The sequence below is a fragment of the Sardina pilchardus genome, chromosome 5, assembly GCF_963854185.1.
Source record: "Sardina pilchardus chromosome 5, fSarPil1.1, whole genome shotgun sequence".
Taxonomy (NCBI): domain Eukaryota; kingdom Metazoa; phylum Chordata; class Actinopteri; order Clupeiformes; family Clupeidae; genus Sardina; species Sardina pilchardus.
The window spans coordinates 31252869-31517868 of record NC_084998.1 but is presented as its reverse complement, the minus strand read 5'-3'; the positions used below and the strand labels follow the sequence as shown (position 1 = coordinate 31517868).

General features: G+C 42.7%; 18 protein-coding genes across 20 annotated transcripts in view; 9 read left to right on the top strand and 9 right to left on the bottom strand.

The window, feature by feature from the left end:
* Positions 1-186, bottom strand: part of cnksr2b (connector enhancer of kinase suppressor of Ras 2b) — a 65164-nt gene extending 64978 nt beyond the window's left edge. The window contains exon 1 of the mRNA XM_062537250.1: positions 1-186. This exon is cut by the window's left edge and continues 115 nt beyond it. The gene's annotated coding sequence lies outside the window, so the exon portion shown is untranslated.
* An 8021-nt stretch (positions 187-8207) lies between these two features.
* Positions 8208-17094, top strand: nlrc3l1 (NLR family, CARD domain containing 3-like 1). Its single transcript, XM_062537249.1, has 7 exons — positions 8208-8346; positions 9666-9854; positions 11418-11522; positions 12017-12109; positions 12529-12637; positions 13338-13578; positions 14186-17094. Exons 2-7 carry the CDS (start codon positions 9742-9744, stop codon positions 15817-15819), a joined length of 2295 nt encoding a protein of 764 aa, XP_062393233.1. The 5' UTR covers positions 8208-8346; positions 9666-9741; the 3' UTR covers positions 15820-17094.
* A 2567-nt stretch (positions 17095-19661) lies between these two features.
* mrps12 (mitochondrial ribosomal protein S12) lies at positions 19662-20835 on the bottom strand. The gene is made up of 3 exons (XM_062537248.1): positions 20677-20835; positions 20441-20496; positions 19662-20136 (listed from the first exon to the last, which is right to left on the bottom strand). Exons 2-3 carry the CDS (start codon positions 20484-20486, stop codon positions 19757-19759), a joined length of 426 nt encoding a protein of 141 aa, XP_062393232.1. The 5' UTR covers positions 20487-20496; positions 20677-20835; the 3' UTR covers positions 19662-19756.
* Positions 20836-28194: 7359 nt separating this feature from the next.
* pgrmc1 (progesterone receptor membrane component 1) lies at positions 28195-33362 on the bottom strand. Its single transcript, XM_062537246.1, has 3 exons — positions 33034-33362; positions 31778-31933; positions 28195-29668 (listed from the first exon to the last, which is right to left on the bottom strand). The coding sequence occupies exons 1-3, from the start codon at positions 33323-33325 to the stop codon at positions 29574-29576; spliced, it is 543 nt and encodes a 180-aa protein (XP_062393230.1). The 5' UTR covers positions 33326-33362; the 3' UTR covers positions 28195-29573.
* Positions 33363-34987: 1625 nt separating this feature from the next.
* Positions 34988-53894, top strand: fam114a2 (family with sequence similarity 114 member A2). Of its 2 annotated transcripts, none has more exons than XM_062537245.1 (14): positions 34988-35085; positions 36605-36836; positions 38981-39080; positions 39222-39323; positions 39565-39668; positions 40676-40810; positions 41509-41670; positions 49286-49406; positions 49628-49716; positions 49808-49918; positions 50525-50670; positions 51228-51300; positions 51453-51506; positions 52587-53894. In XM_062537245.1, the coding sequence occupies exons 2-14, from the start codon at positions 36621-36623 to the stop codon at positions 52683-52685; spliced, it is 1512 nt and encodes a 503-aa protein (XP_062393229.1). In that variant the 5' UTR covers positions 34988-35085; positions 36605-36620; the 3' UTR covers positions 52686-53894. The 2 variants fall into 2 exon arrangements, with proteins under 2 accessions (XP_062393229.1, XP_062393228.1); XM_062537244.1 differs by having other exon boundaries at positions 39562-39668.
* Positions 53895-59402: 5508 nt separating this feature from the next.
* On the top strand, positions 59403-69876 carry cnot8 (CCR4-NOT transcription complex, subunit 8). The gene is made up of 7 exons (XM_062537243.1): positions 59403-59495; positions 60178-60363; positions 60644-60837; positions 61447-61608; positions 66236-66380; positions 68088-68198; positions 68910-69876. Exons 2-7 carry the CDS (start codon positions 60247-60249, stop codon positions 69036-69038), a joined length of 858 nt encoding a protein of 285 aa, XP_062393227.1. The 5' UTR covers positions 59403-59495; positions 60178-60246; the 3' UTR covers positions 69039-69876.
* A 4749-nt stretch (positions 69877-74625) lies between these two features.
* Positions 74626-98352, bottom strand: LOC134080681 (interleukin-1 receptor type 1-like). Its single transcript, XM_062537242.1, has 11 exons — positions 98281-98352; positions 95129-95225; positions 89689-89875; positions 88200-88359; positions 86978-87134; positions 86478-86543; positions 86005-86125; positions 82968-83098; positions 82310-82453; positions 80473-80628; positions 74626-75440 (listed from the first exon to the last, which is right to left on the bottom strand). Exons 2-11 carry the CDS (start codon positions 95211-95213, stop codon positions 74953-74955), a joined length of 1695 nt encoding a protein of 564 aa, XP_062393226.1. The 5' UTR covers positions 95214-95225; positions 98281-98352; the 3' UTR covers positions 74626-74952.
* A 5557-nt stretch (positions 98353-103909) lies between these two features.
* Positions 103910-145222, bottom strand: gemin5 (gem (nuclear organelle) associated protein 5). Its single transcript, XM_062537241.1, has 28 exons — positions 145001-145222; positions 144712-144866; positions 144109-144290; positions 142952-143112; positions 142260-142355; positions 139446-139578; positions 136648-136810; positions 135129-135341; positions 134311-134396; positions 133691-133773; positions 130214-130347; positions 129736-129809; positions 127064-127245; positions 124935-125074; positions 122348-122519; positions 120596-120865; positions 119353-119481; positions 118829-118951; positions 118120-118215; positions 116300-116437; positions 114698-114845; positions 114063-114182; positions 113024-113231; positions 111523-111777; positions 110067-110229; positions 107122-107686; positions 104373-104457; positions 103910-104202 (listed from the first exon to the last, which is right to left on the bottom strand). Exons 1-28 carry the CDS (start codon positions 145140-145142, stop codon positions 104044-104046), a joined length of 4575 nt encoding a protein of 1524 aa, XP_062393225.1. The 5' UTR covers positions 145143-145222; the 3' UTR covers positions 103910-104043.
* A 293-nt stretch (positions 145223-145515) lies between these two features.
* Positions 145516-147552, top strand: mrpl22 (mitochondrial ribosomal protein L22). The gene is made up of 7 exons (XM_062535750.1): positions 145516-145561; positions 145664-145706; positions 145864-145999; positions 146317-146382; positions 146598-146675; positions 146827-146896; positions 147256-147552. Exons 1-7 carry the CDS (start codon positions 145534-145536, stop codon positions 147462-147464), a joined length of 630 nt encoding a protein of 209 aa, XP_062391734.1. The 5' UTR covers positions 145516-145533; the 3' UTR covers positions 147465-147552.
* Positions 147553-152764: 5212 nt separating this feature from the next.
* LOC134079658 (alpha-amylase-like) lies at positions 152765-165021 on the bottom strand. Its single transcript, XM_062535748.1, has 10 exons — positions 164854-165021; positions 164170-164316; positions 163457-163654; positions 162990-163220; positions 162451-162584; positions 162201-162323; positions 161578-161677; positions 154454-154575; positions 153171-153296; positions 152765-152954 (listed from the first exon to the last, which is right to left on the bottom strand). The coding sequence occupies exons 1-10, from the start codon at positions 165019-165021 to the stop codon at positions 152765-152767; spliced, it is 1539 nt and encodes a 512-aa protein (XP_062391732.1).
* A 7175-nt stretch (positions 165022-172196) lies between these two features.
* On the top strand, positions 172197-177226 carry LOC134079657 (alpha-amylase-like). The gene is made up of 10 exons (XM_062535747.1): positions 172197-172364; positions 172639-172785; positions 173125-173322; positions 173759-173989; positions 174448-174581; positions 174719-174841; positions 175014-175113; positions 175574-175695; positions 176693-176818; positions 177037-177226. The coding sequence occupies exons 1-10, from the start codon at positions 172197-172199 to the stop codon at positions 177224-177226; spliced, it is 1539 nt and encodes a 512-aa protein (XP_062391731.1).
* Positions 177227-186125: 8899 nt separating this feature from the next.
* On the bottom strand, positions 186126-191517 carry LOC134080901 (uncharacterized). Its single transcript, XM_062537514.1, has 6 exons — positions 191227-191517; positions 187509-187649; positions 187242-187331; positions 186776-186868; positions 186360-186467; positions 186126-186220 (listed from the first exon to the last, which is right to left on the bottom strand). The coding sequence occupies exons 1-6, from the start codon at positions 191306-191308 to the stop codon at positions 186126-186128; spliced, it is 609 nt and encodes a 202-aa protein (XP_062393498.1). The 5' UTR covers positions 191309-191517.
* A 3999-nt stretch (positions 191518-195516) lies between these two features.
* On the top strand, positions 195517-201500 carry htatsf1 (HIV-1 Tat specific factor 1). Its single transcript, XM_062537240.1, has 10 exons — positions 195517-195562; positions 196101-196265; positions 196492-196684; positions 196852-196899; positions 197163-197317; positions 197624-197787; positions 198053-198149; positions 199600-199689; positions 199833-199970; positions 200580-201500. The coding sequence occupies exons 2-10, from the start codon at positions 196101-196103 to the stop codon at positions 200943-200945; spliced, it is 1416 nt and encodes a 471-aa protein (XP_062393224.1). The 5' UTR covers positions 195517-195562; the 3' UTR covers positions 200946-201500.
* A 269-nt stretch (positions 201501-201769) lies between these two features.
* si:ch73-52f15.5 (uncharacterized protein LOC100150557 homolog) lies at positions 201770-204533 on the top strand. The gene is made up of 4 exons (XM_062537239.1): positions 201770-201902; positions 202111-202356; positions 202773-203150; positions 203751-204533. Exons 2-4 carry the CDS (start codon positions 202131-202133, stop codon positions 203792-203794), a joined length of 648 nt encoding a protein of 215 aa, XP_062393223.1. The 5' UTR covers positions 201770-201902; positions 202111-202130; the 3' UTR covers positions 203795-204533.
* Positions 204534-206545: 2012 nt separating this feature from the next.
* Positions 206546-212040, top strand: tmtops3b (teleost multiple tissue opsin 3b). Its single transcript, XM_062537513.1, has 4 exons — positions 206546-207006; positions 207833-208161; positions 210429-210662; positions 211777-212040. The coding sequence occupies exons 1-4, from the start codon at positions 206631-206633 to the stop codon at positions 212038-212040; spliced, it is 1203 nt and encodes a 400-aa protein (XP_062393497.1). The 5' UTR covers positions 206546-206630.
* A 9357-nt stretch (positions 212041-221397) lies between these two features.
* Positions 221398-243899, bottom strand: fgf13b (fibroblast growth factor 13b). 2 transcript variants are annotated; one of them, XM_062537237.1, is made up of 5 exons: positions 243753-243899; positions 224672-224782; positions 224439-224542; positions 222305-222503; positions 221398-221698 (listed from the first exon to the last, which is right to left on the bottom strand). In XM_062537237.1, the coding sequence occupies exons 1-5, from the start codon at positions 243793-243795 to the stop codon at positions 221562-221564; spliced, it is 594 nt and encodes a 197-aa protein (XP_062393221.1). In that variant the 5' UTR covers positions 243796-243899; the 3' UTR covers positions 221398-221561. The 2 variants fall into 2 exon arrangements, with proteins under 2 accessions (XP_062393221.1, XP_062393222.1); XM_062537238.1 differs by lacking the exon at positions 243753-243899 and adding an exon at positions 227936-228010.
* A 7681-nt stretch (positions 243900-251580) lies between these two features.
* On the top strand, positions 251581-257136 carry f9b (coagulation factor IXb). The gene is made up of 8 exons (XM_062537234.1): positions 251581-251803; positions 252461-252633; positions 253014-253038; positions 253239-253352; positions 253719-253856; positions 254708-255045; positions 255986-256109; positions 256301-257136. The coding sequence occupies exons 1-8, from the start codon at positions 251737-251739 to the stop codon at positions 256861-256863; spliced, it is 1542 nt and encodes a 513-aa protein (XP_062393218.1). The 5' UTR covers positions 251581-251736; the 3' UTR covers positions 256864-257136.
* A 797-nt stretch (positions 257137-257933) lies between these two features.
* The window catches only part of LOC134080676 (proto-oncogene DBL), a 16661-nt gene continuing 9594 nt past the window's right edge, over positions 257934-265000 (bottom strand). The window contains exons 19-27 of the mRNA XM_062537236.1: positions 264840-265000; positions 264472-264564; positions 264062-264137; positions 263761-263803; positions 260789-260982; positions 259790-259899; positions 258933-259045; positions 258687-258784; positions 257934-258497 (exon numbers count right to left, since the gene is read on the bottom strand). The exon at positions 264840-265000 is cut by the window's right edge and continues 61 nt beyond it. Coding sequence (XP_062393220.1) covers positions 258460-258497; positions 258687-258784; positions 258933-259045; positions 259790-259899; positions 260789-260982; positions 263761-263803; positions 264062-264137; positions 264472-264564; positions 264840-265000 — 926 coding nt within the window. The 3' untranslated portion in view covers positions 257934-258459. The remainder of the gene's footprint in view (positions 258498-258686; positions 258785-258932; positions 259046-259789; positions 259900-260788; positions 260983-263760; positions 263804-264061; positions 264138-264471; positions 264565-264839) is intronic.

Sequence of the window (265000 nt, the reverse complement as noted above, 5' to 3'; positions counted from 1 at the left end):
ACTCGACACTGCAAGACGCAATGTCAAATTGTTCCCAATTGCCTCGAAATTAGATTGAACTGGTCATCCAATGACAACTGCAGTCCGTATTAACAGAGAGCGATATCAACAGCGACGATTAAGGTCCTTAACTCCGAGGCATCGTTGGTTACGGACAGCATCCCCGTTCGCTGAAGTCTTGGGCATTCCTTCATAAGCGACTTGGCCCTTCAATGCGCACAGACACAATCTCTTTTAATTTCAATTATATCAGCTGCTGTTTCCAAACTCTCTGTGTCGTATGATTTTGGTCTGTGTTCCGATGGACCTTCGATAAAAGACGGTTTAATCCCTGCGAAGCATCAATTTGGCATTGTGACTTGCAGCTCCGCTACGGCACCGTCACTCTCCGACGCACGCTCTCGTATCCCTCTCCTCTCCTTGTTTGTCGCCTGCTCTCACTCCCTCCCTCCCTCCCTCCCTCCTCCTTCTCTTTCTATCTCTCTCTCTTTCTCTCAACTCAACCATCAAAGAACGCAGCCTAGCGGAAACGTCCCTCGCAACAATGGGATAGTGAGCGTGGAGAGTGTTGTCTGTGGCGTGTCCCTTTGGGGTTAGTAAATTTATTATAAATAACACAGAAAGCGTCCTAGGCTACGACAAGGGCAATTATGAGGCAGCATCAGGATTTTCCGTTAGATGGGCTACACACTAGCCTACAGATTACATGACGATTTGTGGGGAATATGATGTTAATACTAATAGGCTAGTAAATAATGACGTAAGTTGACTAAGAAGCCATAGCCTTATAAGCTTTCATTAACATGCGAAGGGGATCATGTCGATAGGTTGTAGGCTATCCTCAGGTAGCCTAAATGTGACTGTGTCGAGTAAATAATTATTGACGTCTCAATTTAAACCAATTAAGCGGGCAGCCACTGAAACAGCCTCTTGTGGCTCGTTTTTAAAGAAGATGAGGAGGAGGCTGCTGCGCGCGCCTCGCCAATTCAAGCGTTCACGACACGAGCTGCACGAGGGTTGTCATCGCCTCGAGGAGCTACGGAAGAAAGAGAGGGCTGAGGCGCCCTCGGGTGTAACGTCACACCGATTACACTCCCGAAGATGCCTCGCCCCAACCACGGAGAGAGTTTTCAATCTGCGGAAGTAAATAGCCTCACTGAAGTAGGTAAGGCGCTTCACGAATGGCCCATCTGATGGAACATTTCTGGCCTAATTGATTGACTCACTGACTGGATGGGATGTGATTTTATTCACTTTTTGTTATAGGCCTACCCTTAAGCTATTTCATTGTGATTTGTATGTCCTTTTGACAAGAATCATCTTTTTTTATTTTTTAATCAAAGCCCTTCGAGCAATTAATGTTTTCTCTCGTTTTAATCTTTTACTGTTTAATTAACTAATTAACCAATTAATTAAGTGTCTAGTCTCCAGCATGTAAGCCTAAATTGGCTGTGGGACAGAGGTGTGTGTGTGTGTGTGTGTGTGTGTGTGTGTGTGCATATCTCTCTCTCTCTCTCTCTCTGCATGTGGGTGCATGTACTGTGTGTGTGTGTGTGTGTGTGTGTGTGTGTGTAAAAAACAACCTATAGAATTTACCCAATTTATCGCGAGCGAGGATTTGCATCTGCTTTGGTTGGGTAAATGTCATCTATTATTTTGAGTAAAGACTACCTACATTCAACAGTTCTGAAATACTTAAATAAATTAGGTACAATAAATTAGGTACAATTTGCCCAAGATTTTTTCAATAAAGTTACTCAAAATAATAGAGTGATATTAACTCTAGATTGTTAGGCATTATTAACCTACTTAATAATTACTAGTAATAATTATCTAATATGACTAATTAATTATGAGCCTACCTATTCAGGGAAGGTTAAGTTTATTGAGTTATTTTCAGACACAGCAGACTGTATTGAGAAAGTTAACTTGTTTAATCAATCAAATGATGGAGAATATACAAAAAGGATCATAAAACATATTCACAATATATTCAAAGAGTTTGCTCAAACAAAAAGTATACTCATACAACTCTGCTTTGTGCTTTATGTCATGTGTCTGTGTGCACCTGATCACTTCACAACTGGTTTTCTGAAACATAGCCTAACATAATAATAGGCTAAATAACAAAACATTCAGAAGAGTGTACAGTTCAGTGCTTCTGCTGTGTGTGTGTATCCAACAGACGTGTCCAACACCTGCAATGGATAGGACAGACAGGCAATGATTGTTATGTTTGCATGATTCACAACAGAATGTGTGGTTTTGTTAAACTGACGATAGAAAGTTAGCTAGTTAGCTAGTTAGCAACCTAATGAAGCTACCATCGAATATATTAGCTTCCAGTGAAGTTTGTCAAAATGGGAAATTGAGAGTGAATTAAGTTGTTAGCATACACTGGACAGTTAAGTAAACACAAGTCCTTCAAATCCTTGTGTTCAGAAACAAGCAGAACTACATTTGAATGTTAAACGAATATATAAAGTGTAACAGCTAGCGAGTTCGCCCATTGACTTTCAATGTGTGATGTTAGCATGCTAGCTTTCACCCACAGAGGGGGCGACCGGCCAAACTTTCTGGTTCAAGCATGCATGCACCTTACCCCGACTACAACTCTGGTAGATTATAACCATTTAAAACGTTAACGTTAACATTCCCTATGATGATACACAGCAAAGCAACGTGACAAACAGGAATCAGAGCTTACCTTGAATTCAGCAGCTCCACCATAGCAGACAATCAACTGAGCACACGTCCCTCTAACCGCCAAGTGTAGAGCAAGAGTCTTTGGGTATATTTTATGATCGTTTTTTAGGTAGAATTTGTTACTGTTAAAAAATAGGTAATGTAGGTAGAATTTACCCTTTATTATACATTTCAGTTGCTGATCAATATACGTAAGTAAATTTTAACCTATTCATGGGAATTATAATTACCACCCTCCCTTAGGTAGAATTTGTTACTGCTAAAAAATAGGTAGGGGAGAGTGGGGTAATGTGAGACACTGGGTAATGTGAGACACACCCTGTATCTAGGCAACAGAACACATTGGTGCCCATGTGACCATTTTGTTTTCAAGCCCTTCCCATTTCCCCTTGGCCATGAAGGAGAGAAGCTCGTTTTGCTGAGGTAAGCATGTTTTTTCCCAAAAAATGTTTTTTGTGCATGTAAAAGTAAATTTTCTTGCTGTCAACTTAATCAGCTGCTGTGCCAAAACGAATTGATTCAGGTAGAAAAACGTATATCATACCTGTTGATGAACTAACAACATATACAATCATGTGATGATGCTAGCTGAAGGTTAGCCTGAATTGCTTAGAGAGGTCATTTTTTCTAAAATGGTGGAGGTGGGGTAAAATGAGACAAATGGTGTGGGGTAAAGTGATACAGTGACTCACTTTACCCCACCATGAGGCACAAGTTAAGTTTAGTTTTAAACATATTTTAATGTAATTAATCATTATTATTTTTATTATTTATATATTATAATATATTATTATATTTATATAATGTATTAATTATCAATACTACATCATTATTATTATAATTTATTACATATGAATTCATATGTAATGTTACATTTTTATTTTAAATGTGATGAACATTGTAGAAAAGCCATCATACCAAGGCAATACACCAGGAAGACAACCTGGGGCAAAACACCCCTCGAGGAGATGGAGAGTGCAGCTGCTGAGGTCAAGGAAGGAAAGAAGTCTATCAGAACAGCTGCAAGGGACAGAAATATTGACTCCACTTGAGTGCCGTCAACTTGCATTTGAATATGCAGAGAGAAACAATATCCCTGTCCCTGCCAATTGGTCAAAGACACAATGTGCAGGTAGCTAGGGTGCAAGAGATCACATGATTATAGGTTAATTAAGGCCTAACTACTAAAGCTATCTTAATCTTATAATAATAATGAATTATCTACTCTAAGTGAAAATTGGTTTCGCAGCTTCCTAGCACGTCGCCATCTCTCTGTCCGAACTCCAGAGGCAACATCCCTGGGAAGGGCTACAGCCTTCAATAAAACCACAGTCAGGGAGTTCTTTGACAATCTGGCTGTAGTGATGGACAGATGACAGAATTAATCATTTAGTTGCAAATGCTTTACGGAGGCTTTACCTGTGAGATCTTTGATTCTGATATGGTTCTTACTATGCCTCTCATCTTTAACAGGCATGCATACCCTCCACACATGATTTATAATGTGGATGAGTCAGGTGTCTTTACAGCACAAAAGCCACAGCAGGTAAGCTACACATGGACACTAGAGGGCAAATTAAAGGAACACTTCACCGTTTTTTTCATATTAAACTGTGTTATTTCCTTAATTAAGACGAGTTGATACATACCTGTCACGTTTCACATGGAGGTGTTTGGTCACTTCTAACTCTGTTTGGATCCTAATGAATGCATTGGGCTAGCTAAGTGCTATCAAAGTTGTGCCGCGCGCCAGAGCCAGTGAGTGCACGCATTGAAGCGTGAGAGGTATGTATCAACTTGTCTTAATTAAGCGAATAACGTACGGTGAAGTGTTCCTTTAAAGTGCTAGTAGGCTACATATTAAAAATTCTGGTACATATTAGGTTAAGAGTATGGCTCTAGTAGGCTACACATTAAAATGCTGTGCACAGTAAAGTGTTGGTACATGTACAATGCTCTGTGAATTGGATTAAATTAAAAAAAGATGTGGCATATGTTTCCAAAGCAGATGTGGTGAAGAAGATGCCTGAACCTAAGAGGCGTGGTGGAACCACCCGTAGAGAGCAATTGTTCATCTTCGCCTGCAAGAGTAGAGAATGACTGATGCTCTAATTTAGGATCTAGTCCTGTTGAGTCCCAGGCTGTTCTGGCTCTAAGGGTCCTGTGTTCTGACCCACAGACTGTGTTCTGTTGGCTGAAATTGTTTTTTATTATTATTATTATTATTATTATTATTATTATTATATGTGTGTGAGTGTGGGCTGTGTTCAATAATATTTTTATATTAAGACTTTTATACAGCCTACAGGATATTTTGTAGTGTATAGGTTGAATTACAGCAAGGTGATTTCTATCTCTCAATTGAATGTTAATTAAACATTTTGAATTACATTATGTTGTATTTGATTTTGTTTAGAATCACTTTCAAGTGCTTAGGAAATAAAATGCTTAATTGACCAATCCCCATGATTCTATTACTAGTCAGGATTCTAACTGTTACAACATCTGTTGTTGTTTCAGAGTGGAAAAACTATGTGAATCAGTTTACCCCAAGCTGGTTCACTTTACACCATTGACTTTTCTGGTCTGTCTCATTTTACCCCGAAGCTGGGGTAAAGTGAGACACAAGACCACTTTTTTAAAAAACATTATATTGTCACTGCCTTTCATCCTAAATACATTCTGATCATTACCATTGCAAGGAAACATCCTGAATTAATGGGAAATGTGTCAATTTCACCGATATATCATTTAAGCTCGCTTGGAGGGGAGCAAATGTAAAAAATGTCTCACTTTACCCCACTCTCCCCTAATGTAGGTAGAATTTACCCTTTATTATAGATTTCAGTTGCTGATCAATATACGTAGGTAAATTTTAACCCATTCGTAGGGATTATCATTACCACCCTCTAAAATCCTTTTTTACAGTGTATGTGTTTTCCAGATGTCCTGGTGATTTGCTGCATTTGAATGAGAGAGAAGAGAGGAGAATAGAAGCTACAGGGGACGGAAACACTGGAATGTCTCAGAGGTCAAGGTCAGTGCCTCAAAGTTGAAGGTCAGTGTCAAGCAGTATCCATCGTCCTCAGGAGATCACACCAAAGAGAAGACCAGTGACTGGACCTGAGATCAATCTCTCTCAGCATCCCCTACACTACTTTTTTTTGGGGAGGGGGGGTATTGTGATTTTACATTTAATTCACACTACCATATTAAAAAAAACACAACTGGATTTGTTTTCTCAAGTGAAAATGAGGACATGCAGACACGAAAAGTCATCATGCTGGAATTGTCTCCTCGGGTCAGGCGTGACTTTTCCCGTTTGTTTTGAAAGAAGATGTCTGGGAAGATTGTGGTTGTTTGACAGAATCGTTCACTGACAAGGCCAAGCCTGTGGGATTTTGACCAATCTTGGGGAAGTTCCATCGATCCTGTTTAAATCAAGGCACTGTATACAGTAGTTGTGAAGTCTGGTTGTCCTCTGAGCCCTGTAAATGTGTGATAGATACAGTAGATACTGTAAGATAGATAGATAGATAGATATTTTTTTGCGAATGTGCGGTGTTGCAATGGTGTGTGTGTGTGTGTGTGTGTGTGTGTGTGTGTGTGTGTGTGTGTGTGTGACACGGTTCTCTGTGTGTGTGTGTGTGTGTGTGTGTGTGTGTGTGTGTGTGTGCGTGTGTGTTTGTATGAGAGAGCATCACTCACCCCAGCAGTGAGCCATTATGCATAATCATAAGTTGTACACAGCTGTGCTATTTAAAGGATCTGTTGCTATTGTTGTGTGCCAAATAATGTGTTGTCAGTTCCTGCTATGCATTAAAGTGTCAGTTGAATGAGTAAAATGCCAATGCATCCCTGTCACCTTCATTGTTGCTCTTGCTACTCATCACCAGTAGAGGGTGTTAGTGCAAAAAAAAAAAAAAACTTAGCAGGGGATAACTAGGATAATAGGCCTAGTATATCTGTTCCAAGTGTAATGTGTGGTGATGCAAGACTATTTAGGTATGCTCTCCGTACATTAACATCAAACAAACAAACAAATAAACAAGCAAAAATAATTTGTATGACTACATTTGATATCTGAAAAGGTTTATATTGAAATTGATTGACTGTGATGTGTCCAACATAATCCAGCCCTGCAAGTAGGACACCACTGGAAAATCTAGACCCTGGTAATCTTTCAAATTAGGGGTCTGGCCACAAATAATGTAATGGACCAACTTGAGGGGCGGCACCAAGCATGCATTTGAAAATCTCACTGCATTCAATTGGATAACATGACCAACGTTTACTCTGACGGATTCCAGACATCAAGGCAATTGGATAACACTACAACCAATGTTAACTGACTTTGAATGTTGCAGCGCTGTCGTCATCAGTTTAGCTCGCCTCTGACCCGCCTTTATCAGATACATCGATGTGATTGGTTTCCCCCGATGCCTGGGTAAATGTAACGTGTATCATTGCTCATCCCCCAGCCCAGAGTATCTTGCAGACACAATTCAAATTGTGCTCTCGAAGAACTCTGGATGTCCAGGGTATACCACACTGAGGTCATGCTGATGAGGTGATCTCCAAACCACTCCTAACCTTGCAATCTAACTCTTTACCCAATACACAAAGTGCGCACACACACACACACACAGTCACACACACACACACACACACACACACACACACACACTGTGTGTAAGTATATTTTATGAGTGTGGTGGTCACCTACTCCAGCCACTCTATGTTGTCAACACTGAAGTCTGTGTGTGTGTGTGTGTGTGTGTGTGTGTGTGTGTGTGTGTGTGTGTGTGTGTGTGTGTGTGTGTGTGTGTGTGTGTGTGCGCGCACGTCTTCATCAGTCTCCCTCTATCTCTCTTCTCTCCACCTTCCTATGTTCTTTTCTCACATCATGCTCTCTCACACACACGCACGCTCATGGAGACACGTAGACACAGCCACACAAACAGCCACACACACACACACACACACACACACACACACACACTTTTGCCAAAGAGCACCCAGATCAGTGCAGATACTTAAAGAGGAACTATGCAGGATTGGCGATTTCATCTCTGGTTTCGGTTTCGTTGTTCATTTTCGCTCGTTTTATGCTTGCATTTTCTCTGCAGAGCTTCCCCGACAGCTTTAAATATAGCCTATATTTAAATATAGCCTATACATAGCGTGTATATTTATACATGTATAGGCTATATTTAAATAGCCTATATAAATTGCAAGCATGGTTCTTCGTCTCAGACTTCCAGATGTAAACAAAGAGTGATCGTCTCCTGCAGAAAGTTGCATAGGGTCTCTTTAAAGGCAAGCCCTTACAAAAATGTATGCAGATGTGACACAAAACTTGCTGAAATAGGCTACAATGCAGTCACATGTCCAAAACATTGCACTTGCATGCACTGCAAAGCAAATGCAGTTTTGAGCTCAGTGAGACACTGTATAGGCATAAAGGCTACTGTGTCTTTAAAAAGGCGTATATAAACAGACGAAACCGAAACTGCTAAGGAAGTAGACCTTCTAGAAAGTGTCGAACCTACATGTACACCTTGATGCGCTGCCGTGTCGAATGTATGTAGTAATATTGTCCACTTTACTGCTGAAATGAGGATCTGAAAGAGTAGAAATGTAAGTAACCGCTCTAACAAATCACTTGAGTTAAAAAAGTCAGTCCAATAGAGGTAATAGCTTACATTAGGTCACATTTCCGTAGCTGCAATAACGAAGTTAGCTTAGCTCTCCGACAGTTTTACACCCATTCTACATCAGATTGCTGGCGATAGGTAAATTGTTCATTCTTTAAATGTAACGTTATAGGCACTATTGAAACATCTGATGACAGATTTGCGAGTGATTTTATGTTGAGCTGTTTTGGTAGGCTGAATGTGAAGACCGATATCGCGACATGCAGTCGTTGTAGGCCACGGTACCTAACTTATGGCGTGTGGGGGAGGTTGCAAGAGTTGATTCAAAGTTCAGCCCTTGTGGTGTACGGGTTATAGTCCCATTAAATTATTCCACAGTATTTTGTCTTGCCCAGTTTTGGCTAGTTGTCCAAAATCCTCTCTATATTCATTTCAAGAACATTTGTAACTGGTGCATAGCCTACTCGAGTCAAGACATGAATGAAAAGATCAAAGGGCACACAAGGCTTACAATCGTTCAGGTAGGTTGGGCTACAGCAGGTGTCCATGGCGTGTTTTATCAAGTCTTAGTTTATAGCAGAGACACTTATATATGAGTAGAGCCAGTGTTAGGATACAGCTTAAAGACGGCAAAAAGAAGATCCGTCAAGAGATTCGTCTTTCATTTCCTTCCTTGTATACAACCTCGAGACATCCTGCAGTTCAGGACCGTGTGCTCAGTGCTAGTGTGCAGACTCAGTAGGCTACTTAAATCAGTAGTTAAATCAGGTCTAAAACCTTTTTTTTTTTTTTTTTGCGGTTTTTTTATGATAGGATAGGGGAGAATGTCAGGAAGTGTGTGGGAGAGGGTAGGATCCGGAAAAGATCACGGGGTGAGAATCGAGCTGCAGGCGTAGCCTACGGTGCAGGTGCCCCAGCCTGTTATGCCAGTGGGCCACGAAAAAAAAAACATTTTAATCATACATTTGTTAGATGTACTAAATAATTAATATACACTGATGATAACACTGGTCGTTTTAAACAACGATATCAGAAAGCATTGACTCCAGTCTGTGTGTTATTTCTGAGAGCCTTGACTCTTGTCTGTAGGCTATGTTATTTCTGAAAGCATTGACTCCAGTCTGTGTGTTATTTCTGAGAGCATTGACTCCTGTCTGTATGTTATTTCTGAGAGCCTTGACTCGAGTCTGTGTGTTATTTCTGAGAGCCTTGACTCGAGTCTGTGTGTTATTTCTGAGAGCCTTGACTCCAGTCTGTGTGTTATTTCTGAGAGCCTTGACTCCTATATTTGTGCCTCCTCAGCCTCGGCCTCATCTGAACTGGAGCAGCAGCACCCACAGCACAACGCACTCTCAGTGAGCGACCAGCACGTCGGGAAATGGACACGCCGTCGGAGATTCCAGCCGGTCGCGGCGCCTCCATCCACGGGACGGAGCATAGTGACGACGAAGGCATGACCTGGGACAGATCGCCGCTTGATTTACCAGACTGGTGTGTGGTGCTTGTGTGCCTGTGCTTGTGTGCTCCAGTCTCTTACTAGTTGTTATGATAGTGTATGAGCACTCACATTTAGTCTGAGGCACTCAGGAGGATATTTGCAAGTAAAAAGCCTTCATTACATTTGGCTATCAATTAAAATCATGTTTTTTGGCCAAGATGGCCTTCCTCAGGGCAGATTTAAAAATAGGCGCGTTCAAGTTCAACTCCAAATGACCTCTTGCAGCAGCGAGAGCTGCAGGTGACAGCAGGGGAGGGAATACAAATGCTACTATGAAGTTGTACACTCTCTACTTCCCGTAGTCTAGACGTGACCATGTGATGAAACATGAGGCACGGACCCTTGTGGATATGAAGAGGCATCTAAACACCTGCACATACGTCAGGGATGTAAAAGCCAATTAGGGCAAAGTCCTGACATCATGAAGGCAGGGTCTAGGCTCCGCAGTACCTAGAGAGCTGCTGCGCCACTGCTCAGCAGCCACCTTGCCCCGCCTTGCTCCCGCGATAAGTTGAGGCCATGTGATCTCGACTGCCGAGTCGTAAACACACCCATCTAGACCATCGTGGACAGATTTTTAACCATGTGCATCTTGTGCTGCGCAGATCTTGTGCTGCGCAGCCATCATGAACTCGCCTAGCGACTGTCTGTAGACTGCATTATCTGAATCTGAATGTGGTCACATGACCAGAAAGCACAGGTGGTCACTTGCTCAGGCGTGTCACATGACCTAAAGAACATGAATGAACATGTAGTAGTACTCTTGAAGATGCTTCCGCAGCAGGCAAACAAAGCCGTTGTATTCACACACAAATGCACAAATTTCATGTTTCCCATTAGAACCCTTGTATAGAGAATGGGAACGGAAGTTAGCAGCGCAGTGCATTCTGGGACAAAAAGGGTGTTTTCCTCCATTAGGTGAGGCCGCGGCGCGAATTATAAACAAGAAACCTATGGAAACCTATGATATTTCGAACAAGATCGGCTAGCCAAAACAGTAACACTAGATGTAAACATTTAGGCTACTATGCTAAAAACTAGTAGTAGAAGTAGTAATGGACCGTACAGAGACAAGCTCCTGCCAGACGCGAGGAAACGTTATATAGAAAAGATATCTTTGATCGGTAACATGGATCCCTATGACAGACCGTCTGGAGAGTGGACGTGAGACCCTGAAAGTAATACAAAGACACTCCGTTGTTGATTTTTTTTTACCTGACGATCGTGGGCACGGACGTTACATCCAACAACAACAGGTTCGTCCCATGATGTGTGAAAAACAGTGTTAGAAACAGCGAGTTAGCAATGTTTTACGATGTTTACAATGGTACAGCATTGGCAGCAGCGAACAAGTGGCCTCACGTATGTATCCCAGACGCCACCGCGGCGCAACCGCGAAATGTCCGCGACGTCACATTCCCATTCTCTATAAGGAAGAAGCCAAATATGTCCGTGCAGCTATAACATAACGTAGTCATTCATGTTATGATTTTAAATACTTAAACTGCATGCTTTCTTTCTCACCTGTCGATCCTGTGCCATCTGTCCCTGCCCAGTGACATCGAGAGAGCCGCCTCACCTACTCCGAGTTACCTGTCCATGGAGAGCGAGACCATGGACTGCAGCGATGCAGACGCTGAGCCCGACGAGACATCAACCAGGTGCAACTCATACCAGGGTTTGCTGCTAAGCGATGAGTTTATTAGGAGCTAGCCTTGTACAACCACGCACAAAGTGATGTTTTAGAATAAAAGGGGAAGATCTTATGTGCTTCTGCATATAACTGGTGCATCCACAGGAGGAGATGAGCTCAAACTCGTGAAATAGGTGGATGTGTTGAGATCAATAAAAGATAGAACAAATGATCAACAAATGTCAAGGGGCGCATTGTGAAGTAGTTTGTAAAGATGTAAGTAAGTAAAGTAAATTTTTTAACCACAGCTCGCACCGATCAAAGTGCTGTACAAAGTGCATTAGCTAAAGAATAATAAAATAAGATCAAATAAAATGGGTAAGTAAATAAATACGCATATAGATCAGTGGTTTAAGCTAAGACGACATCAGCAGATGACACTTAATTAGTCGATGTGTTTGTGCTAGTTCCTTGTAAGTGTTCCTTCCCCCAGGTGTTCATGGGACGTTATTGTGCCCACAGGGTGGAGTTTGAGAGACCGGACTCGGCCGTCTCGAGCATCTACTCTCTGGAGAGCGACGAGGGCGTGGAAGACGAGCTGAAGGCCGAACTCCAGTAAGTGTAGTACACACACACACACATGCACACTCCACCACACACACACACACCACCCACACACATGACCTAGACACCTTAGTCTAATGAACTGGGACACTGGTGAACTGACATTCTCAGTATTGCGCCACCAATGAATGTAATTCTGCTCTCAATCAAGAGTTTGGAGTTATTAACTAAATGGACCCTAGGTTGTTTTTTACTCTGGAGTTGGAGTGAAGTATAAAAGTAATAATATCAATATCATAACAATATTATCTTCAGTTGAAGTATATAAAGCACATCAGCATGTTTACATGAAGTGGTTCAATGGATGCCGATTCTACTGTTCTAGTATTAGTATTCCGTGTCTGTCTCAAACACTGACATCCCTGTGAGTAAGTCACCATGACGATGGTACTCTCGGCTTCTGTGTGTAGGATTCGCAGGATACCCAAGCACAAGAAATTCCGCTCTGGAAAACCGGAGCTTCAGATGGACCCGAACTACAAGAGGCACCCGGCTCTGACTATCAAATACACGTTCAAGGTTCGCCTTTCACTTTCAAGTTCACTAATAAGTTCTTGCAAGAGTATTGTAACTTATACAATAAGTGCTTCATATTTGTACAACTCACAAAAAGTTGGGACATTGTGTAAAATGGAAATAAAAACAGAATGTAATAATCTGCCAATCTTGTAAACTCTCGTAAACATATATACTTGCCAAAAGGACATCAAATGTTTGAAAATGCCACATTTGACTATTTCATGGAAAATATATGTTCATTTTGAATTTGATACCAGCAACACCTTTCAAAAAAGTTGGTAACAAATGCTGGAACATTGTGAACATTGTACTTACTTACTTGGGGAGTTCATCATCTACGGTGCATAATATCATTACAATATTCAGAGAAATCTTTGCAAACTAGGAATAGAGCTGAAAAACAATAGTGGATGGACATGGTCTTTTGGACCTCAGATGGCACTGAAAATAATTGTATGGGCTCCGATAAGCATTGTCTATGAGCACAGTTTGATGCTCAATTCAGAAATGCTAGTGTAAACTTTATCATGCAACAGACAAAACTGTATTGAGACATGGTACAGAAATACCACTATCTTATCTGGGCCTGAGCTTCTTTAAAAACGACTGAGGTAACGTGAGGGATAAAAAACCTTTTCAACTTGTTTTGGTCCTCAATTCAAATCCCAGATTATTTTCTTTTTGTTTGTTTTAATTTCAGTTCCTCCAGCAAGTGTTGAAGAAGCTGACTGAGGCTCAGCTGAAGTTCTTTAAGAAGTTCCTGTGGGAACGTTACCCTGAGTTCTTCAGGGATCCTCTGGATGTCCTGGACATCATCGACCTGGTGGACAAGATGCTGGAGTGCTGCGACATCGACTTCTCCCTCAGCATCACCCAGCACGTGCTCGGATTCATGGGACTCAATAAGCTCGTGAAATACATATGTGGACACCTTCACAGGAGTAAGTTCAAGTTCAATCTAATTCTTTGTCCCAAATGGGAAATTTGATTGCAGACAGGATCACATGCCACACAACAATATACACAACATGCCACAATACAGACAGATATAAAGTGAGCGCAACTTTACCCACCCACAACACATGCAACACACTTACCTTCACAGCCCATGATCTTATCTTATGACTAGCCCTTATGACCTGTAATAAACTGATATCCCTGTCTTACACATATTACAACTTAACGTATGAGAAACATATTGAACAGACTAACCTTCATAAGTTATGATTGCAACCATCTTAAAACGTCTTATTAGTGCTCGTGACCTGTAATTAACTGATATTCCTGTCGTACACATGTTACATATGATAGAGACTGGGCTTCATGGCCTGTTATTCTAAAGCAAATTTTGTTTGTAAACTATATTGACATGACTTCATATTACGACTTGATAACGTACGCTCAAAAAAGCAGTGTTGATAACGTGAATAACCGAATGACAACCAAATAACACTGTCGGTTGTTTGAATATTTTGAATTCTTCATCAGCGCACATGTGGTGTTATTAATCCTTATGACCTGTAACAAGTAGACGTCTCTGTCTTCCAGATGAGGTGCGCTATGGTCTGAAGCAGCAGCTCAGAGAGAAGTACTCCACCATTTACGAAGGCTGCCCAAAGAATGGCGCGAAGGCGGACTTCGAGTCGGTCTACGCCGAACATTTCATCACATCGGGGCTCTACGCACCGGTCAACGGCGAGCACGAGCTGCGGGGCTTGGTGGAGGAGCTGAAGGTGGACAAGCGCTTTAAGTACAAGCCCATGAAGAACACAGAGATCTACAACCCGGAGGTGGTGGCCGAGCGCTACCTGCGGCTCATGGTCATGAGGGGCATCGCCGGGATCGGCAAGACGACGGCCGTGCAGCGCTTCATCATGGACTGGGTCAACGAGACGGCGCACGAGGAGATCTACTTCGTGTTCCCGCTGTCGGGCGAGTTCGTGATGCAGCACCTGGACGAGGAGATGTCGCTCCGAGGGATACTGAACTCGATGTACCCCGCCGTGGAACCGCTGGCCGACCTGGACTTCGAGGACTGCCAGCTGATGTTCATCCTGGACGACGTGGACGAGCTGGTGCTGGAGCTGGACTTCCTGTACACGCACTGCTGGTGCGACGCCAACACAGTCGTCCCGGTGCGCAACCTGTTCATCAACCTGATCAAGGGCAACCTGCTGCACTACGCCTTCCTGTGGGTGGTGACGCGGCCGCTGGCGTCCTGCGCGCTCCCCTCCGACCGCATCCACCAGGTGGTGGAGGTGCGCGGCTTCGCCGAGGAGGCGCGCGAGGAGTACTTCCGCAAGCGCTTCGCCCACGACCCGGCCGCGGCCGAGCGCGCCGTCGCCTACCTGCACGCCAACAAGACCGTCTTCATCATGTGCCACCTGCCCATGTTCTGCTGGGTCGTGTCCGACTACCTGGCGAAGCTGTTCGAGAAGTACCCGCTCCCGGGCCGGGAGCCGCCGCACACGCTCACCGAGCTCTACGCGCGCCTGGTGCAGGTGTACTTCAACATGCGCCAGAGGCGTCACGACGAGACGGGCCCGCTGGCCGACGACAAGAAGTGGGAGGACGGCAAGGTGCTGATGCTCAACATGGCCAAGATGGCGTACTCCATGCTGGAGAAGGAGGCGTTCCACGTCACCAAGAGCAACTGGAAGGACGAGGACTCCGACGCCAAGGAGGCCATCGTGCGCTCGGGCCTGTGCACGGAGTACTACCGCGAGAGGTTCATCCTGTACCAGGAGAAGATCCGCTGCTTCATCCACCCCACGGTGCAGGAGTTCATGGCCGCCCTCCACGTCTTCCTCATGTTCAAGAACAGCGGGAAGAACGTGATGGACACCAGCAAGATGTCCATGATCAAGCTGCGGGACCTGAGCCTGGCGGACGTCTACAAAACCGCCGTGGACAGAGCGGTTAGCGGTAAGGCCAAGGACCCCTACCACTACGACCTGTTCCTGCGCTTCCTCGCTGGCATGGGCGCCCTGTCCAACCAGACCATCCTGAGTCGTTTCTTTAATCACGTCGGGTTAAAGAACTCTGCCCTCGAGGACGCTGCCAAGGCCTTCAGGAAAAGGATGAAGGAGCATCCAGACAAAAAGGAGACCCTGGAGAAGTGCTTGGAGGAGCTGAGCCCAACAAACGCACTCCTTCGCAAAGGCAGCATGCAAAGCCAATAACTTAATGACACTTACAAAGGGTTTGTGCTATTTTACAAGACACTTTTGTTTAAAACAACTTGCTATGACATCAGTGAACATTACCTTAACATTAAAATGATCAGTTTATAGAGAGGTTGTATTGCACCACGTGCCTTATACGTTGATTTGAGATTTTATTTTTCAGTGTGTGTTTTGATATTTTCTGTTGGAAATTGACTTGGATCAGGACACTCCCAAATCTGTGTCGTAGTGCTAATGCTGAGATGCTTTCGACAGCCCACCAGCAGTGTGAAGCAAATTAATTTGCTCTTTGTATTATTTCTGCCTGTGCACCAACAAAAGGGTTGTTTATATAAGGAAAGTTAGTCTCACCCATCATGAAGGTGATTTGAGGGTTACAAGAGAAGTCACGGTGGGCGCACTGACATTCTGTCTACAGAAAATGCCAGCTGGTCATAGGAGTTAAGCCTACCTTACACTGACAAGATTTGGGAAAGATTCTTGAAAGATTGTAGTTTTTTGAGTTAAACTTGAATGAGGGGCATTAGTTAAAAAGACTACGATCTTTTAAGAATCTTTCCCAAATCTTGTCAGTGTAAGGTAGGCTTTAGCAAGAGAAGGAACATGGACTCAATTAGAGTAGGAAGGCTCCTGCAGAATCATACATACCTACCATGATAAATTACATCTTGTCCAGAAATGTTTTATTGTCTAAATGTATAGAGTAGGAAGGCTCCTGCAGAATCAGACATACCTACCATGATAAATTATGTCCTGTCCAAAAATGCTTTATTTTCTAAATGTATATATCAATAGCTTTACTTAAATGTATCTTTACTGAACGTATGTCTTAACAAACATGTGTGTTGCTAGGTAAAATGTTCACAGAGATTCATGAGAACTGAAAAGGGAGAAGCCAAAAGATGAAAGATGTTTTGTGGGGTTGATTACAAAGAGGGAAATGAGTGATAATGCTAACCGGTGATTGGTGTGTGTGTGTGGTGATCACATGGGTAGATGGGAGCCTGAGTATTAGTGGAGAGGTTTGTTTGTGCCCGTGCCGAGATATGCCTTTATCAATAGGTGGATTTGACTTGATGTAGCTGCCTGCAGCTGTCTTATGCCGAGTTGTGCATATGTCATGGTTGAAAACGGATCAGAATCTCAGAAATAACCACCTTATGCAGTCGACGTACGGCGGCTACATCAAGTGGAATCCCACTATTGTCTATGCTTGCTATGACTGTATACCTTTGTTAGCCTGTGGTGATCTCTTCACCCATGGGGAGTGATCTTAGCAAAATATGAAAACACATCTCAAGGTTTTTTAAAAAGATGACAAGCTGCATACACAAAAACTGGCGAACTGGCAAATACAATAAAGGTACTAGACATAGTACACATTTTTTAAATTAAGAAAAGTTTTGCGTCATACTATCATACATTGGAGATAGATATGGGGATTTCCCCTGTAGTTCAGAATAAGGCTACAGTGTGGGCACATTGTAGAGCAATGCACTGCAGTGCGATGTGGACTGCTTTACCATGATGTGTATATGTTTTTCAAAGTGTTCTTTCCACAGTCATTCCTTATTTATACAGCTTTGCTTTTAAGGTTATATACCCTAGCAGCATTTGTAGAATATGTTCCATGCTTTTAAGAAAACATGATGACATCACAGAATAGCACAATCATGAAAGAATATAAAAGTGGCTATCCCTGATCGAAAGTGTACATAGCCTTATTTTTTAATACCATGTATTGCTCCTTTTATCATCATTGATGGCCTGCAGTCTTTTGTGATCGTTGTTGAAGACTGTATTACCTTTAGAACCAGGTCCTGTAAACACTTGGATTGGATGAAGTGCAGATTTGGGATCTCCCCAGAGTAGCCCAATGATGTTGAGATCAGAAACCTGATGGGCACTTCAGAACCTTAACTTATTCCTCACAACGTGGCCTGTGCTTTGGGTCATTGGCATGTTGGAAAGTCCAAGTGCGTCCCATTTGCAGCTTTTGGGCCAGTGAGTGCAAATTCTCCACCGATATTTTCTGATAACATGATGCATTAACCTTGCCAGCAATTCTGACTAAATTCCCTGCACCTTTGCAGCTTACATACCCCCAAATCATCAGAGATCCACCTGAGAGTTTTGGGCTCAGCGTTCCGAATTACTTTGAGTCTGAGGTTCTGAGGCTTCGCTAGGTGCCGTTTGGCACATTGTAAGCATGTTGTTTTGTGGCATTGACACAGTAATGTCTTTTTTTTCTGCCAACCTGATTGTGCAGCCCATTTTTTATTTATCTTGAAACAGACGCACCACTTTCTCGCAGTGAAGCTTGCATTTCAGCTGAAGTAACTTGAGGGTTTTTCAGTACATACTGTCTAATTGTACTAGCAATTGAAGCTGAAATCTTTGTTGGCTTGGTGTTACAGAAGAAGTCCTTTTCCACGTCTATCAGACTTCAAACACTACTGACCAGTATTATCAAATCCTTGGATATCTTTTTATATCCTTGTCCTGATTTACAGTTCAACTATTGTTCCCATATCTGTTGACAACTCTTTTCCTTCACTCATGGCTCAGTAGCCAGCAAAGGCAGTGCAAGGTGCCTGTACCTTCACATTGAATCTGGGCGTCAGCTTGTGCAGATATGATCAAGCCTGACATTTAATAGTATGTTAACTTTTGGTCAGGGTGAAGACAGATTGTCATTAGTCATATTATCTAAAACTCACCAATACTTTACAAATGCTGCTGGGGTATGTAAACTCCTGAGCATAACTCTGGAGATGACAAATGGTGGTGGTGTGAAGTGTGATTTACGTGTTTGTAACTGTGAAGAGGGACAGCAACAGTGTATGGTGCTTCATCAAACTATTCCTCCATTACTAAATTCATGAGTGTGTGAATGTGTTTGACGTTTGTCAAGCTGAAAGGGATTCAAAATAAATGACTCACTGCAGGCTGTTGAACTGAATTTCTTTTCTTGAGAACAGAAGCCAGAGGAGATTAGAACATGCTCTCCAATGGCATGCGCATAGCACACAAAATCAGACCTAAAACTGGGCATGTTACTCTTAAAATGACTACCAGAATTACCAAATTGTTCACAGTATTTTAATTCATCCCTTGAATTAAAGATGAAAATCTACACTCTACACAGCACATCTTGATCACTTAACATTAGACCCATTCTGGTGGCGTATTTATCACAGCAAAGGTAAACCCACACACATGGTTTCCTGACTGTTGATGCTGTTTATTGGCAGTTAGTAAAGTCTAGGCAAAGTAGGAAGTAACGTTAGGTATCTCTGATCAATGAGATTGGTAAGGCTGTACCAATGATTTCAAAGTTAGTGCCCATTGTGATACAAGTGTTCAAAAGGAATCTCAATCATGAGTCACCAGACTGCACTTTGTGTGCTGCTGTAGGCAGCTCACTACTCTGGGTTAGTATGTGCTTCATCTGACTCTGTGCTGTGTGTTGTTCATTAATTCAAAGCTAGAGGACTGCCCTCTCCAAGTGCCCTTCTAGTCAATGATCGCTTACTCCAAAAGGGACGCATTTCCCCACATTGGATCAAGCAATGACTTTTGCATAACGTGACCAGATGTCCGAGATCAAAATCGAGGACATAATCCCAAAAATATGGAAAAAACAGGAACATTTTCAGTTTGACTATCATACATTTGAAATACATACAAGTTTTATCTTCAAAAAACTGAGATATACAGTATAGGTAGTTGTTCTGTATTTTCCTGGGGACAGGCAACCAACAACCAGAGACCTCTGGTCATACTTTTGCAACATCTCCTCTAGCCTCACCTTCACTGAAAAGACAGAAGATTAGATGTACAACCTGACAAATACCAGGTTTATTACACATTAAAACACACACAACACAGAATAAGAACTACAGTGCACAAACAAGTATCCCTTCTTCCTCAATCACTGTTTTTTCTTCACCACATGGGCACAGTCATATTTGCCTCTGACCACGGTCAGCTTCACGCCGGGCAGATCCTGCGTTCTGCCCCCCTGCACCAGCACCACGTTGTGCTCCTGGAGGTTGTGTCCCTCGCCGGGGATGAACACCACCGCCTCTTTGCCGTTGGACAGCCGGACGCGGGCGCACTTGCGGTTGGCCGAGTTGGGCTTCTTGGGTTTGCGGATCATGGTTTTTAGCACCACCGCTTTCAGCTGCGGCCGTCCGAACGTAGCGCCGAACTTCGGCGGCGGTCGAGCGGGCTTGCCCTGCCGGTGCATCTGGTTCAGGGTGGCCATCGTCCTGGAGAGGATGGGGGTGGTCCACTGGGAGACGGGCGAAACTGCAACAGGGGAGTAGGCTACCGTTAAAGCATGGCCACCAAATCAGGTGTAGCAAGTCACACTATGCATTCCAAAATATTATCATACAAAGGAATTAGATATGGCAGCAGCTGTGACTGCCACTATGAAGGTAGTTAAACATAAATCGCACGTCAGCATGATGCATCCTTGTGAAACGTGACATCACACATCTGGAGTAGCCCACCGTTAGTTTGTACTGTCATTGACCTGCACTGTAGTAGCTAGCCCTCTTTCCACAGCAACCTAATTCTTACCACATCAAGCAGCAGCAATGTTACTCACCCTGAAGAAACGACATCAGCGGTCTCAACTTCCCCAAGAGTGACATGTTTCTAAATCTGATAGGGACGAAACGTAAGGTTTTGCACGATTAGTCAAATAGCATCAAACATTTTAGCAAGCAGGTGGGAGGACAGGTTAGTTAACTGTTAACGTTAATGGAGTCACCTTGTACAGCTCGTTAGGTTTGGTTCCCTATGTCAACACTAACTTCAACACAACTGATCTCCGACTATTACCTGCTGGCTCACTGTAAATGTGGTTGTACTCCTGGCGAGCAGTCTTGACATACGATCTTCAGACACTCAAACTAGAATATCAACTTTGATTATCCATGTGCACCTCCATGTTGTTTTCTCCACAGTGACGTACACCGGAAACTCTTCTTCTTCTTCTGTCATTCAGCCTAATCTTAATGGGGAATATGGGCGCCCCCTAGAGATGGCTTTGACAAAACGTTTGCCTCATCTTTTCCGATCTTTCCCCCCATCATCATCCCATGCATCTCCCCTCTCTCACACACACCATTTATATAAATCCAGATGTAAGAAAAATGGGACACAAAAATTAAGAATACAGTAGAATACGAAATAAATTAAGCATAACCTTAATCCTTTTCCCATCATCATAAAATATCTTCATACATCATATAGACACACAAGAGGGAGAGAGGGTTAGGAAAATATAGTAGCCTACAGACACTGAAGTATCTGGATTGAAAACAGGTTTGAAAAATAATACTCACCAATGAATCTCCCTCAGGCCTGTCTCTACAAGTGGGCTGTACGAACACACTGTACCTTGGCCGATCACAGATAACCGACCCTGTCTTGCATGATGAAATAGTGAGTGCAGTCTGTGGATTTCCTTTCTCTTTTATATTTCTCAAACGTTGGCTTATTAAGTGAATGAAGGACAGAGTGAATTCCCCTGGCTGGCTTGACCTGCAAGTTGGGCAGGTCTGTTCCATTACATAGTTGTGCATCTAGCGGCTTGAGGACACATCTCCAAAGCCTTAGCAGTCAACAGGGGCAAGTACATCTACTTTGAATAATAAATAATGATAATAATAATAATAATAATAATAAAGTTCAAACTCAAAAGAGCTCACAAACCAGGTTACCACTGAAATGGGACTGAATGCTCAAGTGTGTCATTCAGGTGGTTACAGCCACAGAAATTAGAACATTAAAAAAAAATCCTTCATTGCAAAAACAAAAGTCAAGCCTTGATTAAACTCCATCGAGAATGAACTCAGCACCCTCTTGTGGAAGTTGAAGGAGAAGTGAAAAACTGACTCTGGCCACTTCTCAACCTCTCTCCCCTCGATGCTCGGTCCTCCAGGCTTGTTCCCACTGATCTATAAAAAACACCAAATAGACTATCCCATTGTTGCCGCCCCATCATTCTATATCTAGATCTGTGGGAACGAGGATTGAAGGGGTAAGGGAGGATAGATAAAAAGACAAATGAAAGGGGCCCAATGACTAGATACCTTGCCTCAAAATAACAGATTCACACTCATTCTGATGCAAGTCTCTGACTTATTGACAATGACTCCCCATATAGTTACTTTGCCTCAAAAGAACAGCTTCAAACTAACAATGACCCACCACCATATAGTTACTTTGCCTCAAAATAACACCTTCAGACTCAATTTGATGCAACTCTCTGACTTAAATAAAGGGAATTAATGATCTGACATTGCCAAAAGATCAAGTGTTGCACTATTATATAGCATTATTTTCATGGGTAGTAAGAGCATGAACCTTTTCTTTCGGTTTAAACAAACTGTGTTGAAATATGACGCAATGGGGAATACCTGCATAGTGTTACCTTATCTAGATAGTCTATGAGTGCCACTTTGAATATTTTCAAAGTGAACAGCAATTAAATGCAAACGATCAATTGTAAACCTTGGATTTTCAATGGCAGATTTGAATATTATTTGATATGCTGATGTTGTTAGGTGATACTGACTATAACATGAATATATTTTGTGTGTCCTCATCAAGCATAAGAGCAATGGACAGTACTCCCTACGCTCACAGGACTTTCTCTTGTTGGATGTCCCAGATGTCCGTACGGAACTGGGCAACAAGGCTTTTGTGTACGCTGCACCCTCAGCATGGAATTTGCTGCAAAACAAACTTAAAAAGCGCTCATTTAGCTCTTTGGATGCTTTTAAATAAAAAAAATTAATGAGCTTATGGCTGATTCTCTTAGATGCAGATGTTTTTAAGTCTTTTAGTTGCTAACACCAGTGTAAAATGTGTCTTTGTACGACTTCTCTGTGTTGTGTATGTCCGTAAGTGTTTTAAGATTGCTGCTGCCTGTCTTGGCCAGGTCTCCCTTGTAAAAGAGGTTTTAATCTCAATGGGATTCTAACCTGGTTAAATAAAGGTTAAATAAATAAATAAATAAAAATGCCATGCACAATTTATGCCATTCTTTATGTAGATCAGTGGGAACAAGGACCGAAGAAGGAAGGGAGGATATATAAAAAGACGAATGAGAGGCACCCGTAGTGAAAAATTACTCCCCCCTCCCCAAATAAATAAATAAATAAAAACAAACAAACACCAAAATATTATTCAGATTGGAATTAATTTATCACACACGCCTTACAACTGTGCAGAGATTTACATATTTTCGTAAAATGGGAAATAAAGAGTCCTGGAACAGACTCGACAGACAGACAGACAGGGAAGGCCCACTGAGGACGGTCTCCTTCTACTCCTCTTCTCTCCATGGTTTGGGCTGCACTTTGCCGACTGGAGACAAGTTCCATGTGATTCCAGTGGAGGTCAAGACCTAAGGAGAACATTGCATACAATCATAAATTAGGCTAGTCCTAGCAATACTACAACACTGCACAGAAGGTGCTTTGTTTTGCTTTTTAACTAGGGAGTACTGCCTTTTACAAACTAACTCAGTCATACCATATCATCACCATGTATTATATAACAGCATTGGCAGTATAGAACTGGACATTTATATAGCAAATGAGCTAACATATGAGTCATCATCATAACGCAATACTCACATATCCCCAGACTGAAACACAGAAGACTGCTCCAGCGATCATCAAAGGGGTGCCATACTTGGCGTGGAATTCAGGACTAATATCGGATCCATGTCGCACAGCAACCTGCCGTGCGCTCTGGCCTGCAAACAACCATCATTATAAATCGTTTATTCCAAGCAGCCAAGTGGAATGCCCTATTACGAGCCAAAGATTACAATTTACCAACAAAAAAAAGTTGATGATTATCAGCTGGTCCTGAATTCTGACTTGAGGTAATGTGAGGACAACCTAGAGTGGCGGTCATCCACCTAACGTACACTAGAAGTCTTCACAAAACCTGGATCTACAAATCCAAATTCATTATACTCTCTATTTCTAACTGGAATGACAACACACTGGTGAACATGTCTTACGATCTAAATACAGACATGCAAGTCTATCTTTCAGGCCATTTTCATGTTAGGTTAACGTTGGCTAAGCAACTGAATACTAGCATAATGTAACTTAACGTTGTATTCTTACATTATCGTACCCATAATTTGAGGTTGACCTCAATAAAAATGTAATGATGACTTGAATACGTCTCCATTGAATGTTAAGCATTCATTACATTCACAAATAATATAGCTGTGGTACGTGACATTAGCAGACCTCTGTCAGTAAACTGAAATTAACAGTAGCAGTTGGGTCGTAAGTTAGCGCGAGCTCTCTTACCCAGAGAGATGGCTGGCCAAGTTCAAAAGTGTCATACACAATGTATAAGTGAAACAGTAAAAACACAATGGAGCTGTACTATAACCACTTACCGGTAAGATTCAAAGCGGCTTTGGTAAACCTGAACATGTTTGCTTGTTTCCCTGTCGTCGGCTCGAGGACACCCTTGAGGAACTAAAAACAAAATGGAAGAAATTTGCGGAAATACGTTTACTTCTTCGATGGTGGTGCAAGCGCAAGCACTGTGATATGTTTTCCGCCACCTACTGTTCTGGAGAGTAGCAGGCCAAAACGGGGACGTCAAGTTATGTCAAATGACCCCATACAATCTTATTTCTAAATGGGAATTCACTAAATTCAAAATAAGAGAATGTTGTATGGGAAACAAGTGAACAGAGACAACAAGCCAACAGAAATTAATTTAATCAAAGAAATAAACTTGCTCTGCCAAATGATGTGATCCCACCGAGGAGGATAAACAAAGACTGCAACCTTGTCATCTAAACTTGATGAAATCTATCTAAGAAAGGCAGAAGGGGCCTATGTTAGATCCAGAGCAAAGTGGATAGAAGAGGGGGAGAAACATCCTATTTTTGCCAGCCAGAAAAAAGAAGACAAGAAAAAAATTCAATAACATCCTTACTCATGATGGAGAGGAAAATACAGACCCAGCTGTGATTGCAAAGGTGGTTTCTTTCTACCAGAATTTATATTCATCTGCATATTCTCAAGTAGATGCCGATTGTTTCTTCAGAAATATCCGGCATCTTATTCCTCATGTAGCCTAGAACATGATTTTGCAGAATTGTGTGACTGACTTGTCTGTTGAAGAAATTGAAAAAGCTGAAGGTTTATCTTTAAACAAATCTCCTGGAATAGATGGTCTGACAGCCAACTTTTATAAACACTTTTTGGATGCACTGAAGGGCCCTTTCCTTCTTATGACAAAGGAAGCAACTGATAATATGACATTTCCCTCTACCATGAAACAGGGTATTATAACTTTAATTCCCAAACATGGCAAAGACCCCAAACTGCTAATTGGAGACCAATAACTATTAAACACCGACTATAAAATAATTACACTTGTTTATGCTAACAGATTAAAAAAGAAATTGCACATCATTATAAGTGACCCCCAATCTGGTTTTATGAAGGGTAGATCTATTCACAATAACATTCGCTTGGTAGCCTACTTGATCTCCTAACACTTGAGGATGAGGGCTTCATGTTGTTTCTTGAAGGCCTTTGACTCGAGCATCCTTTCATTTTTCAGTGCTTAAGCCTATAGGCTTTGGTGATGAATTTATAAATATTATTCCTATGTGACAATACTAATTGCTCCATCTCCTTACCAAGGGGTAGGCCTACTTCACCTCGTTTTTCTATCGGACGTGGAATCAAACAAGGCTGTCCTATTTCTCCCTCTCGTTTCATCAACAGAAATGCTTTCCATTCTCGTTAAAAAAATACAATATTGCCCTGCTTGATGTTTTGGGATTGCCAGTTCTGATTAGCCAGTTAGCTGATACAACTACTTTCATGAAGCGTCTTGCTGAGACACCCAACATTTTAGAGGCTATCCAGTCTTTCTCTAAAGCTTCTGGCTTGAAATTGAATTTAAATAAATGTGAGGTAATGCCTATCCATCAATGTAATCTAACAGAAGCCTACATTATTCCCATCAAATCTTCAGTGAAGTATACATATTTCGAGTGACCCAACTGACAGAGAGAATATGAATGTAGAAGATAACCAAGGATTGCCAGGCTAAACTGCAGGTTAAGAGACACACGTTTACTAGAATTTTTCTGACAAAAATGGAGAGCATAACATGATACAGTATCCAGCATTCAATGACCATATCTAAGAGAGCCATAAAATAATGAATCAAATAAACTTTGATTACATGGAGGAAAAGAGTTCACTAAGAGATCAGAAATCACAAAAGAGGTCAGAGATGGAGGGTTAACAAGCCATTAATTTTGACTCAATAAATGGAACTTTAAAAATCAAGTGGTTAAAATCTTTCTTAAACAACAGTATTAGCTTCTAGTACCATATCACATGAAATATTCAGGAAATTAGGTGGTAGATTTCTTCTTAAGATGTGACTCCAGTATTCAGAACCATGCCCCTCAAATGATCCCTCTTCCATCAGCAAGTTGTTCTGTACTGGAAAATTCTGTACAATCATAATTTTACCCCTCACAACACGCCTATCTGGAACAACAGATAGGCTACATTACTGTAAAAAAGTCATCTCTGTAGGCTACATGAAGGACTGGTTAGATAAAGGCATCTGGTCAGTCCTCCGCTTAATTGACTCTAATGGTTGTCTTTTATCGTACACAAGCTTTTGTTTGAAGGGTTATCCTGCAACATTGTTACGTATCAAACCATTTTTGAAGCCATTCCTGATTCCATTTTAGGATTGATAAAAGGGATTATATCAGATCCTACCTGCCCCTCCCTCCAAATCTCTGTTGGAGGCTGTGCCTTTAAAGGGATATTCCGCCATTTTTGGAAATACGCTCATTTTCCACCTCCCCTCGAGCAAAACAATCGATATTTACCTTCCCGTTCATCCAGCCATTCTGTGAGTCTGGCGATACAACTTTTAGCTTCAGCCTAGCATAGATCATTGAATCGGATTAGACCATTAGCTTCTCGCCTGCTAGCTTCATGTTTAAAAGTGACTACGATTTCTGGTAATTTTCCCATTTAAAACGTGTCTCCTCTCAAGTTAGAAAGTGCAATAAGACCATGGAACTACACTCTCATCTGGCGTAATAATCAAGGCAACTTGCAAACGTACCATAGGCGCAGTGATATCTTACGCAGCATCTGAAAATAGTCCCCATAGACAACAAACAGTAGTAGTGCCAGTAGCTGCAAGTTGCCTTGATTATTACGCCAGATGAGAGTGTAGTTCCATGTCAAATCAGCCTAGAAAAACGCTAGGTTTCATTTTCAGTTGGTCTTATTGCACTTTCTAACTTGAGAGGAGACACGTTTTAAATGGGAAAATTACCAGAAATCTTAGTCACTTTTAAACATGAAGCTAGCAGGCGAGAAGCTAATGGTCTAATCCGATTTAATGATCTATGCTAGGCTGAAGCTAAAAGTTGTAGGCTATCGCCAGACTCACAGAATGGCTGGATGAACGGGAACAAGGTAAATATCGATTGTTTTGCTCGAGGGAAGGTGGAAAATGAGCGTATTTCCAAAAATGGCGGAATATCCCTTTAAGGAGTCTAGATTCCCCAACAAATCTCTATGAGAAATATTTATTAACCTTTTTTATCCTGTGTTAACATATAAACTCCATTTAATTTTTTTTCACAAAGCGTCTTATACAGGTCTTGCGAACCAAATACTTGAAGTATCCAATAATTTCTAAAGCCAAAGAGTTATATTTTAAAACTTTGAATTATATACCCCTCCAACGATTTTATCCAAAGGCGCTTTGGATAGAGACTGATAATTGTGTGTTTTGTGATGAGCTAGAAACTGTTGAACACCTGTTTGTGGATGGTCATCTTGATGGTTTGTGGCACCACACAATTACATGACAACAACCGTATAGCCTGTCATTTATTTGTTACTTATTTGTTGCATCTTATTTCAAGATTAATTAAGACTTTACAGTTGTGATATCTTTGAGAATGTGTTGACAGGGGCTGTTGCAAGGGAACAAACTTCCTGCCTGTTCTTTGAAGATCTATATGGGTCTATCTATCTATATCTATATTACGGTAGTGTACAATACATATATTTCAGTAGTTGAGAAATAGCTGAAAATAGCAACCAGTGAAATTGGTTTTGTTCCCGTTTTCGGTTATGTTCATCCAAAAATGGTGTTAGTTTCCAAAAATGGTCAAGGACTATCACAGATCCGGTTAGTCCCAATCAGTTAGGCTACCTGAGAGCTTTGAAACCATCAAATTATGTAAATGCACTGTTTTATGAAAAACACCTATTTGTAGCCTACTGAAATAAATGACAGAAGCTCTTCTTCACTTTAAATTGTTTAATGTTGTACACCTCCAGCATGGAAGCAGATTCAATCGGCACCAGAAAAATCAGTAAGCACGCACACACACGCACGCATGCACGCGCATGCACACACACACACACACACACACGCACACACACGCACACACACACGCACACACAACTCTCCAATGGAATGTTAAGATTCAGTCAATTATGACTTGATAAAACATTTTACCCATGAAAATATTATTTGTAGTACACGTACAGTATATTGATGTCCGTACATAGGTTTGACTATGGTTAAAGACATAAGCCAGATCCCTACCCATCCAAATAACTGAAGAAAAAAATGATCACGAGAGGTGCCCAATGAATATGTAATCCATAATGCAAAACAGTCTTTGATAAAAAGGCAAGAGGTGTTTATAAGCAGAGATAATTGGTCCAGTGCTTGGAATGGCGATATAACTGACTGACTGACAGACAGACAGACAGACAGATGAACGCACAAGGCTATAAATGAGAGAGGATGAGGTTATTAAGGCAGCTGGGGCTCTCGTCTCAGGACACCTTTCATTATGCAGGGGGATTGGGGGGCAGTGTATAGTCGGTCCAAAAAGTAAATATTCCACAGCCTAGAGCAATCCAATGTAATGCTTTAACAGGCATGAAAGAGAGATTAAGCTATCCAATATATCATGCAGTCGATAGAGACTACATCTAATCCATGTATTTGGACTATATGGTATCCGCTGTTAAATGTAAACGAATGTGTTAGACATGCAGATTACAGAGGCTTGCATTGTTCTAACTTTGACAGCTCCAAGAAGCCCCCCTCATGCCTGGGATTATCTGTGCTTGATTGGTACTGTTCAAATGTTAAGATTGTCAAGAGTGTGCAGCAGTCCCCTAGTCTGAAACCAATGCTTCGTAGATCTCTCTCTATTGGGACATAGTGTAGTAGTGACATTCTAAATGTATCATTTTTTTTTAAATTTTTTTATTAAAGCCTGTTTCTGCATAATTAGCATCAGTTACTGATGCTACTGTGATATGGTGCGATTTCTTTAGAGATGAGCCAGTGGGAAGCAGCAACATGAACGGATCTGCACCAACGCAGAGCCATGGCCTTGCTAGCGTTAGCCATTAGCAGCTCTGGGAAGGAAGTCTCTGATCGGGCTCCCCAAACTCAGCACACAGCATAGTTTGCGAGTGAATGCGTTGGGAGAAAAGGGTGTAGTGAGAGATTATCATTGGCCTACAGACTACAACAAAGATGAGCCATACTTAAAAAACAAAAACAAAAAAAAAAATAACAAAAAACAAGTTAGGCTCACACATTTAGTTTGGTCATGAAATAGATGTTACACGTGCAGTGAATGGAACTGTTATTGTTCAATCCTTCTTCTTATCCTTGACCTCTTCGTCATCTGTGTATTCGGTCGGCTCCTCCCCTGGCTTCAGAAGCTTGCCCACGTAGTCGTACTTCTCTGCAGACAAGCAGAATGTTAGCATCTCCCTATCGCCTAGCAACCTATGACTATGAAGTCCAAAAGTAGGTGTTCTATCCAAACTTGCTTTCCACTATCTGCATACACTGTACTTCAGCTATAAGCTGTTTGGGAATAGAAGAACCTGCAAAATGACTAAATATACATAAATTATTAAGTGTATACTGAATATAGATAGAAGTGAGGACACTGTAAATGAAAATAAAAACAGGATGCTATGATTTACTAATCACGTAAACCATATATCTATTAGAATAGTGTTGATATTCTACTGCTATACATTCATTTTGAATTTGATGCTAGCAACACATATCAAAAAGGTTGGAACAGGGGCATGTTTACCACTATGTTGCTTCAGCACTATGTTGCTTCAGCACTATGTTGCTCTTTTAACAGCAGTCTTGAAACAATTGGAAACTGAGGAGACCAGTTGCTGGCCTTTAAAATGTTGTCCAATTCTTGCCCGATACAAGATTCCTGCTGCTCAACGGTCTAGGGTCTTCCTAATCATGTTTTTTTGTTCCATGATGCACCCAATGTTGACAGATCTAGACAGCAGACAGGCCATTTTAGCATGCTGTTGTAATATGTGAAGCATGTAGTTTGCCCATTCCCTCCTGAAACCATTAAAGGTCTTCCCAGCAAAAGTCGTCTGGATGACACCATATGTTGCTCAAAACCTGTATATATCAGTCAGCATTAATTGTGCCACAAGCACCAATACAGACCCATACCATCATAGATACTGGCCTTTGAACTGTATACTAATGGATAGTCCCTCTTCTCTTTAGCCCAAGGGATGCAAGGACCATGCTTTCCAAAAACCATTAAAAATTGTTGTTGGTCTACGCACAAGAAAGTTTTTCACTTTGCCTCAGTCCATATGAAATGAGCTTAGGCCCAGATAGGATGGCAGTCCACACAGGTGTTTACAGAATGACATGAATGTCTCCCCGTCTCTACTTCTGAGAAAACTTTTCCAGCCTCTTGTTGCCCCGGTCTCAACTTTTTTGAGACGTTCAAAATAAGTATATTTTTCATGAAATAGTCAAATTAGTCAGTTTCACTTTCAACATTTGATATGTTCTCAATAACCTTTTTGCAACTACATACAGTATATGAGTTTGCAAGATCAGCAGATTAGCATCCCAACTTTTTATTTAACAAGGTTGTATAATAGTAGCAACAGTGCTCAACTATGTTCAGTCCCATCCTAATCAAGACCACACTACGTTAGTGCCTTGGCAATGGTTGTTTTGCATAAAACCATCAATGCAGGGCCTTAGCAAGCCATTTGAACTGGGGGCTGGCGAAGGGGGTGCATAAAATATCCAGAATATTTGCAACCTATCCACAAAATGGAACAACCATTAACCATTAGCAATCAAAAGCCACTCAACCAAGCAGGATGGCGCATAAAAGTTAATTCCTTCAATAATTCAATGCTTACTGTAGGCTTACAAATCTGTTTGAAGGCCTTGTAGAATTATTAACACCATTTTGGATCATGGAAAACTAAAATGGGAGGAAACTAGAGAGGCTACAGGCCTCCGTCAGGTACCTGATGAAGACCTGAGGGGTCGAACCATTGTTCCCTGCCATTAAACTGGGAGCATACAAGACAATACAAACAAGACATACAAAAGAATATTTTTTCTTTTGACTACATTTGTGCCCATATCCAGCTCCTGTTGAAGTTGAAGGCTACACGCCTCCCCTTAGGCTGGTAAACCCTGCCTGATCTGCCAACAATTTGGATTTCGCCCTGCAGCTCAGGCTGGAAACCTGCACATCTATCTCTCCTGCTTCCTGTCCACATCTTCTGGGTCCAATTACAAACTAGCTTATCCAAAAGGTGCACACGGATCATTGGTCTGATTGGTTGAAGGACTATCCAAACGCGTACAGAGTCATTTGAACTATGCTCATTGATCACGCCTCTTGTGAAGTAGATTATAAAGTGCATACTCCCAAGACTAATGTTCAATCTTAAACGACTGAGCTTAGTATGGTGATAGCCAGACTAGGCCACCCCCACACCCTTGCATGTAACCAACCAATCTCTCTCTCTCTCTCTGAGTAACTCACGGGTAAATTGGCCCTCCCATTCGCTTAGGCTCTCCTGCTGCATGCTGTTCAGGTCGGATAAGTCGTCGTGGACGTCTTTCAGCGCCTCCTTCTCCAGGTTAAAGGTGGCCAAACCTCGAGATGCATCCCGGCCAGCAAACACACCATACGGCCCCTCTGAATGGACAAGACAGTGAGTTAGTGTGGACCACAGACACATGTCGGTGCACAGCTCAGACAAATGGCTGGCTGTAAATACAACATACGGTATATGCTCCTAAAAGCTATGATTAATGTTAAAGTCTGGAATGCAATGCAAATTCTGATAAAAACGCAGGATTGTGTTTTTGGCAGAGCTGCGTTTTTATCACGTTTCATCAGTGGCCTCGGGGAAACGTCTCAAGGTTCAAGACCAATCAACAAAAGCTCCCTAGGCCTAGGACATCAATGTCACTTTAGAAGGTTCTAGGTCTGGTGAAGGGGGGATCGTTTGACCTTTATACATCTGCATTACTCATTCACAAAAAAACAAACAGTCATGGTGACAAGAAAGACTCAGTGTTATCTAGGTTAATTTTATAACAATGTAGTAAATGACTACTACAAGGCTTAGATAATGAGCCAATTCACTGACGCAAAGTCTGTTGCACGGTAGACTGTTTCATGAGATTACAAAATTGACGAGGATGATATTTCAAAGCGTACAGAGAAAACCTTTACTGCGTTTGAAGGGTCTTAATCACATGTAACATCTGAGCAACACCATTCCGTACGTTCAACGTTCTTTCTGAATTTGTGAATCATCTGTTGCATAACACAATTGCATGAGGGTGAAAGGGTAGACTGAACTAAACAATCAGTGGGTGAAGGTTTACATCAACATTGCGTGTGAATAGGATTTAGCTGTGCCAAGATAAAAAAAAATGGGGCATTGCCATTTCATTCCACAGTGATAGGGTGGGCGTGAAAAGAACAACTAAATTAAGGCACTTTGGAAAGTTTCAGTAAGGAAGTGAAGAGGAAATTGCATCCCAAGGCAGGGGCCGTGAAATGGTCATAGACAGTAACGTTACTAGCGTTGGTCAGGTTGACTTTCATGCAAACCAAACCTGCTCTACCCACGCCAACTCAGAATTTAGTTGACGCCCTAAATGTGAACGGAAGCCACGATGCAATATATTTAATAATTGAGCAGCTGGACAGCTTCTGATGTAGGAATGTGCCATTTGTATCCCTTTGAAAACTGATATGAACTGTAGAGATAACGTAAACTTTACCTGGTCCGTAGAACTTCTTTCCTCTCGTTACATCAAACACTTTCATATTCACAGCCATGAGAATTCTTGGGTTTTCCAATCCATCATATTGTTTTAACTCTGACAATGTGAAATCTCGTTTTTTTAATTTCGGCAAAGGTTCCTCGATCTCGCCGAAATCTGGTGGTTGGTCTCCGCGAAAGATTTTGTACAACAGAAATAAGCAAAGGCATAATAAACTCAAATTTAGCGGAGATGTGAAAATTTCCTGCAGAATTCCAGGAGAAGTTTCTACTGCCTCTTCATCGGCCATCTTTGTTTCGCGCTTAGCAGCATGCAACTGCGTGCGATCGGAAGAGGGTGAGGATATCGCGACCAGCAGTGACCAATCACCTACGTGAAAAAAACACAGGGTTGTTTTCCAACCAATCAAGTCATATGAAATATGTAGTCCAGAAGAACGACTAATAACAGTCATTAAAGACCCGAATTTATCTAATAATTGGCATTAATGAATTACCTGCTATTGTAGTGACACGAACATATTACATCAATCAAGACCCATCTGCAATATGTAAGCCTATGTTGTGCTAAGTGAAACACACACACACACACACACACACACACACACACACACACACACACACACACACACGAAAACACAGATGTTTTATCAGCAAAAACAAAGAGGTGCGATTTGTTTTGTTTTTTTAAACAATGTATGAGTAATTCTTGAACAACATCAAAACAATCCAATCAAATCCATCCAGGATTATAGTTTTTTAGTTGTGTTGCTTTTTTAGACTTCATAGCTTTAAGGGCTTTTATAGGCTATAATAAAGGAAATCATTGTGATTTAACCTTGAATATTTACATTTAAATAGTATAGCCTACAGAAAATGGCAATCACATTAACCAAGAGATTGACATTATCATTCAAAATAAAGAGCCCATAATATCCTCTGAGTCAAACTTATAACACCAAACATTTAGGACAGAGTTATGAAGGTCAAGCCAAGTCTTAACATGAATACATCCCACAAATGGGTGCTCAGTGGTTTTCAGCCCATTACAAAATACACAAATATCAGTTTCAATTTTAGTTTGCCAATGATTCTTTGGGAAGACTTGCAATATAGGGTAAAACAGGGTAAAACAGGTTGATTTCATGAAAATCTTATAGGCTTCTGTTAGGCTATATTGCACTGATGGATAGGTACATGCATTTTATTCCGAGGCTTTAGAGAAAGACTTGATCATCTTCAAAGCTTTTGGCATCTCAAATGCTTCATAAAGATAGTTGTGTCATCAGACAGCTGCTATTACAACTGGCAATCATACAATGTCAAGTGGGGCAGTATTTTTTTTTTTGTTTAATAAATAAGAATAGAGAGCATTTCTGTGGCTATTATGAAAAGAGGGGGAGAAAAAGGACAGCCTTTTTTTAATTCCACATCTAATAAAATGGAATGAAATGCTATAGAGATGGAGCTGATATTGCTAGGGAAGCAATAATATTTCTGAATTTCACCAAAACCTAATAGGCCTACGTTCAAATATTGACAAATAGCAGAATGCTCAATAGAGACAAAGGGCTTGTAAAAGTCAAGAAATAGCAAGAAGCCCTCATCCTCAATCAAGTAGTCTGGACATCAAGTACCAGGTGAATGTTATTGTGATTAGATCTATCCTTCATTAAAGCCAGATCACTTATAGGGAATCACTTATAATGTTATTTTTTTAATCTGTTAGCAAAAACAAGAGTTGTACTTTTATAGTCATTATTTAATAAAATGATTGGTCTCCAATTATTTAGCAGTTTGGGGCCATAAGCAAAGTCTTTTTAAGTGTCTCTGCCATAAAGTGCTGGTTCTGTCGTTATCAACAAAGCGCTTGGTCATCCACATCCATAGGGGGCGATGCTGGCTTTCTAATGTAGACTACTCAATCAGTACAAACACGTAGATGAAGAACTCTCGGAACAAAACAAATCCCATCAGGAGGAGCAGCCCTGTGAAGTGACGTGACGTGGCTCACTTTTTGGACCACTCGACGCAGTAATTGAAGATTAATGTAAGTTTTCATAGTGAAATTGGGTTGGTTCGTCTCAAGTCCTCTCATTCTAGATAACTGTTTTGATATGTCCGAATGAACTTACAGAACGAAGAGTTTCGCTGTGTAAATACAAAGCTAGCTAATTTTCCATGCTGACTTATGTCAGCAGGTTTTAACACCACAATAAGGTACATAAGATCAAAATCAAATCAAATTCACAAGTGTATTTCTTATAAAGAAGTCCCACTGTTGTGTTTCACGCAGTGGAAACTGTTATGACACAACATGTAGCATTGCCAGTCCGGTAATGCTGAGGTTGTAGAAGAAACAGCTAGTTTGCTGTAGAATGTTGTGTCAGCATAATTTTAAAGATTTAAATGAAATCGTATGGCATATGAATATGGTCCTTAGGCTATTGCTTGCAATGGGGCTGGTTTTCTACCTTACTTTATCTACTGTTCACATAATGCATTGTGTGTCACTTTGGTCTTGTACTTTGGGCACAGTTATCACACTGTGTTTCCCCTGTGCACGCAATCTTGTTATTGATTACTGTTGACAACGCTGAGCTGACTACTCAGACTCAGTCCTGGCCCATGCACCCTAGCGACCCACTACTTTCCCTATGACAATTCTTAACCCCTATGGACAATTTCATTCCCAACACTGGACTATTTTAACTTTTTGACATTAAATGACCATACTGTCCTGTAACTGACCCTAGGCAGATGGGTTGGGCCCTTGAGTCGTGGATCTACCCGAGGTTTCTTCCTACATGTATCTCCAATTCTAGGAAGCATTTCCTCGTCCCTGTTACTCATGGGCTCTCTCTGAATGTTTAACACGTGTGATGTTTTGGCGCTCTATAAGTGAAAAAAAGTTGAAATTGATATTGAAATATGACAAAGCAAATGCTTGCTGCTGCTCTGTGTTCTGTTTGTTTGTTTGTTTATATGCATTTTTTCACTTTTGTTTTAAAAAAATGTTTGAAATCATTGGCAGCTAGTGTATATTTATAAACAGTAGAGAGACACGCCCTTATGGTTAATTAAAAATCAGACTTGCCGCCCCATTCTGGACCATCTGCAAGGGTTTCACATTGTCTGCTAGAAGGTCTTCAAAGGCTGCATTACACTAGGCATATCAGCAGATGCTCCCAACCTTCACAGTGAGATGGCCAGCGTATAGAGTCAGGTAGGCTCTGATCTTCCTAATGCAGCACAGTGCAAAGCAACAGGCCAGAAACAAAAGCCTCTGAGAGGGTCAGCCATGACACTCAGGTTGCCTTTATTCTCATGGACGTGATATGAGGATGAGAGAGAGAGATAGGGAGAGAGAAAGAGAAAGAAAGAGAGAGAAAGAGAGAGAGAGAGATTGGGAAATGACGTGGGTCAGACTCAAACTCGGGTCCTCATGTGCTGTGCACCTGAACCCGAATGTGATGGTGTGATGGAATGTGAGGTGCTGTAGCAAGTTGAGCCAAAGCTTCCCCATGTCACTCAGATTTATATTGTTGTTTCTCCTGTCGTCCTTACAGCGTGAAATGTTTTAAGATGTCGGACAAGGAAGGACCCGCAGACCCTGCGACCGATGGAGCGCAGGAGCAGATGACCCCCAGTCCCTCCGAGAGCTCGACGGAGGCGCCGGGTGAGATCGCCACCGACGTCGCACCCACCCGCAAGATGCGTAGACGGCCAGAGCACAAGCCGCTCCCAGCGGACGTCCCCGAGCCAGTGGAGAAACCTGAAGCCGCCGCAGAGTCTCCGAAGGTAAGACCTCTCTCTTTCTCCTTCTACTCGGTGCAGTCACACTGGAGGACCCTGCAGTAAAAACAACATTTTACTCACGCACATCCACATTTTTCGAGTGCAAGATCAAAAACATATGGTTCAAAGAAAAAGTGAAAATCCAACTAAGTTCCTTTTTTATTCAGTTACGCTTCAAGCTTCTCTGCCCTTCTTGCAGGACCCAACTTAATAAGAAGTAAAGAATAAGAAATCATGTCGAACTACACTTTGACCGGAGAAGTTTCTTTTATTTTGCTATGCAAATCATAACAGCATCCTGTATGAACCGTACTGTCCTGTACTTTATAGACACACATGCGACTATATTTATGTATGTAAACCCACTAACATACATTGTATGTGTAGATTAGAAACTGACAAGTAATGTGTGTTTTTGTTTAGGTTGGTAGCACAGAAATGAGTGTGATAGTTGGAAGCGGTGTGTTTTGTGTCCATGCTGTTTTAGCTGAAAGGGGATGTGCATAATGTGATGTGTGTGTCGCGTGTCTTGTGTCCTTGATGTGTTAGCTGGACAGGGATGTATGTGATGTGTGTGTCTTTTGGCCGTGGGATGTTAACTGGAATGTGATGTGATGTGATGTGTGATGTGTGTCGTGTGTCCATGGTGTTGTAATGACGTCACTTTTCTGAACCAATGAGGGAACAGAGAGTGGTCGAAGGAAAATCCGTGAAGCAGCCGCGCGCTGTTTGAGACATTAATTGATAACCCCTGTTGTATCCTAATAAAGCTGACTCCGCCAAATATAAAGAAGGTCTAGTTCAAAGTAACATTATTCTCAGGGGTCAGGCTGGTGAGCCTGGTGGTGCCTTCGAAAGTAACATTGTGAATTATCCGGGATCAGGCTCATGTGGGTCATAAGCGTCTGATCATTACTATTTACTGTGTATTGCCACAGACATTCTTACCGACCCCGTATCGTCAGGAATATGCTGAGGGTCCTATTCTCCTCCACTGCCGGTTATATTCAGGCGGTTCCCGACGCAATCATTGTTACTAGTTTCCAGAAAGGAATGCAGAGGCTGCCCCGCTGACTCGGATCACTATATATGTCTACGTGCTGACCCACAACCACATGCTATGCACAGAGGGTTCTGACTGTGCTAGGATGCGATTACTCGATGCAGATTTACCATAGACATTTTAGTCTATGGCGGACCCCGTAAACAAAGCGACCCACCGCTTCATAATATTACAGTCAATTTCAAACTAATTTCAAATTACAACTTGCCCTTTCCAGTGTGGTTAACTCCTACGGCGGCGGTAGTTAAACCCTAGCCATCCATACGCTAGCACGTTACCTGGGACCGGACACAGCCGTATAAGCACTAATGGCTACGCGGATCAGCATAACAAATGTATTGGACAGGTACAAGCTAGTCATCCAACACATTACAGAAGTACATCTAAATGCAAAGTGTGAAAGTTACTTAAAACAGGTTCAAGAAATACTCAAGCTAAGATACAAAAACAGACAGAGAATGAAACATATTTTACCAGCTCAGAGGAAGATGACTACACACCGAAGTGTGGGAGTTCATAGCTAATAGAGACTCCATGAATAATGTTTTGTCTACCCTTTTATAGGCTACAAAGTTTGTGATTGGTTCACACAGTGACAGGGGTTACATGAATGGAGATCACATGATGAGTACTGTAGGTGAAACTGAGACCATTGTTGTAGTGAAACCACTTGAGTAAATCAATCAAGACATGACAATACATTTGGTTACATTTCCTGGTCCAAGTTAACTTCTGAGGACTTTGGACAAACGTGTGACAGGAGGTCCACAATAGGCCCACACTCAGTAGCTAATCAAGAGTCCATATATGATTGAAAGGAATGTCATCAGCCTGGGAACTTAGATCCTTACAGTGTGTTAGCTGAAAGGGGATGTGTGTGATGTGTGGCGTGGGATCATGGAGAGTTACAGTGTGTGATCATGATGTAATGATGTAATGTGTGTGTAATGTGATGTGTGATGTGTATCGTGTGTCCATGATGTGTTAGCTGGAAGGGGATGTGTGTGATGTGTGTGATGTAATGTGTGTGTAATGTGATGTGTGTAATGTGATGGGTGATGTGTGCCTTGTGTCCGTGGTGCAGGCGTCCACTGAAACGGCAGTGCAGCAGGGCGGATGGGGATACTGGGGAAGCTGGGGGAAGTCGCTGCTCACCACGGCAACAGCCACCGTGGCAACCGTAGGTGAGTGACCACTGACAGCTCTTAGACACACACAGTGAGTGAGAGAGAGGATGAGTGTGTTCAGTGTGTGTGTGGTGATGTACATGTTCTCTCTCTCTCTCTAACACTATGTTTCTCTAACACTCTCTCTCTCTCTCTCAGGCCAGGGCCTGTCCCAGGTGATTGAGAAGGCAGAGACCACACTGGGGATCCCCACTCCAGAGGAGCTGTCTGCACAGACTCCAGAGGACAGCAACACTGATGGTACAGACACACCAGTGCTCTGGAGAGATACAGCATATCATATAGTATCTCTGGATATATATAGCATATCATATAGTATCTCTGGAGATATATAGCATATCATATAGTATCTCTGGAGATATATAGCATATAATATAGTAGCATTATTTTGGGAGCTTTTATCGACTTTGCACAATAGTTCAATTTGAAATTCTCACTGAAAGTGTGTGCGTGTGTGTATGTGTACGTGTGTGTCCAGCAGGGGCCACTGTTGGTGCTGAGGCTGGTGCTGGTGCTGAGGGTGACATGGTGATGGGAGGGGCCCTGGGGATGCTGTCATCCCTCACCAGCGTGGTGCAGAACACAGTAAGGGCACAGAGAAACACAACACAACACAACACAACACAACACAACACAACACAACACAACACAACACAACACAACACAACACAACACAACACAACACAACACAGATTAACACAACACAAAACAGAATAGATTAACACAACACAACACAGAGCAGCGAGGTATGATGCGCTCAAAGCCAGGGTATGCTGTCATACGAAAGTGGATTTGTTTTAGCGTCGTTGTATCACCATGGTATCTTATGCTCGCAACCAAACCTGGTCGGGAGCAGGTTATGTGCCAACTTATAGCTCAAATCGTGAAAAATCACTGCCCTCTGACTAATCCTACTGACTACTGACCAATCAATTATCTTGAAAAGCGAAGTCATCTCACATGTGAGAATCTATTGGAGCGGCTCCGCCTCTTCAAACATTTTGAAACTCGAAGGCGCTTTTAACTATGTTGCGCATGCAGATATATCACTACTATGGACATGTATACCATACAATATCTGATGAACATCGATTTTTTTTAGACACTAAAAAAGACCACCCTAGATTTCGCTACCGCTCATAAATGCGGAAGTAAACATTGTTTAACCTAGGCTGTTTTGTACATCTCCACGTTTCCCGATTGGTCAAAGTCACCCCAAAAACGAGAACGCGCACAGATCTGAGCTGAAAGCCTAGTTTGACAAATTTATCACATACCTGCTATCGTAGGATCACTTAACTTAATACCCGAGTTAAGGCTTTGTGCAGCCTCGATATGTTTAGATAGCCTAGACATGTCTAACTTGCTTCGTAGGATGCCCCACAGATTAGCAGGGGAGATTATCATGAAATGATCTCTGATCACTGCTAGACCCTACAGTATAAAGACCACAGTACCTATCTGAATACAGCCCTAGAGCACATTAAAGTGCAGCACAGTCTCTCTCTGCTGAGTTTGAACAGCACATCAACTATCCGTGAAGATGGGGTGCGTCCGGTTGGGTTTGTGATGCCGACTCATTTCCTCCGCAGGGTAAAACGGTCATCACGGGCGGCCTGGACGCGCTGGAGTTCATCGGGAAGAAAACGATGGACGTGATCGCCGAGGGAGACCCAGGATTCAAAAAGACGAAGGGCCTGATGATCAGAACGTCCACTCTCTCACAGGCAAGAGCCGAGGCTGAATCTCAACTCCACTGTATTCGATACGGCACCATTGACATACAAGGTGGTAGCCAGTTACAAGAGAGAGAGGGCTTGTCTGGCTGGTTATCATGCCGACTTAAGTTAAAATCTGGGTTACATTTGTAGCGTTTGCACTTTTGCATGTTTGACTTTATGTCCAAATGGTTATTTCTTCCCATTCTGTTGCTATTTATGGGCCATTTTAAACCAAACCAATGATAGCCCATTTAAGTCCTGTAGACTGCAGGGAAAGGTGGATGTGGCGTGCCGTGTGGTGAGGTGGTGAGACCCTATAAGTCCCCCCAGCTTCCGCACAAGCTCAATGTGTCTTGCTATGTGGTCAGGTCTTACAGGAATGGGTCTTGCTGTGTGGTCAGGTTTTAAAGGCGTAGTTTGAAATGTTGGACATAGGACCTCAGTTCCTAGTTAGCCACTGTGATATAGGTCAGTGGAGAGACATTTTCAGCACATTCCATCCAGTCTAGTTACAGAGCTCGCCGGTGCGAGGCTAGCGCAAGTCAATGGTATGTCGAGCCTGCCACTAAAAACAGTCTTGCCCACAGAACACTCGAGACAAATCAATTATAACATCAAACTATTTATGTACATGTCTGTGTTGGTAGAATAATGCCTTGCTGTTTGATCAGAGTTTAAGGGAATGTGTGTTGCTGTTTGGCCAGGTCTTACGGGAGGCTAAGGAACGGGAGGAGCAGCAGCAGACGGGCGATGAGTTCTCCTCGGACACAGAGAAGAAGGCCCACTACGGCATGCTGTTCGATGAGTTCCAGGGACTGGCCCACCTGGAGGCGCTAGAGAGCTTGTCCAGGGAGAGTGAGATCAAGGTAAGTCTGCTGAAGATTTGAGCTCAACATTTAGCATTGTTTGCATTTAGCATTGTTAGCCTTCAGAGGGGTATTCCACGAACGGAGGTTTAACAAACACAGAGTTAACGCTGAACTCTAGGTTGATTGACCCTGAGCCGACTAAAACAGAGTGGTCGGTTCCACCACGCCGGTTATGAATTAGTTTAATCAACACAGGGTTGGTTAACACTGGGTTGTGCGCGTACACGCCAAACCTATAAAGACGTGATGTATGGAGCATGGAAATCCTGATCAAAAGGGCGAAACAGGCTAGCTGCCGCTAGGGGTGTAAATGTTAAGTTTTCTATTCTATTTATCTATGTGAAGAATTCTACAATAGAATCTTAAGTTTATAGAATTTCTAATTTCCATTTCCTTATCAACAAGGAATAAATATGTTTATTTGTATTCGAAGCTGCTATGGTTTCAGAATTGTTTATTTGTTATTAAAACTCTGTGCGCGAGGCGCGTCTGTATGTTGGCTACCGAAAGAACGCATAGTTCATTATTGCCATTGTCACGGTGGAGGCAGACCATAACGCTAAGCTTTGCCTTTATTTTGCATTAAGCCTTAAAGGGATATTCCGCCATTTTTGGAAATACGCTCATTTTCCACCTTCCCTCGAGCAAAACAATCGATATTTACCTTGTTCCCGTTCATCCAGCCATTCTGTGAGTCTGGCGATACAACTTTTAGCTTCAGCCTAGCATAGATCATTGAATCGGATTAGACCATTAGCTTCTCGCCTGCTAGCTTCATGTTTAAAAGTGACTAAGATTTTTGGTAATTTTCCCATTTAAAACGTGTCTCCTCTCAAGTTAGAAAGTGCAATAAGACCAACTGAAAATGAAACCTGCCGTTTTTCTAGGCTGATTTGACATGGAACTACACTCTCATCTGGCGGAATAATCAAGGCAACTTGCAGCTACTGGCACTACTACTGCTTGTTGTCTATGGGGACTATTTTCAGATGCTGCGTAAGATATCACTGCGCCTATGGTACGTTTGCAAGTTGCCTAGATTATTACGCCAGATGAGAGTGTAGTTCCATGTCAAATCAGCCTAGAAAAACGGCAGGTTTCATTTTCAGTTGGTCTTATTGCACTTTCTAACTTGAGAGGAGACACGTTTTAAATGGGAAAATTACCAGAAATCTTAGTCACTTTTAAACATGAAGCTAGCAGGCGAGAAGCTAATGGTCTAATCCGATTCAATGATCTATGCTAGGCTGAAGCTAAAACTTGTATCGCCAGACTCACAGAATGGCTGGATGAACGGGAACAAGGTAAATATCGATTGTTTTGCTCGAGGGGAGGTGGAAAATGAGCGTATTTCCAAAAATGGCGGAATATCCCTTTAAGTTATAGTGCTTAATCTAGCTGTGCGCAAGAACTACCAGCAACAAGGCCTGGTATACTTGTACTCAGAAGAGAAGAATTAAGTTAAGCTACAGTGAGAACTCGTTGGCCGCTGGTTATAGAAAGAGGTTGAGCTTAACTTAATTCTTAGGTAGGCCTTCTGATTGGGTATAACTGCCAACAAGCCCTACTTCCAAGAGAGATCATTGCCGGAGAAGAAAATCACCCATACGCTCAGCGAACAGATCTTGGCTGGAGCATCGTTGGATGTGCGAATTCAGAATGTGACTACAGTGATGCAATAGGCACCAGCCACAAAATCCTACAGTGTCAAGTGACACCTGCAGCACAGCCATCAGTTGAACTGAAGAGGGAGGTACACTTCGTGTGCAGAACTGAAGTTAAGGAGATTGGACCGACAGACATAATTAAAGCACTTGAATCAGACTTCACGGATCACTCAGCAGACGATAACCCAGTTTCTCAAGAAGATTTTCTTTTTTTGTCCAAAGTGAAGGAAGGTATAAGATTGAACAAAGATGGTCATTATGAACTTCCACTTCCATTCAAGACGGACACACCTAACCTTCCAAATAATAAACAATGTGCAGTTCGGAGACTCACTTCACTAGAACGACGACTGAAAAGGGATAAACAGTATTGCCAGGACTACGTTCACTTCATGGATGACATAATAGCCCGAGGAGATGCTGAAAAGGTTCCACAGTCTGAACTGGATGAGCAAGCCTGGTATATTCCACACCATGGAGTCTACCATCCTCAGAAGCCAGGAAAGATCCGCGTAGTGTTTGACTGTTCAGCACGCTTCCAAAACAGCTCTTTAAATGATCAGCTCTTGACTGGGCCTGACCTGACAAATACTTTGGTTGGAGTATTGTGCCGGTTTAGAAAAGGTCCAATAGCCATAATGTGCGATGTAGAGAAAATGTTTCACCAGTTTCATGTCACAAAGGAACATCAAGACTACCTCAGATTCTTATGGTGGGAGAAGGGTGATCTAAATGCAAAAGCCTCTGTGTACAGAATGAAAGTACATCTGTTTGGAGCTGCTTCATCACCTGGCTGCTGTAATTATGCATTCAAGCACCTGGCATCACAAGGCCATGGAAAGTTCAGTGAAGAGTCTATCAAGTTCATCCATGGAAGTTTTTATGTTGATGATGGTTTGACAAGCACAAAGTCCCCTGTTGAAGCCATACATTTGGTTGAAGAAGCAAGAGCCCTGTGTAGAACTGGTAACCTTCGGCTTCACAAGTTTGTATCCAACAACAAGGAGGTGATGAGAATGATACCACCTGAGGAACGTGCCCATACCAAAGATCTGGATTTGGATTTAAGAGAATATAACATTGAACGAGCTCTTGGAGTTCAGTGGTGTGTAGAAGCAGACGAGTTTCAATTCAGAGTTGTTGTCAAGAACAATCCGCTGACAAGAAGAGGAGTTCTATCGACTGTCGCCTCTATCTATGACCCTCTAGGGTTTGTAGCCCCTTTCATCTTGGTCGGCAAGCAAATACTTCAGTCACTGTGTAGAGACAAGATAAGCTGGGATGAGGATCTCCCTGAGAACATTCTACCACAATGGGAAGCATGGCTAATAGACTTGCCACGTTTAGCAGCTTTGAAAATTCCAAGAAGTTACTCTCCGTCTGACTTTGGGGAGGTTGCACGTTATGAACTTCACAACTTCTCAGATGCAAGTTGCAGTGGATATGGTGCCTGTTCTTATCTCAGAGCAATAAGTGAAACAGGGAAAATCAGTTGCTCACTGGTTATGGGGAAGGCAAGAGTGGCCCCTACTAAACTAACAACTATTCCAAGACTTGAATTGTCATCAGCAGTAACTTCAGTCCGCAATGGTTCTGTCGTCAGAAGAGAGCTTGAGATTGAAAAGCTGCAAGAGTATTACTGGACAGATTCAAAAGTTGTCCTTGGCTACTTGAATAATGATGCCAAAAGGTTCCACACCTTCGTGGCCAACCGCATTCAACGCATAAAATCCAGCACATCTCCTGAACAATGGCAACATGTAAGCTCAGAGAACAACCCAGCTGACCATGCCTCAAGAGGACTTACTGCTGTTCAGTTGAAAGAGTCTAACTGGCTGAAAGGACCGGACTTTCTTTGGAAAATAAATCTTCCACAGGAAGAAAAGACGGTGGGAGAAGTGGAACTAACTGATCCAGAGCTTCGCAAGGTCCACGTCCATACAGTAAAGACAAAAGAAGTACCTGCAATATTGAACCGCTTCACCAAATTCTCTGAATGGAACAAGGTTGTAAGAGCTGTCGCCAGACTCAAAAGATTTGTAAGAGAACTAAAAGGTCTTCAGCCAAGAACAAATGAACTAACAAGCCTTGAAGAACGAAGAGAAGCTGAAATGTTCATCATCAAGCTGACACAGGAGGAAGCCTTTGCTGAGGACATTAAGAAACTCAAGTTACAGAAAGAAGACAACTTAAGCAAACATAACAAGTTACACCAACTAAATGCCTTTCTGGATAAGAACAGTATTCTCAGAGTGGGAGGACGGCTGTCCAAATCCTCTTTACATTATGATGTTAAACACCCAGCAATTCTTCCAAAGAAGTGCCACGTTTCAGCACTGCTGGTCAAACACTACCATGAGCGAATACACCACCAAGGGAGAGGCATGACTACAAATGAACTACGTGCAAATGGAATATGGATCCTTGGATGCGGAAAGCTAGTTTCTTCACATATCTACAAGTGTGTGAAATGCCGACGATACAGAAGAACTACGGAAGTTCAACTGATGGCAGATCTACCAGAAGAAAGAACTGAAACATCTCCTCCTTTCTCATACTGTGGCGTTGACTGTTTTGGCCCCTTCATCGTAAAAGAAAACAGAAAAGAACTAAAGCGATATGGGCTGCTGTTCACCTGCCTGTGTTCCAGAGCAGTACACATAGAAACTCTGGACGATTTGACAACGGATGCCTTCATGAACGCTCTTCGAACACTTGTATCTATCAGAGGACCTGTTCGCCAATTAAGATGTGATCAAGGAACAAACTTCACAGGAGCCAAAAGAGAGTTTTATGAGCTACTCAAAGGGATGGATCAAGACCGTCAACAAACACTTGGCTGTGAGTTCATAATGAACGTCCCATCAGCGAGTCATATGGGTGGAGTTTGGGAGCGCCAGATTCGAACAATCCGCAGCATCCTGACATCCATGCTAGACAAATCTGCAAGCCGTCTTGACACCACTACGCTAAGGACATTTCTTTATGAGACCATGGCTATTATCAACAGCAGACCACTAAGCATTGAACATCTTCAAGATCCCAATGGCCCAGAACCTCTCACTCCCAACCATATACTTACAATGAAGTCATCAATCATTCTGCCCCCTCCTGGACAGTTCTGTGAAGAAGATCTTTATCTACGGAAAAGGTGGAGAAAAGTTCAGTTTCTAGCCAATGAATTTTGGAAAAGATGGAAGCGAGATTACCTACTAAATCTTCAACAAAGACAGAAATGGCAAAAGAAAACTCGAAACTCACAAGTGGACGACATTGTTATTCTTAAAGATGACAACAAGCCAAGGAATGAATGGAAGCTCGGCAGAGTTATACAAGCTCACCCTAGTGCAGATGGCATGGTACGAAAGCTGAAGTTACTTATTAGTGACACTACACTTATCAATGGAAAACCACTCACTAGATCAGTTTACCTTGAAAGACCTATCCATAAAGTAGTAACACTAATTGAAGTCAGCAAAGTCTCACAGTCATACACTAACACACACACCCACACATAACTTATATTTTATTTATTTTCCTTTGTTTGGTTGGTTCTCTTTTCATTTATTTTCTTTATTTGTTATTCAAAGAAATCCCACATTCCAAATAAATGAGTGATTTGGTGGGAGTGTAAATGTTAAGTTTTCTATTCTATTTATCTATGTGAAGAATTCTACAATAGAATCTTAAGTTTATAGAATTTCTAATTTCCATTTCCTTATCAACAAGGAATAAATATGTTTATTTGTATTCGAAGCTGCTATGGTTTCAGAATTGTTTATTTGTTATTAAAACTCTGTGCGCGAGGCGCATCTGTATGTTGGCTACCGAAAGAACGCATAGTTCATTATTGCCATTGTCACGGTGGAGGCAGACCATAACGCTAAGCTTTGCCTTTATTTTGCATTAAGCCTTAAGTTATAGTGCTTAATCTAGCTGTGCGCAAGAACTACCAGCAACAAGGCCTGGTATACTTGTACTCAGAAGAGAAGAATTAAGTTAAGCTACAAGGGGCGTCTAGATTTCTAGGCGAAACGGGCCGCATGTTTCTCAGAACTCGAACGCAGGCTGTAATAAATTAGAAAAAGTTTTAAAAAGTAGCACCAAAGCAACTGCCATTCAGAGAAACCCTGGTAGCGGATCGCTGACAGCGTGAATGCATACAAAAGCACGTTCTTAAATATTTGAACTATGAATCTATTCATATCTCAGTTAAGTTTTCTTAGCATTCCTACCACATAACCTGTTATTTTATAAAGATGTAGGCTACGATGGGCCCAAGCGATCACCTGATCAAGAAAAGATAAAATATTACGATTCATGGTAGTAATTATTATTTTCCACATACATTTCTACATCTCTTTGCGCGGAATGGCTATTAGGAATGAGAAAGTGTCGTCACAGCCGTGAGCTGAGCTCCTCTAAACGGAGACGTGTGGAGGACGGTGCATGCAACAATTACGCAAGCCCGTTCGGACACACTCTTATACTACGTAGGCATTGCAATTTGGACTTCAATATCCCAAATGTGTTTTCAATCGCGGGTTCTGTTGTGTGCCAGGTTAAACGTTGCATGTGGCCCAGGAGCGGGATTAGGGTACAGGGTGATGAGCGTCGGGAGGCATGGATACCCTCGATCCCCAAGAAGCTACCCATCGCGCTGCGACCAAATACAAACGTTGAGCTATCTTGCACAAGCACATCAATTATATAAGGTCTATGATATGTTCATAATGCAACGCAGTCTGTTGAAATGTAGGCTATAGCTCAAATTACATCCTGGCATCGTAGACCGAACCAGGCAATTTTGCCTCCACATGAGTATAATCATGTGCGAAGCATCATATCATCTAATGATAAAATCGACAGCGATTAACAAACTATCTTGAAGATATTGGAAATGGCCAATATAGGCTGCGTATACCTACCTAAACATTTATACTGTAATATCCTTTCCTGTTCACATAATCGGCCTCATATATGGCTGGGGCACTTGTGCCATCAATGCACCCAATGACATAATATTGTAACCGAATGGTATCATCGTGATACCCATATGAAAAGTCAACAGCAAGGATAATTTCCGTGCCACTTGGGGACACTTAAAGCATTAGTGACCTGTGAGACGAGTTGGTGTAACTCCATTTTAATGACCCTCGTGAGTTGTGGCCAGGAAAGAGGATTAAGTCGCGCACTAACCGCTCCGCAAGACAGACTTTACGCACTAATTGGCAGACCGTAGCTTTCCCTATGCTCAGCATCTCAAATACTGTACAGAAAACTACACTTCGCAAATAAATGGAGAGCTATGCAAATAGTTTGCAGTGAACTGAGGCAGGTTGACGATTGGTAACGTTGGGCTGGAGAAGGCTATTTAAATATATTAAAGTTTAACGTGAAAAACGATATCGCTTCAGCCAAAATTCATCAAAATGTCGAGCCGTGGTCTTATCAATCTCTCTCGGTGAATTGCTCGAATTATTTGCGCTCCGATGTCAATAGGCCTCTCAGCATGCCATTGAACACGAGAAAGCTGCGGAAACGCGGGTTTAAATAGGCTACCCTGAGCTAAACCGGGTTATCTTTCAAACTTAACCTGTGCAAAACCTGCTCCGACCAGGTTAGGTTCAGAGCATATGTTTCTATAGTAACTAACATACCGTGTTCATTTTGGAACGGAAAACCTAGAGTTACCGCAAACCCTGGGTTAACTTACCCGGTTTTGTGATAAAACCGGCTTTGTGGAATACCCCTCAGCATTGTTTTTTGTTGTTGTTTGGATTGGCTCAGTTTACCTGTGCTTGGCCCGAAAAACAGTATCTAAAGAGAGAGTATAAAGAACCAGTTGGTGTGGACTAATAAAGTAAGACAGTTGTGTGGACCGTAATTAATGAATTACTACTGAACTGTAACCATTGACTGGTGCCTGTTGCGGCTGCGTCCAGGTGAAGTCTGTTCTGACCTCCATGTCTGGGGAGGAGCTGGCCCAGCTCAAGCACCATCTGGAGCAGATCAAAGAGCCTTTCTCCCTGGAGGAGTTTGATGATGACGAGGATGACTCAAAAGGTAACACCACAGACAGCGTGTGTGTGTGTGTGTGTGTGTGTGTGTGTGTGTGTGTGTGTGTGTGTGTGTGTGTGTGTGTGTGTGTGTGTGTGTGTGTGTGTGTGTGTGTGTGTGTGTGTGTGTGTGTGTGTGTGTGTGTGTGTGTGTGTGTGTGTGTGTGTGTGTGTGTGTGTGTGTGTAGAATAGAAGGTGACATTTTTCCTTTTGCATGGTTTTGTCAGAGGACAATGACAGCGCGGAATTTGCGAAGGAGTTAACAGATGCAATGAGTCGGTTGCATTTGTCCACTACAGGAGACAAACTCAGTCAGGTATGCCTCTGCCCATTTCAACATCATTTCAGTTCAATTATTCAAGGCCACTGACTAATCTGTGTGTGTGTGTGTGTGTGTGTGTGTGTAGGCTACAACAAATGTGCACAACCGCATCGCTGAGATCAAATTGGCCACATCAGCGCCACCACAGGAAGAGGATGGGGCTGAGGAGAAACCTGTAGCAAAGTGCACTACAGAGGTACCACAAAAGATTTCCATTCACTGTAACTAAGTACCTGCCAGAGTTACCACAAAAGAGTTCCATTCACTGTAACAAAGTACCCGCCAGAGTTACCATTAAAGAGTTCATTGTAACTTGTCATCCTGAGTTACTTGCTGTCTGCCTTGGGCTCTGCCATCACCTCTGTTCAGATTCACTGATACTTACGTGACGCTGACCATGATGCTAGGGATGCTAGGGAAGAGGCCAAATCACTTTGTGGTTTTATGGAGCCACCAGTGTGATTCTGTTGACAGGAAACCCTAAAACTGTCCACTGAAGCTTGTGCTAAATGTGTGTGTGTGTGTTTCCTGTTGCACTACTGTCTAGTTTGTTTGTGTATTGCATCTCTAAGGTGTGAACACAGGTTCTTGTTCGTCTTTGCTGGTTGTTTTCCAATAGATGGCTGAAGCCTGTCATGCTCTACTCCTAACCATTGTGTTTGAACCTGTTGCAAATACCCCTCTTCTGATGCTGATGTGCTATCCATCACCATGTTCAATTATGCCGCAACTACCCTTCCGTTTTGACCCTCCTAGTCATATTTGACCATGTGTTGACCAGCAGCTACCATTCTGCCAACAGGATGTGCACTCCTCGGCTATCAGAGGCCTGGCAGAGCTCACGGCCAAGTCCATCGAGCAGTTCCACAAAGTGGCTCAGGTGATCCTGCACAGTGACGGCAGCAGCGTCGAGGTGGCCACCCAGGAGCAGGCCCGAGTCCTCGCTCAGTGAGTCCTGTCCTGTCCTGTCCTGTCCTCTGTCTTTAACTTGGTTGTTAGTCTTAATCCTAATCCTTGCTGAGTTCTGTCCTGTCCTGGGGCGCGTCTCCCAAAACCATAGATGGTAACTGTGTTAGCAACTTTGTTGGTTGCAATGCAAATTTCCCCATTGCCAACTAAGTTGCTAACAGGTTAGCAACTATGGTTTTGAGAGACGCACCCCTGTCCTGTCCTGTCCTGTCCTCTGCCTTTGACTTGGTTGTTAGTCTTAATCTTGAATCTTTCGGTTTCTTGGTGTGGTGATTAATCCTAAATCCTGTTTCCTGGTTTCAGTTAGTGTTTTCTCCTTTGTTTGTAAATATTGCATGTTTGCATGTTTTTGTGTTTTCTATTGTTTCTTTTCTTCTACTCTTTTATTTCTTTGTAAAGCACTTTGGTCTTAAATGTGCTATATATATGAGACATACATACTTACTCTCTTGATTGCCCAAGGCAAATTTCTCCACTTGGAGACAATAAAGGCTCATCTTATCTTATCTTACTTGCGTTGTTTTTTTCCCCCCCAGGATCACGGTTCTGCTGTGTAAAGAGATCTCTCTCCTCTCAAAGAGCTTCACTTCCTGTCTCACCAGTGTGGGGGTATGCAATCATAGATATCAAAACACACCTGCTCTCTATCTTTTAATGCCCCTTATGTGTCTGTGATGTGCCTCTATAGTGCCACACGGTGCCATTATTTATTTATTTGTTTATAAACGTATTTTTGAAAACATTATATTTTTGTCTTGCAGTCAAATGAAAAAGGGGAGGTCCTCAACCCACTGATAACTGGAGTTTTTCTGGAGGTATGTTGCACAATGCACACTATCTGATCGGACATCAGGGGGGTATTCCAGGTACGTGGTTTAGTGACAAACCTGGGTAAGTAAACTCCGAGCAAGTGGTAAACCCCCTACAACAAGAGCCCTATGGCATTGTATTGTTAGGAGAATTAAGTCATGCAGCTCTTCTATTAGGAGGTTTACCACTTACTCATCCAGGTTTGTCACTAAACCATGTTGGAATACCCATGCAGACTTCTATGAGTTCACAAATGTAGTGCAACCTGATAGGCAGAACTTACACAGACACAGTTACAAACGTCCAGGCAAACCTGTGGAGATGAGAATTCTGCCCCAAAACGTTACCTGTCACATTTCTTTTTATGTAAGCTTATGTAAGCGAAATATGAGCGACATCATATTTTGTCAATCGACACTTGTCGTTGTGACCATAAATTAGCCGTAACCACTCTGCTTGCACCCTCTCTGGTTGGGATGGGATGGGATTTGTTTGGGATTTGTTGGGGCTGTGTGTTATGTACCACTTTCTCTGCTTGACTCTGGGGTTGTTTGTTGGGGTTGCTTGGTGTTTGTTGAGATTTGTTTTGGTTGGTTGCGTACAGTGTGTGTTGGGGCCGTGTGTTGAAGTCCAGTCTCTGTGTTTGGCTTCTAGGGTTGGTTGGTTTTGCTTAAGATTGGTTGGGGTTGCTAAGGGTTGTTAGGGGTTTGTCGTTTGTTGGTTGGAGTTGGTTAGGGTTGTTTGGGGTGAGTTGGTTGGAGTTGGTTGCTGTTTGATTGGTGTTTTCTTGGGGTTTGTTTGTTGGGGATGTATGGTGTTTGTGGGGGGCTTGTGTTAAAGCCCAGTCTTCATGCTTGGCCCCTGGGGTTGTATGGTGTTTGTGGGGGTTGTATGGTGTTTGTGGAGGTTTGAATGGTGTTTGTGGAGGTTTGTATGGTGTTTGTAGGGGTTGTGTGGTGTTTGTGGGGGTTGTATGGTGTTTGTGGGGGTTGTATGGTGTTTGTGGAGGTTTGTGTGGTGTTTGTTGGGGTTGCATGGTGTTTGTGTGGGGCTTGTGTTAAAGTCTCGGTGCTTGGCTCCCGCAGGCCTCCAACAGCGCCTCCTACATCCAGGATGCCTTCCAGCTCCTCATGCCCGTGCTGGAGCTGGCACACATCCAGAGGACGAACGAGGCTGCCAAGTAGATGTCGCGCCCGCCCACCACACCTGCTGTGCCCGCCATGCCATCTCGCCATGCCAACATGGGACTTGCCCTCAACACAGGACCCTCTACGCCCTCTCCTCTAGGAAGGGGGGAGGGGGCATTGTGCCAGGAGCCAATACTACAGTGTGTTTTTATGAGGGGGAAATGGTAACAGTAAATGCCATCAGGATATGAAGATGGTCTTGATTATCACAGACCTATCAGAGTCAATCCTGTTATAAACATTTGCTCATTAAGTGAATATAAAGTCAAGTCCTAAAATAGATATTTGCACATTATGCAAATATAAAGTCTGTTCTATTATAAACATTTTCTCTTGAATATCTATATATATCAAAAGTTTAAGGAAACACTCATAAGGACCAACCAACCATACAGTGTCCTCTCCAGAATGGTAAAAAAAATGTAAAAAGCCAAGAACTTCGCCTGTGACCAGGAAGGTTTTTTTTTTAAATAGTTCTTAAGTCAGAATGGACAGTTGTTAGATATGGCAAGGAACAAGTCACACAAAATGCACTGTAAAAACTGCTCATAACTAGTCAGTGTCTGGCCTAAGAATAAAAAGGTTGTTTAGGTAGTGTAGATGATTATTAGTCTTTTGTCTGCCCCTTTGTCATTCCTGTACATTTGCAACACTTAGACCTGGATTAGTCAAATGATCATTTGCAGATCTCTGCTAAGATATAATACGAAACTGAAGATTTTCAATGCGTAGACTGCAAAAGCGATTGTCCCAAAGTAGTGATATTTAAAAAAAACAAGGCCATGTATATCAAGTGGTAAAATAACAGTGTGGTAACGCAATGCTCAAATGTGTGACTGATGACTGATGCTGACCTTCCATGCTGACTTTCTAATTGTATAATTTTACCAGCAGTTTTACTGATGCTGCATATATGTTCCATATGTATGCATAGCATTGTCCCATTTGGCCATATGCAAGGCATAATGTATTGTCAACCAGTCAGTATAGAAAAAGTCCAGACAGGATGAACACGATCCCAACGTGTAGAGGAGGGCCAAGTTGAATTACTTAAAATAGTGGCATTGTATTTTATTTTGCAAGAATATGTTGGCTCTCACTACTATACACATGTGTCGGTGTTGAGTATCCCCAGTGCCCTGGGCCTAATTTATGGATATACATTGTCTGTATTTTTGGAATAAATATGCTTTCTTAATTAATGCAGATTGTGAATATGTTGTGCTTTCACTTTGGTTGTGTGGACTGGGGGTGGGGGCTCATTCATGGGGGCTGTTATCATAACTTTTGCCTTTCTTTTAGTATTATGGTTCAATTTAATTCAGATGCCGTTTCATCTTTAACAATGAATGCCGAACAGAGACAAAAGCACTTACTGTATTTTTTTGCGGTTTTTTTTAAAGATGAGTTGATACATACCTCTCACGTTTCAATGCGTGCACTCACTGGCTCACAGGTAAAAGAGATAACTATATTGTTCGGCGGAATAATATTGGGAGCACTTGAGAGCAGTAATATCCTCACTCCAAAGTGAAACTGAAAGTGCAAGAGTGAGGATATTACTGCGCCACACAATCTAGTTATCCCTCTTACCTGCTTAGATATGCACCACGTTTTATTTTGTCTCACCATACTTGGTTGTGTGACTACTCGTGTAACTGTATTTTAATAGGGAAAACATGGAGGTGTTTGGTCGCTTCTAACTTCATCTCTGTTTGGATCCTAATGAATGCATTGGGCTAGCTGCTATCAAAGTTGTGCCGCGCGCCAGAGCCAGTGAGTGCACGCATTGAAACGTGAGAGGTATGTATCAACTCGTCTTAATTAGGGGAATAGCATAGTTTAATATGAAAAACCGGTGCGTGTTCTTTTAAACACGCTTCACAGTTTAATATACTTATATGTGTTTATTCTCTCAGATGATTACAAAATGACCACACTAATGCAGCTCATTAATAACAGTGCATTGTCAAGTCTACTTTCACATATAACAGGAACAGGAAGGAATAAATTAATTAATTAAAATATAAAAATAGAAATAGTATCTTTAATAGAGTAAAAAACAATAAACTAGAAAAGCAAATGTTCAGGGTTAGTGGCGTGCTCAGTTCTCTTTGTTCTTTTGATGCTGCTTGTTGTTGGGTGCTCTTTGGTCCAAGGTAAACAGTTTGTGTGAGAAAAAGGAGAAAAAAATCCTCCACGACCAAGGCACTCCAGAGGTTTTAAAATGTCTTTATTTTGAACTAAACATGTCCAACAAGGACCTAAAAATGCCCACGTGTAGCGGCTGGGGCCTTCATCAGGGCATAGGAACAAGGGAAGAGTCAATGGCTCCATATTCCATCGCCTTAAACCTCCAGATCCAAAAAGTTTCACGCTGCAACAACACTTTAAATCTATCCTGGAATGAATGAAGAGATAGACTTTAGACCTTTTCTGTGATAATATTTTTCTATCTGTATATTTCAACTGTGTACTGTGCTTTAAAGGAGAATTCCGGTGTGAAATTGACCTTAACTGTACCGAAACATGTTGCGGAGTACTCACACGTGTTGAAGACGCACCTTCGCTCACCCCCCAGCATTCTGAACTCGCCGTTTTCAGCCGAGCTTGCAGTAGGCTTGAATCTATTAGATTGGGCATAACGTACCCTATGCAGCTAAATCACTATTTTTAAACCATTAAAACGGTTCCAAGTAACTCCACACTGCATTGGTAGACTTCTGAGGGTCCTGACATTTAAAACGAGATACTGAGAACTTTGGAAATGCACAGGAAGTTTATTTTAAAAAGACCGTTTACAAGCAGTACCTTCATAGAATCTCTCCGCTGGGCGCCATCTTGTAATCAAGTCGTGATAAGCCGACTGACGAGCACAAATGAACAGGAAAGACAGGGGAACATATTGCATTTTGAGCTTTCTTACTCATCATGCTCATGTAGACAGTATAACTATATATTTCCTATGGAATTACTTTTGCAATATATACACGAGTACTTGATGCAGTCTCTCCGACAGGATGCTGTGCGTGCGGGTCTGCAGGGTGACTTAACTATTTCCTGCGCTTTGGTTCTTTAAGGTCTGGAACAAACAAAAGAGACAGGAGTGATGAGAAAAGATCACACACACACACACACACACACACACACACACACACACACACACATTTAAAGATGCACATACAGTTACACTTTCACTGCATGATGTTCCTCTGAAATTCGCATTTCAAATATGCATTTACCAGTGAAAAACATGATGCATGTTAATTAAGTAACTTTTTTTCTTTCAACTTTCATGTAAAATTTGAACCTTGCTGTATAAAACTGGTCAGTTGTTTGCTTTAAACAAAATGGCACAACAAAGCAATAGGCAGCAACCACACTTGTGAAACTGCTGGCACCATGTGGTCTGCAGGCCTACTTATTTCCGTTTCATTTGAACTAATTGCATGACCCTTATCACTTTCTGTTCCAGTTCTGCACAACCGCAAAATATATTTCCTTCTACACCAAGAAATTAAAATTGATCACTATCAAATAAATTATTTAAAAGTATGGTCTCTAATCTTGTACTATTTATTTATCTATTACTACCACTATTATTATCGTTATTATTATTATTATTATTCGAATTGTAAATTAATAGTGATCAGTGTTTTGAAATATTGAAGAATGAAATAAACCTCTGAGTGGTAACAGTATGCTGAACATTGAATAAAACAACTAAAATAATTTGCAACCAGCAGAATTTGATGAGGATCTGAGTGTGTGTAGAAGTCTTCACTCACAGCAAGGGCAGCAGATGATGACCACAGCCGACAGTAGAACACTCAGAGGGGGCGCAACAACCAGCGCAATGAACCCTGGGAGCTCCACCCCGATGACTGTCCAGCAGTCCTCTTTGTCTGGCTCACCTGCCGCTATTAACAACAAATAATCCAATAATTAAACAAAAACATGCACCTGAGTGACAACGACTACCAGTAATGCTTTAGAACAAAACTCTCTCTCTCTCTCTCTCTCTCTCTCTCTCTCTCTCTCTCACACACACACACACACACACAAACACACAGTGAATGACGAGGCCCACTAACTGGAGAGCGTGACTGCTGAGGAGTTTCCGATCTCGACCATGTTTCCTACACGCTTAGCACAGTAATAGAGCCCCACGTCTTCTGAAGTGATATTCTCAATCCTCAGTTCCATCCGCTTCTGACTGCTATGGTAAGCAGGCACCAGACGGGGGCCAAACTGGGGAGTGGGTGTGAGACTGACTTTATCTGACCGGACGTTAGTCAGCATAGCCAGAGACAGAGAATTATTTGGGCGCAGAACAAACCACATGACCTCAAACTCCACCTCGATTTCACAGGACAGGCTCACCGTGTCTCCCAATTTCAGCGCTTCGACCCCACTGTTGCCTTCTGCCCACCACAGCAGCATGATATCTGTTAAGAGAAACGTAGACAATGTGGACAAAGGAAGCACCTTGAGTCATGGAGAAACAACTCAGTACTGACAAACATGCACTTCTCAGACACTTCTCCCTCCTCCCCCCTCTACCACTAACTCCTCCAGCTACACTTAGACTAGAGGTTAAACATCGACGCTATAGCCTCTGCAGTGGTATTGTTATATATATTTTTCAAGTCGCTTTGGACAAAAGAGTCTGCTACATTAATAAATGTAACTGTAAATGTAAATCGGATTTTCTATCACTGTAGAAAACAATGCTCTCAACAATAAAGGTAAAAATCATTCAAATATGCTTTTCATAAAAGAAAACCACACAAAACAGTAGCTTTTAGGACTTAATTGCCCCTAGTTCTATGACTGATCAAATGATCTTGTTGATGAAGTCGCAGATTTATTTGCTTAAAATGTAAAGCACCACAGTCGATGAGGAGTCTATGATGTTTCCATAATGACGGAGGTACAAAGCTCTAAACTATTCAAACATTACATAAATCAAAGACATTAGGTTACTGGTGTATACTCAATATTTTTTGAACATTCTAACTAAATATTATGTTCCACAACAATGTTAAGTTCTTAACTTCCATGTTGAATTCAATAAACCTTTTAATGTTCAATTTCCAACATCCCCATCACACTGGTGTAAAACCCCTGGGTCCTTTGTTTTAATTCAATTCAGTAAGGCAAAACAACTATAGAATATAATTTTAGAACTAGAACTTACAATTAGGGCTGTCAAATTAATCAACTAATTTTGATTAATTAATTTTAGAAAAAGTAACTCCTTTTAAAAAAAATGCAGATTAATCGATTGTGACCTTTGACCCACAGCCAGTAACCATTAGACTGTAAAATGAAGGAGATAGAAGAGAATGAGCTGCCTAGATCATTGATTGGAACATTACTTTAAAATAAATAAAGAAATAAAAATGGCCTGGTGATGCTGATAAAAATAAAGTGTTGATTAAAATAAAGTCCTCTGCAATGCAGCAAGGGATTTGCATATCACCAGAGTTCGTCAACTCTAAGGTACCAAATCAATGCAAAGAAACAGTGTTGTCATTGAGGCCCCTATAACTGTGGCCTGGAAAAAAAACTTCTTTTGGCACTTTTGAATTGATTTCCTCAGCATATTAGGTCATATTATAGATTGTTATGCCCATTATTTGAACAGTGAAAGTAATAATAGAAGAGTTTTTTAACTTCAATATCACTAATGCTGATTATTCAATGATTCATTTGAATGTAAATTTTAAAATGCTTTCACAGCAAATATATGCGATTAATTAAGATTAATTAATCACAGAGTAATTAATTAGATAACATGTTTTTATCGATTGACAGCCCTACTTACAATAGAAGATGAGCAGTGGTAGACTACTTTCCATTTCCATTTGAACCACTGACAGCACAGAGCAAGTTCTGGGTCTTCACACCAACACACACAACAGGAAATGGTCACGTGTACGGGTAAGACACGCCTATTTATATAGGACCCATTTCTTTTCACGCACAGGGCCATTCAGTGTGCTTTGCATTAACGAAAGTAAAGCTTCATAGTTAATAAAATAGCAAAGAAAACTACACAAAATAGAATAATCAAAAGAAATAAGACACAAATGAGCATAATTAAAATATCTCTCATCATACTGCCCCAAACACACGCTTTACGCGCGCGCGCACACAGCCTAGCCACACACACACACACACACACACACACACACACACACACACACACACACACACACACACACACACACACACACACACACACGGGTAGGCCTCTACTTTTTTTTCACTTGCACTTCAGCGCGACTTGATTGCTTCTCGTCCATAGCTGACTTTGGACAATTGCAGTGACAGCCTCTGATGATTTTGGCTTTTCTTGGTTGGATTGTGGATCTGATCCTTCCATGTTTCGTATGGAGCGATGTTCTACCCAACTAGAGAGTAAGTAGTAGTTATCTTTGGGGTTTAGCTCATTTTTGGCCGACTTAGACGCGGTTGGATCATAGACAGTAAAAAGGGTTGGATTCATTATGAAGGGATGCTGAATATTGCTTGCTGTGCGCACGTGCCAGAGTTGAGCACGGAGGAGCCATCTACGGCTCGGTGGTTGTAAGCTGGTTGTAAGCTGGTTGTAAGCGGAGCGTGAGCTCCCTCTAGCGGCAAAGAATGTGACTCCCCAGGTTTGTAAAGTTTTGGGGAGAGGATCTATGCAAAATGCGCCTGCGTGTTAGCATGTCTGCCACTTCCTAGATACAGAGGAAAGAACCAACGTCTTGCTACCACGGCCCCATCACAACATCAGCCCACACGCGCACAACAAAGGTACAACATTATGCTTTTATTTCTAACATTAATCTCTTACGTGTGTAAATCTCCTGAATACATACAAAATATACGTCCTTAAAATAACGAGTTATCTATTTACACAAGCTAACAAAAGGAGCTGTCTATGCTAACGTTGGCTAACTTAGCAAGCGAGCTATGGCTCCTAACACATGAAAACAATATTAGCAACCAGTTATCGCTAACGTTAGCTGACTTAGCTTGGATGGTTGCAATACTCGTGTTAAGCACAGGTTCTATGTTCAGATCATATTACGTTATTTCAATGTCCTTCCTCTGCTCTTTGGAAGACGATTCGCGCTACAGGTAAATGTAGCTTGTTCTCGTTACATTTGTTTAGGCAACGTTAGCATTTTAACTCACAACTGCAGTTGTTTCTGTGATGATGTTGGCTACACTTATCCAGCGTTAACAATTAGCTTTGCTAGCGTAACGACGACCTAACGGTGTTTGCTTGTTGGCTATGCTAGACAGTTAGCTGTTGAATTGCAGCCCAGAATAACTTTACATTTATCAAGTAACGTTACTGTGCTCTTCTCCAAACAAAGGCTGACATAGAAATTGAAGTCGCTGTTAAAACCTTACTGTTACTTGTTTTAAAAATCTCATGTAAAGACCAATACTTCTGCCCACTGACACTGAGAACTTGCATGTATTACAGTGTGCTTCACTGGCTACTGACGGAGATACAATAACCCGGAGTTTTCAGTCATTTCTTCAACCTGCAAAAATGCCTGCCGCTCTAGCGGATACCAGCCAAATCATCTGTGAAGTATGGGCCAGCAACGTTGAAGAGGAGATGAGGAAAATCCGACAGATCGTTCAGAACTACAACTTCATTGCCATGGTAGACCAATCCAGATGTATACATTTTGTACTGTATTGCAATATGTTGCCAAAGAAAATCTAATATGCTGAAAGCCCTATTAAAGTGATTGACAGAAGTGTGTCTTTTAGGCTGTCTCTCAGACCACCTACTTGCACACTTCATATACTTAGTTTAAGCATATTGTGCAAATATTAACCATCGAAAAGTGGGCACAATGTAAGTAAGCGCTCAGTGAACTGACGGAAGTATGCGGTTTGAGACACAACCTTACACTGTTTTTGTACTCTTTGTTTTGCAGGACACAGAATTTCCTGGCGTGGTTGTCAGACCGATCGGAGAGTTTCGGAGCACTGTGGACTATCAATATCAGCTCCTGCGATGTAATGTCGACTTACTGAAGATCATTCAACTCGGCCTCACATTTATGAATGAAGATGGAGACTACCCCCAAGGGACAACAACGTGGCAGTTCAACTTCAAGTTCAATTTAACGTAGGGGGGCTCATAAACTTTACTTGAAATGCAGTTGTGTTTTTGTAGTCAGGGTCTGTCTCTGATGCATGGGGAGCAACTGGCATGTTTGGTCTCACATGGGGCACAGATTAGGGCTGAGTGTAGGAAGTGGGTGGCGCCACAAACCTTTTGAGGAGCACAGGGCGGAGGGAAGAGTTTTGCGCAAAATACGGGTTGTAAGAAAAAAAAACACACACACACAGCCTGAATATGGATAATGCATGTGAGTGTGTGTCTGTGTGTATGGGAGAGTGTACCATTGAGTAGTATTTGTTTTCAAAGCTTGCAAAACATATTTTGATGCTCCATTCTGTGTTCTGTTATACTTACTGATGTATACGTCACATTCTGAATTCTGTTATACCTAGCTATGTGTTCGTCACATTCTGAGTTCTGTTGTACTTATCGACGTGTACATCACATTTTGTGTTCTGTTGTACTTATTGGCATGTATGTCACATTCTGTATTCTGTTATACTTAACTACATCTCATTCTGAATTCTGTTATACTTATCTACGAGTAAGTCACATTCTGTGTTCTGTGTGCTTATCGAAGTGTACGTTGTCTGTTTCTACCTCCTCTGGCAGAGAGGACATGTACTCGCAGGACTCCATAGACCTGCTGCAGAACTCTGGGCTGCAGTTCAAGAAGCATGAGGAGGAGGGGATCGACACACTCTACTTCGCCGAGCTGCTGATGACCTCGGGCCTGGTGCTGTGTGAGAACGTCAAGTGGCTGTCCTTCCACAGGTGGGTCTGACCAGAGACACACACAAACACATGCACACACACACACACACACACACACACTCACTCTCCTCGCACTCACTCACTCTCTCTCTCTCTCTCTCTCTGCACCACACACACACTCTCTTTCTCTTTCTCTCTTTCTCCATACACTCAGACACACACACTCTCCACACACACATACTCACGCACTCACTCACTCTCTCTTTCTCTCCACATACATACACACACACTCTCTCCCCCTACACACACTCACTCTCTCTTTCTTGCCTTTTTTTCTCTCTCCACACACAGACACACACTCTCTCTCTTCACACACTTCCATCGCAGACATTGCCGCATATGGATAGTAGGCAGCCTCAATGATACATCAATGCTGCCTTCAAAAAGGGGTAATTCTAAGGTATCTTAGAAGGCAGCACAAATAGTTTTTTTCAGTTTCGAACAGCACTTGCTGCCTCTCCCTCCTGTTAGATATCTTAAAAGGCATTTTTTTACAGAACAGAGCCACACAGCTCCATCTTAGCGCCCTCTTCTCCGGCCGGGATCGTTGTGTTGTGGAGACCCTGCACGATCTGTAACCTGTAGCTTGTCTTGAACCCACACTCTTGTATGTTGGATATGAGCATCATTCTACCAAGGAGGCTAAAACCCAAAGGTACTAGCAGCTAGTGTTGCTAGCACACCTCTTAAGGTATCGTGAGAGTTAGGCTGTCTCACTGCATAACTCTGTGATGACCTTTATTCGACACTACGTTTACACTTCGGGTGCCCAGCCATAGGTTGGATGTGCAACCCAGCTTTATTCGCCCCTGTGTTTACACTGAGGGTGCTCAGCCATAGGTTGGATGTGCAACCCACCTTTATTCGCCCCTGTGTTTACACTGAGGGTGCTCAGCCATAGGTTGGATGTGCAACCCACCTTTATTCGCCCCTGCGTTTACACTGAGGGTGCCCAGCCATAGGTTGGATGTGCAACCCACCTTGATGCACCGCTGCAGATCAGCTTCCAGCAGCAAGGAACACAGTCAGCCTCTGGATTTGTGTAGAGAGGCTTGGGAATGACCACAATGTGACCATTTAGCTCTAGCATCATATCTTAATGTCTTGGTAATGTCTTGTTCAAGGTTTTTATGTTTTAAAAATAAGACCATTGTGTTAGTCCTAATCTTCACTCATTGAACCATAAAACGCACAGAGAGCGCAAGGTTTCAGGCTGTACTGAGACCAGTGTGAGAACACTTGGGTACAGCGCAAGGTCGACACATGATGACGCCATTTAAAAAGGCCTAACAGTGCACACATAGACATTCACAGCATAGACAGTGATTTGACCATAAACAGTGGAAAAGATGATACACTAGCTGCTAGCAAGGTCTAGTCAGCACAACATGTACCCCAACACACAGACACATAGGCGGTGATTTGATCATAATCCGTGAAAAGAACAAAACAATAGCAAGGTCAAGCCAGCACAGCACCCAACACGCCGATCAACTGGCATTAGAAACATAGAAACAAAATGGGTGAAAGGTTGTGCCATGTTTTAACCAAAGACTGGGCCCTGATTTGTATGGCACGCAATGTGCCATGCAATATTTCAGCACTATCCTGCACAAACTATTGCTCATTTAGTGACTGGGCAAAAGCATCGTGACACAGTATTTCTTGCAAACATGGTATAAGGTGGAGGGTTAGATTTTTAAAAATACGACCACTAGATATTAAAAAAAATCGACTACTTACTCAACTGATTCCTACGTAATTGCACCCTTCATAGAGTTACAGGTTGTCAGACTGGAATTAGGCACTAGGCAGTGGGCCGGATTTGTTGGAATGAGACCTCCTGGGTAGCCTGGCAAGCCAAACTATACAGAAATGTATAGTCTGGAGTCGGACCATTCACAGAGCTGAAGCCTGTGGGTGGGATGAACCGGTGTCTTTCAAACTACCATGTAATAGGCCAGCACTTGTGACCAATCGTAGCCGGTCAGCAAAACAGCAAATGCATCCTTTAAAATTAATGACTTGAGTGCTTCTTGCTGCTCAACCTTCAAAGAAAAGCCCAAGTCTAACTCTAAACAAATTGTTTGCTTCGTTAGCCTCATCCATCTTTTGTTGTTCTCTATGATTGTTGCAACACGGTCTCACACCCAACTCGTTGAACGAGGACGCATGGTCAAGCCCCTTGGCGTCAATATCGGAAGCCGAAGGTGCCTCACAGCTCTGTCGTCACCGTACTAAGGCAGGCTCAAGGACTCTGTACACAGATAGAGCGTTCTGATTGGACAGGCTGGCCTGGTGTTGAACGCAGGCTTGGCCTTAACGGTGCGACCCTAGACCATCCTGCTAGGCAAAAAAATATGTTTTGCCGAGTTTTAGAGGATTTAGAAGGTGGTCCGTGGGGGGTGTTTGGGAACCGCTGCTGCACTAGACCATCACCACCAAACGCACTGCAGCTCTCGGTGTTGTCTTATGATGTGAGCTAGAGCCGGGGTCTGCTGGCTATTGCCTGTGAAATGTGTTATCGTTATGAATTTTGCACAGAGGTGATGCCCTAGACTAGATTTGTTGGGCATTTAAGCTGTTGGGAATCAATGGTTATGATCAAGCTACATTTTAAGTAATACTGTATTGTGTAAACCCAGTGTGTAAGTGGGGTAGATATGTGTTATCGTTATGAATTTTGCACAGAGGTGATGCCCTAGACTAGATTTGTTGGGCATTTAAGCTGTTGGGAATCAATGGTTATGATCAAGCTACATTTTAAGTAATACTGTATTGTGTAAACCCAGTGTGTAAGTGGGGTAGATACAGTGGGTATAGTAAGTATTCACACCCATGCTAAAGTTGACTAAAAAGAGGAATATAAAATCATCTTTTGAGAATTGATTGTAATGCCTTAATTCAAAAAATGAGTAAAAATCAAACCGCTAGGGACACTAATTTTCTTTGTGATTGAAGAATGTATCGTAAATAGATAAATGTTCTTCCTTAAATACAGGTTGCATAAGTAATTGACCCATGTTAAATTCCCATAGGAGCAGGAGGATTTTTTATATGTTTTTATTTTTAAAGGCTAGCTATTTCATGGATCCAGGATATTATGCATCCTGATAAAGTTCCCTTGGCCTTTGAAATTAAAATAGCCCCACATCATCACATATCCTTCACCATAGTTAGAGATTGGCATGGTGCTTTTTTCCAGTTAGCCTATTAGCCTGTTTGATTTGCATTGAGCTCAATGAGCATCAAACAGGCTAATAGGCTAACTGGAAAAAGCACCATGCCAATCTCTAGATATGGTGAAGGGTATGTGATGATGTGGGGCTATTTTAATTCCAAAGGCCAAGGGAACTTTATCAGGATGCATAATATCCTGGATCCATGAAATAGCTGACCTTTAAAAATAAAAACATATAAAAAATCCTCCTGCTCCTATGGGAATTTAACATAGGGGTCAATTACTTATGCAACCTGTATTTAAGGAAGAACATTTATCTATTTACTATACATTCTTCAATCACAAAGAAAATTAGTGTCCTTAGCGGTTTGATTTTTACTCATTTTTTGAATTAAGGCATTACAATCAATTCTCAAAAGATGATTTTATATTCCTCTTTTTAGTCAACTTTAGCATGGGTGTGAATACTTACTATACCCACTGTATGTGTTATCGTTATGAATTTTGCACAGAGGTGATGCCCTAGACTAGATTTGTTGGGCATTTATGCTGTTGGGAATCAATGGTTATGATCAAGCTACATTTTAAGTAATACTGTATTGTGTAAACCCAGTGTGTAAGTGTGGTACTGTAGATATGTGTTATCGTTATGAATTTTGCACAGAGGTGATGCCCTAGACTAGCCTCGCGAGCCATCCACGTACTTCCGGCCAAGGATTGCCTCCACTACGTGTCTGGCCGTGCTCCTCTGTGGAGCATTCTGCTCGGTAGAATTGTAACAGAACGCCCCCCCTCCAGAAAGCAGCCAATAAACGAAGAGACGGGTTGGTGGGGGCGAAAGGGGGAGGGCGCTCGTGACGATGACGTTAAACGCCTGCGCTATGTTGTTCTCAGCTGTCCAATCAATTCAAACCAGAACTGGGCGTTACTTCCCGCTTCCTGCAAGCGCTTCAGAGCAAAGAAATTCCAGACCATAATACGAAATGAAATGGTAGTATTATGGGATGGTCAGGACCAGGCTAGCCCTAGACTAGATTTGTTGGGCATTTATGCTGTTGGGAATCAATGGTTATGATCAAGCTAAATTTTAAGTAATACTGTATTGTGTAAACCCAGTGTGTAAGTGTGAAAGATATGTTGCATGAAATTGGTTGATTAATGAGGTGGTGGTGGTGGTGAGCCTTGAAACAGTGGGTTCAGTTCCCGGTTAGTTGTGCCTTTGATTAAGGCATGTAACCACAAGCTGCTCCAGGGACGATGGCCCTTGTAATGTAAGTGACATGTAAGTCACTCTGGACAGAAGTGTCTGCTGAATTGATAAATGTAAAATGTTAATGTTACTGTTGATGTTGGTGTCTCTCCGATGCTGACGTGTCTCTCCCATGCTGATGTGTCTCTGCGAGGCTAATGCTAATCTCTTCGATGCTGTCTCTCCTCCCTCTGCAGTGGCTACGACTTCGGCTATCTGGTGAAGCTGCTGACGGACTCGAGGCTGCCCGAGGAAGAGCACGAGTTCTTCCACATCCTCAACCTCTTCTTCCCAGCCATCTATGACGTCAAGTACCTCATGAAGAGCTGCAAGAACCTGAAGGTATGCCCCCCACCCTCCCCTCCCTTGCCCCTGCCACTGCACGTGCCCGCTCATGGATCAATGATGTCTGTTGTTCCTTAGGGGCAGTTTGTAGTACAGACAGCAGCGTCCACTCAAATCAAAACTGAACACCAATAGCATTCAAACACATAAAACATTCAAGTCATCAAAATACCTAATCTGTGGGGTTAAAATAAACTAGAAACTGAAACGCTTCAATCCGACAATCAATGCGTTGTCTGGCAATTAATGCTTGTGTTCAAGATTAGATTTAAAGTTTAGAAAAGTTAAAGTTGACTGATATTTTGCAGGCACTCCAAAGTGACAGGGATATAGGGAGAGATAAGGAATATTCTGGATATGAGAGGAAATTGGTGTTTGAGATGTTGAGAGGTCTGTGCAGGTGTTTGAGATTGAGTTGGAGACAGATGGGTGGCAGAGTTGTGTAACCAGCAGGTGGAGCAAGTGGTCAAGATTTTATGTGCAGAAAGTTGGTTTAGGTCAGTAGAGTGAATGTGGAGGTATTGTAGATATCTGATTTGATGTTAATTAGAGAAAGTGAATTAATAGACAAAGATTATGAAGATAATGGAGATGGAGATGTTTAACATGTTTTAAACTCATTGACAGTTAGATGGATTTGGCGAGCAGAGTGTGGATGTGTGAATTTCAGGGTGTTAATATAGGATGTCCTGCTGTGGATGTCTTGTGGATGTTTGAATATGTGTAGATATTTGGGGTTTTATGTCTGGCTTTAGTATTTGGATATTGGAGTGTTTTACTGTGTGTGTGTTTACCTGTGTAGAGGGGGTCTTTAATGTGTTGGTGTATTTGCCTGAGTATAGCGGTCTTCAGGTGGGGATGGTGTTTAGTGTGTGTGTGTGTGTGTCTGTGCATGGGGGGCCTTCAGGAGGTGATGGTGTTTATCGTGTGTCTGTGCAGGAGGGTCCTCAGGTGGTGATGGTGTCGTGTGTGTGTGTGTGTGTGTGTGTGTGTGTCAGTAGCCCACATCATGAACAGCTGTAGCTCCCTTAAAGGGCTGTATATTGCCAGACATGATAGGCCTGTGGACCTCATACTGTAGCTCCTCAGATCTCACACACAGAGGAAGAGCAGATCTACAAACACACCACTGTCTGTCCACTCTAAATGGTTTAATTCCCCTGCAAACACCTTCTCTGGAATTGCAAACACACCAGACATTATCATCATTTCTCAGAGTGCTAAAACAGTTCAAATATTTGAAGTGGCATGTGCTTTTGATCTATTTATGGAGGACTCATACTGTGCAAAAACGCTTAAATACCAGCCTTTGATTTCTGTCATTGAGAACCTAGGTTACAAATGCCAGCTCATTGTGTTAGTGTTTGGTAGCCTTGGTCATGTAGGTTGGCGGTCCGTGGACTTTGCATTGGGGGACTATATAAGACTAAGCAGCTAGTAAAATACTGTTCCATATCAGCAGTTATAGGAAGCATGTTTATTTGGAAGAGACGATGTTTCCTATACCCTTGAACCTGTAAACTCATGATATATTGTTGAACTGCTTTAATCTACTGCATTATTCAAGAGATTTGATTCCTAATGTAACTTGACTTGTAAAGTGGAATCAAATAAAGTATATAAATTGTTTGCCTGTGCAGGGGGGTCTTCAGGTGGTCATGGTGTCTAATGTGTCTGTGTGTGTGTGTGTGTTTGCCTGTGCAGGGGGGTCTTCAGGAGGTGGCGGACCAGTTGGAGCTGAAGAGGATCGGCAGGCAGCACCAGGCCGGCTCGGACTCGCTGCTCACTGGGATGGCCTTCTTCCGCATGAAAGAGGTACACACCTGCTCCTTTTCTCAGAAGTACACACTTTAAGTACAGCACCATACTGTGCAACCTGTTTCTATTCTCAGAAGTACACACTAAAAATACAGCACCATACTGTACAACCTGCTCCTTTTCTCAGAAATCTGTTTTGCACGTTCAGTGTTTACCACACAAAAGATGAACAAACTCATGCTTGAATCGTAACCACATAAGAGAGGTAGATTTCTCAGTTATTGCTCCAGGAGTGAAGCTGAGGTTGTTTCGAGCATCACGTCTTACTATGTCATGTGTTAACAACTGACAGGGTTTCCCTGAAAGTAGGTCTTGTGGATTATGGCAGAAATCATTATCATGATTATTTTGGTCAATATTGACATCACAATTGTTAAACACAGTTATTCATTGATTTTGGAACTGTCATTAATTTTCAAAGGTTGATTTTTTATTTTACAGTTAATTAAAAGTATTTTGTTAATCTGTCACACACGACAAGTCAAGAAAATAGGAGAGCATTGTTTTATATTTTGATCATGTTGTTTTCAGAATCATTGGAAGTCATAATCGACGATTAATCGATTAATTGCACAGCCCTACCTAAAAGATTATCAATGAAAGTGTTCTGTTCCACTAGACCACAGTACTACTAGTTCTCAAGTGCCTGTGTGTGCACTAGTGTGTGTCGAGAGTGCTGAGGAAACCGATTTGTGGTTCATTTTGCAGTTATTCTTTGAAGACAACATCGATGACGCCAAGTACTGCGGCCGATTGTATGGGCTGGGGTCCGGCTCCACCCAAAATCAGAACGGCATCTCAAACTCGTCCCAGGAAGAGAGCAATAACAAGCACTGACCCCCAGAACCTGCAGGACCATGATGCACTTGTTTTCAATTCCATTCAACAACTTTGTGTCTACGGTATCAACCCTTCCTGCAACAAAATGCAACTCTGTTCAGAGAAAAAACAAACACAAAACAAAAACACCAACAACAATACCAACAAAAACAAAAAATAATCAAGAATCATTCCAGGGGGACTTCAGCATATTCCCAAACAGAAAACACACAAAAAATAAATCAGTCCAAGTAATTTGGATGACGTTAGGTTTTGTATTCAACCGTGTATTTTCAGTTTTACAGCATTACAACAGGTTCTTGTTTGTGGCTGGAGTGGGGAACTGTACCCCTGGCAATCATGAACACCAGCGAGCACCTGTGGGCCTAGTCCGCCCCCAACAGCCACCAGCTAACACACACACACACACACTCACTCTGGTTCAGGTCTGGCTACAACTTTGCACAGGCCTGGGCCAGTGTGTGTGTCTGCCACCGCCAGGGTACAGTTCTTACCTCCGGGTCTCATTTTGAAAACAGGAGGAATGAGGGGACAGACTGCTTGTGGGGGGGAATTGGAGTTTTTAACGTAAGCTTTAACAAAAGAGAGAGAGAGCGAGAGAAAAAGAGGAGTTGGGTTGGTGACCGTGACCAGTGTTTTCTGCGCACTCCCCCCCCCCACGCAGAGTCTCTGTGGGTATTTTATTTGGGTTGTGCCCGTCGGGTGGGACGGGCGGGCATTGGCCCCACAGCCATGTCTTCTACTCCATGAATGTCCAACCGATATGTGTGGCATCTTTTTATTGTAAAGGATATGTGTTGTTTAAAGCTGTTGTACATTAAAATGTTTATATCCAGCAGTGCTACTGTGCTTCTTTCTTTTACGTTTTGAAAAAATATATAGTAAAGTATGTGTTCAGAAAGATTAGTTGCAGCGGACATGCCCCTGTGGTCTTGTTTCTTGTTTTTAAAATTGAAGAAGATTTGCCCAACAGGGTCTAGCAGGGTGAAATCTCCAGTCACCACAGGGCTGAGATAGGCACAAGACTGCTTAAAGATGACCACATTAACATATCGCCATAATGGTCCATCACAGGGGTGCACTCCTAAAGAAAGGGTTCTTGAGGTGCTATATAGAACCATGCAGGCTTTAAAGAACCGGGGTTCCTTTGATGAACTCATCATTTAGGGGTGGCACATATGAAACATGCAATAAAACCATTTTAGGTTCTGTATACTGTATATACAGTATTGCACCTTTTTTTTCTTAGAGTGAGATTGGGACAAGACTGCTTAAAGAGGAACTATGCAGATTTGGCTTCACTGTTTTCTCGTTTTACGCATGCAGGTTTCTCTGCAGAGCTTCCCCTAGACAGCTTTAGTGTGTAGATTTTACAACACTCCTCAATCGGTCAGTCTGCCTTTTCATGAGCATGATCGCGAGGCTGCAATACTTTCTGTTTGTCAATGCTACGGCCCGGTGGCACAATCTTGCAAGCGTGATTGTTCAGCTCACAGGCATTAGGGGGAAAGCAAGACGGCCATCATTCAACCCGTAAAATAACCATTCCAATGACTCTGAAGCTGAGCAGTTAAGGTAAATTAAGCCAAAAAAAAACCTTGCATAGTTCACCTTTAAAGGCGACCACATTAGCAGATATCATATCTTGAATTTCCCCTTGGGGATCAATAAAGTATCTATCTATCTATATATAAGCATTAGCCACTCTGTGGGCTATAGTGAGCCAGAGCCATGAAGTAGTGTGTTAGCCACTCTGTGGGCTATACTCTGGTGGGCCAGGCCCATGAAGTAGTGCGTTAGCCACTCTGTGGGCTATACTCTGGTGGGCCAGGCCCATGAAGTAGTGGCATGCATGAATAGTGTAAAGACTGTCCGGGTAACAGTGAGTGCAGTGTTTAGTTTTGCAAAATAGGAAGTGGACTCTGTGGTAATTGTCTTCTGAAACATTGTTGTTGTGGTTGTAGTTCTGAGAAATGTTGCTGTGGAACATGGCAACGTCTTTGGAAATTATCTTATTTACCGTCCTGCCCAGAGTCAGACATCTAATACAGACCCTTCACAAGAGACCCAAGAGACCGCATTCCCCCTCCAGACAATTGCACTTGATGCACTTATTCTCACTGCATTCTACCTATTCAAAATGTTCCTGGAATTGTTGTTAGAATTACTTTAAAAAGCTTAAAATGTTAACCATGTTATAAGTCGCTTTGGAGATCTATTGGCTAGTTGGTTCTACCACCTGATTTAACTATAAAAAAAGACGACGGTTGTACATGATTGTTGCTCCTGCCGTCACTGATTACCACCCAGACACCTGTGCCTGTGATGTTTGGTTTGTCGGAGGGAAATGTATTTGCTTGCTGTGTGGGGTAAGATTCTACAAATAGAACAGGACAGGACCCAACAGGTGTAGAATTATCTGAGAATGTGACTGATGATTATCTGACAGACAAGAAATGACATGCCTCATTTGGCATCCTGGATTGGGACTTTACTCACCGAGATACAGTCAATTGGACTAAGTTAACATGGAATTTTCTCTTAAAAAAAAAACAAAAAAACAACGTATCTATGTACGTTAATTATGTTTGTTGTACGTCTTAGTGTCAAGGGTTATGCCCCTCCATCCGGCATCTTTTGTATGTGTCAAAGTCTTGTGAGTGGAGCGCTTTGGGTTGCACTCTGTGCATGTTAAATGCGTTAGGCCTATACAAATAAACGGACAATGCCGTCAGTATGGTAGTTGGAGATGAAGTAGATTGTCAGTGCTTGATATGCAGCCTTAGTACTGTTGTGGTGGTGCAAAAGGCATGTGTCAGCTAGACTGTACAGCCTTAGCAAGTTCCTTAGCCGTAGTTCCTTGAAAATTTGTGACAACGTGTTTTTGAACATGGCTCATGGAGCATGTCATCACTTTAACAAAGCACAGAAACTGAGTAGTTTTCCATTATTTAAGCCTGTTGGTTAAAGCTGATGCATTCAGAGTTCCTTTCACTGCAAATAAGGGGCCAAGCCCAGCTCGGGGATGGCCCCTTTCTGTTCCAAAATGACACTAGTGCACAAAGCAATTGGTCCATAAAGACATGGATGACAGAGTTTGGTGTGGATGAACTTGACTGGCCTGCACAGAGTCCCTCAACCAGACAGAACACCTTTGGGATGAATTAGAGCGGAGACTGAGAGCCAGTGTGTGTTTGTATGTGCCCTCACAAATGCGCTTCTGGAAGAATTGTCAAAAATTCCTATAAACACACTCCTAAACCTTGTGGAAAGCCTTCCCAGAAGAGTTGAAGCTGTTATACTGTAGCTGGCTGCAAAGGGTGGACCGACGTCATTAAACCCTTACGGATTAAGAAAGGGAAGTTCATATGAGTCAAGGCAGTATTTGCCAATATAGTGTACATTTAGATACCACCTGTGTTAACTGAAACCTCCCTCTGTGGGAATCATTAGTGAGAAGAATGTTTGTTGTAAAGGTGTCTGATGGTGTTGACCAGGGTGGGGTACCAACGCAAACCTGTCAACATTGGCGCATGGACACATGGATATGATGGAGGTAGTGTGGCTGCTCTAACCTGTTAACATGGGCGCATGGATATGGTGGAGGTAGTGTAGTCTAATCTGTTAGGATGGGCACATGGACATATGGTGGAGGTAGTGTGGCTCCTCTAACCTGTTACAGTTTTTCTCAATTGTTTACACACAATTTCTGGTACTTGAGACACAATTCCCATAATATGTAGCTCATGCACCAACCTCCTGAACCGATTCTGCTGAACTATAAGCACAATTTCGGCTTTACACTCAAATTGCAGTTCTATAACACAATGTTTTCAAAACACTACACACAATTCTGTGCATTAGACACAATTTTCATGAAGAAAATCTCTTGTTTTCACAAAGAACACACTGCCATTCAAATTCTAAAGCTAACTGCCCTACCATGCACACTGACTCATCAGATTGGCAAACTCCTGTCACACAGTCTTACAATTAGCAATCAGAGCTTTAGTATTACAGTAGTAGTACAGGCAGAGGCAGAGCCAGAGGAGTGAGAGTAAGAGGAGGAGGACGGGGAGGCCAAGGACTAATCTCCGATGAGATCCGAGCCACTAGAACATTGCAGTGCTGCGTATCAATACAGTACAGTACCGTACAGTACAAGCTCAATGAGCACGGTAGTACAGTATTGCCTGTGGGCTGTTCTGTAGGACTGTAAAAATAAAGTATATTTCAAGTATTTGGGGAAAGTATTCCTACTTTGGATTCCTACACAGTTTACAATATTTTACTATTTGTTTGGCAGCCGAAAGATTACCAACACAAGGGCTTCTGTCTCCTGAACAGGAAACTGAAATCATGAGCATTGTCCTAGAAAAAACGGCATAACATTACAGGGAATACAAAGGAAAATAATAGAAAACAATGAGATATTTCAAAATATTGATAGGGTAAGCATATCAACTTACTGTATCAGCTTATCTACTGTTTGTAGTACTGTTTGTAGTGTAACACTGAACAAAAAAAAGGTCCAAGTCATTATAATGAATGAAGAAGAAGTGTTTTCAATACATCGCAGTGTTTTACACTGAGCACATCAGTGTTCAACTGGTCCTTGTAAATGTCTTGATATATGATGGTGTGTGTGTGTCTCTTGAGAACAAAAGAGCATTTTGAGGAGAAATTACATTGTTTTGAAGGTAAAGTGTAATTTTGCAGGAGAATTGTGGAGTTTTGCCCATTGTGTGTGTTGTTTTGGATTTGTGTGTAAAGTTCTGAGAATGTGAGGCATGTTTTCAGAAAATGTGTGTTAACAATCGAGAAAAACTGTAACATGGGCGCATGGATATGATGGAGGTACTGTGGCTCCTCTAACCTGTTAACATGGGCGCATGGATATGATGGAGGTACTGTGGCTCCTCTAACCTGTTAACATGGGCGCATGGATATGATGGAGGTATTGTGGCTCCTCTAACATGGGTGCATGGATCTGATATATGGAGGTAGTGTGCTCTAACCTGTTAACATGGGCGCATGGATATGAGACATGATGGAGGTAGTGTGGCTCCTCTAACCTGTTAACATGGGCGCATGGATATGAGATATATGATGGAGGTAGTGTGGCTCCTCTAACCTGTTAACATGGGTGCGGAATGCCCCCCACCCCAATAGGAATAGGCCTATGAGCAGAAATAGAGGGTTGTCCTCATTTTGGCTGATTTGTCCTCACTTTTAAACACAACCTGGCCTTCTTTTCAGAGTCTGGTTGGCGGTCACCCTATTTCTGCTACTTTATAGTACACATGTGACCACCACTTCCCCTTATGAACACAAATCATGACTATTAACTGGTCTTTTCAAAGTTATTTCTGCACATAACCTCTTGCAGCCTCGTCAAGCAGAAAAAAAATAGGCGACCCTTCTATGCTCTAGCTGGGTTGTGGTTCAGGCCTGAGAGACCTGAAAAAGCTGCCGCTAATATTCATTATAATTATTTCAAAGCCTTTCATTATTAGAACACCAGATAGTGAGGCAGTAAACACATAGTAAACACAATAAATAAACCCACCTTGATCAGAACTTTTCAATATGCTTAGAGAGCATTTTTACTTTGCGATTGTTAAAGGAGTATTTTTGAAATAACATTTTCAAAATAATTTTTCAATTCAACAAAATTAAGTATACATTTAAAAAATAAATAAATAAATAAATACATAGATTAATAAAAAAAAATTACAGTAAATAAATACAGACAAAGTAAAACATGGTTGTGGTTGAAATTCTGGGCTCGCAGAATGTCTGAAAGGATATTGAATTGGACTAAGATGGCAGGGAGAAGCTTCACACTTGACTTTCTTATAATCCTGATTGTGACAAATACCTCTAAAGAATGTTGGGACTATGCTTGTTCTCACGTGCTGGATGTGTTGGGACTAGGCATCTGGGCGACTGGCATCAGGTATCTCAGCTGCTTCCAAAATCTTCTCTTGGAATAAACACGTGTGTCGTTGGGCCAGCGAAGCATCCGTTTGGAGTGTGTGTGAATTTGGAGCGACAGGGGGAGGCTGTTCCCTGTGGAGCTCTCACCCATCTGGACGATGATGACTTTGGGCCCTGCGCATATAAGCGCATTATAAACCCCCACACTTCGCTCAAAATGCTCACTGCCCACGGCCCGGGGCACCACATGGACGTGTGTGTGTGTGTCCTGCAGCATGGGCGTGTGTGTGTCTGGTTGTGCAAGGCTAATGGTGGTTTCTGTTTGGGTGGCCATTTGCACGTGTGTGTTAGTCTTGTTGAGTTTTCCAGCATTGGAGAGTGTTTCACTCGGGGCCTCATCCAGCACTATGATAAACCTGCGGCTTCTCCTCAGAGCATCTTCAACGACATCAAACACCTCTGTAAAGGACCATGACAGTGGATCTGGTTAAAGTCAGTCTTAATTTGTAGCATTAGTAGTTCATTAGTAGATTATTGGCATTAATGAAGAAAAAAGAGGCGAATTGCAATTCAAATGGTCATTGTTAGTAGTAATGTTTACATGTAAAGTGAATGTTAAGCATCATGCAACCATTTAATAAATTGCCATGAAAGCACGCACATCCAGTTATAAAAAGGGGAGCAGGACAAAAAGGCAAGTATTAAAGGAACACTTCACTGTATTTTCATATTAAACTATGTTATTCCCTTAACTAAGACGAGTTGATACATACCTCTCACGTTTCAATGCGTGTACTCACCTGGCTCTGGCGCGCGGCTCTACGGTGATAGCACTTAGCTAGCCCAATGCATTCATTAGGATCCAAACAGAGATGAAGTTAGAAGCAACCAAACACTTCCATGTTTTCCCTATTAAGATACAGTTACACAAGTAGTCACACGACCAAGTATGGTGAGACAAAATAAAACGTGCATTTATAAGCAGGTAAGAGGGATAACTATATTGTGTGGCGCAGTAATATCCTCACTCTTGCACTTTCAGATTCACTTTGGAGTGAGGATATTACTGCGCTGAGTCTAAGTGCTCCCAATGTTATTCTGCCACACAATGTAGTTATCCCTCTTACCTGCTTAGAAATGCACCACGTTTTATTTTGTCTCACCATACTTGGTCGTGTGACTACTCGTGTAAATATGCTAATAGGGAAAACATGGAGTGTTTGGTTGCTTCTAACTTCATCTCTGTTTGGATCCTAATGAATGCATTGGGCTAGCTAAGTGCTATCACCGTAGCACCGCGCAACAGAGCCAGTGAGTGCACGCATTGAAACGTGAGAGGTATGTATCAACTCGTCTTAGTTAAGGGAATAACATAGTTTAATATGAAAAAACGGCTAAGTGTTGCTTTAAAGCAAGAGTAAAATCCACTGCAACCAAAGTTATGCTCCCATTTCTTTATTTAATAAAGACCGTGACGTTTCGAGCCAGTGAGCCCTTCCTCAGACGTGCTGGTTCAAGCTCAACCCCTCCTGACCCTGTCGAAGTGTCCTTGAACAAGACACAGAACACCCCAGTGCTCCCGATGAGCAGGTTGGTGCCTTGCATGGCAGCTTCCAGTGTGTGTGTGTGTGTGTGTGTGTGTGTGTGTGAATGCGAGGCATGACAATGTTAAGTGTTTTGGGTGCTCGCAGGTGTAGAAAAAAGCGCTGATATTTTATTTTGTTTCTCCTTTATTGTTACCAGGTGATGTCCCATTGAGATATTCAAATTCAAATCTCTTTTACAAGGGAGCCCTGGGGCAACAAATACACAGGTTACACAGAAGCATTGATGACAAGACAGACTAATAAGGACAGAATAACATAGAAGTCAATTAAAGATAGCAAAGATAGACTATAAAGACAAGGTTGAAAAACGCTTTTGCTCGGGTAATGCTAAGAGAGCCTAAACCCAGGGCTGTACGCTTAGCTTTTTCACTAGGAGCACAGGTGTGAAAACAGGTGTGTTTTTTCCTAGTGAAAAAATTTAGGAGCACAGAAATGTTTTTAGGAGCACAATGAAATGTCTTAAATTACACGATTTGTGTGTGTGTGTGTGTGTGTGTGTGTGTGTGTGTGTGTGTGTGTGTTCTCCTCTACACAGTGAGTTTGAACTCCTGCCGTCAGGGGGGCGTTTTAGATTAACAAGAAATCTTTTGTTCCTAATGCAGTTAAAAGCATAAACAAAAGGGGATTTGTACTCAATTAACACAGCGTCTTTGCATATTTGCACATTATAGGGATTTTACTTATTTATTATGTTACTGCTGACCGTCTCTTACATGAAATGGAGTGTCTGTTTTTGCTATTGTAATGTCTTATCTGTTATGTATGTTTATATGGTGGACTGAAGACAAATTTCCACATTTTGTGGATAATAAAGTATTCATTCATTCATTCATATAGAGGTGTATTTTGCCATTATTTGCAACAGAGGCGATAGAGTTTATGTAAATGGTAAATAGGACCGGACCAAGGATAGACCCTTGAGGGACACCTCGCCGGACCCCCAGTGGGGCAGAACTATGCCCATCGACAACTACAGTTTGAGTTCTGTTGGCAAGATAGTTTCTGAACCAATCAACTGCCTTAGTGCCCAAGCCAATGTCCCGGAGCCTCTTGAGCAGGATACAGTGATCAACTGTGTCAAAAGCCTTTGACAAGTTGATGAACAGGGCAGCACAGCTCATCTTATTGTCAAGATCACAGATTATGTCATCAAGCACCTTGGTAGCTGCTGCAATGTAGAGATTGGGTGGTAGCCTAATTATCGAGAATGGAGGAGTCCCCCCCCTTTCAGCGGGGGCAGCACATGGGCTGATTTCCAAACATCTGGTAGGTCATTTGAAGACAGGGTTAAAAGTTAAAAATATATGCAATAGGTTCCATTATGATATGTGCTGATAGTTTCAGTAGCACAGGATCTAGGCCATCAAGGACAGCTCAGCTGGTGTTCTAGTGTCAATTTCCTTGAGCCTTAAAGATGAACTGAACTGAAATTTGAAGTAATTGTGATATAACAGATGTATCTTATTTCTTCTCATTGGTACAATGATTAAAATGGATTTGTTAAAAGGGACAAAATGATACGGTGGAAGTGGCGTTGTTGTTACATGGGCGCCGCCATGTTGGATTTCAACAACCAGCTACGTCACTGGCATGGGAAGCCAGTCCGTGGCTAACTAGCGCCTATGACTAGCACTAGCTGCGCAGCATCGTAGTGAGTCTGTGGATAACTAACATGGCCAAGGACACGAAAACCGGCAGGACTAGGCCCCTGGCTGCAGTAATGAAATGTACTGTATAGGGTAACAGCTGGAGTTGAGAAACTTTTTCCCCACGGGGTAGGCTACTTTGACAAGGAACCAGCCATCAACGTATAGTTCGTCATGTGCCTTAAAACTGACTAGCCCTCTGACAGCCCTAGGATTTCGAGTCTGTAGCAAAAAAAAAGTCAACAAACTATTAGAGAGCTGTCCTTTCGACACAACAGGGTCGTTGATGAGGGTTAATTCTGAAAGACTGAAACCTGAGTCCATTCCATCAGTTTTCGTCTTTTCAAGTGAGGCTACCGTGTAGGGCAAACCAACAGGAGTACACCACCGACGCTATCTGCCGCAAAAACAGGGTGCTGAAACGCACACGCCAGGCAGAGGACAGGGGTTTAGTTGTTATCCCCAGCGTCTACTAGGCAAAAGGATGGATATAACGTTGTCGTCAAAAATACAAAAAACACATATATTCACATACGTACAAGCACAAATAAAGCCTAACTGTAGGCTTTATAGCGTTCAACAAAACAAACTGACAGAGTCACAAAACAAACGATCCAACCTAGGGAAAGGGCTCCACAACGAAAAAAATCTGCCAACTCTGCACTAGCCGACAATACACAGCAAAACTTCTCTGTGCATCTAATCTCCTGGGGTATGTGCAGCTAACGGAGCAAGCGATTTCAAAGGTTGTCGGTCAGTATGTGGTGGCACAAATAAAATAGCTGAATGCTTAACAATAAACATAGCCTTAACTCGACAAAGGTGTCTGCCAAATCCCATAACCATAACTCAAAACAGCTGTGTCTTTCTGATCAGATTATGCAGTCATGCCTACATTCTGCTTACTGCACATTAATTCAGTATTCCTTAATGAATGCTTAGCTGGAATGATTTTTTCCCCTTCCATCCCCTATGTTTTAAAACAAGCATACATGGGCAATTTGGGCTACAGGTTTTTACAGGATTGCATATTGAACGGTAGGCTCAGGGCAGGCTCATCTGTAGCCTATTAAATATAAGCTCAGTCAGTTTGTAGTGGAACTGTCGTGTTAGTTGCAATATGACAGTCATGCTCACGTAATTAGTAAATGTAGTCCCCACGGCTCATGTGATTGGCTACATGATGTCCCAATGGATGTGATATGGCCAAAGGCCTTTACTAAACCCATGAGCACGAGGGTCATCCCTGCTGAGAAAAACAGCTTGACCAGCTTAAAGTGGTTTGCTGTTTGACCAGCTTGTTTGACCATACTATGATGGCTGAGCAGCTTGACTAGCAAAAGTCTTGCGAAAACATACCTTCAGCTGGTTTATCCATCTCAAGCTGGTTTTGCTTGTCGTACCACCTCAAACTGGTCATTTTAGTTGGTGCTGCTGGTCTACATGGCTCTTTTTGTTGGTCATTCTAGCAAACCAGCATGACCATCATACACCAGCTGTATCCCACACAACAGGCAGGTCACACCAGCATGACCATCATACACCAGCTGTATCCCACACAACAGGCAGGTCACACCAGCATGACCATCATACACCAGCTGTATCCCACACAACAGGCAGGTCACACCAGCATGACCATCATACACCAGCTGTATCCCACACAACAGGCAGGTCACACCAGCATGACCAGCTTCCTAAGATGGTCACACCAGCATGTCCACCAGTTGGCCTAACCAGCAAAGACCAGCAAACCAGCAAAGACCAGCTAAAACCAGCTACCAGCATAAACTAGTTTCTTGCTGTTTTTTTAGTAGGGTAGTTGTTAGAGCCATAATGTAAATTCATGTAAAATAATTTAGTTAATATCTATGTTATTATTTAGAAAATAAAAGGACTGTTGTGTATTTGTAACAGTGTATTATGTTTGCAACAGTGTAATTGTTATTTCCATATTTGGTAGCTGGATGCAGGCAACTGTCTGAAGTCATTACCTAGAGCGGTAAAATGTTTAGTGCTGAAATAGATTTAGAGCACAACAGTCTTTGACCGTGACTACACGGAAGTTGAATGTCTCTGTAAATTGCAACACAATATGTGTAATGTTACCTACCTTTTCACATTACTAAAAGAACTTAAAATGGTAAAGAAGTCTCGCGCCATTGACTTAAACTCAAGAAAGAGAGAAACTAAGAAATTGTCCCAAGAGTAGTGTTTCCATGTGTATGCATTTGAGCGTACCATCCCCTGGGCTGTCGTCCCGGCCTCTGATGAACAGCTTATAGCCGTACTTATCCTCCAGAACCTCAGGAAGAACCCGGAGAGCAAAGGTCAATGCCATGGAATCACCCTGTCCCTCACAAGGGTAACTAACATATGCATCATATTGCTTACCATCTGTGAGGGGAGAGAGAGAGAGAGAGAGAGAGAGAGAGAGATTCAGACAGAGAAATTGAGAAAGAAAGAGAGGGATAAAAGAAATCAGCACAATGTAACAATAACACCAGAATTCCGTTGCGTTGCATTGCGTGTGTGTGTGTATGTGTGTATGTGTGTTGGGGGGGTAGGGATTGAATGGATGTTAGAGCATAAAGGTGGGTGGGACTGGGAGGGGGGGCGGGAGTACCAGAACCAGCATTAGTACGGGCGTTGGACTGGGTTGGGTTAGGTTACAGGCAGATCATTCTGTATTAGTAGAGGAGTTAGGCAAGATTACAAGCACCACATCAGAGGCGGATCGTTCTGTATTAGTACAGCAGTTACAGTAGGCAGGATTACATGCACCATGTCAGCTACAGATCATGCAGATAAGAGTCTGGCGTAGTGCAGTGCAGACTTCCCGTTACAGCAGAGAAAGAGACACCAGGTTACAACACCTGCTTCAGTAGAGAAAAGACATCAGGTTACGAAGAACACCTTCTACAGTACAGTCACTGACTAGTAAAATCATTTCCAAATATTTAAATAAATCGATTCCTCCTTCACATTTTGCTGATCTAAAGTGCCAGATGGGAAATAACCCTAGAGCAGCACCTGGCCATGCTTCACTTTAAACATGGTGCACCTTTCAGGGTGTTCTTCATTCTTCATCCTCCAGAGAGAACCACTGGTCTAGAGGCCTTTGTGCTTAGCTTTGTTGCGTTGCTCAATATAATTAACTGCCAAACCTGTCACTCATTTAAATGGTTTTGGTTCAGCATTCTGTTTTGTTCATGCTTGTAGAACAGCAAGTATGTTTGGATGAGGAAGAATGAAGCGTACACCCTGAAGTGCACCCTGTCTACGTTTATTCAAGTCAATATTTAAGTGATATTCTAGGCCAATTTCGCAACCTCTGGCACTGATAATCAGTTGCATGTAAATAGGTAAGTACAATAATTCACATTTGGAAATCCTTGGCGAAAACATCATACATCCATTGAATTCAATAGAAATGTAAATTGAGTAAACCTGAGTCTATTGCCCATTAGAAATGGACAGATATTTTTCAGGAATGTTACCACAGCTGACATCAGACTACCCATTACATTAGCACTGGATGTTTACATTGAAAAGTGTGCTAATATAAGTGCAAAAGACACTTTTTGTGAAGGGTGCCAAGACTTTTGACCGTGTCAGTTTGACAATATGCACCAGCATTTTGGTGATATTTTGTGTTGAATTTGGGGAAACCAACTGTAGTTTCAGTTGTGATCAGTAATTGAAATGGCCCTGGTTTGTTTGTTTTCTCAAAAAAAAGTGTGTATTTTGCTTAAAAACTAACATTCGTAAAGGGGTGCCAATACTTCTATCAGTGACTGTAGAGAAAGAGACATCAGGTTACAGAGAGCACACCTGCATATGTGACTCCTCGTTGTTTTCCAATGAGTCTACATCATGACAAGTAACATGATGTCATTATATCAGTAGAGCCTGTTATGATGACATCCCCATCTGTCATGACGATGAAGGACTTGATTAGAAGAACTGTTTATGCCATGATCATGCTTAAGATGGCGGTTCCAGGGACGGAACGACAAAGGTCCTCTGAGGGCAACACACACACTCAACACTGTGTTTGGATAACACACACACTGACCACTGTGTTTGGGCCGTCCAACGCAGTGGCTGCGGTAGAACAGCACCAGGTCAATTCTGAAGAACCAGTAGAGCAGGATGCAAACCATCACCAGTCCACTGAGACACACCAACGCAATCAGCCAGTAAAAGTGTCTGTGATTTGCTGTGGAGGAGGAATAAACACGCAATCAGCCAGTAAAAGTGTCTGTGATTTGCTGTGGAGGAGGAATAAACACGCAATCAGCCAGTAAAAGTGTCTGTGATTTGCTGTGGAGGAGGAATAAACACGCAATCAGCCAGTAAAAGTGTCTGTGATTTGCTGTGGAGGAGGAATAAACACGCAATCAGCCAGTAAAAGTGTCTGTGATTTGCTGTGGAGGAGGAATAAACACGCAATCAGCCAGTAAAAGTGTCTGTGATTGGCCGTGGAAGAGAAATACACACAGAGCTTTGGTAAAGTAGATGTAGGCTGCCAATTTCCACACCTTTCGTCGGGAAAATTTGAAAACAAAGATACTTCAAAATAATATTTAATTGATGAACCTTACATTTTTTATAGTAGCGAGAAGTGTATAGATGGTTTAGCTCTTACCAGGAGCATTTACTCATTGCCTGTGTGTGTATGTGTGTGTGTGTGTGTGTGTGTGTGTGTGCGTGTGTGCGTGTGTGCGTGTTACCTTGCACAAGCACTACTGTAACTTTGTCATCGCCCATATCATTCCGAGCAGTGCAAACAAATGGGATGTTGAGAAACTTTGGTTGAACCTCGTAGATGGTCAGAGTGTTCACACATGTTTTACTTAAGTCTCTGTAAGACAAACATGCATACAGATTTAACCTCCACTCTCCTCCTCCCATGTTTACTAATCCACACTATTCTGCTATTCTGCTTTACACTAAAGCCATTCACACACCTGTCAAAACATTAAAGCCTCCTGCATATTTATATGTATTCATTTAGCAGACACTTTTATCCAAAGCAGCTTATTATATATATATATATATATCCAGGGTATCCGGGTATTGATCCCACAACCTTTTCATGCTTAGCCTCTTGCTAACACCACCCTATACGTTCATTTCCAACTTAGTCGGGGTGATATAGGTCCGTGGAGACCATTTTCAGTGAATTTCAGCCCTTCCTGAAGTTGCAGCATTCATCTGTTGCTAATCACGTGCCGAGATAAAGCCAGTCAACGGTAACATCCAGCCTGCCACTGAAAACAGTCTTAATCCACTCCACAGAACACCCAAAACAAATGAATTATATTGTCAGACTATCGATGTCTTTGTTGATAGAACAATGTTAGAAATAAAACTAACCTTGCATCACATTGCAATAGCCTAATTTGTTGTACTGTATGGCAGTAGCGGATTGATATTGAGAAACTAGTCCCTCAAAATGTAATAAATCATTGAGTTGCAAGGTTAGTTTTATTTCTAAAATTATTCCATCAACACGGACATGTACATCGATAGTCTGACGTTTTAATTTACTTGTCTCGGGTGTGCTGTGGAGTGAGTAAGACTGTTTTGGATGTTGCCGTTGAAATGCGTTAGCTCTGAACCAGTTTAGCAAAAGGGAATGCTGCAATTTAACGAAGGGGTTAAACGCGATAAAAGCGGTCTCCACCGACCTGTATCACCCCGGCAAAGTTGGAAATGAGGTCCTATGTCCAAAATTCCGAACTATTCCTTTAAAGCACTGTAGAATGCTGTAAAATGGCCCAGCTCAAAGTCAAAAGTCAATCAGATGGTCAAGGTGCAGAGACCCACACATTAAACATAATAGAAAACATACAGATACACCATATGCTGACTGCAGCCCCCCCCCCCCACACACACACAACACACACATACTAAAAAAACGTAAATATAAATAAGCCTAACAATTCCCACACACACACGCACGCACACACATTCTCCACAGATAATCAATTAGGCCAAAACGTCATCCAGTGCAATACAATAATTTAAGAGGGTAGGCCATCAAGTCCTTTGTTATGACCTCCGCCAAGGAGGTAATGTTTTCATCGGGGACTGGCGTTTGTCTCGCTGTCTGTCTGTCTGTTTGTTAGCAAGATAACTCAAAAAGTAATGGATGGATTTCGATTAAATTTATAGGGAAGGTCTGAAATGACCCAAGGAAGAAACAATTACATTTTGGGAGTGATCCGTATCATCGCTTGGATTTACAGTAGGAGGCGATTATGTTTTTTGCTTAGTGGTGTAATGGCATGGTATGGCCACGTGGTGGCGATCTGAATAGTTTAGGTTCAAATGTATGACAATCAAGAAAGAACAATACAGACGGAGGTCTGCACTCTCAGCATGCTTTTCTAGTTTTGAATTGTGCCTTTCGTTTAAGAGCCTAAATGTTGAGGGGACAAATGATTTGCTGAATCCTTAGCCCCATATGTATAGATGTAGTACTGTAGAATGCTGTAAATGTAGAATGCACAGGGCAGCCGTGAACTACTGGTTAGGGCTTCGGGCTTGTAACCTGAGGGTTGCCGGTTCGATCCCCGACCAGTCCACGGCTCAAGTGCCCCTGAGCAAGGCACCTAACCCCTCACTGCTCCCCGAGCGCCGCTGGTTCGGCTGGCAGCTCACTGCTCTGGGTTGTGTGATTCACCTCACTGTGTGTTCACTGTGTGTTCACCATTTTGCCTGATGAAGACCCAGTAGGGTCGAAACGTTGCATTCTTTCAATAATAGGCCAGTCAATCTAGCTAAAAAAGGGCCAAAACTTAAACTAATTGCAATAGTAATGGTTCATACTTTTTATTGATCCTTAAATCCTCCTGCATCACATATTAAAAATCTACCCATTTATATTTAGTGGAACATACTTTTATTCGAGGTCAAAGGTACAATGCATTTTGCCATTGGGATTTACTACAGGTGAAATGGGTAAAATTTTAAACTATAGATATCAAATTGAAACTTTCACAGTTTGTTTACTCACATTAAGGCAAATATTTTTTGTATGGCAAGATTTCCGAAATGTGATGTTTAGATATGCAAATGAGACCAGTTTTACCTAAATATGCAATAGTTTGCATATATTTCTGGAAAAGTAAATCTGAACAAACAACTCTGAGTAAACAACTGTGAAAGTTTCAATTTGATATCTATAGTTTAAAATTTTACCCATTTCACCAGTAGTAAATCCCAATGGCAAACTGCATTGGAAATTGCTACCTTTGACCTTGAAAAAAAGTATGTTCCACTAAATATAAATGGGTAGATTTTTTATATGTTAATTAGATATACCTAGGGATCACAAAAAACCTGAAATGATTACTATTGCAATTAGTTATGGGTCAAACGCTAGATTGACTGGCCTATAAACCGGGAGCAATTTATCAGTGTTGCGGACATTACATTCCTTCCACCATCACCTCACTGTGTGTTCACTGTGTGCTGTGTGTTCACTAATTCGGTTAAATTGGGTTAAATGCAGAGAACTGAATTTCCCTCACAGGATCAAAAAAGTATATATTCATTATTCATTCATTCATTCATTCATTCCAAATGCGGAATTCAACTGAACAACAGCTGCCGGCAAAGACAGGGTGAGCAGCTGGAACTCGTTATTCATGTTGATGGCGTCGGTAGTTAAGGATAATCTAATGCATGCTCCCTCTCTCTCGCTCACACACACACACACACACACACACACACACACACACACACACACGGAGTACTCACACTTCACTGACGTTAAAGTCTGAGTTAGGGGACGTGATGGCGGTCTTATTCATGAGCCACCATATCATAGTAACATCATCTTCAGAGCTGGTGGCCTCACAGCGCAGCTCTTGCCGAGAACCTGATACACACACACACAACACACACGTCAGTACACACACAACACACACGTCAGTACACACACACACACGTAAGTACACACACACAACACACGCGTAAGTACACACACACACAACACACGCGTAAGTACACACACACAACACACACGTAAGTACACAAACACAACACACACGTCAGTACACACACACACATACACACACACACACACACACATACCAGTGTACTTCAACACACGTCAGTACACACACATAACACACACATCAGTACACACATACCAGTGTACTTCAACATCACATACAGTAATATAAACAATTCAGCAAACTGTCCATGGCCTGATCTTAACTGAGACTCACCCATTTCCACGACTCGTGTCTCGTTATCAGGGACTATAATCACCGGTTTCCTTGGTAGGATCATATCTACACACACACACACACACACACACACACACACACAGTTTAGATTACAATAACTTGGTAGTTTGGCTGCATGTTAGTGAATGTGATTTGAGGAGCAAGTTGGGGGTGCTGTGATGTGTGGATGAGGGGCTCAGGGTGAGGTGTTTCTGTCTGCATTTGTTAGGCACATTTAACATGAACTCATGGGATGTGCATTTTTAGGCGGGGATCACATTCGCCAGCTGCAAGCGGCAGGATTTCTATGGTTTGGCAGCGGACCGGTGACAACACTGGTGTAACGCTAGGGTTGAACAAGCTGGGCGTTGAACTTGGTTCAACTTTCAAGTGCAACGCTCGGCTCATCAATGTCAGTTTTAGAAAGTTCAGGTATTTTGACCAATCAGATTTGCCTAAGAACGGAACAACGTTGACCGCTAGTTCTGGTAGGACGGTACCGTGAAGAACGAGCTGGGCGGTGCGGGCGGATGTGTAGTTCTTGCCCTCGTAGGTGAAGTTCAGTACACAGGTGTAGTTTCCTGCATCCGTCTCTTTCAAGTCTAGAAACGGCAACAGCATACTGGAGCTGTCGGCTCTCTCCAAAGGCTTACACTCCTAAAGCATGGATACACACAAGCATACACACACACACACACGCAAACACACACACACGCACACATATGCACACACACGCACGCACGCACAGTTCCCAGTAAACACAAGCTATATATTGTATATCAGTGGTTCTTAACTGGTCAGGTTTTGGGACCCACTAAACCCATGTTGATTAAGTTGTGACCCATATATTTCTTTTAGCAACCAAGACAACGGCTACGGTGAGCTACGTGGTAAGACAGTTTAAGTGCCCGTAGGTCTACTGGTTTGGAGCATACTGAAGTTTGGCACTACATTTCTGAAGTGTTGAATCCTGATGTCACCTTTCAAAGTACAGGTTTGTCATTGACAGGTATGCTTGGTCTCCATGTGGCAATTCATTTAACACCGCACATAGGGGTTTCTGTCCCATTTTGCCCCAATGACTGACAAATATCTATGTCTATCAAAATAAAGGTCCAATATTAGATCGCCTTTTAAATGGATTTTTTTAAACCACAAGATCCACAACCCACTTTTGGACCCAACAGACCAGTTAAGAAACACTGGTATACATCACATTTCGTAATAACCAATGCGGTATGCAATTATTTATAACATGTGGAAACATTTACTACATATTGCATTCATGCCATTTATAACGAGATGTCCTACATTTTCACTTGCCTAGATGGCAGTTGAGAAAGTGTTTTGTGTGGTTAGTGTTTGCTGTGACAGAGAGTGTTGGTATTGGTTTACCTTCAGGTTTACCAGGTGAGTGTTAGAATATGTACTTTTTTGATCCCGTGAAGGAAATTCAGTTCGCTGCATTTAACCCAATTTCACCGAATTAGTGAACACACTGTCAGGGGAATAACACAACCCAGAGCAGTGAGCTGCCTGCCGAACCAGCGGCGCTCGGGGAGCAGTGTGGGGTGCCTTGCTCAAGGGCACTTCAGCCGTGGACTGGTCGGGGATCGAACCGGCTACCCTCAGGTTACAAGCCCGAAGCCCTAACCAGTAGGCCATGGCTGCCCCACAGTTTGCTGTGACTGAGAGACTGACAGTGTGCTGGTGGTATTTTACCTTCAGCCAGGTGATGGAGGTGGGTGGGAACACACGGGAGATGTGTCGCATCGCGCAGGGTAGCCAAGCGGATGTAGTCAACGTCTCATCGACATCATGATCTGCCTCAGGACAGGACTGGCTCCCCACGTTAAGCGTTATGTTAATGGAAAACTCAACTCTGTGCACATACACATAAACACACTTTTCAGAATTGTCATTGTTTCAATACGGTGTGTGTATATGTATACACGTGTGTACACAGTTCAAGTACGCAGAAGTGTGTGTGTTTATGTGTGTGGTCCGTGTAACGCTTTGCAGTGGCTTTGTTCTATTTGCAGATTTCACATGAAAATAATGAAAAGATGTTTTAAAATTTAAAATATTAATTTTTCAGACTACTCGGTAAATTGATGACTGTTGCGTGTTTTATTTTTTGCATTGAGTACACTTGGGATTTTCTCCTCAGAAGTTCGAAAGTCAAACATGACTAACTTTGTGTTGAACGCTGGGGGTTACCGGAGAGTTGCGTTGTGGCCCAGAGGTTTCACTTCACCCGATGTCTGCTTGGGTTAAGAATGGGATGTTATTAATAGGCTTACTCTTGTCAACTTGTTGTTTAACAGCTTCTGTAGGCATGTTGGAGAGGATTTTGTTCATGGTAAGGGTTGCTCAGATTTATTCAAACCGTCAACAACCGTGAACAAATGCTATCGAGGCTTACAAAGGCGGCATGAAAGCGTCACCAACCGAAAGTTAAAAATAGCATCAAATTTGCTGAGTAGTCTGACAAATCGATAATGAAAGTTTTGAACCCATTTTTTCATCTTTTCATGTGAATTCTGCAAATAGAACAAAGCACTGCGAAGCGTTACACGGACCGTGTGTGCCTGTGTGCTTGAATTCACCTGAGGAAGATCTAGGCTACATGACTGAAACGTATCCTTACCTTGTCCGACACAGCTGTCCTAACTAAGAGGTGCAAAAACACTTTTGAACTGTGTGTGTGTAACATACTGTATCTGTAGGTAGCCTATCTGTGAGTATATTATGTGCATGAAGTATTCACATGCAGAATTTGGAGGTGACTTAGTGTACAGAACACAAGTATGAGTGAATGTTTATGAATGTGGTTGTATAAGGCCCAATTCCCGACGTGATGAGACGGAGTTGCAGCGGTGTGAATTAAATGTTGCACGTGGTTGCAAGCCGTCGCAAAGCACTCAACAAGATTAGTCGCAGTTGCAAGGTTTTAGAACGTTGCGAATCTTTGGTCTGAACACTTAAAAGGTGTAAAACTGTGTGTGTGTGTGTGTGCGCGCGTTTGTGTATTTGTGTGTGTGTTTGTGTATTTGTGTGTGTGTGTGTGTGTGTGTGTTTGTATGTGTATTTGTGTGTGTGTGTGTGTGTGTGTGTGTGTGTGTGTGTGTGTGTGTGTGTGTGTGTTGTGTGTGTGTTTGTGTATTTGTGTGTGTGTATTTGTATGTGTGTGTGGACGTATTCTGCATACTTGCATATATATAATCCGCTGTGCTCGGGCCGAGCAGGTAAGAACCACAGCGCGTCGTCCCTGAGCTCCACCCCAGGCAGCGCCTCCAGCGGTGGGCCTTCCCCTCGCCTCCACGTCACGTTCAGCCCCTCGGCTCCGGGACACTCCAGCCGCATCGCCTGGCCAGCAGCGATGTTGATTTTCTTTGCTAAATGTTAGTTCCAAATGTTAGCTCCAATGTTAGCTGTTTTATGCCCTACATATTAAACAAAAACTCCTTTTAAATTATTTTTTGGAGCTTTATGTTTTTGACTTAGGTAATGAACTGTTTTCAGAACTCTCTGAAGGCAGCTAACCTGTGGTGGGTTCAAATACACAAACACAGGCTTTGCCTGCAGTCATTTGAGGGGGCAGTTCTCCAATAACATGCACGGGAGCTACAGTAGATACAAATGGAATGTGTCCACAAAAACATAAATGTGTGTGAGGGAGAGGCAGGTGTTAAAATGTTGTTTGTTACAGCATTTCAGAGAAATCTGAAAGGTGTGAAAACCAAGGTCAAAGCTGCACACCCCTTACAACTAGGGTGTGAGGGTGTGCTCTGCTACTGCCACATGAAGGTTGTGGGTTGACCCAATTCATCTCTGATAAACTGGTTCAGCCTCCATGATAGGAACGTGAAAAGGCATAAAACCAATTTAATGCAGAACTACATACACGCGCACACATTTTCTTTGAGCAGGAGAGAGAATACAGACTAAAGCACACAACTAGACTGTTTTCTTTAAGTTGGTTATCGATATTTTGCTGGTTATCAGCACGCAATGTTAAAGGGTCACTGCACCCTAAAATAGTTTTTTTGAGCTGTTGATTGATTGAAAATACTCATAAGTGGTGAACTGTACTATTACCAGGGTTAATATTGACAAAAATCGTGTTTCTCGACAAAAGTAACATTTCGTCTGATTTTGTATTGGAGATATTGCTCTCTCGCGCATACTAGCGTTTGAAAACATGCCATGGCATGTTGGTCCAAAATTCTATTGGAATGCTGACGTTGTCCTGCACTTCTAGTTCGACACTACGTCACCGGGTCGTTACCATAGACTGGTCTATATATACAGTCTATGGTCGTTACAAATTAGGACTGAAACGCCCCAACACCTGCTGCCCTTAGCCTACCTGTGATAAGCCATGTCTGCAGCACTCATAGACCTCTGAAGTTCGCCTACAAAAAAGCCACCATCTTTGCCCAAATAAGGAGATCCGGTATCTGAGGATTTTTTCTATGGGAAAATAACATGGGGATTTTGAATTATCGCACCTGTTAAACTCTCACGGGGATGAAGAAATTGGAAATGCAGACGTTTTTCGCTATAAAGTTTTGTCCTCCGCCTTCAAGTGCATACTGTGATCTTCGGTAGGTGAAGATGGCACACTTTCATCTTCGCTACCCCAGAGCTAACTTACAATGCAACTTGCCATAGGCAGTTAGCTTCAATTAAAGGTCCCATATTATGGAAAAATCACTTTTGCTGGGATTTGATGTGTTATTGTGTGTCTCTGGTGCTTCCACACACATACAAACTTGGAAAAAAAACGATCCATGCTGTTTTGAGCGAGATAGGTGTTTCTGAATGCATCCTGCCTTCAGCCCTCAAGGTGAGCTGTTCAAAATCGTCAAGGTTTTACACGTCACAAGTATAAACATTTAAATATTCCCACCCACCACGTCCTTTTAGGGAATGATTACGTTTTGGATTGCCTAATGAGCCAGACCCACTTCAATAAACTCTGCAAATTGCAATTCCTGCCGCTAGGGTGCGTCTAGATTTCGATAACTTTTGCATACAATGGAATTCAATGGAGGTGCATCGAAGTGAGTGGGGATAAGGATTTATACTTTGAACATGAATAAAAGGCACAAAATAAGGTTGGTGTAAGAGTTATCTGTGTGTTCTGGGGACTAATTATAATTCCATCACTTGTAATACAAATGTATTACCTACAACTAAGTGAGATAAGTTACAGTTAGCTAGCAAGCTAATCGTTTTACATTGGAGATTAGCCAGCTAGATGACTAGCTGTCAATAGCCACGTTTACATGGACATTTTTGTTTTGATTGAAATTAATCTGATTGATGATTGAATCCACCTGAATCTGAAGACTGTTTACACCTGTTTACATTATGAACGCTAATGCCATAGTCTGCGTAGGCATAACAATCATTTAGGCTAGAAGCCTCTAGTCTTATTTCGACATAGCGAAGTTCGTTTGAGAAAATGAAGTCCTAAGTAAATAGTGATGTGAAACGTTGTTGTAGCCTAATAAAAGTTATAAAAGTCACGGGGATGTGCAATTCGCAATTATCAGCCAGTTTGGAAAGTCAAGACCTTTACCATCAATAGCTGCAACCATTCGTCTGCCTGTAGGCTTCAATTGCAATATGACAGATCGTTGGGAGGAGACGTGGAGGTCTTCACATTGCATGCTAGACTTCTTCATGAGGGTGATGAGAGGGTGTGCCAACATAAACAAGCCACTGTACACAAGCTCTTCACATCTTATATTATATAATTTAGATGAACAAATATCTAAATGATCAGTATAACAACAATTTGAATCTTAAAATGTAACTTAACTGGTTCTGTTGGTTGGGTGATGATTGTTTGGTTGGGGCAATGCAAACTGTGAGTGTGGGTGTGGCTATGAGATGGGTCACCATGATGGAGAAGTCTAGCATACAAAGCTAGTCTTGCGACAATAACAGTGTAGGCTTAAGTTTTGATGATCAGTATCATCACTATGAATCATTAGCCTTTTAGTTATTTGTAGCAGGTATCTCGTAATTCTATAAGATATTTAAAATATTTTGTCTCAAAACTCAATATTATTCCTTAGTTCATGTGTTGTTTCAATGCTTTTTGAAATGTAGAGGTTGACACATGTCTAAGTATTTCCATAGTTAATTGATATTTGTGAAGTAACTTCAAAATGACCAGCCTCTCAGCATGCGAAAATGATAGTAATCCAACTTCAAACACACTTGGATGTTGAAAAGAAAATATTCTACTTGCCTCTATTCTCCCCAATGACGATAACGTTGAATTTAATTCATTATAATAAAGAAAATAATATGGATGCAAGGTTAAAACTTTGCACAGTGGGTGCTGGGTAATATTTAGCATTATTGACAAAGTATGAAGCAAATCCAAGATGGCCAGGTGGGAGGCATCTGTTGATTGGGCACATAATGACAGAGTTAACAGTTAATTAGTGGGGCGTGTCTAAATGAGGAGCAGCTCATAAATATGTAATGTGCAGCAGAAACGGCACACTCTGAGAGGGACTGAATTAGAGGATATTATAAGTGGGTAATAATGTTTTCCTACAAGCTATTTCCAGCAAACAACTTCAGGAGCATGTTTTCTGGAACTCATAGACCCATTTTAACTTCTGGAAAAATAGCATAATATGGGACCTTTAACTCCCGGATCTCCTTATATGGGCAAAGATGGCAGCTTTGGATCCTTTTTGTAGGCGAACTTCAGAGGTCTATTCCCAGATTGACACGAAAACACCATGGTTGATTGGTTGCAGCAGTGCTGCACTCTCTCTCCAAATTTCAGAACTTCTCGCCCATTTTGAAAGCCGTTTTCAGAAATGTGAAGTGGGTGGAGTTATGGGGTGAAGTGACTCTTTAAGCTTATTCACCAACTCAAAACTCATCTGTGGGTTCTGTAGATGGGTGTGTCTACCGTAGCATTTATCCCTGCAGGCGCTCTGGCTCTCAAGGACTAAACAAATGTCAGATGTAGTGTGATTGAGTTGTGAAAATAAACAAAAGACCGAAACTGAAAAACAATACTGTGCATTAGCTCTCAATGATTATATGCAAGCATCCAGTTGAGGATGACTCGCAGGAGCAACTCCAACTCGTTGTCTGTCCAGACGAAAAAGTCTAGCACATGCATTTGCCATCTTCTTCTTCTTGCTGTTTAGGTTTGAACTGAGCACGTGTGTTGACGGGGAACTCCTTTTATGCATTTGCATAGCTACACCCACTTGCATGCAAGTTTTTTTTTTTTCCGTATCATTAAAGGTGTGGAAGTGGTAAAAAAAAAAACATGTACACCTGGCGGTTTCGTGTAAACGTAGTCTCAGAGAAATGTCACACATATTGGGTGTGAGGGGTGCTCTGCCACGTGTGAGATGTGGGTGACCTAGTTAAGATCTGATAAACTGCCTCAGCCTCTGATCATAGCAACATGAAAAGGCATAAAATCGTGACAGTACGGAAGAAGGATAAGTGCATGAAAAAAATGTTGAGGAGTTTTTAGCGCCACAGTTTTTTTGCTTTTAAGTGTATTTTTTTGCCTTTTCTCTTTATGCCTTTAATGTGTGATAGGATAGTGGAAAGACAGGAAGCAATAGAGGCAGAGCAAGTCGGGGTGGGACCCGGAAGGACAACAGGGTGGGAATCGAACCCCGGTCGCTGGTGTACAGTGCATGTGCCGCAGCCAGTTGCACCACGGCATTTGTTGAGTTTATAGCATCTGTTGACTGACGTCTCCATTTGTGGAGCATCTGCAGCAACAATTAGCTTCTACTACAATCAGTGGATCTGGTTACATCAGGCATGATAGAGTCATGTGCATTCCAATAAACTAGACCATTTTCTAACACTATTCTTACGCCCTGCAAACTGCTTCAGTTGCGGACCTGGTGCAGCCCGGGCCTATGAGATGCAGTGGAGTGGACCTGGTGCAGCCTAAGAGACGCAGTGGCAGGGCAGGTGAAGTCAGTGCAGGACAGGTGTGTGTGTGTGTGTGTGTGTGTGTGCAGGGCCGGTGTACTCTATGGGATGCAGTGGCAAGGCAGGACAGGTGTGATCAGTGCAGGACAGGTGTGATGAGTGCAGGGCAGGTGTGTGTGTGTGTGTGTAGGACAGGTGTGTGTGTGTGTGTGTGTGTGTGTGTGCGTGCACAGGACAGGTGTGGTCAGTGCAGGGCAGATGTGTGTGTGTGTGTGTGTGTGTGTGTGTGCAGGACAGGTGTGTGTGTGTGTGCAGGACAGGTGTGTGTGTGTGTGTGTGCAGGGCCGGTGTGGTCAGTGCAGGGCAGGTGTGTGTGTGTGTGTGTGTGTGTGTGTGTGTGTGCAGGGCCGGTGTGGTCAGTGCAGGACAGGTGTGTGTGTGTGTGTGTGTGTGTGTGCAGAGCCGGTGTGGTCAGTGCAGGACAGGTGTGTGTGTGTGTGTGTGTGTGTGCAGGGCCGGTGTGGTCAGTGCAGGACAGGTGTGTGTGTGTGTGTGTGTGTGTGCAGGGCCGGTGTGGTCAGTGCAGGACAGGTGTGTGTGTGTGTGCAGGACAGGTGTGTGTGTGTGTGTGTGTGTGTGTGCAGGGCCGGTGTGGTCAGTGCAGGGCAGGTGTGTGTGTGTGTGTGTGTGGAGTCGGGTCTTACCTCCAGTGAGAACATGGGAGTGGAGCAGCATCAGCACTCCCACCACCAGCACCTGCTCTCGCCATCTCCTGCAGCTGCACGCCATGCCAATCACCTGCTACATAGAGCACTGTTACTGGGGGGGGGTGAGAGTGACTGAGCGAGAGTGTGTGTGTGTGTGTGTGTGTGTGTGTGTCAGAGTGACTGAGTAAGTGTGTGTGTGTGAGTGTCTGAGTGCATGTGTGTGTGAGAGTGACTGAGTGAGTGTGTGTGTGTGCGAGAGTGACTGAGTAAGTGTGTGTGTGTAACTGTGTGTGAGAGAGAGTGTGACTGTGTGTGTTTCTGTGTATGTGAGCGAGTGAGTGTGTGTGTGTGTGTGTGTGTGTGTTTCTGTGTGTGTGAGTGAGTGAGTGAGAGTGAGTGTGTATGTGTGTATGTGTGTGTGTGTGTGTGTGTGTGTGTTTGTACAAGTGTGTCTGCGTGTTTGTTTCCACATGCTGTATTCTAGTGCATGAATTTCTGTGTGTATTTCTGTGTGCTGGTGTTTTCATAGTGATGGTGTGAATTGGAAAGTAGGCCAGGCTTAGTGGTTGATCACATATCATGAGGAAGCATTGGTGGTTAACCCTTTTGGTATTACTACCTGCATGTGCCCTAGTTTTAGACATTATTAGGTGAAACTTTTAGTAGGGACAAAATTATAGCTCATACCAGGCCCTCCCCTCATGCTCTTCAATTGAACAGGTTAAACACTTTAACTCACCACTTTAGCAATTTTGGCAGGGTTTCCCAGATTTGTTAAGAAGCTCTTAAGTGCTAAGAACTTCTTAGGAAGAATGCTCCTAAGAAGTTCTTACTGTAGCACTTAAGAGCTTCTTAACGAATCTGGGAAACCTGGCCATTAGTTGTTAATGTCTGAGTTGAAGATTTTGATCAAGAAATACAGGCCCCAGGATGAAATATGCTAGGTTTTCCTTTTAATAACTCTCTGAGCATACAAACTCATCAACTCGTAGGCTACACACAATGCAGACATAACATGTCACTGAACTGTGCACTGCTTTTGATAATCATGCACAAACGCACATGCACGCACGAACACACACACACACACACACACACACACACACACACACACAGAGTTCAAAAGACAAGTCTCCTTGGCACATTATTCGTCAGTGTAAGCCTCAGACTTGTTGTTTGCTATTAAATAGGTGGGAGTGTGTTTTTCCCCTCAGCGTACAGTATTAGCCTCCGGGCTCCCACATGGTTTCCACTGATGATATGAGGCCATTTGACATTATAGGGACAGGTACACAAGGCACATAACCATCAACTGCGCTCAGTTCCTGCTAGCAGACAGTATCTACACAAAATGCTAAACGGGTTCAGACTGGCTCACAAATAAAGTCTATCCAAATAAAACATGAAACACAACTGATGCTCTTTTGAAGCTTAAAAAAACAAAACAATTTTATTTGCCACCGAGTATCCAGCACAAACCCTATATGTGCTGTGTGTGTTCTTAAGCATTGCCCTTTACAGTTTGACAGGCTCTTGGCACTGGTGGCTATGAGTTGCACAGGCAGCAGGTTCATCCCTAAATACACACTATTTAATTGAATTGAATTGAACTGAATTGAATTAGACTTCAAGAGTGCAAAAGCATTTGACATGTCTCAAGGCGCTTTACACAGTGTTCAACATTCCGAGATCCAGCCGGTTTTTGATCGTTTTTGATGCTGAAGAAAGTAGTCCGGCAAGTTTCTGGGGTCACGAAAGTGTTTTTCTTCTCAAAACCATATGCGTTGAAAAGAGTGATATATTTGCACCACAAAAACGTTGTCCAGCTGTCAGTAGCGCGCAGTGATAGGAATCGAGAAAAATAGTGCCAAGATAACGAGGTTTGACTTTTTCCTGGACAACGTTTTTGTGGTGCAAATAGGCCTATATCACTCTTTTGAACACGTATGGTTTTGAGAAGAAAAACACTTTACTTTCGTGACCCCAGAAACTTGCCGGACTACTTTCTTCAGCATCAAAAACCGGCTGGATCTCGGCTCACAGGACGCCGTCGGGGGGTAAGTCATTGCTGATGCACAACGTTGCTGACAGGGAACCCATATAACTTCGTGTCTTAAAACCCGAACTATCCCTTTAACAGGCTAGGGGTAGCTGAGTCTGCTCAGCTAAAAGTGAAAAAAAAAAACTCACTAAAGGATCAAATAAACCTACATGTCCTAACAGTGATCTAGCATGACAGTATGTGGTTTAGTTTTAAAGCATAAGCTTTCCCTTTCAAAGAAATCACTGCTGTAACATGTTGAAATGGGATATGTCAAATACAATTTGCAGTCAGGTATTGTATGTGTATAGGCTAATGCAGTCTGGATGTCCACTGGACTTGAAAAAAAAGCCATCAAACTCAAACTCAAAACTCAAAAAAGACATCAAAAGGTCTAATCTATCTACTCAAATGTCATAGCCAATGTCAAAAGAAAATAGTCTAATGACCAGGGCCAAATCTAGCCTAGGCTACTATAAAGGTGAGCTGGCAGATATTGTGTGGGCAAAGCGCGCATATTGGATCAAAATGGACATGAACACACATGGGGCTATAGGATGCGTTTCAGAGATCAACAGCACTGAGTGATTTTAAACAAGGTTTCAAAGAACAGACAGTTCTTATAAAGTTTGGAGTAGCAATGTAGCCTAAATCAGCAAATTGAAGCTCAGCAAACATCACCACAGTGACATTTTTGGACATCATAGTAAACAGCCTAATTATGCGGACTTGTTTTCTGAGCGCGCACGAAAGGCAGAGAGAGTGACAAGTTCCAAATGGCTTGGCATTGTTGATAACTGCTTTAGCCTTCTTAATATAAAAAACTTTTCAAAGGGAAATCATAAAGACAACATTTTGCGGGGGTTACCACAAAGCCGTTTTGGCACCCAAATGGCCAGCAGCGGCACTGTCTACACACAAATCCAATAGGCTATTCACCATTTCACCTGAAAACTGTATCTCAACTTTTAGCTTACCACTTACTTTCAAACTAGTCTACAAGTCGACCACCTTTGCAAAAAAAAGCCACGAGATGTCAGCAACGGCATTACATGTTCTTAGAATTGAATTATCCTTCATAATGCATATTACGAGTGCTGCAGCTTACTTGGTTCACCGAGTTCGTTCTGCCGTTGCAGGTAATATGCTCCTCTTGACGTCGTCTAGCCTCGTCAGTTGTGTTATGCTGAGGGTGGACAGACCATCTCACTAGGCTAGCCTACGACACATTTTTTTCCTCGAATGAATGCGCCGCTATCTGTCTGGTGTAGCAATTTGCATTGATTACAGTGAAAGCTGGTGTGACTTCCCTGTTTGGAAGAGAGAAAACATCTTTTTGAAATTACGACATTTAACGACATGTCGACATTTCGAGAATAAAGTTGAGATATCAGGTAGACTTTAATCTTGACATTCTTTATTCTTGATATTCAAAACTGTTAGTGGCCTAATTGTTGCTAAACCCGAGTCTGAGGCTACCATGTCATCATGGGGCTCTGACTGACTTTCTGATTCAGTGGCAGCTACTTGGAGCGCTCGATCTCTCTCCAAGCTAATTTTGATTTACATGTCAAAATGAAATGTCGAAATTAACCCTTGCAAGGTCTTAGGGCCTACTGGGCCCTAGTGTAATATTTGTATGTTCTTACATGTAACTCTGTCCTCATCATAACGGCTTTGAGTGTCTGTGTGCGCGTCTGAGTGTCGGTGTGCGGTAATGTTGTCTGCACATGCGTTTATCAATCAGTGACATTGTTACATTTCAATCACTTTCTCCTGCTCCTCCTTTCACTTTCTCCTATTAAGTTCTAAGTTTTCCATGTGATGCTTATCTGTTTCTCATTTCAATCAGTCACCACTGTGAAGTCCAATAGCAGCTCTTGGTGGAGTGGCAATCGAGTTGGAGGTCTGTTTGTACCAATGATCAAAAATCTTATTTCTATTTTTTTTTACCTTTTCTTTATGATGGAATTTCCTCATTTTCTCACAAAAAACGAAAATGATCATCATATATGTGATCCCACAGGGGTAAATGGCAAATATGAACAATAAATGATCTATATCATTGGCTAAACTGCATAGCAACTAAAAGTTGCTTTTAGCTAGCTTTTAATTTTGGTTCTAACAGAAGGTTTTACCAACAAGTATTTCTCCTGAGACTTGAGAGGGCTGGAAGGTATGTAAGCCTACTGCTGAGGTACTGTACGTCCTGTTAGGTTATTTGGTCCTCTTCCGTTTAGTGATTTCTAAACAAGCATTTTATATCATTTGAAGCGGTTTGATAGTCTTTTATGGAAGGCCTGTGAAAAGCCCATTAAAATGATTAACCCTCCTGGAGATGAATGCATAAACAGTTTTTTCTAGATTAGCTAAGTTTGGCAATGTTTTTGAGGTGGTAAAAAGCTAGCTTTAGTTATTGTTTTTATGTGGCTGTTTAAATTTAGATCACTGTCAATTTTGATACCAATATTTTTATCATTGGCGTAGCTAGGAAATCAATGTGTTTTTAATGGTTTGTCCAAGTGGGAGCACGTAGAGTTTGAATAATAGTGGCCCCAAGATCGACCCCTGGGGAACACCAGGTCAAAGACATTGGAATTAGAGTCCTGTTACCGAACCAGACTGTTATAGGGAATGTGATGCAACTCATTCTATTATGCTTTTATATTAGATTATAGATGTATCAAATAGTTGATAAATAAGTAACAAAGGGGGAGAGCTCCTTGGTTGCATGCTTTCAGTTTTAAACGCTTATATTAGTCTCTTTTTAGTCTCTTTCTATACTGATCCTGTGCTCTATAACTTAAATTTATTTACTTACTTACTTAACTTACTTTTTCTTTGTATTTCTGAATTAATGCAGTCAATGCTGAGGTACAGTACGTACTGTACAAGGAGGAGCACAAGGCCAAGAGGAAGATACAGATGACGAACAACCATCTACAAGTACATATCAACCCCAGCCGGCCAGCAGGTCTGTAGACCCTACAACAGTGCTAGGCCCTGATCCACCGACCTCAACCAGCAGTTTAGGGACAGGTACACCGCAAAGAACCACCACCTCTGAAAGTCCCGTCACTGAGAGTCTGTCAGAAGGTGACAATGTAGAGACCTGTTTGCCCGCCTCGAACTGATTCTGCTCTTTTTCCGTCACAGGTTTTAGATGCAGATCGTGTTGAAATAGTATGAAGAGGTCCATTTAAAGTCCCATCAGATTTAAATGTTCCAAGGGGACTAGATGGTAGGGTGTTTCATTGTAGCCTGCATTTCAAAATGCTGTCAAATGGAGAGTAAGTCATGAGAAGTTGCCTTGTTTACTGACAACACAACAAAGCTGCATTCTATTTTGCGTGTAAGCTTTTCAGTTTGAAAGCTATGAAGTTGACTGTAGAGAGCCACAGTGACTGGTCCAACATAAACAGTCGTTTGAGGAGTCATGAATGTAGCGCAGACCATGCCCAGTGCATGATCAAATGGAGAGAACTGGACCTGCATTTACAGACAAATATGGCAATAGACTACCAGGAACTGACACTGCTAGTGGCAGAAAAAAGAAGGTGACGAGATGTTCTCAAACACTTACTTAAAATAACCCCATCTCTTGCCTCAAAGAATTTGTCATTTCGAGGCTCTTCACAGTGTCTGTATGAACCAGACAATGGCAACTTCTAAAACGAAGTGGAACTTTAAGGCACGTTTGATGCTGTGATGGAGAACCAGCTGACCAAGATAACCGATGAAAGCTCCCAAACACATTATCTTGGTCAGCAGACACAACATTAACTGATCCAGATCATATCCACCAAAACATTACAACCGATCCAGACACAGATTCAGGAAGCGAAATACTTCTCCTTGACTGTACACCTGACATAAGCCACAAGGAGCAAATGTCCAAAATTTCATTGTGCACATTGTTGATTTGGTGCCAAAGCTAAATATCAAGGAGTATTTCCTTGGGTATATGGAGGTGATTGAAACAACTGGCCTGAACCTGTCTACTGTCCTTTTAGACAAATTAAAGTAGGACTATGTAAGTTTTTCTGAACAGCTTCGGAGTCATTGGAATGGTTGTATGTCTTTATTCGGGTTGAATGGTGGCCGTTTTGCTTCCACCTAGCGTCTGTGAGCGGAGAAACCACCCTTGGAACTTTGAGCGCGGTGCACAGACAAACAGAAAGTCTCGCAGCCTCACAATCATGCTCATGAAAAGGCAGACTGACCTATTGAGGAGTGTTGTAAAATACACATGGTAAAGCAGCGAAGAAATTGGCAAACCTGCATAGTTTATCTTTAAAGAAACTTGACATTCCGTTTCATAATTGCCGCGGACAGGCTTATGACATGGAGCAAACATGAAGGGGGAAAAGCAAGGAGTTCAGTCCCGACTGCTAAAATTAAATTCGAGGCCGTTGTTTGTTCCTTGCACAGCTCATTCAATGACTCTTAATTAAATTCGAGGCCGTTGTTTGTTCCTTGCACAGCTCAGTCATTCAATGACTCTTGTCTTGGCTGATGTTGCTAAGTCATCCAGGGATGCCACTAGCTTTTTTGGCAATTTGCAGAAGCTATTTTGTCTCTTCTCAGGAGCTACGCAGCGGTGGAGCATCTTGACAGAACACATCAAACTAGCTGTGAATTCATGGAGTGATGTGAGGTGGGAGTGAAGTGGCTGTCAGGAGTCAAACTAAAGAGATCAGAAATGTGCTCATCGAGGCTAGAGAAATGGTCAATGACTCTGTTACAAAAATAGAGACTCAAGCCCTGGCAGAAGAAGTGGCCTCTTTTAGATTTCTGATCTGCTCTGCTGTCTGGTGTGAAATTCTTACGACCACTAACCAAGTCAACAAGCTTCTGTAGACTAGTTTAATACAGCTTGACATTGCTTCTGCAGACTAGTTTAATACAGCTTGACATTGCTTCTGCAGACTAGTTTAATACAGCTTGACATTGCTTCTGTAGACTAGTTTAATACAGCTTGACATTGCTTCTGTAGACTAGTTTAATACAGCTTGACATTGCTTCTGTAGACTAGTTTAATACAGCTTGACATTGCTTCTGTAGACTAGTTTAATACAGCTTGACATTGCTTCTGTAGACTAGTTTAATACAGCTTGACATTGCTGAAAAACCTCCCTCTCCAGATGTAGGCACTCTGGGTTTGCAAAGGACCTTTGCGAGGCCGCAAAGTGTATAAACATACAGTAGCGCCAGAGCTCAAGGAGAAAAGGCTCAGGAACACAACTAACTAGAACTATATTGTGTGGCGCAGTAATATCCTCACTCTTGCACTTTCAGTTTCACTTTGGAGTGGGGATATTACTGCACCGAGTCTAAGTGCTCCCAATTGTTATTCCGCCACACAATATAGTTATCCCACTTCCCTGCTTAGAAATGCACCCCGTTTTATGACTACTCGTGTAAGTGTATTTTAATAGGGAAAACATGGAGGTGTTTGGTCGCTTATAACTTCATCTCTGTTTGGATCCTAATGAATTAACTGGGCTAGCTAAGTGCTATCAAAGTTGCGCTGCGCACCAGAGCCAGTGAGTGCACATATTGAAACGTGAGAGGTATGTATCAACTCATCTTAGTTAAGGGAATAACATAGTTTAATATGAAAAAACTGTGAAGTGTTCCTTTAAGTATACTGTGATGTTGCTATTGTATATTTGGTATTGTTTTATCTGGAGCACTTCTGCTTTTCTTATTTGAACACATTGATCTTCACATTGATTCAGAATTATTTGGTTTATTTTGATAATATTAAGTGCTTCTCAATACTTGAATGTTTGTTTCAAGTATTCTATATAGTGTATTTACTAAATAAAGTAAAATTATGTGACTTTTTTGCTTCTAAATCTTTGCTGTATTGAAAAGGACTGCTTACTTGTTATACTTCTGCTTTTAAGTTTGTATTTATGGATGATATATACTTCTACAAAGATTTTGCACGTCCCAATTCAGTACTTGTGTGTACAGTATGTGTTTTGGCTTTTCTGTGTACTGTTTTTACAAAGTTGATTTTCCTTTTTTTTGTGTTATTGTTCTTATGTGTTACATTTTGACACTGCTGTGTTGTTGGTTAGTTATACGTTTGGTGATAAAAAAAAAAGTTAAATTCAAAAAACAAAATGTTCATGAAGGCATCATAAAAGAATTATGCTTAGGGCCCCGAAATGGCTAGCAGCCTCACTGCCCCAATGACCAATCATCACCAAATTTCTCTTTTCTCTTCAAGAATTTTGCCTCTGAACCGGCTTCAGTGTGGCAACCAATTCTTCAGACATTCCTTCCTTTGTGTGGGTGAAAAACAGTAACATTCCCCCCTTGGCAGTGGTAAAAACAGTAACTTCCCTCCTTGGCAGGAGTAAAGACAGAAATATTTCTTCCTCTGCAGGGGCAATAAAAAGGGCACATTCCCTTCTTGGCAGGGGTAAAAAAAACAGTAAACGGTAAAAAAGTAGTCAAGAAGATCTACAGTACTGAGGCGTCCCTGTGAAGAGTGCTGAATTTGAAGGGTTCAGACAGCCTAGTTTAGAGGCTTTTGCATCATTCATAACATTTTTGCTAAATTGATAGGGTACATGTAGATAAGCCTATGCTGCAATTTCTATGGAGCGACAGCAAAACCACTACAGCCTACTGTATTTACTGCTTACTCCACTTCACTACTGACTGCAAGAAACATGCACATCTGAAAAATCTACTCACTTATTAATAGAAAAAGATCAAACTACTTGCAGTAATGTTTTATTGAGTAATTAATTACAGTAATGTATCTTTGTCAAGATGGGGGAAAAACAATGTTACAAAAATCATGACGTGCATATACAAAGATGGAATTTGAAGACCTTAAATAAGAATGTGGCTAAGTAAACCTCTGCCAGGCTCGCTGGAGTGAGGCTCCATACTTTTGTAGTAAAGAAAGTGCTTCAGTCGTTGTCGGGTGTGTTGGAGGTAGCCTGGTGTTCCTGCTAAGGTGTACAATCACCATACAGCACTCAAGGACATTTGGGAATGGGTATTTCTAGGAAGAAAGAGGAAGAAACCATCATTTCTACAGAATGGTACAATTCCAAATGGTCCAGAATGGTAAAGTATCCAAATGCAAACCACACTTTAACTTTAATACTGAAGAACAAGTCAAAGCTGAAAACTAGTTGGCCATTTATTTTCTGCTGACATTCAAGCACTTACTTTGACATGTTCAGGCATCTCCGCTATAGCTTTGTTGTGTTCTGCCATGGAGGCTATCAGGGAGGGCAGCGACTCTGTTTCAGAACTGAGAAACAACAAAATAAACAAATTACAATTCATCTAAAACATCTATTTGTACCACAAATATTTGCACGAAAACTATGCGATAGAACTAGGAGATGCACCGATTGATCGGCTGGTGACCGGAATTATCCAACTATCACGTAATCGGCCGGTCAAACAGAGATATGCCAATTATGCAAAGTTTAAAGAAGCTAGCAAAGGCCAACACTCAGGGCTAGATGTACCAAGAAGTATCACATTTTTCTATGCACAGAAAGCGAACGCTGTGCTTTGCCATGTTGTGTGGAATTTACTAAGACGTCTCTAATTGACGAATTGACGAAAGTATATTTTTTGGCCTTTTTGCCTTTATTAGTATACTGTAGGACAGTGAAGAGGTAGACAGGAAACAAGTGGGAGAGAGAGATGGGGCGGGATCGGGATATGACCGCAGGCCGGATTCGAACCTGGGTCCCCGTGGGCACTCGGACCCGTAAATGGTACGGACACTGTAGCCTGCTGTGCCACAGCGCCCCCTCTAATTAACGCATTTAACTGGAATTGGGATTGCACCTGCTTTTAACAGGCGGATTTTTTTCACCACAAAACAGATGTGCGCCATTTCATATACACTTTATTGCCAAAAGTATTGGGTCACTTGCCTTGACTCGCATATGAACTTAAGTGACATCCCATTGTTAATCCATAGGGTTTAATATGACGTTGGTCCATCCTTCGCAGCTGCAACAGCTTCAACTCTTCTGGGAAGGCTTTCCACAAGGTTTAGGAGTGTCTTTATAGGATTTTTTTTACCATTCTGCCAGAAGTACATTTGTCAGGCCACTCACTGATGTTGGACGACGAGACTGGCTCTCAGTTTCCGCTCTCATTCATCCCAAAGGTGTTCTGTTGGGTTGAGGTCAGGACTCTGTGTAGGCCAGTCAAGTTCATCCACACCAAACTCTGTCATCCATGTCTTTGTAGACCTTGCTTTGTGCAATGATGCACACAGTCATGCTGGAACGGGAAGTGTGGTGTGAATGAACTTCATCAGTGTGTGGCCTCACAAATGCGCTCCTGGATGAATGGTTGAAAAATCCCATGGACCGGCGTCATATTAATTAAACCATATGAATCAACAATGGGATGTCACTTAAGTTTGTATACAAGTCGAGGCAGGTGACCCAATACTTTTGGCAATATAGTGTATATGGTGGAGTACCTAATGAATCGCTATTAACACTTCTCTCCTGTGTTTGTACTTAGCAGTGTGTGAATGTCCCAGTAGTTAGATATATTAGCTGAAGTTAGACTTGAAGAAGAATCTATCTGTTCACTTGTCCATTTTTTTAAACAGCCATTTCATTATTTAAAAGTTGACTACATTTCTTTGACTAAATCTTTGTGTATTTTTTAGAAAAGATGAAATTGGAATCTGCTAAAATCTGTATTGGCAGGTCAAACACTATGAAAAATCGGCAACCGGAATTGTCCCAGAAAAAGTCAATTAGTGCATCTCTAAAGAGAACTTTTCAGAAGGTTGACATCACTCTCTCTCTCTCTCTCTCTCTCTCTCTCTCTCTCTCTCTCTCTCTCTCTCTCTCTCTCTCTCTCTCTCTCTCTCTCTCTCTCTCTCTCTCTCTCTCTCTCTCTCTCTCTCTCTCTCTCTCTCACACACACACACACACACACACACAGAGCATGTTATATAATTTCTATATGAGTGTAACAGCATGTCCTAACAGGATGTGATTAATTACAGCCGTTTCAGTGTGCAGTGCTAAGCAGTGCTGTGCATGCGTGATGCATTGCAACGTTTCAAGAGAACACGAGTTAGATGTTTCAATTTTCTTCGTCACTCTGTCTACAGATCCCAAGAAATATGAGGTACGATCTGTGGACAGATATATTAATTGATGAATATGATGAATTATGATAAGTCGTTCGCTTGGATCCTGTTAGGACCAGAGATGGACATTCCTGGTTCCAAAGAGTAAAAGTCCTGCCAGGTATTTGATCCAACCATTTTGGAAACCAGCTCATCCTAATAAGCTGCTAGGTAAATCCATAGACAGTAAAAGATATGGACAGAGCTATCACGTAGACGGCAGCAGAGACCGAGGAAGCAAATTTCAACGTTTTTTTTAGGTCTTCTATTTCCTGCGCAGGCTCAAGTGTCGTTCATGTGACGTAGGCACGTAGTTTGACCAAGTCTGACCTATGGCGACGCTTTACTCTCGCTGGACGCATGCGCATTAACACTTTAGCATTGATTTCGGAAAACGTTTATTACTCAGCCGATAAGACAGTCACGAGATTATGATGTCAATTTCACAATGTAGTATGTACTCCGACAATAGAAAATGTTCATGTAAAGGCTTAAAACGCTTCAGCTGTAACGTAATTTGATGTCAAAAGTGGCGCTTACGCCCCATAGGATTCAATGGAATGGCCAGCTAGCCACGGTCTTCTTTTTAGCATGACGGCCGCCATACTGTCTACACTCTCAGAACGTTCGCTGCCCCCTTGGGTAAATCAGATAATTAGTGATATCACCTGTGTTAAGTGCACAGGTAGACAGAATATATGGCAGGACTTTTACTCTTTGGAACCAGGAATGTCCGCCTCTGGTTAGGACATGCTGTAAAGCAGAGGTGCTAAAGCCAGGAGTCTAGGCAGGCCCCACCTGGGCTGCTCATGGCACTGAGATGAGGGGGACCCTGCTTCTGGTTCTGGTTCTGGTTCTGGCTCTGGTTCCGCGCTGGGGCTGGGGCAGGCCTGCAGGTTCTCCCCCGCGCTGGGCTCTGCCTCCTGCCCACAGCTGTGCCTCTGCACCAGGTAGCCGACCCTCCTTTGGACCTCCTCCACGGCCCGCTGGCTGGCCTGCAGCGCGGCGTGCGGCTCGGACAGAACCCTCCGACCGGCCGCCGCCAGCAGAACCGCATGCAGCTCCGCCTCCCGGTCCTGTGCTTCGGAGTCTGGGCTCATGGACCCGTTCGTAACAGCCGCTGGGCCTTCTCCAGAGCCCTCCTCCTGCTGGAGTCCGTTGAGGCTCGTTTCGGGAGGGTCCCCCTGGTCCTCCGAGTCTCTGCAGGCGGGCAGCACAGAGCTTTGAGGAGAGCAGGAGCAGGCCCACCATGTTGTGTAGAGTTGCTGGTAGCATATGAACGCCTCCAGACTACCGGACACTGCTGAGATTTCATCTTTACTGGAGTCCAGGGTGCTCTGGTACACACTCAGAGACTTCAGCCCTGAGAGAGAGAGACAGAGAGAGAAATTGTAATAGGAAATAGCATAGAGGACAACAGACTTCAAATGTACAGGCATAGTGAATAAGAGGTGTAGAATAGAGTCAACCAATGCTAGGGGTGTAAAGGTATCGTGTATTCATACTGAAACGTTTAGGTACAGGATGTTAGGTACAGGACGTTAGGTACAGGATGTTAGGTACAGGACGTCAATACAGGTGTGTACTGAATGTAGCAAAAGCAGTCTTTAACTCTTGGTTGAATTACCCATTGTCCTTACCTGTATACTATTTACACACAGGTCTACGAAGTAGACAAAAAACTAGGGATGCACCGATCCGATATTTGGATCGGATATCGGCCCCGATATGAACAAAATAGCTGGATCGGGGATCGGAAAAAATGAGCCGATCCATGGGCCGATCCGAATTTAATATAGTCTCAAAAAAAGGCTGAGCCATGACGCGCAACCAGCCATTTAGCGCAGCTCACTGCTGCGGGTTAGAGTGTGCCTCACCTCACTGTGTGCTCTGAGTGTCTAAATTCATGGATGGGATAAATACAGATACCAAATTTATGTCATAGGATCAAAAGAATATCTATACTAACCACCATTTGTCATAGATTAATTACGATCTTCATGCGTTTTGTTGCATTTAGGCAACACGTTAATGTGTAACAGTCAACAAAATAGGCTAGGCCTACTCAAACTAAACACATTGTCATTTTCATCTCATCTGTATAAACTGTTCTTGGTATAAAGACATGCAAATTTTCAAATTGGCTGTTAAAAACTTATCATTTATTAGATAAAACGTACAACTTCTACCGTTTACCAGCATTCAAACTCCGTGTGGACTAATTAGTTTATCGTAGGGAAACTGCGGGACCGTACCACTATGAGTAAATAGAGGGGTTTCGCGGGTGACACCATTTTGGCAGGGGTGTTTCAATGTATGTCACTAACATGGGATTTTTATCTGCAAAATTGTTTTTTTGTTAGATTTATTATTTAGTAATAACTGTGAACTTGAATTTGAATGCTGTTCCAAGTTGCTGCTGGTGTACAACTGTTTATTTTTAATACTAGTAATATAATCAATAATGATGATGATAATGATAATAATAGGCTAATAATAATAATAATAATAATACATTACCTTTATATCTAAGTGTTATTTTGTTAGATTTTTTTGGGGAAAGTAATGTTTAGTTAGGGAAAGAATGAAGAATGAAGTCAAGCCTGATGCCTTTAGTCTTTTCCACATGGTGAGGTATACAGTTTATTAATTAACAATGGTATCGGATCGGTATCGGATATCGACCGATACGCAGAGCCCAGGCATCGGTATCGGTATCGGGACTGAAAAAGTCGGATCGGTGCATCCCTACAAAAAACCTTTATAATTTATCAATTATTTTATTAATTCTTGTGTTAATTCGCCGGACTCATTGTGAAGTTTGCCATTGTGAAGATTGCCGGGTCGCCCGATTGCGGCCAATTGGATTTTACCTGTGGCCCGCCCACAAACTACCTTCAAACCAGGCTTTCATGGTGCTTTTTTCAGTATAGCCTATTAGCCTGTTTGATGCTCATTGAGCTCAATGCAATGCTCCAATATAACAACTGATATGATGACAACATGGTCGTACTCCGTTATTTTTTTTAAATGAAAATGAACTAAGCCTGCTTCTCTGACTGACGCTGAATAGCCCACCTTTTTCTACCTTTTAATTATTATCATTATTTGCGAAGGTCAATGTTTTATGGAACACTGAAGTTTGAAGTTTTATGCATCAGTTAAGTCTGATAAGAAATAGCAAACCAAACGAAAAATCCTGCTTTTGAAGGTCCTGTGTTCCTCGATTTGTGCTTAGCTTCAGGCTACGTTTTCCTGATTGCAACAGTAGCATTAAACCTGTCTAATGAAACAATTGCGCCTGCTTATGCTGCTGATGTTTCTATTGGGGCTAGATTCCTATCCATCACATGACGGTAACATTATTTTAATCTGATCATTGGACAGCCTTAATATTGGCCTACTATCAAATGATGAAATACATTCGATTTATCAGACAAATCTATCTATCTAGGCTTTTTTGCTTGTGAACCATATTGCAAATTTGACACACACATGTATTAAGTGGCAAATGTCACAGTTTAGCTTTCAAAATACTTTTACCGTTGCACATCATCAATATGTTTAGATTAGATCAGCAGTACCTAGATAATGGTTACTGAATATAAATCTATACTGATGCAAAATGGAAACATTTAGCATTAAAATATTAACAATCATTGTCTGGAGATTTTATTTATGTATTTATGTGTAAATTGTGCTGGCCTGGTGAGTCCACGAAGGCCGAGTTCTTTTCCACCAACCTTGTGGGAAGAGGAGCACACACATGTCTGACATCACCGTGAAACTGGCCGCCTCCGAACCGCGGAGCACAGCATGCAGGAAATGCTCTAGTGCGGCGACGCCATCCCCTAGACACCAGCTCAGCACGCCCTGGGCCACATCCAGCGCCACCTGGGACACCAGCTGGGGAGAGACAGGAGAGACCGGGGCAGAGGGGCCCAGTTACAGTGCTGGAGGGCTGAGGGAGACAGAGGCCCAGTTACCCCCAGTGCTGGAGGGCTGAGGGACACAGAGGCCCAGTTACCCCCAGTGCTGGAGGGCTGAGGGAGACAGAGGCCCAGTTACCCCCAGTGCTGGAGGGTTGTTCAATTCGCTTATCAAAAAGTCAGATTTTGGAACAAATAGCAATCCAAAATCTGATCGGAATCCTACAGGACTGTCAATCCTATAGGACTTTTTAGGGGTTAGGGCCAAAGCTTGGGGCCAGTTACCGTGGTTACTCCACAACACCAGGGCATTGAAGAGGGCAAGAAAGATCATGGAGGACCCTTTACATCCAGGCTCCGCCCTCTTCCAAATGCTCCCCTCTGGGAGAAGGCTACGGCTCCCGAGAGCAGTGAAGTCCAGGCATCGCCTGAGCTTCTTCCCTACAGCTGCCAGGCTTTTCAATCACAGTTCGAACTCTCTCTAGGACTGAATGCACTGACGCACTGTTTGCACCTTTACTGTTGTCCACTGCACTTTACTTAACTGCTCTCTGCCTGCATATCATCAGCACTTTCAACATTAATACCTCAGCTTCTATTGTCACTATTGTCATGTCTATAGATGTCTACTTTATGTCTGTTGCTGTCAACCATATTCATACGTGAATTGGCTGTAAAACATTCCTATTGTGTATCTTCACTATATGGCAATAAATTTAACCTTGACCTTGACGAAGTGTTCCATGTTTGAGGGGGACGTTGGCAGAGTTTGGGCTAGTTACCGTGGAAACAGTGAAGTGTACAGCACCTGTTTGAGGGGGACGTTGGCAGTGTTTGGGGCTAGTTACCGTGGAAACAGTGAAGTGTACAGTACCTGTTTGAGGGGGACGTTGACAGTGTTTGGGGCTAGTTACCGTGGAAACAGTGAAGTGTACAGTACCTGTTTGAGGGGGACGTTGGCAGTGTTTGGGGCTAGTTACCGTGGAAACAGTGAAGTGTACAGTACCTGTTTGAGGGGGACGTTGGCAGTGTTTGGGGCTAGTTACCGTGGAAACAGTGAAGTGTACAGTACCTGTTTGAGGGGGACGTTGGCAGTGTTTGGGGCTAGTTACCGTGGAAACAGTGAAGTGTACAGTACCTGTTTGAGGGGGACGTTGGCAGTGTTTGGGGCTAGTTACCGTGGAAACAGTGAAGTGTACAGTACCTGTTTGAGGGGGACGTTGGCAGTGTTTGGGGCTAGTTACCGTGGAAACAGTGAAGTGTACAGTACCTGTTTGAGGGGGACGTTGGCAGTGGTCGAGGGGTTCTCCATGGCGGCCAGTTCCTCCTGCGCTGCGCGGAGGAGGTCAGGGGTGCCGCCGGAGACGCCAAACTCCCGCTGCCACACGCTCTCCACCGCCGGCAGGAAGTCATCGGCACAGGGAACAGACCAATCATGTGTGGAGGCAGGGGTCCAGGTGACCACGCCCACCTGAGAGAGCCGCATCACCAGCAACTCGTTGACGCTGAACAGCAGACGGTGCGTCTAGAGAGGAGGAGAGTAAATGGTCACGCTCACGAGGGGTCACTCTTAACAAGGAGAGAATAACAGGAAGTCACTCTAAATGACGACAGAACTACAGGAAGTCCCAATACTTGAGGGCCGAACTCGAGGGCCGAACGTCTGAGGAAGGGTTGATACTAGGCCCCACATATTATATGAAATGATTGCAAGCAAAATCTGGCTGCAGTGGACTTCCCCTTTAGTTGCTACTTCACTCTCAGTCCTGCTCCCATTTTTAGATCAGGATGTGTGTGTGCACTCTCAGATCACTTAAACGAGGACATGCCAACATGCTCACGGTTCTTCTCCACTGGATTAAACCGGAAATATGATAATCAAGCAGTTTAGCGGGAAGACTACTGAGTGATTGCACAGGAAGAACATCACTTGAATTCTTCCTCAAGAGAGATTACTGTATAAAAATAATGATTTCAAAGATCTGCTTAAAGTTTGAAAGGCATTTTTCCTCAAATGGTTGAGGACTGTACAGTATCATGGGCAATCCAAAGTACAAATTGGTACATTAGGGTACGTTTAGAGTTTTTTCAGTTTGAAAAAAAATCTGGCAGCGTTCTTTTTCCAAAAAGCAGCCGGAAGCGTTTTTTATTTTTGCGATAGGCAATGTGACTAACGTATGGATACAAAATATCGCAGAAGAAAAAAATGGGGTTAGCTATAATTGCTTTTGGTATGTTATGGCAAAGTTGTGAAGTTGTGTCAAACAATTCCCTATGATATGCTCAGACACCTAAAACGAGTCTCTCGACCAGTATTCTGTCATCTTCTCAGCAGCGAAAAAGACGCTCACTCTGAAAGTACCCTAAGCGTCTTTTTCACAGCTGCCGGCGTCCGTAGGGAGGAATAAAGCAAGTATACAACAAAGGCCCTCCAGTTTCACTTCCTGCATGATCCTGAGAAAGAGGACCGAGGGCACACGTGACAGCAGCTCAGCGCACTGCTCACAGCATGAGACAGTGGCTAAGGGGAGACGCATGGTTGCGTTGGGTTATGCCCCGTGATGTGCTGTGTTGTGTTGTGTTGAAGTACGTTGTGCGTTCTGTGCTGTGCTGTGCTGTGCTGCAGTGTGTTGTGCTGTGTTGTGTCAGGTGACCCACTAGCAGGCTGTCGTGTGTTGTGTTGTGTTGAAGTGTGTTCTGTGCTGTGCTGTGTGTGTTGTGTTGTGTTGAAGTGTGTTCTGTGTGGTGCTGTGTTGTGTCAGGTGACCCACTAGCAGGCTCTCGTCTAGGAGCACTTCCTGTGCCCCTCGCCAGTCTTGTGCCGCCGCCAGGTCCTTGGCGCATCTCAGGGAGAACGAGCGCGACAGCTCCCGGTGCCCGCTGACACGTGCCAGCGCAGCTGCCGCCCGCAGAGATGCCACGTCACCCTTTCGCCCGACGATCTTCGCCGCATCGAAGTCACGGCCCACGGCCAAGTAACTGGGATAGAGGGAAACAAAACTAAGGTTAGCAGCTTGTCAGCAAAAAACAGTGCCTCTGAGACAGGAACTAGGTATGTGAAACCATCTGTGAGGAACTTTTACAGGGCATTTCATAGGGGTCACAGAGGTCATTCAGTTTGCTTTACATAAACAAAAGCAAACTGTAATAACAAATAAAAGCATAGAAGGGCAATAGTCAAAGAATAGTTTAAAAGGTAACAGGTCATAATAAAAAAGAAAACATAAAACTAGCGGATAGGCTATAGTTTGGGCAGGCACATTTCAAACTACCCTTCAGAGAATTCTGGTCCTTCAAAAGCGCTTTGCGAGAATTGCAACGCGATCTGAATCTTATGCTGCATCCTCTCCTTTATTTAAAGAACTTGAAATCCTTACCCATTTATGATATCAATATATTTCAATATGCTCAAGTTCATTGTTATGTAACTAGGCAAGCTGCAGATCTACTGTACACTCTCCTCATTAGTCATGCAAACATTTATTCACTTATTCACGACGTTTCGGTCATAGACCTTCCTCAGGTGAATTTCCTGAGGAAGGTCTATGACCGAAACGTTGTGAATAAGTGAATAAATGTTTGCATGCGTAATGGACAGTGTGCGGGATTCTCTCTTTGAAGTACAACCAGTAGTACTTCTACTTTGGTATGCAAACATGCTCTTTTTCTCTGTCATGACTTAGATGTGTACTGTACTATTTTTAGATGGTTTACTGGATGCATTTTTGCTCCTTGTATTTACACACGTGGACACACACACACACACACACACACACACACACACACACACACACACACACACACACACACCATTTGGCTCCTGCAGTGTAGTGTCCGTCCTTCTCCAGCTGCTCGGCCCAGGTCATGTAGAGGTCCAGCAGGACGGGGTCATCTGGCCTCAGCCTTGCTTTGGCCATGGCTATGGCCTCCCTACAGAGCCCCAACAAACACCAAATCACATCCAGCTCAGATCTCAGGAGGGCGTTATTCCTTCCACCCTAACCAAGAATCACTTTCATGCTTACTAAGTGTACAGGTAGGTAGGTAGGTAGGTACATTTATTTATATAGCGCATTTAACGTTTAACGAGTGCAACCCAAAGTGTGTTACATAGAGACAGAGACAGTGCCGAACGGAGTGGCGTGTCAATACATGAACAAACAAATTGACAAAATAACAATGACACAAGACAAAAACATGACAAGGTAACATAACAAGACGACATGTCAGATGGAGTGGCGTAATCGCCAGTGTACCCATCTAACAGTAGACATACAAAACAGACATAAAACAAACAATTAATAATTAACAATAAAATAGATAATTAAAAAAGAAAGAAATAAAGAAAAAGTCCAGGTTTTCAACACTTTTCTGTGGGGACCCCTGCATGGCCATTGCAGTGTGTGCGTGTGTGTGTGTGTGTGTGTGTGTGTGTGTGTGTGTACCTGTAGAAGTGGTGAGTTTTGAGAAGGCTGATGGCATCGTAGAACTTGCCAATGGAGAGCAGGTAAGCGGCGGCCTTCAGGTGCTGGTCCTGCCGGCTCAGCTGCTTGGCATACGCCTCCACCGCCTCATGCCACACACGGAAGCCCGCTGCCAAAACAGGTCTTAGTTTTAGTTCTGCTCTGCCTTGAACTCTAAAGGACTCTAGTCCCTTTCGCAATGGAGAACAAGTCATACAGTCTCTCTAAGGTGCTGTGTTCTCTCTTATGGCCTGTGGAGACTACACGATTTCAGCCCGACAAGCGTCTTGTAATGTGACTCAAAGACCTGAGTCAACACCCTGTGTGTGAAATTCCACGATGTCACGACCAAAAGTCTAGCATGTCAGAATTTTTGGGGAATCTCCTACGACCCTGGGTTGACATTGCCAATGTGACGACACGCGACGAGAAGGCTACGATACATGATCTTGCAATGTGGCAAGTGTTACGACCAAGACGCCTGATCCCCTGCCTGATACGCTGGCTGGCGCAATACTCACCGCGTCTGCCATGTTCACCACCACCACAGCAAAGATCCTCGTCTGAGCCGCGGCAAGAGTTTGTGGTTCTCTGATCGCCTAGTCTGACATGGTCAAACGTAAAAGATGATTGTGGAAAACAAAAAATGTAGGCCAGGTGTTGTGTTCTCTAAGGGGCTGTGTTCTCTAAGGAGTTGTGTTCTCTGAGACGCTGTGTTCTCCAAGGATCTGTGTTCTTTAAGTAGGGTTCAGACCAAAGCGTCCCGACGAGACGAGCCGCGACGTTCTAAAACCTTGCGACTGCGACTCTACGTGTTTAATGCTCTGCGACGGCTTGCGACTGCTTGCAACTACGTGCAACTTCTAATTCACACCGCTGCAATTCAGTCTCGTCGCGTCAGGAATCTTTGGTGTGAATTGGGCTTTAAGGATCTGTGTTCTCTGAGACACTGTGTTTGTTCTGTCCCTAGATTTTGTAGTGAATATTTCCTGTTTCTAGGCAAATTCTGCCACCTAGTGGTGGTTTCTGATGGTGAGTTTAAGCACGTAAGCTAATGTTGTCATTGTTGTTAGTGCCTTCGAAGTAGAAAGACGGTAACATTTGTGTGCATGTCTTTGTTCATCGTACGCCCTCGACACGGGACAATCTTGAATTATATATAATTTGAATGATATAATTTAGTTAAGCTATGTGTTTAGCCTTACTTTGCATATGTATTTTGTGTTTGTGTGGTAATGCTTTATGATAGTAGAAATCCTTAACTAACTTTCTAGGCTAGTTTATAGCTAACTCGGCACTGTTCAGAAATAAATAATGCTGTTTGACCCCTAGTAGCGGGTTAATGTGTCATTTACATGTATGCACTAAAGAATAGCTTTATTAATTGAAATCTCCTTCATTTTTGTACTTTCAGTTTGTGGTTTCCAAGTAAACACTCTCAAACGGCATCAGTGTCTTACTGGACTTACTGGACCCTTGTTTAGCTCGCTGTCTAGGCTGTGTAGAGCCACATAGCTGAGGGCAGAAGAGTGTTCTTTAAGGATCTTTGTTCTCTGAGGTGCTGTGTTCTGAGGTGAGGCTTACCCATGGGTGCCAAAGAGATGAGGTAATCGTTGAGTTCGCCTTTCTCCGTGGCCAGCTTGAGAGCCTCCAACTCCTGCCCCCTCCACAGCCGCAGATTAAACATGCACTCGTACTGGCCTCCCTCCACATGGCTCCTCTCTAGGGGGACAATACGACACACACACACACACACACACACACACACACACACACACACACACACACACACACACACACACACACACACAAATCTCTCACGCAACATATCAAAGTGTCAACAAACACCACATCCATCCATACACACACACACACACACACACATCACATTTTGATATTCAATTTTAAGGGAAATCATTATGACCAACCATACACACTCTGAGTGAAGGTCTAAAGAACTACATCAAACCTTTGAATAGAGAGATCCCAAAATAAGCTATCATTTACTACCATTTCAACTCATTCACTTCCCTCCAGTCACACACACACACACACACACACACACACACACTGTCCCTCCCTCCCTCCCTCCCTCCCTCTCTCTCTCTCTCTCTCTCTCTCTCTCTCCCTTCCTCCCTCCCTCCCTCTCTCTGTGTAACCCTAGATGCACACAGTTGCATTGCATTATTGCATTGCATTATTGTGTTGCTGTCCGTCAGTGCAGCCAAAGAGCATTGCACAACTTTTTGACGGAGGCGATGGGAGCAAAGCAACGCAACAGAATCATAAATCATTTTGGCAACGGATGCCATAAGCCCACATAAACTGAGATGGGTCTCCAGCACTGCAGTCATTGACAGCGTCTGAGAGAGCCGTTAGAGTGTGTGTGTGTGTGTGTGCAGCTTCAGCTCATTTCTACAAGTCTGTGTATGAGGTCAGAAAAACCACAAAGTCCATCTCACATGCACAGGATCCCTCGCCTCTTACAAAACAGCCCAGGATGTGGTCTTCTCTTCCTTGCAGTCATTCACACTTACACATGCAACATAAAGCTGTCAAAATACTGCATTGTGTGCAAGGCCCTGCTGCCCAGGAATATAACAACACATTGAAGCACTAAAGGGCCCCCTCTCCATACTCTACTCACATCTGTAGACATGTCATCTGGAACACTTGTATGTATCCAAATACACATTACTCATTATTAGCCTCTATTGTCAGCACAACTGTAATCAACCTACACTTGGTCTTTCATGCTTCTTTGCACTTTCTGTTTGGATTTCATAGGCTCTGTACTCTGCTGAATGACAATAAGGTTGAATGTAATGTAAAGTAATCTAATCTAATTTAGACTTGAGACTTGGGTGGTTGTGCAACGGACAAGGGACATGAGACAATCATAAAAATCATAAGGGTTCCATTTCCTAGAGTGTGTGCATCTGTTTAAGGGTAGTAAAGGCACACACAGGCACACACACGCACACACACGTACTGTACAGTGTACACACACACACATATGCAAGCACATACAGTATGTGTACTTGCAGACACGCATGCACACACACACACACACACACAGTCATACAGACAGACATGTAGCTGCACACACACATACACACCATGCACAGGCAAACTCTTTGTTCAGCTCAGCCTACTCATTCAGCCCCTTCTGCAGGGCCTCCCAGAACGCACGTACACACACACACGCACACGCACGCACGCACGCACGTGAGTAGGGCCCCCGTCTTTCTTAACCGAATAGACACATATTACTCTCTGCCCATCTGTGCTTTTATCTGCCATTACGGTTTGGTTTTTGTTTATGTAAAGCACATTGAATGACCTCTGTGTATGAAATGCGCTATATAAATAAACTTGACTTGAAGACACACACACACACTCACCCTCTTCATCCAGCATCCTGTGCAGGGCCTCCCTGTCTGAAAAAAGGCCAAACTGGATGTGCTCCCCTGATCCTGGCACACAATGGGCAACTTCATCTGTGGGCAACAACAAAGAGAATGTGAGTGTGAGAGAGAGTGTGTGTGTGTGTGTTTGTGTACACAGGAACAGCCTTTCAACTCCAAAATGAAATGACCTCTTAAGGTGTGAGTTGAAACACAAGACGGTGAAAACAAAGTTGATCACTGCATTCTCACACATTAGCTCAAAATCAGATAGTGAGCTAATATGCAAGAGTGTGGTTTTCAACTGTGTCACTGTAGACCACGCGTGTCACAGAATGAGCATATGAGTATGAGTGTTAAAAAAGTGTCTATGAGTGGTGTGTGTGTATGTGTGTATCTGAAGTATGTGTGTGTATGAGAGAATGAAAGTGTAAATGTGTGTGGTTATGTGTTTGTGTTTGTATGTGTGAGTGAGAGAGAGAGAGAGAATGTAAAGATGTGTGTGTATGTGTGAGTGAGAGAAAGAATGTGAGAGTGTGTGTATATGTGCACAGGTGAGAGTGTGTGTGTGAGAGAGGGAGAGAGAGAGTGTGTGTGTGAGAGAGGGAGAGAGAGAGGGAGAGAGAAAGAGTGTGTGAGAGAGGGAGAGAGAGAGAGAGTGTGTGTGCGTGAGTGTGTGTGAGAGTGTGTGTGTGTGTGTGTGCACCTCTGGCGTGTCTGCATGAGGCCAGAGTAACACAGTCCCTGAGCAGGTCATCTTTGGGCCGGTGGTCCATGGAGGTGCTCAGAGGCAGCAGTGAGCGCTGCTTCTTCCTCTTCACAGACGACTCTAAAGACAACAGCACAGAGAGACCTCCACATCATCAATCTACTCGTCATAATAATCAACATCACCATCATCTTCATCAACACCATCACCATCATCTTCATCACCACATCCACCATCATCTTCATCAACATCACGACCATTTTAACCACCATAAAGATCTCCACCATAATCATTACCATCATCACCGTTACCATCATCATCATCATAATTTTTATCATTACCCCCACCATCTTCATCACCAGTCATCATAGTCATCATCATCATCGTTGCCACCACCATCTTCATCACCATCATCATCATCATCAACATCAACTTCGTTACCACCACCATTACAATCATCATCATCACAACCACCAGCATCATCATCATCACCATCTTCATCACCACCCTCTCCTCCTCACCTGGCTTCTCCTTCCTCTTGTCCTCCTTCCTGGCGGGGCCTGCGGTCTTCTCCCCGTTCTGCAGCCTGTCGGGGGTGATGAAGGTCGCGGCATACGCCTGGCTGGAGCCTCGCCGCCACTCTGGGACCGCTGGGGACACGAGGAGAAGGAGGAAGATTGAAGATGAAGATTCACACACGGAGACACTCTTCCTCACCCTGGTACCACTGACCACACCAGGAACGCCCATATATGGTCGCTCTCTCTTTCCGTCCATTATAGATTAGTCATGATGGCCATGGATGGAAATCTGCATGGAAACTGCCTGTAGCAGCATTAGTGTGTGTGTGTGTGTGTGTGTGTGTGTGTGTGTGTGTGTGTGTGTGTGTGTGTGTGTGTGCGTAACAGGGCAGGCAAAGCAGGCAATTGTGTATGTAATCCACAGCCATGACAATTGTGTGCCCGCCCCTTTAAATTCTATGATTGCGAATTTGCAGGAAACTGCAATGATGCTGTTGTTGGCATCCCCCTTAAAAGGCCCCTGCCAGCCAAAAGGTTTGTGATTTCAGAACGCAATGTATGAATCGTGGAGCTCAGCACACCTATAAGTTGTAATCCTAAAGGTTTAAATTAATTGTTTCATTTGTAGCAGGCTAACAGCAAAAATGTGGGTATATTGTCCATAGCTAACAATACCATGCTAGTTAAGCCATACTTTCAATCACGCACAGCAGATAGGCTAATATCTCTCCTCCTCTCATTGTGCAAAACGTATGATGTTGCCAATAGCTGGAGGTTAAGTAGGCCTCAGTGTTTGTAAGTAACCATTATTGGTTGTACTTATAAATTGTGCTAAAACTAAACGGTTCTCTGTAGCCTACCACTAAATAAGCAACATATTGTTAGCTTCTTCTATGCTGAATGCTTTCAAAGTGCTCAAATCATAGGCCAAGTTATAATGAACTGAGAGGCCCACTAGGTTCCGTTTGTCAGGGGGCCCAAAAGTGCTTCGAAACAGCTCCCTCTGTGTGTGTGTGTGTGTGGTTTGGGGGGACGGTTGGCTGTGTATGTAGTGTAGATGTCTTATGTGCTGCAGAACAGGAAATTGCTGTGCTTTTTTTTTTTTTTTTTAACTGAGTCAGGCCCGTCTTTAACTGTAGCCACATTATTACTTTTCGTCCTGTATAAGAAATTAAATGAAATTAGATGAAATGTGTGTGTGTGTGTGTGTGTGTGTGTGTGTGTGTGTGTGTGTGTGACGTACCTGGCGTCAGTGGGGTGCTCACGCTGCCCCTCTCCTCCTCCTCCTCCTCTGCCTCCCCGTTGCTGGACGGACCGACCTCCGGCTCCTCCCTGTCCACCTTCTCGACCACCGCACTGATCTTCATCCCCTTCTCCTCCTCCTCTCCTCCTCCTCCTCCTCCTCCTCCTCCTCCTCCTCTCTCCTCCTCGTTGTCCTCGATCCTCATCCCCGCCTTTCCTGTTCCTTTCTTCTTTTTCTTCAGCTTGGCCTTGAACTGCTGCGCTCGCTTCCCTGTAGAGGGGCCCACATATCCAGTTACACAGTATTCTATACAACAAACTGTAAAGTAGAGTGAAATGGCCTATAGGAGGGAAAGTGAAAGCCAGCACCCCAAGCGGTTGCGTTCCTATCGAAGAGCAGCTCCAATGTTAAGTCCCATAGACCGACTTTTCAAATAAATACTACGCAGCTATACCAGCGATCTTATCCACCAAAAATATAATTCAGTCTGCATACTGTAATAATCTACTAACTGTGAAAATATCAGACCCTATTTCGCCTTATTTAAAAAAAAATAAAAAAACGTATTTGCTCTTTTCATTTCATAAACGGACTACAACTACAACAAGTGACGTGACTTTACCCTTTGACATTATTCACCTAGCATGGTTTGTTTATTAGCCTACTGGTATTAGTATTGACAATTACACTTACCGCCAGTTCTTGTGTGAGTAGTACGTCACAGTATTCTACACGTCACAGTATTCTACACATTGCAGTATTCAGATCTTTGAGGTCACCCTCCCTTAGGACTCTGGAAGTGATTCCCTTATCCATGACCTCTGAGATCACCCTCCCTTAGGAGTCTGGAAGGGATCCCCTTGTCCAGGACCTCTGCGGTCAACTTCCTTAGGAGTGATGATACTTTCTTTTGTTTGTTAATCATGACAGCTTGTTCATTTCATCTCATGTAATCCTTCAATAATAGCCTGTTCAGCCCTATAAATAACGGTAAGAGTTAGTTTAGGGCAGACTTGTTGCTCTCATGCTCGATTAGGATGCTTGTTTGCAACCTGTCTCCGGTGTCGTGAATAAAGCTTTGCACACTACAGTACCATACAACCGGCCTGTGCATATCTTTTGCCTTTTTGTGGATTAATACTCTATTTTTACCATAGGTTGCATATACACTACCGTCCTCGTCACCTTAAAGGGGTTTGCATTAGTGTACCAGCACAAAATGTAGGTGCACCCATATTTATCCTCTGGATTTAACAGTAATTTAGCTAGTCGTCTTCTGTGCGTCATTGCGTTCACGATTGTGAATGTTTTATTTGGATTAAATGTGCATGTCGAGGGCGTGTGTCCATTGAGCGGACCTCGGAGAATGAGTTTACTTCTACTGTTTGGCAAAGTTGCACGCATAGCCTACAAAAGTTGCGGAAGAACTTTATGCTTCCACCCGAGCAGTGTCAGGTGCATCAGTGCGACCGCGCTTCCAGGGATGATATCGTTGGTTTTCATGGAGACAGACAGAGTGCACTGAGGGGAGGGGCTGTGTGTGTGTGTGAGAGTCAGTCAGACACGTGAGTGACAGAGAGGGAGAGCAGGGAAAGGAAATTCAGCTTAACAAATGCTGCGTGTTTTTCAATAGCGTTAATAAATAAATAAATAAGGCCGGTGCTGAATCTGTGCCGCAACGCCACAAATTAGCCTATGTGTGGGAAACACTGGTTTACATATACTGAATATGCATATATGTGTCCTCGTCACCTTTTGGGGGTTTGGTGTGTTCCTGTTTGGACACTCTCCACTCGTGGGCGGTGAAGTCGTCTCCTCCGGTCCACACCAGCTCGGGGTCCACGGACGACCACTGGACACACAGCAGGCGCCCCCTGTGGCCCCGGTAGTTACTGATCGGCTCGTCCTTCATCACGTCCCAGACCTACACGTGCGCACACACACACACACACACACACACACACACACACACACACACACACACACACACACAAACATACGGGCAGACAATCCCCCACACATACACACACACAAACAGGCAGGTCACACACACACATACGGAATGTACATTTATTGTATAACGTCACTTTCACATGTGAAAAAAGGACAGCCGTAAAACAAGTTCACACCCATGCCCCCCTCCCACCAGAGAACGCAACTGTGTGCTTCATTTCAGAACCTTATCCTCCCTCAAGTTTCGCTTCTGGATTCCAGCGGAAATTCACACACTCTGATACCATTGTGTGTGTGAGGGAGGGGGGACTGATGTGTGTGTGTCTCTCTCTCTCTCACTCTCACTCTCACTCTCACTCTCACTCTCACTCTCACTCTCACTCTCACTCTCACTCTCACTCTCACTCTCACTCTCACTCTCACTCTCTCTCAAGAGAGGCACTGATTAGCCGATCAGATGCAGGCGTGATAAATGCTGCGTAACATGAAAAAGCACAGAGTGGGCTTTCTACGGTTAGGCACTGAGATGCAGGCATGATAAATACTAGCCTGGTGGTAAAGCAGACCCTAGCATCTTTCAGATTATTCCACTGCTTGGTTGACTTCCCCATTGTCCTGCGTTCAAGAAAGGGGTGCATTGACCGTTTGATAATCGAACGACATGTCGTCCATTATCCTTTACCTAAGGGTCTGGCCACAAGTAATGAAAATGGCCCAACTCGAGGGGCGGCACCAAGCATGCATTTGAAAATCTCATTGCACGCTATTGGATAACGCTACAAGTAATGTTTACTCTAACTGATTCTGGACTTCGATGCAATTGGATAACACTACGACCAAAGAAGTAAAGTTGTAGCACTGTCGTCATCAGTTTAGCTCGCCCCTGGCCCACCTATATCAGATACACCGATTTCATTGGTTACCACACATGGTTGGGGTAAACATAACGTGCATCATTGGTTGTGGCCAGAGTATCTTGCGAATTCAAATTGTGCTCCCACAAGAACTCTGGATTTCCAGGGTAGATAAATACCACGAAAAGTGAAAAACCACAGAGTGGGTTTTCTACAGTTTGGCGCTGATTAGCCAATAAGATGCAAGTATGATAATAGGCGCGTTCAAGTTGGCTGCGCAGCACAAAAACTGCGCAGCACAAGATGCACGTGGTTAAAAATCTGTCCACGATGGTCTAGATGGGCGTGTTTTCGACTCGGCAGTCGGTATCACATGGCCTCAACTTATCGCGGGAGCAAGGCGTGGCCAGGCGGCTGCTCCGCAAAAGAGCAGCCGGTCTGGAGGTACTGCGGAGAGCAGCAGAGCCTAAACCCTGCCTTCATGACGTCAGGTCTTTGCCCTAATTGGCTTTTACATCCCTGACGTGTGTGCAGGTGTTTAGATGCCTCCCCATATCCACAAGAGTCCGTGCGGGTCCGTGCCTCGTGATTCGTCACATGGTCAAGTCTACACTACGGGAAGTAGAGAGTGTACAACCTTCATAGCAGCGTTTGCATCCCCGCCCCTGCTGCCACCGGCAGCTCTCGTTGCTGCAAAAGGTCATTTGGAGTTGAACTTGAACACGGCTAATACCACATAACAGAGCAGAGTGGGTTTTCTACGCTTAAGCACTGAGATGCAGGCATGATAAACACTGTGTAAAAAGGAAAAGCACAGAGTGGGTTTTCTATGATTTGGCGATAGTGCTGTGTTTGCAAATGTACACAGGATAAAATGTACACAGGCTAAAATGTATGCAAGCTAACGTGTACACAGGCTAAAATGTATGCAGGCTAAAATGTACACAGGCTACATCAGCATGTCAGACACGATCAGTCATTCCCTCTTATCTAGCAGGGTTGCATTTTTCAAGTCAGTTTTTCCCATTGCGGTCGGGCTGTGAGGAGAAGAAACTCCCGGCCTATAGGTGAGAGCGCCCACTCCTCAACACCCTCTCAGATTACATCTTGACATGCACAACCCTCAGCAGTAAAACCCATGAGAAACGTAGGAAGCGTAGGAAGATGAGAGAAAAGCTCAAGAAGTAAATGATTTACCTCTGTAAAGTGCCATGAGACATGTGTAATGTTTTGGCAGACTAAACGTTAAATTAAATTATATTAAATTAAATTAAATTAAATTAAATTAAATTAAATGTGGTTTGTCTCCTATGTCCCATTGACAAACTCTTATCTACGTTCTGATCTTAGATTTGCTACATCACCATATGATTAAACAAATTGAGTGAATTCCACGATTTCTCTACGCCTGGAAAAAATGCCATGACCATAGAGATGCGTACTTAGTGTGTGTGTGTGTGTGTGTGCGCATGTTTAGTGACTGTGTGCATGTGTGTGTGTGTGTGTGTGTGTGTATGTGTGTGTTCTCTCACCTGTGCGGTGCCGTCATAGCACACAGTGACCAGGCGTGCGTCGTGGTGAGGGCTCCAGTCCAGGCTGGTGATCTTAGCTGTGTGGCCCTCCAGACTCCTGAAGGCCTCTGTGATGGACACAGGGCTCTCACTTGGGCTCTCTAATACACACACACACACACACACACACATTTCATCTCATTTCATTTCTTATACAGGAAAGGATGAAAAGTAATAATGTAGCGACAGTTGAAAAACTGGTTTACAGCAGGTTACTGTTCTGCAGCACATAGCAATGTACACTACATACACAATCTTCACACACCAATCAAATCACACAAATCACACAGGTTGGCTGTACAACATTAGTCTGCAAAGATAACGTGTGTGTGATATGATGAGGCTGTGTGTGTATGTGTCCCTCTAGACTGTTGAAGGCCTCCATTCCCTTCCCTTCCCTTCCCACACGCACACACACACTTCCGAACACGTAGGCTGGACAGAGGACAGATAACAAAACTGAAAGTGATATTGAAACTGTCTCATTTTTACTGGAATGAGCCGTGTCAACAAGCAGGACCCCTTCCGGACGACTCTGATGTAACATGGGAAACCTACAGCAACAACAACACAAAGTTGACCCTACTTCCTTTTACTGCCCATGAATGTCACTCCAACAAACAATACTCTTGTAGTGCCTTCATGCAGCTCGGAACCTCGGAGGACCAGCCTTAAAAAGTCCCGATCTCCGAAAAAAGTGTGTTCATGAGATCAGTTCGGAAAATAAATACAGGAAACGCATAAATACGTTATTAGAACTGCTTACTATGGTTGAGCAAGAAGGAAAATGTCTTGGGCGAGTGTTTCTATCTGTATTGTTAATTTAGTGACAAGTTACCTTGCCTATTCGTAATGACAATGAAATGCATCTCTTGTGTTGTTTCAAGGGAGGCTGTCGTGGTTGGAGAAGAAGATAGTGACGTCAACTCGGACACCTCCGGGCACAAAACTTCCGCAACTTCAAAACTTCTGAGTCTCCGAGCAAAAAATCCAACCCGACTTAGCGTTCAAGTCATTTTTCCGCTATCGGAGCTCAGAAATTTCCAAAGGTCCGATGTGCATGAAGGCACTACCGGTGTTCAATTCAGTTTCAGGCAAGACAGGTGCTTCAGGGAAGTGTAATCAACAGACAGGTCCTTCAGGTGCTGCTTCTCAGCGTCCCAGTATTCCCTGAAGACTCAAGCATGTCCAAAGTCCAGCCAAGAAGTGTAATCAACTAACAGGTATTCCTCAGAATCTAAGCCTGCCCGACAATCTTACTCAAGCATTTCCAAAGGACAACCCAGAAGTGTCAAGTATCAAATAACAGGCATTTCTCAGAACTTTTCTGACGTTCTTACTCAAGCATGTCTGCCCCGGAGATTAGATATGACTTGCGACCTATTCCCAAAATAGGAGGAGACCCTGTTTCAACATGGAACAATTCACCATATTTCTGACAGTTCCTGGTAATCATGGGGATAATCCAGGAGTCAACAAGCAGAGGTACTGTACATGGATTTAATGACAAACTAGTGGATCACTGATTCATTATTTTGCATACAAATTTACCAGTCGGCCTATAATTCCTCTTCTTTCGTCCCTTTAGAATTATAAGAGTAGCTCTGAGATATTCAGCTTCAACGTTTTAGAATTCCATTGATTTATACTGATAAGCAGAGCACACCTCTTTAGATGTAATACAACTACAAGAAACACCTCACCTCACCTTACCTCACCATCTTGGCCTGTCACAGAATGAGAATATGTCAGTAACTAAATTTTGACAAAAATGTCAGATAGAACGGGGATGATTTATCTTAATGTATAAACTGAAACCTAAATTCAAGAAAAATGTGTTTTCTTAGCAATAATGTGTTCAATTTTGACTTCTGACCGCGTCTCTTACCGATGGCATTGTGGAGGTGTGTGTGTGTTTATGGTACAGTACTGTGTTAATATGTGTGTGTGTGTGAGTGTGAGTGTGTATGCACGGTTGTGTGCACTTCTTACCGGTGGCGTTATGGACGCTACCTGCATTGCTATCGTGTTCCTGTTAGCGTGCGTGTGTGTGTGTGTGTGTGTGTGCGGTTGTGTGTGCGGTCTCTTACCGATGGCGTTGCGGAGGTTGTGGACGTAGACGACGGCGTTGCTGGAGCCGGACGCCAGCAGGGCGTGCAGGTGCGGCGCGGAGCCGTGGGCGTGGTGCCAGCGCAGCGTGTTGATGATCTTGTGGTGCTGCTCCACGCTGCACAGCTGCACCAGACTGGGCGCCGCAAACACACCGATAGAGCTGGGGACCACCAGAGCCATGTTACACACACACACACCGATAGAGCTGGGGACCACCAGAGCCATGTTACACACACACACACCGATAGAGCTGGGGACCACCAGAGCCATGTTACACACACACACACCGATAGAGCTGGGGACCACCAGAGCCATGTTACACACACACACACCGATAGAGCTGGGGACCACCAGAGCCATGTTACACACACACACACACACACACACCGATAGAGCTGGGGACCACCAGAGCCATGTTACACACACACACACACACACACACCGATAGAGCTGGGGACCACCACAGCCATGTTAGACACACACACACACACACACACACCGATAGAGCTGGGGACCACCACAGCCATGTTAGACACACACACACACACACACACCGATAGAGCTGGGGACCACCACAGCCATGTTAGACACACACACACACACACACACACCGATAGAGCTGGGGACCACCACAGCCATGTTAGACACACACACACACACACACACACCGATAGAGCTGGGGACCACCAGAGCCATGTTAGACACACACACACACACACACCGATAGAGCTGGGGACCACCACAGCCATGTTAGACACACACACACACACACACACACACACACACACACACACACACACACCGATAGAGCGGGGGACCACCACAGCCATGTTAGACACAAACACACACACCGATAGAGCTGGGGACCACCACAGCCATGTTAGACACGCACACACACACACACACGCACACACACACACACACACACACACACACCGATAGAGCTGGGGACCACCACAGCCATGTTAGACACACACACACACACACACACACACACGTACCAATTCCAAGCCCTACCTCAACTCTTCCCCCTCCTGGAGACGTACCAATTCCAAGCCCTACCTCAACCCTTCACCCCCCTGGAGACGTACCAATTCCAAGCCCTACCTCAACCCTTCACCCCCCTGGAGACGTACCAATTCCAAGCCCTACCTCAACCCTTCACCCTCCCAGAGACCCCATCATTCGTCTTTTTATATATCCTCCCTTCCTTCCTCAGTCCTCGCTCCCACTGATCAATGGGATAGTCTATCCAGTGTTAGTTATAGATCAGTTGGGAACGAGCCTGGAGGACTGAGCATCGAGGATCGAGGAGAGAGGTTGAGAAGGGGCCTAGGTTTACCTTCCCTGCAATAGCACCTTGTCTAGGCACTTCTACCCACTGGGTCAGCCAGGTGTCCCTTCCCTTAGCATCTTGTGCAGGCATGCATCCTGTCGGGTCCTGCCTTGTTCTACCGGTTTTTTTCTAACTAAAAACAAGGATTTGGCTCCTATCAAGTTGGCTCGTAATTTGGCTCCTATCACAAGAACTTATAAGACCGTGCACACACACCCTCTACACACACACACACACACACACACACACACCCTTTTGCTGCACCCTGTTCTCTCTGACATTGATAGATGAGGCGAGAAGATGACACTTTGCCCTCCATAGAAATCCACAAGCTGACACAATACTAAATGTACATGTCCCATACCCATGAGGTTTATTTATGACTTACATGCACGTATAGTGTGTGTGTGTGTGTGTGTGTGTGTGTGTGTGCGTGTGTGTGTGAATGAATGTATAATGAGTACATGTATGGATAGTTTGGCTATGTGTGGTACAGTACAGTCCTATTTCAAGACTGCAGACCTGCACAAGGACAGCACATGGTGCAGTTATTCGAAAATGGAAGAAACACACAATCAATTTCCCTCTGTCTGAGGCTCCACACAAGATTTCACCTCATGGGGTGTTAATGATCATTAGAAAGGTGAGGGATCAGCCCAGAACCAATAAATAGAATTTGCCAGATGAAGACCCAGTAGGGTTTTTTAAAAATTAAATGGAGGCAAATAGCAGTGTTGCGGACATTATATTTGTTTCATTGAAGCTACTTTCAATTTGTCCTGCACCTGCAAGGTGGTATGTGCACACAACTACTGCTTTGATCAGCCCAGAATTACACGGAAGGAGCTTGTTTTATTATCTTCAGGCTTCAGGTGACCACAGTCACCAAGAAAACCATTTAGATTAAAATCATGCCGTGTCAAAGGTCCCCCGCTGGAGAAGGCACATGTAGGCCTGTCTGAAATTTGCCAATGAACACCTGAATGATTCAGAGAAGTAGTGATGTGGTCAGATGAGAGTGTTTGGAGGAAGAGGAATTCTGACTATGACCCCAAGAACACCATCCCCATCGTCAAGCATGGAGGTGGAAGCAGTATGCCTTGGGGGTGCTTCAAGGGCTTCTCAATTATGGTAAAAACCATCATTACGATTATCAGGAAAAAATACATGTAAAAAGATAATGCACACTCATTATTGTTGCTTAAAAAACAACATTTCTAAAAGCATGGCAATACTGAGCTTGTTTTGCAGTTGCACAGCGAGATTGCCAAACCACACTGACATGGTTTGGCATGTTACTGACGAGGGACTTACCCATCTTCATTCCCAATGGCCAATACTTTTCCATCTGGTTTCCAGCTGAAATCAGTATGAGGTGAGAGCTTGTGCTGTTAAAACACACAGACACACACACACACAGACACACACACACACACACACACACACACACACACACACACACACACACACACACACACACACACACACACACACACACACACACACACACACACACACACACACACACACACACACACACACACACACACACACACACACGGAAGACGGAGAGATAGAAAGATAGAGAGACAGAAATATTGGGGCAAAGAAAAATGCTGTGTATAGTCAGTCAAGCACATAAACATAGCCATATGACACTATCTCTCATTAAATACTCTAAATACTGAACACTAATTATCAAAAAAATGTTATTTTGGTTGCTTTGCCATCAGATGGGCTTCAGTAACCCTTGCTGCCTGATTAGTCTCCTGTAGCTCTACTGTAGCCTCACCGTGATGTGGTTGGTGTCGCAGATGAGCTTGTCGATGTTGGAGGCGTCTTCTGAGAACTTCCAGGGGTCGTGTTGGAGTATGATCCCCTCTCCTCCACAGCTGTACAGGCTGAAAGAGGGCTTATCGCCACCACCTGGAAGACATTTTGTCATCAGGAGACACACAGTGCACACCACTTCTATGGGAGACGCATGCGTTCTATTGCACGTCATTCCGGAATCGCTCATACCGTCAGATCAACTTCCTGGTTACATCAATACATTGACAGATATCGCTCTTAAGACCTACCTCATCTAACAGTAATGTAGACCAACTCACAAAAATGTTCAATGCCAATCCCTTCAGCAAACAGGAAAAGGATTTAAAATGTACATGACATGTTCCTGAGCCCCCATGTTCATGCCCCCAGAAGGTAGCGCTATAGTTTTTCGCACCGACAGTACTCTGTGACCTCAGGAAACGGAGATCTACCGTATGTGAAATATCGCCGGATTTTCCCTTTGACAACAATGAGGGCAAGTAGCTAACGTTAACATGTTACATCTTAACCAAGCAACTGATTTGACTTACCTGGTTAGATAACTTGAATTATTTTGTTAGACTAGCAATACTACAGTAAATTCTTAAATTATGGTAGGGATTCTATTTAGCCAGACCTCGGATAATAGCCGGGGGTGTGGTCAATTCGGACAAATAAAGGAGGGCCCCTAAATACAAGCCAGGGTAATGATTGCCTACCAGTACTGTAGGTCCATGAGCACTACAAGACATGGTTTCAATTTAACTCAATTAATTAAAACAGCTCTTCTTAATAGTTGATATTGTTGGTTGGCTTAATACTGTTGCCAATGAAAAGTCGTTGTCCTACACCATGGGTCTCCCACACGTTGCTCTCGAGCTACTGGTCGTTTGCTGCCCCCTTCTGAGCTTGCCAGAGGCTGAAGCAGTACATTTAAACACAATTAATGCCACAAGGCATTCCAGTCAACACATTTAATAATGCATAATAGAGCAAAATAACTCAATTAATGCTAGGGCCTACTTGGCTAGGCAATAAGGTTTCCATTAGAGCACAGTGCATGTTCAGTGAATAAATGAAAGCGGCTGCCGTGTCTTGCAACAAACAATGGGTGGAAATCACTACACTCTTTCAACTACATGAAACTTAATAGTGTACCATCAAATACCCCCCAGATTTCAGTCCCAACATTTAGCAATATAATCATACATTCCAAAAGTAAATTAAATCCCAAAACAAACCGAAAATCTTCTGCTTTTGATAGTCTACCGGTATTCCAGCAAGAGAAGTGTTGAACAGCTGGCCACTTTAAGAGTAGCCATTTACTTTATTTCTAAGAATAAAATTCAACAACAGAAACCTAATAAGAAATACAGGCCTGCCTCCATTACAAGCCTGCCCCAAATACAGGTCTGTGCTTTGTGCAGCCTAAGTGAAAAAAAGACCTCGGACACAATTTGAGGATTTATGGTACATCAAAACAGACCAATAATCTGTAATTTCCTATCATAGCCTACTGTGTACAGTGTAAACAGGAAGTTGATCTGTCAGTATAAGTGGATGATGTGCATAGAGCCTATTGTAGATCTACCAAGTGATAATGGACCAAAATGTATCATTAGAGTGCATGAAAATGCACTCTACTGTTATCCGATTTATTCTTATAGGTCATTATTCTTCTAACGCTTTTTGTGCGTGCAATTCAGCTTCAACCGTTTAACGTAGAAACTTCATTCAAACTGCGCTGCGTAGGTCTTACTTAGGTGACTTCAGCTATGTATTTTTCAACTTTGAAAAAATTATCGTTGAATTTATATTAATTTTTTAAAACATTTTTTCTCCCATAGACTTAAAGGGATAGTTCGGATTTTAAGACACGAAGTTGTATGGGTTCCCTGTCAGCAACGTAGTGCATCAGCACTGACTTACCCCCGACAGCGTCCTGTGAGCCGAGATCCAGCCGGTTTTAGATCGTTTTTGATGCTGAAGAAAGTAGTCCGGGAAGTTTCTGGGGTCACGAAAGTAAAGTGTTTTTCTTCTCAAAACCATATGCGTTCAACAGAGTGATATATTTGCACCACAAAAACGTTGTCCAGGAAAAATTCAAACCTCGTTATCACTTACTTATTTTTCGCGATTCCTATCACTGCGCGCTACTGACAGCTGGACAACGTTTTTGTGGTGCAAATATATCCCTCTGTTGAACGCATATGGTTTTGAGAAGAAAAACACTTTACTTTCGTGACCCCAGAAACTTGCTGAAGAAAATAGTCCGGCATCAAAAACGATCAAAAACCGGCTGGATCTCGGCTCACAGGACGCTGTCGGGGGTAAGTCAGTGCTGATGCACTACGTTGCTGACAGGGAACCCATACAACTTCGTGTCTTAAAATCCGAACTATCCCTTTAACATTGGATTATGACATCATAATAGGGCAATTAGAATCTTATGCCAGGTGGCCAGCCCCACCTGCAGCAGCTCTCTCTCTCTCAGGCTTTAAGCATACAATCTCTCTGAAGACTACACATATCCTGTTAAACTGTTTCCTCTGTCCACACCTGTTTCAAAATAAAAGTCCTCACTGCAATAATGCACTATTAAATCATTTAACCATTGAAACTACTCAACTATTTAACTGTTCAACCATTCCAACTGTCAGTTATCATCAACTATGCCTCCAGTCAACTACATGAAACCTCCATGTACCTAGCAACCAACATAGCAACCATTAAAATGAAGCGTTTATGACAGTTTCCATAGCAACCAACATGATTTTACTACAGTAACTTCTTTATTCCTGATAGTGGCCACCATAGATACCCTATCAACAAATGTTTCAAAATAAAAGTCCTCACTAGCAAGTTAGCTAGTTAGCATGGTTAGCACTGTTAGCATTTTTAGCATAACTGCTAGAAATGATTGCTAAGTTAGCTAATCAACCTGGTTAGCATAATTAGCATTGTTAGCATAGTTAGCATTTTTAACATAACTGTTAGAAATGATTAGCTAAGTTAGCTAATCAACCTTGTTAGCATTGTTAGCATAGTTAGCATTTTTAGCATAACTGTTAGAAATGATTAGCTAAGTTAGCTAATCAACCTGGTTAGCATTGCTAGCGTAGTTAGCATTTTTAGCATAACTGCTAGAAATCATTAGTTCAGTTAGAACTGTAATGTTTAAGCTTTAAACTGTCTACCTTCACACTATCAGCTTTCTTTAAACTATGCAACCACCATGTTTACCCTAGCTACACCTTAGTAACTATATCTACATTATCTACTGTATCTATACATTTTTGCATTTTCATGCACTCGTAATTTCCCTGGAATTACATTCTCTAGTTAAAACTGTAATCAATAAAACTAAATTCACAGTGGAATGGGCAGCAAAATATTAAATCTTTGTAATGTAATGTTTAATTCAATGTAAACATTTAAGACATGACCAATCGCTTACCGAAACTGAGCGGAGGGATGGGAGGGCCCCATGCCAGCGTGTACACGGTCTTCTTGTGGTACGTGCTTGAGCTCTGGGGTGGTCTAATGATAAGAAAGGAGAATGATTACACACACAAACACACACTCACGCTTACACAAACGCACGCACGCACGCACGCACGCACGCACGCACGCACGCACGCACGCACTCACAGTCACAGTCACACGCACAGTAAACATGAGACAATTCTCCAAACATTTACCACATGTGATGACTATGATACAATAAAGCCGATTCAATTTATTTCTAATGTTTATCAACAGTTTTAATGTCACAGTGTGGTATAATTATACAGGTTTCTCATTCACTGACATGTTACACTAGTTTAACCATGCATACAGTATGTGCTATGAGAAAACAGCTCCCTCCATTTTTCTGTCTCTCTCTCTATGGAAATGGGTGGATCATTGTGGGGGAAGTATCTTGAGTGTACGTTAGGGGTTCACAACTGGCTTCACTCACAAACGAGTGGGCTTGTTACTTTGACATTTCATGAGAGCAACATTCTCCCGGTGTTGTGAATAAAGCTGCAGGAGTAACCTCAACAGCAATAAGCAAACCCCAGCGCTTCAGCTTACTTGTTTGAGAAAACGTCGTAAACACCCACTTTTCCATCGTCTGTTCCAAAGGCCAGATGAGACTCCTTAGAGGGATGCCAGGCAAGCTGCACAGAGAATGGAGAGAGAGAGAGGCTTAAAGGGGCACTATGCAGTTTTTTAGCTTAATTTATCTTAACCTCGGAGTCATTGGAATGGTTATATGTCTTTTTTCGGGTTGAATGGCGGCTGTGTCGCTTCCACCTGGCGCCTGTGAGCGGAAAAAGTGCCCTTGCAAGTTTGGGCTGGCGGGCCGCCGCAATGACAAACAGAAAGTCTCGGAGCCTCGAATCATGCTCGTGATGCAACAAACTGCTTTACTGCACTACGCACGCGCGCACGCACACGCACACGCACACGCACACGCACACGCACACACACAAACGCGCGCACTACGACTACGCAATAAAGACATTGTTATAGACACCTACTGTACTGTACAGTAAGGTACGAGTGAAAACCTTCAGAGCTCGCGAACCTGCCCTCAAATGTTCCATAAAAAGAAGAACAGGAAGAGAGGAAGAAAACTTGAAAGGAAAGGAAAAGACTCCATACTTCTTATCTTAAATAGCCTTCCTTGTGACCCAATCTTTGTTGTATGAATCTTTGTTACGATCTTCTTTAAACAATACCGCTTCCTTTTATTCAAAGACTGAGAGAGGGAGAGAGAGTGGCAGAGGGAGAGAGAGAGAGAGAAGGAGAGAGTGGCTGAGGAGAGAGAGAGAGAGAGAGAGAGAGAGAGAGAGAGAGAGAGAAAGAAAGAGAGGAAGAAAAGGAAATTAGTTTGCTTGTGCACTCACCGCGGTGACTTTGGACCTGATGCCCTGCCAGAAGAGGCGTGTGTCGTACTTGTTGTTCAGAGAGAGGGTGTTCCACATGCGGACCATGTTGTCCCCGACCCCCACAGCCAGCAGGCCCGAGGCCACGGGGGAGAAGCTGAGCGCGTACACAAACCCCCCCAGTGTGGGCAGGGACCAGCAGCACTCCAGCGTCGACAAGCTCCAGCACTTTATCTACACACATCCAAACACACATACACACATACATACACACATACACACATACATTACAAATACAGGCTCCAACACTTTATCTACACACATCCAAACACACATACACACATACACACATACACACATACATTACAAATACAGGCTCTAACACTTTATCTACACACATCCAAACACACATACATCACAAATACAGGCTCCAACATTTATCTACACACATCCAAACACACATACAAACCTACATTACAAATACAGGCTCCAACATTTATCTACACACATCCAAACACACATCCAAACCTACATTACAAATACAGGCTCCAACATTTATCTACACACATCCAAACACACATACACACATACTGTACATTACAAATACAGGATCCAACCAAACACACACACATACATTACAAATACAGGCTCCAACGCTTTAACTACAAGGAAGCGCACATCCCAACAGAAAAATATACATTATAACCCAAACAATTGCAGGTTTATAAGTTCTACATGATTTTGCTACCATCTGCATGACACTAGTCCTTGATATATTTTTGGTGTCTCTGATATCTTATTTTACACACAATGCTTTGGTAATTTAGGCCACATTAATGGAAAAGGCGGTTAGAAATGCATGAAAATCAATCAATTCATATAATATAATGTTAGCCTATTATACAGGGGAAACATTGATTCATAAGATCTGACTAAATTCACCCTATAAGGGGTCTGGGTAACATTGTGTGGGCAGGTGACTTTCCAAGCCTTGGGACATTTGAATAATACTCAAAGAAAGGTTAATAATAAACAAGCCTACAGTTATCTAAAACTAACATTTAAACCATTTCTAATTCAGGCTTTAAAGCTAGAAATGCATTGAGCAATCTAAAATACTTTAATCTAAGATAAGCTATTGAATTAAGTCTGCACAGAGTTTGGGTAAAATCACTTCTATTACCCCTCACACCACACACATCCACTATCCTTCACACCACACACGTCCATTATCCTTCACACCACACACACATCCACCATCCTTCACACCACACACACATCCACTATCCTTCACACCACACACATCCATTATCCTTCACACCACACACCACACGTCCATTATCCACCACACACACATCCATTATCCTTCACACCACACACCACACATCCATTAACCACCACACACACATCCATTATCCTTCACATCACACACACATCCATTATCCTTCACACTACACAAGCATTTGGTTCATCTCAACACACTCAAAGAAGGACACCGCCAGCAGGCAGAGTGCATTGTGGGATATGCAGACAGCCTCACCTCTCTGTCCATGGAGGTGCTGATCAGGAACTCGGTGTCGTCCACCACGGCGGAGGACAGGTTGAACACGATCCGGCTGTGGTTCTGACCGTCTGCTGACGAGCCCAGCAGAGTCCACCTCTGCTTGTCTGATTTGGTGAGGTCCCACAACACCACCTCCCCTCTGCATGCAAACCATTGATACACACACACACACAGACACACACACACACACACACACAGACACAGGATTGTGAACAATACTGAAGCACCCTGTACATACACTAATCAACATTGCATTCAGTACAATTAGATAATACTGTACGTCATGTCACTTCTGGAGATCAGATCAGATGTCAATTGCATTCAAATTTGGCAAACAGTGGAGAACATTTGTGGTGAATTTGTCTTCTTTGAACAGATTTGAACGATTTAGTGCTAACATTCCATTTTGCCTTTGTCAAACTCACGCCCAGTTCCTCTATAATATATATGTTCGCGGAGAACTACTGTACGCCCTGAGACTGTTTGCATTTGTTTTGCAAACATTCTCACCAACAAAAAGCCTAATGGAAAACTGTTTGCAAACGTTCGCCTAGGTTTGCAAATTTGAATGCAATGATCTGATCTGATTTCTCTGGATTCTGATTGATTGACTGATTGACTGACTGACTGGTTGATTGGTTGATTGTTTTTATGATGTTATTGAAAGGACATTTGCTATAAAAAAAAACAATCAATAAACAGAATGTCTTTGTACATTGTTGGTCAAGAGAATAAGCACAATAAAGCTACAGGGGTTATCTGGATCATGGTCCTTGAAATGTGTGAAGTCCTTCAAATGTGTGAAAAGTCAGTCAGTTGATATTTTGTTGAATTTAAGTATGTAGGACATTACCATGATTATTCCAGAAGTAATATGAAATAAACAAATAGCCTCTGATTGAGGCTTTTATATATATATTTTACTGGTTATTTTGTAATGTAAAGTACAGAGGGACTTTGAATGCCTTTCTGTCTGCTGTTGGTGCATTTGGCGGTCAGAGGTGGCGTGTGGAGGATATTTAGCTTCAAAATGGTTTCAAGACAGACCGACCATCTCCTCTGGCCCGCTCATTTCTTCTCTTTCTCTGAAATGTTTTTCACGCTCTTTCGCTTTCGTCTAAAAAGGCTAGTATAACATGGAGATTTCCTGCTATTGTTCTAATGGGTTCTAGTGAACGATAACAGGAAACCAGCATAAACAAAAATGACATTTGACTCTGACCAGGGGTAATAACGCTGTGTTTTGTTTTTTTCCACTGGAGAGCTAATGTCGACTTAGAATCTGCGTCATCCTAATTCTAGCCAGAGACTCCTGAGCTGATGTTTCTGTGTTCCGTGGCTCTCCATGCACAGGTGTGGGGGCAGCCTACTGGTTAGGGCTTTGAGCTGTAACCGAAGGGTTGCCGGTGCCATCCCTGACCAGTAGGAAAAATCTGGGCGTGGGGAATGGTTGAGCACTGCTCTCCTACGCCCACATCCACGGGCTGAAGTACCTAACCCCTCACTACTCCCCGAGCGCCGCTGTTGAGCAGGCAGCTCACTGCTCCGGGTTAGTGTGTACTTCACCTCACTGTGTGCTGTGTGTATTTCACTAATTCACGGATTGGGATAAATGCAGAGACCGAATTTCCCTCACGGGATCAGAAGAATATATATACTTATACAGATGTGATGGATATGTAGTTTACGGATTGGAATATCCCCTACTGGACATAAAGCATGTGTAGCTCTCAAACATGTAGACGCTTTCATCACGCATTATCAGTGGGCAGATAAAACTAGAGTTGGTTTCTCTCTTACTTTGACCCCGTCTTTGTTTGTGTGTGTGTGTGTGTGTGTGTGTGTCCTCATTTAAACTACTAGTCCCCATGGCTCAAGAAGTAGGTTAACAAGGTAATTTTGAACGCATCAATGAGTTAGTTTCTCTTTTACTTTGACCCCATCTTTGTGTGTGTGTGTGTGTGTGTGTGTGTGTGTGTGTGACTGTGTGTGTCCTCATTTAAACTAAACTGCTGGTCCGTCGTGTAAAGGAACTGATAACATGGCTCTCAAACATGTAGACGCTTTCACATTCAAAGACAAAAACATTATCAGTGGATATATAAAACATAAAACTAGAGTTGGTTTCTCTTTTACTTTGATGCCATCCTTGTTTGTTTTGTGTGTGTGTGTGTGTGTGTGTGTGTGTGTGTGTGTGTGTGTGTCCTCGTTTAAACTGCTGATCCATCGCGTAAAGAAACTCCTGTTTAGCATCAAGCTCTCAGCTTGTCTGGGGAGAACTGTACATGCTACACTCTTAAGTGGTTTTCCACTGATGTGCCATGAGCCAAAGTACAGTCTGCTGCAGAATGTTGAGCAACCCAAAGCATTTTTATACAGGCTCATGAAGTAGGTCACAGAGGTCATTTTGAATCAATGACACAGCTTGGGGCAGCCGTGGCCTACTGGCTAGGGCTTCGAGCTTGTAACCGGAGGGTTGCCGGTTCGATCCCCGACCAGTCCACGGATTAAGTGCCCTTGAGCAAGGCACCTACTGTAACCATGAACGCCGCTGTTTGGGCAGGCAGCTCACTGCTCTGGGTTAGTGTGTGCTTCACCTCACTGTGTATTCACTGCATGCAGTGTGTTCACTAATTTACAAATTGGGATAAACGCAGACCGAATTTCCCTCACAGGATCAATCATGTGGGATGCCTGAGTGATCTTGCTGCTGAGGTAGGTCTGTGTCTCTGTGTGTGTGTGTGTGTGCCTGCGGGTGCGTGCGTGTGTCCTACCCAAAGCAACTGGACACCACATGTGTGGGCATGCCCTTGGGCCAGTGGACGGTGAGCCAGATCCTCTCCTTCACGCCAGGGTCCACCGTCGCTCCCCGCCTCTTCAGGAAGGGCAGCTTCAAGGTCATGACGGCTATTAGGGTGAAGGACAAGTGACAGAGAGGGGAGATCTCAATTGATTAGACTAATAGATCACATTCTTATATACTCAAATACGTACACACGCACACACGCACACGCACACGCACACGCACACGCACACGCACACGCACACGCACACGCACACGCACACACACTAAAAATCTGCCAGCTCCTACAGTATGTGTTTAATTCCAATAGGGTTACATAGGGTGCCAAATACTTATGACCCCAGTATTTAGGGAAGAACATGCATTTATTCATAATACATTATTAATTCACAAAGAAAATTGGTGTCCTTAATGGTTGGATATCTTCTCATTTCATTACTTCAGGCATTAAGATCAAATTCCAAAAGATGATTTTATATTCCTCTTTTAGTCCACTTTAGCATGGGTGCCAATACTTTCAGCTATGACTATGGCGCTGGTTGCGGAAGCCAGCCAGTTGCGCCACAGCGTCCCCCAAAGGTTAGATTCTGAACTAAAGTAGTGCACGACTGCACATACTTTCTGGGAGTCAAGCTCAGTTAGAGACTTCTTATTGACATCCTCATGGCTCATGGCGTGCACCCTTCCCACTGGACAACATTCAGTACTTGTTTATAAGCCTGCAAATTACCTGAGAACAGCCATGTTGACAAGGGGATAGCAGGCTACTGCTCCTGCTCAATTAGTGTTAAGTCATTTGACTCTGCGCTTTGGGGGGAGGGTGAAGTTGCAAGAGTGGTTCTCTGTACATGGGATAAGCTACGTTTGAGAAGGGGTGCCATTATCCCTAATACAAGTTAGTCTACCATCAAAAGGACTTGAACTGAAACTGATATCATTAGGTCAAAGGAAACGTATTACTATGTTAAAGGTATACTATGCAGGATTGGCGATTTCATGGCCGGTTTCGCTTTCACTTTTCATTTTCGCTCGTTTTATGCTTGCATATTTCTCTGCAGAGCTTCCCCTACAGCTTTAGCGTGTATATTTGACAAAACTCCTCAATCGGTCAGTCTGCCGTGCCTTTTCATGAGACTTTACATGACACTTCCTGGAGTAGAGCATGGGTGCGTGCCCGGTGTCTCCTGAAGTTGCAAGTGTGGTTTTACCGCTACAGACCACTAGAGCCGCCAAAAAAGACACCGTTCGACCGGTAATGACCCATTTAATCATATATAACAGTATGGAACGAATTGATTAACTGAAAAACGTTGCATAGTATACCTTTAAGGTTGCAATTAAAACTTGCATAACATGCCTTTGATCATCATGTTGAAGGCATCTTGCACAATCTACTCTATGCAATGTAATTCTACTATATGCTGTGTTCAAACAACCTGTGCCAATGACTGTGGCAAAATCGTTGGTCTTACTAAATTCTACCGATTCAGTCTTCACAACATGGCTCTTTTGGAATCAGTGTAGTAGCACAGCAGCCTCTGCTGGTGGTTTAAAAAACTGCAGCTTCAATGATCAATCGACTCAATCAAACTTATCAAAAACACACCAGTACATTTTAGAAAAATGTTTAAGAGTGGACTCTGCTCTCTGCATTTCTGACCAATCAATCAATGAATGTTAGGGAATCGCTGTTCCAAGTTCAAATTAGAAGAGCTCATTATAAAGCCTTCGACATCCTAATGGCCAGAGTCTAGAAAACTAGTAACTATAAAACTATAAACACATTCAGATGAGTGGTCTCAGCAAGAGGAGACCCTCTAACGACAGACACACACACACACACACACACACACACACACACACACACACACACACACACACACACAAGGGCTGTTGGAACGAATTTCGGCATTCGAATATAATTCGAATTTGTAAACAATTAATACTATTCGAATGTTAAAATGATAATTCGAATGTGTGTTTTTTATGTTATTTTTTTTTAAGTGTTGACTATATTTAGCAAACGACAGCTTTAGGTGCTGCTGAGAGCTCGTGAGAGCTCCCTCCTCCTTTTCTCAGCGCTTCGGTCAAGTGTTTATTGTTGCTACAGTATGTTACCAAAACTGTCTGACAGTAAGGCCAGCACGTCTTTTTGGAATGTTTGCCTAATGATAGCTAACTAGCCAACTAGCCAACGAGCTAACTGAAATGGCAGCAGTCGTTCTGCAGTCGGCTTCAGACAACCTGGGACCAAAACACGTCTACCTTTCACACTACGAAATCCCCCTGAGCCGGTTATTTCTGTAACGTGAATGTAATGTTTCTCAGTCAGAAAAGGGCTATTTTTACTTAGCAAGACAGCTATCACGTAGCCTAAAACAAGTCAACTACGATGTCATAGTGGCAGTGGCATAGGCTAAGCCAGTTTTTACAGTGTGAGTAGATAGAAAAATAGTAATATTAATAAGTCAAAATTGACCATTAAATATTTGAATATAATTCGAATTTAGAAAAATAATAATGAATGAAATTCGAATGGGATAATAGAGGAAGATTGACAGCCCTAACACACACACACACACCAGGTTCTGTATGCAAACCTTCTCAGAACATAAACACACGCATCAGGCTCTGCAAAGTTTCTCAGCGCCAAAACACATACACACACAAAGACAGCAGACTCTGGAGACCTTCTGAGTACCGAAACACACACACACACACACACACACACACACACACCACCATCTCAACACACGCACAAACACATCAGGCTTGGTTGGCTCACCTTTGCCCTTGGCTGTGCTCCAGATTCGCACGGTCTGGTCTTTACTACCCGAGGCCAGATAGCAGCCAGCATCACCTGTCTCAGCCAACGCTGCACCTGGAGAGAGGGGGGGGGGGGGGTTGGGGGGTTGCAAAGATGAGCAGCACAGTCAGTCAGGCTAAACACACACACACACACACAAACACACTCAGTCATACAACAGGAACACTTGTGTACACACACACACACACACACACACACACACACACACACACACACACACACACACACACACACACACTCGTAGATATACAAACACACAAGCACTTGTACACACACTCACACACACCACCAGTCTGTAACAAAACGCTGTGTGAGAGTGTGTGTATGTGTGTGTGTGTGTGTGTGTGTGTGTGTGTGTGTGTGTGTATGAGACTCTTGAAGGCTTCCATGACTTCGTCTGGGTCGGACACACACATACACACGCACCAGCCTCAGATCACACAGGCTGAACACACAACATCAGACAATTAACATACACTTAGGCACACACACACACGCCGCCTATACAAGCGCTCCAGCATACCTGCGCACACAAACGCACACACACACACTCACTCAAGGCGCCTATACAAGCTCTCCTCCCCCTGGTGGGGGCACAAGCATGCGTGCGCAGACTGCACACACACACACACACACACCCCTTAACTAACCTCTGGCGTCTCCCCCATCCTCAGGTCGGCTGTACAGGCCCTCCTCCCCCGGCCGGGGGCACCAGACCAGGGCATGGATCTCATCGTCGTGGCCCCGGAGCCGGTGGATCATAGCACCCTTTTTGCTGATGTCAATCACGGCCACGAGCCCATCTTTGTATCTGAAGGAGATGTTGAAAACGCCACGACGATCACAACTTTTCATTACACTACATCACATAATATTTGTGAGTGCAGTAAGAGTGAATAAAATAGAAAGTGACAAAAAATATTGACATTTAAAAACGTATAGTGCAGTAGGAATAAGTGCATCAACGAGTGCAATTGTCCGGAGGGGGAATACGGCGGGGAATGACAGCCTCCTTCTTGTCCCGGTCAAGGTTGCCCGGTCAAGGTTGCCCAATACAACCAATACAACCTATTACACCTTCGTGCAAATTTACGTGCGTCGATAACGTGCGTCATTGATGCGCGTCACATACGTTGGAAGGTACATATCACCTCCCACATGCCATGTTGATGACGCAATTCTCGTCACACGCCACGTGTTCGGGACACAGACGCAGGACCATATTGGGGCCCTTAGGCCTACTGTACAGTATGTCATAAGTGGACCTGATGTATGTGAACTACATTTCTTCAATTGCTACCAATACACAGTGAAGGCAATTTACTAGGAGGGAGATTACTGGACATTAATGTCATCATGCAGGTTCAGCAGTGAATACATCCATAACACTAATTAAGATTTTTTCAGACCAATTAAGACAGACTGAAACAGAATTAAGTTCAATGAATATGAGGTCAGCGATGCCTTCACCACACACACACAATCCCACTTGTCTCCAATGCAATAATGGCAAGTGTGTGTGTACGAATGTGTGTTTGTATGTCTGTCTATGAGAGTGTGTGTGTGTTTTGCCAGATTGGCTTTGCTTCTCATGTTTGTCTCTCTCTGTCTCTCTCTTTCTCTCTCTCTCTCCATATATACATACAGTATATGGGTCGAGCAGGTCAGGCAGAAGATGGCATGGAGCTGCGGCATAGAGCTGTGTGTGTGTGTGTGTGTGTGTGTGTGTGTGTGTACAGTATGTGTGTGTGTGTGTGTGTGTGTGTGTGTGTGTGTGTGTGTGTGTGTGTGTGTGTGTGTGACTTACCCGATGGCGACGTGGTTGTCGTTGTGTGGCGAGCAGGTCAGGCAGAAGATGGCGCGGGGCTGTGGCATGAAGCTGTGGATGTTGATGGTGTTGTGCCAGAAGCACATGACCACCCCTTTCTCATCGCCCGTCACCACCAGGGTCCTCTCCCGCCGAGACCAGTCCAGCGCTGTGATGGTGTGCTGCGACCACAAACCACACGGTCACTGGCCATACTACTGACCTCTCCTCAACAGACAATGATTTGTACTTTCGGGAGACTATACAGTCACTGTCCATCATACGGTCTTCACTTTAACATAAGGATGTGCACTTACAGGAGAATATACTGTACAGTCACTGTCCACCATACCGACTTCACTTTAACATAAGGATGTGCACTTACAGGAGAATATACAGTCACTGTCCACCATACGGACTTCACTTTAACATAAGGATGTGCACTTACAGGAGAATATACAGTCACTGTCCACCATACGGACTTCACTTTAACATAAGGATGTGCACAGGAGAATGTACAGTTATTTTATCATACAGAGCTGATTTCAACAGACAAATGTGCACTAGCAGAATGTCAAGACCGCATGAGAACAGTTAGCTTACTTCATGGGCGCTATGCTCTGACACCACGACCCTCTTCTCAATGTCCCAGATTTTTACAGTCCTATCATCAGAGGTACTTGCACAAGTACTCTCTTCTCCGGGGTGTGGACTGAAAACAAAGCCTGACACTCTCTCCTTATGACCAGCTAGTTCTCCTGCAAGAGAAAGAAAACATCATGGTGTGGAACTGGCCAACCAGTTCGTTTATCTTACACGCCGTTTTGTCTTTAGGAAAGTTAAAATAAGTGAGCAAAGGACATAAAAACGATCTAGCACCTGTGGTACTTACCCAATATAATTGGTGACGTTGCTGTCACTTGCACTAAGTATATTGAATTTCTTGCTCCGAAACCAAGTATTCCTTTAGCGTTAGTGTCGCTACATCGCGAACAGTACCAGTTCGGAGAGGCTGGCAGAAGTCTTTCGTGCATTCTGAAAATATGTGTTATAAATCTATTAACTCAAGTGCGAATTCCAGTAACTATACAGGAGAGTTCATGTACAGCACATGCCGCCGCGACAATTCAACGCAAATACTGTAAACTTGTGTCAATTGTCGTAATTATCCTACGGACTCCGAGAAGGACCAAACCTTGCGTGTCATAAGATGACACTTATATGCTTTGACAACGCTGCATTTGAGGACAGATATGTCATTTTTTCAGTTTGAATGTGGTCATAAATAAATAATTACATTATATATATTCATGGACATGTTCACTGTACATCAATCAGCATTTGCATTGCTTCATCGAATGCTGTACAATGCGTACTGTCGCGTGTGCTTCTTGCCGTAAAGCAAAACGTCCTGACAAATCAAAGATGGCTGCTCCCTCATTGACAGGGGGAGGTAAGACATATTAAAATGTTCATATACAAGAAATGCTCAGAATTGTAGCTCTCAGTGTTTGAATATGCTTCATTAATGCATGCATCCACTTGATCTTTGCAGGTTTCAATGTCCTCCGACGATTTGCTGGACAGATACATTCAAGGTTAGCCTGAACTCGTTTGCTTAAGCGTCAGTACCATCTCTGATAATGTTGTCTAACATGTTTTAGAACATGCCTAAACCTATGATAAGCGCACTGTGTTTGTATCAAGTACTGTACTCTGCTGAGTTTCACTTATAGATTGGTTTGGTTATGACAGATTATGCGGAGTGGCTTTGCCACAGACTGCATGTTGTATTCATACAAGTGCACCCCTCGATGGACGCAAGAAGTGGGAGAGGCACAACCTGATCGTCTACCCACCTCAGCAAGCTGATGAACCACGCAGACCAGCAGTAGGCTAAGCTTTTACCTGACAGCGTTGATATACATATACACATATACCCCTCTCTCTCTCTCTCTATTTATATTTATATATATAAACGAGAGATCAAGCAAGACAATATATAATTGTTCAAAGTTACCCTGGTATGAAAATAGTCACACCATATACCAATCTAAATCTGCATAGCTACAACAGCCTGCCACTGCAGAAATGCAAGAATTTGTATTGTAATAGTCTGTCCTAGTTATGTTTATGTGTCATTGTCATAGAAAAAAAACTCTTAGTGTGACCCCGCCAGTTTAATGAAAATGCAACTTTGCCCAATAGGAGGTGCACCACTGTCGAAGACAAATCAAATACAGCAAGGACAAGATGTGGTACTTAGCGAAACTGGTGAGCTGTTGATCTATTACATTTTTTTCAAAACAGGCATGTAGTAGAGCATTATGGATTCTTCTTTATTGATTGTATGCTGATTTCAATGAAGTCCCTTGCTCATGTTGTTGAGGTTTTGAAATCATAATAAATTATGTGAGTCTTCAGTCAATCTACCTCTCTCAACCCCTAGTTTGTGTGAATTTCATATTTTTTTTTCCACGCTTGATCAGATCAGAGGAATGACCATTGACCAGGCCGTTGCTCAGCTCGAGTTCAATGACAAGAAAGGCGCCAAAATAATGAAGGAGGTAAGCAAGCAAAAGCCATTTTGACTTTGTGTTGTCAGGTACGGTAGCCTATAGGTTGTGTAGAAGATAATCTTGTAGTCTATCTATATACATGTATTAGTTTTCTGATTGCTCTTTAATTGCTAAATGGATTTCTTTGTTACCACCATAGGTTCTACTGGAAGCCCAGGAGATGGCAGTAAGGAATCACAATGTTGAATACAAATCCAATTTGTATGTTGGTAAGCATTCACAATGGTATCTTTGCTACTTGTTTGTGTTTCTTATAAAGGTAATAGACAAAAAAGTGTTTGCTTTGAAAGAACCATGGGAATTTATGCCTGTGTTTTTTTTTTCTGTAACACGTAGTTATAAAGAAATATCATGACTATATACAAATATCATCCAATAATTTGCTCATTTGAGTAACGCATTTAGCTTCCTTCAGCTAACCACGTTCAAGTAGTTAGTATTTTCATCACATAGTATTTTCATATCTTTGGGTATGAAAAAGCTAGCTGAAGTCTATATCAACAACAAAAAACTAGAAAGTGTATCTCCCAGATGTTTAACGTGTGGGTCCTCTGTCTCCCCTGTGCAGCGGAGTCCTTCTCCGCCAAGGGCAAGTATCTGAAGCGGCTCCGCTACCATGGAAGAGGGATGTTTGGCATCATGGACAAGGTGCACTGCCATTACTTCGTCAAGCTGGTGGAAGGCTCTCCTCCAGTGGTCGAGACCCAGACGGGCTTCGACCAGGCCAAGGAGTATGTCCAGGAACTGAAGAACCGCACCGTCATTCAGTCTCTTTAGTTCAGCTTCTCTTCTGCAGCTCTGTGTGTCTGTCTGTGTGTGTGTACCCATGTAAATAACTGAATAAATGATTACCTCTTATGAGCCACAGTGGTTATTAAAGTTACATCAAATTTCTTTCAACACTATTCACAATATTCTAACACAGTTTGGAATATCACTGTTATTTCAGAGTCAAAGACAGCTATGTTTGTTGTACAGTATGTTGTCAAGATGATATTTGAACCTCACAGCTCCCTGTAGGGAATGTGTAGTGTTCATTTGTTGATGTGAATGTGCAAAGTCACTTGTTAAAGATTGGACATGTGGAGTGTGTTCGTGCATTCGTTTTCTGTCCCACAGTCATCACTGCATACCAACCACCTTGGTCGCTCAGCCACACTAACGACCTCATCCTGCCACAACCACTGACTGGCGCTGGCGCATGCTTCTGAGAGTGCCACTGCAGCACCTACTGCAACACTTTGTTGTCGGGCTACTTGTTTGATTGTTTATCTCTGTGTGTTGAGAAACACACTGAGAGACTAATTGGATGCATACAGTGGTTTGAGAGTAACATTTAGACAGGCACTGAATATTTCTGACAGAAACACTGCCGAAAATACACAGTACAATACACCATCAAAAACAACCTATCATGGGTTGGCATCAGGGTGTTTGTGGAGAAGAAGCAGTCTGCTTACTCAAACAGCACGCAACACTGACTAGTAACAACTGAGCTATCTATCATCCACCATGCTCAACAACCACTCTGCAGACTCTAATGATCGTTCAGTGGGCAGGATTTTGGCTATTGGGAAATGAGGCTAAAGGAAAGGGTCACAGTTCCTTTATGGAACACCAAGGTTATATAGCGCAAACCAAACATTCCATGCGCAGAGTGGCATTGACCAAGAGGCGATGATTTATATCAGAGTACCATTCTAAAGAGTTCAAAGCCAAAATTTTATGTTGAATTAAACTGATGTATTGCTTTACTGTAATTAGAGACGTCTAAATGGAGGTGTTTATTTTCCGCTGAAGGAGTGGGAAATTTGTCACTTTGTCTCCTACCTTGTTCTGACATCATGCTTTGGTCACCAGCATCAAGGTGTTTGTGGTGAACAAGCAGTTTGCACACTCAGACAGCGCGTATCACTGACCATAACTGTCACCCGCCATGCTAGACACATGTTCTGGTTGACTGCCTATATGACTGTTACAGACCAATTCCATGGAAAATAAAATTGTCACGTCCATAACGGCAATAAAATGTGATGGTATGGTTTAAATGATTACATGACATTTCAGCATTTGCTATTTTCTAAAAATGTTTATGAGAAAAATGCACAAAAAATGATGTTATCATTCACATCATACAAATACCATTGGCGTTATGGATGTTTTTGAAAACAATAATTTATGGTAAGTTAATAATTAAGAATGTACATTTCATATGAAACTAGAAAAGCACTCAGAGAGCGCAGCTACCTCCGCCTGCCTTGTTCTTCCTACGTTGTCATACATTTGAACCTAAACTATTCAGATCGCCACCACGTGGCCATACCATGCCATTACACCACTAAGCTAAATACATAAACGCCTCCGGAATCCCGATGGAATTACGGATCACTCCCAAAATGTAATCGTTTCTTCCTCGGGCCATGTCTCACCTTCCCTGAAATTGTCATCGAAATCCATCCATCACCTTTTGAGTTATCTTGCTAACAAACAGACAGACAAACAAACGGCGGTCCCCGATGAAAACAAATACCTCCTTGGCGGAGGTAAAAGATGTTGACAAATATGATTGTGTGATTCAGATAGCAAACAAAGTCATGTTTTCTCCCTTGGTCCAATCTACACTCAAGAACAAAAGTTTAATGAGAATGTCTGAGAGCAATGCTCAGCCACATCCTCTGGTCTGCAGCATCAGGGTGTTCGTGGTGGAGACAAAGTCTGCTTACTCATACAGAGCGTAACACTGACTAGTAACATCTGAGCTGTCACCCACCATGTTCAGTAAGCACCCTCCAGCTGATGATACAGAAGGCAACCGTGGCAACAGAGCAATGTTCCCATGTCCCTATAGGTACTGGCTCTGGCATGTTTCCATTCATATTGATCAACATTTGTTCCTTAAGAACTTTCATCATCAGTAGGCAAAGTTCATAATCATCCAATCAGAACACATAGAACTGGTTATGTGGTTGTCTAGCAACATTGCTTGAATAGTTGCCCCATGCCCCTCCACTCTAAGGGCAATTCACACCAAAGATAGTGAATTGTTGCAGCAGTGCGAGTTAAATGTTGCACGTTGTTGCAGTGTTGCGTGATAGAACCCATCATTTTGTGGAATTAAACTGTTGAATTGCTTTACTGAGATGTTTGAATGGAGGTGTTTATTTTCCACTCAGTGAGTAGGAAATCTGTCACTTAGTCTCCTACCTTGTTTTGAGAACAATCATGCTTTGGCCGCCAGCATTTAGGTGTTTGTGGTGAACAAGCAGTTTGCATGCTCAGACAGCATGTAGGCCTATCACTTCACTGCCGTACAAATGATCTGTCAAGCGCCATGCTCGACAAATATTTTCCCTCCACGGACTGCCTCCATGACTGTCAAAGCTTCCGATCGAGGATTAATGATGGAACAAACAATAGATTTCCTTTGAAAAAGCTTTACTGTACACTTCACTTAAACATTACTTTCTTCTTTAACAAGTATTACACACATCAAACAGTAGTAGGCTAGTTATGACTAAATACAAACGAATAGTAAAGAAAACAATAACAAAGAACGTAAGTGGTACATCTTTGCATCAGCAGGTCACCACTCGTACCACACACAGTGCACACGGGGACCCAGGTTCAAATCCCACTTGCAGTCATTTCCTGATCCTACTTCATCTCTCTCTCCCACTGACCTCCTGTGTTGCCCTCACTGTCCATGGAAATACCAAAAGCCCAAAAATACACTTAAAAAAGAGAGATATTATAAAAGATAGGCACAAAAACGAATTTCGTCTAGTTGCACCTCACCTGTTATGTCTCTATTCCCCACTAGTGAAGTGTGGCCTGCCCCACACTTTGAGAACCGCTGAGTTACTGGAATGTGCTGAAGTTAGTCAAGTTGGTTCATAAACTCCTTTCAAAATGGACAGGTAAGTGATCATCACACTTGATTATGATATACAGGTGACCTTGACAGCCCACATACTGACAACTCTGGCGCTTTCCTTCCTGGAATTTGCAATCGATGATGTGAAACTTTCTTTTACTTTTCATCTTTCCAAACTATATGGCATTCCATCTCTATTACAGACTGCTTTCACTTCCTTTTCAGAGGCTAGTATTTCTTTTTTTGCATGAATTTGTTGTATGGAAGACTATCCTCTTTTTCATAATTTGAGTGCATTGGTCTTTAGTCATTGCATGTTTAATGTGTTGGTCAACAAACTTGTTGTATCGCTGGTCTGGTTTTGGTTTTGGTCTTGGTCTTCTCCCCATGTCTAGGCTCAGTCCAGAGACACACAGGAGGATCACCAGCAGACCCGGCAGGAGCCGCATGTTCATGATGAGTCTTCAGAGAACCTGGACAGCAGAGCAGAGGACTAGCAAACACGTACACTGACTGGACAACTGGCCGAAGCATTGTGCACGGGCCTAATCATATTCACTTTGCATTGCACACTGGCCTGATCACAAGATTCACTTTGCATCGTACACTGGCCTGATCATATTCACTTTGCTTAGCTTGATTGTTTTACACTTGCCACTTTGGTTAATTCAATTGCAGGTAACGTTAACTGGCCTTGATAACATGTTTGTTCTTTTTTTATTTATTGTGACACAGTGAATTACAGGTGCCCAAAACACTTCAAGCATTATCGTAAACACACTCAACTTTTTACTCCTATCTTATTGTGACACACAGTGATTTACAAAAAACAGTTCATATGTTATCATAAATACACATTAATATTACAGTCAAACTCACAAGCAGCTCACTGCAAGCAGACCTTGTCCTCTCTCCTTGAGCAGAGCAGAATGGGGGTCTATATGCTTCAGTGGGGTTTATCACGCATCAGGAAATGGTTGACAGTGTCTTCAGGCCTCAAAACAATAAATCAGCCCCTTCCCCCAACACACACATGTACGGTACAAACACATGTACACACACTATTTTTATTTTTTATTTGACCTTTATTTAACCAGGTGAAGTCCCATTGAGACCTTTAGTCTCTTTTGCAAGGGAGCCCTGTCACACAGTTTCTGTCACACACACTGTAAACATATTACCGTAAAATTTACAGTAACTTACTGGCAACAATAAGAAAACATTTTTTTACAGTAAATGTACTGTACTTCCATTTACAGTATTTTATGTATTCTACATAAAATATATCATATCAGGTCACGACAGAATGTGTCTCAGCGAGGTATCATTTCTCTGTGGACAATCATAAGCCACATCAGCTGGCTTCTGAACCACGCGTTTACTCCATTACTCCATTATTAACTAATTAGAGCCGATATTGCACATAAGAAGGCAAGAGGGTCAGGTCAAGGTCACTACCCACTAAGCATTAGACGTCTGATGAACGTACGGATCATGTCTTACGTCCGTCGGTCCAAGACCAAATCTGGACGACCGCTATTTGGACTTTTACAGTTATGTCTTTTACAGTTGTGACTCTTATACAGTTATGTCTTTTACAGTTGTGACTTTTACAGTTTTGACTCGACACATCGGACTTATCAGGTCCTTGCCTTTGTTGTTGTATAAATGCAAGTGCAGATGTTAAAAGGATATTCTGCCATTTTTGGAAATAAGCTCATTTTCCACCTCCCGTCGAGCAAAACAATATCACCCATGGTACGTTTGCACTTTCCTTGATTATTACGCCAGATGAGAGTGTAGTTCCATGCCAAATCAGCCACGAAAAACTGCAGGTTTCAATTTCAGTTGGTCTTGTTGCACTTTCTAACTTGAGAAGAGATACGTTTTAAATGGGAAAATTACCAGAAATCTTAGTCACTTTTAAGCATGATGCTAGCAGGCGAGATGCTAATGGTCTAATACGATTCAATGATCTATGCTAGGCTGAAAAGTTGTATCGCCAGACTCACAGAATGGCTGGATGAACGGGTAAAAGGTACATATCAATTGTTCTGCTCGAGGGGAGGTGGAAAATTAGCTTATTTCCAAAAATGGTGGAAAATCACGTTATGTTGTCAGGAAATGTATATGGTCCTTTACATGTTAGCGTCTGTATTGAATATCATGTATGTATGAAAGACTTGAGATCCGTGTGAGGCTTCTACAGCTTTGACTTGGCGTGGATGGCGATAAAGGGGTCCTCATCCTTGTTGCTGATTTTGAAGTGGGCGCGGCCATCTCCCCCAACATGCACCTGTTTCCCAGTGCACCTGCCGCCATCCTTCTGACCAGAGATGACATCACAGTAGGTGCCTCCAGGGAGACCAGTGTTCAGAGTCATGTCCAGGTTCCTGTGGAGCAACCAAGCTGATCATTATGGGATGTCTTGCATGTCCAGTGTGAAGAGTATAAAATCATAGCTATGTGAATACAACATTATCCGGGACAAAATCAGTGATTGTGGACTGTTCCACCAAATGCCCTTGGTGTTATATTGTATTATAGATACTGTATTGAATAAAAGCACATTATACTGGATTAACATCACTGATATCAGGCCAACTCACCAGTCATCATTGTTAAAAACAATGAATCCGCGGTTTCCACGTCCGAAAGCGATCTGGTTGTTCCCGTTGTCCCACCAGTTGGAGAACTGCTGACCATCCACCACGTTACGGTAAGCCACCATGTTTCTGAGATGACCAAGAGCTCACGTTAGGAAGTAACTAAACGTTAAAGGGATAATCCGGAGTGAAATGCACTTTAGATCAAATTTTCGGACTATTGGGAGTACATACGTTGAGTTGACACCAAAATCATGTCATTCGGATGTATTTTGAGAAAGTTCGAGCTCACCGTTTTTAGCCAAAACTCGTTAGCCTGGAAGTGACCGGGGCAGGTCCTTTCGCCGCTACAAAACGCTATTTTTATACCTCTTCTACTGTTCCAAACAACACTACACTTACGTGGTAGTGAGTAGAGGGTCCCTAAAGCCAAACCGAAGTATCCCCACGTCTTTATGTGGTCGGATAGAGAGTCCAGAATAAATTTAATCGAGTCAGTACCTTTCCGGAAATGTCGCTGCTGCAGCTGACAACGCTAAAACAACACTTTATTAACATTTACGGAAAGGTACTGACTCGATTAAATTCATTCTGGACTCTCTATCCGACCACATAAAGACGTGGGGATACTTCGGTTTGGCTTAAGGGATCCTCTACTCACTACCACGTAAGTGTAGTGTTGTTTGGAACAGTAGAAGAGGTATGAAAATAGCGTTTTGTAGCGGCGAAAGGACTTGCCCCGGTCAACGAGTTTTGGCTAAAAACAGTGAGCTCGAACTTTCTCAAAATACATCCGAATGACATGATTTTGGTGTCAACTCAACGTATGTACTCCCAATAGTCCGAAAAATTGATCTAAAGTGCATTTCACTCCGGATTATCCCTTTAAGAGTAACGAGTTTCTAAGCCACAAGCTGATTATTTAAGGCTCATAAAAGTCATTATTGTATAACATTATGAATTGAAAGCAGGAATGTGTCAGGTGCAAGGCCTGTCACTGGCAGCTGTATCTTTACACAGGTGTGTGTATTAGGGTGACCATGCGTCCGGATTTCGGGAGGACAGTCCAGTTTTCGTGCCCTTTGTCTCTCGTGCATCCTCATTTTTTCCCTTTTGTCGTAATTTCGGGTAAAAAAAAACACATGAGAGAGGTCCAGACAAAGGGCACGAAAACCGGACTGTCCTCCCGAAATCCGGACGTATGGTCACCCTAGTGTGTGTGTTTGTGTGTGTGTGTGTATGTGTGTGTGAATGTGTGTGTGTGTGTGTGTGTGTGTGTGTCTCACTTGATCTGGCGCCACCTGTGCTCACACTCCCAGCCGTCTCCACAGGTGGAGTCGGGGTTGATTGGGACGGGCTTGGTGGTTCCATCGCCATGACTGGGAGGGCCCATCCAGTCGTTCTGGTCCTGGGAGAACACACACACATACAAACACACACACACACACACACACACACATAGATGGACACAAGCACACAAACACATACCGTAACATAAGCCTTAAAGGAGGCCAGGGCAAACGCTCAGTCATCAGTGCTCATTCTGCTTGACTTATCAGCTGCCTTTGACACGGTAAATCACAGCATCCTTCTCGCTATACTCTCAGACATGGGCATCTCTGGCTCAGCTCTTTCCTGGTTTGAATCCTACCTCACAGGACGCTCATTTAAAATATGGCGGCAATACATAACGGGGAACATAGGACCCTTTTTGGGAAAAGCGGGGCACATACTGTAGGACACTTTTTTAAATTGACCAAAAAAGGGGTTCTATTCTACAGGGTCCTGGGGAACATAGGGATGACCCCCATACTATGCTGATGACACACAGCTTTATCTGTCCTTTCCACCGGATGACCCCTTGGTCTCGACACAAATCTCAAACTGCCTCTCAGACATATCAACATGGATGAAGGCACACCACTTCCAGCTAAACCCCTCTAAAACAGAATTGCTGGTCCTCCCAGCCAAACCTACAATACATCATGACATCAACATCAAAATCAACTCCTTGTCTGTTGCACCTACCAGGACTGCAAGAAACGTTCGACAACCAACTAACCTTCTCCGATCATGTAGCGTCAGTAGCCGAGTCGTGTTGCTACGCACTATACAACATACGGAAAATCAGGACCTACTCAAGATGCTACCCAACTCCTGGTACAGGCAATAGTCATCTCTGGACTTGACTACTGTAATGCCCTCCTGACAGGTCTCCCAGCCTGCGCTGTAAAACCCCTTCAAATTATCCAGAATGCAACCCAGAAGGGCGCATGTCACCCCACTGCTCATCCAACTACACTGGCTACCGCTGGCCGCCCGCATCAAATTCAAGACTCTAACGTTTGCCTACAACGGTCTCTCCGGCTCTGCTCCCACCTATTTGAGGGCTCTCATACAGGCATATGCTACCACACGACCGCTGCGCTCCTCAGCCGAGCGACGTCTAGCTCTTCCGCCAGCACGATCAGGTCAATCCAAACTTTTCTCATCTGTCGTCCCTCGTTGGTGGAACGCACTGTTTCCACTAGAGCAGGGACATCATAGCCATCTTCAAAACATTTCTGAAAACCCAGCTCTTCAGAGAACATCTCCTCTCATAGCACTACTACAGACAATTGCACTCATTGATGCACTTATTGTGTTTTTTTTTATTGATGTTAGAAGTGCTCTTAAAAGCTTAAATGTTTTATCATGTTGTACTGTAAGTCGCTTTGGTTAAAAAGCGTCAGCCTAATGTAATGTAATGTAAAAAAAGACAGGTACACACACAGACATAGGCCTACTATTGAATCAACTCAGCAGCTAGCAAGAGGGGGAGGCCAATGGCTGAGTCAGGAGGACTGAGGTGTGATCCGGGAAGCTCAGGAAGTGAGGTGGAAGGAGGAAGTGGGATTGAGGTAGACGAGTTGGATGCGGACGAGGGAAATTGGAACCACGGAGAATGGAGAACGACGAATCGGAAAAGAAAGAAAAGAAAGCAAAACGAATCAGATGGGGAAAGGGGAGAGGAAAAGCAAAGAGCTGAAATTAAAGTTATTCTGCGATTTCAATCTCCTTGTACGGTAAATCCTTTGAAGATTAGTGAAGCTATTCACAAACTGGTAGGTGACGTACAGTTTGTTAAAACCTTACGAGATGGGAACCTATTGGTTATATGTAGAGATAAAGATCAACAACATGGATTAATGAAGTGTAAAGCACTGCTTGGGAAGGAGGTTAAACCACAAGTATGGGAAGAGAGAGGGAAGGCTATGTGTGTAATTTCTGGAGTGTCAACTGAGATAACTGAAGAACAAATTAAGGTCAATGTCAGAGGAGTACGAGTAGCGAGAGTTAAGCGCCTACCGTATACAAGAGATGGGGTTAAGGGGCCTAGCCTGTCTGTGTTGTTAACTCTAGAAGAGGATAGTATTCCTGAGAGAATTAAAATTGGGTATGTCAGCTATATGGTAAGGCCATATATCCCACCACCTATGAGATGCTTTAAATGTCAGCGTTTTGGGCACATTGCAGCAGCATGTAAAGGTAAACTCCGGTGTGCTAAATGCGGGGGGGAACATGAGTATGGTAAATGTGAGAGAGGGGCTAAAATCAAATGTTGTAACTGCGGAGGAGAGCACAGTGCGGCATACAAAGGATGTGATACACATAAAAGAGCGGTTCAAATTCAGAATGTGAAGGTAAAAGAAAAGCTTACGTACTCTGAGGCAATCAAAAAGGTAAAGGCTACTGATAACAACAGCAGAGCAGCACCTATGACTCAATCCCCAGTGCAAAACGTACATAGATACTGCAATGTTACAAGGGACACACTCATAGTGGAAAAGAGAAAGTTTGTAGCGTTTATGGTAGAAATCATCAACTGTTCGGCCCAAGCGTGTAGCAGAACGGAGAGAACTAAAATAATTGCAAAAGCAGCAGAAAAGTACTTGGAAATGGAAGAGCTGTCTGTTGAGCTCATTAATGCAACTCTTATATCAGGGATATCAGACTCACAGTCAACATGTGGAGAATCAGTATAATGATGCTAACCATTCTACAATGGAATGCTAGGAGTCTAATTGCCAATGGTCAAGAGTTAAAAGAGCACATTCAAGAGCAACCAGTGAAACCAAACATAATTTGCATTCAAGAATCTTGGCTAAAACCTTCACTTGACTTTATTATATATGGGTATACAGCTGTACGCAAGGATAGATCATCTGCTGTAGGGGGGGGAGTTGTCACCTTCATCCAACAAGGTATTAACTATAGAGCTGTCAACAGTAATGACGAGCTTGAAGTAGTTATAGTGGAGGTATGGGTTAACAAAACCAAAATCAGAGTAGTTAATTTTTATAACCCTTGCCAAAGAATAACCATAGAAAGGTTGGAGAATATATGTGAATTGGGAAACTTTAAGGTAATAGTATGTGGAGATTTTAATGCACACAGCACATTGTGGGGAAGTGCTAGAACAGATGGAAATGGGCATGTCATTGAGGAGTTTATGGATGACAATCAATTAGTTTGTCTAAATGATGGAAGAGGTACTAGGTATGATGCAGCTCATGGTGCAGAATCAGCAATTGACCTTACTTTTGTATCACAACAACTAGCAGGTACTTGCATATGGGATGTGAGTAGTGACAATACTATGGGCAGTGACCACTACCCTGTCTGGTTAAAAATAAGAAATCAAAGTATAAGCTTTGAGGAAAGCGGGATCCCAAGATGGAAAATGAGAGAGGCTAATTGGGGGTTGTATAATTTCAAAGCAAGCTGCAAATTAATTGGAACCATGCCGAAAGTCAGTGATGACATTGAGGAACGGAATAGTATGATTATAAGCATAATACATGAAGCGGCAGAAGAAACAATAGGTAAAACATCTGGGGTAAAAACTAAGAAAATGGTACCATGGTGGTCTGATGAGTGCAGAGAGGCTGTTAAGAACAGGAATAAAGCCTTTAAAACTGTTAAATCTAACCATTCATATGAAAATCTAATGGAGTATAAAAAAGCACAAGCTAATGCCAAAAGAAGCATAAGAGAAACTAAAAGGAAATATTGGAGAGATTTTTGTGGTAATATTGGGTCAGAGGTAAAAGTTAAAGACATATGGGGAATGATCAGAAAGATGGGAGGCATAAGAAGGGATTTCTCTCTACCAATATTGAAAGATAATGACACTGAAGCAGTAACCAGTAGAGAAAAAGCTGAGATGCTTGCGAGATCATTTGTAAAGATACATAGCTCCCAGAACCTCTCTAGTGAGGAACTTTCTAAAAGGATGAGGACTATTGAAGGAAACAAGGATATGCTGGGGACGAAAGTGGGGGGTGAGAGTTCACTAGATGTAGAGTTTACAATGTTTGAACTTAAAAGAGCTTTAACAAGCGTTAAGAACACCTCACCAGGGAAAGATGGAGTATGTTACAAAATGATTGAAGAGTTATCTGATATGGCGAAACATGAGATCCTAGTACTATACAACAAAATATGGGAGCAAGGAAAACTGCCCATTGGATGGAAGCACTCTGTAATAGTCCCTGTAGGGAAACCAGGCAAGGATAAAACTAATGTCAAAAGTTACAGACCAATAGCATTAACATCAAACTTATGTAAACTCATGGAGAGGATGATCACTAAAAGGTTGGTGTATAACTTAGAGAGCAGAGGACTGATCACACCATATCAGAGTGGGTTCCGTAATGGCAGGACAACTATGGATCCTGTAGTTTGCCTAGAGAATGAGATACGTAAGGCACAAGGCAACAAAGAATATGTATTGGCAACCTTTTTTGACATAGAGAAGGCCTATGATATGTTATGGAAAGAAGGTCTTTTAATTAAGTTGAACAAAATGGGAATAGGTGGTAAAATGTTCAATTGGATTAAAGATTTTTTAAAGGATAGAACCATAGAGGTCAGGGTAGGGTCAGAGGTTTCAGACACATACACAATAGAAAATGGTACACCACAAGGAAGCGTATGTAGTCCTATTCTGTTTAATATAATGATAAATGATGTCTTTGATGGAGTGAGTCAGGATATCAGTAGAGCTTTATATGCAGATGATGGGGCATTGTGGGTAAGGGGCCGTAATGTCAACAGCCTACAGCAAAGAATGCAAACAGCAATAAGTCAAGTTGGGAAATGGTCATTTGAATGGGGGTTCCATCTCTCAGTGGAAAAGACTCAATATATTTGTTTTACTAAGAAAAGGGCTAAACCCACACTAGAACTGAAGATTTATGGACAATCTCTCAAACAGGTCAGTGATTTAAGATATCTTGGTGTGTGGTTTGACAGTAAGCTCAATTTTAAGAGCCATGTTCAGAAAATGGTCAGCAAGTGTAAGAAAGCAATCAACCTTATGAAGTGTCTTTCAGGGTACAGCTGGGGGGCGACAGGTTTCTCCTTAAAAAGAATTTATATTGCAATAATCCGCTCAGCACTTGATTATGGATGCACAGTATATAAATCATCTGCAAAAACTACACTGGCTGAACTGGACAGGGTGCAGGCCAAAGCTCTCCGGCTGTGCTGTGGAGCCTTCCGAACTTCACCCATCCCAGCACTGCAAGTGGAGGTAGGAGAGATGCCATTACATCTTAGAAGACTACAACTTTCTCTGACATACTGGGTAAACTTGCAAGGGCATGAAGCTTCACATCCTACAAAACAGGTGTTAGAAGAATGCTGGGAATATGGCCGTACAGTAAAGGGCAGTTTTGGGTGGAACAGCAACAAAGAGGCTGATGACATGGGAATCAGTGCTATACCTTGCAGCAAAACCATCACCCTGAGTACAATCCCACCATGGTTATTCCACTCTCCTGTTGTCAATCTAGAAACCAAAAATGTCACCAAATCAGGAGTTTATCAAAGCATTCAACAGTATTTAGAAGCCATGTATGACGACTACGTACAAATATATACAGATGCATCCAAAGAGCCAGCTGGTAAAACAGGGGTGGCTGTATATATTCCCAAGCATAGTGTCACAATGCAAAAAAGAACCCCAGACCATATCGCAATCTTCTCTGCAGAGATGATGGCCATCATAATGGCATTACAGTGGGTAGAGGAAGTCAAGCCATACAAATCAGTTATCTGTTCAGACTCTATGTCCTCCCTTGTCAGCATACAGTCTGGGAAGTCTACAGGTAGACAAGACCTGTTAGATGAAGCTCATCAGACTATTTTTAGAATCACTCAGCAAAAACTTGTTTTACAGTTCACTTGGGTTCCAGCACACACAGGTATTGAGGGCAATGAGAAAGCAGACACATTGGCAAAGGAAGCACTTCAATCAGAGGAAGTAGAAGTTCAGGTCTCACTCAGCAAATCAGAAATCAAAACAATAATTAAAGATGGTGTTCAGAAACTTTGGCAGGACGAATGGGATAATGGGGTGAAAGGCAGGCATTTATATGGGATCCAGCAAGCGGTCACAGGCAAGAAAATCACCTCACTGTCACGACAGGAAGAAACTTGGCTCACCAGGCTTAGAATAGGTCACACAGGACTGAACAGTAGCCTACATATAATAGGGAAGCATGGGAGTGGAATGTGCCCACACTGTAGAGAAGCAGAGACTGTACAGCATGTGCTCCTGACATGTAGGCAGCATTGTGAGGAGAGAGAACATCTGAAAAGAGTGACAAACAACTCACTCACACTAAGCAGCTTGTTGAGCCAGCCTGCGAGCCAATCCATAACCAAGGCAGTCATAGAGTTCCTGATAATGACACAGCTTGCAAAAAGACTGTAGCCTTTTTTGGTTTTGTTTTATTTTTATTTTTTTTGTTTTGTTTGGTTATGTTTGTTTGTTTGTTTGTTTAATCAACACCCTATACTAGTCATATTCTGAAAGTCTAGTATGATCACACCTCAGTCCTGTAGATGGCGGTAATGCACCAAGCCTGCAAACTGCCAATAAAAACCACTGAAGAAGAAGAAGAAGAAGCTAGCAAGAGGAAGGGCTACTCTACAGCAGGGCAGGGCAGCAGCTAGCAAGAGTAATCAGATTCAGAATCAGCGGTATTGGCCAGGTGCTTCTGATTCTGAAGGGCTACACTATAGCAGATAGCAAGAGTAAGGGCTACATTATAGCAAATAGCAACAGTAAGGGCTAGACTATAGCAGGGCTACACTATAGCAGAGTAAGGGCTACTACTCGCAGGGCTACACTATAGCAGATAGCAAGAGTAAGGGCTACTACTAGCAGGGCTACACTGTAGCAGATAACAAGGGCTACTCTATAGCAGATTGCAAGAGTAACGGCTACACTGTAGCAGATAGCAAGAGTAAGGGCTACGCTATAGCAGGGCTACACTGTAGCAACTCATCTCAAGAGAGCAGGAGAGGAGAATATGCTCAGTACTCGATTACACAGGAGTAGATGAGGGCAGCAGAGTACCTTTCCATTCACAATGCGACGGTCCCAGCGGAAGCTTGACATCACTCTGGTGAACCCATAGGGATGGGCCAGCATGAAGCCTACGGCCATCTTGTAAAGCCTGAGGACAGAAAAGAGTTCATATTGGAAGGTGAACAGCATGGAGCTCTACGGAATAATCTTGTCTAGCAAGGAGGCAACCTGCCATTTTAGCAATGTTTTGAGGCTTAAAGGTAGGGTATGGAATATTTCAGGAGATAAACGCCCTGGTAAGAACCAAACCAGATTCTGTTCAAATATACACACCTATGGCTACTGAAGCTAGGCTATCAGCTAGGCTATAAAATGATCTACCTTGTCTGATTTGTGGAACTATTACCTACAACCCTTTGGAGGTGAATAAAGAATGTAATTGGGGGAGTTGATGTGAGCGATTGATTGTATGGAGACTAGAGCTCATATGTGCTGTAGACGCCAGGCTGGCATTTCATTTAGCCTGCTCGCTCTCGCGCATCGGAATTCTCGCTCGTGCATGAATGTGCGTCCATGGAGGGAGGGACTTGAGCTGTATATGTTCAAAATCTGCCGGCCGTTATTGCGAATTCCGTACCCAACCTTTAACTCCTCAGTAGTGTCTCCCTTACCTGGAGTCCCAGAAGGTCACAATGGAGGCTCCCCCGGCACCGTGTCCCCTCTGGTTGTCATGGTTATCAACAAACACCACCGCCTTGTCTGATGGCATCATGCCCCAACCCTCACCCCAGTTCCTGAGGTAAAAACACAACAAACACATTACAACAACATTACAGAAACCTCACCGATAGCTACTCCACAGTTATCACACAGCTTTCTCACTGCTCAGTCCACATGTGTTTTAGAGTCTTATTGACTTACTTCATGTTGGACAGCTTATCTCCATTCCACTTGCGCATGATTCCCCCCAGCCTGGCGCCATACTTGAATTCAGTGACTCTGCCCAGCCCAAAGTATTCATGGGCTTTGATGGGTTCTCCACCAAGGTCAATAACCTGCAGGTAAAAAAGCAGGCATTAGTTACTAACAGTGCTCCAGGAGCCGTATTACAGAAACTTCCTAACCCTCAAACCCTATCTTATCTGTTCAGTTACCATGTTAACTATGTTTAGGCTCTGATTTCAGAAAAAAGTCATTAGGCCTTCAGAACAGCCCCTCCTGAGCCAGTGTTCTTGTCCTAACTCCAGATAGTTAAGGTGTATTACAGAAATCCATACCACTGCTTGGCTGAGTTTCCATTGTCATGTTCCATTGACGTGTCATCTGTCGATTGGCCCAAGGACAGAGGCTTCACACTTATCGAACAATTTACTATATTGTGCACACTTCAGCTGGTTTTGGTGACTTCTAATTTTTCTATATCTCTGAAGCTAAGCCCCTGGTGTGTGTTTGTGGTTTACCTCTTGGAAGATGAAGGGTCTGGAGCCTCCGGAGAACCACCTGGTGTTGAGGTTGTGCAGACGGCTGAAGACGGCGTTCAGGTCTCCAGGCCACATGTGCTTGCAGGCGTCCACCCTGAAACCGGCCACGCCCATGTCGATCAGCTTGTTCATGTAGTTGGCCACTTTCTGGCGAACATAGTCCTCCTCCAGAGCCAGGTCAAGAAGACCCACCAGACGGCAATCTCTCACCTACAGGGAAAGATTCCAAGGTCTGGTTTACTACCAGGCTAAAACATGAGTAGATAATGACTAAAAATAATAGTGACTGATACTGGTATAGCTCATGAGACTGCAGATTGTGATATAAAAATGAAAACATGACATCTGAACTAGCATAAGAACCAGAGTTCCTGGCATCTGAACTGGCATACGTACTCTGTACCTCATTGGCATGTCTTGCACCTGAGCTGGCATCTGCACTCTACCTGATTGGCATCCCCGTAGTTCTCGATGTTGCCGCTGCCAGTCCTGCATTTGCCGTCGTTGAAGTCCCAGGGGCCGTAGGGCACGGAGGGGAACTCCTTCCTGTTGGCGCTGAACCAGGTGCCACAGCTGGAGTGCTGTCCCTCCCCTCCCCCCGCGCCACACATGTGGTTGATGATGGCGTCCACGTAGATGTTCACCTGGAACAGCATGAACACAGCATATTGGGGTATTTAACCTGAACATGTTAAGGACATCTACACGTGTTAGCAAACAGGAGGAAGAGAGCATATCGGGGCAGTTGAAATGAAGGAGATCTACACATGATAGCAAACAGGAGGAAGACAGCATATTGGGGCAGTTGAGATGAAGGCTCTATGGAGATCTACAAATGTTAGCAAACAGCATGAACACAGCATAGGGTATTTAATGTGAACATGTTATGGAGATCTACACATGTTAACAAACAGCAGAAAGAGAGCAAGTTTGGAGTTAAGGCTTTGGAGATTATGTTGACAGCCACCAAGATAAATGTTATTTTAACACTAACAACCTCACCAATGCAGAAATAGAAACACATCTTAGTAAAAGCAATGGTATACTGGTTTGTTTACTGTTTTTGACATATTACATTGTCTAAGGATCGTACACACACATGTATTCTACACACTGGATGAGTGATTTGAGTGGTCTGTGTGTGGTGTTTTGTCTTTACCCCAACGTTGTTGCATCTGGTGATCATGTCCCTGAGCTCGTTCTCGTTGCCTGATCTGGAGCACAGGTTGTAGCTGATGGGCTGGTAGCGCTCCCACCACGGCCTCCAGGGGCTGTTCACCACGATGCTCTCATGGGGAGGGGAGATCTGGGAGAACAGACACACACGCTTGGCTACTTCTTACGGGCATTAAAGAGACCCTATGCAACTTTCTGCAGGAGACGATCGCTCCTTGTTTACATCTGGAAGTCTGAGACGAATAACCACGCTTGCAATTTATATATTTAAATATAGCCTATACATGTATAAATATACACGCTAAAGCTGTCGGGGAAGCTCTGCAGAGAAAATGCAAGCATAAAACGAGCGAAAACGAAAAACGAAACCGAAACCAGAGATGAAATCGCCAATCCTGCATAGTTCCTCTTTAAGTAGCATCACAGTATACACATGTGAGTAGAAATGCAATAGAATTAAGTGCAGGAAAGTGACATCACCCTACACATCAATAAATATAGCTCATAGTCCCAGCCAAGCAAAACCCAAGGAGGCAAAATAGGCCAAGACCCAAAATAAATATCATTTATCATTTAGCAGTACAGATTTACACTGAACATCTGGAAGGATCTGGAACTCTATCCTGCTGCCATGGTAACCCCATAAACCACCTGCTTCATCCCTCACCTGAACTCCTCCAAAGCCGTTTGGCCCCAGGTAGCGCTCACACTCTGCGGCGATGTCGGCCCAGCGCCACTCAAACAGGTGGACGATGGCGGTGCGGCCGTGCTTGGTCTGGGGGTTGTGCTGGGCAGCGCAGAGCCCCAGGATGGCAGTCAGAATCAGCAGCTTCATCGTCTTCATTCAGCCGAGAGAAATCAAGCAAAGCACTGGGGTCTCTCCTCAGGTATATATGTGTGGCGGCCGTCACTGCGCCACCAATCCAAGATCACCTGCAGAGTGCAGACCATACCTCAAAAGATGTCTTATCTTTGGGTCAGGTGTGGGCTGTCACCCCCTTTCCCATGGTTCAACTCCCCTCATCAAAGTGGAGTTGAACCATGGGAAGCACTCTGCGTTCTGGAAGGCCGCGTCAAGCACTCTGCGTTCTGGCAGGCCGCATCAAGCACTCTGCGTTCTGGCAGGCCGCATCAAGCACTCTGCGTTCTGGCAGGCTGCGTGGTCAAGCTCGCAGTCAGCTGTCAGTTTCTTATTGGCTATGCCAAACTCAGCTGATCGTTTCATTCGCTTGCAAGTAGTCTCTCTCATAAGGGCGCCTTATTTAAGCTGTGTCAGTCTGCATTGCTTTCTCTGCTTGCTGCTTTGCAACCCACTTCCTCCCCAGCTCCACCTTAAAGTGATCAACTTAAAATAATGACATATTGTCGTTGTTGCGTGCTTTGTTCGGGGAGAATAGAGTAGTCCCCTGAGGATGCTGCTGTTCCCTGTCAGGCTTTCCATGGAGCACAGGGAAAGACAGGGAACTTCCTCTGAACAGAGCCATACCGCCAAATACAAAATATAATTGGCTTTATGTATCTTTGACCCAAGTGGTCCTGACAGAACTCAAGGCTACTCTCACATTTAAGGCGAGAAATGTAGGTTAGTTGTTAAACCCTTTTGAACACTGAAATAAAACAGTCGATCTCCTGTAATACTTCCTATGGGCTTTATGGGTAGGCTACTATGACCTATGCACAATTATGTATGTAGCCTACATGAGTAATTGTTGCACTATTATGTCTTAATTCTTTAATACAACTTTCAACTAACAAACAAAAAACACAGAAGTTGCAAATGCTCATACTGGTCTTACATTCATTTGCTTCTCAAGTTTTATGAAGCAGTCAGTCATCATCATTATCATCACTATCATCATTATGTAAACGTGTGTGAGGCAGTTGCATAATGCAACTTTAATCCACATATTGCAAAGTATGAAAAATAGATTTGAAATGCTTTAAACTTGTGGCCCATTTGAAATATCTCCATGAATGGTACCTGTGCTCCGATGCTATGATACATCAGGTGTGCCATATCATTTCTTTACAAACTCTAATCTTTTATGAAGGGGTCCTTTACAGGATTAATTCTCTTTTTATGATTAATAATACGATTTTGATACACTGTATGTGAAAACAACTCAATGTGGAATATCAATTTCACCTAATATGAAATTAAAAACATCCTTGCATGAGTTCATCAATGAAGGTGAAGGCCTAAGAGGTTCAGGAGGTACAGTAGAAGAGTCGTCCAACAACCAGAAGGTTGTCAATTCGAGCCCAACTCCTGACCCTTCAAAGTGTCCTTGAGAGAGACACGTAGTGCTCTCAATGTGCAAGTTGGTGCCTTGCACGGCAACCTACACCATAGGTGTGTGTGCATGGGTGAGCATGAGGCATGGCATTGTAAAGCGCTTTGAGTGCTGTATAAATGCAGCCCATTTACCATTAAAGAAGTCCCAAATTTCTTTCACATACTTCCAAGTTATCCGGGTAGGGTGAGTTTGAGAGGAGCCATGACAAACTTTGGCAGAAAGTGTGAGGGGCTGGTGATCTGCAGAGGCCACAGCCTTGATGGCCACTTCCTTGTTGTTCCTATCAAAGCGGCCATAGAAGTGGTTCAGCTCATCATAACAGCAGCAGACCAAGAGGAATAAATCTGACTGGTTGGTTGTGACACCACACATCTGCTGAGTGCAGCACGGTAGTGTGAGGGCTTACCCTCGAAATCCAGAGTTCTTGCATGTTGGGCCATTACTGTACATTATTTGTGGCCAGACCCTTAATCTGAAAGATGACCAAGGTCTGGATTTTCCAGGCTAGTGTGGAGGACTGTGAGAGGAGCCATAATTAGCTATGCAGAATCTTGAATTAGATGCAGGTCTAGTTAACGATGCAACTGAATAAGGTGCAGCCCTTGTTTGCACATATTTGTTTGTATATTATTTACTACCAGGAAAATGCTCATAAAGGTTGCTCTGTTTTGAAGTTGTGTGTTGTTTTTTCTGTTTTGGTTCATTGATTATAGTGAGGCCAAGGCCACAGGCCAAGAGCAGTAAATGTGTCAAAGGTCAGAGATGATATATATAGTTGACTGAAGGCTGATATGTTAGTGGCACTGGGCCAGCGCTTATCAGGCCTGCATGTGGGAACCTGAGTGCTGTCATCACACTACATAACCTGCTGTACACACTCACTAGAGTCTGAGTCTAAAAACAACATCACACTACATAAGCTGCTGTACACACTCACTGTTTAGAGCCTGAGTAGAATCGTTGTCACACTCCTACAGTACATGCGACTCATGATCTGACTCTAGAACCATCATTATACCAGAGAGGGTTAAAGCGGAGAGAGAGGCGCAAACGTTCAATCATTTCCAAGAACTGTTCGAATTTTGCTTCCATAGAGATGCATAACCTGCTGTACACGCTCTACAGAGTCCTCTGGTCCTGCTAGTGAATGCACGGTGTGTACAGTCTATATAGACTGGTTAACATCAGACCTTTACAAATCTGGTTAACATCAGACCTTTACAAATCTCAATGGAGATTGAGAGTGGGTCTGGAAAGGCTTGATTGACCTACGACTTGCAGGGGCGTATAACCAAATTAAAGGTGACATAGAATGGAAAACATTTTTTGTCTTGGTTTTGATGAATTAGGAGAGGTTGTGCATAACCAATCATGAACATGAGGCATGGTTGTGCCCTCCATATGAAAATCTTGAACTTAGAAATAGCCACTAAAAAAATGGGCGAATTAGAATAAAGGCTACTTGTGATGTCAAATATCGCAAAGCCATTGAAGTTCAATTGGGGTTGCCAAAGAGGGTGCCATTTAGTCAAACTAAAGAAGTGGTCAATAGGGTCTTTGCTCTGCTGTATTTCAGTGAATGAGGTCAGTTCATGTTAATATAGCTGCAGTGATGGGTTTATTGTTAGCTTAATGGTTTTCACACTCGTATAAGCAGGGTCCCTTATGTGAAGAGTGAAAGACAGTGGTGTTGTATGACCACATGTTACTGACATGTAACTGAATTTTTAAGGGATTTACATTAATCTCGCTAGCTCATTTACAGATATATATAAGGATAAGGATAAGGATAAGGATAACTTTAATAATCCCCTAAAGGGGAAACTCAGTGCCACCATACAGACAACAACATAAGCAAAGCACAACATGACACACAATAACATAAAGCAAGACACAGCAACAGGAAAAGCAACATACAGTTAGACAGGACACAAGCAGACAGCAAAGCAGACCATGGCAGTGGACTACCAACATGTGCAACATACAGCAGTATAGGAGGAGGAGGTAAAAAAAAAAAAAAAAAAATTTTGGGTCATTCCACGCCAAATCAACCAGAGCGCACGCACTTGCGTATCAAATAAATCTGAAAAAAATACCATGTGTGCCTATGTTACCCAGGAGACACTCTGTAAAATGTTTTTGTGCTAAGATCAATACTTTTCAAGTAACAGCCAGTTTTACAGGGGGAGGGGGGTGTCACATTTGTTCTGACTCTTTTTTTGTCAAAGTTCACAAGCTCATTGCTCAAGAACTAGAATCTGTAGGAGGCTCAAATTTTGCAGGCTGGTGCATAAATAGGGATAGTATGCAGAAAAATCACCACGAGTAGTCTGGATGATCCTGCATGGTCATAGCAGTCCCTCAAAGTTGATCAACATTTTATTGGAGTTTTTGGCTGGGTTCTGTTTAGGCCTTCAGAATACACATTTTTACTCAACATAGACTCTTGGGGTTTTTTTCTTATTGAGATAAGTAGAAACACTCTCCGAAAAAGCAATGAAGAGAAAAGAAAATCCATCAGGGACTGAACAGCAGACCTCACAAGTTTGAAAAATAAATTTGGATCTCATATTCAGAGCACCCTAACACCTTGTGGGAATATACAAAGATTTTTTTTATATTTTTTTCTATAATCTGCATTACCTCTTCTTTTTAAAAACACCAATTTGACTTGTCTTATGCAAATCTTTCTTTTTCATTTCCCACCCTGAACAAGGGCAAAATGCACCATAGAAATCTATTGAGAGGTTTGTTTTGTATAGAGTAACCACTAGGTGCCACTAAAATCACTGAATCACTGAAATTGCCGGGTGGGGACAAAACATATTGATCTCAATGGTGCATTTTGTCCATGTTTAGGGTGGAAAATGAAAAAGAAAGATTTGCATAAGACAAGTCAAATTGGTGTTTTTAAAAAGAAGAGGTAATGCAGATTAACGAAAAAAATATTTAAAAAATCTTTGTATATTCCCACAAGATTTTCTTTTCTCTTCATTGCTTTTTCGGAGAGTGTTTCTACTGATCTCAATAAGAGAAAAAAAATCAAGAGCCTATGTTGAGTAAAAATATGTCTTCTGTAAGCCTAAACAGAGCCCAGCCAAGAACTCCAATAACATTTTGATCAACTTTGAGGGACTGCTATGACCATGCAGGATCATCCAGACTACTCGTGGTGATTTTACTGCATACTATTCCAGTGGCGTGCGGTGAGGTCTGTGGCAGGGTAGGCAGTGGCCATTCACATGTGTAAATTCCATCCATACACTCGCAAATATTACTATATTTTCATGGTAATACTCCTCCTACTTAGTCATTTTACAGATTCAGAGGCGTCACTAGGTGTGCATTTTTAAAAAACTTTTTTTTTTTTTTTTTTTACCCTACGGGGGTCTGGGGGAAATTTTGAAAATTGGGCTGTTAAAGATGCAGTTTCAACGTAGTTTGAGAAGGAAATAAGGAAGAAAATTCGTTGGGGTCCTCCTCATCATATTTTTAATAACAAATAGCCTAAGCTAATTTCCCTCACTAGACCTACTGGTATTTATGGGGGATTAAGAGGGGGGAAATCGTTTTAACTGAGACCCAAACTTTTTTTTCTGCCCGTGACATGCTGGATAGGCTAGTGAATACCTGGTGTGTTGTTGGCTTCTTTAGTAGACCTGCTGCAAACGTGAGACATCTTGTAGGCTACTGTTGATGAAATATAACCTCGTTTTCTAGCCTCTCGGTGTACTTGGTTGACCATGGTTATCCGTCTGGGTTTTTAATTAGCTAAACTACATAAATCCACCATTCATTTGTAATTGTATGCCTCCTCCCTGCTGTTTCCTATCTGGAGTTGTTCGAGCTGCTGATGTCCCGAGTCCCGTTGAGGCCGGACTGCCATTGGCTTATCTGCGTTCTAAAGGCAGCGCTTGGCGGGAATAAGCATGCTTATTCTCCCCATAAACTTTCGCATGAATCATGTAATACGCATGCGCAACCTCCGAAATTCGCAGCATTGAAATGAATGGTGAGGATAGGCAGAGACCTTACAAGCCTACCCTGGCCTTTGGAATCAAAGCAAGCTTTGGGACTGCTTGCTTGGGCGTTCCCACGGTAACCAGGCATGTTTGCTTTGCTGCGTAGTTCAGTGTTGTGAATCGCTGTTTGCGTAAGCCTTCACGTTTGAGTTTTTGACCTTAAATAAGACGTAAATTTACTTTTTAGAATTGAAATTGCATTTTAATTGTATTGTTTGTGACTTCAGTGTGAGCTTTTAATAATATTTTTTAAAAATACGTGTCGTCCTTCTTTTTAAAATGAAATTTACTCAGGGTAGGCACTGCCTACCCTGCCTACCCTGACCGCACGTCACTGTACTATTCCTATTTATGCACCAGCCTGCAAAATTTGAGCCTCCTACAGATTCTAGTTCTTGAGCAATGTGAACTTTGACAAAAAAAAAGAGGCAGAACAAATTTGACACCCCCCTCCCCCTGTAAAACTGGCTGTTACTTGAAAAGTATTGATCTTAGCACAAAAACATTTTACAGAGTGTCTCCTGGGTAACATAGGCACACATGGTATTTTTTTTCAGATTTTTTTGAGACGCAAGTGCGTGGGCTCTGGTTGATTTGGCGTGGAATGACCCATTTGTGTATTTGTATATTTGGATAGGTGTGTTTACAAATACACATCTATTTGTGCATATCTTTTCAATTATGTACAAATATTTTGGAGACAATTCTACCTTCATAATACATTGCAATGTGCAGGAATCAGTGGGATATTTATGGTTTTGTAAAATGCATATCAGGTTAACACAGCTTTAGCATGTGACTTTGTCATAATAATAAATGTCTTATATGCATTTCTGGTATCCATATTGATAGTGCAGTACTGAATGCTCAGTAGATGCCACAACCTGTATAACACAGTGATTTGAATTACATGAATAGGCCTACGGCATTTCATGGAAAGTGACCGTAAAACAATATTGGAGTTAGTTTATCAAATTGTGTCATCTTGGCATTAAACCGAAAGAGAAATGTTATTATTATAACCATTATAACCATTAACAATAATAATAAAAATGAATCTGTCTCATGAAAAACTCTACTGGCGTTGATGAAAGCAACAACACACTGTTGAGGCAGTGGGATAGATACTGTAAATATATATATATAGAGAGAGTGTAATAGCATCTCTGGAATTATGCAACTCCCTTATACACGCTTACATAATGATGACAGGTAAAAATTACCAAAGCGAACTCATGATCACAAACTGCTTCATAAACCTTGAAAAACAAACTCGTAGCAAATGAATGGAAGTCAAGCATGAGTATTTGCAATACATCTGCTTTTTTTCTTTTCTTAAAAGTTGAATGCTGCTTCAAAGAAGGCATAGCAGTGCAACAATTACTCATTCATATAAATGACTGTGACCAAAGCATGAGTACAGAGCCCATAGGAAGTACAGGAGATTTCTTGGTTTTATTCAGTGTTCAGAAGTGACTCACCTTAAATGTTTGTGAGAGTAGACTTTTGATGAGGGGAGTTGAGCCATGGGAAAGGGGGTGACAGCCCACACCTGACCCAAAGATAAGACTTCTTTCGAGGTATGGTCTGCAGGTGGTCTGTGATTGGTGGCGCAGTGACGGCCGCCACATATATATACCTGAGGAGAGACCCCAGTGCTTTGCTTGATGTCTCTCGGCTGAATGAAGACGATGAAGCTGCTGATTCTGACCGCCATCCTGGGGCTCTGCGCTGCCCAGCACAACCCCCAGACCAAGCATGGCCGCACCGCCATCGTCCACCTGTTTGAGTGGCGCTGGGCCGACATCGCCGCAGAGTGTGAGCGCTACCTGGGGCCAAACGGCTTTGGAGGAGTTCAGGTGAGGGATGAAGCAGGGGGTTTATGGGGTTACCATGGCAGCAGGATGTTCAGTGTAAATCTGTTCTGCTAAATGATAATGATGTTTATTTTGGGTCTTGGCCTATTTTGCCTCCTTGTGTTTTGCTTGGCTGGGACTATGAGCTATATTTATTGATGTAGGGTGATGTCACTTTCCTGCACTTAATTCTATTGCATTTCTAATCTCATGTGTATACTGTGATGCTACTTAATGCCCGTAAGAAGTAGCCAAGCGTGTGTGTCTGTTCTCCCAGATCTCTCCTCCCCATGAGAGCATCGTGGTGAACAGCCCCTGGAGGCCGTGGTGGGAGCGCTACCAGCCCATCAGCTACAACCTGTGCTCCAGATCAGGCAACGAGAACGAGCTCAGGGACATGATCACCAGATGCAACAACGTTGGGGTAAAGACAAAACACCACACACAGACCACTCAAATCACTCATCTAGTGTGTAGAATACATGTGTGTGTAGTAGAAATACAATCCTTAGACAATGTATACATAATCAAAAACAGTAAACAAACAGTACCATTGCTAAGATGTGTTGTCTATTTCTGCATTGGTGAGGTTGTTTAATTAGTGTTAAAAGAACATTTACCTTGGTGGCTGTCAACATAATCTCCAGAGCCTTCACCCTCACCACCCCAAACTTGCTCTCTTCCTCCTGTTTGCTAACACGTGTAGATGTCCTTAACATGTTCAGGTTAAATACCCCAATGTGCTGTGTTCATGCTGTTGCAGGTGAACATCTACGTGGACGCCATCATCAACCACATGTGTGGCGCGGGGGGAGGGGAGGGACAGCACTCCAGCTGTGGCACCTGGTTCAGCGCCAACAGGAAGGAGTTCCCCTCCGTGCCCTACAGCCCCTGGGACTTCAACGACGGCAAATGCAAGACTGGCAGCGGCAACATCGAGAACTACGGGGATGCCAATCAGGTAGAGTGCAGATGCCAGTTCAGGTGCAAGACATGCCAATCAGGTGGAGTACAGATGCCAGTTCAGATGCCAGTAACTCTGGGCATGCTAATCTGGTTCTTATGCCAGTTCAGATGTCATGTTTTCATTTTTATATCATAATCTGCAGTCTCATGAGCTATACCAGTAGTTTCTGTCACTCTTCGGTTCCGTCTTTATCTACTCATGTTTATGATTGAATGCAAGTTGTATTGGTCATGAACGCAAATGGTCGTCATTACTACACCATGTTTTGATTAAATTATTTTCAAGTTTTATTTTGTATTAATACTTCATAATTCTTTATAATTTATACTTTAATTATTTATCAAAGTGTTACGTTAGAGTGAAAAGATACATCTGTTCCCTTCCCCACACAGTACAGTATGAAAACAGTGTTGTTGCTGTTTCCCTGTAGGTGAGAGATTGCCGTCTGGTGGGTCTGCTGGACCTGGCTCTGGAGAAGGACGCTGTTCGCGGGAAGGTGGCCAACTACATGAACAAGCTGATCGACATGGGCGTGGCCGGTTTCAGGGTGGACGCCTGCAAGCACATGTGGCCTGGAGACCTGAACGCCGTCTACGGCCGTCTGCACAACCTCAACACCAAGTGGTTCTCCGGAGGCTCCAGACCCTTCATCTTCCAAGAGGTAAACCACACACACACACACACACACACACACACACACACACACACACACACACACACACACACAACAGGGGACTTACTTCAGAGATACAGTCCACACAACCAGCATATGTTTGGTGACCAGACCAGAAGCACACAACCAGATTAGTTTACAAAGACCACATTTAGCAAGTCTTCTTCCACTGCGCACATTAGACCAGAGAAACCTCTGTCCAGCTAGAAGGACCATAGACAAACAAGTGCACATGAGTAATATGGTTTTCACAGGCTAGCATGGACTTACACTCACCTCGCTCGCCATGACAACAGGGGTGTGTGGACAGGGGTACTAGAGTGCTGTAGCCAATGCCAGGAGAACAGGGGTGTGTGGAGGGTATTAGAGTGCTATCGCTAAAATCAGGAGAACAAGGGGGTGTGGTACTAGAGTGCTGTAGCTAATACCTGCTTTTGTACCTGCAGGTTATTGACCTTGGTGGAGAACCCATCAAAGCCCATGAATACTTTGGGCTGGGCAGAGTCACTGAATTCAAGTATGGCGCCAGGCTGGGAGGAATCATGCGCAAGTGGAATGGAGATAAGCTGTCCTACATGAAGTAAGTCAATAAGACTCTAAAACACGTGGATTGAGCAGTGAGAAAGCTGTGTGATAACTGTGGAGTAGCTATCGGTGCTTAATTAAGTGAGGTCTCTGTAATGTTGCTGTAATGTGTTTGCTGTGTTTTTACCTCAGGAACTGGGGTGAGGGTTGGGGCATGATGCCATCAGACAAGGCTGTGGTGTTTGTTGATAACCATGACAACCAGAGGGGACACGGTGCCGGGGGAGCCTCCATTGTGACCTTCTGGGACTCCAGGTATGTTCCTCTCGCCTGCTGCTGCCCCCTACAGGTGATGGGGAGACACTGCTGAGGAGTTTAGCCTCAAAACATTGTTAAAATGGCAGGTTGCCTTCTTGGTAAACAAGTAGATTATTCCGTAGAGCTCCATGCTATTCACCTTCTATTATGAACTCTCTTCTGTCCTCAGGCTTTACAAGATGGCCACAGGCTTCATGCTGGCCCATCCCTATGGGTTCACCAGAGTGATGTCTAGCTTCCGCTGGAACCGTCACATTGTGAATGGAAAGGTACTTTGCTGCCCTCATCTACTCCTGTGTAATTGAGCTACTCAAACCGAGGACTGAACTGGACTCTCCTCTGCAGCTCTGAGTTGCTATAGAGTAGCCCTTACTCTTGCTATCTGTATAGTGTAGCCCTGCTATAGAGTAGCCCTTACTCTTGCTATCTGCTATAGTGTAACCCTGCTATAGAGTAGCCCTTACTCTTGCTATCTGCTATAGTGTAACCCTGCTATAGAGTAGCCCTTACTCTTGCTATCTGTATAGTGTAGCCCTGCTATAGTGTAGCCCTTACTCTTGCTATCTGCTATAGTGTAGCCCTTACTCTTGCTATCTGTATAGTGTAGCCCTTACTCTTGCTACCTGCTATAGTGTAGCCTACTCTTGCTACCTGCTATAGTGTAGCCTACTCTTGCTATCTGCTGAGCTGATTCAATGCTGCTGTGTTTCTGTGTGTGTGTTCCCCCAGGACCAGAACGACTGGATGGGGCCTCCCAGTCATGGCAATGGAGCCACCAAGCCCGTCCCCATCAACGCCGACTCTACCTGTGGAGACGGCTGGGTGTGTGAGCACAGATGGCGTCAAATCAAGTGAGACACACACACACACACACACACACACACACACACACACACTCACCTGTGTACAGATACAGCTGCCAGTGACAGGCCTTGCACCTGACACATTCCTGTTTTCATAATGTTACAGTATGTACAACAATGACTTTTATGAGCCACAATCAGCTTGTGCCTTAGAAACTCATTACTCTTAAAGGGATATTCCGCCATTTCTGGAAATACGCTCATTTTCCACCTCCCCTCGAGCAAAACAATCGATATTTACCTTGTTCCCGTTCATCCAGCCATTCTGTGAGTCTGGCGATACAACTTTTAGCTTCAGCCTAGCATAGATCATTGAATCGGATTAGACCATTAGCTTCTCGCCTGCTAGCTTCATGTTTAAAAGTGACTAAGATTTCTGGTAATTTTCCCATTTAAAACGTGTCTCCTCTCAAGTTGGACCAACTGAAAATGAAACCTGGCGTTTTTCTAGGCTGATTTGACATGGAACTACACTCTCATCTGGCGTAATAATCAAGGCAACTTGCAAACTACTGGCACTACTACTGCTTGTTGTCTATGGGGACTATTTTCAGATGCTGCGTACGATATCACTGCGCCTATGGTACGTTTGCAAGTTGCCTTGATTATTACGCCAGATGAGAGTGTAGTTCCATGTCAAATCAGCCTAGAAAAACGGCAGGTTTCATTTTCAGTTGGTCTTATTGCACTTTCTAACTTGAGAGGAGACATGTTTTAAATGGGAAAATTACCAGAAATCTTAGTCACTTTTAAACATGAAGCTAGCAGGCGAGAAGCTAATGGTCTAATCCGATTCAATGATCTATGCTAGGCTGAAGCTTTGTATCGCCAGACTCACAGAATGGCTGGATGAACGGGAACAAGGTAAATATCGATTGTTTTGCTCGAGGGGAGGTGGAAAATGAGCGTATTTCCAAAAATGGCGGAATATCCCTTTAATGTAATTGCTTAGTTACTTCCTAACGTGAGCTCTTGGTCATCTCAGAAACATGGTGGCTTTCCGTAACGTGGTGAATGGTCAGCACTTCTCCAACTGGTGGGACAACGGGAACAACCAGGTCGCTTTCGGACGTGGAAACCGCGGATTCATTGTTTTCAACAATGATGACTGGTGAGTTGGCCTGATATCATTGATGTTAATCCAATATAATGTGATTTTATTCAATAATACAATAACACCAAGGGCATTTGTTGGAACAGTTCACAATCACTGATTTTTGTTTCTGGATAATGTTCACATAGCTATGATTTTACATACTCTCCACACTGGACATGTAAGACATTGCTAGTTCTGGCCATCCCATAATGATCAGCTTGGTTGCTCCACAGGAACCTGGACATGACTCTGAACACTGGTCTCCCTGGAGGCACCTACTGTGATGTCATCTCTGGTCAGAAGGATGGCGGCAGGTGCACTGGGAAACAGGTGCATGTTGGGGGAGATGGCCGCGCCCACTTCAAAATCAGCAACATGGACGAGGACCCCTTCATCGCCATCCACGCCGAGTCAAAGCTGTAGAAGCCTCATGTGGATCTCAAGTCTTTCACATACATGATATTCAGAGATGCGAACAAGTGAAGGACCATATACATTTGCTGACAACTTATACAATAAATGCAAGGATCTGATACATCTGTCTTGTGTCTTGTGTCCCAGAAGCAAGTTACAAAATCAAATCTGAGCTCTTCATATGCACACATACATATGTTCATTCTATACGCCTCACTAAGAAAGATGCACTACTTCCTATGAACAGGATCTAAGTGTTTAAGAAGTCGTGTTTAGTGGGTTTTCAAGCTAACTTATTTGATTGATTAACATATTATGTGTGGAGAGCATTCACTCACCATTATTATCTAATTTTCGACTTGTGGCATTTAGAGTTTTTTTGCATCTGAACTGTTCATATGGACACATACATACAGTATGTTCATTCTATACACCGTCTCTCTGTTCATATGGACACATACATACAGTATGTTCATTCTATACACCGTCTCTCTGAGAAAGATGCACCACTTCCTCCTAGGGTCTTAGTGGTTTTAGTGCACAAGCTCAGAGAGCACGTACTGGCCAAAGAGTTCTTCTTGTTCTAGCCACTGATCACCCACTATGCTCATCAGATGTTCCCACTCTGTAGACTGCTCTAATGCACAGTGAAGTTGTGTTCTGCAGTGAGTATCACTGTGGGTTTATGTAACCTGTCACCGAGTTGCCGTGAGCAAAACAGGGGCCATTCTGTGGTCATTAATGAGTTTGTGGTGAACAAGCAGAAAAAGCAAACAACCAGTGACCTATTTAATGTCACAAATGTTCTCTCTGTCCTGTCATAATGTAACATCCACCGGGCCAATGCGTGTCTCTAACATGATTGGTGGAGCCAATGCACATCTCTAACATATGATTGGTGTGTTTGAAGCATGTCTCCAGTCTATGATTGGGGTAGCAGACAGTATGTTCATTCTATACACCGTCTCTCTGAGAAAGATGCACCACTTCCTCCTAGGGTCTTAGTGGTTTTAGTGCACAAGCTCAGAGAGCACGTACTGGCCAAAGAGTTCTTCTTGTTCTAGCCACTGATCACCCACTATGCTCATCAGATGTTCCCACTCTGTAGACTGCTCTAATGCACAGTGAAGTTGTGTTCTGCAGTGAGTATCACTGTGGGTTTATGTAACCTGTCACCGAGTTGCCGTGAGCAAAACAGGGGCCATTCTGTGGTCATTAATGAGTTTGTGGTGAACAAGCAGAAAAGCAAACAACCAGTGACCTATTTAATGTCACAAATGTTCTCTCTGTCCTGTCATAATGTAACATCCACCGGGCCAATGCGTGTCTCTAACATGATTGGTGGAGCCAATGCACATCTCTAACATATGATTGGTGTGTTTGAAGCATGTCTCCAGTCTATGATTGGGGTAGCAGATAAGTCCTCTAGTCGGTGATTGGTTGATTGGTGTGTGCAGATGTATCCTTTAGCCAGTGATTGGTTGAATGGTATGTGAGATGAGTCCTCTAGCCAGTGATTGGTTGATTGGTGTGTGAGATGTGTCCTCTAGCCTGTGATTGGTTGATTGGTGTGGGCAGATGTATCATCTAGCCTGTAATTGGTTGATTGGTGTGTGCTAGTTTCTAACTCATGATCGGTGTGCAGCGCTTTTTGTGCTGCTTTTTCTCTTGTGCAACGGTCTGTACACTTATTATTGACTGTGTGACAATATTGTACATTGATATGTATTCACTAATTCATACTTCATATGCATGTGTGTGTGTTACTAAAGCCATTCAGTTATTAGAACACTATCCTGTGTCCCTAAATAGCACCTAATGCATTTCAATTATCCATGGAAAACATAAACACATGATAAGCATTTTGAATCAATTTCAGTTTTAAAGTTTTTATTGCCTTATATACAAAATTAAATGATGTTACAGAGAGAGCCCTTTCACAGTAGCCTAAACACCAGTGAATCTAGCACTAAAAGAAACATGAGATTCAAAATATTAAAATGAATACTCAACATTTACAGTACATAAATGATCATAGCATTGAGAAGTAGGCTTAAAGCATAACTATGCAAGATTTTTTAGCTTAATTTGCCTTAACTAATCAACTTAGGAGTCATTGGAATGGTTATTTGACTTATTTCGGGTTGAGTGACGGCTGTCACACCTCCCCTTAGCGCCTCTGAGCGGAAAAACCACGGGTGGCACTTCCTGCACTTCATTACAGAAAGTCTTCAGCCTTGCGATCATCCTCATGAAAAGGCAGACTGACCGATTGAGGAGTTTTGTAAAAATATACATGCTAAAGCTGTAGGGAAGCTATGCAGAGAAATCTGCAAGCATAAAACGAGTGAAAACAAAAAGCAAAAGCGAAACCGGCGACGAAATAGCCAATCCTGCATAGTTTCCCTTTAAGTCATAATACAAGGACAAACAATAAATCCAACTCTCTTTTAAAAAATCTTCTTCACCTTATATGTTTGATCAAAAATAACAGAAAGTATTTTATCTACGGTCGTTCCAGAGAGGATACTTTAAAAAGCAGATGTATTTTGCAGATACAGTACATCATCTATAGGTCATATTAGCAGTGCTCTGTCTCGTTACTTTCCAGGGTGTTGCTGAAAGAACATGCAAGTGTGGTAGAGTTGGCAGATAAAGTCCTGACTAAATGGACTGGGACACCCTTTTCACACGAAAGAACAACATGCTTGGAATACCTGTGTCCCCGATACTCACATTTGGGCAACCTTTTACCCTTGGACCTCAGCTCACAAACTACAACCTTAAATTTGTCTACACTCTCATTATCCTCTTGATTATTCTTATAAGGTCTTCCCTTTTGTCCACAGACTTTTGTGACTGTCTTGCTTGAGGCTATTATGAAAGTGTTTATATCTTTGCAACCGTCTGTCTGAGAAATGTTCCTCCGATAGATTATTTTACTACAATCATTTGCACCCATTTTACTAATAACATGTTGTCTGATGAACTTTTTGTGTCTCACATTTTGATCTGGTTTTGGTCTGTTGGGTTTTCTCCTCTTCATGTGGGAGGATGAACTCTGGTCCATGCCACACACACACAGCAGCAGGACCCCCAGCAGACACGGCAAGAGCTGTATGTTCATGATGAGTCTTCAGAGAGTCTGGACCGCAGGGCAGGTATTCAATCTGACCGGACCAATGGTCTAATCATTGTACACTGATCCAATCTGTTGTTTTGACAGAAAGCATGTTTTACAAGTTTCCATAAATGCCATTTTATTTAACAGTATACTGATCCATGCTGCTTAGATGATCTTATTGGCTATTCATTCAAACAGAGGTTTCAAAGGCATAACACAGAGTATAGAACTCACCTTCTCTTCTGGTGCTGAGCAGAATGGGGGTCTCTACACTATGGGGGGTTTATATGATCACAAGGCAGGAAATGGTTGATGGTGGTCTCACATCAGGCCTGACCTCAGAGAGTAATGTCCTTGGCTGTGTGTATGTGCTGTTCCTGCACCACTACCCCCTCTAGTGGCCAAGAGAGGAGTCACGGTGTGCTGTGGTTTGCAAAAACTAACTGTCAATGAAATTCCATTGCAATACTGTAAGTGAACGGACTTGTTGTGGAGTGATATAGAAGACCTGAAATAGAAGCACAGACTCTGTTGCCTTTGACGGAGGTCATTCATTTTTTAGAGGTCCTCTAGTCGAAAATAATGACCGGTATTGTTGGGAAATCCCATTCAAGTCAATTGAGCGTTCTACTTACATTGTAAAGAGCCGTATAATAATGTCCAATAATAACATTGAACATCAGGTTGTAAAGGTTATAATGCAGCAGATTTGGCATCGTCATTCTGTAAAACAGCTAACCAATTTAAGGATAAATTAGGATCATGTAACCAGCTAGCCTGATAAACCAGCCTAAATGGACTGGATGTCTAATTTAGTCTGGCCTCGATCAATGGATACAACGGAACATTGTTGATGAGCACAACCCGTTGTCTTTCAAACCGTGTCTGTGCCTATAGGCCAACGCTCCCTCAAAACCCCGCCCCAGAGCCCTCTGCCCCGCCCGCGTTGATTCAAAACACATCTCTGCGTTGTGATTGGTTTAGTTGCCATCTGCCAGATTCAGGGCAGTGTTTTCAAAATGTTCAATGGTCCGAGGCCAGACCCAAATGCAGGCAAAACATTTTGCCGTCCAGCAGTTGGCGCTGGTTTTCCAGGCTAGTAACCAGCAGGCTTGTGCACAATTCCGAATTTGAGATTTGGTCTCCATTCAATTCATGAATTGGAATTTGAATTGAATTGGTCCCACCCCACAGGAAGTTGAATTGGAATGGGAATGACAGGAAGTGGAATTCAATTCATGGCAATTCAAAACAATTCCAGTCACATAATAGGAAGAATGTGTTGAATCTCACATAAACTCAGTTTTGGGAAGGTTACTTTGGAAATGTAATTGATTACTGTTTTCAGTTGTGTGTTTGTTGTGATCATATCTGATATATTTTGTGATCTTCATTTACTTCATTGATAAACACTACTACCCTGAAATTATGTATATGAATTTCTACTTTAATTCACTAGTAGTGTTTCGTAGTGATGTACACTGCTTTGTGCGAGAAAATAACTCTGCTCAGTGGAAAGACTGCCAATGGGCCTAAATGTGTTGACAAGACCCTTTTTACGCTTAACAAGCACAAAACAGCCGAGAACTGCAGGAAGAAAAAAGGGGCAAGAGGCAGGAGACGAGGAGACGAGGAGGCTAGGAAGCGCAGGCAGGATCCTTCAGGGCCTTTTATCAGAATAGAGATGTGTGTGTATGAGTGAGTGTGTGTAGAGGAGGGTGGGGGTAGGAGTGGGTTTTTAACAGGGCTATCTCCAACCGTTGATACCACAGGTGTTGCCGCTGTCTGCTCACTGCATCCCCTTTGGTCTCTTTCTCTCTCAGACACAGTGACACACACGCATGAATAATGGAGCGTGACTCTGCACACAAACACAGCCAGAGACAGGCAAATAGTGTACTTGCACAGACACACACTCTCTCTCTCTCACACACACACACACACACACACACACAAGGTACGTTACAAACAGCACAACCTCCTTCCTTTGATGAAAAGACATCAATAGTTGTGCGTCGGTCACCTGCACCAATCCTGATGGGTAAGGACTCACTTTCAGGTACACTACGGTTTGTGCTGAAGATGGTGTTGATGGTTTTCTTGTTAGTACCCGAAGCAAGGATAGATATTATAGAAATGACACCGATGTCTACCTTGAGCTACTGTAAGGGGTTCATTACATGACCAGACAGAGATTAGATCCTGAGTGCTATTATGAATCAATGGACAGATGGTGAATCAGCAAATCTGTGACCAAACGAAAATCTGTAATCATCACTAGACTATCCTTTCTTCTTCTTAAAAACCCTGTGGAATCAATGGACTTCCCTGTGCTTTTGGCACATGTTTGTTCGTACACCAGGTGGTGCCCTCTGTACATGTCTAGAAATGAATTTTGTTTGTGTGTGTGTGTGTGTGTGTGTGTGTGTGTAGAGAGAGAGAGAGAGAGACCTTTCAGAAGACTCAGTGGAGGAAAGCAGTCACTCATATGCACTCGTGTTCAAGAAGATTAAGAAAACATTTTATTGGGAAAATACAAAAGAATGCAAAGATACCACCCCACCCCAAATTGTATTTTGAGCTAAGTAGAAAAATATACCTATTTTTTTTTTTTACATATGTAGTATTATTTTGGAACAACATAAAACTATACTATTCCGACAAAGAGAGGCCTTGAACACCATTCCAACCATACTGATTGGTATTATTCTTATAACTTTATATTTATGTTTTAAGTAGCCTATTTAGTAATAAGTTAGTGAGTTCATTTCGGGGAATTCTGTGTGATTCATCATTAAAGGGACACTTCAACGATTAGCATTAAGCTTTGTATCTTTAGAAAACCAGTCATGTTTTTGAATGGTCGTGCATCATTCCCTCAGTTTGCCTTGAGATGGGAGAAATACGGATTTCAATGTTGGACTTCCTGCTTTCAATGATCTAAAAATCATAATTTTACATCATTAAAAGCAGGAAGTCCTATTTATGGGTTTCATTGAAATCCGTATTTCTCCCGTCTCAAGGCAAACTGAGGGAATGATGCACGACCATTTAAAAACATGACTGGGTTTCTAAAGATACAGTATAAGCTTAATGCTAATCAGTGAAGTGTCCCTTTAAAAGTTCTACCTGTAGCACTGCAACAAAAGTCAGTTTACTTGTGATCACTGCAGCAAAGGTGATTACACTTATTTCCAGCTAAGGCTAATTTAAACGCGGAAGAGTGCGTTTAATGCAAGATAGAAGTCAACAGTGACCACCCACTCATTTTCTTCATTGAGAATTTGATTATTAGTCATATTTAACCATCCAAGGTAGACACTACATATTCATCTGATGTCAACCTTGTTGTGCTTTATTCGCAATTTTGTGGAAAAGCATAACGAGAGTACATTATGCTCCAAAGCCGGTTTAGCCTATTGTAGCGATAGCCCCATGTCAATTCACATGGAATCGTGCATGATTGAGTTAGAATTTTTCCGGGTCTCAGATACTGAGGAAGAACCAGTCCCTAAAAGTTTAGAATGAAATGCTTCTAACTGTCTAACTGTCCTAAAAAAAAACCTATATTAAACAAAAACATAAAATCTATAAATTATTTTGCTGTCCAACGACCTTTATTCGGTTTTAAAGTGATGATGTAATAATGGGATAATAAATCTCTTTCCGGGTCCAACGACTTTCAGACTCACATGTTGCAAACGTACCATGGGCCCAGTGATATCACGCAGCATCTGAAAATAGTCCCCATAGACAACAAGCAGTAGTAGTGCCAGTAGTTTGCAAGTTGCCTTGATTATTACGCCAGATGAGAGTATAGTTCCATGTCAAATCAGCCTAGAAAAACGCCAGGTTTCATTTTCAGTTGGTCTTATTGCACTTTCTAACTTGAGAAGAGACACGTTGTAAATGGGAAAATTACCGGAAATCTTAGTCACTTTTAAATATGATGCTAGCAGGCGAGATGCTACTGGTCTAATCCGTTTCAATGATCTATGCTAGGCTGAAGCTAAAAGTTGTATCGCCAGACTCACAGAATGGCTGGATGAACGGGGAAAAGATAAATATCAATTGTTTTACTCGAAGGGAGGTGGAAAATGAGCTTATTTCCAAAAATGGTGGAATATCCCTTTAACTTGTGATTAGTAAAAACTCCCTCAACTGATTCTTATAGGAAAATAAAAATAGGAAAATAGGACTGTGAACCACAAGTGTGGAATCATGTGTGTACGCCTATATAAAATGGAGTGACATTACCAGTTGAAATAGCTGTAGCCTACCAGAGACAGCTGATAAAGCGAGATGGTAAGAGGGTAATTTCCTGTATCTGTTAATAGTCAGATCCTAACTTGCAATGCAACTTGCCATAGGTAGTTAGCTTCAATGAACACCTGGATCAAAATCCCCCTTTGTGCAGAGCAGAGGCAGCAACTGTTCCTTTGAAGTAAATGGCCATAGCTCAAAATTTCACCACATATGCTAAGATCTTCTGCAGCCGGTTGCACCACTAGAACATAAGGTCGATCATAAGTTTAGGTGTGTCTTAAACCTTACGTTGAAACTAACTAGTTTTGAACTAGAGCTGCATTCTTTTTCTGTTGCACAATAGTTAAGTTAAGTTAGCTAAATCAAAATATTGTCGCATAGAATGACGTTTTTAATGTTAACAACCAATCAATATCACTAATATGCATCACTAAGATATCAGGAGTGTCACAGCACTTGCTTTGGTAACGTTAATGTTCACTGTAATGTTATATGATAAAGCCGCATTTAAGTTTGACATTTAATTGTTATATGGAATAAAATAACACTGTTTTTTTTAAATAGCAGATTTCATTTAGTTGCATGTGCGTTGGGAATATTTCAGTCACCACTATTGGCCTAACGTAGCTTGGACTACAGCAGTGGATAGCTAGTGAAGGTAAAAAGGCTTCCGTGCATAAAGTCTATTGTCCAGAATCAAGAATGAATTAAGGACTGGGATGTTACAAAGACGTTTGTTTTTTTGTTTGTCACTTATGGCCATTGAGGAGAAACTGGTTTGGGATTTAGACTTTGATCACTGAATTTTCTGTGAAGGCTAGAAAAAAGACACTGTTGATAATTTACAAAATAATTAATTTAAAATTTAAAATAATTAATTTAAAAATGCAATCTATAAGAAATGGTGTTGAGAATGTTTCAGGATTTTCAAGGAAGCTTTTAACTCATCTTTTGATGTGCATCTAATGTATGACATGGTCATAGTTTGTAAATGTTTGTCATTATTATTATGAAGGCTTACTATTGTCATTGTCATTATTATTATTAGTATTACTATTATTAGTGGTATATTATCACGATTTCAAGATTAATTTAATTTCAAAGTTCTGTCGGATTAACACTGTGAAGTGTTTGCTAATCAGAAACATAAGCAGGTTATGTGATGTTCTACTGACTTCTGCTGCAGATGCTTTTTTTGTTTGTTTGTTTTATCCAACTTAATAATCTAAATTTAGGGGGCGTTGATTAAATACATTTTGCTAACATGACACTAACTTTAGATTTTTAAATATAGGCCTATCCATTATCAGATTTTTACTGAAGCCTGTTTGATACGCTAAACGACAGATATTCAGTGTAGATTTTACTCTAGTTTACTTAAAACTCTATCTTAGGCTAATTCAATTAAGTGCTGAAAACTCTAAATTGTGGCTACACTAAATGTTTTAAGAGCCATAAGGTTTGCTAAGAATCCCCAGAGGCCCCCCTCTCATGTCTTTGCATCCCCTCCACACTCCATCACAGTGGAAAGGAGATCTCTGAGGAGTGGATGTAGCTGTAGCTTTGGCCAGGTGGTCTCAAGTCAAGGACTGTTGCTTGAGGAAAGGCAAGGGCTGTGAGAGAAAACCACAGTGTATCCAATTCATCATATGTTTTGGGGGAAAAAAACCACAACTGCACTTCAGAGGAGAAATAGCTAGATATCACCCTTCCTCAATTAAATAAACAAACAACGTCATATGTCTGACTCACTGGTGTGAGGGGGACAGGATTTGGTCTCTTCCTCAGCCTCCCTGCACCTTGGGTGGTGCACCAGTGGTCCTTCAGTTGGTGCCTGAACCACTTTGGTGCTCACCTTCACTATGAAATTCACAAGGTGTGAAAAATGAAGCAGGTTAGTATCAGGCTAGTATGAGTAAGGTTGCAGTTAACTCCTTAACCACAAAGTCTAGTAAATCATTTGTTTTAATTGGATTAAAAAAAAAAAGAAAATCAGAGGATGGCCTCTGGCTTTCCTCTAGTTCAGAGAACCTCTTTCTTTCTCATCACGACTTACTAACATATCTGACCTGATCTGACCTGATCTATACTATCTGATGATCTGAAGATTCAGATGAAGACCTCTGCTCTACTGCAGAACACCACTTTCTTTCTCATTGAGGACTTACTCAGGGCAAAAGGGTCAATGTCGACCAGGGGCTGGTCCCAGCTGACCACCACGTTCTCCGCCCTCCTGCGCCACTTTGGTACCTCCACCTTCCCTATGAAATTCACACAGTGTAAAACATGAAATCCGCTACGATCGGCCCAGTATCAGAAAGGTAACACTTTGCATTGCGATCTCTCGGGTCCCTACATTGAATTTCCTACTTTCCTACTTCCTACATTGAATTTCCGTACCCACTGCACAGGGTGTAAAATTCTCTGGGAATTACACAGAGAACTCGATCGCGGACATGGCTGAACACCCTGTACAATTCACTTCGCAGTCTAGTACAACATGATTGGATTGCACCCTTAAACTTCCTAATCACAAAATGTAGTGTATGACATAAAAAAGGGATTATATTAGGATGATGGGTGCCACTCTTCCCCTACACCAGATAACTACTTTCTGTCTCATCACCAACTTACTCAGGGCAAAGGGGTCAATGTTGACCAGGTTCTGGTCCCAGCTGACCACGTTCTCTGCCCTCCTGCGCCACTTTGGTACCTCCACCTTCCCTATGAAAAGTGTGAAAAAATGAAGCAGGTTACAATCAGTCAAGTATGAGTAAAGTAACACTTAAACTTCCTAATAACAAAATAGTGTATGACATTGGGAGAAAAAAAGGATCAGGATGATAACTTCTGGACTTCCTCTTCACCAGAGAACCGCTTTCTTTCTCATTGTTCACTTACTCAGAGCAAAGGGGTCCCTGTGGGCCAGAGTCTGATCCCAGCAGATCACGTCCTCTGGCCTCTGCTCTCCTGACCGCACCTCAGGCCTGTAGTGGTCCCCCATGCAGAGATGTGGGACCGTCAGGCACGTCTCACTCCAGCCTGAGAAATCCAAACAAAATAAGTTAAGTTAGTTAAGTACCGTAGTTTTTTTACTAAAACAAGTGTATTTATTTCTGATATAATTAGGTTTACTTCTCATTTATATAATGAACAGATAAAACAAATAAGAAAGGGGTTGGAGGAGACGGGTATCTGGTCACTGTGGAATGTGAGGAATGCGTGTGCTGGTGATGGCTATGGCTATGGCTATGGTTATTTAGCAGACGCCTTTGTCCAAAGCGACATACAAATAAATAGCAATACAAATTAAATAACAGTGAACAATTACAAAAAAGGGAGAATAGCAATATTATCAATACAACAATCATTTAAGCACTAATCTAATGAGAAATAAAACAATGAAATGACAAAAGCAATCAAATAAGTCACTCAGTTAATTATCTAATAACAATAACTATAGCAAGGTATGGCTAAATTTAAGGACAATAGCAGAATAAATGTAACATTTTAACAATGGACAAATTATAACAAAACAAAACTATTATACAAACCATAACACATAACAAACACTCAAAAGACTAAGTGCATATTAAACAAATATGCCTTAAGACCCCTCTTAAAAGATCCAAAACTGTTGCTTGAACGGAGAGCACTGGGCAACTCATTCCACCAACACGGAACCACTGAAGAATAGGATCTACAGATTGACCTAGCATGTATGGTTTGTCGACATAACAGACGCTCCTCAGAAGATCGCAATGGGCGGTTGGGAATGTACATCTTCATCAAAGAACTGAAGTAGCTAGGAGCAGATCCAGTCAGTGTCCTATAGGCCAGAGTGAGAGATTTAAATTTAATTCTGGCTACTATAGGGAGCCAGTGGAGAGTAACTAGGAGAGGGGTTACATGTGTCCTCTTTGGCTGATTGAAGACCAGTCGTGCTGCAGCATTCTGAATCAACTGTAGTGGTCTTAATACGCAAGCAGGTAGGCCAGCTAACAGGGAATTACAGTAGTCCAGCTTGGAGATAACCATTGCCTGTACAAGAAGCTGAGTGGAATCTTGTGTCAGATAAGGTCTGATCTTCCTAATGTTGTACAGGGTATACCGACATGACTTTGCAATTGAGGCAACATGCTCAGAGAAAGTAAGTTGGTCATCAATTATGACACCCAAGTTACGTGCCGATCTAGTTGGAGTCAATGAGGATGAATCAAGCTGGATGTTCATCTGTTGGGGAATGGCTGTTTTTGCTGGAAACACCAAGAGCTCAGTTTTGGAAAGATTAAGCTGAAGGTGCTGATCCTTCATCCAGATTGAAATATCCTTCAGGCATGCAGAGATCCGATGGGAAACACTAGAGTCCTCAGGTGGGAAGGATAGGAAAAGTTGAGTGTCGTCCGCATAGCAATGATATTCAAATCCATGAGAGCGAATAATCCCACCTAAAGAAGTGGTGTAAATAGAGAAGAGGAGGGGCCCTAATACTGATCCTTGAGGGACTCCTGTAGTGAGGTCATGAGACTTTGATGTCTGTCCCTGCCAAGACACACTAAAAGAACGCCCTTTAAGGTAAGATTTGAACCAGTCAAGAGCTTTCCCAGAAATTCCCAGTTCATATAGTGTAGAAAGGAGAATGTCATGGTTAACCGTATCAAAGGCTGCAGATAAATCTAACAGAATTAACACTGATGACTGAGCAGAGGACTTAGCTACTCTCAATGCTTCAGTCACAGATAGAAGAGCAGTTTCAGTAGAATGACCACTCTTGAAACCAGACTGCATAGGGTCTAGTAGGTTATTCTGATAGAGGAAGTCGCACATTTGCTTAAAGACCACTTTCTCCAAAACCTTTGACAAGAAAGGAAGAAGGGAGACAGGTCTGTAGTTCTTCACATCAGTTGAATTAAGTGTACTTTTCTTCAGCAAAGGTGTAATTCTTGCCTGTTTAAAAGAAGAAGGAACTATTCCAGAACTGAGTGAAGTATTAAATACATGTGTGACTGCCGGTATAATAGCGGGTGCTATAGACTGCAGGAGAGTAGACGGGACAGGATCCAAAGGGCATGTGGTTGGACGGCTTCGCTGAAGCAGTTGAGAGACCGCTTCCTCATCAAGAGGAGAGAAAAAGTCCAATGATGGCATCATGCTAACACCAGGCAGAGTCCTTCTTACAGGGTCATCAAACTGAGCACTTATCTTAGCAACTTTCTCAGTGAAAAATGTTGCAAAGTCATCTGCTGACAGTGAAGAAGCTGCTGGCGGTGGTGGAGGATTGAGAAGAGACTTGAATGTAGAAAAAAGTTTTCTGCTGTCAGTGGCGTTCTCAATCTTACTCTGATAGTATGTTCTTTTTGCAAGTGTGACAGTGGATGAAAAAGATGAAAGCATAGACTGGTATTTACTAAGATCATTTCTATCTCCAGATTTATGCCATTTCCTTTCAGCAGCTCTAAGTTCCTTGCGAACTGAGCGTATACTGTTTGTCAGCCATGGATGGCGAGGTTTAGAACGAGTGGGTCTTGTGGAAAGAGGACATGCTACATTCAGACAGGATGCCAGTGTAGAGCAAAGAGTCTCTGTAGCGTCATTAACCTCAAGTGATGAGAATGAACTCGGAATAGGTAGAGCCTGATCCACAAATGCGGAATTTCCAGTTTTACAAATACCATAATATTTACAAAATACACATCCATTTTGTAAAAATAAATAAACGAGTTCCAAATGGATTTTTTTATTTGCAAAATATGTTTTTATTTGTTATTTTTATTATTTGTGGATATCAAAACACGTAGAATCTAATCAAGAAATACTTGTGGATCACCCAATGCACATTTACAAAATATTATATGTATCTCCATAGTTTGGGGATAACCCGACATCATTAAACCCTATGGATTAAATGGAATGTGATGGGAGTTCATATGTGAGTCAAGGCAGGTGAGCAAATACTTTTGGCAATATAGTGTATTATGTGCCACAAATGTATACAACTAATTTATACAGTTAGCCTGCTACCCACTGATCTATAAAGAATATTCTTTATAGATCAGTGCTATGGCTCTGGATCAGTGCTGCTACCTAATTTAGTTTTAACTTCCTGCTTTTGCTTAGTGTTGTTAACCCAAGATTCTAGAATGTTATGCCCGCAAAAGGCATGGAAGATTCTAGAATGCTATGCTCATTTTTAAAAGACGCATTTATTCAGAAAGTAGGAGGGCGGCAAAACCTCGACAAAGGCAGCACAAATTCGGCAACCTAGCTTGAATGACTAGATCTACATTAACTGTTAATGATTAATCAAAAACAAAATCAGTAGCTTGTGGATGGATTGTTGATCAAGTTCCCCTGAATAAAGATTGGTTGATTGTACAGTACCAGAAGATTGTGCTAACAGCCAACAACAACTTACTAGCCTGTTATGCTAACGTTAGCCCACCATAACCATATTGTAAAGCTTTAGATTATTATTATTATTATTATAACCATGTAACTTAACTTTTAACAACAGTGGTTCATGAAGCTAGCTAGCTGTAGACTATTCCTATCGACCAAGTCCATTTTAGGCATATTTAGGCTTGGGCCTAGGCTACTTTAATCTGCCCTCTGTACTCACACTCCTCCAGGGGGTAGGCGAGGTCCACCTGCTCAGCCCAGGTCATCTGTCTTCTCTCCTCGTCGCTCCTCGGGATCTCCATTTCAATATCCAAACGGCTAACTAATAATCTACTAAAATTACTCACCTAAAAAAGCTTTATTGGCTAAACAACTTTCCGTCAAAAAATTACTAATAAGCAATTAAAATGAAGTGTATCAATTACATATAAGAAAATAAATCAAGTTAAACAGATAAACAATAAGCAATAAGTGTTGAAAGTGTTAATAAATTGTGAAATCGTCGAGCAAGCGTTTGGAGATGTTGTCTCTGTAATCAGCCAGATGCAACTGACCGATTGTCTAGAATTCAAGAGCACATTCTAATAATTTAGAATCCACCATTGTTGGTAGAATTCTCCCAACATTCTGGTCAGTGATGTCATGCGATAGAGGTCTAAAGAAAGACGATCGTTTTATTAGGCCTTTTTACAGTCTGTTTACTTAGGCACAATAAATTGCAGGATAACCGTTCGAACTGGCAGGTGTCTTGCTACCATACTGGCATTAGGCCAGTCAATCTAGCTAAAAAAAAGGGCCAAAAATGAAACTAATTGCATAATGGTTCATACTTTTTATTGATCCTTAAACCCTCATCACATATCTACTGATTCATATTTAGTGGAAAATACTTTTTTTCAAGGTCAAAGGTACAGTAGTATTTTCCAATGCATTTTGTTGTTCGGATATACCACAGGTGAGATGGGTAAAAGTTTACGCTGAGATATCAAATTGAAACTTTCACAGTTGTTTACTCACATTAAGGCAAATATTTGTTGTAGCCTAATGCAAGTTTTCTGAAATGTGATGTTTAAATATGCAAATGAGACCAGTTTTATGTAAATATGTGGTAATTTGCATATATTTCTAGAAAACAAAATCTGATCACCTGAGGTACAGTCAGCTTCAAAATTGCTGCATTTTGCTTATACTGGATACCAAAAGCCTATACAAAGGGAACATTAGATATCACTTCATATCACCTCAAAAATTAGGAAATCAAGTCAAAATCAATGCGTTTCAATGCAATGCAGCGGCCTGACTGCGCATGATTCTGGCTGCACCCAGGCTAAAGAAAAGCAGCAACTTGCCTATCTGTCAAAGCATTAGTCCAGTTGATTTCAAACTTGATAATCCTTGCTAGGCACAATTATGTACAGTGCCAATATAAGTTTGACGAGTTTGAAGAACTAGTCTAATGCAAGATAACGTAGGCCTATCGTAAAAATAAGCAGCTTTTTCCGCTTTACCACCTACCACAGCATAGGACCAGAGAAGCAGATTTTTGGCAGCACTGAATAAATTACATTGATGCAAGATGTTTGGATGATTTTCATGTCTTGTCAGACCTCAACAATAAAGACTCCCTGATAGGCTATGTAGTTTGCTTGCATGAAATAGGCGCATTCAAGTTGGCTGCGCAGCACAAAAACTGCGCAGCACAAGATGCACGTGGTTAAAAATCTGTCCACGATGGTCTAGATGGGCGTGTTTTCGACTCGGCAGTCGGTATCACATGGCCTCAACTTATCGCGGGAGCAAGGCGTGGCCAGGCGGCTGCTCCGCAAAAGAGCAGCCGGTCTGGAGGTACTGCGGAGAGCAGCGGAGCCTAGACCCTGCCTTCATGACGTCAGGTCTTTGCCCTAATTGGCTTTTACATCCCTGACGTATGTGCAGGTGTTTAGATGCCTCCTCATATCCACAAGGGTCCGTTCGGGTCCGTGCCTCGTGATTCGTCACATGGTCAAGTCTAGCCAAGTCTACACTACGGGAAGTAGAGAGTGTACAACTTCATAGCAGCGTTTGTATCCCCTCCCCTGCTGCCACCGGCAGCTCTCGTTGCTGCAAAAGGTCATTTGGAGTTGAACTTGAACACGGCTAATGATTCCACGGATTTAGCAACACCAACAACCACGGGCATGTAAGCCTATAGGCAATTCAATATTAGAACTGACGCGTCAATAGCCCTGCTATCTGGACTTGAGACTTAAAAACGACTGCAAGGTTCTAGGATGATGATGGTCCCGAATTGAATGACATTTCAGAAGTGCAAGACAGACAGGATTGCAGACAGCAGTGACACCTGTTTGACTGACTTGTTGCAAATCTTATATGATGTATCTTTCTACAACAAGAAAGAAAGAGAGAGAGAGAGAGAGAGAGAGAGAGAGAGAGAGAGTTTTCCCTTGACCAAATATTGACTAAACATTTTCAAATACAAGGCTTATATTTAAAATATGCTGAATATGTAATTACCTCCGCCAAGGAGGTAATGTTTTTTTAATCAGGGTTTGTTTGTCTGTCTGTTTGCTAGCAAGATAACAGAAGAAGTGATGGATGGATTTCGACAAAATTTTCAGGAAAGGTTTGAAATGACCGAAGGACACTCACATAAGCTATAGGGATATTACACTCAAAATAAAGTGATTAGCACACACTCACAACACACAGCAAATGCACTCCCAGCACCACCAGCAGCACTGCTCCCTCTAGTGGCCAGTGCTGTACAATTCACTGACAAGACGGTTTTAAATGTTTGCCCTCCTGCAGTGAGTGCATCTGCATCTGGAACAGAGGGTCAGTGCAGGTGCTACATGTAAAAACATTAATGTGCTTTAGGTCCAGGCTGCTGAAGTGCAACGGGGTGCCACATTTGAACACACAATATCGTTCAGCTTTGAGTATTCAGACCGACCTCAAAACGTTTATGATGATAATTAGCCACTTCGACTACGCCTGTCACTATGTGGGTATGAAAATTAAGGAGCGATAAAAGAATAGCAAGAGGTGCTTCTTATGCAAATAGAGAGCAGCAAAAGGTCTGTTCAGATATCCATGGGGCACAGAGCATGGACAGTGGCCAAGGCCAAAGAGAAGGGAGAGAAGGGGGAAAAGAGGAAGGCATCCAGGTGTGTGTGTGTGTGTGTGTGTGTGTGTGTGTGTGTGTGTATGTGTGTGTGTGTGTGTGTGTGTGTGTGTGTGTGTCTGTGTGTGTGTGAGTGTGTGTTTGAGTGTGAGTGTGAGTGTGAGTGTGAGTGTGAGTGTGAGTGTGAGTGTGTTATTCGCCTTCCAAATGTTAAATCATGGAGTCAGCTTTGAATCAGGACAATTCTGATAGACAATATGTGTGTCCTAACAGAGAAGCAAGAGGTGCTTCTTATGCAAATAGAGAGCAGCAAAAGGTCTGTTCAGATATCCATGGGGCACAGAGCATGGACAGTGAAAGCTATTGACTTCTTCATAATAGCATTACGGTCATTGTCAGCTTTTGGAAAGAATCATAACAAGCCCAAAGGCATGCATATCAACGTCATCTTCATCACCGCTATTGTTGTCATCATCATCATCATCAGCTTCTTCTTCATCATAATCCTCCTCTTCATCCTAATCATCATCATCATCACCTTTATTGCCAGACTCCAATTCACTCCAGGGTCCATTCAGAAGACACACAGACACAGGCCTACTACATTAAAAGGGAAAAGAGCATCTATAAAGGACAACTATGTTTCCACAGTGATTACTTGTATCTTATTATGACACTAATCCTAAAATTAGACACTAAAGGGTTTTTCCCTATATAGCCTAACCAAACCATATTATAATCTATCAGGATTCAGAGAAAACATGGTACAGTAAAAGCTTGTCCCATATAAGACCATTATAAGATCCTTAGTAAATCTGTGGTTACCGCCCCCGTGGTTACCATGGCTGAACCCCCCCCCCCCCCCCCCCCCCTGTGGGAGAAAACCATAGACAGTAAAAGGGGAAAACATGTGTTCTGCTAGACTTTCATGTGTGATGTTAGCATGTTTTCCCCCACAGAGGGGGCGGCAACCTTCTAACCATCTGTAGGCTTATATGTAATGACATTGTATGAGGAAAACGAGAAAGGGGCCACTTTCAAGAGAAAATCATACAAGATTTGTATATAAAACACATTGCTGGCAGTAGGCCTATACGTTTTTAAGAATTATTTTTCATATAGGATCAGTAGGCCTAACAGCTTGCAACTCAAGTCAAGTAGCCTAAACTATTGGCAAAAGAATATACTACAGTCATATGGGAGAGAATATAAATGAAGAGGTAAGGAGTAAGGATGTGTCTCAGTCATGCACCCAGAGAGAAACAGCACAAGGAGCATGATCAGAACATACGCGTAGTATTTATTTGAAAAGTCGGTCAACGCAACCGCTTGGGGCGCTGGTTTTCACTCTCCCTCCCTGGTTGTAAACAAGATCTTATTCTTTGACCCGGAAGTTAACTTGTTCAATCTGCAGTCGCGGATATTCTCCGTGGTATGTAGTTAATAGATAGCAGTTTATTTTCTACTGTAACCGATTGTTTATTAAACTTCGAGTCATATAACCCATACACCTAACCTCACCGTGTTATTGTATCACTCTAGTTTGTGGTACAAGTGTATTGCTCTAGAGAGCAACTAACTAAATAGCTAACTGCTAGCATTAGTTAGCTGCTGGCGCTATTACGTAGTCAGCTAAATAGGCACTTCCAGTGTCAGTCCGTTTAGTTTCACTTGACTATTGTTCACTATTCACATGCTCATATATTTGTTTTGCCGTATGTATGTGGTTTGTTGCTTATATTGTCATTGTTTGTGTTAGCAATAGAGCAGCCGCTCTTAACGGAGGCAGCTTTTCACAAGGTGTTAAATGGCTTGTCCCATGACGTTACCAATCGTCTTCCATCAGTTTCGTGCGATCAAAGTGTCTTCTGTAACGTTAAAGAGGGTTTCAGTTAAATGTTGAGACATTTGTCTGCCCAGTTCCCTGTTTGGCGCCTAACCTGTTTTACCGTTAACTCGGTTATGTGCAGATGAGTGGAGACTCGCATGGAAATAAAGAGTTCCTTGAGCAGCTTCGGCTGCAGGAGCTCTACGGAGGAAGGCGTGGAGACGGAGATGACCCCTATACATTTGTGGACCCGGAGGATGGCACCGTGTATGATTGGGACCCTGACAAGAAAGCTTGGTTTCCGAAGGTACACTGAGTAAAATATTTCCACAAACATCTTGTATCCGTTCAGAGGTGAAAGAACCACGTTGTGACATTCATAGCGTCCAATAGACTGTATAATACATGTCTGGTCAATTTAATTACAATGAGTCTGAGTTATTACCTGTAGATTCACTGCCCACTAAACTACTCTCTGTTCAATTTATTTGTGGTGAGTCAGTGTGTAAAATCACCAGTCTCCTTATTTGCAGATAACGGATGACTTTTTGGCGGAGTACCATGCCAACTATGGCTTCGATGAGGAAGGGAATGCATCTGCATCAGTTGCATCCTCTGAAGCAACAGCAGTTAAGAAAGAGGACCCTGAGAAGGCAGAGAAGAGTGGCGACCAGGCCAAGGCCAAAGAGAAGGGAGAGAAGGGGGAAAAGAGGAAGGCAGATCCAGGTGCGTGCGTGCGTGCGTGCGTGCGTGCGTGCGTGTGTGTGATATTCGCCTTCCAAATGTTAAATCATGAGGAGTCAGCTTTGAATCAGGACCATTCTGATAGACAATATGTGTGTCCTAACAAAGAAGCCCTTTTTTAATTTGTATTTATTTATTTTTTATTGCAGGCTGGTTTGATGTGGAGACAGACAAGAACACAAATGTTTATGTTTCAGGTAGGTTTCACTTCTTTGATCAATAATGAGAGAGAGAGTGATTTAACACAGTCTAACTCGTTATGATGACCTGACCTATGGCAGGTGTAAGGATTATTTGACCTTCGTAGTTATGAAATGAATAGGATCTGCTCATTTATGAGGGCGTCATTTTGATTCAACGAAGTCCTTTATCCAATCTGGATATGTAACATTCTCCTTGATGCTGGTTTGTATTGGTTCAACTGACCTAGTTTGTACATTCATGTGCCTCTGCCTTCCAGGCCTACCCCTAGACATAACTGATGCGGAGTTTGTAGAGTTCATGTCCAAATGTGGCATTGTCATGCGTGACCCCATCACAGAGGAGTACAAGGTGAAACTCTACAAGGACAAGGATGGAAACCAGAAAGGAGATGGACTCTGTTGCTATTTGAAGGTGCAGTATGTGCTGAAAGTCTTGTGGGTTGTGAAAAAATCTTTTGTGGTATGCTTTCAAACTGCTGAACCACAATTTGCATTTATGTTTATTGACTTACAGTTAAGAGCTAGAACTGTGATCCACATGTTTACTTCACTGACTATTTGTTTATGTTTTATTATGTCTTTGTTGCTGTTGAAATAGAATGTTACAATTTGACCTAACAGGCCTGTTATTGAGTATTGTTGCAGAGGATGTGTGCTGTTCTAAAAGCTGTGTTCTAAAAGCTCTTGGACTCTGTGTGCCCTTCCTTCCCCGCTGCAGAAGGAGTCTGTGGCCCTGGCGGAGCGCCTGCTGGACGAGAGTGAGATCAGGGGCTACCAGCTGCACGTGGAGGCGGCCCGCTTCGAGCTCAAAGGCACGTACGATGCCAGCAAGAAGAAGAAGAAGTCAAAAGAGTACCGCAAGAAGCTGAAGGCGCAGCAAAAGTGAGTTCACTATATGTTGACATGATGTGTTGTCTGTACGTAATGGTTGTGTATCGCAGTGCAAATGTTTGTTTGTTGAACAGAAATACAGTATTTTTTTTTTGTACACAGACATCATGTTGTTTTTATATCTACTGTTAATGTTTTAGGTGTGGATGCTGACCCTTTTGCAGAGGGGGTCATGCATGTCTCATCTCATGTATCTTTGCAAATAACCTTCTGTGCAGTGTTTGTGTGCAATCTGATCTCTTTCCTTTTGCTCCAGGCAGTTGGACTGGCGGCCTGAGAAAAAAGGAGAGGTTCGTAAGCGGCATGAGCGAGTGGTCATCATCCGGAACATGTTCCATCCCAGTGACTTTGAGGTGAGAGACTTGCCCACACAGTAGCTGCTCAGAATGTTGTCATCTGTCCACAAGCGGTATGCTCTGTGGGTTTGTAGACTACAGCTATTTGAAGTGTCAGCTGCAATTATATGTCAAATCTATAAGACCATGGCAAGTCAAGTCAAGTCAAGTTTATTTATATAGCGCATTTCATACACAGAGGTCATTCAATGTGCTTTACATAAACAAAAACCAAACAGGAATAGCAGATAAAAGCATAGATGGGCAAAGAGCAATAATAATAATAATAGTAGTAATAATAAAATAAAAAAAAAAATGAAAAGAAAGCATTAAAGAATAATTAACATAAAGAACTATCTGAATTAGAAGACAGATACAGGTCTGTTTTTAACAGATAGACTTAGAAGTCTAATTTAGCAAACCAGTGATAGTGATCCTTCTCAAACACCCAAAGAAAACTTGACATGATGTCAGTGGACTGAGTCACTGACAGGGAGTAATGCAAATTGATCATTTTATACACACGGTTCTCCATCACTGACCATGTGGCTGGTAAGAGGAATTTGGATTTGGCTCATTCGTGTCTAGTGATCTCTGTTGCTCTGGGTTTTGATGCATGACTCTTTGGCCTCCTCCTGGTTCTTAGACATGGATATCATTAATTAGCCAAGATGGTACAGATGGTGTAAGCACAGGGTAAGGGTTCAGACCTCCTCATGGATCCCAAAATAAATGGATCCAAGTTAAATACAAGCTTACAAGCTCTCTGAATGCATTTGAGATTTTACAGTTTTGTGTAATGAACCTCAGTGCACTCATACTTACTTAACCATGCACTCTACGATGCTTACTTTTGCTGTCAAGGAGTTATATATTTAAAAAAAAAATCAGTGAGAGAGAGAGACTTATGGGTGGGTGTGCCATTGTGAAGAGCGAGTTTGGCTACATTCTGCTTCAGGATGGCTAAAGGAATGCAGGTGTTTGAGATGGCTAGAGGAATGCAGGTGTCTCTCTGCCACACCTGCACTGATGGGTTCAGCGCTTCCTCACTCCGAACATTCTCCCTCCATAACAGACCTAGAACCCGCTGTGGAATGACATGAATGTGACAAATAACAGGTGGAAGAACGAACACAATTTCATTAAGTTTTTTTTTGTAATTCACCTTCTAGGTACTAGCCAAAGCATGCAGAATAAATTACCATTGATACATGTACTGTCTCAGTATTAACAACAGAGTGTTTGCCAATTTAAAACAGCTAACTAAATGCAGCGTGAAAGTGTCTGAAATTTTGTTTTGAAAAATTCACCTTGAGCAGAATAGCGGACTGTTCCTTCAGAAACCCCCACCGCTAAAAACAGACTGGAGACGGCTTGTTTGTTTCAATATTTGTTTCAATATTTGTTTCAGTGTTTGCACAGTTAGCAGGAAAGCCTTTTCTAATGTGCTGTTTTTTTTTCTATTCAGGAAGATCCTCTTGTTTTGAACGAGTACAGAGAAGACCTCAGAACAGAGTGTGAGAAATTTGGCGGTGTAAAGAAAGTCATCATATTCGATGTAAGCAGAAAAACAACAACCTCCTGCCTCCAACCTTTTACATCTCTACATGTGCACTGCTATGGAATACAGGATAGTTCACGAAACAAAACATTCTTAAGCCATGCTTAAGTGTGATTCATAGCTGTCCTTCTTTTCTTCAGAGACACCCTGATGGAGTGGCTTCAGTGGCGTTTAAAGAGCCCGAGCATGGTGACGCCTGCATACTGGCATTAAATGGCCGATGGTTCGGGGGGAGACAGCTGTCAGCTGCACTGTGGGATGGCAACACTGATTATCAGGTGAGAGCCCGCTGACTGGGAGGGAACCTCCACAGAATGTGATGCTTTTTTTTATTAGGAGCATGTTCTTTTATATGTGATGTAGAGGCAGGCAATGTATGTGCGTAAATAAGCATGCCGGTATGTCTAGGGCTTTAGAGTATGTTCTAGTAAGGCATGACCGCCTCAAGTTTATTTTTAGTACTGCTTTTCTTTTTGAATGCTTGTCTTTCCGTGATCTCATTCCACTACTTCCTTGTTCCCTCTACAAGGATGCACCACATTGTATCGTAACCGACATTCCATCAAATTCTTCCCCATGATAAGAATTTGTCATACCACAATGTCAATTCTACATTATTATACATGTTTGATATGTGCTGCAAGATGGATGGCTCACATGTAGAATGAGAGCAAACATGAGGGAATGCAGAGTTCAAATTGTAGAGGAGGAAGAGTTCATTGCTAATTCTCCTGATCCTTTGTTGTATTTGCAAGGCTTTCAAGACTGTAAGCTAACATAACAGTTGAGAAACATCTGAGAAAATAGTGGTGAACAGTACTGTCATCGTCATTTTTACTGTTGCCGCCAAAACTAGCATGAAATCCACGTCTTTGCCTTTGGTGCAGGTGGAGGAGACGAGCCGTGAGCGTGAGGAGCGGCTGAAAGGCTGGGAGTCGTTCCTGGACGGGAGCAAGGGGGCCACGGAAGCCTCGATAGCAGCAGCAGCAGCAGCCGCGGCTCAGGGAGACGTCCCCAAAAGCAGCAGTGGAGCAGACGCGCCTGCCAAGGTGGCCTCTAATGGCCAGGGCACCACAGAGAAAGCACCAGCAGCAGCAGCAGCAGCAGCGGGCACAGCCGAGACGCCTGCCGAGGGCACGTCGGGGGCAGAGCAGAGCCAGGAGGCAGACGAGGAGTGTCGTGACCTGGGCGCCGAGTCAACAGACAGCAGTGTGGCCGGCAGCGATGAGGAGGACGGAGGAGAGGATGCTTAAGAGCGACGCCGCACCACTCCCCTCCCCACTCTGAACCACACTGCAGAGCTCCCCAACGCTGGACTATTTGTCCTCAATTCTCCCTTCAGTAGTACAGAAGATGCCCCCTTTGTTTGTGGAGAGTCTGACTTTGTGTTCGTGTGCTGTGCAGCAGTCTTTTAATTTGTCATTGATTCAGTGTCATGTCTTCACTTTCATGTGTTCTTTTGAATTTTTCTTTTTTATATATAATTAAAATTCTAAAGTACTGGTAATGTTTGGTAATTTCATTATGATAAGCCTGCCACTTTTGACTGAGACTAGTGTACTAACTATCACCAACTACCATCTTGTGTATCAAGAAGGATATGGACTGTTGTCTTGTTTTGAATTTCCTGATTGAATTTAGATTTTGGGCTAAATTGTATACTGAAAATCAAAAATCTATTTGATTATTTTAGAATTGTGCTAAAACGCTGTTAATCACACTATTTGAGCATCATTGTGACACCATGTTCATGAAAGCAACATTTGTAGAGCTTGTGAAATATAAATTGCCGAAACAGGAGAATTTGAGCATCTGTGTGCAGAGTCTGATCTTCATGTTTGCTTTAGAGGTTACCATATGGCCGTAAACATCCTTCTCAGTGTCATCTCAAAGTACATTATTACAACTGAAGTGTCATCACAGAACCTGCTTATAGCACACTCAAATACACACACACATACACACACACACCCCCCCCCTTCCCCCGCTAACGTGTCTGTTTCCAGTCAAACGAGATGGGCCACATTCTGTCTGCTAATGCCCACAGAGCCACATACCAACGCAAGTCAAGGTATCGTCTGAGAAGCACAGAGCCAGTCCCATTACATGTTGAGACACTCCGCTAGTAGCTGTCTATGTGGGCTGGCACCTTCAAGGAGTTACAGCAACTCTTCATTTGGAATAATTGATATGTGTAAACTTTTATGAAGGTAAGAGTTCTCAGTATATGGCCCTTATGTATAGGCGGGCTCAAGAAACTTGGTGTTCCAGCAGAGATCTATGTAACATACTAAAAAAGAGCAAATATCACATTATGTATACTGTACATTAGGCTAATGACTGAATTCCTTGAGCTCCTATTTGAAATGTGCAGTGTTGAGTGAGATGGAGGAACCCGACAGCTTATTTTTTATTCAGGATCTGAGCGTGTCTGTGAAATGGAGAATCTGAGGGGCGAGAGTGTGGCGGAGGCGTCGGAGAGAAAGGCGCCACAGCGTGTGCTCTTCACGTACTACCAGGGGGACATCAACAGTGTGGTGGACGAGCACTTCTCACGTGCCCTCAAAAAGGCCAGCCTCCCCAAAGACCTCAGCACCAAAGCCAGCTCTCCCAGAGACCCCCACGTCAGCAAGCCACGGAGCAGAACCAAGGGCATCAAGACAGGTTTGTGCTGTGATGCTTCATTTGGCTCTTAACTAATTCAATCTCATAAAGAGTTATGGTTTGTACTATATATTATGTTTTTTTCTTTTTAACTCATTTTCATTGTTGATATTTGATATTGTTATTATATAATTGCTGTTGTCATTATTTTAGGTAGTGTACATATGCTGTCATATAGTGTACATATGCTGTTTTTTGACAAAAGCATCTATCAAATACCATAGCCATCTCTTTCATGTTTGAACAGAACGTTGACAGCTACAGTATTTATAGGAATAGATATAGGCAGACTTTGATCTCTGTAGTTCCCTGTTTGTGAGCCATTACCATTGTGAAACTGCAAAGCAAACAAGAAAATGTTACAGAAAATCATAATATAACCGCTGCTCTGTGTCCATCTTTTTGTTTTGCTTTAGAGCCGCAAACCTCGCCGACGTGGAACCTGTCCAGCCCAGACTGGTCCAAGAGCCCTTTTCCGTCCAGTTCCGGCCCAGGTCTGGCTCAGTTCTCGTCAGCCGAGAGCCCGGTTGCCTCTCAAGGTGTGATCATGGGGCCAGGGGGCCTCTCGTCCAGTGTGTGGAGCTACCCCACCAGGCCAGGTGCGGGCTTCGACCTGCCCATGCTCTACCCACCGGCGGGCCCCACAGAGAGCTCCTCCGGCTCCTTCCTCAGCATGTTACACATGGACCGGCCAGCAGGGGGAGTAGTTATGGCTCCCAAGGTGGAGAGTCCAGACTGGGATTCACCTTCTGCTTTCAGAGACTCAGTGGGCAACAGGATCAGCCTAGACTCAGGTACTTATCTGATTTGATATAGTGTATTGTAAAGTGTACATGCCATTTTCAATGTACATTCAGACGTATTCCCTTCATATTAGCTCCTCAACTTCTATTTTCAGACTTGTTTTGTATCGATCTCATTTTGAGCAAAGCTTTATGTGCAGTTACTTAGAAGAATTGCTCTTTCAGGTGATGCCATTTTTTTAAGTCGGGCAGTGTTACAGACCAACTGTTGATCGAGCTCTTTCCCACTGATGTTAGGCAACCAACATATTTTTAATCTGGAGCGCATAAATCATCAGTAGGCAACTTGTCACAAGCATCCAACCAGAAGATTAGGAAGAGTTAATGTGATTGTCCCACAACATCACTCAAAAGGTCCTGCTTGTATCATCACTTTTATGATCATCACATCTCCTACCAATATCACAAGCATCCTTTAGACACGTGAATTGATATATCACAGAGGGTGAATCTGACCAGGCTTCCTTGGATGTCAAAACCATCATGGCTGCTGACAATAAGCAAAAAGTTTGACTTTATGCTAGTGTTGCTGTTACTATTTGAGTTCAGATACACTACATGATTTTTAGATGCACTGTGTGTTTCTCTCAGGTGTCCAAGTGCCAGAGAAGACCAAGGACTTGTATTGGTACTAAAAGAAGAGCCGCCTCTTTTCCTTTGTGGGGAGGATTCATTTTGACGTTACGGACATGGGCGTCAATGAGCTGTTTAACCCACACGGCCCATTCAGCAGAGTGGCTTGGAGAATCCAGCCTAAGAATGAACATGGATATCTCAGATCCTCTATGTGGGTTTCTCTGTCTCTCTAACAGTCACAGCCACAATGCGGACACGTCGGGTTCCTCAGAAAACCTGTTAGGGGACAGTTTGTCGTTTGTTGCACTAACTGCAGGCTCGTGCCAAGGTTTAGCGCATGTGATGCAGACGTGGAGATTGGCCTGCAGGCACCCTAGAGGAACGAGGATGGTGGTTACTGTCATGGAGAAAAGAATCTGTGGCAACCCATGACCTGGTAACAGCTCCTCAGTTCCACCACTGACTGACATGTCCTTACAAGTCCACGCACAGCTTCTGACATGTATCCTCATCTTGAACACTCTTAGTTGTAGTCATTGTTGCTTATTCATCTTATTCCTTTTATGCTGTTCTCACATAAGAATACAGCATATTCACTTTTCATTTTTCTCTCTCTTTATCTATAGACAGTTAGAGATGGTGAGCATATGAGTTGAAAGTATGATCATGTTGGGTTAAAATAAGAAGTTACACAAATACAAAAACATACAATACTAGAATCAGAATGGTCGGCTATGTAAGATTAACAATTATTTTTATGGAAAAGTGTTTCTGACCAATAAATAGAAATGTATATTGTATGTTTTTCTTTATTTGTTTTGTAGAAACCGAAACCCAAACTCAATCATGAAAGCTTGCTGGGTATGAATTACAACACATTGTTCTGATATGGATTAGCATAAAGGATTAATGATTATTACCACTGACAAAAATATGTCTCACAAGACAATGGAGAAATGCATTATTATGTGTTGAGAGAGCGGTTGTGTGTGTGTGTGTGTGTGTGTGTGTGTGTGTGCGTGTGTGTGTGTGTGTGTGCGTGCGTGCGGCGTGGCAGAACTGTGTGAAGTCTTAATCACTTGCGCCACTGTCGCCCACACACTTCCAGTCCTGATTAAGTACACTCACGTGCAGCCTTTTTATATCTGCGCTGCGATGGAGGTGTTGCGGTCCCAGTGGTGACAGATTCTTCACCACATCAGCTGAGCTCCATGATCACCCACTCGCTCGCTCGCTCATTCATGCTCCCCTGCATCCCCACCTCACCGACGCCCACACACTTCCGCCGCAGGCCGACGGAGAGGGTCCTTCTGGCGTCTAACGAGCTTGGTTTTAGGAGTGCAGAGGATGGGGGAGACGGCACGTGCCAGGCAGTCAATGTTAACAATCCTCTCACACCCACAGCGGAGACAAAGGCAATTAAAATGCCAGGCAGTGTCATGTAGGAGGGCATCGTGTCTCTTTTGAATCATGAAAAGTTTCCTTAACCTATCAAAGAAGCTCTCCTTGAACCCTCAAATGCCTTATGCCTGGACTTATAATGGAATCTGTCTATTGTCTTCTGCATACCATTCCTGCAACCATACATAGAATATATGTTTTTAAGTTGCAGGTTGACAGAAGATTTAGAAATGTGGAATGTGGACACAATGTAGGACAGAGCTACAAGTAGCTGGGAATAAGAACATCTTTCAAAATGTTATTCTTAACTATCTAGCAGGTCTCCATTTTAATATTTTTATATTCATATCCACTTTAATTAATTCAAATGAGTCTTGCTTGGAGGTTGCATGTCAACATTATGGTAGGTGTATCAGCATGCTGCTATGCAACCTCCATTGTTTTAGCCCAGGGAATACTCACTGTTCTTTCCTACCGAATGCAGCTGAATGTGTTGTCTTAAAAGACTATGGTGCTATTTCCCATGTTTAAAACCAAATAGGTACTAACATGACCTTGCACAAGCCTCTCCATTGTTCTGTCCCCATCCCCTTCTCTCTGAGACACATTGGGGCCCAGTGTCCCGTCATCACTGGGAGTCGCTTGTTCTTAGACCCATATGGAGTGGCAATAATAACCCTCTCAAAAGGGAGTCTAGTGGATTATTGATGCTCTGGTGATGTCTTACTTTTCTCCATCTGCTCAGCCCTAGGAGAATCCTGGCGGCCATGCCAAATCCTGGCGGGCACGCCAAATGAACTCAGAAGAAAAGGCACATTTCTCATCACTCATTCTGTCACAACAGCAGTTACAGGCATCTGGCCCATGTAACAGTTGCTGTACTTAGGTGCTGTACTTAGTCATTTACATTTTGTTGATAAACCTTTCAGGTGTTCAAAACAAAGGCACATTTCATCTTAAAACTATAGCCTACTGGAGTCACATTATTAGCGTCTTAGGGAAATACTTTTATTTACTTTCATTAAAGTAGGCCTAAATCAAACTTTTGTATTTTGGCAGGATAGGTGAACAATTTCAATGGAAGCTTAACTATTTGTTTTCCCTTGTCATTAAACTAACTTCAAATCGATCGTTTAAAACACAAGTGGCCGAAATACCTCAGTATAGGTTATTGTTGAAGTAGTGTAGGGTCACTCGGACAAGTTTTGTTTTGTCCAGATTCTGACGGTGATTCACGCTGTTGTTATTGAGTGTTTCTCTGAAAAACGGAAAATGTATGACGGTTTCGACGACGAGTGAGAGAGAGTTGGCTTTGAGCCGTGCGGGGGCTGAAAGATCGATCAGCAATGCTGCCTCGAGGAAAGTGATGCTAGACCAAGAAAGTAGAGTGGCGGGATTGAACAGCCCATTCTATAAGAAACAGGCAATTACTTACTAGTATGCGTTTATGAGCTCCTGTTGCTTCGCTTGTCATCGACTCATCAAAGAGCCGACATGGCCATTATTAACGATGACCTGAATAGTAGCACCATGGACAGCACCACGATAGACCCGACCACTGACGTTTCGCGTATACCGCGAGCTCTGAAAGATCTCTCGGAACTTAGCAGGACCAGTCACACTATAGTGGCAGTATGTCTCGGGATCATTTTTGTGCTTGGCTTCTTGGGCAACTTTTGTGTACTTCTTGTTTTTGCTCGTTTCCAGGTTCTTCGGACACCAATCAATCTCATTCTCCTTAACATTTGCGTAAGTGACATGTTAGTATGTATTTTCGGCACTCCGTTCAGCTTTGCTGCTAGTATCTACGGTAGATGGCTCATTGGACTTTCTGGCTGTAAATGGTATGGCTTTGCCAACGCACTCTTTGGTAAGTCCCTGCAGTTTTATCATTGTTTAGCTACTAAATTCACCTCGGTATACGATCCTCTTTAATTCTGAAACAAATACTGTCAATAGACGATTTAACTTATTCTATAAAAGGTTATTTGACATGTCACATTTATGGGCACGTTCATTAATAAAGAGATTCATAAACTTGCGCTATCATATATCAAGTATTTTTTTGCAGCACTTTGTCATGTACTTGGACAATTTATTCCCTACACTGGACTATTTGAACTTTCATTGTCATTGTAACTTTCAAACTACAAATGACTTTACTGTAACTGACCCCAGGCAGATGGGTTGGGCCCTTGAGTCGTGGATCTGTCTGAGGTTTCTTCCTATATGTATCTCCAATTCTAGGGAGTTTTTCCTTGCCCCTGTTACTCATGGGCTCTCTTTGAATGTTTAACACTCTGTAAAGCGCCATGAGATGTGTAATGTTTTGGCGCTCTATAAGCGAAATTAAATTGAAATTGAAATTACTCATTTAGCAAGTAGCCTGCAAATAAGTGGCGTTTAGTGGAGGGTTGACACACTTATCCATCACTATGTTTGTGGTGCCTCCTGGATAGGGAACCCATGATATTGGTATGATTACTTTGCTGAACCAGTCGAGTGTCAGGATCAAAACACAACATACATATTAAACATGCAGTGAGAACATTCTGACCCAGTCTCACAAATACTGCTTGTTTTACACAGTAGATCCTCTCAACAATGCAGCTCACGTGATTGCTTCAAATCACAGTTGTATGTGTCAAGTGTGAGAGCTGCCAATACATGTCATGTTTATGTCTATGTCTATGCAGGGATTGTTTCCCTCGTGTCTTTTGCCATCTTGTCCTTGGAGCGCTATTCAACCATGCTCTGCTGCACAAAGGCAGATGTCTCAGACTACCGGAAGGCCTGGCTGTCCATCGGCGGCTGCTGGCTGTACTCCCTGGCGTGGACGCTGCCGCCGCTCTTTGGCTGGAGCAGCTATGGCCCCGAGGGCCCGGGTACCACCTGCTCCGTGCAGTGGCACCAGCGTTCCCCCGGCAACGTTGCCTATGTGACCTGCCTCTTTGTCTTCTGCCTGCTCCTGCCGCTGGTACTTATGGTCTACTGTTATGGCAAGATCCTGATGGCCATCCGCGGGGTAAGAATGCATAATGATCTGGCTAAGGACAATTAGGTCACTGTGATTGTGCTCGCCGAATGCGATGATGACGAATATATGTAAATGCGTAGCCTAGTAATGTGAAGTGCTCCTTGTGTTGCTAGTGCTTGTCTTCACGTCTTCAAGTATGAGTCTATAGCCTATAACGCAGGTCCATACACTACTCCGAGTAGAATTGCATTTGTAGTCAGACGGAGATTCCTTGAGTGATTAAGTGTCCGATAGACAGATGATTATGCATACAGATTGATGGAAATCTAGATGCTTTGAATATTAACATTTTTGCGGGACAGGTTATGAGATTCAAGCAGAGATACTAAAGTGTCGTAAAAGCATTGCAATGCAATGATAAAAGAATGCTTAGGATGCCTGTCAAGATATTAAGATGTCATGGAAGCAGAGCATTGCAACATGTTAGGATTCTTTTAGTCTTTAACTCATTTAAACACATCATGTGTGTTTCACAATGTGATACAACCTGATTGTGATACTTTAGTAACACTGATAGAACTGGGCTGCCTGGTTTGATGACAAACTAATGTTTACAAGTATTGCTCGGTCGATGTGATCTCAAAGCTCTTTCGTTTGAGTTCATTTCAATCCATCCCTGTTTGACAGCATTCAAATCCTCTCTAAGTGAAATTATGCTTGAAAGAATTTACTTAAGGCACTATATTGAGTGCCTCTCTCTCTCTCTCTCTCTCTCTCTCTCTCTCTCTCTCTCTCTCTGTATGTGTGAGTGTGTGCGCGTGTGTGTGTGTGTGTGTGTGTGTGTGTGTGTGTGTGTGTGTGCTTGCGTGCGTGCGCGCATGTGTGTAATCTTAATCTCCCACTGACAGTGTGAGAGGCCAGTTCATTGCTTTGTGGATGTTTTAGGGGAAATTCACATCTGGATATTTTGGTGCTCACATCATCATGCATGTGGAGTTGTCATGGTTTAGAGTTGTGTGATGCTAGAATAGAATATATACTGCTATGCTAAATCCTTAGTCACATGCTGTTGTGTGTTCACATTAGACAGGTTCAGAGGCAAATAAGGTGTTACTGTGGTTACCTCAAAGCATCTTCAGGCGTAACCATGGTGATCTTAAAATTTTCTTCAGGTTGACTAACCTCCTGCTCACTTTGATAGGCTTCATTTCTTAGATGGAAATGACCATTCCCACAACTGACCATTCTCAGAACTGTGTCTAGATATAATCTTCTCCTCACATGTGTACTGTACTTGATCAACTCTTACTTTTGAATATTTAAACAAATATTGTGCCTATTCATGCAAAAGGGTATGTACTGTAGGGTAGAGTGGGGAAAAGGCCCCCCCTTAAGGAAAATGTGGCATTACTGTGAAATAAAAGCTAAATGTGTTCTGAATTATTATCATGGTTATAAGTGGCAATGAAACTGCCTAGACTTTATATTTTAGTAGATATTTAACAAGAATAAAATGTATGCAAAGGGGACATTTTACCACAGCCGTGGGGCCAAATGCTTCAGACTGAAGAAGAGCCATGCGACTCGAAACGTAACTTGTCTTAAATAAAGTAAACTAAGTGAGAGCAAGTGTGCGGACCTTTTACTCTTTTTTTGGATCTTAACTTTTTGCTCCTGCACCTTTATTTGGATGTGCGCACTGTTTGCAACTATATACCTGAACTCATAAATGACCATGATAAATGACCATGACGGGATACACATCCAGGATATAACATTGACAATATAAATATGGGTTTTTTTTTAGTTTTTTGGTTGCAAATGATGACACATTCTCTTACCTCTTAGACATACAACAATCATTTTGAGTAAGTTACAGGCTTTAAGCTTTTTCACATCCACTGTGTGCCACTATGCCAAAACATACCCTGTAGTAGTAAGTGTGAGTACTGATCTATAGCACTATACACAAAGTATAACGCAATGTCTCTTTATTAGTTTTGCTTCTACAGAGGACATCTATTAGCCTGGTTATTTCATAATGTACAGAGAGGACACTTTCCATTGCCAAGTGTTAACTACCTTGAATGCGGGTTCTTTTGTTTAGTTTAAACTAAGTTTAAAACTATTAGATCTGCCCAGAGCCACTCTGGATCTGCCATAACCAATCGCTAACGTTTGGTCTATTTCACCACTTTATGATGATCTTCCATAAAAAGAAACTATCGGCACTGTTGCCCCAATTCTTACGTCTATACCTACGGTATACATTTGTGCTGTTTAACCCCAGCCCATCCAACCCTCTCCACCTGCAGACAGCCCGGATCAACCAGACATCATCCCAGCGGCGGGAGACCCATGTTCTGCTCATGGTACTGTCCATGGTCTCCTGTTACCTGCTGTGTTGGATGCCCTATGGGGTGGTGGCATTGCTGGCCACGTTCGGCAGGGTCGGTGCTATTGGCCCCACAGCAAGCATCATCCCCTCCATACTGGCCAAGTCCAGTACTGTGCTCAATCCCATCGTCTATGTGCTTTTCAATAACCAGGTACAGATGTCCGAGCCTTTGATTTTCTGCATAATATAATATGCTGGAGAAATGGAGATTGATCAAATTGTATGTGGGTATTGAATAGGGAGCTTGCTTATTGTAATCAGTGCATCAGTTGAGGTGTAATATGTCTTTAAATCACAAGAGGGCAGTCATGGGCCTATTTATAAGCCTCGGTATGTGGTGGTAAAATGAATTTCAGATCTTTACCATCTATCTCAATAAGTTTCATGAAACAACGCCAATAAACCATTGACTTAGAACCCAAATTGTTAGACAGATAAAAACAAGTGGGCCCTGCACACACACACACACACACACACACACACACACACACACAGAGAGAGAGAGAGAGAGATTAATCAGAAAGTGCTGTGTCTCGATGCTGTATGAGTGAATTGGCATTGATTTCATGAAGAATAGATTTATGAATTATGTGTATCACATGTGATGTGTGAATCATGCGAAAAAGGGGTAAAATATGTGTTACCTGCAGGTCTGATATTTGTGTGGATGTTTGTGTGTAGACAGTTTAAGCCCCCACTGAGCTCAAGCTGAGCTATTCCTTTGGTCTTACTCTCACCCAGCAAGGCTATGGTGGACCAGAACATTTGATATTGATTGCACACTGGGATGCCAACAGTAGCTCGTATTGGCCCCAGGCATCGCCGCTGAATTTCCATGAAAGATAAAACTCTTACATGTCAGTCAATGGGACTTGTCTCAGCAGATGTTCAATCAATGCCAGACCTCATGCCAGAAGTCAGATATTGCTGAATAAGAAGTCAAGTGTATTAATTGTGGTTTCTAACTGTAATCAGATGCAATATGTTTTTTAAGTAATTTCAGTGGAACTGTATTGGGTTATGTTTAGTTGATTTATCTTTACTCAATCACAACAAAACAACCGCATTTTTATTGATATTACCTGAAATACACAATTAAATAGCATTAATTATTAATGTTTTCAGAAATGGATTTATAGCGTTTTGGAAAAGAGCTCTTCATATATAATATATTATATTTATATAATATAATTATATTATATTACACATCTATATATAATACAGATATATTTAAGTTTGTAAATCTTTTCTCCATATGGTTTTAGTTCTACAGGTGTTTCATGGCATTTGTGCAGTGTGGTCCAGGCAGTCAGAGGCACAACTACCTGCACACTCTCCAGAGCAGCCCGGCCCTGGCAGGCCGCCCCAACTGCATGGCCCTCAGCCCCCTGGGCGGCCTGTCCAGCACGGCCAACTCACCAGCCCGCCTGGAGGAGCCCACCGCCCACCGGCCAGCCAAAGAGCAGCAGCAGGGCCAGCTGCAGAGAGACCAGCAGTCCCTGGTCCTGGTGGTCCACTACACTCCATAAGCTTGGGGGAAACTCATGCCTGTGGGGATTTGACAGCAGCCGTTGTCTGTTGGTATGACCAGAGATAAGCAACGCCTTGACCAGAGTATGAGCAGAGTCTGAAGATCTTTAGATAAGAGGATGAATAGCTCATTTGCAAAAACAAATATCTCCATTTTCATACAATCATAAATCGTGTGTTTCATGTATTCCAGGTAATATCAATCAAACTACAGTTGTTTTGATTAAGTGTCAGTAAATCAAATTAAAACAGCCTACTGCTGCAGATTCGCTGAATGTACAGTATGCCTGGAATGCAAAATGAGAAAACAATTTATTAAAAATCATTGAAATAAAATAACAAATGGTCATTTTGCCAATTACCTATTCAGTCAGAGGTTGACTGGAAGCAGAATGAGATTTGTGTTCACAGATGGGATCGTTGCTGCGCCGTTAAATGTTCTGCTTAGAATGCATTACTGTTGATCTTAGGATCACACTCAGTCCAAGTATAGATATCTTCTCACTGGCTCACTGGGGTATGTGTGGCCATATTTTCAGGACCCTGAAATGATCATGAATGGAGTAATTTGGCAAAAGCTCATACAAAGTGCCATCTATAGTCAGTGGTGCATGAATACACACATTTTTCAGAAATCTGTGACCTCACAAATGTTGATGTCACAGATGAATAAATGCATTTAATTTACCTGCCATTTTACTACAGGAAATTGTGAAATAACAAAATACTTTATTCTCTATGCCTGGCATCTGGCAGGATTTGAACAGGACTCTTCAAGAGGAAGTGCACTGTCAAAATGTGTTGCGTCTGTCCACCAGATGGCAGAGTTTACACTGTTTTAATCTCCATGTGTTTGTGTCTAAAGGTAGGATCACATCACACCCATTTGTAGATCTCCATGACAGGCCCTCCTTGAGTCTCATCTTTAGCTGGGTTTCCCTAAACTGAAGATTTCTACACCTTAACGGATGTACATGTATGTGGTGATCCCTTTTGGAGGTGAAGCATGCTTTCAAATGAAGAGGCTTAGACTAATGTAAGGTAATCCACACTGAACTCAGATTAACTTTTTGTTGGAGTCCCATCTCTGCATACTAATGAGATCATTTCTGTGCCTAGCCTCATGGATTTGGACACAGGTGGTATCTGATGGTGGTGCCTTGTCATGGCAGTGGGGATTGTTTGAGGCATAAGATATGATGAATGCATGAATTGTTTTAAGAGTGTTTAAGGGTCTCACTCAGGAAAAACATGCAAGTGTTGGATAATGTAGCTCTTTCTATTATTATGGTTGTTTTATACCCACTATTGGTACCATTTGGGTGATATAAACTCAATTTGTTCAACAATTCAATTGAGTGCTGACCACGCAGTTAAATTTGAAAATGTATATGCAGTTGAGAAGGTAAAGAACTGAAGACAATATGCAATGTCACAACCTGGTATCTTTCGTCTTTTTTTTAGTCAGCCAATGTTACAGGTCTTATATGTGCCTATTTGTAGTGTTTACACATGTATTTGAGTACTTAATCTATAATTGTGGGGATGGATTTGAATCACATGGTTCATTTTGGTGTGGATGTAAGGCCATTCACTTAGCGGGGCTGGATAAAGTGCAGAGTGCTATTGATGTGTATTCTTTTTAATCACAGGGTATTGATATTGATTGGCCATCGTTTGTTGTGGCCTGTCTGAAGCCTGTCTGCAGCAGCCACTCTGGCCTTTTGTCTGTCTCTTCTTCAATCTAATATTAAAATGCTCACACGTTTAAAATGGTTATCCAAAGGTAAATTCTTGTGTATTGTGAAAGTGGTGTTATTAATATATTTAAGCCATTAAATGGATGTCTCAAACAAACTACATCTATGTTCTTATCCTTTGTCCCATCCCCCATTCTCATGCTCTCTGCCTCTTCTTCAGGATCTCTTTCCCCCTCCCCCTTTTTTTTGTTCTGTCTCTCTCCTTTCTTATGGTCTTTCTGCTTATTTTCCATTCCCCAGTTCTCTCTCTCTCTCTCTCTCTCCCTCTGTTTCTGCAGAGCGCGTAGCCTGAGCTGCATGGTAATAGTGGCGTGCTTGCGGAGGCGACTGCATAGTGCCGTGAGTAGGTATAGAAGTACCGGGTAAACAGACAGCAACGAGAGGTCACCGAGACAGAACCACCCACCAGGTTCAAAAGACATCTGCACTTACGTTACATTCTTAGTGTACCGTCAATTTAGTGTCAACCTTTTACACCGCAAACACACTGAGGAGGTAAAAAAAAATCAGTTTGCTTTCATCCTTTGATGGCTTTTCATCCTTAGTTCAGACTAGAAACTTAATTGCTGTTGGCATCTGTTTTTTGTTTGCATTTTACTTTCTCCACCTTGATTCCGTCAGTTTGTATCCCTGCATAATGAATCACCATTGCCTCTACAACTGGTGGCTTAAAAATAATTGCGAGAGGCATATTCATTAGATATCGGCTTTCACTTCATTATGCTAAAAGTTTAGTCCGCTACACACACAGTGCTCAAGTGTTTGGCCGGTTGACAGTGGTGCGGCGCCTGTGGAATACCTAATCAATTTGTTTTCATCCCCCCCACCCTCATTTACGGTACACTTGAAACATGTTTTTAATCACAGCAGACTCATTAGCGTAACAGCTAATCAAAGAGCTCATCTATTTTCCTCTCAGGTCTGTGGAACAAAGTCACCCATGTGGAGATAGCCAGCAACCTTCCTTTCATCTGACAAACAGTGAATCAGCTCACATTCAAAAGCATGCATACTTGTGTACTTGGAAGTATGTATGCCTGTATTTGCACACTACTTTACACAGTCTCTACAGCCCTTTGCTTTAGTGAAAGGGGAGTGCAGGTGTCTGGAGAGAGTTAAGTATCCTCAGGAGTGAGTTCATTTCCCCAAGGGCCAATGTCAGGATCCGGCATGAGGGCTGTTAATAGCAAATGTTCTAATAATGTACCCCCCCTCCCCCCCCTCCTCCTCCACACTGCCTCCCAAATTAACTTGAACTTGACAAAGACGGAATGGAGTGTTGCCTCTAAAAAAAGACGAGGTGAAGGGAAAGGTGGGGTGGGGTGGTGAGCTCATTCCCCCTCTGCTGGAGTAAATCTGCCCCACCCCGGCCCCTTTATGGTCAGGAGGCATTCACTCCAAATGAAGAGGAGTCATTTAGCAGCTGAATAATAGCCTAGTATCATGCCCCAGACTCAACTCACTCATTAGAAGGCCTTGTGAATTAATCAGCTTCTCTGAATAGGAGTTACCTTTTGTAGGTAAAGCTTCAAAACAGAGCAGAAATACTTGGTTGGATATTTACATTGCCTCTTTCACTGAGATGTACAGTACACTGGGGCTGAATCAAGGTCAAGTGCTAACACTGAACTGTGTCTTATTGTGCACAATCATTTAGACATATTCAGAAGAAATGCCGTTTTGCAATGTGTGTTCTGATATTTTCTGCTAGCGTTCAACAAACAGTGTTCAACAGACCAATTTTTCTCGTAGTGAGAGAAAAAAAAACATTTGCATCCTGAGACCCAGTAAGATGTAGGTGTGCTGTGCATGTGTAATGGCCCTTGGCGTTTGGATGGCACAGTAGAAAAGACCAGCCGTCTGCTGATTTATATGGCTCCACGTAGTGCAATGGTGTTCGCCTGTCCAACACTGTCCCATATTTCAGGAGAGTGTTCATTAGGTCCAGGGTCAGATGAGGATGAGGCCAAGGTTAGGGTTCACTCACAATGAGTAATCATCTCTCCACACATTTGTCACTGATCTTCAGACCTGACATACTCTCCCAATCAATGATTAATGACTACATGTGTGGATTATTGTAGGCCCATGTCTATTTCTGGCCCTTTTCCACCATCCAATGTCAGCAGGGGAATGGATGTGTACATACACTGGTCAAGATTCGCCTGTGAGGGTCAGGGGGTCAAGCACAGAATTAACACAAGGTCGTAATTCAGCTGCTATTGGCAGCAGGTAATCCATAGAGCCATATTAATGAATCAAAGGACAGCATAGTCGAAAAGAAAAGATAGCATGGCTATAGCCTACAGGGGTACCATTCCACCATTGTTCTCAGCACAACAACATTGGAACTGCTTGCATCTCCAAATTCCAAATAAACCTTTACTATAGGATTTGCAGAGTATGTTCTTTTTGCTTTAACATTAAATCTCTAGGTGTGTTTGTGTGTGTGTGTGCGTTCGTGCGTGTGTGTGACTAATTAAAAAGAAGGCTTTGGTAGGGAGCCTAACGATTGGTGTGTGTATGGGTGTGGTTGTACAAAACATGTATGTATGTGTGTGAGTGTATGTTAAGTGTGCATACTAAGCCTATGTGTGCTGCCATATGTGTTTGGGTATTTTCATGAGCCCAAATTCCTTATGATTGTAAAAGTGCTGTGGTCTCTTGGGCCAAAGTGGGCTGTATAAGTGGGCTGTGGGCTGTATAAGTGGGCTGTGCCCAGGTTTTTTGAAACGTACACAAACAGCGGAGGAAGTAATGCACAAGTAATAAATAAATATGGTATTACAGGGAGCCTATGCATTTTTAAAACTGTCACATCGCTTTCCGAAGCCGAAGGGTTTTTGGAGCTTTCATCAGCCGCCTCTAACGGCCCTACCGCGTTCTCCTGTAATCAGCAATTCCCCAGCGCTGCGAGCGACGCAGGAGTCGGGCCAAACGGCTCCTCCACTTCGTTTCATGTCTTGAGTGTGCCAAAGGAAATCTCGCTCCACGTTCATTTGCGCACATATCCCGGGGCGAGCGATGGAGTGCAGGGGAATGGGGCCTCCATTGGCCAGGGTGTGCACTAGGAGGCCATTCATCTCTCTCTGAGAACACTGAGTGCCCATCTCCTCAAGCGTCAGAGCAACTCCAGTATTCCAGGTGTGACCCATTCTGTGACACGCACTACCTATCTCATCCTACCTAAATACCATATTTGTGAGGACAAACTAGTCCTCACAAACAAACCTGTGAACAACTGCAACAACTCCAACAAACTGTAGCGCTGTTCTGTTTATTTCTATTTCTGTTATATATTTCTTTTGTAATACCATCAGGTAATTACATTACAGTATGTAATACACATTTCTGGGTGGGAAAAGACAACATAACTTCTTCTCACAGGCAATCCAAAGATTTTAACTGATCTATTTATTTATTGATATTTTTCTATCAAAGAGAGAGAGAGAAAACAAGTGTGTGTGTGTGTGTGTGTGTGTGTGTGTGTGTGTGTGTGTGTGTGTGTGTGTGTGTGTGTGTGTGTGTGTGTGTGTGTGTGTGTGTGTGTGTGTGTGTGTGTGTGTGTGTGTGTGTGTGTGTGTGTGTGTGTGTGTGTGTGTGTGTGTGTGTGTGTGTGTGTGTGTGTGTGTGTGTGTGTGTGTGTGTGTGTATGTGAGTCACTATCCTGTACACTATCATGGTTCATGACTGTGCATGAGTGTGGCCTGTTGTGAGCTGTGAGCGTCTGCCTCTGATGGCCCCTAACTCCCCCTGATCTGAGAAATACTGTTCCACAGACAGAGGCTCCATAAAACGGGCCAGTCTGGCTTTGCATCAGCCATCTATTTGATTTTATTGGAACAGGACAGAGGATAATTTCCTGAGTGCTGCATCTGGGAATCAGATATCAAGGCAAAGAAAAAAAACGACTGCATGGGCTGTCCAGCCTTTACTTCATACTCTCCATCTCTCATTTCCTCCTCCCTCTCTTTATCTTGCTATCTGGACCCCTGGCACCCGCGCTCAATTCTTTCTGTTACTTTCTCTCACATACGCACTGTGTGTGTGTGTGTGTGTGTGTGTGTGTGTGTGTGTGTGTGTGGTTGACTTCCTTCAATATCAGTATCCTTGTAACAGTGGAGATTCGTTCTTGGATAAAGCATCAGTCCAATATACCGTACCTCCAGATCAGGCTAATAAATACATTGACTAGACCTTTCGATATCAGAGGTATTACCATAAATATTAATCGAGGCGATTAAAACTACAACAAGGGTTGGCTGATCCTGTGCCCAAGGACCCAAGGATTTATTGGGAGGAGGGAGCTCATCTATAATAAATAACAATGAAAGGATATAAAATATTCACACAGGATGTAATGGCTTCTGCCACTGCTTTGGTGGAAAGGTAACACTTTGAGACCATGAGAAGAACAAACTGTAACACTGCACCTAGTTCAAAACATTCTCACCCACATACACACACCAGAGAACAGCTTTGTGTATAATACACTCACCCATAGACACACACACACACCAGAGGAGAGCTTTGTGTAAAGCACACTCATGCGCACCCATATACACAAACCAAAGTATAGCTTTGTGTAAAACAGGGGAGCTGTACTGTTTTGTTATTTCATACCCTAATTCAATAGCGAAGACTCAGGACATGAAACAAGGCTTTGAACACACACACACACACACACACACACACACACACACACACACACACACACACACACACACACACACACACACACACACACACACACACACACACACACACACACACACACACACACACACACACACTATGTCCTTCCACAGACAGGGATAACAGGTAGAGCAGACTTGCTCAGAATAATCTCAAGTCTCTTTTCCACCAGTAGGAATACTTCACTAGTCACCTGTGTGCAGTTCAGCTTCCACTTAGATGGGTCTTTCTTATCTAGTGAAACTAATAAGAGGTTTGAAGAGTCTCTCTCTCTCTCTCTATGGGGGAGTATCACGCCAATGATGTTCACTATCCCTATTTCATTTTTTCTCAAGAGATGGTGATATGCTTTGATCAATGGATCTCTTTACAAATTCTAAAACCTTTGGGACCCGTGTCAGTTAATAAGTCTAGTTCCCTATGGGCATACAAAGCTCTTAACATTTAGACACCTGGTAGGAACAGTTGCCAGTGAGAAATCCAATAACCAGTAAAAATAAAATTCTAGAATAAAAAGCTCTCGAGGCAGTCTGGCTCAGACTGTGACACCTGGACCTCTCCTGCTAGTTCACCAATAGCTTGTCAAATTCATGGGAGCAACAACGAGATTCTTCCGCTTCCTCAATAAAACTACATAATTGATACAGTAGCTGTCAAATGGCCATTTCTGTACACTCCACATTTCACCCAATGGCTCAGCTAACTCAACTCTCCTCTACTTAGCAATAGTGTGAGCTCAATTCACCTGTGGGCTCCACCTGAGAGGCCGTCCTTGTGCCTACAGTTGTAGTTATTTGGTAGCTGCTGTATGCAACATACTGTATGAAAGATTGATGCAGTGCTGTGTAGGACATTTTTACCTCTACTTAGTATGACTTCATGAACAGCGCATAAATAATTCAAAAACACACACTGAAAGCTTTTCTTGATTTATTCTTCCAGAGTCACATTCCTTTCCGTTTCAGCAGGAAAGTTCGTTTTCCCAGAGAGGCATCAGTGTGTGTTTTGTGTTGTGTACTACAGAGAAAGCTTTTTAAAGAGTCTTGACCAAGTGTACTGTAGGAGTATAGAAAGTCAACCAACGGTACAATCCAAACGCAACCCACTCTCCCTCACTTCCTCTGGCAGCAGTTCAACAAAGTTGAATTCATCCTGACAGCCAGACCAAATCTTGGCATTGACATACAGATCACACTGGACAGACATAAAAATGCAACATGTCGAATTTTGGTCCCATGTCTCATTAACTGAGATACAAAAATATCCTGAAACTTCCCAAAGCTCACAAAAAAACTTGTTTTGCTTACATTCTATGCATATATTCATATCTATAGCTATAGTCATGCGGAATCCAACGCAAACCTTCTACGGAGCTGACTTGTTTTGTTACAGTACATGCAGATCTTAGACAATGTACCACGTTGCCTTTCTATCTCTGTTCAGTGTGGTTACATCAGACAAATCAACAAGACAGCTAAGGGTCATTTGAAAGTATATATCATATAAACATTTTATTTAGTGCATTTTATGTGTACAACAGATAACAAACTGGAGTATACCAGGACAAAATCCTAACTGTACATTCAGTTCTACCCTGGCATGAACTGGAGAACGCGATTCTACATGGAAGAATACACAAAGCCTTACAGTATGTCATGCAGCTATATCCCAGAGAGCCACACGGTCTCCCATGCAACACATACACATGGTCAATGAATGAGGAAGAAGCCCGTGGAACAAGGAAACAAGAAACTCAGCAAGGCCTGGGCAAACTGGGAGAGCATGATCCTTGAGAAAGCAAATGATCTTTGACAGCAATCCCGTCACATGGAATGTGTCAATCTATTATGAAGCTTCAGTTAAAGCCAAGGATGGTTCTCTCTCTCTCTCTCTCTCTCTCACGCAGAATACAAAGGATCTTCATCATCATCGATAGAAAACAGACACCTCTCCACCTCTGCCGTAAACAGTAACTTTGCCTTGGATAGTTTTGTCATTCTTAGTCTTTTTTATTATTATTATTTCAAAAGGTCCCAGGTGCATTCACTCATAAAAATAGACATTAACAAGACACACAAACACCTTCCACTGATTACCATGGCGTTCCCCCTCCCACCACTCATAACACTGATTAAAAGCATTCTCCCCTAGCGCACCTTGTGCTCCCCGTCTGCAGACGAATGAGTAGGCTTATTAAAACAGGCTGGCATTAAAACAGGAGACGACTCTTTGGTGTGCAGAGACAGAAGCCAAACTCCTCACCTGGTCATGGACAGAAATGCTTGGAAATGGTTAGAGCTCTGCCTCTCTCTCTCTCTCTCTCTCTCTCTCTGGACGCTCAATCACCAGGAGACCAAACACCACTAACAAATGCTCGAAGAGACAGAGGAGATGGAGGACATGCCTGCTTGCCTGACTGCCTCTCTCTCTCTCTCTCTCTCTCTCTCTCTCTCTCTCTTTATTTCCAATCTGTTTCTTTTTCTCCCCGCTCCATTTTGTAACATGTGGTGTATTAGTTTAAATGCAAAGCAGCTAATAGCATGCTGAAGCTGCCAAAGCACAAAATAGGAAGAAGCTCACTTGCATTCCTCGGAGGGACAGACAAGAAGGAGCTCAGAACGGCGGACTGTCTGACAAGACATCTCTGGGGGGTTGCTGTCCCAGGCTATAGCAGGGCTCGCATAGAAGGGAAATGCACAGGAAATATGCTACACGTGAAAACAGGGAAATTCCAGAGAGTGGTCAATCCCGCAAACATTATAATGGCTTGCTGTACTGTTGTTGTCATTGTAGTCTTTGTTTTGGATGTTGTTCTTATATATATATATATATATATATATATAATTCTTGTTGTCATAATTGTCAGTCAGTGTTTTGTTCATTTTGAACTTGTATCTTGTCATCACAGTGATCTCAGGAGCTTAATCAGTAGCCTTTTTTTTCTTGGAGATGTCCGTCTCTTGTGTCTGCTTTGTGCTGATTGGTCGGATGGTACGTATCAGCAGGAAGTCCCGCGTGTGTCTTCTGGCCGGTGCAGGGGGGACTCTGAGGCCGCGTCGCCGTGGTTATGTCGACTCGTGATGACTCAGCGTTTTGCCGCCGTTCAACATGGCCGACGCGCTTCGGCTCTTCGTGGGTGTGCCGCTGCCCGAGCGCGAGAACTCGGTGAGATCGTGAAGGGACGGCTCTCTGTACAGGGCCACTGTGAGAGAGAGAGAGAGAGAGAGAGAGAGAGAGAGAGAGAGAGAGAGAGGGAACAGAGGAGGTGGAGAGGTCCTGTGAATCAGCTGGACGGAAATTACACACAAGACTCCCAGCGCTGAGCACAGGCCAGGTAAACTCAGCGGAGGTCATGGAACACACAGTGTGGAGAAGGCAATGATAAAACAGTAGTGCACTACTCAGCCTACGAGGAAGCCCAACATGGCTGCAGAATATATCAGGGAAGTCATCTAGAGGACAAACGGCCTCAATCAACATAACAAACAAGAGAGTGCTGCTCTGTTAACACCTTGAGATGACATAAGCTCCTCTAGACTGCTGTGGTGTTAAGACATCTTGAAGTTATATAACCCTCCATAGATTGCTACAATATTTAGTCACCTTGAAAGGACATAGCAACCTATAGCCTGCTGCTCTGTTTAAGACACTCTGAAATGACATGAAAACCTATAGACTTCTGTGCTAAGCGTAAGACACCCTCTAGTTGACATTATCGACATCATTATGTTTTCATTTCAATTACAGTATGAGATGGAGAGCTGGGTGCAACAGGTCTTCAGAGAGTCCAGACGTGGAGCCAACTCACCCTTGAGAGGTTTGGGGATGAAGTGTGCGGCCGGCTTGTTCTTCTTCACGTGGTTCCCTTTCATGATCTGGCCCTCCTTGTTCAAGCCCAGGTACCAGCCCCGACCAGACTGCTGCTGCCGGTAGATCATGGAGGAGTAAGTCACGTAATAGTTCTCAAAAACAGACTCCTTGAACTTGCACTCCGGTGTGAAGTGTTCCTGGGGGGGGGGGGGGGGGGGGGAGAGAGAGAGTGAGAGACAGAGAGAGAGAGAGAGAGAGAGAGACAGAGAGAGAGAGAGAGAGGCAAGGAGGGAGGGAGGGAGAGAGAATTAAACAGAGCGTGTTTAATAGTGTGTGAGACCTGTGATCCTCTGGCAAGGCATGTTGGCTCTAACAGCTTCTCTTCTCCACACTGAGCATGGAGCCTGTCAGAGTGGGAGCACAGCACAGAGCACAGCACCGGAGTCCTTTTGTGCACGCTGGAGTACTGCGTCTCTCTACACACAATAACACTTCACTTGAAAAGCTGCAGAAGTACAGTAGCAAATACAACAATAGACATTGAATTAGCAAACCGAAATGAAGACTGGCATTTTCACAAGCTGGAATGAAAACATTGAACATGACATCCATTGTGTCTCCATTCTGCTGTATTTGAAAGCTGCACATTGTTTCACAACTGATTTGCTCGTTGGGCTTTCTTGTAGGCTGTAGCGCTGAGGTCTACGTTGGCTGAGCCAAAGAAGCGGGCATCACTCTCTCTCCAGGCTCCCCCAGTTCACTCTCTGCAGCGTAGATTAAGCATTGATTCCCCTCTCTGGTGCTTGAGTCACCCAACTGGATCAATAGGTCTACATTCATTCACTGGAAAAAAGCGTAGTCATAATACCGTGGCTGACAGGCCTATACAATTTGTCTTTTTCTCCAAAACTTGATATTTTTCTCATGCATATTTGTGAATATAAAGCTGGGGAGTTCTGCAGCACATCCATCCAGTCATGTGTCCAAGTTCTTAAACATTGCCTCAGCAATATACAGAGTGCCCAGTGTGCAGCCAATTTGACAGGTCCATTTGAAATAGATGGGAACAGTCATTGGCAGTCTGCTAAAATATTCATTTTGTCATAATGCATTTAATCAAAAAGCAGGAGGTGGGGGCAGGGAGACTTGTCAATGTGGATATGGATGGCGCTGTTTAGAATCCTTTCATTTTAAATAAAGCAAAGTTCTGCAGGGCACTTGGGTGCACTAAGAAAAAAAACAGAAGCTAATATGATGATTCAATATTAATTTGCCTCCCTCCAATATTACAGTCCTATTGAGATTTGAGGCAATTTAATGAGCAAGTCTTCTGCATGGGAGATGAAAACACATCTCTATGGGAAGTGTTTTGATCATCTACAGCTGATGATGATACCATTCTGTGCATAGCAACATGCAGGACTTGACATTCATGTTTCTGTGGCTCTGGGTAACCATGGCAACTTTTGAGTCCTACAGAATGTGATCCCTCTCATACAAATTAACCTGGGGGTCAGACGGAGAGGAGAGAGGCCAGCAGAGGTGGAGGCACGGGGGTGGGGGTGGGGGTGGGGGCGCTGAGGGGTGGGTGGGACATGGAAGCGGCAGGGGAGGAGGTAGTCAAAGGCGAGTGAAACGAAATGGAACAGGGGAAGACGGCGAGACAAAACGAAAACATCTCCTGACTGATGTTTACAAAACAAGCCAAAACAAAGGCAGAACAGAGAGGAAGGTGTGTTGACAAGGGAATAAAAACAACAAGATAGACCCAGTGAGATGGAGAAGCTGACAGGGAAAGGCAAGGCAAAGTAAGGCAAAGCAAGGCAAAGCATGTCTGTGTCACTGTGTGTGTGTGTGTGTGTGTGTGTGTGTGGTTTTACGACGCCCAGAGCATGAGGAACTGGCGCCGAGACGCTTAATCAGCATGATGTCCCTGAAGTGCTGTTAAAAACACACACACGCAACGCTCCTCTGATCTATGAGCACTTTCAGTTCACTGGAGTGCAAAAGGACCAGAGCCAGTTAAGGCCATCTCCCTTCCAGCAACTGGGGAACTGTTAGGTGATATATACACACACACAGACCCTGGGTAGGCTGAAGTGCCCGCAGACACAAACTAAAGTCATACTTACTGAGGTGTAAAGAAAGCCCTCATTGTTCATGGCCAGGTACAGCTTGGTCTGCACTCCTTGAATGGCCACAACTCGAAGCCCAACTGGAATGAGGTTGAACACAGCTGCAGAGTGAAGACAAGAATGTGCTTGTTAGTGGGTTTTAAATGACAGCAACAAAACAAATGCTTATTGAAGCTTGAGGGTAAATCCCAGATGGATTGCAACTGTCTACTCCTGTGTTGACTATTCACCATAACTGTTGTCCTCCTCTTTTGTGCCATCGATGGTCCCATCAGCTTGTAGCTGGAGATGGAAGCCCTGCCGGCTGTTCAGCTTGGTCACGATCCCCTTCAGCTGGGGCTCTGTGGAGCCAAGGGGGGTCCAGCGTCCCGCGGGGAGGATCCGGCCAGGAGCAAAAGTAAACAGTTAGAGGCAGGAGGTGCCACTGTGCACAGAGGCTACGAGAATATTGCACATGCGGCGAGATGACATGGGAAGGGATGGAGAGACGTGATAGTGGGGGGAAGTGGAGGGGAGCTCATGCTGCCATCCTCCTCAACCTTCTGGATCAAATCATCTCAACTATCAGATTTCAAAACTAACAATTACAGAACAAGTGCTTGCTGCTGCAACAAAGCCAAGGTTTCCCCATTGTCTCTCATTTACGTTGAAGGCACTAAACTGTATGTGAATATTGATCCCAAACACATCACAATCACAGCATATCTACATTCCCCAAGAAGATAATCAGACCATATATATTCATGCAACAATGCACTGAAGATATTCAATTCGATTTCAGTGAATGATTTTCATGGAATGATCGTCAGATTTGCATAATAGAGTCTGGGCCACATTATTCAGCTTTGATTTTGGCAGCCTCTTCTTTTGGGGGACAAAGGGCAAGTCAATACCTTGAAACCATCTTAAAAGAGATGAAGAGAAATTGGCCAATTTCTACGGTGTCAGATGAAAACTAACTGGTGATCCTTTTGTGGCGTTCACCCTTTTGTTTCAGGTAAACCAGCCAGAGAGAGGGACAGAGGTTTCCTCCATATTACCAGCTCTCAATGGTAGCTGTGTGGTGCATACAAAACACAAGCAACAACATCCCTAAACTGTTAATGAAAACGCTGCTATGGCATATAAGTTTTATTGGTTACCTTTCAAGTCACCTTTGATTCCAGGTAAAAGAACGTCTAAGATTTTAATGGTACGTTGTGGTTTAGAATATGACATTTCAGAGTCCTAAACAGCAGGGTGACAGTCGTGCATGTGAAGATGATAATGATGTGATTATTGTGATGACTAGGATGAAGATGGCTTTATGGACTGTTCTTAATACATATATAAAAATGCTCTCATCATCAGACCTGGCCGCCTTCTCTTTCGCTTCTTTGAGCCAAATAGTTTGACGCGTGAGAATACGCTCAACCGACTCGGTTTCTCGCAGTTCCCTATGCTTTTATTCGGGCTACTTGCGCAGCGGCCAGCATTCGCCTTCTCGCGCTCCCTCGCCTGCCTCTTCTGCCGAATGAGGGAGCTGGCGATCGCAGCAGCCGTAGCCAGTTTGGCGGTTTGATATGGCAACACGTCCCAAATGGAAATTGAACCTCCTCCTCTCAGCAGGCACTGTCCGTTACAGGCTGATGAGCTGTAAACATCATTGGGTTTTATAAAAAATAAAGATCCATGTTTGCGTCCGGAAATGTGAGAGAAACAGGTCCATTCTACTTCCAAATATCGCTCTTTTTCATAAGAGACGTGACTCCCACATTTCTTTTGACATGTAAATACGCTTTACATATTCTGTTTTTCCTTCTTCATAGTGTCCAATAATGCCTTCTCTCTTCAGTGGAGAAAAGCAGTCCTCAACAAACAATCTCCTTATTGAAGAAATTTCAGTTGTACGTCCACTGCAACAGACCCATGCATACCGCTTCATGGTGCGTACTTGTAGAGAAACAAAAAAAATGCTATTTTCATGTTTTCCAGATGCCAAAACTGAAGATTTCTTCACCAACGCCACGAACGGAGCCTAATATGCCACTTGGAGAGCACCTGTTAACACAACGTGGAATGAAATTCATGAATTATATATCTCAGCCGTGTAGCTAGAGAGAGAGAGAGAGAGAGAGAGATCCTGTAAAAAAAAGGGGTCCTCCGCCTTTCACCTTGCTGTTGCTGATAATGACAAGTTGTTTAACGACATGAGCAGTATGTCTCTCAGTTCTCGGTTTTCAGGTCGTTTGGAATAAGAACAAACATCCGCCTGCTGCAGATGTTTTCAGCCACACAGCAGCAGAGATCTGCATAGGACGATCAGCTGTCAGACCCCCATTTACAAAGAACGCCCAAAATTTGGGGTGAGCTCCAGAAAACTCAAAAATAGTGACAAAGAAAAACAAAAAACGTCTCCCTACGGCGCAATATCACAGTACATGGATGAAATTGAGAAAAGCAGCAGCGGCCGCGATATAGCCTAGGCTACTGATCCCGTTTCACCAAAGATCCGCCTGCAATCGTCCCGACTTCTCCCTCATGGAGACTACGGCGTGAGCTTGTCTCTGCAGCAGATGCTATTCAGCTCACTGTAGCTCCTGCAGCACCGGCTCAAGGGGCTGCATGGTGACAGCAAAAGAAACGTGACTGAGGTTTCCAAGAAGGCAACGCATATAGGATGCCACAATATTAATATCCATGTTCTGCCTCATAGCTTCCATTCTCTGAATTGTCCGGCTTTGCCTACCATGGGAAATATTCGTTTAGGTTTAGACATAACAGTTATGTGACGGTGATAATTTTGGTCGTATGCGAATTATTCATTCGAAATTAATTCAGCTGTATAACTTATCATTAGGTCGATTCGAATATGCAGACTGCTTTAACCGCAGACAAGGACACTGCCACTCCCATACTTAAGACAACTTCATGAACATTCTGCATTTATTTATATGTGCAGACAAATACTTAACCTTAACCTCAACTTCAGTGAAAATATTATAGCCAAAAACACATTGACAAAATGCAATAAAACCTATTTACCCTATCAATCACGTCCAACTCCCCACATTACATAACATACAAGCACATCTCCCGGCTTTGGAGACGGTGGGAATCCTATGGCGCCATTCACAATTCCCAGCTATCTAAACAGTAGTACCCTAGGCTACTGCACTACGGTCACATGAACACAAGAGCCTTTTGTTTTGATCCGAAATAGAGAACTGCACAGAATACAGTCTATCTCTCTTATGTATACAAAAACAGGCTACCCTCTTCCTGTTACAAACATTCTGTTAAAAAAAAAGAAAAAAAAAACTTCCAGGTATTGTAGCTAGATGTTTCAGAACCACGGACAGCAACTGTCATCTTGACATGTCTTTTCTCCTAATAAGCAAAGGCAAAGGAAGTCTATTAAAAGCAGCTCAAGTCGCAGTAAACACTACAAATACATGAGTTCCTTTCTCCATATCAAGTCAGATCGCATATAGCCACAGAGCAGAAAGGGGTACCTGATGTGGATCTCTTAAGAGGAAAGGCCATGTCTCAGTGTTGGACCCACGAATAGTCTTATGCTTCAGCCTCATGATTGTGCACCTCATTAAATGTTCGCCGGGAAAGAAGCGGTATTCAAAAGTTACAACTGAGAATTCTCGGGGGTACTGAATCCATTAAATCCGTGCACACAATGGAGCGTCAGATCATTATTAGTCGTTCGTGATTGTCCATTATGAATGTACAGAGGCTCATCAATGATTCATCTGGTGGATGGCTCTGGTGGATCCATTTCCTGATCTAGCTGTCATAAACATCTTCAATAATAGGACACAACAAACAGAGGGGATGAAGTTGCCTTCAAGGATAAACAGTTTAAGGACGCTGACTTCCTCTAATTCTGTTGTTTACCTCAAACCTAGTGTAGGCTATTAGTAATCCTAAATCACCTGCTTCAAAAACATTTAGAATCATATTTTCATTGCTCTGTTTGACCCATTTCAGATGAACTGGTACTAACTTCCACATGGATACCTATCTTGTGAATTGTTTTCTATTTCCATGAACCTATATTACCTATACCATTTTGAAGCTGTGAAATCCTTGCAGAAAGGATAGGAGGTTTGGCTGTTTGAGCCACAGGACATTTGTTTCCTCAGCAACTAATGTAATCTTAGTGACGTGATGAGGAGTGAATCTCATTTCAAATGGAGGAAATTGAATTAAGGCAGCAGCATTTTCCTATCACAAAATAAAATTAAGTTATTCAATAAAAATGAATTATTTAGACACCCAACTATCAATCTATCTATCTATCTACCTATCTATATCTATCTATCTGTCTATCTTTCTTCCTTTCTACTGTCCTTTGGTCTTTCTTTGTTTTCCTATATTAATGACCTGATTCTAGCTCACTATCTCATGAATCCGTTGATCACAATCATTGTATTGAATAAATTATAAATGATGGAATGGCCAAAAGATAGACACAAGAAATATAAAGTAAAAGTAAAGTAAAAAGACACACACAATGAAACCAGAACAAATAAAAACAAAATCATGCTGGAACTTTCACACCTGACAAATAATACTAATAACAATAATAATCAAGTCATAATCACAGAAACACTTTCTTTTTAGAGAAAATTAGCTTGGGTGTGTTAGAGCAGTAAGTGGGTCAACAACTTGTTGAATACCTGCATTATCACACTGGAAGAAATTGGCCTAGTGGTGTTAGCCAGCCTCAAGCCACTAGATGTCAGTGCACTGTTATGATATCAGAGCTTTGTGCTCATGAGAGCAGTATGCTACTGTCACCCTTCATTTTTGTCTGAAGGGGAAAAAAGTGTTTCAACAGCTTGGACATAAATCTGTATTCGTGGTAGGCTACTGTGATGGGAAAATATATAATAGGGACTGACAATCAGAAAAGACATGACAGGACACTTGTGTTTGTCAAATGCTGTCAGCACGCCTGGCATAATTTATGTCCACAATCATGCCATTCTGCACACACAGCAAACATTCTACTGTACAACGACAGCAGCAGATGAATGGTCCTTTGTGTCACACCATAGGGAGGAGCACCGATCAATTACTGAAAATGTAAATTCATTTCTATGTTAATTCACGCAATTAATCTTCTCTGGCATTCAACCCTGCAGTTAATGGTCTCACGACGTCACAGCGCAAACACAAATCACGCTGACCCCAATTTGCCAAACTCATTTCACTGGCCTGACACGTGGTGACATGCAGGATCAAGTGCGAGGGAACGCCACCCAACATGCCTCAGAAAAACAAACAAACAGAGCGTGTGACGAGCTGGAGCTGTAGACGTGCATACATGCGTCAAAGTTGTGCTCTCAGTGAGGTGAGTCAGCTGTGGGACTCCAGTCGGGGGGCCCAGGGCTGTTTTCCCAGTGTGCCCAATGCTGGCTTCAGCCCCTATTAATCAACCAGGGGAGTGGAACAGTCCTAAAGGGCACTCTCATTGCTGCAAATCACCCAAGACATGCACAGAAAAATCAGTGCTCCACAGTGGTGGGGTGGTGGGGTGCTGTAAGACGTGTAGCTGCCACAAAGTAATAGGCAACGCAAATGCAGTCTTGCTTGTGCTGGGCTGGTGCTGCATCGATCGGCTGCTGGAACAAACCTTCTGGAGTCTTGCCTCTCCTTAAGATGATGAGCCCAATCGGACAGCAAAAGATTTCATGGCACTTGGCGTTAAAGTCGTAGTCTTTGTTTAAATCCTCCAGGGACTGAAGAGAGTCCTCACGTAATATGATGTATTCCCGGGTGTACAAAGAGTCATCTTGAACTGTTATTATGTGGCAAGAGAAGGGGTGACAGTCAGAGGTATGACTATACTGTAGCTTCACATGATGATTAATGATGATTCATTCAGACATAAACACACACACACACACACACACACACAATTTAAAAGATACCTAAATTCATGCAGCTCTAAATTCATCTACTCTCAAAATAGTTTATTCACCAACTGCAACTTTTAACATTCAAAAATCACACTGTATTATCCACATTCACTCATCAACACTGTACGAACCATTTAATACCACTGGTATTGATATAAATATTAGACAATATAACCATCATCAAACACGTTCTGAATGCCCTTTTTAAAAAAAATCTGATACCGCATGGGGCAGCTCACCGAGATCACAGAATTCATTGTTTGCCCACCTCTTATTTTACCACTACATCCCTGATTATGTCCAACAGTAGAATAATGTTCTGTGAGGACTGCTATATCTTTACATGTAAAACCAATTATATTTTGTATCTGGCGGTATGGCCTGTTCAGAGGATGTTCCCTGTCTTTCCATGAGCTCCATGGAAAAGCCTAGATAGGGAACAGCAGTATCCTCATGGGACTACCCTCCCAATTTAAACTGGGAGAGTAATTCCATTCCCCCAAACAGAGCAAGCAACAATGACAACAGTATGTCATTATTTTACTGCAAGTTAAACCACTTTAAGGTGGAGCTGGGGAGGAGGTGGGTTGCAAAGCAGCAAGCAGAGAAAGCAATGCAGACTGACACAGCTTAAATAAGGCGCCCTTATGAGAGAGACTACGAATGGAACGAGCGATATAGCTGATGTGGGCTGGGTTTGGCATAGCCGATAAGAAACTGACAGCTGACAGCGGGCTTGACTACGCGGCCTGCCATAACTCACGCAGAATGCTTGATTTATCATTGGTTGAGTGGTGGAGGCTGACTTGATTGTTGGTGTATTTGTGAAACATAAGCGGGGCTACACGACAGATTCTCATTTCATTCTATTCTATTACCCTGCCGGTAAACTTATATTACTGATAATATACTTTAAAGTGTAACTTTGCCAAAACAGCCTTTGTTCAATTATCACCAGAGTTACACTATACATGTAAGTATACTATCATGCACAAGACAAAAATTGGGCTAGAAATATGTTAGTCAGGGGTGGCAGTGGCTCAGGAGGTAGAGGTGTTGGAGGTAGAGGATGTCAAGGAACTGGATTGCCAGTTCTACCCCAGCTCTTTTTTTAACTTCCCCGTCACTGCCCATTGATCATGCCTCTTGTGCAGTAGAAATAAAGCGCAGACTCTCCAGACTAATGTTCAATCTTACAGTTTTTTTCCCGTTGCTTGAACACTATAGACCCATGCTTAGACTAAAGTAACACAACTTGAAGCTTTTGTTACCATACCTCAAACACATGTACCCATACCTTGAACAAAAGTGCTGCTTTGCACTCTAGTTGCAATTCTACAACACACTTACTCCTTTATGCAACACACTTGGCACTGCATACTACTCCATACATAAGACACTTTGTTCAAAAATTAAATCTTAGAGTACCATTTGTTAAACACACGTATCCAAAATACAAAACACGTTGGGCAATTGCAACCTCTCAAATACACACTTGAACACACTTACTTGCAAAACTGAACACCAATCAGCCATCTACAAAAAGCCCTCAGTTTAGCCATTGTAAATGGTGATGTGAATGGTATATATCCCAGTGTTGTGTCATGTTGCACTTGTGTGTAGAGTTTTGGCACAATGAGCGAAGTTTGGCGAAATGTATTGAAGCAAAGTGTTTTATATAAAGTAGACTAGTGTGTTCCTCCTGATCTGAAAGTGTATGCTTAATGATGCAAGTGTGTTATATTTTGTCACCAGAGTTACATTTTGACAAAGGATTGTTGGGTTTTGATTGCAGAGTTTAGGTACTGATAGAAGAGTTTCAATTTGGCATAGATGTGAAAGGTTTATTTCCTAGTGTTGTGTTATGTTCACTAGTGTATAGAGTTTTGGTATGGTGAGCGAAGTTTTGCAAAATGTGTTCAAGCAACGGGCAAAAACTGTAATGTCACTAAGCCTGCTCTGCTGCCAGTCACCATTGAGGAGGTCAATGTGGAGGTGGTGAACACATACAAGTACCTGGGCGTACATCTGGACGATAAACTGGACTGGTCAGTCAACACTGAAGCAATATACAAGAAAGGGCAGAGCAGGCTGTACTTCCTGAGGAGGCTGCGCTCCTTCAATGTCTGCAGCAAGCTCCTCTGGATGTTTTACCAGTCTGTTGTTGCCAGCGTCCACTTCTATGCTGTGGCATGCTGGGGAGGAAGCACTAGGAAGAGGGATGCTGGGCGACTAGACAGGCTGGTAAGGAAGGCTGGCTCTGTTGTGGGAGCTGATCTGGAGTGCATCACTTCAGTATCAGACAAAAGGACCCTGAACAAGCTACACAGCATCCTGGACAATGACTGTCATCCACTCTACAGCACTATCATACAGCAGAAGAGCTTGATCAGCTGGAGACTACGCTCCATGACATGCACAACAGACAGACTGAGAAAGTCATTTGTACCCAGGGCCATACAACTGTACAATGCTTCACTGAAGGGAAAAGGAGAGTTGGACTTCTATGCATAGTACATCTGCACCTCCACCCTCTTATACACTTACATGGCATGGCGTACATGTCTACCCTCATGTCTAACTCTTATATTATTACTATGTTAAGTTTATTTTAATTGTCTATATATTTATATTAGTACTGTTATTATTATTACTATGCTTACATTTTGTACTGTACATATTTATTACTGGTCACTAGAATTTAATCTTGCACTGTTGCACTGTTGGACTTATTTGCACTACCAACTTCACACACACCTCAGACTGGATCACAGTACCAATCCTCAGTACATTCATGCATACCTTATCTATAGTATTCTACTGCTCCTTTAGTCATGTTGATTGTTGATTTGCTTTTTAATTTTCCTGTTTACATTGTTTACATTGTACTGTATGTTGTGTGTGGTGTCTTAAGCTGCTGGGACCTTGAATTTCCCCTTGGGGATCAATAAAGTATCTATCTATCTATCTATCTATCTAATGCTGATTATTCAATGATTCATTTGAATTGAAATATTTAAAATGCTTTCACAGCAAAATATGTGCGATTCATTTAGATGAATTAACCACAGAGTATGTAATTAATTCGATTCGATCTAATTAATCATAATTCGATTGACAACCCTACTTATTGATGGCTTGTGTTTACTGTTTGACACAAAACACTCTTGCACTCTTTGCAAGAGAAATAGTGGTAACACTTTACTTGACTGGTTCGTAGGGCTGTAGTCAAGACCACCTTTGTCGAGTCCAAGACAAGTCCAAGACCAGGACCGGTCGAGACCAAGTCAAGACCGAGTCCAAAGAGGTTCAAGTCCAAGACAGACCGAGTCCAAAAGACTCGAGTCCGAGTCAAGACCGAGTCCAGGACAGAAAAAAAACAAGTTGCATGCATGACAGTCGAAAGACAATAATTTTGGGTTATTATTAATTTTGCTGATCTAAATACCCACCAAGGATTTGTAAGTATAACCATTCCCCTTAATATCACATACTTCCCTTGAATATTATAACATAATAAAGATGCCTGGACTCGGTCAAGACCAAGAACCATATTTGGCAAGACCGATGGCCGAGACCGAGACAAGTCCAAGTCAGATACCAGCCGAGTCCGAGACAAGTCCGAGACCATAAAAAAACGGACTCGAGTCCGAGTCCGGACTCGAGTACTACAGCCCTGCTGGTTCGTTCATAATACATTCATTACAGCTGTCATGAGCTGCACATGAAGCATTCATGACTGTTTCATGAAACATGACTCAACATTCGTGCCAACCCTTTCATGAATGTGGAAGACAAAACGTCAAAAACTGAGCTGTTTTCCGCGATTTCGACTAGGGATGAGACACGAATTTCGATTTTTCGAATATTCGATCTACGTGCGAATATCAAATAGTTAATTCAAATACCATTATTCGCCATATCTCAATTAAGGGTTGGGAAAAACATGGAACAGAAATGAAGGCAGTGAAATGAAGACGCAAATAGGCTATTTAATGTAACGCTTTATTCAACCTGAAGGTGCGCTGGTGAGTAGAACTACTGTTGTATTCTAAAATAACAGAAGAAGAAAACACGGTGTGAATAATCCATAGGAATAATCCAGAGACCGATAGGCTACGAGTAAAAGTTCTGCATTAGACTCGTTTACATTAGCCGTTTTCCGACAGGCGTGTATAATTTCCGTAAGGTTCACAGACTTTTCATATGTCCGTATAATATATCTAGCCTACCGGAACTTTTCCTGTTGCTGACCTAGTAGGCTAATGTTGCCGCCGCAGGTGCTATGTGAACGCAATCGCGAAAAAATTCCACACTTGTTAGTGATGATCGGAGGAAGTATTAGGTGTATTTAAAGCGCCCTATGTCACTGTATGTTCCATCTCTAACACGCTGCAGGGAATGCAGCAACTCTCGCTGAATCCACCATGCTCCCGGTGTAAAAATGTCACTCTTCTGCTGTCAGGCATGCACAGCTGACAGCGCGGCCGCATAGGCTATCCTATGTGGTTGGTCATTGTTAAAATTGAGATCTTAGTGTAATAATTTTTTTAAGGAAGGCATGATCAAAAAGTGATCTGTTAAGGCCGACGGTGTTCTTTCATAAAATAAAGGCTGTTTATCAAAGATCACCATCGAACATGCCTTTCAGGTCATCGTGTTATGTGTAGGCCTACGTAAGGGGGGGGGGGGGGGTCGATTTTCGATTAATATTCGAATAGTTGTCATCGATTTTCGAATTGTGTTTTTGGCAAAAAGTCACATCCCTAATTTCGACAAGGATATCATTCCACTTTTTTGCCTTGCGTCGAGAAGAAGCACCCAAATTATCCAGTCCGAATCATACGGGCAAGTCAGCCCGCTAAGGATATCGCTAACGCCCTAACAGCGGCCTTCGATGTAGAGCTGGGCAAAGAGGAGCCCCAGCCAGTTGCACCACGGCTGGGGCCCGAGATGGTTGTTTTGGCTCACAACACTACGGGCAGTCCTTCGGCTCTCAACAACAATGCCGACAAGCCCCCTATTTCCGTCTCTGCCAGTCCAGTGGAACCGCAGAGGGCTCCATTGAGGGCTGTGAATATGCACCACACTACTCGTGCCATGAGAAAGCCTTATCAGAGGCCAGTCGCATCTCCTCCTCTATCAAGTCCAGGCCCAGGCTCCAGGATCGATGAACTCGAATCTCAGTGTCCGCTCCAGGATGTTCAACCCAGAGCCTCTACATTTACTGCTTCAGGTGTCTACTCTCTTCTAACTCTGGTGGCGGTGGTCTTCTCTTATTCTCAACCCAAATAGACCTCAAGCACGCCATCACTAACATTTCTATCACTAAGTCCTCGCTTCAGCTCCGGTAACCTCAACCATAACGATAATTCTCAATTTTGGGGGCCCTGCACGCTGGTCGCCCCGGCAAGAGTTTGGTTCCGGGTAGCCCCAGCACCCAGTCGCCCGGCGTGATCAACCATTACTCCGGTCCAGGTGGCCCTGGACGCCAGTCGCTCGGCCACAGCATACACAAGCATTCAGATCCAAGAAGGTGGCCCATCTCAATGCACACGCCACTCCGAGAGTCTAGTCCGTACAGGTACGTGCCCGATCCCCAAATGCTCTCCGACCAGCAGGGAGCTGTGCAGGTTGGCCTGCCCGTCGTTGCCCAGCACTCCCGAGAGTCTAGTTCGGACAGGACTGATATCCTCTTCAGGATTAAACATTGTTTTACTATTTATGTCTCCATGTCACGGTCATTGGCAGGAGAGAGTGTGGACCCAAGTGCAAAGCAACGATGAGATGAAATGAGGCAAATCAGGAATAAAAATCAAGGACCAACATCAGACTATGCACAACAACACATCTAAACACAACAAATGACTGACAAAGACTGAGGGAAGACAGAGGGCTTAAATACACAGGGGAAAAAGACACAGGTGATGACATTGAAACAATAGACAGGTGAGCTTAGCAAGGGATTAACAAGAGACAGGTGAACACAGGGCTGGAAACCATAATTAGACTACAAGGATCAAGTGAGGGGCGGAGACACAGGCACAGGGAACACAACATGGCACAGAAACCAGGGGGTCAAGGCCGTATAGATTAGCTTCGGCATGTTAGCATAGGCCATTTTCAAGTATGGCGCTGCATGGAGCATTTAGAACCAGCTCCGTGCACGAAAATCTGTGTTGGGCACGAGCTCTCATAGACCTCTGAAGTTCGCCTACAAAAAAGCCACCATATTTGCCCAAATAAGGAGATCCGGTATCTTGAGATTTTTTCTATGGGAAAATAACATGGGGTTTTTCAATTATCGCACCTGTTAAACTCTCGCGGGGATGATGACATTGGAAATGCAGACGTTTTTCGCTACACAGTTTTGTCCACTGCCGTCTAGTGGATACTGTGATCTTCAGTAGGTGAAGACGGCACACTTTGATCTTTGCTACCCCAGAGCTAACTTACAATGCAGCTTGCCATAGGCAGTTAGCTTCAATTAACTCCCGGATCTCCTTATATGGGCAAACATGGCAGCTTTGGATCCTTTTTGTAGGCGAACTTCAGAGGTCTATGCGCGTACATGTTGGTGGACGGGTACCTATCCGGCGGCTACAGCCAATCGTTACTCAGCGTGGGACTCCACTTGGACTCAGGTGTGCGTGAGCAACTTTTTCGTCTTCTCGTTACATGGCAAGCAAGGTATGTGCATTATCGCCACCCTCTGAACTGGATGATGACTCTTTTTATAGAATGTCCAATAAAGATCAATGTAGGTCAGCCGGCGACCCGGGTTCGATTCCCGCCCCGTGGTCCTTTCCACCCCAACACTCTCTCCCATTCACTTCCTGTCTCTCTTCACTATCCTATCATTAAAGGCATAAAAAAAAAAAAAAGATCAATGTAGGTCCATCGTCATTTCCAGCTTTGGAACTTTGCGTATGGTCAGACCCGACTGGCGCTGGATCAGAGCTCCAGTGTTCAATATGGCGTTGACTATGAATTGGCCGGATTTACTAGCCTTTCATTTTTGCTACCCCAGAGCTAACTGGCTAACTAACTAACTTGATGGCAAGTTGCATCGCAAGTTAGCTCTGGGGTAGCAAAAATGAAAGTCTGGCACCTTCGCATACACACAAAAGTGTGTTCAGGAAAACACCTGAATTTCCGATTTTGTCATCCCCGCGAGAGTTTAACAGGTGTGATAATTCTAAATCCCCATTTTAATTTCCAATAGGAAAAATCGTCAGATACCGTATCTCCTTATATGGGCAAAGATGGTAACTTTTTTGTAGGCGAACTTCAGAGGTCTATACCTCCATGACAGAAACATATGGCACAGGACACAGGAAGCAACAAAGACAACAGGAAGTTACATGAGGAGCAGACATGATGGAAAAAAAACTAGACAGGGGAGACAAGACAAGACAGGATCCTTACACTCCTGAGTCTTTCTGGTAGAAATGGTAGCTTTAGCAAAGTTCTACAGGAAAGACTCGCAGTCACTATTCATTCATAAATCTCTAACCAATCACAACTCAGGAGAAGTACAACTAGCAAGTTCTCGCTATGTCACCTGTTCATTCCTAGCCAATCACAGTTGATTCAGTTTCATTGCCAATGCCTCCCATTCATTCAATCAGCCTACTACAAACCAATAGGAAGTGAATGCGCTCCTTTAAAAACTACTCCCTTAACTCCCCTTCCTCGCTTTTTTTTAGCAAGCCGACTTCGACGTCTCCATCACCACCCCACCGCCACCAGTTGGTCCCTGTCTCAAGCTCATCCCGGGGGATATGCTCGTTGCCCCGCCACGGCCTATCGACAGGATCCGACATCCCCGCACTGCTTACCAGTCTACGGACGGGGGCCTACACCAAAGACTGTTTACAGTTTTTACCCGTTGCTTGAACCCATTTTGCAAAATTTCGCTCACTGCGCCAAAACTCTACACACAAGTAAACATAACACAACACTAGGAACTATACCTTTCACATCTATGTCAAATTGAAACTCTAGTATCAGTACCTAAACTCTGCTATCAAAACCCAACAATCCATTGTCAAAATGTAACTCTGGTGACAAAATGAAACACACTTGCATCATATGCATACACTTTCAGATCAGGAGGAACACACTAGTCTCCTTCATATAAAAGACCGCAGCCTTTGATTTTCACTGTTTACCAGAAGGCACATTTTCAGGAGGCATATTTTCAAACAACCAAAAAAGGCCTACTTAATATTGGACATTGCAGCACTGTACAAAGTAACATGAATTCATATAAAGCAACAACAACAAAAAAAAAAAACAGTTTTTGCCCGTTGCTTGAATACATTTTGCAAAACGCTCATTGTGCCAAAACTCTACACACAAACATGACGCAACACTGGGAAATATACCATTCACATCACCATTCACAATGGCTAAACTGAGGGCGTTTTGTAGCTGGCTGATTGGTGTTCAGTTTTGCAAGTAAGTGCCTTCAAGTGTGTATTTGAGTGGTTGCAATTGCCGATGTATTTTGTATTTTGGATACATGTGTTTACTGAATGGCACTCTGAGATTTCATTTTTGAACAGTCTTGTGTATGAAATAGAGTGTATGCAGGACCAAGTGTGTTGCATAAAGGAGTACTGTAAGTGTGTTGTAGAATTCCAACTAGAGTGCAAAGCAGCACTTTTGTTTACAGTTTTTTACGATTGTTTACACACTAAAATATTTTTTTTCACACAATTAGCAAAATTTTATTCCAAGGAGCAAAACACCTCCACAGATTTGCACTACATTACACACAATGTCTGCTTCACCCTTTTTGCAAAACATTACACACAGTGATTTGTAAAACTCTACACACATTTCCACACCTTAGACACAAGGATTGTGAGGTTACTTCCTTGTCATTACAAAGCCCCAGATTGCCAATGACTACACTAATGAACGAATTGGATAATCACATCCACCAGGTGTGTAAGCACACGTGCAAAATTGAAAACGCAGAACTCAGGTGTGCTATACAGTCTTGTGCGTTTGCAGTAGTTGTTCTTCAGAGTCAAAGTGTATGTACTTTATGCAGTAGTTTTTGTTTGTCTACAGATTTTATTTGTTCAATTGGTTTCATTGTTGGTTGATTACTGTAACTGATTATGGTTAGAAATACTGTAAGTATTGAAAGAAACACTTGAAATATTCAGTCTACAGCAGTCTGCAGTGTTGTACAGTGCCAGTGCAAGTTTATAGACCTATTTATGTACACTTTCCCTATGTTGAACTAATCATGAAGAATGTTGTGGGTTTGTCACTTTTTTTTGGACATCTAAATGATCCCTTACATAACAATGTCTGGGCAAAAATCTAGCACATGCTATTTCCACATTTTTCTTTTTACAAATGTGTTTTGCATTTATCACTGCAGTGTGAAACTGGCTGCAATAGTGTCTGATCATTGAGGACTGTGTTTGTTAAATTACAACTAATAGCATTTTTACAAATATGTGTATATGGTTTGACTGAAGTGTGTACATTATGTTTTGACTGAAGTGTATATGTTTTGACTGAAGTGTTTCATTTTGCAAAGAATCTAGGAATTATGCAAATTGAGTGTGGCGTTTGGATAGCTGTGCTTACATTTTGCTAAACAGAACTCGGTTTTAAAAATTGTGTGTAAGCAATTGAAAAAAACTGTAAGGTATGGGTACGTACGGCATGTTTGTATGGTACAAAAGCTTCAAGTTGTGCTACTTTAGTCTAAGCAAGCATGGATTAAATAGTGTTTACAGGATTAAATAGTGTTTTACTATTTATGTCTCCTGACGGAGTCCTTCTGGTAGAACTACTAATATTTTGCTGATTTGGTGCAGTTTTTATTTTTTGTGTAGAGTTTTGCAAAAATAGCCAATAGTTACAAACAATATGCTTAAGCAATCAGAAAAACTGTAATCAAGTTTTTAAAAAATACATTTTTTTTTAATTTAGAACATTGAGTAATCATGCTCCTAATATTGACCCAAATAGTCATGGCCTATGCCACTTTAATATGCCACATTAAACAGCCAACTTTCAAGCAATTAGCACAGTTGATCAGTTGATTACTGACTGCGGCACAAGCTACTATCAATGGATGCATTAGAAGGAGAGGTTGGTAATCGACTTGTACAGACTTTCTCCTCACAACATGGCAGCAATTGGAAGAAGAGCAAGGTATGCACTGACTTCACAAACAGTCCTTGTTCTACCCTTTGTTTACACTTGCAAAGGTAAAAATATTCAGTTTGTCTGCAGAGACCCTCTCCATACATGGGCTGTGATTTTTTTTTAGCCTAGCTAATGGCTTCCAAGAGTGATTCACTTTGACCTAGCGAAGCTATTCTATACAGTATTATGCTACTCAGTTGTATGCATATAATGAATGGCCTTACCCAAAACTGCACCAATTTGTTATAATCCCTAATGAAAATGTACACTTGTTATATCATCCAAAAATAAACCCTCGGTTGTTAACCCAAAGTTTCCTTTTAAGGCAGGGCAGAGATGTTCTTATGTGCTTGTTTGGGAAGTGTGTGCAAAAAATCACATTCATACAATGACTCATAGAGATGTCTTGAAAACCGAGGGGAGTTTGGCCTGAAACTTCAACATGACTGTTGACGTTAGAGACAGGAAGCTGCATTTGATACAGACATGAGGCAGTGTGTCTGACTTCACACCCTAACTGGCCTGAGAAAAAAGTATAAGCCCTAAGTCAATAAGTTGAAACAAATGTGGCCACAGTTTGATGAGAGTAGGGGAGAGGGAGAGGGAGAGAGAGAGAGAGAGATAAAGGAAGGGAGAGAGAAAGAGAGAAAGAGAGAGGCAAAGAGCTGAGAGTGATGATGATACAACATGAGAGATCTCTTCTAATCAACTCAAGGCTATCATGGCACCAAGGCCAGGGGCTCAGGGGTGGGTGACAAGCCATCTGTCTCTAAGTGTGAGCATAAATGTGTGTGTGTGTGTGTGTGTGTGCGTGCGTGCGTGCGTGCGTGCGTGCGTGCGTGCGTGTGTGTGTGTGTGTGTGTATGCGCGCGCGTGTACATGTGTGCCTGTGTATGTGCATTCTGTGTGTGTGTGTCACTTGCTATCTAGCCGTACATCATGGGGCTAGATTGCAAGGATATCCAGGAGGATTTTGAGAGTGATTTATCTGCATTTATGAGCAGATTTCACGGATTGGAGCGTATTTTCTAAAAATAAGTGCATTAATGGATTATCTTAAAGGATGTCAACATGGTTGCCTTTTTGTGGGGCGGTGGTGATGTTTGGTCCTACTTTACTTGACTTTTATTTTGGAAATTCAAAACGCAATAGCTGAATTTCTGATGACAAAAATGCAACCAACTCTATAGCAAAAAATAGAAGCAGCCATTTAGAATGCAGACACTTTATGTAAAAATAAAGGGACTGTGAAATCACAAAGTCCAACAAATAAATTATACAGCATGTTTCAATCATCTTAAAGCAGTCGTTTTGAATTTTTATGCCTCACACTGTTTAAAAAAAAAAACTGACCGAAATACACAGGGGGGTAGTCCAGATTTCACAAGGTAGCCTACTCTAATGCTATCTCACACACAACCTCCGGAAGGCCCACAGATGTATACACACTTTATCAGTGGCTTCAACTATAAACTAACCTTACACTTCCTCTCACAGTTGTGTTGTATTATAGGAGGGTTAGACAAACGCGCCTCCCACAGACCTTGTGACATTGCATCTCCTTCATTATTCAGCAGTTCTTTATAAAAGATTAATTTGAACATCGTTCACCCGAAAAAAAAGATGACAAAAATACTCCAAACTACTCTGTACCATTCGGCACTCTTCTGGTTCAAAACAAGAAAGAGAGGATCAATAAGCCCACAACGACAAATGTGTTGTTATTTAAGCACATCATTTAAAACTGGGCCTACCCGAGCAGCATCTGAGAGAGAGTAAATAAGACGGATTGTGGGGTGACCAAAATAACCATGACCTTGGCCGACTAACTAGACCTAGGTACAGTATCTGAAGGAACAAACTATCTTGTGAGTTTATTCAGAACTGGTGGTGAATGATTTATCTACTGTATGCCACTGTAGAAATCTGTGTACTGATTTTCCCATTTTCTCATTTTATAAGCATAGAAGAACAACAAAAACAACAACAAAAAAATGGTGAATAGGCCTACTTTCTGAAATGGTATCATTTTATACAGGCTACTGAAGTAGGCCTACTTAAATTAATTCATCATGAATAAAAACTTCTGTTACTGTAATATGAATCAATTTAGTGTGAACCAACAATGAGTCAGAGGAACTTTTAATTACTTTTAATCAAGGTGTGACATCTTGTCCTTCGCTTAGGAAGCAATTAAAAGTTTCACCATAGCAACTAAGAGGTTGCGTTCATTAACCCAGTGGTGACTTATCTTGTGGTACATATGCCCTACTTCACATGACGTAATAGGCCTATACATTAATGAGTTGCCCAGTAGCAGCTTAAACAAGTTTAATCCTTTACATAGATTTAAACAAAATATCCTCCAGTGGTCTGTCACAAAGGGTGTGACATGTGACCTCACCATTCACCCTATCTTGCTCCCTTTCCCTTTCCCTCTCTGTCAGCTGTTAAAATCAATGGAAATACCGATCTACAACGCAGTTGGGCAAAAATTACATTGACCAAAATGTTACGTCAATAACTGAAATAATATGCATCACTCAAGCGTAAACGCAAAATAGCATCAATCCATTATTTTTATGGAGGAAACTCCCCTCTCCTTTGTCTCCATGGCAATATTACCCAGGTTGCATCGCGAAACAGAGCGCCTGAGCGCGATGATTCTACAACCCTGCCTGGAGAAAATGTCAAACAGCCCTTTCAACAGAAAACGGTGTTCTAGCCTTGTCCATGGCACACAACATTGGTAATAACCTAGCCTACCTACCTACACAACAGAAGTACATAAATATAATTTTAGTGCCATGTATTAATAATTTCTTGTTGAACAACATATTGTAGGCTACAAGACACAGCAATTTACTTCACTATCCGAACTGAGTAGGCTACCTAAATTAATTTGACAATAAATGTATCTCTAATGAGCATAACATTCTTTGTCAAGTTCTGTTCAAGTAAGCAACACCCACACATGCACCTGTGTTTAGGCAAGAAAGGACTGTGATCTAAAATGTATTGATTTGACTTCACGCCTGTATAACAGCAACCCACATAACATTACATATAGATAGACAAATAAGTATTGAGTAAGCTTCTCATGTTAAAAATATATTGTAGGCTAGGCTACCTTTCAAGTTCATAGCCTACTGTTAAGAATCAGAAACTGGTGCGCGCCAGTGCGCTTAACAAGGTGAACATGTGGTCTTACCCTTGCTTGCATCCTTGTCTTCTTTGGGCTTTGTCGCTTTCATAGATACTCGTTTGTTTTGCAGAGTTCCAGGGTTAAATTAGGTGTCCCAGTGATTTCACGAAGTAGCCTAATGTTTCTTCTCAGTTCCTTGTGCTGCCAAGCCTGTGCGCGTTTCCCACTTGGACTCTGAAACCAGCGCGCAATTCAAGAAACAAAGGAGTCGGTTAGCATTCTGATGATAAAATGCATGAAGTAAGGATATGATAGGCTCGATTTAAGAAACAGAATATACACAGTTATAATCTTCTCACTATGACACACTAGCTTACTTATTTGCAGTAGCTATAGACTACGCTTATCCATTTTCCACCATGTCAATATCTCTTATAAAGAGAGAAGATTCAAATCAAATGCATAGCATTCTCACTCAGAGAACTCTTTAATTTCCCTTACCTTAGCCACGGCCCACGCTGTGGCAATCGCGACGGATGAACATGGGTTTAGAACTGTCCGGTTTGGTCCAAACGTGACAACAAGAGTGAAACAGCATGGAGAGTAGCGAGAGGGAGAAGCGTTCGCTCCCACACGCTGTCAAAACGCCATACGCACGGAATCTCAATAAACCCAATTTCAAAGTGAAGTTGGTGGAACCGAGTGGTCAGCTCTCAACACTGAAGTGCTGCTAAAGAAAATAAGTATTCACTTAATGTATAATGTTGACAGCTTGCATGCACGTGACGTGGAAAAGCTTGTTTTACTCACGTCTCCACGATCGTGAAGCTGGTGAAGGCGGTGATGTAGGCTAGTCGGTGATGCTGGTTAATGATCTCCCCTACAGTGAGGACACTGTACACGCTCGGTGTAAGTCACATGCACACAGTTCCCCTGTGTAGCAGCTCCGGTTCGGCAGTGGAAAGCGGGTTTGAGGATGGTGTTAAGAACCATTTTATTTTAAACGGAAAACGGCTATTACATTCCGACAAGTGATAAACTGAGGAATGTCTCACGGATGAATACATTTAGCCGTTAATGTAATTCGATTCCTCTTCTGCAGCAACACATCAGTTGATACAACAGGTGAAGGCTCAACTAATGCAATTGGTTGGCTGAGCTGAGCATCCTACTGAAATGAGAGTGGTGGTGGGGGGGTGAAAGTGGAGAGAGAGTGGTGTCCTGTGCAATATCAGACACTGAAGTAAATAAATACAGGGACAAGTCACATAATAAACAATGCAGTTACAGTAGGCTAACTGGAGATATTAAGTAATGGCTAGGCTTTTTATATGGCTCAGTTCCATTATGTAACAGCCTTGAAGAGTTAAAAGGCATGTTTAGTATTACTGAAGTTTTCAGTTGTCTCACTGTGACTTCACTTTACCCTGCACAGTGTCACAGTCAGTGGTCTGTCAAAAAGTGAGACTGGTCCTCAGGAGTAACATCGGTGGGGCTGTCCAGCTCCCAGCCTCTCACTTCATGCCATGCCTGCAATTCACAGAGCCATGTTGCTGACCTTTCATGCTGACCGAACTGCACATCTGATGCCTGCCTGTCCTAGAATGCTTGACCTGAGAGCATCCCAAACACAACACATGCTGTGTGGTTTAGGCTATCCTCCTGACACCCGGCAAATCGTTTTTGTCCTGTGTAGTGGACATCAGTCTAAGTCTTAATGAAATACCATTCCAACTATTTCAATCCTTTTGTACTCTCAAGTAGCCTGGGTGTTCCCATCCTGCCTTGCGTGGTGATTTCACTCACGCTGCTAAAGCAGTCTGGAAACTAAACACCCAAATTTTCGCTTGATGTTGGTGACCAATCACAGAACAGGGGAGAAAGCAAGACCATGATGGGAAACTGAGAACCAAAGTGAAACTGAGAGTGCAAGAGTGAGGAGATTACTCCGCCACACAATATAGTATCCCTCTTACCTGCTTAGAAATGCTCCACGTTTTATTTTGTCTCACCATACTTGGTCATGTGACTACTCGTGTAACTGTATTTTAATAGGGAAAACATGGAGGTGTTTGGTCGCTTCTAACGTCATCGCTGTTTGGATCCTAATGAATGCATTGGGCTAGCTAAGTGCTATCAAAGTTGCTCCGCGCACCAGAGCCAGTGAGTGCACGCATTGAAACGTGAGAGGTATGTATCAACTCGTCTTACAGTTATTAGGGGAATAACATAGTTTAATATGAAGCAGCCCCAGAAGCAGTGTGTAAGCTAGAGCTCTAAGGTTTATTAAGAAATAAGTACATCATAGGTGAATTTGCCTCAATGTACATTACCCAAATTGTAAAAAGGTGTATTTTGGGTAACTGATTACTCCATTTACCTGTTAATGATTACTTGCAACTAAAAGTTCTTTCACATTTACAATTTATCCATCAAGCATCCCTTCAGTGTACCTCTGCCATCCTAGGATGCCCTGAACACTAACGTTTCATTCATCTCTTGGGTCTGTGGCACAGGGGTCAGAGGTAAAATTATGCCCTCACAGCAAGCCATTGCACTTCTTCAACACATGTTTATTAAAGGGAGAGTGTAGTAGCCCCTCCTACCCTAAAACCTAGCTGTAAAGTGTGCCATGTATGCAGACTGGCTGCAACACCGATGAGCCAGGCTCATTAATATGGCCGTCTGAATGCTTATTCAGCCATATATGGCAACACTTCATTATAGTAGCCATCTCTGAAAGCTATATGTTAAAAACACTTGAGGGGGAGCAAAGAGGTGAGACTTCCGAATGGGTTTGGAAGAGGGGTTTGTGCTGTACTAGAAGGTATACTGTACTGTAAGTTGTGAATGAAAAGATTCAGTAAACATGTCAACTCACCTAAGAAGTAAGATTTTTTTTTTTCTTTACATGGTGTTGGAGTTAGCAACAGTTATTTGGTAAGTGATGATGTGAAACGCCTGGGTCAATCCTGACAGTAATAGTTTCTGTAATATCTCATCACAAGGACAGCTGATGGCACTGAAAAAGTGTCCAGTGATTTACCTTCATCTTATATGATGTGCAACCTTGAATACTCTCATGTAGCATTCAATCAGATTGTCTGATTTGCATGTTTGTTTATTTCAAGGATTATGGACTCAAAGCTTCAGGGGAACACTTTTGGTGAACATCTCATAATTTCCTGAGCTATGCATTAGATAATGAATATATATTTCCATTAATATTTGTTTTTATGTGGAATGTGTTTGAATAGTGTTTGTAGATTAGATTACTGAGTCAGTCATTCAAAACTACTTCGACTTGCAAGTAGATCCAATGTTGCAGATCCAATGTTTCACTGTATACATCAATATACAAATTATGCCCTATATGAGCAACTGAATCTAAAAGCATATACAAACTATCTATAAGTAGTAGAAGTATCTATAAGAACTATTCAACTAATTATTACATTCAAATAATTACTTTGCCTAATTGCATTGCACTTAATGCAGGTACAAAATAATCCTCCATAGACCTCTTCAGCAACTGCCATCAAGCATAGTGGATGCTCTATTGTGCATAGAGGTCTTTTATGTAGGGCTCTGATAGCGCTACTAACTCATGCAGCAGGTGGATGATGTTCAAGTGGTCTGGTTATGTAAGAACACCACCCAGCTCATTCATAGTGCTGAAGACTACCCTGCATCATTGGACCTTTTCCACAGTGTTTACTGTAGGTGGGATATTCTCCACAGCAAATCATGGAATACAGTACAGTACATCAATAAACAGTGCAAACAAGAAGCTATTACATTTGGATATCTTATATTAACAAAACAAATGGTGCTCTATCTAGCTGTCACAAAGCAGTAAAAAGTTTGAAATCACATACAAAAATATATGAGCAATTGACTCTTTCAAAACTATGAGAACAGCCCTTTCAAATACCAGTCAGATTGTTGTGATGACACTTATGTCATCCTGAATAGCTATGTGTGGGTTTAACCAATGGAAATGCACACTGACAAACGTATCAGTGGCAAATATTTGAACTCATCAGATTTCAGTCTATGTAAAATATCATCATTAGTGTTTTCAGTGTTTTTGTTTTGTTTTCTTTACTGGCCTAAGCAGGTTACATAATAACGTGTCACAGTCTTTTCGTCACAGATTAACGACTAGATAGGTCTGGACTGGTAGGCCTGTGAAGCTGGTGTCAATATTAGCAATGTTACACACACAGAGCAACAGAGGAGATTTTTTAAATGAGATGTTTGCAAAAAGGTAAAAAATCACCGCTCATCCGTGTGAGGTGCAGGATTAAGAGTGACTGGATATTTAAGAGAAGAATCCGCACACTTCAAGTCTTTGTGGAAAAATAGCTTACTGATTGCAAGCTTTCGGTCGTTAGACTCTGCCTGAAGAAGGTCTAACGACCGAAAGCTTGCAATCAGTAAAGCTATTTTCTCATAAAGACTTGAAGTGTGCGGATTCTTCTCTTAAATTAGATGTTTGAAATGAGTCTGAAGTGCATTGGATACCTGTTTATCCCGAAGTGCGTACCTCTCCATACAGTACATTCAATTTCTTGCTTACAGGGTCAGCAGGAAAATACTATAAGGGGAAATATATATATATGGTTATGGTTATAGTTATTTAGCAGACGCCTTTGTCCAAAGCTACATACAAAAAAACAATACAAATTAAATTAACAGTGAACAATTACAAAAAAGGGAGAATAGCAATATTATCAATAAAACTGTATAAAACAATGTTAGGTTAAGCAATAACCTAATGAGAAATAAAACAATGAATATATACTGTAGGAGAATAGCAATTAAATAAGTGATTCAGTCAATCATATAATAACAATAACTATGGCATGGTAAGGCTAAGTTTAAGGAGAATAGCAAAAATAAAACAACAAAGTCAAATTCTATCAATGGACAAATTACTGTATAACAAAACAATACTATTATACAAACCATAACACATAAGAAACGCTCAAAAGACTAAGTGCATATTAAACAAATATGCCTTAAGACCCCACTTAAAAGATCCGAAACTGTTGCTAGAACGAAGAGCAATTCATTCAACCAACATGGAACCAGAACCACTGATGAATAGAATCTACAATTTGACCTAGCATAATGTATATGGTTGGTCGACATAACAGACGCTCATCAGAAGATCGCAATGGGCGGTTGGGAATGTACATCTTGATCAAAGAACTGAAGTAGCTGGGAGCAGATCCAGTGTTTGTCCTATAGGCCAGTGAGAGATTTAAATTTAATTCTGGCCACCATAGGGAGCCAGTAGAGAGTAACTAGGAGAGGAGTTACATGTGTCCTCTTTGGCTGATTGAAGACCAGTCGTGCTGCAGCATTCTGAATCAACTGTAATGGTCTTAATACACAAGCAGGTGGGCCAGCTAGCAGGGAATTACAATAGTCCAGCTTGGAGATAACCATTGCCTGTACAAGAAGCTGTGTGGAATCTTGTGTCAGATAAGGTCTGATCGTCCTAATGTTGTACAGGGTATACCGACATGACTTTGCTATTGAGGCAACATGCTCAGGTGCTATAGATTGTAGAAGAATAGACGGGACAGGATCTAAAGGGCATGTTGTTGGAGGCTTCGCTGAAGCAGTTGAGAGACCGCTTCCTCATCAAGAGGAGGGAAAAAGTTTTCTGCTGTCAGTGGCATTCTCAATCTTACTCTGATAGTAGCCTATGTTGTTTTTGCAAGTGGGACAGTGGATTAAAAAGATGATAGCATAGACTGGTATTTACTATAAGATAATTTCCATCTCCAGAATTACGCCATTTCCTTTCAGCAGCTCTAAGTTCCTTGCGTACAGAGCGTATACTGTTTGTCAGCCATGGGTGACGAGGTTTTCACTGAGTGGGTCTTGTGGAAAGAGGACATGCTATATTCAGACAAGATGCCAGTGAAGAGCAAAGAGCCTCTGAAGCGTCATTAACCTCAAGTGATGAGAGCTCAGAGTAGGTAGAGCAGATGTTACTAATGTAACCAATGTGAGGAGGACTGTGTACACATGTGATATTAAATTATATTGTATACATTACCAGTACTGCAGACTTTAAAATTGTTTTGCTGTACTGTATACCTGTCATTGTCCAATAATATTATTACATTCTTACAGAACTGATATCCATTGTATTTGTGCGTTTGTACCAGTTTACGTTCATATAACAGTGAGATAACTGCCAGCTACCTTGAGAAGCATTGGAAGGCAATATAAACTAACACTACAGTACCTTGAGACATCACCATCATATATCAAGGTTATGTAGACAGCAGCAGGCTTCGAGAGCTGCCAGGGCTATGTCATACAATTGCTTCAGGTCACGGGAGGATGTTGCAAAAAGCTCACATTGTCCATTAGTCACCATTAGGCTGGAACACCTGTCATATCGAAGTATTTTGGCACTTTGACTGTTGTGCATACATAGTTTCATAGTTTTCATACCAGTGCAAGGAAAATGCAATTAATTATTGAGTGAGATAGTGATTCACATTCCCTGTTGGAGCAGCATAGAGAAGAAATTCAAGTGGTTGGATTATGCAGAAAGACACTACACTAATCTCTGGCAGAGTCTGACATTACAAATGCTTGTGTGAGCAGGGGCTAAATTAATATTTAAACTTTTTGCACTTGACTTAGAGGTAGATTTGCAAATAGAAAAGATCTGGAACACTGAGAAGTATTAGAGATTTTAGTCATTAGACAAAGTCAGCAGCAATTCTACCATACTGGTCTATGTGTATCTGTTATCAGAGAAAGCATTGGCTAAACCCAAAACTGTGACCATGTGTTCAGCTATGTTGCATGTGATATTCTAATCCCTCTCTCATTGGTCTAGGGTGATTGTTGCAGTCCCATAACTGAATACTGCCTATATATTTTACCATAAGTCAGAAACAATCAAGGGAGAGTATAGATTACAGCAGGCAGCTTTAGAGTTTAAAAGGTCACTATAAATAGGTCAACCATCCACTCAAGCAGCATCAGTGCCAAACTTGGTTTTACAGATAGTCACCTAAATTACTCTATTGTGGGTGGAGCAAGCTGCCCATTTTTAGAAACCATTACCCTCAGTGTAGTGTCTTGTTTAGAAAATGGGCCACCATTCATAAGTTATAAGGCTGGGAGAAAACTCCAGTGCTTGGGATGCTGCTATGCTACAAGCTATCGGATGACTCTCATGCTTCTCTGTAATACTTTTACATTGTGTGATTAGCTGATGATATCACGGTGAATAACTTCAAAGCAGTGATTCTACACTCTGGACTGCATGTCCAGTGTCTAGTGTCAAGTGTTGTTTTGTGCAAAGCTTGTAAGAGTAACATTATTGTGCTAATTTTGACATTACAGTTGACATTCAATTTGTAATGTATGCAGGATGTACTGTACACACACTGATTTGCCCTTTTTTGGTTGCATGACCAAGCTTGTATACATAGGCCTACCACTGAGTTGCTCTCAAGTCACTGATTAACTCTTCAACCAGACAAATTCCCAGCTCATTGTGTCAATATTTGCCATGCTTGATATTATGTGGTGTTAAAGCTATTATATCCTAATAAGTAATATCTTTTACTTAATATGATATGGGTATGATATTTTTACGCATTGGAATACAAATACATACAACGAAAAAAGAGATCCTCAGTTTAAACCAACTTTAAAACCTCAGTTTAAACCAAAAAAAATGATTTGAAACATAATAACTGTACTGATTAATTATGTCAAAATTGTAATCACAGCCAGATAATGCTACAGCATATGCAACGTGTAGCATGCGTTACAAGATGGTGGAGGTGACCATTCCTGTTGTCATTACCACAAACCTTTTACAGGCAAGACCCTGGCCAAACTGACCAACAGGCGATGTTCAGTTCAGTTGCACACAGCTGGACACACACATGCGTAGGCCTTAGGCAATCAAAGTGCTTGTGCTCTTTAGATTGTTTACTTGTGAAGCAAATGGTCATCTGTATTCTTTTTTCGTCTTTTGTACGTCTTTTTTTTAAAAAGCATGGGAAAGATTTTTCTGTCACTCCTGGTGGTCTCTCTTTTGGTGGATAAATGGTTTACATATGGAGGTAAGCTTGTTTTAGTTTTATTGCTAATGTCATTTAAAATGAAAGTTTAAACGGTGTAAACAGCAAACTGAACAATGTTGAGCAAAAGCACAACATGTAAAACGTTTTATGTACATAGCAGAGAAGAGTAAGTATTTGTTGAGGAAAATATTCTTTTGTTCGTTGATGAAAAATCATTTTTCTAAAATCAAGGAGGGATTAGGGATACATTTCAGCATAGATATGGATGGTGTCTTACGTGTTTTTATTTAAGAATGTGAAGAACATGACAGGGGTGAATCATTTTGTTATGCCATTTGTAAGTAACATGACAAAGCAATAATTTTCATTAAAAAGAAAAACAAAGATTGTTTGTTCACATCCTGTTGTTTACCTATGACTGTGAGAAAGCAGTAGTGACCAAGGGTTACTAAACGTTGTCTAAACATTCCATGCTTTGTTCAACAGCTGTCTAGCTGACTGACAGTCAAGCTTAGCTATTCCTAAACATTTCACTAGTCACGTCACATGTATTATAGTTTCAATTTGGGAATGTTCCAGAGGTGTTTAATGTATTTTCTGTTGTATGCTGTGGACCGAGATATAACAATAAACAAACTGAATATACTTCTGAGCTCAGAGTGACAGCATTCTCCATTGTTGCTTGTTATGTTCCAGCGTCCGTGTTTGTGTCGCCACAAACGGCGAGCACGGTGTTGCGGAGGCAGCGCAGGTACAACAGCGGGCACCTGGAGGAGGTGATGCAGAGGGACAACCTGGAGAGGGAGTGCATAGAGGAGAAGTGCACCTGGGAGGAGGCCAGGGAGGTGTTTGAGGACAATGCCAAAACGGTACACCACCTGTGTGTGTGTGTGTGTGTGTGTGCGTGCGTGCGTGCGTGCGTGCGTGCGTGCGTGCGTGTGTGTGCGTGTGTGTGTGTGTGTGTGTGTATTTTTGAGGGAATACTTTTGTTAAAAAGTCAAATGAAAATAGGCAACTATATGATAATACACTATATGTCAATATATAGTAAATAGTAGTTGTCCTGACAATCAGTGTTCCACTGTATGGCTATGTGTTGTTCCCATGATCAAATGGTCCTGATAGCCTCTATAGTTCTATCATGAAATAGCATCCCAACCTCTGGCACGTGCTACTAAGCTGCCATAGTGTCATCTAAGACCTGCTCTCCGGGGGCATGACACTTGTGCTATTGCATCCCCTTCTGTAGATGGAGTTCTGGACTGGTTATATAGGTAAGACAAACACCGCATTCATTCAGACACATAGTACATCACTGAAAATGATCTGAAAAACATCACTGCAAGCAGCAGCAGTGTAAGCTTTCCTCTCTTTTCCTCCCATTCAGCTTTCAGTACTGATTATTATAAGCTGAGCTGAGAAATGTATTGCAGTTCATACTCATCCATACTGTGGTTGTTATTATTTACCATAGATGGGGATCAGTGTGAATCCTCTCCTTGTCAGAACGGAGGAAGGTGTCAGGATGGCATGAGTTCCTATGTGTGCTGGTGTCCCTCAGGCTTTGGTGGAAAGAACTGTGAGATCGGTGAGTGAGTCCTGTCCCTTGTGTCTGAGTAAACTTAGCAGAAGACAGAATACATCTTGGTAACTGATTAGTATTATTTCCCCAAAAACTTGAACAGACAGCGTGTAAACAAAGAGGTAGTCTAATGTGGACCACTGCATCATGTATTAGATTATTTCTTGTTTGTGTTAAGCTTATAGATTGTTCTGTGGACTGGCTGTTCTTTTTCTGTATTATGGTGTATATTGACTTCAATTTCACTATATGGCTCATGCTGTTTGGGATAAAGATGAAAACTAAACAATTGAATGCCAGTGATTTAATATCCTACTGTATTTGAGCATGGTATTGGAACTAGTCTCTCTGCTCCCTGTTGCTCTCATTAAGAGATTGCTCGTCAGTGTGACGTGGATAATGGCGGCTGTGAACAGTTCTGTGTTGAAGATAAAGTACGAGGTGCCACATGTGTGTGTGCCCCTGGGTACCGGCGGGGGCCAGACAAGATGAACCACTGCGAACCACTAAGTACTCACATCTCCATCTTCACTCTCTCTCTCTCTCTTTCTCTGTAACATACACAGACACATTCTTTCTCTATCTCTCTCTATCTCTCTTTCATATATACACTCACACATTCTCTCTCCATCTCTCTCACATACACACACACACACACACATTCTCTCTCACTCAATCACTCACTCATTCTCTCTCTCTCTCTCTCTCTCTCTCTCTCACACACACACACACACACACACACACACACACACACACACACACACACACACACACACACACACACACACACACACACACACACACACACACACACACTTCAGCGTTATGGAACCACATTGTAATGACTTTGATGATTTGAGCATAGGCTTAACCTGTGTATCAGAGTCAATTGTACTGAAACACTGCATGTTCCTAACACCTTTCATATCCTTGTCACACACATGTATTTGTTTACACTCACTGATCACTGTTAGGTCACATCAGTAAAGCTATTGATGACATTCAATGTTACTAGCTCAAGTCTCCTTATCTGGTCTATTATTGGCCTGGTTTCATTGTTATCCTTTTGATGATAAGTGATGCTAACAGCAATGGAAACAGAAGTGAGCTTGATTGTAGCCCTCAGCCATGCCAAAGACCAAACTGATGAATTATGGGAAATGGGCTGTCCATCAGCTCCTATTTCATGATCACATGTGACTGTAGCCTGAGCAAGTGAGATGAATAAAGCCCACTCAGAGTGACTGTTTGTCCAGCTAACAATAGCTTCGCTGATTTTCCTCTCTAAGACACAAAGCTCAAGGGTGAGAAAATAAACAGCTGATAAGAAGTTTGTTTGTTTGTTTGTTTGTTTTTGTCAGGTCAATACTCCTGTGGTCGAATTAGCAAAACCATAAAGAACAAACTATCCGGAAGATCTGTCATAGACGCGGAAACAGTTAACCTGAATGACATGTCATTCAACAGCCCTCTGAACATATCAAATCAAACCTCCTCTGAGAACAACACCCTTGATCTCAATGGCACAGCCAGTCCAGTATCACTAGAGGTCCACAGCACCCAGCAGCCAGCAGTGAACAATTGGACGATTCCTCTCTGGCATTTCTACCCAACCACCAAGACAATCATCCCTGAATCATCCATAGACGAGCGGATCGTCGGCGGAGATGAGGCCACTCGAGGAGAGATTCCATGGCAGGTACGAGACCAGACAGTTCCATGGCTATCATGTGGGGGCTGCAGTGCCGTAGTTGTTAAGGAGCTGGCCTAGCATGCAGGAATCACAAAAGTTGTGGGTGCAATTCCTGGAATCCACCGTGGTGCCCTTGAGCAAGGCACTTAATCCCAAATTGCCCAGTGACCCTTGTAATGTAACTGACATATGTAAGTCACTTTTGATTTGGATACAAGCTAAATTGATACAAATGGCAATGTAAATGGTAGGACTAACTGAACTGACTAAGTTAGAACCAGAGTGGATTCAGCTTGACAGGGTTTAGGCAGCACCTGGTTTAGATTGAGGGTCAAGTCAAACCAAACCAGAATTGTTATGCTTGTACAGTATACTGTTTCCAGACTGGGGATGTGAATACCATAATCTGAGCCCATACAATGATTTTCTTCATAGAAACAGGTCTGGTCTTAATGCAATGCCATGCAGGTCCAAAAGACCACGGCCATCCAATATTGTTGTTCATCTCTACCCCTAGTTTGCAAAAAATCATTTGAATGATGTTATGGATTGTAGACAATGAACTCCCCAAATACTTGAGAAACATTAAAGTGTAAAATTTAGGTTATAAACCTTTACTTCTAAGAGACTCTGCCTTTCTGGGATGCTGTTTTTAATACCGATCATGTTGCTAGTGACCCTAATTAGTTGTGAAACATTTCTCCTTTTGTTTTCTTTACATTACACAACTTTCCCAGCATTTTGTTACCAATGTCCCAACTTTTTTGAAAGCTCTTGTTATCAAATTGAAAATGAACATACTGTATATAGTATTACATTCTGTTGGATTCACATTTTACACAATGTTTCTGATGTGGGGTTGTACTTAAAAATTATTTGATAACTTATGTAGATCATTACTTCAAATACCAATCTTGCAATTTCTCCTTAACTCAAATACTCCAAGGTGGCTATAATCAACAAAGCCACCACTGTAGTCTTCTGTGGAGGGTCACTACTGAGTGAAGTCTGGGTCATCACAGCAGCCCACTGTATAGCTGAGAGTAAGGGACCTTACTTCGTCCGACTTGGTAAGTGGACAAATAACACAGCAATTTATGCTCATAACTTACACATACAGTATCAATGGCAATATACACATATACATAGGTGTATTATTGACCCAAACATTGAGGCAGACTATTGAGACACTGGTTGTTGGAAGGATCAGGAATCTTGGGTGTTTGCAGGCGATACCTCTTAACAAACATCTTAACTCCAGGTGAACATGACACACGCCAGAATGAAAACACCGAGCGTGACCACGAGGTCCACATGGTCTTCTTCCACCCTCGTTACGATGCTAAGAAGAGCCTCTACAACCACGACATTGCTCTGCTCCAACTCCGGAACCCTGTCATTTTCTCCGACTACATCATCCCCATCTGCCTGGGCCCCAAGGACTTCACCGAGTCCATCCTGAAGGGTGTGGACACGTCCCTGGTCAGCGGTTGGGGCCGGACACTCTTCAACGGCCGTGACTCGCCCACGCTGATGAAGGTAGGGGTGCCTTACGTGGACCGGACCGAGTGTAAGGGCAGCAGCAGTGACGTGTCCCGCTTCATGTTCTGCGCCGGCTACAACACCGTGAAGAAGGACGCGTGCCAAGGGGACAGTGGTGGACCGCACGCCTCCAAGTACAAGGACACCTGGTTCCTCACGGGCATCGTCAGCTGGGGGGAGGAGTGCGCTAAGGAGGGCAAGTACGGCATCTACACACGCATCTCCAGATACTTCCACTGGATCTCCAACGTCACAGGCTTGACCAACATGTCCACAAAGTGACCACGGACACAAAGCAAATGAGAAACAGCTTGTTAAGAGGAATGCCAAATGTCTTATGCTGTGTCAATTCATACAGGGACACCGCTCTAGTTAATGTGCTGTCTTCGGCTAAACAACATGCAGCGTCAAAGGTTGTGAAGGATGTATCGGAAATAATTGTAAGCTTTCTAAGCATTCCATAGAGACTGATGATATTTATTTAATTCAAAATAATTCATTCAAGAGTAAAATAAATAAAGAAACAAATAAAGATGTCCTCTTAAAATAGTTTGTTGCTGTGTTAATATATCTTTTTGATATTTTTGGATATTCACATGAGAACTCTGCTTTAATTTACATAACTGAAAATACATTTCTCTAATACAAACAACACATTGGCATTTGCTGTTTTTAGGTCTGTGCAGAAACTTTCCTATACTACAATAGTCATAGCATACATTTTAAATGACTTGAAGCATTATGCAAGGAATTCATTGCTCCTCAAAACCAACAATATGACCTTTAATTGGTACAACAGAACTGTGTCCAATCAACCAGTCACAGTATCGGTTTTGAATGTGATGGAAGCTTCTGAATTGTGTTAAGGCGTTGGCAAAGCTTAAAACCTACCAAAATCAAAGTGCAGTGCAAAATGAAGCAGGCATGGAGTGTGCAGCAAGAGAAACACCCATGGTTAAGATTGCATCATGCGCAATTGTGACGGGAAGCTGAAGAAAGCGCGGCCATAGTTACTGAGTGATGGCCACATTTTGAGGACCCCACAATGTCCACAATTAAAAACAATCATGTGCTCTTTAAGCTAGGCAGCTATCATGTCACAAAACAATAGCCTCATAAAAATTGAAGGTCAGGAGGAAACATGGGATTTTTAGTTTTTGGCACGTATATACTCAGGTAGATGGTATGCAAATGTGCTGTGTACACTATAACACACATCCGAGACCCTCCCATAAATACATTCTGTACATACAGTAAGAAAATAGCTGTACATAAACAATCTCTGCGAGAGACCCGTCTCATCTGAAATTACTGAATACTCTCAACCATGACTCGCATGAAGAGGCCTACCATGGACACTGTCCGGAGGGGGGGGGGGGGGGTCCAAGGTCGCTCGATTACCATGGAAACCGAGACTGCGGTGTGAGTAACACTGGGCACTGTGTGGTCATGAGAAACGGCCTGATGCCAACCAATCAGGCTTTCTGTAGGTCAGGAGGAATACTGCTCTGTGTTTCACATTGTGCTTGACAGACTGACAAAGGTCAAAGGTTTGTTTTGAACTCCACTGTACTGCCACTGGTGGATCCTTGTGAAAGATACTGATCTTGGATCTGTAGAGAGTCCATGCTTGTCCTTCAGTCCAATCCCCAAACCCACATCTGTCAGACAGGGTTGCAGCCTGCCTGTAGCATATGTAGTTACTCCTGCATCACACATGTGCTGTCTCTTGAGAGATGGCTGGTGGAGACTGTGAGACGGAGACAGTAAGATGGAGGACGGAGGAATGCTGTGGTCTTTGTGTAGAATGCTGAGGATCTCTGGAGTGGGGCCTGAGGAAGAGGGATGGGGGCTCCTGTGCGCTCACACGGGGCTTCTTCAGGAGCTCAGCTTCCCGGTCTTAATGCTTACCATATCTGCAACACAACATTGTCAACATTGTGTCAGAAACAAACCTTTTTCATAATTCATTAGGCTTTAAATGGTAACTAAGTACCATAGTAGTAGTACTCCTGGCGTAGCGCAAACAGCTATGTGCTACAAATGGACAGCTGTAGGCTTTGGGGACAGGCACACAAACTCACCACTCTCTCACCAAAACTCACCGCCCTGGCGGGTGAAATAGCCGCTCTCTCCCAGAATCCTGAGCAGGCTGTCGGACGGAACTCGGCCCTCCTCCCCCAGAGTGATGTTCCTCACCAGCCTGACACATCAAAGCACAGCACAACACTTGTCACTGCTGGTAACCGATCCCATTTCAACATCACCTTCATTTCAGCACCACATTATTGTCGCCATTTTCTACATCTGCAATGACTCAGTGGTGTGAGCGTGAGGTGCAGGCAGCCTACCACAGGCCCGCTCCATCATCCTCCACCAGCTGAAGGACATCTCCGCATTTGATCACCAGGTCCTCCGGTTCTCTCTGAAGGCCGTCCACCACTGCCCTGTACCGTCCAGGGACCTGTGTGTGTGAGAGTGTGTGTGTGCATGTGTATGTGTATGTGTGTGGGTGGGTGGGGGGGATTAGATATTCGCTCACAGCAAAACACCAAATCATCATCGTAATTTCTTACAGGGAGGGGGCACATCAGGTCAGAGCTCCACCAGAGCGTATCACTGCCACTTCCTCTCCCCGCGCACAGCCCACCGCGATCTAAAAATGACTATTCATCTAAACAATGGAGCGCTGCTGTGTCGGATTGATTTGTTATGCATGGGTTGATCAAGCCAGTTAGATAACGGCACAATGCAAAATCTCAGACATTTCAGCAGTGTTTGTAGCCGGTTAGGAAAAACAAATGGCAGCTTCTCAATGAGGGCAGTGTAAAAGGTGACGCCGAAGGTAGCAGGTAGTGTTGTAATTACTGTATGTATAGCTGCATCTACTGTATGTAGTGAATGGACTTTCTGATCAGGTGGAGTGAGAGTTCCCATCTCTGTCTCTGCTTGGCCCAATTGTCATGTTTTGTCTTGTTTTTGTACTGTTCCTTAGAAATTCTATTTTCCTTTCTAGAAAATCAAATACAAATCTAAACTGAATTTTTAACTGAACTGAGTTTTCAAGCACTATGTGGCAGTTTACACAATTTAGAAAACCACTTAATAAACAGGCAGAGTGCATTACAGGTTAGCCAGGAATTCATGCAGATTGTCAGTGACGTAAGATCCATCTAGTGCCCAGAACTTTTAGTAAACACAAGCTCACCAGAAGAGTGGCCTCCTCTTCCTCATCAGACTCGGACAGGTTGGAGAGGTCAGTGGTCCAGTCCTCCAGGCCCTCACAGATATCTACTGAGTTGGACGTCCCATGCCAGCCTGCAAGGACAGTCAGTGCAGTACAGACCATGACTCATACCAGGGCTCAAGGACCTTTTTAAAGTAATCTTTACTTGAATAGTTTGCTCACAGATATTTAAACGATCATCTATAAAGATTCAAGTTCAGTATGTAAAATTGTTGTACTAAACATCAACTTAATGGTACACTGCAAGATTTCCACCTTTACGAAGCCAGGGTGATGGTAAACGATCGTTCTCCTAGCATACAGCATAGACTCACTATACGCATAGACTCACTACTTGCTATACGACAAAACCAGCTATGAAATTTCAAGAACGGCAGTCCGACTTGCAAGATTCGTGAAACATTACCTTGTCAGTACATAGTTCTTTCAAAACAGTTTTAGCCTGTTGTTAATTTGTATTGTGTACAGGGGGATAAGTCACAAGAAGTTTGCTATTTACAATAGCAGAGTAAAATGTAAATATATAGCAACTCTAGAGGTAGCTCTACAGTCACTAAAAGTACCTAAACCTGCATAGTGTACCTTTAACCAAATCAACCCCCTAACCTTAACCGTAAGTTCTATAAATTGTAGTTACAGTAACAGTGTGTCAACAGATAGTTAGTTGATAATCTCAGCATCTGTAAATAGTCTATGGGCGGACCATCCAAGTAAAGTGTGACCAAACTTTCATATCACTTCCTTGAGTGTGTAAATGTAGATGTAAATGTTGACGTATCAGTTGAACTGGATCTACTCTCCTGTTCTATTGAAATGCAACACAACATGATGTACTCATGTGTAAACTGCAGAGCATCTGAACGCATTCCCTCAACATTCCCTCCAGCTCTACTACTGCCATACTGTGCCACAACAGGTGCCCAGGGCTGCGGGCGCTCTCGTGTTCCACGCGCCACTCACTGCGACGGTTCTGCTGCCGCCGGGGCGAGAAGATGACCGGGTCCGTCAGAACCGGGCTGGTGCGGCCCGACTCGGTCTCCTCGGAGCTGACCGACGCCCCCTGCAGCTTGCTGTGAGGAGGGACATCAAAACAAGCTGAGCAGCCCGTGATCTGCGTGGGGCTCCAGGGCATGCACACCGACACACGTGCCAGACTGACCCCCGCCCCAACCGTCAGGGGGTGGGGAATGATGATCATGGTGGAGGGGGAGGAGAGAGAGAGGTGGGCAGAACAGAAACACAACACCAAACACAGTCATGAAACAAGCATGGAGCCTATGGGTAGCACTGTACAACCAGAGACTAGTAGGATTGTTAAATGAGTTGGAGAGATACTTTAGTGGTTAATGCACAGTGACTTTAGGTTACCATGGTTTGAGAGAAAGGTCAAATGAGAATGTCCCGGTACCTCATGCTCTAGTTTAATGCAAAGTATGCTATAATACCAAGTGGAGCACAAATGTGCTTAAATCAGGGTTCCTCCATGTCAGCTTTGTTATTCTGTGCTATTTGAAGCATTGCGAACAGTTGTTTAATTTCTGACACACATTTCTTACACACTAGTTTTTAGTCAGTAAACTAGCCTAAATAATAATAAAAAAATTCTAAAGATTAGAAAATGTCTTTCATTCAATCAGCGGGCAAGCTCACACAGCAGCTGGTGCACAGACGCTCAAGAAGCAATGAGGCAACTAATCAACAAATCCTGAACACAATGTTGCAACGCATATTGACTGCCATTCTAATAGAGTTAGCTTGCCATTTCTAATTCAATTCTAAGGGCTGGTTGTTGCGACAACAAAACTGAACCAAATGAACTGGGTTGATCTCGTGTTCATTTGGGCCACAGCAGCTAGCTAGCACATGCATGAGCACACAGCAGCATGACGTTCCACCTGCTCCGAGCAGAAGACATGTCGAGGGAGAATAGAGCACCGGAAATACACATCATCTCAACTCTGCTCTTAAAAGGGAGTGGATCGGAAGAACTGTAGCATTAGTGGCTGCAACGTCTACACCACATTTGGATCGAGCTACCCACTGAGGCCGAGGTTTGAATCCGACTCACAGTTATTTCCCGATCCCATCTAATCTCTGTCTCTCTCACTCACTTCCTGTCACTCTTCACCGTCCTATTTGAATAAAAGCAAAAAGCCCCAAAATAGCCTTGATTGCATTATTTTATAGCTCCCATCAACTGAATACAGAGCGCAATAGCTGACAGAACTTACATAATAAATGATGAAGCAGAATATTCTTCACTGCCAAAAAGGTCTCCAATTTTGAAAGTGTCCCACCTCGTTGAAAAACTAGTTTAGCATAAAACTGATCTAAATGCAATGCATTTGCTAATCCTGTGACATTGACCAGCTGTTCTCTGTTCCAAATGAAGAGTCCTGTTTGATATCACCCAAACCACTCTGCTCTGACCCCTGAGTCACTGCCCAAAATCGAAATGACAAGCTCTCTCTACAATACTCTCTACAACAATGTTTTCAGACACTAAAAATCATGTAAACTAAGCATGAGAGACACACCATATGAAAGTCTACAGTATTTCAACTGAAACCCTTCATGCACCCCAAGGACAATGGAATCTCTAGGCTACTCACAATTCACTGAACTGTTGAAAAGTGAAGAATCAGAGCAAGTATAGGCCTACTGACTACTGAGTGAAAATATATAAACTTCATATGATGTCTCCATACCATGAAATAACAGTCTTTCACATGGCTTGCAGTCCAAATCATTCCTTCAATACGACACAGCAAATGGGTGAAATATCCATAAAGTGTTTCACTATTCCCCACTCTTGCTCCCCTCCACCACTTGATTAAAGCATACTGCACCCTCAATGGCACTGAGTCTCATCTGTAGAGGACAAACACGCCGCATGCCCACGGCAACAGTCACAATATGCACATCACAAGCCACACACACACACACACACACACACACACACACACACACACACACACACACACACACACACACACACACACACACACACACACACACACACACACACACACACACACACAACTAGCACAAACAATGACACACTACAAGTGTTTGTAGAGCATGTTAGGGCTTGCATGTCTTGATTTGGATAATGTGAAATCAGTGAATTTTACTTCTTTTTTAGAGTGAATGTCTTCAGTGGAACCTTGCCCATAACAACAGACCTTTTCCTCATCACTCACTTAATTAATTAATTAAGCAATAAGCCCCGGTAGGCTGTAGGTTACACTGATTAAAGAACAGCTAAGGGAGGTTGTTTAGCACAACAATAGTGGAGCACTATTCTAAAATCAATTTTGAGTGGCTTATAGATAGATAGATAGATAGATAGATACTTTATTATTATTGCTTTTCTAAAACAGTTACTACATACAGTATATCTGGCAAAATGTTGCACAGCAACAAGAAATGTAATGATTTAATCATAGATAGTCATGCTTCCTCAAAGAAATATATTTCCTCAACCAGAATGGTTGCAAAGCAATGTCGAGACGCAGCTACTCTTAACTTTTGTATCAAGTTGTTGTAGCACAGTAATATAGAACACAATGCCAACGTGTTGAGCTGTGCTGGATTACAGGTATAGAATGGCATGGAACACAATTTAGCCAGTCGTAATCAAGGACTGGAACTATACCTTTTAGAAAGTTGACCATTATTAACAGTATTGCCATTTAGTCATATTCTGTAACTTCTGCCTCCAGTCAAACCTAGACACACAGAACCTGCTAGAACACTGGAGCAGGCTACTGCATGGCCATATTGGATAAACACATGGACATTTGCAAGCCAATGACATGCTCTACTAGACGTGTGTGTGAGAAGAATCCTGGTCGCCAGAATCCCTGCTGTTAGCATGCAACACATGAGCCAAAGCCACTACGAGATCATGCAGACAAGTCGAGAATCACCTGTCTACTACCCCCTCCGCCACCACGCAGGTGTGACCTTCGTCTGAGGACGACAGGAAAGGAAGGGGGGAAGGGAGGAAGAGAGAGAGTTGGAAAGCAACATCAACATTTTTTTAAGCAATGTGAACAGAGGGATGGGGTAAAAAGGAACGACAGAATGATTGAATCCTGCATGCACGGCATCACAGGGATGTCATTGTAAGACATCAAAAGTCACATGAAATAATAATCAACTCATAGTGAAAGCCACAGAACACACCCAGAGTGGACATGGACAGAGAATGAGCCACAAAGTAGGAACCTTGAGCAAGCCTCTGATTGGTCAGGATCTTCCTGATCTCGGTCAGCCAGGCCATCTTCACCTCCACTGACGGGGCCTGAGACACACAAACACACACACACACACCACCTGTCACTGAGTGGTGAGTGTGGCAGGCTGGGAAGACACATGTCTGATGAACACAAATCATCTGATCTGCTATCAGTACAGTTTAAATTTCATAAACCGCAATACGGACTCTGCTGTGTAGAGTAACAGATGGGGAATGGCTATATAATATTATATTTATATAAGTAGTTAACGGGCAATCACTGTATAGCTCTGTGTGAGTGAGTGAGTGAGTGCGTGTGAAATACTCTTTGTAGACCCATCTTTGCTTTCGTATGGCATGTGGTGCAATCATGTTGTGAGGGAATGAGCGATTTAGCTACCTGGATTAAATAGACCTCTTCTCGGCCACTGTACCACAGCTCAAACTTCTTGATGTCTCCTTTGATATTCTCTGTGATGCCAACAGCACTCATCTACAAAAATACGCACAAAAACACACACAGACGAGTTCAATTTGGTTTGTCTGATATCGCCTTACTTAATATCACCTATAATGAGTGCAGGGAAAGTCCCAGAAATGAGGAGAGAGCAAATGACATTTCTATGCCATATGTGAATGATCCTACTATGTCTAATACAGTAGCAATACTATGAGTGAAGCTTAAAGACATCAAGGTAAAGATGAGTCCTTGAGAAGGTGAACACAGAGGTCTTATGCTGTAAGACAGTGATTGGTTAGTGGCAGCACCCGTAGGCAGTGTTTGAAGCTGTAGGTGGAGGTGCGCTCGCTGCCCTCGCCGCTCTCCTCGCGCCGCTTGCAGAAGAGCAGCGCGCGCTCGTGCAGGAACAGGTGGCGCTGCATGGGCTTGAAGCGCGCCAGGTCCTTCATGCGCGTGGAGCCCTTCTTGT

What these genes read in the sequence shown, in the direction of transcription:
- LOC134080681 (XM_062537242.1), bottom strand. Translation starts at nt 95,213, where the DNA reads ATGGCGTGCAGCTGCAGGAGATGGCGAGAGCAGGTGCTGGTGGTGGGA. An exon ending in CTCCCATGTTCTCACTGGAG is followed by an intron (nt 89,876 to 95,128) that starts GTAAGACCCGAC and finishes ACTAACATTTAG; the next exon opens with CAAAGAAAATCAACATCGCT. An exon ending in GGACGACAGCCCAGGGGATG is followed by an intron (nt 75,441 to 80,472) that starts GTACGCTCAAAT and finishes GGTCCTTTACAG; the next exon opens with AGGTGTTTGATGTCGTTGAA.
- fam114a2 (XM_062537244.1), top strand. Translation starts at nt 36,621, where the DNA reads ATGTCGGACAAGGAAGGACCCGCAGACCCTGCGACCGATGGAGCGCAG. An exon ending in CCAGGGAGAGTGAGATCAAG is followed by an intron (nt 41,671 to 49,285) that starts GTAAGTCTGCTG and finishes GGCTGCGTCCAG; the next exon opens with GTGAAGTCTGTTCTGACCTC. An exon ending in CCTGTCTCACCAGTGTGGGG is followed by an intron (nt 51,301 to 51,452) that starts GTATGCAATCAT and finishes TTTGTCTTGCAG; the next exon opens with TCAAATGAAAAAGGGGAGGT.
- htatsf1 (XM_062537240.1), top strand. Translation starts at nt 196,101, where the DNA reads ATGAGTGGAGACTCGCATGGAAATAAAGAGTTCCTTGAGCAGCTTCGG. An exon ending in AAAGAGGAAGGCAGATCCAG is followed by an intron (nt 196,685 to 196,851) that starts GTGCGTGCGTGC and finishes TTTTTATTGCAG; the next exon opens with GCTGGTTTGATGTGGAGACA. An exon ending in AGAAAGTCATCATATTCGAT is followed by an intron (nt 199,690 to 199,832) that starts GTAAGCAGAAAA and finishes TCTTTTCTTCAG; the next exon opens with AGACACCCTGATGGAGTGGC.
- LOC134079657 (XM_062535747.1), top strand. Translation starts at nt 172,197, where the DNA reads ATGAAGCTGCTGATTCTGACCGCCATCCTGGGGCTCTGCGCTGCCCAG. An exon ending in ACTACGGGGATGCCAATCAG is followed by an intron (nt 173,323 to 173,758) that starts GTAGAGTGCAGA and finishes GTTTCCCTGTAG; the next exon opens with GTGAGAGATTGCCGTCTGGT. An exon ending in CACAGATGGCGTCAAATCAA is followed by an intron (nt 175,696 to 176,692) that starts GTGAGACACACA and finishes TGGTCATCTCAG; the next exon opens with AAACATGGTGGCTTTCCGTA.
- cnot8 (XM_062537243.1), top strand. Translation starts at nt 60,247, where the DNA reads ATGCCTGCCGCTCTAGCGGATACCAGCCAAATCATCTGTGAAGTATGG. An exon ending in AAGTGGCTGTCCTTCCACAG is followed by an intron (nt 61,609 to 66,235) that starts GTGGGTCTGACC and finishes CTCCCTCTGCAG; the next exon opens with TGGCTACGACTTCGGCTATC. An exon ending in CCTTCTTCCGCATGAAAGAG is followed by an intron (nt 68,199 to 68,909) that starts GTACACACCTGC and finishes TTCATTTTGCAG; the next exon opens with TTATTCTTTGAAGACAACAT.
- si:ch73-52f15.5 (XM_062537239.1), top strand. Translation starts at nt 202,131, where the DNA reads ATGGAGAATCTGAGGGGCGAGAGTGTGGCGGAGGCGTCGGAGAGAAAG. An exon ending in AACCAAGGGCATCAAGACAG is followed by an intron (nt 202,357 to 202,772) that starts GTTTGTGCTGTG and finishes GTTTTGCTTTAG; the next exon opens with AGCCGCAAACCTCGCCGACG. An exon ending in CAGGATCAGCCTAGACTCAG is followed by an intron (nt 203,151 to 203,750) that starts GTACTTATCTGA and finishes TGTTTCTCTCAG; the next exon opens with GTGTCCAAGTGCCAGAGAAG.
- nlrc3l1 (XM_062537249.1), top strand. Translation starts at nt 9,742, where the DNA reads ATGGACACGCCGTCGGAGATTCCAGCCGGTCGCGGCGCCTCCATCCAC. An exon ending in CCGCTTGATTTACCAGACTG is followed by an intron (nt 9,855 to 11,417) that starts GTGTGTGGTGCT and finishes GTCCCTGCCCAG; the next exon opens with TGACATCGAGAGAGCCGCCT. An exon ending in CTATCAAATACACGTTCAAG is followed by an intron (nt 12,638 to 13,337) that starts GTTCGCCTTTCA and finishes TTTTAATTTCAG; the next exon opens with TTCCTCCAGCAAGTGTTGAA.
- gemin5 (XM_062537241.1), bottom strand. Translation starts at nt 145,142, where the DNA reads ATGCACGAAAGACTTCTGCCAGCCTCTCCGAACTGGTACTGTTCGCGA. An exon ending in GAGCACCCCACTGACGCCAG is followed by an intron (nt 119,482 to 120,595) that starts GTACGTCACACA and finishes TCGTGTCCCCAG; the next exon opens with CGGTCCCAGAGTGGCGGCGA. An exon ending in CAAGAGGAAGGAGAAGCCAG is followed by an intron (nt 118,952 to 119,352) that starts GTGAGGAGGAGA and finishes TGTTGTCTTTAG; the next exon opens with AGTCGTCTGTGAAGAGGAAG.
- mrps12 (XM_062537248.1), bottom strand. Translation starts at nt 20,486, where the DNA reads ATGTCACTCTTGGGGAAGTTGAGACCGCTGATGTCGTTTCTTCAGG. An exon ending in GCTGATGTCGTTTCTTCAGG is followed by an intron (nt 20,137 to 20,440) that starts GTGAGTAACATT and finishes CCCCTGTTGCAG; the next exon opens with TTTCGCCCGTCTCCCAGTGG.
- pgrmc1 (XM_062537246.1), bottom strand. Translation starts at nt 33,325, where the DNA reads ATGGCCGATGAAGAGGCAGTAGAAACTTCTCCTGGAATTCTGCAGGAA. An exon ending in AAAGAAGTTCTACGGACCAG is followed by an intron (nt 31,934 to 33,033) that starts GTAAAGTTTACG and finishes TTGTCCATTCAG; the next exon opens with AGGGGCCGTATGGTGTGTTT. An exon ending in ATGGGAGGGCCAATTTACCC is followed by an intron (nt 29,669 to 31,777) that starts GTGAGTTACTCA and finishes GCTTGTCTGCAG; the next exon opens with AGAAGTACGACTACGTGGGC.
- fgf13b (XM_062537237.1), bottom strand. Translation starts at nt 243,795, where the DNA reads ATGAAAGCGACAAAGCCCAAAGAAGACAAGGATGCAAGCAAGG. An exon ending in AGACAAGGATGCAAGCAAGG is followed by an intron (nt 224,783 to 243,752) that starts GTAAGACCACAT and finishes TTGGCTCCACAG; the next exon opens with AGCCCCAGCTGAAGGGGATC. An exon ending in AGAGGAGGACAACAGTTATG is followed by an intron (nt 224,543 to 224,671) that starts GTGAATAGTCAA and finishes TTCACTCTGCAG; the next exon opens with CTGTGTTCAACCTCATTCCA.
- tmtops3b (XM_062537513.1), top strand. Translation starts at nt 206,631, where the DNA reads ATGGCCATTATTAACGATGACCTGAATAGTAGCACCATGGACAGCACC. An exon ending in CTTTGCCAACGCACTCTTTG is followed by an intron (nt 207,007 to 207,832) that starts GTAAGTCCCTGC and finishes ATGTCTATGCAG; the next exon opens with GGATTGTTTCCCTCGTGTCT. An exon ending in ATGTGCTTTTCAATAACCAG is followed by an intron (nt 210,663 to 211,776) that starts GTACAGATGTCC and finishes ATATGGTTTTAG; the next exon opens with TTCTACAGGTGTTTCATGGC.
- LOC134079658 (XM_062535748.1), bottom strand. Translation starts at nt 165,021, where the DNA reads ATGAAGCTGCTGATTCTGACTGCCATCCTGGGGCTCTGCGCTGCCCAG. An exon ending in ACTACGGGGATGCCAATCAG is followed by an intron (nt 163,221 to 163,456) that starts GTAGAGTGCAGA and finishes CTTTCCCTGTAG; the next exon opens with GTGAGAGATTGCCGTCTGGT. An exon ending in GACCCTTCATCTTCCAAGAG is followed by an intron (nt 162,585 to 162,989) that starts GTAAACCACAAA and finishes TTTTACCTGCAG; the next exon opens with GTTATTGACCTTGGTGGAGA.
- f9b (XM_062537234.1), top strand. Translation starts at nt 251,737, where the DNA reads ATGGGAAAGATTTTTCTGTCACTCCTGGTGGTCTCTCTTTTGGTGGAT. An exon ending in GTTCTGGACTGGTTATATAG is followed by an intron (nt 253,039 to 253,238) that starts GTAAGACAAACA and finishes TATTTACCATAG; the next exon opens with ATGGGGATCAGTGTGAATCC. An exon ending in GAACCACTGCGAACCACTAA is followed by an intron (nt 253,857 to 254,707) that starts GTACTCACATCT and finishes TGTTTTTGTCAG; the next exon opens with GTCAATACTCCTGTGGTCGA.
- LOC134080901 (XM_062537514.1), bottom strand. Translation starts at nt 191,308, where the DNA reads ATGGAGATCCCGAGGAGCGACGAGGAGAGAAGACAGATGACCTGGGCT. An exon ending in CAGGGACCCCTTTGCTCTGA is followed by an intron (nt 187,332 to 187,508) that starts GTAAGTGAACAA and finishes CACTTTTCATAG; the next exon opens with GGAAGGTGGAGGTACCAAAG. An exon ending in ATCCTGTCCCCCTCACACCA is followed by an intron (nt 186,221 to 186,359) that starts GTGAGTCAGACA and finishes TTTCTCTCACAG; the next exon opens with CCCTTGCCTTTCCTCAAGCA.
- mrpl22 (XM_062535750.1), top strand. Translation starts at nt 145,534, where the DNA reads ATGGCTGCTCCCTCATTGACAGGGGGAG. An exon ending in GCTGGACAGATACATTCAAG is followed by an intron (nt 145,707 to 145,863) that starts GTTAGCCTGAAC and finishes TGGTTATGACAG; the next exon opens with ATTATGCGGAGTGGCTTTGC. An exon ending in TGTGGTACTTAGCGAAACTG is followed by an intron (nt 146,383 to 146,597) that starts GTGAGCTGTTGA and finishes ACGCTTGATCAG; the next exon opens with ATCAGAGGAATGACCATTGA.